Source organism: Mustelus asterias, unplaced genomic scaffold, assembly GCF_964213995.1.
Source record: "Mustelus asterias unplaced genomic scaffold, sMusAst1.hap1.1 HAP1_SCAFFOLD_196, whole genome shotgun sequence".
NCBI classification, from domain to species: Eukaryota; Metazoa; Chordata; class Chondrichthyes; order Carcharhiniformes; family Triakidae; genus Mustelus; species Mustelus asterias.
This window is the reverse complement of record NW_027590189.1, coordinates 11,356-299,713: the sequence shown is the minus strand read 5'-3', so window position 1 is coordinate 299,713 and position 288,358 is coordinate 11,356. Positions and strand designations below refer to the sequence as shown.

The following is a 288,358-nucleotide window of genomic DNA, read 5'->3' as shown; positions in this document are numbered from 1 at the left end:
TACCTCTCACATCTCCTTTGAACTTTCCCCATCTCACCTTAAGTGCATGCTCCCTGGTATTAGACATATCAACTCTGGGGGAAAAGATTCTCTGTCTCTCATTTTATAGACTGCTATCAGATCTCCCCTCACCCTCCACCGCTCTCGAGAAAACAACCCTCGTTTGTCAGTCGCTCACACCCTCCAATCCAGGCAGCATCCTGGGAAACCTCTTCTGCACCCTCATCAAAACCTCTGCATCCTTTCTGTAATGTGGTGACCAGAATTGAACACAATATTCTAAGTGCGGCCCAAACAAAGTTTTATAAAGCTGCAACATGACACGCTGACTCTTGTACTCAATAAAGGCCAGCATGCCATATGCCTTCTTTACCGATAAATATTTGTGTGGCTAATTTCAGGGAGCTCTGGACTTGAACCCCAAGACCTCTGTACATGAACTGCATACTTATCCTTAATATTTGATCTCCCAAAGTGCAGCACCTCACACTTGCCCGGATTAAAATCCATCTGCCATTTCTCCGCTCATATCTACAGCTGATCTACATCCCACTGTATCCTTTGACAACCTTTGACATTATCTACAACTCCATCTAGTTTTGTGTCATCTGCAAGCTTACTAACCCACCCATCCACGTTTTCATCCAAGTTATTGATATATATCACAAATAGCGCAGGTCCCAGTACGGATCCCTGCAGAACACCACTAGTCATGGACCTCCAGTCAGAAAAACACCCTCCACCACTACTCCCTGACTTCTATGGGCAAGTCAATTCTGAATCCAAGTGGCCAAGTGACCGTGAATCCCATGCATCTTAATCTTCTGGATGAGCCGACCATGAGGGACCTTGTCGAAAGCCTGACTAAAATCCATGTTCACAACATCCACTGCTCTACCCTCATCGATCACCTTCATCATCTCCTCGATAAAATCGATCCAGTCAGTAAGATGTTGACGGTGCTCCCACTGCAGTCCTGTGATGAAAATATAGACTGGTTGGTGAAATGTAGATAACAGGTAGAATTGATATCTAATGAGGACTTTATACTTTAGAATTGAATAAAGGGCTCAGTGTTACTAACGGGTAAAGAAGGGTTAAACCCCTTACCCAGAACCCTTTTCACACACACGTGGACATCTCTGAATCTGACGCACACCAAATGGAACGTTACACAAGGGGCTGGAATTCACTGGAATTTCTTAACAACCTTTCAATAGAAATGTCCTGGTACCGACTGTGACAAAGGACACAACAGACAGCAAGAACCAGGAGGAACCTTTAACACAGAGAATGTTAATAACCTTGTTCAGGACACCGGTGCCAGGCACAGGAGGATCCCAGGAAAAACGGAACATTTAATTTCTGTGTTTCACAATTCTAAATGACTGATTCTTTAACATAGGAATGTTTAAAAACAGCATTGTGATATTCCAAGGTCAACTGTGTCTGGGAAAGGGGCACACTGATGTGTTTTTATTTTAAACAGGAGGATCCATTGAAAAGCAGCTCTGGGCGATATGAGCACCTCCTGACCTACTTTCAATTCATTTCAAATCACCCATCACTTTCCGTGGAATATTCTTTATTCTTCCCTGGGATGTGGACACTGCTGGCAAAGCCCCAGCACACGTTGCTCAGCTCCTAATTGCCCTTGAACGGAGTGACTTGCTCGGCCATTTCAGAGGGACAGTTAAGATTCACCCACATCGCTGTGTGGGTCTGGATTCACATGTCGGCCAGACCGGGTAAGGATGGCAGATTTCCCTCCCTAATAGGGAGCATGAAGAGGGTGAACCGGACGGGTTTTTACAACAGTCGATAGTATCATGGTTACCGTTTCTGAGACTAACTTTATATAATTCCAGATTGATTCACTGAATTCAAATCCCACCAGCTGCCTGTCCCCAGATCCTTTGCTGGGTCTCTGCATTACTCGGCCAGAGACATTCCCACTATCCCACCACCTCCCACTGAATGGAATATTCCACACAACCCCTTAGTTAAACAGGAAGTAGAAAAGAGAAAGGCTTTGACCTTTGGATGACCTCATCACCAACTACAGAAACCTTACAGCTGACCATTCTGTAAAAGTTTATAAACTTTATTTTTATAAAACACAGAGTAAGAAACAGGTGAAAAGTAACGATGGACGTTGTGACTGACATCAGAAACATTGATTGACCGGATAAACACTCACTACATCACAGAGCGATCCTCAACCATTAAAGAATTGACCCACAATAAGGAATGAGAGAGCCTTATAAAAAGGGGCAGGAGTTTACACAGAGAGGTGACATCCACAGCTGCTCAGGATGATGGAATTCAGTTCAGGAAGGGGATAAAGTGAGAAGCTTTTGTGATTCAAGACAGAAGTATTGAACAATCTGGAATCAGTGCTTCTCGAGCTTGCTGAAGAGCCGAACACATCAATTAATCTCATCATAAAAACCCCCAGTGTAAATAACATGGATTTGACTGGCAAATGTTGAAGTGTTGATTCAGAGACACAAGTTTTGACTTCCCATTTGAGCCTGGGGCACCTTTCTGTCTCTCTATTGCTCATGTCAATGACAGCCAGGCGACGGAGCTGAGGGCTGAATTTAGCTGAGATTAACAGGGCCTGCGCCCCAGTTGGGAAACTGCCCTGGGCATTGCACTTATAGAGAGACAGGAAGCTGCTGGAGGACTGACTGGGAAATGGGCCTCCAACCAATCAGGGCACCGGAGGAGGTGACCGGGGCTGATGGTGATGTGACCCCCGGGGTTCAGTGTCCCTGTATCCAAAGCGGGGAGTCGCGGGAACAGGGTACAGAGGAGCTGAAGAGAAACCATTTGTGTCCAGAACATTGTGAACATCCTTTACTCTGGTTGTCTTTGATCCTCAAGTCATTTTCTGTTTGTTTTAACCATGTTCTGTTTCATTAATAAACTTTTATCAGTAAAAATATTTGATTTTTCTGGACATTTCCTGATGAGATTGATGCACTTTAGGGAAAGTGGGTGGGAGGGGTTGGCAGGCTCTTTAACAGAAAGTGAGTCCCTCTAAGGTAATTGGCAAAGGAACCAGAGGGGGAGATGGGATTTTATTTTTGACTCAGCGATGTTAGAAAATGGAGTTCAGGGAGTCAATTAACCCTTTCTCCCCTTTTCCCAAACTCTGAAATGATTCCCAGTGATAACCCTTATTGGTGACAGTGGTTAGATTTTATTCAGTATCAATAAGAGCCGACACAGGCTAATGTCTGAGCAGTCGTATCAAAGTGCAGCAGCATTACCATTACACTCTGGGAAGAAGCAGCATCTCCACGGAAATGCTCCCTGCTCTGCCCCAGATGCCATGGCACCAGTCAATGCAATATGTAAAACCTCGACAAATCTCTGTGCTCGGGGAATCCCTTCTTATACTTTTTTACATCACAAAGTCTATGGAGACTGATTTAACCCAATCATTGCTCAGCTAACACGTGAACGGATCAATTACAAAACCTGTCATTGAACCATCTGTACCTGCCCAAGCCATGTCAAACTCTCAAACAATTGTCTTCCCACGCTCCGTCCCTGGTACAGGGAGTCAGCATTCCCATGCCAAGCAGTGAAAACATGGTGTTCGTGACACCCAGGTGTCATCCAGGATTCAAGGCACTCCTGTTTTCTCTGTCCTCTGGGAGCTGTTTATCTCCCTGTTCCCACACAGCAAGTCGTCTGTTCTCAGCTCTGCTGGATTTCTGCTGAAGTTTGACCCCTTTTACACCTTTCGGATCAATAAAACATTTGGTTAATGAAGATCCAAACCACAATTTCCCATCCTGTCACCTGTCAACCATCCTTACCCAGAGCGTAATCACAACAGGAATAAAAACAGGAGAAGTGTCACAATCAAATTCAAAATCAATGCACAGCCAGTCATAGAATTTAATTTAATATTCACTAATTAGCAAGAAAACCCAAAGTAGGGGGTCCCCCAGGATTCTTACAGTCCACACCTTGAGGGGGGAGAACTCTCTCTCTGACCCCTCACTCAATTTCAATCCGTTATTGTCCAGTTCTGGCCCCGCCTGGGGTAACATCTACTTGATCTTTCCTACTCCTGAAGGAGCACCGTGAGTTCTAGGTTACTTGTACATAAGGACAGATGCTTCAAGCAACAGATCAAGCATGGATGTAAAAGATTCTCCAGCTCTCTCTTTACCCCTATCTAAGTTGTGGACAGTTCTTACTGTGTTATTTCCCCCAAGCCCTTAATTGTCCCAATCTATAATATTATCCATTTTATTTTAATTTTCCTCACTGTGTGAGCATGTGCAGTGTGTTTAATTGGATCCTGATTGTTTTGAACTCAGTTTCTCTGGAGTGTGTGTCAGTGCCTTGATGATGTCACAATGTTGTCTCAATGCCCTGGCCACATGAACCATTTCATCTCCTGCTGTGTCTCAAGTAGCTGTGTGTGTTTGGGACCCGCTCTTCACTCCATCTCACCATGGATTTAGGCTTGCTATTTTTCACATGTAACACATCACATCTGCACACTCACTCCGGTATCCCAAAATCATGTCACACATTCTTAACTTTCAGATGTGCTGATGAAAAGATCAAAGTGAGTGTCTGTCTTTCTTATCTCCCCCTGTTATGGTGCTGATATTTCATGTAGTGGCCGGGCTTTCAAACAAAGTTCATGGACAAAGTTGTAAATATCTCCCAGAGAAAGTGATCAACTTATTCATCCCATCCCATTCCAGACTTTCACTAGACTGTAGGTGGATACCAGATTGATATATTCCATTCAACCACTCGCAAGGTGAGTTATTCCAATTTCTTTATTGTCCAGGACAATATATTCACAATATCTTTAAAACAGAAATTAAACATTCCCATTTGATTTCAGGTATTAACACATTCTGTTAGTTTGTTCTTTATTGTCGATGTCAGGCTGGGGTTGTTCTCCTTGGAGCAAAGGAGGTTGAGGGGAGATTTGATAGAGGTGGACAAGCTTCTGACAGGTTTAGATAAGGTGGACAAAGAAAAGCTGTTCCCATTAGTTGATGAGACAAGGACGAGGGGGACACAGATTTAAGGTTCTGGATCAGAGGCGTGGAGGGGAGGGGGGGGCGGATGTGAGGAAGAATATTTTGAAGCAGTGAATGGTAATGACCTGGAACTCGCTGCCTATGAGGGAGGAGGAAGTGGAGACAACAAACAATTACAAAGGAAATTGGACGGGCATTGGGGGGTTTCAAACAGAAATGCTGACTAAATATCTCTGACCTTCCTCACATCCTGTCACTCTGTGATCCTTGTGAAATTTGAAACCAGGTATTCGCAACAAGACTGAAAGAGCATCAGCCCACTGGAGGCTGAGACCGGCCAGTCCAGCAGAAAGAAACCCTCTGACCCTCCCCATTGACCAACTGTGAGAATGAACAAAATGCAGTCCTGGATGCAACTGAGAGCAGAAACAAGAACAGCAGAATCCAACCCCTGGAATCACTCGTGAACTTGCTGGTGTCTCAGCAGGTGGGATGAAACTCTGAATCCCTTCCCACACTGAGAGCAGGTGAATGGTTTCTCCCCAGTGTGAACTCGCTGGTGTGCCCGCAGGTCGGATGACTGAGTGAATCCCTTCCCACACTGGGAGCAGGTGAACGGCCTCTCCCCAGTGTGAATTCGCTGGTGTGTCTGCAGGCTGGATAACTGAGTGAATCCCTTCCCACACTGGGAGCAGGTGAATGGCCTCTCCCCAGTGTGGCTGCGCCAATGAGCTGCCAGCAGACATGGGTATCTGTATCCCTTCCCACAGTCCACACATTTCCATGGTTTCTCCATGGTGCAGGTGTCCTTACCTCTCTCTTGGGTGGACAATTAGTTGAAACTTCGTCCACACACAGAACAAGATTACAGTCTCTACCCGCTGTGAATGGTGTGATATTTATTCAGACTGTGTAACTGGTTAAAGCTCTTTAGTCAGTGCAATGGAACACTCTCACTCGAGTGTGGCAGTGTGTCGATGCTTTTTCACTCACACTGACATTTCAAATCTTTTCAAATTGACAGACTGGACAATAATTTCTCCTTCTGGATTCAAAGTCTGATGATATTGAGGTCCCAAGGAATATGATTCTGTCGCGTCTAGACGTGACGTTTGAGATTTCAGCCTGTGATTCCTCTTTCAATATCCTGTAAAATGAGTTTACAAAAGTCATCAGTGTCAGTACAGGATAGAAATTCAGAACAGACAATTTCTATGGAACATTCTTTCCTCTCTCATTCCCCAAAAGCTGGAAATCTCCATCCCACACACTCTCTCCCCATTCTCAGCAGGTCTGGCAGCATCTGTATGGAGAGAAAAGAACTGATGTTTCAGAGCTTTGACAAAGGGTCGTCTAGACAAGAAACATCAGCTCTTTTCTCTCCTTACAGATGCTGCCAGACCTGCTGACATTTTCCAGCATTTTCTCTCTTGGTTTCAGATTCCAGCATCCGCAGTAATTTGCTTTTATAAGGCTGCAGATACCTCCTCCCAAGTAACATGCGTGTGCCCAAGACATCACCACTTGTTTCCCTTATTTCTTTAGCACCCATGGTGCTCTCCGCAGTAAACACAGAGGAGAAGTATTCATTAAAAATCTCACCCATCTCCTGTGGCTCCACACACAGATGGCCATACTGATTTTTAAGGGGATCTATTCTCTCTCTAGCCACCCTTTTACTCTTAATATATCTATAGAACCTCTTGGAATTTTCTTTAATCTTACCTGCCAGATCCATATCATACCCTCTTTTTGTCCTCCTGATTTCCCTCCTCAGTATTTTCTTACACTTTTTATAGTCAGAGTGATTCACTTGTCCCCGATTTCCTAAACCCAATGTATGCTTCCTTCTTTTACCTGACCAGAGCCTCAATGTCCCTTGTCTGCCAGAGATCCTTAAATTTGCCATTCTTTCCCTGCATCTTAACAGGAATATACTGCCCCTGGATTCTTGATATCACACTTTTAAAACCTCCCATTTGCCAGTCATTCCTTTCCCTTCAAACAAACTCACCCAATCGACATCTGCTCGATCCTGCCTAATGCCCACAAAAGTGGCCCTGTTCCAGTTTAGGGCCTTGACCTGTGGACCTGTCCTATCTTTTTCCAGAACTATTTTGAAACTATTGGTGCTCCCAATAGTGCTCCCTGACTGACACTTCAGTCACTTGCTCCACCTCATTTCTTAACTGTCTAATAGAAAGTGAGTCCAGGAATTGATGATGAAAAATAAGGAGCTGGGAGATGAATTGAACAAATATTTTGCCTCGGTGTTCACAATAGAGGATACAGTTAAAACTCAGAAACAGCTGGAAATCAGAAAACAGAAGTGTGGGATGAACTCTGAAAAAGCACAATTCCCAGGGAAGTGGTCCTCAGCAAACTGTTGGAGCTGTGGGCTGATGGGTCCTCGGGTCCTGCTGGGCTTCATTCTCGGGTCCTGCTGGGCTTCATTCTCGGGTCCTGCTGGGCTTCATTCTCGGGTCTTAACAGAGGGAGATCGTTGGTGTTCAATTTTCTAAACCGTCTGTCGCCATTCCCCGCACTGCGCATGCTTCAGGTTCCGCCCCTCATTCACTCCGATTGTTTGGAGGACCACCCGCTCCCGCTCGGTCATCCAGCCCCGCCCCCTCTTTCTATTGGTCCGGAGTTGCCGTCAATCAGTGCCCGGGCATTGTGATGTGGAGCATGCGCAGTGTCATTGCTGTCCTTGGCGCTTGTTTGTCCCGGAGAAGCGGAGTCAGCGTTAGGCGGTGGCTGGGAGGATTTGGAAACACTTTGTGGATCCGCAAACCCTTCAGAATCATTGTCAGCTCCCTGGTTTGCAGCTGCGGGGCTTCTCCCTCCCTCCCTCCCGGGAACAGGCCCAGGTTAACGGCCCCATCCTGGCTCAGCCACTGGAGGATGGTTCACATCAGAGGATGGGGGAGGGGGACAATAAATAAGAGGTTACACTTTGGCCTCAAATCAATGAGGACTCTGATCTCTGGGAAGGAAGGAAACCCTGGGAGGTGGGCGGGGAGGATTCACAAACACCCGCTGGAGGCCCCAACACCCCCAGTAAAAAGCTGCAGCTCCCGGGTTTGCAGCTTTTTCCCGGGAGGGAGTTGGGAAAGTTTTGTGGAGACAATTCCCGGCTGGTTCAGTTAGTGGTTCCTGGAGCTCAGAAACCCTGAGTTAGAATCCTGAACCCACACTGGGTGGTTGTTTTATGAAATACTTTTTATTTATTAATCATTAAAGTATTAATTTGTTTTGAAAAATCATTTTATAGCATTTGTGAAAATACCCATTAAAATAGCAATTCTCCCAATGTATTTCATAGAATCCCTACAGTGCTGAAGGAGATTATTCGGCCCATCGAGTCTGCACCAACAACAATCCCACCTCGGCCGTCTTCCCATAACCCCACATATGTAACCTGCTAATCCCTCGAACCTACTCATCCCAGGACACTAAGGGGCAATTTAGCACAGCCAATGCACCTAACTGGCATATCTTTGGACGATGGGAGGAAACCGGAGCATCTGGAGAAAACCCACGCAGACATGGGGAGAACGGGCAGACTCCACACGGACAGTGACCCAAGTTGGGAATCGAACCCAGGTCCCGGGAGCTGTGAGGCAGCAGTGCTAACCACTGTGCTGCCGTCATTGCTGATGAGAATTTTAATTTACTGACTTGGGAATTAATTCTTGGGAATAGTCATTCTGAAAATGACCATTAAAATGTGTTTTAATTTACCCCATAATGCCAGATTTCAGTTTGCATTTCAAAATTGAATTGAGAATGCCGGGGAGCAAATGGTAAAATGAGGTTTGAGACACCAGCTGCAATTATTTTCTGTGACTGATGATACCTTTGTGCCTGTGCAGGAGGTAATTCCGCTGCTGTTGTGGCACAAATAAAATGGAGCCTTTCCTCGGAACAGGCCCATGTTAATGGTCACCGTGGTGTTTCATTGGTGAGCAGAGCACGTGTGCCCATTGTGGTAACAACAGAGTCAGTGGGGCTGCACGTCCCCTGACTTGGAAGGAAAATAATTGACTCCTTGATTGTACTCTCAATCTGCACATGGCCTGGAGGACTGAATCCAGCTGGAGGGAGAGGGAGCTGGGCTCAGAGTGGAGATGGGGCAATGAGTTTGATTTCAGCTCAGGGACAAGAGAGAGTGTGTGGGATGGGGATTACAGCTCAAGATAAATGAGATGGAGAAATGTTTCGTGGAAACTGAAATTGTCAGTTCTGAAGCAGTTTTTTAAAACTCTTTTTGCAGGAAACTTGATGAGGAGGATTCACAGACAGGAAACTCAAACTAAATTTCAGGTCAAGTTCTGACAGAGCCATTCGATTCATCATGACCTGAATATGATTGCTTTTGACAGTGGAGGGAAAAATCATTCCCTGTTTTGTCAGTGGAAGAAAATTTCAAAATTCAATGTGACAGATAAAGAACTGAGACACACACACACACACCCAAGTGAGAGTGCTCCAGTGAACTGACTGTGGATAGAGTTTTAACCAGTTACACAGCCTGAAAAACATCACACCATTCACAGTGGGGAGAAACCATACACATGGTGTGTATGTGGATGAGGCTTCAACGAATCATCCAACCTGGAGAGACAGAAGGACAACAGCACCGTGGACAAACCGTGGAAATGTGAGGATTGTGGTAAAGGATTCAATTATCCATCCCGGTTGGAAACCCATCGACACAGTCACATTGGGGCTGGGAAAATGAAGAAACCATGGAAATGTGATGATTGTGGTAAAGGATTCAATTATCCATACTTGCTGGAAAACCATAGACACAGTCACACTGGAGAGTGGCCATTCATCTGTTCTGTGTGTGGGAAAGGATTCACTACCTCATCCCACCTGCTGTTACACCAGCGAACTCACACTGAGGAGAGGCCATTCAGCTGCTCCACCTGTGGAAAGCGGTTCTCATGTTCATCCAACCTCAGTGCACATCAGCGAGTTCACACTGGGAAGAGATCGTTCACCTGCTCCTTGTGTGGGAAGGATTTTGCTGGGCCATCTGGTCTTTGGTCACACCAGCGAATTCACACAGGAGAGAAGCCATTCACCTGTTCTGTGTGTGGTAAGAGATTCACTCTGTCATCTAACCTGCTGTCACACCAGCGAGTTCACACAGAGGAGAGACCGTTCAGCTGCACTTCCTGTGGAAAGAGGTTCAGGTCTTCATCCAACCTCAGTGCACACAGGCGAGTTCACACTGGGGAAAGGCCGTTCACCTGTTCCATGTGTGGGAGGGAATTCACCAATTCATCCAGCCTCCTGTCACATCAGCGAATTCACACGGAGGAGAAGCCATTTATTTGCACATACTGTGGAAAGAGTTTCAGGCAGTTATCAATCCTCACTGCTCATCAACGCACTCACACTGGGGAGAGACCATTCACTTGCTCCATGTGTGGGAAGGGATTCACTCAGTCTGGCAGCCTGCATTTACATGAGCTCACCCACACTGGGGAGAGGCCATTCACCTGCTCTGTGTGTGGGAAGGGATAAACTCGGTCATCCCACTTGCTGACACATCTGCAAGTTCACAATTGCCTGCAGGAGTTGGATTTTGCAGTTACTGCAGCTGTTAATCACATCCAGGATTGATAGTCTGACAATATTTGGTTTGTTTCTGCTGACATTAACGATCCCTACAACTGGCTGAAGTTTAATATTCTGAGATGTCACTGATTTTCAGGGCTGCTGTGTCCCTTTTTAAAAGCACCATCTGTGATTTTTTTTAAATTCAGGAACTCTCAACAGGAACTTGTTTCTCATAAGTTTATGAACTTTTCCTGCAATCTTAAATTGATGTTTGGTGCAAACTGTACAATTCAGTGTCTGAAAGGTTCCACTGCTTAAGATTTCCAATTAGAAAATGCTGACAATTCTTACTGACTTGCACATTATTCACAGTGACACTTCCCCGATCACATTTAATTATCAAGGAACATAAAACAATGCACAGATACTTGTTAGAACTGAACTTGAATATTGCTGAAAAGAGAGACCTGTTGCTGAATCTCTTCATCATGCACTCATCAGGACAAACAGAAGAATGCCAAATTTCAAATGATCACAATTGGTGGACTCTCATTGACTTGAAGCATCACCATGGAGAAATCAATAGAAGACTGTAGGTTTCTCAAGCTTCTGGGAAATTCAAAAAAGGTGCAAGACTTGAAAATTCTCCTTTTGTTTGCAGGGAAAGGATCGCTGAGTATAAATGTAAGTTGCTTCTCACAACTACAACTGAGCCGTATTATGAACTCGACTGATTATCTTCAGTTGATTATGAGTGTAGCTATTGACACACTCAGGATTGTTCAGCAAGTGCTGCCCAATCTGTATTCACAGTAAACATTGTATTTTTGGTTTGGTGAGTGTTTCCTGCTGAAAAAATCACTACCTATTCTGACAGAATCAAACAGCATGTTCCTTGATTTATCAGCCACTCACTGGGATGTACAGCCTGGTACCCGGCACTGCACTGGCAAAGATATTCATACCCAGCCTTGCTCATTTGTGTGGGAGGCTGAATGCCTTTTTGGTGCTGGCAGCTAATTAGTGGAAAGTATCACTCGTGTAACCACGACATAGTCGCAGAACGAAACAGATTAGTGTTCCCTCTGTATTGTGCAGCCTTGTGATTGTGCTAAAGGCCATCACTTTCAGATCTGAAAAGTGCCTGGGTCAAGGTCAAATTACCCTCTCTCAAATCTGAAGCAACAGGTGAAGCAAATCATTTCACACTGAAACACATCTTCAACGTTGCGGTAGTTTGTTCAGTTACACACTTGGTGGTCACGTGACTCTGGTTGTAGCATTCCTGAGCCTCATTGGAGGGATTCCTCACATGAGCCGAGTTTGAGGAGAGTATCTCTGGCCTCCAGTGATACAGCCGCTGAATCTATTCCTGGAAAAAACACATTTGGAATATTGTGATAATGCTGTCTGAATCCATCAGGACAATTTTGTATTCAAGTGGGGGGGTGGATAATGTTCACTGTTCTTTATTTGGTTCTGGGGGATAATGTTCACTGCTTTATATTCGGATCTGGGGGATAATGTTCACTGTTTTATATTCGGGTCTTGGGGGGGGGGGTAATGTTCATTGTTTTATATTTGGGTCTGGGGGATAATGTTCACTGTTTTATATTCGGTTTGGGAGATAATGTTCACTGTTTTATATTCAGGTCTGGGGGGAGAATGTTCACTGTTTTATATTCGGGTCTGGGAGATAATGTTCACTGCTTTATATTCGGGTCTGGGGGGGTTAATGTTCACTGTTTTATATTCGGGTCTGGGGGGGATAATGTTCACTTTTATATTCGGGTCTGGGGGGGATAATGTTCACTGTTTTATATTCGGGTCTGGGGGATAATGTTCGCTGTTTTATATTCGGGTCTGGGAGATAATGTTCACTGTTTTATATTCGGGTCTGGGGGATAATGTTCACTGTTTTATATTCGGGTCTGGGGGGGATAATGTTCATTGTTTTATATTCGGGTCTGGGGGATAATGTTCACTGTTTTATATTCGGGTCTGGGGGATAATGTTCACTGTTTTATATTCGGGTCTGGGAGATAATGTTCACTGTTTTATATTCGGGTCTGGGGGATAATGTTCACTGTTTTATATTCGGGTCTGGGGGGCATAATGTTCACTGTTTTATATTTGGGTCTGGGGGATAATGTTCACTGTTTTATATTCAGGTCTGGGGGATAATGTTCACTGTTTTATATTTGGGTCTGGGGGGGATAATGTTCACTGTCTGGGGTTTGTTCGCTCGGGTTGATTCTGCTGACGGTGCATTCTCGGTTGTCAGAGCTCTCATTAAAAGCCCTAATTTCCAGTCAGTGACTCAGTTGTCTCTGATGGGATGGGGAATCAGAGTGGGGGTAATGTGCTCATGAACAGCGATGGGTTGGAATGAGTATAAAATAAACCCGGACTACACCAGGTAATTGTGAGAACATTAAAACCATCACAAAAAATCATAGCACCATGTTGGAAAACAGAATACTTTGGCTCAATCTTTGATCAATTTTGTTTGATTCAATATTTTGAGTGGCTTGTTGGATTGCTGGTTATTTTCTAACGGCAGCTCAACACCATCATTTTGACCATAACTTGGCCCTGGTGACTGCTGCATTTTTCCAGCACCTTCTGTTTTAATTTTAAGTGGAACCTTAATATCTGCTTAGTACACAGGCCAGTTTATCTTTCCAGGGGTGAGTGTGTCTGAGAGGTATGCAACTGGAAAACATTTTCCATTCATCTCCTATCTTGCTGCAGTATATAGATATTGTTCTCACTCTGCCAGCAGGGCTGTGGGATTAATTGGATAGATCTTAAAGACAGCCCGACTGGGCAGGATGAGCCAAATGGTTTCCATCTGTGATGTATCATTCCATAAAACATTCAGCATCAGGAGAAAGAAAATGAAAGAAACCAATCTCTGTGGGATTTACCCAACCTGTGTGAGCACCTTCAGGGGAGCAGAGAGAGAGGGAAACCAGTGGGAAAAGTTTTTAAAACTCGGGGTATTCCCACAGGAGAGCACTGGTTTAAATCAATTTTAGAAGTAGAGAATGGCAGCGCACAAATTCCGAGGAATGCATTTTTAAAAATTAATTGATCTTCATTGAACAAGATAATTTCGTACTATCGTCTTTGACAATGACGCCGTTAATTCCCAGGTGCCCTTGCGGGTGCGAAAGTGTCCTCTTCATTCCACAGGAGCCTATTGCGCAGGCGCGGTGCTATGTCTCGCGCGTGCGCAGTGTCACTTTGCCCGGAGTCCTGCGAGTGCGGGAGACGCTTTTATCCCCAAGTGAGTCGGTGGGGCTGCGGGAGAAATGGAACCGGGAGTCGGGGGAGGGAGTGAGCTATGGCTTTACAAACATCCGCTGTAGGCCGCACGGCCCGAATAAGATCCTGCAGGTCTCGGGTTTGCAGCTCCCAGGCGTTTATCCCGGGAACAGGCCCCGGTTATCGGCCGCCATCTTGTTTCAGCGGGGAAGGAGAGCGCATGCGCTGCTGTCGGTTGTGGGTCACAATGGGCGTGGTTTCAGGGGCTGGTTCAGAACCTCGATCTTCAGAGGGACAATAGGTAGCAGGGCGCATGCGCAGCTATCCAAGACCAGGAGCCAGTCATTCGGCCCATCGAGCCTGCTGCATCATTCAATAAGATCATGTCTACTTTGCTACCCCCAGCCCGTCCATACCCTTGACTTTCTTGTGGATCAAAACCTCAGCTTTGAATATATTCAATGACCTGCCTCCAATCCTCACTGGTGAAGACAGAGTTCCAAAGATCAACAACCCGCTGAGAGAAAAGATCTCTCTTCATCTTCATCTTAAATTTGAGATCCTTTATTTTTACTTGATTTCCACACCAGAGGAAACATCCTCTCAGCATCTACCTTGTCAAGCACCTTATATCATATGAATCATAGAATCCCTACAGTGCAGAAGCAGGCCATTCGGCCCATCGAGTCTGTACCGATCACAATCCCACCCAGGCCCCATCCCCACAACCCCATGCATTTGACACTAGGGTCAATTTAGCATGGCCAATCCACTTGACCCACACATCTTTGAACTGTGGGATGAAACCGGAGCACCTGGACGAAACCCACACAGACATGGACAGAAAATGTGCAAACTCCACACAGACAGTGACCCAAGGCTGGAATTGAACCTGGGACCCTGGCACTGTGAGGCAGCAGTACTAACCACCATGCCGCCCTTAAATTCCCAGATGTTTCAATAACTTCTCAGTCTTTTAAACTCCAATGAGTACAGGCCCCAGCTGCTCAACCTGAAAGATAAAACTCCTCATTTCAGGAATCAACCAACTGGACCTTCCCTGAACTGCCTCCACTGCAATTTTGTCCCAGCTAAAGTAATTCTGTGCCAGGTTAAAGGAGGAGAGAATGTTTTGAATTTCTGTTCTGGACAGATGCTGATGGATTTTGGAAACTCCTTTTACAGGGGGTTAGAAGGGGAGGATTTACTCACAGCAAACTCAGACCAAAAGAAATGTTTGACTGTCTTGAATTTCTAACCTTGAATTACACCTATAACTTTCCTCATTTACAGGGACACGATTTGAAGATTGCAACATTTTTCCCGGACACCAATCTCTCTGAGATCTTTTCAGCTGCAGCAGATTTTAAAATTGAAAACAGTGAAATTGTCTTGAGGTGAGTGTTAGTGAGCATTAATTCAAATTTAGAGCATGCTCTGATTCCATGGATTCGGGCTATTATGACTCCTTTACCATGGATGGGGAGGCAATGGTGCAGTGATAGTGTTATTGGATTAGTAACACAGGGATCCAGGCAACACACTGTGAACCCTGGGTTCGAATCCCACAACGGCAGATGTTGAAATTTGAATTCAGTACAAATCTAGAATTAGAAGTCCATTGATGACAATTGTCGTAAAAATCCATCCGATTTAATAATGTCCTTTTAAAGAAGGAAATTACCACTTCCCCCAGCAATGCAAGCCACTCAGTTCAAGGGCAATGAGTTGTAGGCAATAGATGCTGATGCAGCCAACACATAGAGTCATAGAGCAATACAGCACGGAAACAGGCCCTTCGGCCCAACTGATCCATGCCAACCATGGTGCCCTCCCAGCTAGTCCCAATTGCCCATGTTTGGCTCATATCCCTCTAATCCTTTCCAATTCATGTACTTATCCAAATGCTTTTTAAATGTTTAAACCTGCTGTTTAAACCTGCCTCAACCACTTTCTCTGGCAGCTCATTCCATGGACACACCACCCTCTGCATGAAGAAGTTGCCCCTCAGGTCTCTTTTAATCTTTCCCCTCTCATCTTAAACCTATGCCCTCCAGTTTTCAATTCCCCTACCCTGGCAAAAAGACTATGTGGGTTCATCCTACCAATGCCCCCCATGATTTAATACACCTCAATATAGTCACCCCACATTCTCCTACATTCGAAGGAATAAAGCCCTTGCCTGTCCACCTCTCGTGATCACTCAGGCCCATTAGTCCCAGCAACATCCTCATAAATCTTCTTTGCACTTTTTCCAGTTTATCAATGTCTTTCCTATAACAGGGTTACAAAAACTGTACACAATACTCCAAGTGCAGCCTCACCAACGAATAATACAACTATAACATAATGTCCCAACTCCTATACTCAGTGCCCTGACTGATGAAGGCCAGTGTGCTAAATGCCTTCTTCACCACTCTGTCTACCTGTGACATCACTTTCAACGAACTATGTACTTGTGCTCCTGGGTCCCTCTGTACTCCTGGGTTCCTCTGTTCCTCAACACTCCCCAGGGCCTTACCATTTACTGTATAAGTCCTACCCTGGTTTGACTTTCCAAAATGCAACACTCACACTCAAGACCATAAGACATAGGAGCAGAATTAGGCCACTTGGCCCATCGAGTCTGCTCCACCATTCAATCATGGCTGATATTTTTCTCATCACCATTCTTCTGCCTTTTTCCCATCACCCCTGATCCTCTTATTAATCAAGAACCTATATATCTCTGTTTTAAAGACACTCAATGACCTGGCCTCCACAGCCTTCTGCGGCAAAAAGTTCCACAAATTCACCACTCTCTGGCCGAAGAAATTCCTCCTTATCTCTGTTTTAAAGGATTGTCCCTTTAGCCTGAGGTTGTGCCTCTGTACTCTGTATTATCTGTACTAAAATCCATTTGCCAATCATCGACCCACTTCCCTAACCGATCAACTGATCAAGATCCCCCTATAATTTTTGATAACCTTCTTCGCTATCAGCGATACCTCCTAATTTAGTATCATCTGCAAACTTGCTAACCATGCCTTGTACATCCATGAATGAATATTTTAACGGCCATCCATTTCTCTGTTTCACCTCTGCCCTCCCTGATCAGCTCTCTGCCATTGTCTACCTTCCTCTGCCTCTAACAAAGGGTGTATTTTAACTATTATTTTGGCAAGCTATGTCTTGATGTTTTTACCACTTCACAACTCTATTCACTGCTGATTTACCAGCTTAGTCTTACAATGTTCAGGAATTGTTTCTCTTCCACTGGAGATCATTTCCCTTCCACTTCTGAGCTTATATTGACCAACAAAATCTGAGACATTTTTATTCCCTCTAATTCATTCTGCCCACCCTGAAACGTTAATCTTCTTTCTGTCTAAAAGGATGGTCTCTTTCCAAATGTTCACAATTAAAGGGCAGCAGATGGCTGATATTTAAGGGGACAGTAAATTAATACAGGACAGAGATATGTCTCGTGTTATTATATGGTACCCAGATTAGATATATTATTTATGTTTCTGTAATAAAATACATTTATTATTATTTCTTGCATTATAATATAATGCTGCAGCGATGTTATACATTTCGAGCCATAACGTCATTACAGCACAGAAGGAATCCATTTGGTAACTCGAGTCCATGCTGACTCTCTGTATAACATTCCAGTCCCATTCCCACTCTATATCCCCATTCTCCTGAAAGTTTATTTCCTTGAAGTGCCCATCTACTTTCATTTTTAAATAGAATCCTATTCTGAATTTCTATCCTGTACTGACACTGATGATATGTGTAAACTCATTTTACAGGATATTGAAAGAGGAATCACAGGCCGAAATCTCAAATGTCACATCAGATCTGACAGAGTCATATCCCTTGGGAGCTGAATATCATCGGACTTTGAATCTAGAAGGAGAAATGATTGTCCAGTCTGTTGATTTGAAAAGATTTCAAACATCAGTGTGACTGGAAAAGCACCAACACACTGCCACACTCGAGTGAGTGTGTTCCAGCGCACGAACTAAAGAGCTTTAACCAGTTACACAGCCTGAATAAATATCACACCATTCACAGCAGGGAGTGACTGTACCCTTGTTCTGTGTGTGGATGAGGCTTCAACTGATTGTCCACCCAAGACAGAGGCAAGGACACCTGCACCATGGAGAAACCATGGAAATGTGCGGACTGTGGGAAGAGATACAGAGTCCCATCAGAGCTGGAAGCTCATCGGCGCAGCCACACTGGGGAGAGACCATTCACGTGTTCTCAGTGTGGGGAGGGATTCACTCATTTATCCAGCCTGCGCAAACACCAGCGAGTTCACACTGGGGAGAGACCGTTCACCTGCTCTCAGTGTGAGAAGGGATTCACTCGGTCATCCCACCTGCAGACACACCAGCGAGTTCACACTGGAGAGAGGCCATTCACCTGCTCTCAATGTGGGAAGGGATTCACTCGGTCATCCCACCTGCAGACACACCAGCGAGTTCACACTGGAGAGAGGCCATTCACCTGCTCTCAATGTGGGAAGGGATTCACTCGGACATCCCACCTGCAGACACACCAGCGAGTTCACACTGGAGAGAGGCCGTTCACCTGTTCTCAGTGTGGGGAGAGATTCACTCAGTCATCTGCCCTGCGGAGACACCAGCGAGTTCACACTGGGGAGAGGCCATTCACCTGCTCTGAGTGTGGGGAGGGATTCACTCGGACATCCCACCTGTTGAGACACCAGCGAGTTCACGAGTGATTCCAGGGGTTGGATTCTGCTGTTATTGTTTCTGCTCTCAATTACATCCAGGACTGCATTTTGTTCATTCTCACAGTTGGTCAATGGGGAGGGTCGGGGGGTTTCTTTCTGCTGGACTGGCCGGTCTCACAACTGCCTCCAGTGAGCTGATGCTCTTTGAGTCTTGTTGCGAATACCCGGTTTTAAATTTCACACGGATCACAGAGTGACAGGGTGTGAGGAAGTTAAGAGTCACTATATTTGTTTGAAACCCCCTCAAACGCCCATCCCATTTCCTTTGTAATTGTTTATTGTCTCCACTTCCTCCACCCTCGTAGGCAGCGAGTTCCAGGTCATTACCATTCGCTGCATCAAAATATTCTTCCTCACATCCCCCCTGCATCTCTGACCCAAAACCTTAAATCTGTGACCTCCTCATCCTTGTCCCATCAGCGAATGGGAACAGCTTTTCTTTGTCCATCTTATCTAAACCTGTCAGAATCTTGTCCACCTCTATCAAATCTCCCCTCAACCTCCTTTGCTCCAAGGGGAACAACCCCAGCCTGACAGCGACAATAAAGAACAAACTAACAGAATATGTTAATACCTGAAATCAAATGGGAATGTTTAATTTCTGTTTTAAAGATATTGTAAATATATTGTCCTGGACAATAAAGGAATTGGAAAAACTCACCTTGGGTGTGGTTGAATGGAATATATCAATCTGGAACCCACCAACAGTTAGTGAAAGTCTGGAATGTGTAGCTGGAAATCCCTCCCTAACAGCACTGTGGGTGTACCTACACCTCAGGCATTGTAGCAGTTCAGGAAGGCAGTGTTGGCGCTGATCGTGGCCGAGGCAGCTACATACAGCCACATATTCTGTTATAATTGAAGGACTGCAGATTGAATGTGAGGCATTATAGGACTGGACTATCTTGACCACATTCCTGTGACTGCTCAGTTTCTGCAATCACGGACCATTAAAGCTGCTCAGCAGGGCCCTGACAGAGGACCTGGTGAGAATATTTACTCAGAATGAGCTCGAATTAAACTGGGGCGGCACGGTGGTACAGTGGTTAGCACTGCTGCCTCAAAGCGCCAGGGACCCGGGTTTGATTCCCAGCTTGGATCACTGTCTGTGTAGAGTTTGCACATTCTCCAGTGTCTGTGTAGGTTTCCTCCGGGTGCTCCGGTTTCCTCGCACAGTACAAAGATGTGTGGGTTAGGTGGATTGGCCATGCTAAATTGCCCCTTTGTGTCAGGGGGACTAGCTAGCGTAAATGAATGGGGTTATGGGGACAGTGTCGGTGGGATTGTGGTTGGTGCAGACTTGATGGGCCGAATGGCCTCCTTCTGCACTGGAGAGATTCTATGAGATTATTGCAGGACCGGCTGGTGTTCAGCGGCTGAGGAACCTGGAATCTGTAAAAAAGGGGTCTGACTAATCAACAAACGGGGGTAGGTCGCTGACTAAGAAGTTAAGAAGTGTTCTCAGGCATGTTTAAATTATTTTATCATAAATTTGTGATAAGAACTGTGAGGGACTTGTGACCTGATAGTTGGTGAAGTGACGGTATACTCCAAGTAGCACTGGACTGAAAAGCAGACCTCTGAGAGTAGATTCTAATGGTTATAATCCTACCCAAGCATGGCCAGTGAAAAAATCAGAGTGGGGACCGGACAGGTCTCTTACCTGCCATTTGGAAACTAAGAACAAGAAACTTATCGATTAAAATTATGAGAGAATAGAGCCAATCTTTCGAGTCTGGATGACACTTCATATGAGCTCTTATAAAGGGTCATCCAGACTCGAAACATTGGCTCTATTCTCTCTTCACAGATACTGTCAGACCTGCTGAGATTTTCCAGCATTTTCTGTTTTTGTTTCAGATTCCAGCATCCGCAGTATTTTACTTTTTTGATAAAATGATTCGGTCTGATTGGAATCCCCACAACCCTCCCGCAAAACAGAGGGAGTGGTGGCAAAGGGAGAAAAAGGATCAGGATGATAAAGTCTGGGTTCTGATTCTCCGAGCCCATGTCGAATGAACAAAATGAGTGAATCAGTTTATAAAGAACAGAAGTTACCCATCCCTAACAAAAACTGATCAAATTAAATAGGTTGAGGAATATAACAAAAAAATTAATAGATGAAGTTTAAAACCATTTGTTTTGTTTTAATCTTGTGTAAAGTGATGTAATTGTGTGCCAAGTTTTTGCTGCTCACTCCCCATCCCTTTAGGTTCTGTAGAAAAGTTAACCCTTTCAGCAGACAGTTCATTTGTTTTTAAATCACTTGAAAACTCGTGTCTATTTTAGTTCATAATTGAAGATTTATGGGAATTGGCTAAGATGGGCTTTTTACATGTTTTAAGTATAAAAAAGTGGTCTTGAGAAGGCAATTTGGTAGAGAGAGGTGGAGGGAGAGATGTTTACAGAGAGGTGTGGAGAGCTGTTGGTTTTACAAGTTATCCATGTTTTTGGAGCAGTCACTTCATGTCCTGGTCTGAGAGGGATGGAGAGAAGTCTGTTCAATTGTTAAAGTTAAACTTTCTCTATTAACTGTTAATCAACACTCTGTTTTTTATCTTTCTGACTTGTTACATTTTTAATGATTAATAAACTTTCTGAATTCACCATTTAAAGTATTCTTTCTTGCCATATGGTTAAGTCACTGGAACCTGGTGTGATTTACGATTGGGGAGGTTATTGTAAACAAGAGAACACCCATAAATCTTAGTTCAAATAAATCAAAGTTCTGACAAATGGAATGTTATCCTTTATTATTCCGGACAAATGTGAGGTAATGCATTTTGGAAGGTCTAATACAGACAGGAAATATGCAGTAAATGACAGAACCCTTAAGGGTATTGATAGGCAAAGGGATCTGGGTTTACAGGTACACAGGTCACTGAAAGTGGCAATGCAGGTGGAGAAGGTAGTCAAGAAGGCATACGGCATGCTTGCCTTCATCGGCCGGGGTATTGAGTTTAAAAATTGGCAAGTCAGGTTGCAGCTTTATAGAAGCTTAGTTAGGCCGCACTTAGAATATAGTGTTCAATGCTGGTCGCCACACTACCAGAAGGATGTGGAGGCTTTGGAGACGGTGCAGAAAAGTTTTACCAGGATGTTGTCTGGTATGGAGCGCATTAGCTATGAGGAGAGGTTGGAGAAGCTTGGTTTGTTCTCACTGGAGTGACAGAGGTTGAGGGGGGACCTGATAGAAGTCTACAAGATTGAGAGGCATGGACGGAGTGGATAGTCAGAAGCTTTTTCCCAGGGTGGAAGGTTTAAAGGAGATGTTCGAGGCAGATTTTTTACAGAATAGCGGGTGTTTGGAACTCGTTGGCAGGGGAGGTAATGGAAGCGGATACAGTAGTGACTTTTAAGGAGCGTCTTGACAAATACATGAATAGGATGGGAATATATATGGTCCCCGGAAGGGTAGGAGGTTTTAGTTAAGTTGGGCAGCATGGTCGGTGCAGACTTGGAGGGCTGAAGGGCAGAATTTTGCCTTTATACTAATTCTTGTTGGATAAGGACATCAAAAGTATCGGGTATAACACGAGAACGCAACACAAACAGATCAGCCATGATCTAAATAAACGGTGGAGCCGACTCAAAGGGCCAAATGGCCGACTTCTGCTCCGATGTCGAATGTTGGTCACAAATTCCTGAGAATTGTGAAACAAGACTGGAAGATTCGCCTTGCTTGTGTTAGTGGGAAAATGTCCAGGAGAACCGTCTCTGTGAAGGACAGTTCTGGGATTAAAGGTTGCCAGACTGGAAAAGGAGGAGTAAAGAATCACTTTGGGCTGGTTTTTGGAGAAAGTATGTCAACATTCCAAGGCAGAGTAAAATATATCCATTGAGTTGGATATTTAATGGTGTTAAGAGTAAAAGGGCAAAGTTTAATTGTACAGTTTAAGGGCGATGTTCCCTATAAAAAAGTGTTTAGTCATTGTTGCCTCCAGTTTGTTGGAGTAAACATCAGAAAACTTGAAGTTTTGTCATGTGAATCTTTAATTTGTTTACCGAACAGTTCATTTAAAGCCACACGTTTCGACTTCCCATTTGAGCCTGGGGCACCTTTCTGTCTCTCTATTGCTCGTGTTAATGACAGCCAGGCGACGGAGCTGAGGGCTGAATTTAGCTGAGAATAACGGGGCCTGCGCTCCAGTTGGGAAACTGCCATGGGCGTCGCACTAATAGAGAGACAGGAAGCTGCTGGAGGACTGAGTGGGAAATGGGCCTCCAACCAATTGTTATATCAGTCATTCAGAACTAAAGAGAGACCCGTCTCTTTAAATACCTATACAGGGAAGAGGCTGCACTGAAATCTGTTCCTTTTAACCTGCACAAAAGCAGGAGGCTGAGATTGACGGGCTGCAGGAGTCCATTCAGCCCGTCATGTCCCTGCTATCTCTTTGCAAGAACTCTCTGATTCATCCAACTGCTCTGTTCTTTCCCCACAGCCCTGCAAATTCTTCCCTTTCAAGTCTTTACCCTTTGGGAATATACTATTGAATCTTTCAAGCAGATCTGAACAACTCGCTGTGTCAAAAAATAAAATCCCATCTCCCCCTCTGGCTCCTTTGCCAATTACCTTAGAGGGACTCACTTTCTGTTAAAGAGCCTGCCAACCCCTCTCACCCACTTTCCCTAAAGTGCATCAATCTCATCAGGAAAAGTCCAGCAAAATCAAATATTTTTACTGATAAAAGTTTATTAATGAAACAGAACATGGTTAAAACAAACAGAAAATGACTTGAGGATCAAAGACAACCAGAGTAAAAGGATGTTCACAACGTTCTGGACCCAAATGGTTTATCTTTAATTCATATGTAGCCTGTTCCCTGCCCTCTTTGTGGTAAAGGCAGAATTCTCTGGATAGTAAATTTAAAAAGAAGTTTATTGAATGAAAAAGGTTTACTGAATACGGTGGTACAGTGGTTACTGCTGCCTCACAGTGCCAGGGACCCGGGTTCAATTCCCGGCTTGGGTCACTGTCTGTGCGGAGTCTGCACATTCTCCCCATGTCTGCATGGGTTTCCTCCCCGTCCTCCGGTTTCCTCCCACAGCCCAATGATGTGCAGGTTAGGTGGATTGGCCATGCTAAATTCTCATTCAGTGTACCTGAACAGGCGCCAGAGTGTGGCAACTAGGGGAATTTCACAGTAGCTTCATTGCAGCGTGAATGTAAGCTGACTTGTGACTAATAAATAAACTTTAAGACATTGACTTTTACAGCTTCATGCGGGTGATCAGTCTGTAGAAGAGTAACCCTCTCTGGCTCCTTCTTTGACAGGAATTCTTGTGTAATTCAGCTTTGGGAGTCTGGCTCCTTCTTTGACAGTAATTTCCTTGGAACTCAGCCTTGGGAGGCTTCAGAATTTGGTTCACAAGGAAAACCTTCAGAACCTCTACTTTTATCCCCAAAGTGACCATTACTGGTGGCACGGTAGCACAGTGGTTAGCACTGCTGCTTCACAGCTCCAGGGTCCCGGGTTCGATTCCTGGCTCGGGTCACTGTCTGTGTGGAGTTTGCACATTCTCCTCATGTCTGCGTGGGTTTCCTCCGGGTGCTCCGGTTTCCTCCCACAGTCCAAAGATGTGCGGGTTAGGTTGATTGGCCAGGTTAAAAATTGCCCCTTAGAGTCCTGGGATGCGTAGGTTAGAGGGATTAGTGGGTAAAATATGTGGGGTGGGATTGTGGTCGGTGCAGACTCGATGGGCCGAATGGCCTCCTTCTGCACTGTCGGGTTTCTATGATTACCACACGTCAGAGTTGGGCCTGTTGTAACATGACAATTGGTCAATTTGGTCTCCAGATTAATTGAATTGGATCCGCAATTACTGACACCACTTTCTCTTATTATCTTAGACAGGAATACAAGAGAACTGGTTCATACTATCCCTTTATCTGATTCTATACAATACCCTTATTCACACAGTTTCAAATGTTGAGGCTAATCAGAGCTTGAAGATCTCTCTCGCCAGTACACTATGCCAGCTGCGGCACAGTGGTTAGCATTGCTGCCTCACAGCGCCAGGGATCGATTCTCGGCTTGGGTCACTGTCCATGTGGTGTCTGCATGTTCTCCCCGTGTCTGCCTGGGTTTCCTCCAGCTGCTCCTGTTTCCTTCCCCAGTCTGAAAGACGGGCTGGTTCAGTGCATTGGCCATGCTACATTCTCCCTCAGAGTAACCCGAACAGGCACCAGAGTGTGGTGACTAGGGGATTTTCACAGTCACTTCATTGCAGTGTTAATGTGAGCCTACTTGTGACACAAATAAATAAACTTTAAAAATGTATCTTCATTGCACATTCGTTACATACACAATTAAGATTTTACATTTTAAAAGCAAATAAAAACTCAGTCTTTTACTATAACGACTGATTCATTAATTGTAACTCAATTCAGGGTCACTGCTTATTCAATCACCATGATGCCCCCTCCGTGGCCAATTCCTGAACGCCCCCCCGTGCACATCCACCCTCCTTGGCAGAGATTCACCCCCCGCCGTCCCCCCCGATCACCCTCCCCCCCCATACAAAGCTCCCCCCTTGGCATCCACCCTCCTTGCATAAGCCTCCAGTCATTATAAATACCCCTCCACTAAGCCCCACCCCCACCCATCCCCTTGGCACTGCCCATGGTACATTTATGGTACTCAACTGGGCACTGCCAGGGTGCCAGGAGGGTACTGAATGTGGCACTGCCCCATGGGCACTGCCCCTGACCACCATGGTGGCTTCAATGGCCTCCGATCCCACCCCCCCCCCACACCCCCAGTGTGGCCCAAGCACCTGGTCCCCGCTGGTGAAGACCAGTAGTGATTCTCGCCGATGTGACGTCTCGCCAGTGAGGGGGGGAAGCAGCCATGCTGAACCCACCAATCACATTGTAATGTAGGCAACTCTGTGCAAATAACCTTCACTCACTTTCTGGGAATGAAGCCGGCAAAACACGGGCCGGGAAGATAGCAATCCTTTAGTCTCGCACGCTATCCTCCTGGCTCACCGGTCTAATCGAGCGGCGAGTCAAGCCGGTAAGATCGCCCCCTGTATCTTTCTTTCACACTCAGACTGAACAATCAGCCTTATTCTTGAGGCAGATTTCACAGAATATAATGTCCTCTCGCTGATCAAAATGAAAGAAGAAATTCTTAGTTTAAACAATTCCTGCTCGCTACACAGATTCCACAAGCATTGAGGTGAATACAGTGTGGTCACAACAAAATGACAACAATACAGTTCAGTAACAACAAACTTTTTTAAACTTCATCTTTTTTTAATTATATTCCTCAACCTAATTATTTTAATTTGATCAGTTTTTGTTAGGGATGGGTAACTTCTGTTCTTTATAAACTGATTCACTCATTTTGTTAATTCTGCATGGGCTCGGAGAATCAGAACCCAGACTTTATCATCCTTATCCTTTTTCTCCTTCTGCCACCACTCCCTCTGTTTTGCGAGAGGGTCGTGGGGATTCCAATCAGACTGAATCATTTTATCATAAAAGTAAAATACTGCGGATACTGGAATCTGAATAAAAACAGAAAATGATGGAAAGTCTCAACAGGTCTGACAGCATCTGTGGAGAGAGAATAGAGCCAATGTTTCAAGACTGGATGACCCTTCATAAGAGATCTTCTGAAGTGTAATCCAGACTCAATGTTGGCTCTATTCTCTTCTCATTGTATCGATATGTTTCTTGTTCTTAGTTTCCAAATGGCAGGTAAGCTCTGGTTTTTCACTGGCCATGCTCGGGTAGGATTATAACTATTAGAAGCTATGCTCAGAGGTCCACTTTTCAATCCAGTGCTACTTGGAGTATACCGTCACTTCACCGATTATCGGGTCACAAATTTATGATAAAATAATTTAAATAATGCCTGAGAATGCTTCTTCACCAACTACCTATCACCGTGTGTTGATTGGTCAGACCCACTTTTTACAGATTCGGGAATCTCAGCCGCTGAACACCAGCCGATCCTGGAATAAGTTTAATTCTAACTCATTCTGAGTAAATATTCTCACCAGGTCCTCTGGCGGGGCCCTGCTAAGCAGCTTTAATGGTCCGTGATTGCAGAAACTGAGCAGTCACAGGAATGTGGTCAAGATAGTCCAGTCCCACAATGCCTCACATTCAATCTGCTGTCCTTCAATTCTAACAGAATATGTGGCTGTATGTAGCTGCCTCGGACATGGTCAACCCCAACACTGCCTTCTTGAACTGCTACAATGCCTGAGGTGTAAGTACACCCACAGTGCTGTTAGGGAGGGATTTCTCGCTACACATTCCAGACATTCACTGGACTGTAGGTGGATACCAGATTGATATATTCCATTCAACCACACCCAAGGTGAGTTATTCAAATTTCTTTATTGTCCAAGACAATATATTCACAATATCTTTAAAACAGAAATTAAACATTCTCATTTGGTTTCAGGTATTAACATATTCTGTTAGTTTGTTCTTTATTGTCAATGTCAGGCTGGGGTTGTTCCCCTTGGAGCAAAGGAGGTTGAGGGGAGATTTGATAGAGGTGGACAAGTTTCTGACAGGTTTAGATAAGGTGGACAAAGAAAAGCTGTTCCCATTAGCTGATGGGACAAGGATGAGGGGGGTGCAGATTTTGGTTCAGAGATGCAGGGGGGGATGTGAGGAAGAATATTTTGATGCAGCGAATGGTAATGACCTGGAACTCGCTGCCTACGAGGGTGGAGGAAGTGGAGACAATAAACAATTACAAAGGAAATTGGATGAGCATTTGGGGGGCTTTCAAACAGAAATGCTGACTAAATACCTCTTAACTTCCAGCCTGGGCTCGATTCCCGGCTTGGGTCACTTGTGTGTGGAGTTTGCACATTCTCATCGTGTCTGCATGTGTTTCCTCCGGGTGCTCTGGTTTCCTCCCACAGTCCAAAGATGTGCAGGTTAGGTGGATTGGCCATGATAAATTGCCCCTTAGTGTTAGGGGGACCAGCTAAGGTAAATGCATGGGGTTATGGGGATAGGGCCTGGGTGGGATTGTGGTCTGTGCAGTCAATGGGCCAAATGGCCTCCTTCTGCACCGTCGGGATTCTATGATTCCTAACACCCTGTCACTCTGTGACCCGTGTGAAATTTAAAACCAGGTATTCGCAACAAGACTCAGAGGGTATCAGTGCACTGGAGGCAAAGTCATGAGACCGGCCAGTCCAGCAAAAAGAAACCCTCCGACCCTCCCCATTGACCAACTGTGAGAATGAACAAAGCGCAGTCCTGGATGTAATTGAGAGCAGAAACAATAACAGCAGAATCCAACCCCGAATATCACTCATGAACGCGTTGGTGTCTCAGCAGGGCAAATGAAGCTCTGAATCCCTTCCCACACTGAGAGCAGGTAAAGGGCCTCTCCCCAGTGTGAACTCGCTGGTGTGTCCGCAGGTTGGATAACTGAGTGAATCCCTTCCCACACTGCGAGCAGGTTGCGAATACCTGGTTTTAAATTTCACAAGGATCACAGAGTGACCGGGTGTTAGGAATCATAGAATCCCGACGGTGCAGAAGGAGGCCATTCGGCCCATTGACTCTGCACAGACCACAATCCCACCCAGGCCCTATCCCCATAACCCCATGCATTTACCTTAGCTGGTCCCCCTGACACTAAGGTGCAATTTAGCGTGGCCAATCCACCTAACCTGGTTTCTCCCCGGTGTGAACTCGCTGGTGTCTCTGCAGGATGGATGAGTGACTGAATCCCTTCGCACACACATAGCAGGTGAACAGTCTCTCCCCAGTGTGACTGCGTCGATGAGTTTCCAGATCAGATGGGACTTTGAATCCCTTCCCATAGTCCCCACAGTTTCTCCATGGTGCAGGTGTCCTTGTGACTCTACAAGTTAAACAATCAGTTAAATCTCACACAGAACAGTCTCTCCCGCTGTGAATGCTGTTATATTTTTTCAGGCTGTGTAACTGGTGAAAGCTCTTTCCACACTCAGTGCACTGGAACACTCTCACTCGAGGGTGTGTTTGTGTCTCGGGGTTTTTCCAGCCACACTGATGTTTAAAATCTTTTGAAGCAGAAAGAACATGGAAACATTTCTCCTTCTAGAGTCAAAGGTCGATAATATTCCAGTCTTGATTATATGATATATTATATTATTATGATTATATTATTCAGATTCTATGATTCCGATTTAAAAACAAATGAACTGTCTGCTGAAAGGGTTAACTTTTCTACAGAACCTAAAGGGGTGGGAAGTGAGCAGCAAAAACTTGGCACACAATTACATCACTTTACACAAGTTTAAAACAAAACAAATGATTTTAAACTTCATCTATTAATTTTTTTTGTTATATTCCTCAACCTATTTACTTTAATTTGATCAGTTTTTGTCAGGGATGGTAACTTCTGTTCTTTATAAACTGATCCACCTATTTTGTTTATTCGACATGGGCTCGGGAATCAGAACCCTGACTTTATCATCCTTATCCTTTTTCTCCTTCTGCCACCACTCCCTCTGTTTTGCGGGAGGGTCGTGGGGATTCCAATCAGAACTAATCATTTTATCATAAAATACTGCAGATACTGGAATCTTAAAAATAACAGAAAATGCTGGAAAATCTCAGCAGGTCTGACAGTATCTGCGGAGAGAGAATAGAGCCAATGTTTCGAGTCTGGATGACCCTTTATAAGAGCTCTTATGAAGTGTCATCCAGACTCGAAAGATTGGCTCTATTCTCTAATCATTTTAATCGATAAGTTTCTTGTTCTTAGTTTCCAAATGGCAGGTAAGAGACCAGCCCGGTCCCCACTTGAGCTCTGATTTGTCACTGGCCATGCTTGGGTAAGATTATAATCATTGGAATCTACTCTCTGAGATCTGCTTTTCAGTCCAGTGCTACTTGGAGTGTACCATCACTTCACCGACTATCAGGTCACAAGTCCCTCACAGTTCTTATCACACATTTATGATAAAATAATTTAAACACACCTGAAAACGCTTCTTAACGTCTTAACCTCCCCCCGTTTGTTGATTCGTCAGACCCCTTTTTCACAGATTCCAGGTTTCTCAGCCACTGAACACCAGCCGGTCCTGCAATAATCTGATTGAATCTCTATAGTGCAGAAGTAGGCCATTCGGCCCATCAAGTCTGCACCAACCACAATCCCACTGACCCTATCTCCATAACCCCATGCATTTACCCCAGCTAGTCCCCCTGACACTAAGAGGCAACTTAGCATGCCCAATGCACTTAACCTGCACTTCTTTGGACTGTGGGAGGAAACCGGAGCACCCGGAGGAAACCTACACAGACATGGGGAGAACGTGCAAACTCCACACAGTGATCTAAGCTGGAAATCGAACCCGGGCCCCTGGCGCTGTGATGCAGCACTGGTAACCACTGTGCCACCGTGCTGCCCCAGTTAATTTTAACTCATTCTGAGTAAATATTCTCACCAGGTCCTCTGTTGGGGCCCTGCTAAGCAGCTTTAATGGTCCGTGATTGCAGAAACTGAGCAGTCACAGGAATGTGGTCAAGATAATCCAGTCCCATAATGCCTTACATTCAATCTACAGTCCTTCAATTATAACAGAATATGTGGCTGTATGTAGCTGCCTCGGCCGTGGTCAACCCCAACACTGCCTTCCTGAACTGCTACAATGCCTGAGGTGTAGGTACACCCACAGTGCTGTTAGGGAGGGATTTCCAGCTACACATTCCAGTCTTTCACGAGACTGTAGGTGGATATCAGATTGATATATTCCATTCACCCACACCCAAGTTGAGTTATTCCAATTCCTTTATTGTCCAGGACAATATATTCACAATAACTTAAAACAGAAATTAAACATTCCCATTTGATTTCAGGTATTAACATATTCTGTTAGTTTGTTCTTTATTGTCGATGTCAGGCTGGAGTTGTTCCTCTTGGAGCAAAGGAGGTTGAAGGGAGATTTGATAGAGGTGGACAAGATTCTGACAGGTTTAGACAAGGTGGACAAAGAAAAGCTGTTCCCATTAGCCGACGGGACAAGGATGAGGGGGACACAGATTTATGGTTTTGGGTCAGAGATGCAGGGGGGGAAGTGAGGAAGAATATTTTGATGCAGCGAATGGTAATGACCTGGAACTCGCTGCCTATGAGGGTGGAGGAAGTGGAGTCAATAAACAATTACAAAGGGAATTGGATGGGCATCTGGGGGGTTTCAAACAGAAATAGTGACTCTTAACTTCCTAACACCCTGTCACTCTGTGATCCTTGTGAAATTTGAAACCATGTATTCGCAACAAGACTCAAAGAGCATCAGCCCACAGGAGGCAATGTTGTGAGACCGGCCAGTCCAGCAGAAAGAAACCCTCTGACCCTCCCCATTGACCAACTGTGAGAATGAACAAAATGCAGTCCTGGATGTAACTGAGAGCAGAAACAATAACAGCAGAATCCAACCCCTGGAATCACTCGTGAACCCGTTGGTGTCTCAGCAGCTGGGATAAAAGACTGAATCTCTTCTCACACACAGAGCACGTGAACGGCCTCTCCCCAATGTGAATTCGCTGGTGTGTCAGCAGGCTGGATGAATCACAGAATCCCTTCCTACACTGAGAGCAGGTGAATGGCCTCTCCCCAGTATGAAATCGCTGGTGTCTCTGCAGGTGGGATGACTGAGTGAATCCCTCCCCACATCGAGAGCAGGTAAAGGGCCTCTCCCCAGTGTGAACTCGTTGGTGTTTCCGCAGGGTGGATGAACAAGCGAATCCCTTCCCACACTGAGAGCAGGTGAATGGTCTCTCCCCAGTGTGAACTCGCTGGTGTCTCTTCATGTTGGATGAGTGAGTGAATCCCTCCCCACACTGAGAGCAGGTGAATGGCCTCTCCCCAGTGTGGCTGCGCCGATGAGCTTCCAGCAGAGAGGGGGCTCTGTATCTCTTCCCACAGTCCCCACATTTCCATGGTTTCTCCATGGTGCAGGTGTCCTTGCCTCTCCCTTGGGTGGACAATCAGTTGACGCCTCGTCCACACACAGAACACGTGTACAGACTCTCCCTGCTGTGAATGGTGTGATATTTATTCAGGCTGTGTGACTGGTTAAAGCTCTTTAGTCAGTGCACTGGAACACTCTCACTCGAGTGTGGCAGTGTGTTGGTGCTTTTCCCGTCACACTGATGTTTGAAATCTTTTCAATTCAACAGACCGGACAATCATTTCTCCTTCGAGATTCAAAGTCCGATGATATTCAGCTCCCATGGAATATGACTCTGTCACGTCTAGACGTGACGTTTGAGATTTCGGCCTGTGATTCCTCTTTCAATATCCTGTAAAACAAGTTTATAAAAGTCATCACTGTCAGTACAGGATAGAAATTCAGAACAGACAATTCTAGTTTCTATGGAACATTCTTTCCTATTTCAGTCCCAAAAAGCTGTAAATCTCCATCCCACACACTCTCCCTCCATTCTCACTCTGCTGTATCTAATATTCACCCTCCCAATTCTCCTGAAGGTGCTGATTGAGGCTGATTGACAGATCCGTGCTCACTGCTTCCTGTCCTGGACACTGAGACCATAACAAATAGGAGCTGCAGTCGGCCATTTGGCTCATCGAGCCTTTTAAACTATTCAATGAGATAATTCGTTCATCTACCTCAGCATCATTCTCCCCACACTAAACCCATATCCCTTGATCTCCTCAATATCCAGAAACCAATCAATCTCTCTCTTGAAAATAGTTGATGACTGAGGCTTCACTGTCCTCAGGGGTTGAGAATTCCAAATCTTCACCACATCCTTGAGTGAAGAAATCCCCTCACATCTTAGCTTTTGCTCCATCTTCTTGTCTGTTCCCCATAACTCTTGACACCCTTGTCAGTCAAAGATCTGTCTAACTGGAATATATTCAATGATCCTCAGCCTCCACTGGTCCCTGTGGAAGAGAAATCCAAAACCTCACAACCCTCTGAGGGAAGGGATGTCTGGAAATATATAACGTAGCTACAGTTCCATATTACAAGATATTCAGATCCCAACAAATATGACTCTGTCCAGATGTGACGGTTGAGATTTTTGCCTGCGATTCCTCGTTCAATATCCTGTGAAATGAGTTTGCAAAAGTCATCACAGTCAGTATAGGATAGAAATTCAGAGCAGACATTTCTAGTTTCTCTGGAACATTCTTTCATATTACATTCCCAAAAAGTTGTAAATCTCCATCCATATCTATGGATTCTATTTACAAATGAAAGTGGATGGGCACTTGAAGGAAATAAACTTTCAGGAGAACGGGGATATCGAGTGGGAATGGGACTGGAATGTTATACAGAGAGTCAGCATGGACTCGAGTTGCCAAATGGATTCCTTCTGTGCTGTAATCATTTTATGACTGGAAATGTATAACATCGCTACAGCCTTATATTACAATGCAAGAAATAATAATGAATGTATTTTTTTACAGAAACATAAATAATATATCTAATCTGGGTAGACATATCTCTGTCCTATATTAATGTACTGTACCACTTAAATGTCAGCCATCTCCTGGGGAAAGCTGCCCTTTAATTATGAACATGATGAAAAAGACCATCCTTTTCGCCAGACAAATAAATGTGTCAAGCTGAGGGAGCAAAGGATGTTCACCAGGCTGATTCAGGGAATCACAGGACTGATGTAGGAGGAGTGATTGACTAGGTTCGGATTGTTTTTGTTGGAGTTCATATGAATGAGGGGGAATCTCATAGAGACTTATAAAATTCTAACAGGTCGAGACAGGATAGATGCAGGGAGGATGTTCCTGATGGAGTCCAGAACCGGGGGTCACAGTCTGAGGATTCAGGGCAGACCATTTAGGACGGAGGTGAGGAGACATTTCTTCACCCAAAGAGAGGTCACCCTGTGGAATTTATTACCACAGGAAGTAGTTGATGCCAAAACATTGAATGTATTCAAGAGGCGGCTGGATATAGCACTTGGGGCAAATGGGATCACAGGTTATGGGGAAAAAGCAGGATTAGGCTATTGAGTTGGATGATCAGCCATGGTTGTAATGAATGGCGGAGCAGGCTCGAAGGGCCAAATGGCCTCCTCCTGCTTCTACCTTCTATGTTTCTATATCAATGTCTTCAAGAGAGAGAGAGAGAGACCTGGGCCAACCTTTCCAGAGTCTGCAGCCTCCCTGGATTCACTTCCTTTCCCTTCAGTTGCTGCAAGTCCCCAATTTCCCCCAGAATGAGAAAAGAAATGGAAAGGGGGAGAAAAGAAAGTGTTTTACTCACAGATGTTGCCCTCTTTTAGGTCAAAACAAATAAACAAACTCAAGTTAAATCAGGACAAAGTAAAAGGGGCAGCTCCCCAAAAGGAGGAGGAACAGCCCGAACAAAAATCAAAGTACAAAGGAAACTTAAAAACATCAAATTAAAATGTGATTATTAGGGTCAAAGTACAAAGGAAACTTAAAAACATCAAATTAAAATGTGATTATTAGGGTCAATAACGCACCCCAACCCCTGCAGTGCCCAACGGGCACGGAAGGCGTCAATCGCGCCCGTGGACACCGCATGCTCCCTCTCCAGGGGCACCCGGCCGCGAACGTAGCTGCAGTAGAGGGGAAAACAGTCAGGATGGACGGCCCCCTCGATCGCCCGGTGCCTGGACATGTAAATGGCGCGTTTCGCCAATCCCAGGAGCAGGTTCACGAGGAGGTCGCCATCCCGACCCCAACAAAAAGAGAGTGCAACCTAAGACACAAAACATAGACATGGTCCACGGACTCCACAAGGCCACAGAAGGGGCAAGCTTCATAGCCCGTGAACCAGTGAATCCTACGGTTGTGCGGAACTGCTGCATGCATCACCCTTCACCCCAGGTCCCCGATGTAATTGGGGCAATCCCTCCGTAGAGGACCTCTACGGAAACAAGGCCCGCCAAGGTGTATCTGGGCGACAGGCGAGGAGGCGGTAGTGGAAGGTGTGCAGCAGCAGCCCGCACAGGAGACGCCTCCGCGCGGTAGAAAAAGACACGGAGGTGGAGAGAATGTTTATCCTCCTACCCTGACCTTGACCCGGGAGCCGTAAAGGTTGGTGAGAGTCATAGCGGACATGCCAAATTTCCTTAGTCTTCTGGGAAAGTTGGTGGGGCTTACTTATCTACAGTGTAATTTTTCGTTAGAGAGAAGAAGGTTAAGAGGTGACTTAATAGAAGCGTACAAGATGATCAGAGGATTAGATAGGGTGGACAGTGAGAGCCTTTTTCCTCGGATGGTGATATCTAGCACGAGGGGTCATAGCTTTAAGTTGAGGGGTGATAGATATAGGACAGATGTCAGAGGTAGGTTCTTCACTCAGAGAGTAGTAAGGGCGTGGAATGCCCTGCCTACAGCAGTAGTGGACTCACCAACATTAAGGGCATTTAAATGGTCATTGGATAAACATATGGATGATATTGGAATAGTGTAGGTTAGATGGGCTTTGGATTGGTTTCACAGGTCAGCGCAACATTGAGGGCTGAAGGGCCTGTACTGCGCTGTAATGTTCTATGCTATCAGATCTGCAGAGATTTTCCAGCATTTTCTGTTTTTATTTCCCTTTCTTTTTCCTTCTCTGTCACCGCTCTGTCTCATCAATAAGACATTGGGACTCAAAGGGTTGATGCAGTTTGATGGACAAGTTGTCTCTATTCTGAACACTGGGGAACAAGCTCCTCCCACTCATTGACAACATTGCCCTCCACAAACTTGCACATGCGCACTGCTGCATATTGCCCCCAATAAAGATGGCAAACGTTAACCCCGGACGAACATGAGGAGCTGCAGCCCTGCTCGGTACAAACTGGGTCCGGGAAGCTCTCTTCCGCGGTTTGCGGCTTACACAACATGCTTACGCAGCGTTTCCACCCACCCGGGCGATCCATTGCTCTCTCCGTACCGCCAATCACCTCTAACAGATTTCCGAGCCCAAAACAAACGCCGTTTTCCATCGCCATTACTCACACTGCGCATGCTCGAGTTAAAGTTGGCCCCGCCCCTCGTTCGCTCCTATTGGTTGGAGGACCGACCGCTCCAGATCGGTCCTCCAGCACTGCCCCCTCTTCCCATTGGTCCGCGCTGCCGTCAATCAGCCGGGCATTGTGACGGTGACTTGCTGTTTGTCCAATAATCACAGTGACAGAGTCTCAGTGTAACAATGACACACACAGGCTCCAATACAATCAGAGTGGGGATGGAGCACAGAGACAACACAGCAAAGCACTGACTTACTCTGAGTGTAACAATGACACACACAGGCTCCAATACAATCAGAGTGGGGATGGAGCACAGAGACAACACAGCAAAGCACTGACTTACTCTGAGTGTAACAATGACACACACAGGCTCCAATACAATCAGAGTGGAGATGGAGCACAGAGACAACACAGCAAAGCACTGACTTCAAATCAGAAAATGCTGCAAAACCTCAGCAGGTCTGACAGCAACTGTGGAGAGGGATTCCAGACAACTCTTCAAGTCTGGATGACCCTTCGTCATGGATTGGCTTGATTTACTTTGGATTGACTGACTCTGAGTGTGACAAACACAGTGTTTGTTCCAATAATAAGAGTCAAGCTGCAGTGTGTTAGTGAATACAGTATTGGATCTAATGTAATGATAGTACAGACGGTTTAGAATCCCTACAGTGCAGGAGGCCATTGAGTTTATACCAACAGTGATCCCACCCAGTCCACCCATGTAGATATCCTGCTAATCCCCGACACTAAGGGCCAATTTAGCATGGCCAATCAATCTAATCTGCACATTTTTGGAGTGTGGGAGGAAACAAGAGTACCTGGAGGTAACCCACACAGATACAGGGAGAATGTAGGTCGGTCCATGGGAGATGGACCCCCTTCCGGAGGAGCTCAGGCCTTTCACCTGTAGCAGGACCAACCGCCTCTGCTTGGGGGCCCATCTCTGCCCCGCCAAAGAATCCTGGCCGATGAACTGGCGGGAGCTGGAGGCCAAGGTCTCCGCCCACCTGAATCGCTGGACAGGACTGCTCCGAGTGCTGTCCTCCGGGGCGCGAGTTCTCGTCATAAACCAGTTGCTCGCCTCCATGCTGTGATACCGGCTGGTCCCTTTGACCCCTCCCCCTGGCTTTGTCACCAATCTCCAGAAAACCCTCCTGCGGTTCTTCTGGGACAACCGACTGCACTGGATCTCTGCCGCAGTTCTGCATCTCCCGCTTGCGGAGGGCAGTCACACAGGTGGCGACCTTCCGCCTTCAGACCCTGCAGAGGTACCTTTACGTTGAGTCTTCTTCACGATGGTGTGCCATGGCGACGTATTTCTTCCATCAGTTGCACGGCCTGAATTATGACGTGCAGCTCCTGCATATAAATCTGGGACGTTTCGACCGCCCTGCAGGAGTTGCCTGTCTTTTACTAGGACCTCCTCACTGTCTGGAACACGCTTGCCTCGTGACGCAGCTCTCCCCCGTCAGGAGTAGCGGCTGTCGTGCGAGAGCCGCTGCTCAGGAATCCGCTCCTCCAGCTGTATAACTTCAGGTGGCTGGCGGAGAGGAGGGCTGTGGACGCCGGAGGGACCAGGATCGGGGATGTGCTGGATGGCAGAGGAGCAGGCTGGATGAACCCCCACATGCTGGCTGAGTGTGCGGGGGTGCCCGTTTGGCACACGGCCAAAGCCATCCAAGATCTTAGGACGGTTGTGCTCGGCCCCGAATGTGCACATGGTCTCGAGGCGGCGCAGGCGTGCGGTGGGATCCCGCCTGAGCATTCCCCTGTTCAGACAGAATTCCACATTGGCCCAAAGCCTATGCCCCCCCTCCCGGAACAGGATGTGCTGCATCACGGAAATGTCCTCCGTGCCTTTTTCCACTGCGCGGAGGCGTTTCCTGTGCGGGCTGCTGCTGCACACCTTCCACTACCGCCTCCTCGCCTGTCGCCCGGATACACCTTGGCGGGCCTTGCCGCCGGGCGGCCAAGATCCCCAGTGGAGGGACCTCTACGGAGGGATCTCCCTCAATTATCTTGGGGACCTGGGATGGAGGGTGATGCATGCAGCAGTTCCACACAACCGTACGTTTCACGGGCTCTCAAGTTTGCCCTTTCTGTGGCCTTGTGGAGTCCGTGGACCACGTCTACGTTTTGTGTCTTAGGCTGCACTCCCTTTTTGTTTTCCTGAAGAATCTTTTATTTATGTTTTGTTTGCACTTCAGTCCCATGTTCCTGATCTACGGACACCCGGTGCGGAGAGGGGAGGGTCGGGATGGCGACCTCTTCGTGAACCTGCTCCTGGGCCTGGTGAAAGGCGCCATTAACAGGTCCAGGCAGCAGGCGATCGAGGGGGCCGTCCATCCTGACTGTCTGCCCCTCTACCGCGGGTACGTTCGTGGCCGGATGTCCCTGGAGAGGGAGCATGCGGTGTCCACGGGCGCAGTTGACGCCTTCCGCGGCCATTGGGCACCGCAGGAGCTGGGGTGCATTATAGACCCCGATAATCACATTTTGATTTGATGTTTTAAGTTTCCTTTGCACTTTGTTTCCGTTCGGGCTGTTCCCCCTCCTTTTGGGGAGCTGCCCCTTTTACTTTGTCCCTGAGTTAATTTGAGTTTGTTTATTTGGTTTGCCCTAAAAGAGGCACAGGGAAAATGTGCAGACTCCACACAGTCAGCTGAGGCACGAATTGAACCTAGGTTCCTGGCGCTGTGAGGCAGCAATGCTGACCACTGTGCTGCCAGGCTGCCTGTGTTTTGAGAAATCTCATTAAAATCTGGAACTCAGATGGGGATATGGGTTGGTGTTTGGTGGGAATCAGATTTACAGAATTTCAGAATGGATTCCTGTAATAGCAGCAATCCAATTGCTATATGTTGGTAAGACTGAGGGAAGTATTTAAAGTGGAGACCATCGGTGTGTTTAAAGGTCGTGATGGAATTTATGAACTGAGAAAATATGTGAGAGCAAAGAAATCAATCTCGAAAATTGTAGTCACTTCACGGTGTTCCAGGAGAAGTGGCGTCTGGTTGTGGAGATGTCAGGTTTTACACAGCACATGGTCATTCTGAATGGAGAATCTCTGAGTTGTACAATTCACATCATTCAGGGGCCAGATTGTCTGCTCAGAAAGAGGAAGGTTTCTGTGACACAAATGAAAAGCAACACACGGACTCACAGACACCCTCACACACACAGAGTCTCACACCCTGCAAATTATCTCCTGTCACTTTATTGTTTTTAGTCTTTTTGAAATAAATCCTGAATGAACTATAAAATCATACATAAGTACTTGTTGAGATTCCCCTGAAAGGCATCTACACTGTTCATTTCACTCCCTGTAGCTGTGATTTCCATATTCTCGCCACTCTTTGTGAAGAGAAATTTATCCTGGATTTCCGATTGAATTTCTCAGTGACTGTTTTATGTTGATTGTCTCCAGTTTCCCAGTAACTTCACTGCAGTGTTAATCTAAGCCTACTTGTGACTAATAAATAAACTTTACTTTTTGCTCTTCCCCACAAGAGGAAACACTATTTCTGTATCTAAGCATTTTATAAATTTGAGGACCTCTGCTCAGGTTACCCCTCAGCCTTCATTTCTCAAGAAAGAAGAACTAGCCTGTCAATCCTTTCCTGATAAAAAAACCACACACGTTTTGAAAATCATTTATGGGATGTGGGCATTGCTGGCTTGGCCAGCATTTATGGCTAATCCCTGATTGCCCTTGAGAAGGTGGTGGTGAGCTGCCTTCTACATTAAAATCTCATCATTAAAATCTTCTCTGCACCCTTTCCAGTGCCTGGATAGGGATATTTTTTAATAATACGGTGACCAGAATGGTATGCAGTGGTCAGGAAGATTCTTGATCAGAGAGTCACAGATTTTCCCAAAGTGGTTTGAGCTTATCCATGGTTTTAAATTAGATTCTTAGGAAGCAACAATTTAAAAATGATGCATAATAAACAGGGGGAAAAAAACAAGACCCATGGCAGGTGAGTAACCGAGGCCCCAGCACTGATCCTGCGTTACCCAAATAGTCACTGCCTGCCAGTTGGAAAAAGACCCGTTTAATCCTACTCTTTGTTTCCTGTCTGCCAATCAGTTTTCTACCCATCTCAGTACAACAGCCCCAATCCCATGTGCTTTACTTTTTGTGAAGAAGTTGCTGTGTTGGCGGACGAGGGGAATCAGGTTCACGTTATCGATCTCAGGGCATAATCATCAACAACTTGTATTTACACAGAGTGTTGTGGGGCTGGAGGAGGTTACTGAGATACTGAGGAACTTTTTAAAGTTCATTTTTACGGAATGTAGGCGTCACTTGCTGGGCCAGCATTTCTTTCCCATCCCTAACTGCCCTCCATTTCAGAGGGCATTTGAGAGTCAACCACATTGCTGGTCTGGAGTCACATGTAGGCCTGACCAAGTAAGGACGGCAGGTTTCCTTTTCTAAAGGGCGTTACTGAATCAAATGGGTTTTTACGACAATTGATTAAAGGTTGAGGTTTGTCATTAGACTTTTAATTGAAGATTTTAATTGAATACAAATTTCACCATCGACTGTGATTTGAACCTGGGTCCCCAGAGCCTTACCCTGAATCCAGTGATAATTCCACTGTGCCGCTGCCTCCCCTATTCATCCAATTGTTATTGTTTATCTCAGGGCGCAGAAACAACAGAATCCAACTTTGCCGGTCACACATGAAGTCGTCTATGTTTCAGCAGGCTGTAATACTGATTAAATCCCTTCCCACACATGGAGCAGTTGAAAGGTTTTGCCCCAGTGTGAACTCGCTGGTGTCTCTGCAGGCGGGATGGATCAGTGAATCCCTTCCCACACAGGGAGCAGGTGAACGGTTCTGTCGCAGTGTGAGCTCGCTGGTGTTTCAGCATATAGGATGAATCAGTGAATCCCTTCCCACACACAGAGCAGGTGAACGGCTTCTCCCCGGTGTGAATGCGTTGGTGTCTCAGCAGGCCAGACGACTGAGCGAATCCCTTTCCACACACAGAGCACAGGAACGGCCTCTCCCCGGTGTGAATGCGATTGTGTTTCAGCAGATCATCACTTCTTTTAAAGGTCTTATTGCATTCTGAGCATTGAAAAGGTCTCTTATCAGAGTGAATGTGTTGGTGTTGATTGCAGGAGGAAAACTGAGCAAATCCTTTGCCACAAATGGAGCAGGAGAACGGCTTCTCCCCTGTGTGAATGCGGCGGTGTCTCCGGAGGCTGGATGACTCCGTGAAAGCCTTCCCACACACGGAGCAAATGAATCCCCTCTCCCCGGTGTGAATAGGCCGGTGACTCAGCAGATGCTGCAAACAAGTAAATGCTTTCCCACACATAGGGCAAACGTATGGCCTCTCCCCAGTGTGAGTGCCCTGGTGTCTCAGCAGACTAATCCTTCTTTTGAAGGTCTTCTCACATTTAAAGCATTTAAAATGTCTCTTCTGAAAATGAATCTGTTGGTGAACGGTGCAGTGGGAGGACTGAGTGAATCTCTTCCCACACTGGGAGCAGCTGAATGGCCTGTCCTTGGTGTGAACTTGTTGGTGCTCAGTGAGATGCACTGAGTCGCTGAATGACTCTCCACAGTGAGAGCAGCTGAACGGTCTCTCGTGTGTGTGAAGGAGCTGGTGCTCTGCAAGGCGGGAGGACTGGCTGAACCTCTTCCCGCAGTGGGAGCAGCTGAACGGTCTCTCGTCAGTGTGAAGGAGCTGGTGTTGGGCCTGTTCCTCAGAGGTTTCAATGCTTTGCCCAGAGTCAGAGCTTTGAAGAGGCTTCTGAATAATGTGATCGAGTTGGTGAGCCAGCAGGTTGGACGAACACATGAATTTTTTCCCACACACGGAGCAGGTGAATGAACTCTCACTATTGCGAGTTCGCTGTCGTGTCAGCATGTTTTCCAGCTGTATCAATCCCTCCCCACAGGAGGAGCAAGGAAACAGATTCTCACCAGTTTCCAACTGAGATGGTCAATTAAATCCCTTCAGATGCACAAACCTTCAAATCCCAATGAATTGATTGACTCTGTCTGACGTGAGATTTGATTGTCCAGACTGCAAATCCTCCTCTTCTATTTCCTGCAAAATAAGTTTACAAAGAATTACGTCGCTGGCACGGTGGCACAGTGGTTAGTCCTCCTGCCTCACAGCACCAGGGACCTGGGTTTGATTCCGGCCGTGGTTACCTGTCTGTGTAGAGTTTACACAGTAAGGAGTTTAACAACACCAGGTTAAAGTCCAACAGGTTTATTTGGTAGCAAACGCCACTTGCTTTCGGAGCGCTGCTGTGTGGAGTTTGCATATTCTCCACTTGTTTGCGTGGGTTTCCTCCAGGTGCTCCGGTTTTCTCCCACAGTCCAAAGATATTCAGGTTAGGTGGACTGGCCATGCTAAATTATCCATTTTCCCCCCAGGGTGTGTAGGTTAGGGAGATTAGTGGGGTAAATAAGTTGGGTTATGTTGTTGGGGCCTTGGTGGGATGCTCTGTCGGAGAGTTGACTTGATGGGCCAAATAGCCTCCTTCCGAGCTGTGGAATTCTATGAATATATCTATCCTGGACTGACAGTGATGACTTTTGTAAATTCCCTTTGCAGGATATTGGAAAGGAGGATTTACAGCAAGAAAACACAAACCAAACATCACGTTGAGATCTGACAGTCACTCGGATCATTAGGAGCTGATTGTTATTGTCTTTGAACAGGGAAGGAGAATTGTTTGTTCTGTCTGTGACAATACACAAACAGGCCATTCGGTTTATCGAGTCTGTACTGGAGTTTATACTCCACATGAGTCTCCTCTCATTCTGATCACCACATCTCAGCTTTTCACTTGATTTTTCCAATCCCTTTTCTCTCATAAGCTCATATATTTTCCTTTTGAAAGCATCTAAAGTATTTGTGTCAACCACTTCCAGTCGCAGTGAGTTCCAAATTCTAACAACTGTCTGAAGAAAGAAACATCTCCTATTTTCCTGTCTGATTTATTTGTTGTCTGTTCATGGTTCCCAGTCATGGAAAAACCAACAAGTGGAAACATTCCATTCACATCTACCTACTTATCCCATTCAGAAAGCCCGTATCAGAAGAGACAACATTTTCTCTTGGTTTGAGCTTGTGGTGTGTAAATCCTCCCTTTCTAACCCCCTGGAACAAAAAATATCCAAAATCCATCACGATAGAAAATCCAGGTACAAGTAATTCAGAAAGCTATTATTTGTTATGAGGGGAATGGAGTAAAAGCAGGGAAGTTATGTTTCAGTTGCACACGGTGAGTCTGTATCTGGAGCAATGTTTACATTATCGATTTCCTTATTTAAGGAAAAATATAAATGCATTAGAAGTTCATAGAAGGTTTAGTCGACTAACACCTGGAATAGGTGGATAGTCTGATGAGGAGCAGTGAGACAGTCTCTGCTCGAGTTTAAAAGAGTAAGAGGCAACTTAATTTAAACCTTTCAGATCCTGAAAGGTCTTGGATGTGGAGAGGAGTCATCGAGGTTTATAGCATGGAAACAGGCCCTTCAGCCCAACTTGTCCATGCTGCCCCTTTTTTTAACCCCGAAACTAGTCCCAATTGCCCGCATTTGGCCCATATCCCTCTATACCCATCATACCAGTGTAACTATCTAAATGCTTTTCAAAAGACAAAATTGTACCCGCCTCTACTACTACCTCTGGCAGTTTGCTCAAGACACTCCCCACCCTCTGTATGAAAATATTGCCCCTCTGGACCCTTTGTATCTCTCCCTTCTCACCTGAAATCTATGCCCTCTAGTTTTAGACTCCCCTACCTTTGCAAAAAGATATTGACTATCTAGCTGATCTATGGCCCTCATTATTTTATAGACCGCTATAGGATCACCCCTATGCCTCCTGCGCTCCAGAAAAAAAATTCCCAGTCTATCCAGTCTCTCCTTATAACCATCAAATCCCAGTAGCATCCTCGTAAATCTTTTCTGCACTCTTTCTCGTTTAATAACAACCTTTCTATAATAGGGTGACCAGAACTGCACACAGTATTCCAAGTGTGGTCTGACACAAGTCTTGTACAACTTCAACAAGACGTCCCAACTCCTGTATTTAATGTTCTGACCAATGAAACCAAGCATGCCGAATGCCTTCTTCGCCACTCTACCTATGAACCTGTACCCCTAGATCTCTTTGTTCTGTAACTCTCCCCAATGCCCTACCATTAACTGAGTAAGTCCTGTCCTGGTTCAATCTACCAAAATGCATCACCTCGCATTTATCAAAATTAAACTCCATCTGCCATTCACCAGCCCACTGGCCCAATTGATCAAGATCCCGATGCAATCCTAGGTAACCTTCTTCACTGTCCACTATGCCACCAATCCTGGTGTCATCTGCAAACTTACTAACCATACTGCAAACTTACTAACCATGCCTACTAAATTCTCATCCACATCATGAATATAAACGACAAATAACAGTGGACCCAACACCGATCACTGAGGCACACGGCTGGTCACAGGCCTCCAGTTTGAAAAACAACGATCTACAACCACCCGTCTTCTGTCATCAAGCCAGTTTTGTACCTATTTGGCTACCTCATCCTGGATCCCGTGAGATTACCCTTATGCAACAACTTACCATTTGATACCTTGTCAAAGGCCTTGCTAAAGTCCATGTAAAGAACATTAACTGCACTGCCCTCTTCTAACTTCTTGGTTACCCATTCAAAAAACTCAATCAAATTTGTGAGACATGATTTTCCACTCCAAAGCCATGCTGACTGTTTCTAATCAGTCCTTGCCTCTCTACATGCCTGTAGATCCTGTCTCTCAAAATACCTTCCAACAACTTGTTGGAAGTGTTGTTTACTCTTATGGGAGAATCTCGGGGTCACTGTTTAAACAAGTGTTGCGCATAGAGACAGAGATTAGATATTTTTCACACAGTGGGTCGTGAATCTTTGGATCTCCATTCCTCAAAAGTAGATATATATCTCTTGGGGCAAAAGGGATATTATGGGGGGATGGGTGGGACAAGGGTATTGAATTTGAGGATCAGCCATGACCATAATGAATGGCAGGGAATGTTCAAAGGGCTGAATGGCCTCCTTCCGCTTCTATTTTCTATGCATGTTTCTATGTAAACATGAGGAGCTTGGGGCTGAAGTGTAACCAAAAGGCCATAAGACATAGGAGCAGAATTAGGCCACTCGGCCCATCGAGGCTGCTTCACCATTCAGTCATGGGCTGATATTTTTCTCATCCCCATTCTCCTACCTTTTACCCATAACCCCTGATCCACTTATTAATCAAGAACCTATCTATCTCTGTCTTAAAGACACTCAATGACCTGGCCTCCACAGCCTTCTGTGGCAAAGAGTTCCACAGATTCACCACTCTCTGGTGGGCCAGTGGGCTGACGAATGGCAGATGGAATTTAATTTCGACAAATGCGAAGTGATGCATTTTGGTAGATTGAACCAGGACAGGACTTACTCAGTTAATGGTAGGGCGTTGGGGAGAGTTACAGAACTAAGAGATCTAGGGGTACATGTTCATAGCTCCTTCAAAGTGGAGTCACAGGTGGACAGAGTGGTGAAGAAGGCATTCGGCATGCTTGGTTTCATCGGTCAGAACATTGAATACAGGAGTTGGGACGTCTTGTTGAAGTTGTACAAGACATTGGTAAGGCCACACTTGGAATACTGTGTGCAATTCTGGTCACCCTATTATAGAAAGGATAGTATTAAACTAGAAAGAGTGCAGAAAAGATTTAGTAGAATGCTACCGGGACTTGATGGATTGAGTATAAGGAGAGGCTGAATGGACTGGAACTTTTTTCTCTGGAGCGTAGGAGGCTGAGGGGTGATCTTATAGAAGTCTATAAAATAATGAGGGGCATAGTCAATATCTTTTCCCAAAGGTAGATAGTCAATATCTTTTCCCAAAGGTAGGGGAGTCTAAAACTAGAGGGCACAGGTTTAAGGTGGGAGATACAAAAGTGTCCAGAGGGGCAATTTGTTCACACAGAGGGTGGTGAGTGTCTGGAACAAGCTGTGGGTACAATTGTATCTTTTAAAAAGCATTTAGATAGTTACATGGGTACGATGGGAATAGAGGGATATGGGCCAAATGTAGGCAATTGGGATTCGCTTCAGGGGTTTTAAAAAAAAGGGCGGCATGGACAAGTTGGGCCGAAGGGCCTGTTTCCATGCTGTAAACCTCAATGACTCTGGCTGAAGAAATTCTTCCTCATCTCTGTTTGAAAGGAACATCCCTTTAGTCTGAGGTTATGCCCTCTGGTTCTAGTTTTATCTACTTGTGGAAACATCCTCTCCACGTCCACTCTGTCCAGGCCACGCCGTACCCCGTAAGTTTCAATAAATTCCTCCTCAACCTTCTAAACTCCAACAAGTACAAAAGCCGTGTAACCGCTTCAGGTAAGTATTCCGGATGCCACCTCTCATACTGAATATGTACATGACCCATTAACTTCTCTCGGCTGCAAACGTGAGGTGCAGCCTGGGAGTGGGTGAAGCTGTTTGAAAATCTGATGCTCAAATTTAGTCATATTTCCGAGCACTAGGACCCGGTGGGAGCAGAAACACAAAGACCCGCCCCCTCACGGTTGCGTCACCAAAACACCAGCGCATGCGCTCTGCTCCCTGCTCAATCAAGATGGCGGCTGTTAACCTGAGCTTTGTCTCGGGAAAAAGACCTGAAGCTGCAAACACGGGACCTACGGGCTCATATTCGATGTTTGAGGCCTTCAACAGGTATTTAGAAACCCTCTACGTCCATCCGCCGGTTCCATTGCTCCCTCTATGTTTCTGCATCCTTACCGGCTGCTGATGAGACACAGGAAGTTCTCTCCAGTCGCTGTCACCCGCACTGCCCGTGCTGCAAACGCCTTTGCTTACCGCGCATGCGCACTTCTCCCATGCGTGGAACAGGGAACTCTTCCGATTGGTCCGGAGCTGCGCATGTTTCAGGTCTGCCCCTCATTCACTCCGATTGGTTGGAGGACCAGCCGCTGCCGTTCGGTCCTCCAGCCCCGCCCCCTCTTCCGATTGGTCCGGAGCTGCCGTCAATCAGTCCCCGGGCATTGTGATGTGGAGCATGCGCAGTGTCTTTGCTGTCCTTGGCGCTTGTTTGTCCCGGAGAAGCGGAGTCAGCGTTAGGCGGTGGCTGGGAGGATTTGGAAACACTTTGTGGATCCGCAAACCCTTCAGAATCATTGTCAGCTCCCTGGTTTGCAGCTGCGGGGCTTCTCCCTCCCTCCCTCCCTCCCGGGAACAGGCCCAGGTTAACGGCCCCATCCTGGCTCAGCCACTGGAGGATGGTTCACATCAGAGGATGGGGGAGGGGGACAATAAATAAGAGGTTACACTTTGGCCTCAAATCAATGAGGACTCTGATCTCTGGGAAGGAAGGAAACCCTGGGAGGTGGGCGGGGAGGATTCACAAACACCAGCTGGAGGCCCCAACACCCCCACTAAGACCCATTGGTTTTATTGCCAGTCTGCAGACAGGAGCTGGAGAACTGAATCCACAGTAAGAGTTTTAACAACACCAGGTTAAAGTCCAACAGGTTTATTTGGCAGCAAATGCCATTAGCTTTCGGAGCGCTGCTCCTTTGTCCGATGGAGTGGATATCTGCTCTCAAACAGGGCATACAGAGACACAAAATCAAGTTACAGAATACTGATTAGAATGCGAATCTTTACAGCTAATCAGGTCTTAAAGATACAGACAATGTGAGTGGAGGGAGCATTAGGCACAGGTTAACGAAATGTGTATTGTCTCCAGACAGGACAGCCAGTGAGATTCTGCAAGTCCAGGAGGCAAGCTGTGGGGGTTACCGATAGTGTGACATGAACCCAACATCCTGGTTTAGGCCGCCCTCATGTATGCGGAACTTGGCTCTCAGTTCTGCTCAGCGACTCTGCGCTGTCGTGTGTCGTGAAGGCTGCCTTGGAGAATGCTTACCCGAAGATCAGAGGCTGAATGCCCATGACCGCTGAAGTGTTCCCCAACAGGAAGAGAACAGTCTTGCCTGGTGATTGTCGAGCGGTGTTCATTCAGCCGTTGTCGTAGCGTCTGCATGGTTTCCCCAATGTACTATGCCTCGGGGCATCCTTTCCTGCAGCGTATCAGGTAGACAATGTTGGCCGAGTTGCAAGAGTAGGTACCGTGTACCAGGTAGATGGTGTTCTCACGCGAGATGATGGCATCCGTGTCGATGATCCGGCACGTCTTGCAGAGGTTGCTGTGGCAGGGTTGTGTGGTGTCGTGGTCACTGTTCTCCTGAAGGCTGGTTAGTTTGCTGCGGACAATGGTCTGTTTGAGGTTGTGCGGTTGTTTGAAGGCAAGAAGTGGGGGTGTGGGGATGGTCTTGACGAGATGTTCGTCTTCATCAATGACATGTCATTGATCAGAACTGAATCCAGACAGAGGAGAGGGAGGGAGGGAGAAAACTGGGAATGGAGGAAAAGAATGTTGGAGATGATGAGATGGGTTTGGATTTCAGCCCAGGGAGGAGGGAGAGTGTGTGGAATGGGGATTTACAGGTTTGGGGGAACAAGCGGAAAAAATGTTCCAGAGAAACTAGAATTGTCTGTTCAGAATTTCTATCCTGGACTGACAGTAGTTTTGTTATCTTCTTTTGCAGGATATTTGAAGGGGAAGATTTACAGACTGGAAACTCAAATCAAATTTCATACGAATATTTTACAATCATTCGATTTATCAGCACCTAAACTCAATTAGCCTTTGAATGTGGAAGGAAAAATGTTTGTTCTGCCTGTGGGAAAATATTTCAAACATCAGTGTGACTGGAGAAGCATCGAGACACATGCACACACTGGAGTGAGAGTGTTCCAGTGAACTGACTGGAAAGAGCTTTACCCAGTTACGCAGCCTGAAAAACATCACACCATTCACTGTCGGGTGAAACCGTACACGTGTTCTGTGTGGACAAGGATTTAACAGATCATCCAACCTGGAGAGACACAAAGACACCAGCACCATGGAGAAACAGTGGAAATGTGAAGACTGTGGAAAAGTTTGTAAAACCCCATCTCAGCTGGAAATTCATCGACGCAGTCACACTGGGGAGAGACCATTCATCTGCTGTATGTGTGGTAAAGGATTCGCTCAGTCATTTAGCCTGGTGTCACACCAGCGAGTTCACACTGAGGACAGACCGTTTAAATGCTCTGACTGTGGGAACAGTTTTAAGAGTTCTGAGGGTTTAATTCACCATCAACGGGTTCACACTGGCGAGAGACCATTCAATTGCTCTCAATGTGGGAAGAACTTCAGGCAAGTATCTCACCTCACTGAACACCTACGTGTTCACACTGGGGAGAAACCCTTCACCTGCTCCATGTGTGGGAAGGGATTCACTTGTGCTTCCCACCTCACTGAACACAAGCGTGTTCACACTGGGGAGAGACCATTCAGCTGCTCTCAGTGTGGGAAACATTTCAGGCAGTATTCCACCCTCACTGAACACAAGCGTGTTCACACTGGGGAGAGACCGTTTGTTTGCTCCTTTTGTGGGAAAGGATTTGTTAAATCATCCCATCTTCTCAGACACCAGCGCATCCACACTGGAGAGAGACCATTCACCTGCGCTGAGTGTGGGAAGGGATTCACTACAACATCTCACCTCGGTGAACACCAGAGTCTTCACACTGGGGAGAAACCTTTCACCTGCTCCCTATGTGGCAAGGGATTCACATGTTTATCCTACCTCAAAAGACACAAAATTGTTCACTCCGATGAGAGACCCTGTAAATGTTCTGACTGTGGGAAGAGGTTTAAAAGCAGAAATGAACTGATGAAACACCAGCCTCTTCACACAGGGGAGAGGCCGTTTGCTTGCTCTGTGTGTGGGAAGAGAGTCACTCAGTCATCACAGCTCAGCAACCATCAGCTTGTTCACACTGATAAGAGACCGTTTAAATGCTCTGACTGTGGAAAGAGCTTTAAAAGTGCAGGGAATCTGCAGAGACACCAAACCACTCCCACTGAGAGAGGCTGTTCAGCTGCTCTTCATCTGGGAACTGATTCACTACTTCATCCCAAATCACTGAACACCTGTGGGTTCACACTGGTGGGAGGCCATTCATCTGATTTGAGTGTGGGAAGGGATTCACTGTCACCCAGCCTGCTAAAACACCGGTGCACTCCCACTGAGGGAGCATGTTCACCTGCTCCGTGTGTGACAGGGGATTCAATCAGTTAAGCAGCTTTATTTCACATCAACTTGTTCAGACCGAAAAATACATGGTTTTGATGTTCTGATTGTGACGAGATTTAAAAGTGCAATGGATCTGCTGCAACACAAGCACAACACTGAGCAGAGGCTGTTTACCTGCTCCATGTGTGGGAAGGGATTCACTCAGTCATTGTATCTCAGTAAACATCAACTTGTTCACATTGAGAAGAGACTGTTTAAATGCTTGGACTGTGAGAAGAGGTTTAAAAGCTCCCTCCCTAACAGCACCGTGTACCTGTACCACAGGGATTGCAGTGATTGAAGAAGGCAGCTCACCACCACCTTCACAAGAGTAATGAGGAAGGGGCAATAAATGCTGGCCTGAGCATTTGAAAAATGGATAGAAGTCGCCGGTGATTTTTCACTCAGTTATTAAGAAGCAACAGTTTAGATATGATACATAAAAGACATAAAACCTGTAATAGGTAAGATCCCGGATGAAGGAAATACTGATCTCCGCTAATCGCTGGAGATGATATTCTCCTCGGAAGGGTTTACTGATCCCGGATCAGGGGGATACTGATCTCCGTGTCTGGAGGTGATATTCTCCTCGGAATGGTTTACTGATCCCGGATCAGAAGGATGCCGATCTCCTGTTTCAGTCACCTTTAGCCACTTTGAAAAGCTCTTTGTTGTTTGAAGTGATTTCCCCACACAAAATTCCATTTATGTAGCTTATTTCTGTGGCGGCGGGGGAGGGGGGGGCGCGGGGTGGTGGTGTGGTGGCTCGTGTTGGTGTTTATGTCAATCATTTATTTAATTATCATTTGCAAGGGACAGATGTTCAGTGAATTCCCTGCTATTTCCATTCGAGTCAGAGAGGTTTACAGCATGGAAACAGGCCCTTTGGCCCAACTTGTTCATGTCGCCCCTTTTTTTAACCACAAAGCCAGTCCCAATTGCCCGCATTTGGCCCACATCCCTCTATACCCATCTTACCCATGTAACCACTTTTTAAAACACAAAATTGTACCCGCCTCTACTACTAATCTGGCAGCTTGTTCCAGATGCTTACCATCCTCTGTGAAAAAATTGCCCCTCTGGACCCTCTTGTATCTCTCCTCTCTCACTTTAAACCTATGCCCTCTAGTTTTAGACTCCCCTACCTTTGGGAAAAAATATCGACTATCGAGCTGATCTGTGCCCCTCATTATTTTATAGACCTCTATAAGATCACCCCTCAGCCTCCTTCGCTCCAGAGAAAAAAGTCACAGTTTATCCAGCCTCTCCTTATATCTCAAACCATCAAATCTCAGTAGCATCCTACTAAATCTTTTCTGCACTCTTCCTAGTTTAATAATATCCTTTCTATAATAGGGTGACCAGAACTGTACACAGTATTCCAAGTGTGGCCTTACCAATGTCTTATACAACTTCAATAAGATGTCTCAACTCCTGGATTCAATGTTCTGACCGATGAAACCAAGCATGCTGAATGCCTTCTTCACCACTCTGTCCACCTGTGACTCCACTTTCAAGGAGCTATGAACCTGTACCCCTAGATCTCTTTGTTCTATAACTCTCCCCAATGCCCAACCATTAACTGAGTAAGTCCTGCCCTGTTTTGATCTATCAAAATGCATCACTTCACATTTATCTAAATTAAACTCCATCTGCCATTCGTCAGCCCATTGGAAGTCTCTTCAGTCACTTTGTGGTTCATTGCTTGCTGCAACATCCTGTTTAACCTTTATGTAGTGAGTTTACATATAGGCCATGATCACCCCACCCTACCAAGTTTGTCTTGTTTCAGGTCTGTGCTGGAGAGACGCTTTTGGTTGGGATAAACAGTCTACACTGTCCTATAAATTCAATACATTTAAAACTGATTAAGTGGCAATTGTTTCCTGATTTCCCCATCCTTATTCACTTCTCACAAATGATTTCTGATTAACCCAGTAATTCCTAAACCACGAGCTTGTTTTAATTTCTTGATTACATATCATCGATATGTAATCAAGACGCTACTCGAATGATCAGAATCAGCAATACAAACCCTTGAGCTTCCAGCAAGACTAAATGTAAAATATGGTACAAGTACATTTTTCACTCAGTAATTAGAACATTTCATTTTTCTCAGCGCAGCAGCTGGCAGCATTTTAGATTCAGTACCAATTGTTCACTTCTCTTCTAGCTGGGTCATCCAGGCTGGAAACGTTGGCTCTATTCTCTCTCCACAGAAGCTATCAGACCGGCCGAGATTTTTCAGCATTGTCAGTTTTTGAATTTCTTGATATCAGCTGGTCCAGTGATTATTGGCACAGTATCGCGCTGTTTTTACACATTTTTCCTGGCTATTTTCAAGTGACACAGTGTTCCAGCTGTTGGGTTTATGTTGTACCATCAAGTAGACTTTGCTTTTTGCTTCAATGACACGTCATCTCTGCTGAATGGATCTCAAACCAGTCTTTGTTGTGTGTGGGGTCATCTGGACCCGAAACGTCAGCTCTTTTCTCTCCTTACAGATGCTGCCAGACCTGCTGACATTTTCCAGCATTTTCTCTTTTGGTTTGTTGTGTGTTCCACCTTTACCAAATGTTGCTGCTGCTGTGTCAGAAATTATTGAACTCAGCGACTTTCCAGTTGCATCAATATCAATGTTGATTGTTAAAGTTTTAATTGATGTGTCTGTAAAATATTTCACTATTTTGTTCAATTTTCCTTGATAATTTCATTTCAGAATGGGAATGTCACTGTGAAGAACGTGTAAATCAGTAATTGTCAGCAAGGATTAATCAACACTTTCTAATTGGAGATGTTAATTAATGGACCCTTTTAAACATTGACTTCTGGATTTTGTATCAATTTAGGATTGAAGTAAAAGTTTATAATTTTATTGTAAACCAGTTCCTGAATTCTTGAATTTAGGAGAAAGATCACAGAATGTGCGTTTAAAAAGGGACATTGCAGCCCCGAAAATCAGTGACATTTCCAGAATATTGAACTCCAGCCACAGGGTTTGTTAACATCAGCAAAATCAAATCAGATATTGTCAGATTATCAATCCTGAATGTGATAAACAGCAGCACTAACAACAGCAGAATTCAATCCCTTCAGTCACTTTTGAACTCGCTGATGTCTCCGCTCTTTAGCTGCCTCCGTGAATCCCTTCCCCCACACACAGCAGATAAATGGCCTATCCCCGGTATGAATTCACTGGTGTACCATCAAGTTGGAGGACTTTGTGAATCCCTTCCCACATATAGAGCAGATAAATGGCCTCTCCCCAGTGTGAGCTCGCTGGTGTTCAATGAGGTTGGATGAAGATCTGAAATTCTTCCCACAGGCACTGCAGTTGAATGGCCTCTCCTGAGTGTGAACTTCCTGGTGGTACTGGAGGCTGGATAACTGGGCAAATTCCTCCCCACACACGGAGCAGGTGTACGGCTTCTCCCTGGTGTGAATTCACTGGTGCGCAGTGAGGTTGGCTGAGGACCTGAACCTCTTTCCACAGTGAATGCAGTCTTCTCCTCAGTGTGAATAAGCTGGCCCTCCAACCAATCAGAGTGAATGAGGGGGCGGGGCTTGGCTGTGAGTGAAGCATGCGCAGTCTAGTTAATGGCGACGGAGACAAGCTTTTGTTCCTTGGATCTGCCATCCGTAACGGAGAGAATGGCGAGACGAAGGGAACCACGGATCAGGTGAGTGACTGGATACGTAACGTAAACACGTTACACAAACCGCAAATGCGGAAAAAATTTCCCAGCGTTTCCCGCGAACCGTTGCCTCCTCCCTGCAGCAGGGGCCGCAGCTTTCTCACAGAGCTGGGTTTAGCGGCCGCTATCTTTATCCAGGCATTAGCAGCAGAGCGCATGCGCGGCTCCATCTTTGTTCGGGGCAGTAGCAGCAGAATGTGTGTATCGCCGCCACCTTTGTTGGGGGCAACAATTTTGATTATCTCCAAGTGAGAATCTCCATCAACCTGTTTCACTCTGTCACTCCCAGTTTCTTACTGATGAGGCAGAACAATGATATATATCCAGGGCAGTCACCATTATTTGTATTTATATTGTGCATGAATAGAATTAAACTTTTAAACACATTTCAGAGAAATGTTATGAAATAACAATTGACATTGAGCCACATGACGAGATATTAGGTTTTAAGGAGAATCTTAACTGAGAAAAATAGGGTGGCGAATCAGAGAGGTTTAAGGAGGAAATTCCAGAGCTTCTGAAATAGGCAAAATCAGTAATGATGGAACGATTAAAATCGGGACTGCTCAAGTGGTCAAAATTAGATGAGTGCTGAGATCTCGGAGGATATGTGCCTGGAGGAGATTACAGAGATTGGGATGATTGCAACCATGGAGGAAAACAAGGATAAGAAATTTACAATCTTGGTGCATCTTAAAATTAAGCATTGTAGATCAGTGAGCATTTGTTTGTAGATCAGCATTCGTCAATATATGTGCCATGGGTGGCACAGTGGTTAGCACTGCTGCCTCACAGCGCCAGGGACCTGGGTTTGATTCCCGGCTTGGGTCACTGTCTGTCTGCGTGGAGCTTGCATGTTCTCCCCGTGCCTGCGTGGGTTTCCTCTGGGTGCTCAGGTTTCCTCCCACAGTCTGAAAGACGTGTTGGTTGACTACCCAAACAGGTGCCGGAGTGTGGCGACTCGGGGAATTTCACAGTAACTTCATTGTAATGTAAATGAAAGCCTTACTTGTGACGAATAAATAAACTTGAGCTTTAACTTTAATATTTAAATGGGGGACATTTCTGCTCATCCAGCCTTGGATGTCAGACAAGTTCGGATGCTATGGAGCTTGGAGGGGAACTTGCAGGTGATGGTGTCCACATACTCTTGCTGCCCTGGTCCATCCAGGTGGTGGAGGTTGAGGGATTAGGAGATTGTGGTTCAGTTCTAGGTCTATAGAATGCCTCCCATTTGCCCCTGTCTCTTGCTACTTTCTCTCTGTTTTTCTCTCTGTTTTTCTCTCTGTCTCTCTTGTAACATAGATTTCTCTGGCCCAGGGTGCTACATCATTCAATATGATGATGACATGTGGTTGAAAGGCAGAGCAGCCTCGACAGGCCGAATGGCCTCCTCCTGCTCCTATTTCTTGTGTTCTTGCAGAGAACTTGTAGACTCAGAGAACTTGTGTTCTTGTAGACTCAGACCAGAGGCAGGCTTTCTTCCCTGAAGGACATTAGTGAGCATTTCACTTCTGACAAAGGACCAAACAGGTTTCATGGTCACTTTTTCCTTGTGCCAACCCCATAAATGACCAGATTCATTCAGCTCAATTTCACAACCTGCCTTTTGTGAGTTCTTTCTCATCCCCTTTTTTCTGTTTAAAATCAATTTCAGATTATCTGAAGTGGAGGATTTCCAATCAGAAAACTCAAACCAAACATCCCATCAGGATCAGATGGAGTCACCCAATTTATTGTCAGCTGAATATTTGTGAATTTTGAACATGGAAGGAAAAAGCACTGTTCACAGTGGGGAGAAACGGTGGGAATGTGGGGAGGGATTCAGTTCCCCATCGGAACTGGAAACTCATCAGCCCAGAAACACCAGGGAGAGGTCATTCACTTGCTCCAAGTGTGGGAAGGGATTCTCTCGCTCATCCAGCCTGCTGCAACACCAGCGAGTTCACACTGGAGAGAGACCTTTCAATTGTTCCAACTGTGGGAAGGGATTCGCTCAGTCAGGCAACCTGCTGAGACACCAGCGAGTTCACACTGGGAAGAGACCATTCACTTGCTCAGAGTGTGGGAAAGGATTCGCTCGGTCCTCTGACTTGATGGTGCACCAGCGAGTTCACACTGACGAGAGACCATTTAAATGTCCAGACTGTGGGAATTACTATAAAAGTTCCCGGGACCTGATACTCCATCAACGTGCTCACAGTGACGAGAGGCCATTCAGATGCTCTCATTGTGGGACTGGGTTCAAACAATCATCTCAACTCACTGAGCACCAGTGTAGTCACACCGGGGAGAGGCCATTCACCTGCTCTGTGTGTGGGAATGGGTTCAGTCGGTCATCTAACCTGCGGACACACCAGCGAATTCACACTGGGGAGAGACCTTTCACCTGTTCTGAGTGTGGGAAGGGATTCACTCAATTATCCACTCTGCTGAATCACCAGAGTGTTCACAATGAGAAGAGACCATTTCAATGTCCAGACTGCAGGAAGTGCTACAAAAGTTCCCGGCAACTGCTCCACCATCAACGAGTTCACACTGAGGAGAGACCTTTTAACTGCCCAGACTGTGAGAAATGCTTTAAAAGTTCTGGGGAACTGATGCGCCATCAACGTGTTCACACTGACGAGAAACCATTCAGGTGCTCTCACTGTGACGCTGGGTTCAAGACATCATCTGACCTCACTGTACATCAGCGAGTTCACACTGGGGAGCGACCATTCACCTGCTCCCAGTGTGGGAAGGGATTCACTCAGTCATCCTCCCTGCTGACACACCAGCGAGTTCACACCAGGGAAAGGCCGTTCACCTGCCCCAAGTGTGGGAAGAGATTCGCTCAGTCATCCAACCTTCTGAGACACCAGCGAATTCACAAATAATTTCAATAAATTAGCTTTGTGTTAACAGTGTTTAATCTTTTAACACCTTTAACATATGTTATTTCCTTTTGAAGGGTTCTCACGCTCCCCTGTCTCTTCCAACCTCACCTCCAAGTGTGAGGAGCTCATGGAGCTTCTTTGTGAGATTGGGACAATCTGATCAGCTGCCTCTGCTGCTTCCCTCCCTTCCACTAGCCCACCGGGACAAACCGTGTCTAAAGTTCCATCTTGCTCAAGCCCAGAACCTACAGCTTTCTCCAGTTTCTCTCCTATCTCCCTTCATGCCCTCTGCATCTTGTCCATGAGACCCACCTTGTGCTCCATCAATCCTATTCTCACTAAACTGCTGATCATCCAACTTCCCCTCATTAGGTGATATTGTTGACAGTTCTCTCTTTTCTCTCATACTGTCTCTCTCACTTTCAAATCCACTGTCATCACCAATCCTAAAAAAACACTCAATCCCAAGTCTTTGCCAACTACTACCCCATCTCCAACCTCTCTTTCCTCTCCAAAGGCCCTGCACTAGGTGTCCCCCAAGTGTTTATCCTTTGCCCCTCCTGTTTCTCATCTACATGCCGCCACTGGGTGACATAATACAGATAGATTGTTGTCTATCTTCTTCCTACTCAGCTTCTCTGAGCTGTGAACCGGGCAGCTGAAAGCTGATACTTATTAACTTTTTCTGGACACAGCCCCTTGTACATGATCAATGGTGTTCCTGAACTCTGGTTCGCATGATCAGTCTCTGATTGATTTAATTCCATCTACAGGTCCAGGCAGAGGGCGATCGAAAGGGTCTTCAACCTGACTGTCTGCCCCCTCTACCACAGCTATATTCGTGGCCAGGTGTCCCTGGAAAGGGAGCATGCAGTGTCTGAGGGCACCACTGAAGCCTTCCATGCCCGCTGGGCACTGCAGGGACTGGGGTGTGTTATTGACCCCTTTAATCACATTTTAATTTGATGTTTTAAGTTTCCTTTCCGCTTTGTTTTTTGTTTCGGGCGGTTCCCCTCCTTTTAGGAAGCTGCCCCTTTTTGAGTTGTCCCGAAGTTAAGTTGATTTTGTTTATTTGGTTGGACACAAAAAAGATGTCCCTGATTGATGTCGGTGGTGTGGAATCAGTTTCTGATTGGTTTCTTCATGGTGATGGTCATCTACCGATCATTTCCTGCAGCCTCCTGACTGGCCCTCTAATGTATCAGTTACTTTCGGAGTCTGCCCCATGTTATAACCTTTCCATTTTTTTGCAGAAAACCTTTCCTCTTGTTAGAGGGGTTAATAACCAGGCGGTTTGGCTCCTCAAAGAAAATCTCCACGCAGTCAGTTCCGGACACAAGGTCTGTTACTCTAGAATCATAAAATCCCTACAGTGCAGAAGGAGGCCATTTGGCCCATCAAGTCTGCACCCAGGCTCCATCCCCACAACCCCATGCATTCACCTTGCTAGCACCCCGCTCCTCCCACCCCCCCATCACCAAAGGGCGATTTAGCATAATTATCCATAACTTTATTTGGATTTCAGCCCAGGGAGGGGGGAGTGTGTGTGGGATGGGTATTTACAGATTTGGGGGAACAACAGACAGAAACATGTTCCAGAGAAGCTAAAAAGAAAAAAGAGGCATACATGAGGTCCAGGCAGCTAAAAACAGATGGAGCACTGGAGGAATACAGAGAAAGGAGAAAAGAACTCAAACGGGGAGTTAGAAGGGCAAAAAGGGGTCACGAAATGTCCTTGGCATACAGGATTAAGGAGAATCCTAAGGCATTTTATACATACGTTAGCAACAAGAGGGTTGTTAGGGAGAGAATCGGACCTCTCGGGGACAAAGGAGGGGAATCATGCTTCGAACCAAAGGAAGTCGATGAGATCCTAAACGAATACTTTGCATCAGTATTCACAAAGGAGAGGGACATGTTGACTGGTATTGTCTCAGAGAGATGTGTTGACCCGTTAGAAAAAATCTCAATTACAAGGGAGGGAGTGTTAGGTTTTTTAGGAAACATTAAGACAGACAAATTCCAGGGCCAGATGGCATCTATCCTAGACTCCTCAGGGAGGCAAGAGATGAAATTGCTGGACCTCTAACAGAAATCTTTGTCTCTTCACTGGACACAGGTGAGGCGCCAGAGGATTGGAGGATAGCAAATGTGGTCCCGTTATTTCAGAAGGGTAGCAAGAATAACCCGGGTAATTATAGGCCGGTGAGCTTGACGTCCGTGGTAGGGAAATTGTTGGAGAAGATTCTTAGAGATAGGATATATGCGCATTTAGAACTGAATAATCTCATTGTCGAAAGACAGCATGGTTTTGCATGAGGGAGGTCATGCCTCACAAATTTGGTTGAGTTTTTTGAGGAGGTGACAAAAACGATTGAGGAGGGAAGGACCGTGGATGTCGTCTACGTGGATTTTAGTATAGCGTCTGACAAGGTCCCTCATGGCAGGCTGGTGCAAAAGGTTAAATCTCACAGGATAAAAGGTGAGCTAGCTAGATGGGTGGAGAACTGGCTTAGCCATAGAAGTCATGATGTGGAGATGCCGGCGTTGGACTGGGGTAAACACAGTAAGAAGTTTCACAACACCAGGTTAAAGTCCAACAGGTTTATTTGGTAGCAAAAGCCACACTTTTGGTACCCCATCTCCAACCTCTCTTTCCTCTCCAAAGCCCCTGCACTAGTTTCCCCCAAGAGTTTATCCTTTGCCCCTCCTGTTTCTCATCTACATGCCACCACTGGGTGACATAATACAGATAGACTGTTGTCTATCTTCTTCCTACTCAGCTTCTCTGAGCTGTGAACCGGGCAGCTGTGTGGCTTTTGCTACCAAATAAACCTGTTGGACTTTAACCTGGTGTTGTTAAACCTCTTACTGTGTTTAGCCATAGAAGACAGAGGGTAGCAGTGGAGGGGTCTTTTTCCGGTTGGAGGTCTGTGACTAGTGGTGTTCCGCAGGGCTCTGTACTGGGACCTCTGCTGTTTGTGATATATATAAATGATTTGGAGGAAGATGTAGCTGGCGTGATCAGTAAGTTTGCGGACGACACGAAGATTGCTGGAGTTGCGGATAGTGATGAACATTGTCAGAGAATACAGCAGGATATAGATAGGCTGGAACATTGGGCGGAGAAATGGCAGATGGAATTTAATCCAGATAAATGCAAAGTGATGCATTTCAGTAGATCTAATGTAAGGGGGAGCTATACAATAAATGGCAGAACCATCAGGAGTATAGACACACAGAGGGACCTGGGTGTACAAGTCCACAGATCCATGTAGGTGGCAGCACAGGTGGAGAGGATGGTGAAGAAGGCATATGGCATGCTTGCCTTTATTGGATGGGGCATAGAATATAAAAGTTGGCGTATGATGTTGCAGCTGTATAGAATGTTGGTTAGGCCACATTTGGAATACTGCGTCCAGTTCTGGTCGCCACACTACCAGAAGGACGTGGAGGCTTTGGAGAGAGTGCAGAAAAGGTTTACCAGGATGTTGCCTGGTATGGAGGGTCTTAGCTATGAGAAGAGATTGGGTAAACTGGGGATGTTCCCCCTGGAAAGACAGAGGACGAGGGGTGGCCTAATAGAGGTGTATAAAATTATGAAGGGTATAGATAGGGTGAACGGTGGGAAGCCTTTTTCCAGGTCAGAGGTGACGAACACAAGGGGTCACGGGTTCAAGGTGAGGGGGGCAACGTTCAACACAGATGTCAGGGGGACGTATTTTACACAGAGGGTGGTGGGGGCCTGGAATGCACTGCCAAGCAAGGCGATTGAGGCAGACACGCTGGGATCGTTAAGACTTATCTAGATAGCCACATGAACAGACTGGGAATAGAGGGATACAAACGGATGGTCTAGTTGGGCACTTGAGCGGCGCTGGCTTGGAGGGCCGAAGGGCCTGTTCCTGTGCTGTATTGTTCTTTGTTCTTTGTCTAATTGATGTGTAGTAATCCTGTAGAGTTCTCATTGGGGCAGGTGACTATCAGTATATTTTGGTTAAAGAAAGTGCTTGCTGGTTTTTGTAGTGGTTGCCAGAGCTTGGAACACAGTTAATTAAAAGGACACAAAGTGACACACAGCCTTAAACTAATACAGAAATTACAAAGTTACTTCAGATCTAAAATCCAAAGAAAGTGGCATCAAATCAGTGTGTGAAAGGTGAGAGAGCAGGAAACACAAATACAGCATAATACATTCAATTGATAAATGTTCAAAAGTAATTAGTCAGAATAACCACTACGCTATGAAAACTGATTGGAGAACTAAAATCTTTAATTTTTCAAACCAATGATGGTTATATAGTCTGAAGGAAAGTGACTGCTTCTTTTAAGATATTACAAGTTAAAAGGATACATTAATTTACGACACAGTGCTGAAGGTTTGAAACTTCACAGCTGGTTTCTTCACACAATATGGCCTCTAACTCAAGTATAACTGTTGTTGTCAATGGCTGAGGGGTAACAGTTCCAGACCTTAGCTCATCCAGAGTTGATGGGATCCACAGGACTCTGTAATTAAAGTATAAAAGTGTAGCTTTACACCGGCCTCGGGTCATGTGATGTATTTCACTTGTCAAATAAGAACGCAGTTACAGACAAAGCCAGTTACATGATACTAATGTATTACAATTCAGCAGAATATCACAGCAGATTAATTGATTAATAAGCTTCAATTACTTGATCATTACACATAGCTAAGCTACAAACTATTAAACATGACCGTTCCTACAGTCAAACAGTCCAGTCGAGAAACAGGCTGACACAGTCATACTTTGAATCATATCTTACTGCCAATGTCTCACAGGAACAAGGAGCAGGATTCGGCTATTTGGTCCCTTGAGTCTGCTCCACCATTTAATCAGATCAGGGCTGACCTGATAGTAACCTTAAATCTGCATCCTGCCTACCCCCAATAATCTATCGCCTACTTGCTTGCCAAGAATCTATCTACATCTGCCTTAAAAATTTTCAAATATTTTGCTTCCACCGCCTTTTCAGAGGCGTTCCAGAGGTTCACGACCCTCTGAAAGAAAATATTTCACTTCATCTCCGTTTTAAATGTGCGAACCCTTATTTTTAAACAGGGACCCCGAGCTCTAGATTCTCACAGAAGAGGAAACATCCTTTCCACATCAACCTGTCAAGACCCTTCAGGATCTTCTATGTTTCGATCAAATTTATCTTACTCTTCTAAACTCCAGCAGACACAAGCCTAGCCTGTCCAAGCTTTACCCATAAACCACACATTTCTGGCATTAGTCTGGTCAATCGACTGCTTCCAATGTATTTACATCCTTGCTTCAACAAGATGACCAATCCTGTACACCGTACTCCAGATGTGGTCTCACTGGTGCTCTGGATAACTGAAGCATAATCTCCATATTTATGTAATCAATTCCCCTCACAATAAATGAGAGCTTTCCTAATTAGTTGCTTTACCTGCTTACTAGCTGTTTGTGATTCATGCAAAGAACAGCACAGCACAGGAACAGGCCCTTCGGCCAACGCTGATCACATTGTCCTATCAAGACCAACCACTTATATCCCTCTATTCCCCGGCTGTTCATGTGTCTATCCAGATAAGACTTAAATGTTGCTCATGTATCTGCCTCAACCACCTCACTTGGCAGCGCATTCCAGGCCCCACCATCCTCTGTGTAAAAACCTTCCCCGCACATCTCCACTGAACCTTTCCCCTTTATCTTGAGCTTGTGCCGCCTTGTAATTGTCATTTCTGCCCTGGGAAAAAGCTCCCAACTGTTCACCCTATCCACACCCCTCATAATTTTATAAACGTCTATCAGGTCGAGCCTCAGCCTCCATCTTTCCAGGGAGAACAATCCCAGTTTATTCAATCTCTCGAACACTCAGAACCCTCTGCATCTCAGAGCTCTACAATCTCTCACCATTTAGATAATATGCTTCCCTTTTATCCTTCCTGCCAAAATGTTCTGTCCTACCAGCAGTTCAGACCTGAGTAGAGGGAGCAGCACAGAGGTGGACAGTGCAAGTGAGTCTTCCTGGGAGTCCTCAAGTTGAAATTCTTTTTTATTCATTCGTGGGAAATGGGCATTGCTGGATGGCCAGCATTTATGGCCCAGTCCTAGTTGCCCTTAAACTGAGTGACTTGCGAGGCCATTTCAGAGGGAGTCACATGTAGGCCAGACCGGGTAAGGATAGCAGATTTCCTTCCCTAAAGGGCATTAGTGAACCAGATGGGTTTTTTACGATAATCAACAATAGTTTTATGGTCATCAGTAAATTCTTAATTCCAGATTTTTTTCATTGAATTCAAATTCCACCAACTGATGTGGTGGGATTCGAAACCCGGTCCCCAAATCATTAGCTGAGTTTCTGGATTAATAGTTCAGCAATAATACCACCAGTCATCACCTCCCCTAAATCAACATGGAGTGTAGGAGAACAAGTCAGGAGCAGCACTGGGCACCCTCCAACCTGGTTACTCTGTAACATGAGACTATAAGCATGCTGAACAGTAGAAGCAGCATGTTCCAGGCAGGGCCAAGCGATCCCACAAACAACGGATCAGATCAGAGCTGCAGTCCCCCCACATCCAGTCGTGAATGGTGGTGGACAATTAAACAAATCACAGAGAGAGAAAGCTCCACAAATATCACCATCCTCAATGATTGGGGCAACAGTGGATCAGTGCAAACAACTGTGATTTATCGTTTGTGATCGTGGATGTGTTACTGATGCCTTCCCTGGATTCCGATGCCAGGAAAGACACTCTGGAAGGTATGGGGAGCTGGGACTTGTCCATGAGAGTAACTGAAGGTATGAGAACTGAAATAATATAGAGTTAGAAACGAGAAAAGGGCACAGAAGTGCAACAAGACATTGATTAATCTGTTCTTATCCTGGAGAAATGAAGGTGCCGGCTTTGTGTCTGAAACAATATTAGTTCAGTTGACATTTATCCAGAGTATTAAACTCCAGCCCAGTTATAGCGATCACTAACATCAGCAAAAACAAACTCCAACTGTCAGAATGAACACGGTTCAGTCCTGGATGTGATTGACAGCCGCAATAACAACAGAATCCAACCCCTCCAGACATTTGTCAATTTAGAAGATGGGTTGACTGAGTGAATCCCATCTCACACTCAGAGAAGGTGAACAGTCTCTCTCCATTGTGAGTGTGTTGGTGTCTCAGCAGGTGGGATGAGTGAGAAAATCCCTTCCCACACTCAGAGCAAGTGAACGGTTTCTCCCCGGTGTGAATGTGCTGGTGTGTTTGCAGTTTGGATGAACGAGTGAATCCCTGTCCACAGTCGGAGCAGGTGAACGGTCTCTCCCCGGAGTGAACTTGCTGGTGTCTCAGCAGAACACTGGAGGTCTTAAAGCTCTTCTCACATTCAGAACATTTGAAAGGTTTCTTATCCGAGTAAACAAGTTGGTGTGATCTGAGGCTGGTTAAATAAATGAATCCTTTTCCACACAAGGAGCAGGTGAACGACCTCTCCCCGGTGTGAACTCGCTGGTGTTTCTGGAGGCTGGATAACAGAGTGAATCCCTTCCCACACACTGTACATCTGAATGGCCTCTCCTCATTGTGAACTCGCTGGTGTATCAGCAGATCACTTGTGGTTTTATAACTCTTCGCACATTCAGTACATTTGAAAGGTCTGTTATCAGTGTGAACCAGTCGGTGTGTAGCGAGGTGGGATGATCGTGTGAATCCCTTCCCACACACAGAGCAGGTGAACGGCCTTTCCCCAGTGTGAATGCGTTTGTGTTCAATGAGATTCTGTGATCGCTTAAATAACTTCCCACAGTAAGAGCAGCAGAACTGTTTCTCGGTGTGAATAGATTGGTGCATGACCAGGTCCTCAGGGCTTTTAGAGTTGTGATCACCGTCAGCATGGTTAAAAAGCCTCTCTTCAATGTGAACTGGTGGGTCAGCAGGTGGGATGACTGAATGAATCCTTTCCCGCACATGGAGCAGGTGAATGGTCTCTCCCCAGTGTGACTGCGCCGATGCATTTCCAGCAGCGATGGGTAACTGAATCCCTTCCCACAATCCCCACATTTCCATGGTTTCTCCATCGTGCCGGTGTTCTTGTCTGTTCAAGCCTTGTCCACACACAACATGTGTATTGCTTCTAAGTGAGGCTATTAAGGGTTATGGGACAAGGCAGAAAATTGGATTGTCATATCAGATCAGCCGTGATCTCATTGAATGGAGGAGCAGACTCGATGAGTCCAATGGCCTAATTCTGATCCTAATTCTTATGATCTTATTGTTCTCTGCTGTGAATGGTGTGATGTTTTTTTCAGGCTGTGTAACTGGTTAAAGCTCTTTCCAGTCAGTTCACTCTCACTCAGGTCTGTGTCTCGGTGCTTTTCCAGTCACACTGATGTTTGAAATTGTTCCCCACCGCCAGAACAGACAAACATTTCTCCTTCCACATTTAAAGGTCGATGATATTCAGGTTCTGATGAATTGAGTGACTCTGTCAGATCTTGATGTGATGTTTGGTTTCCATTTCCCATCTGCAATTCATCGCCCTTGTGGACCTTGTAAAAGACATTGACAGAGTCAGTATCGCTGTCAGCACAGGATAGAAATTCACAACAAACAATTCTAGTTTCCATGGAATATTATTTCAAATCTTGTTTCCCCAATCTTGTGAACCAATCGAACTTCCATCTGAACTCAACCAGAACTTTGTTTCCAGTGCTTGTGAGACACTCTGTCCCCTGAGTTGTGGAAGATATCGAGTGTTCCAGTCGACACTGTCTGCTCCCTCTCCAGGACCACACGAGCACGGACAAGAAAGTTAAAGTTTATTTTTATTAGTCACAAGTAAGGCTGACAGTAACACTGTAATGAAGTTACTGTGAAACCACAGAAGAGGGGCCCACAGCCAAGTTACCCTCTGCTGAACTACAAATTACTGTTTTAACCAGCCCCAAGAGCAGGTCCAGGAAAAGATCCTCTGACCTCCCCAGTCTCCTCCACACTGGGCAGCCAACAAACAGGAGCGTGGGGCAGAACAGAATTGTAACTAAAAGTGGAGAAGCAGCTCCTTCAGGGGTTGCAATCTCTCACACTGAATACGTACATGGCTCATGGATTTCTCGAGGCTGCAAATTAATTCAAAGAGCAGAAAAAACAGTGATACACAAAGGCAGGTTGTGAAATTGAGCTGAATGAATCTGGTAATTTGTGGAGCCGGCACAAGGAAGAAGTGACTCTGGAAGCTGCTGGATTGTAATTAAAAACCCTAATGGTTTGTTAATGTCCTTCAATGCAGGAAACCTGCCACCTTTCCAGATCTACACAAGAATTCAGCCTCAATGGGAGGAGAAAGATAAGAGATGAAACAGGGAGGGAATGAACAGTAAGGACTTTATACGTCTACAACTGGACAAGAACTTTGACAGAACCTGCCAAACCGCAACCTTCACCAACTCAAAGGATGCAGGAAACCCACCTCCAAATGTCGTTTTCAATCTCAAGTCTCAAAACAACTTGTAATCCTGAGGTAACCTGTATCCTCCTGCATTTAAGGGGTAATTTAGCATGGCCAGTCCACCTAACCTGTACACCTTTGGGGTGTGGGAGAAAACCGGAGCACCTGAAGGAAACTCATGCAGTCACAGAGAGAACGTGCAAACTCCACACAGACAGTCACCCAAAGCTGGAATCAAACCTGGGTCCCTGGTGCTGTGAGACAGCAGTGCTGACCACTGTGCCACCCTGTGCCACTGTACTGTATTGCTCGGAAATAAGTTTTAGGATTTTGGCCGAGTGATTGTGAAGGCAGAGCAGTATACTACCAAGTCAAAATAGTGTGTGATTCTGAAGAGTAAATGCAGGTAGTGGGGTTTCCATGCACAAACTGCCCTTATCCATGTTGGAGGAGAGGTTTGTAGTTTTGGAAGGTGCTGTCAAAGGAGGTTTAGCCAATTGCTGGTAATTCTAGTCATGTCCATGTTCCAGTTGTGAACTCGCTGGTGCCTCAGCAGTGTGGATGAACGACTGAATCCCTTCCCACACACTGAAAAATTTGAAATTTTTCTAAATGTAAATTTAATGAAAATCCCTGACAGAACTACTTTTTCCTTACTTGAAACACAGCTTTAAATGGTCCATTTGTTTCTCGAGTCGGTTCCATGAGCAACGCCTTCAACTAAACAAAATCAAAACACTGCAGCTGCTGGAAATCTGAAATGAAAAGAGAAAACGTTGGAAATACTCATCAGGTTAGACAGCATCTATGGAGACAGAAACAGAATTAATGTTTGCAGTCACTGACGCTCCTCTAATAAAACACATACCAATAGCTGCTGTTTAACGGGGCCGTGGATCCTACAATCCCCTGTGCCCCAGAAACAGCTCTATCCATCACACACATTTCCCATTATGACACTTCTGTGTCAAGAGGATGCGCTGTTTAAAAGTTGTCAAGTTCCATTTTTGCGTGTTCATGTTCATTAAAGATACGGATCGACTTCCCCCTCATTATGTATCAATTTCAGATACTTCGGTTGAGAATTTCCATTCCCCTACTTTCTGTTGGATAATGAATGCCTTGAATACTTAGAAATCATAGAAACCCTACAGTGCAGAAAGAGGCCATTTGGCCCATCGAGTCTGCTCCGACCACAATCCCACCCAGGCCCTACCCCCATATCCCTACATATTTTACCCGCTAATCCCTCTAACCTACGCATCTCAGGACACTAAGGGGCAATTTTTAGAATGGCCAATCATCCTAACCTGCACATCTTTGGACTGTGGGAAGAAACCCACGCAGACACGAGGAGGATGTGCAAACTCCACACAGACAGTGACCCGATCCGGGATTCGAACCCAGGTCCTTGGAGCTGTGAAGCAGCAGTGCTAACCACTGTGCTACCGTGCCGCATAGGTTACAGTATAATTTGATTCCTAATGTTATTGACTGCACCCGTATCCCTAATTTTCACATCGCAGCAGAAAAAGCTCACCGTTCCTAAATGAGGAGTTTCGATGGCGTGCGCTTTACCCAACATTCCTCGCGGTGGGGAATGTTCCCTATCCACAGCACGGGAGAGAGGTGCACATGCGCAGTCAGGCCGTGTTTGGCGCATGTGCAGCGTGGATGATGGCAATGGGGAGAGACGTTCCTCTGTCTCATCAGCAACCGGTAAGGATGCGTAGACATGGAGGGAGGATTGGAACCGGCAGATGGACGGAGAGGGTTTCTAAATATCTGGTGAAGGTCTCAAACCTCTAATAGTAATCCGCAAGTCCCGTGTTTGCAGCTTCAGGTCTTTTTCTCGAGACGAGGCTCAGGTTAACAGCCGCCATCTTGATTCAGCAGGGAGCAGAGCGCATGCGCTGGTGTCTTGGTGACGCAACAGTGAGTGGGCGGGGCTTCAGCGTTTTCTGCTCCCAACCGGGTCCTCGTGACCGGAAAGCATTGAAAACTGAGCAACAGGTTTGAAACACCCACTCCCAGGGAAAAATGGAGTATGAAAGTAAGCTCGCAAGAACATAAAAACTGACTGTAAAAATTTCTATAGATATATAAAGAGAAAATAAAGAGAAGCACTGCTGCTTCACAGCTCCAGGGTCCCGGGTTCGATTCCCGGCTTGGGTCACTGTCTGTGTGGAGTTTGCATATTCTCCTCGTGTCTGCGTGGGTTTCCTCCGGGTGCTCCGGTTTCCTCCCACAGTCCAAAGATGTGCAGGTTAGGTTGATTGGCCAGGTTGAAAATTGCCCCTTAGAGTCCTGAGATGCGTAGGTTAGAGGGATTAGCGGGTGAATATGTGGGGGTAGGGCCTGGGTGGGATTGTGGTCGGTGCAGACTCGATGGGCCGAATGGCCTCCTTCCGCACTGTAGGGTTTCTATGATTTCTATGAAAATGATTGACAAAATGTTAGAAATGGGAGAATTCATCACGGGGAAAGGCCTGTTCCTGTGCTGTATTGTTCTTTGTTCGAGGGCCGAAGGGCCTGTACTGCGCTGTAATGTTCTATGTTCTGTGTACTATGGATCTGTCAATCACCCTCAACCAGCAACTTCAGGAGAATTGGGAGGGTGAATATTAGATACAGCAGAGTGAGAATGGAGGGAGAGTGTGTGGGATGGAGTTCACAGCTTTGGGGAATGAGAGAGGAAAGAATGTTCCAGAGAAACTAGAATTGTTCTGAATTTCTATCCTGTACTGACACTGATCACTTTTGTAAATTCTTTTTACAGGATATTGGAAGGGGAGGATTTACAGACAAATTTCAAACCAAACATCACATCAACATCTGACATCCTCACTCAATTCATCGGGACCTGAATATTTCGACCTTTGATTCTCGAAGGAGAAATGTTTCTCTGTTCTGTGCTTCAAAAACTTTAATCATTTGTGTGACTTGAAAAGCACCGAGACACACACACACCCGAGTGAGAGTGTTCCAGTGCACTGACTGTGGAAAGAGCTTTAACCAGTTACACAGCCTGAAAATACATCGCAGCATTCACAGCGGGGAGAGACTGTACCCGTGTTCTGTGTGAGATTTAACTGATTGTTTAACCTGGAGAGTCACAAGGACACCCGCACCATGGAGAAACCGTGGAAATGTGGGGACTGTGGGAAGGGATTCATTTCTCCATCTCAGCTGGAAGCTCATCGACGCAGTCACACTGGGGAGAGACCATTCACTTGCTGTGTGTGTGGCAAGGGATTCAGTCAGTTATCGAATCTGCGGATGCACCAGCGAGTTCACACTGGGGAGAGGCCGTTCACCTGCTCTCAGTGTGGGGAGGGATTCACTCGGTTATCCAGCCTGCAGACTCATCAGCGAGTTCACACTGGGGAGAGACCATTCACCTGCTCTCAGTGTGGGAAGAGATTCACTCAGACATCCCACCTGCAAACGCACCAGCGAGTTCACACTGGGGAGAGACCATTCACCTGCTCTGTGTGTGGGAAGGGATTCACTGACTTATCCAGCCTGCGGGGACACCAGCGAGTTCACACTGGGGAGAGACCATTCACCTGCTCTCAGTGTGGGGAGGGATTCACTCAGTCATCCGCCCTGCGGAGACACCAGCGAGTTCACACTGGGGAGAAGCTGTTCACCTGCTCTCAGTGTCTAAAGGGATTCACTCAATTATCCCACCTGCAGACACACCAGCGAGTTCACACTGGGGAGAGGCCATTCACCTGCTCTCAGTGTGGGAAGGGATTCACTGACTTATCCAACCTGCAGACACACCAGCGAGTTCACACTGGGGAGAAACCATTCACCTGCTCTCAGTGTGGGAAGGGATTCACTCAGTCATCCACCCTGCGGAGACACCAGCGAGTTCACACTGCGGGAGGCCATTCATCTGCTCTCAGTGTGGGAAGAGTTTCAGAGCTTCATCCGCCCTGCTGAGACACCAACCAATTCACGAGTGATGACAGGGGTTGGATTCTGCTGTCATTGTTTCTGCTCTCAGTTACATCCAGGACTGCATTTTGTTCATTCTCACAGTTGGTCAATGGGGAGGGTCGGAGGGTTTCTTTCTGTTGGACTGGCCGGTCTCATGACTTTGCCTCCAGTGGGCTGATGCTCTTTGAGTCTTGTTGTGAATACCTGGTTTCAACTTTCACACGGATCACAGAGTGACAGGGTGTGAGGAAGTTAAGACATGTTTAGTCAGCATTTATATTTGAAACACCGCCTAAATGCCCATCTAAGGCAGCGAGTTCCAGATCATTACCATTCGCTGCATCAAAATATTCTTGCTCACATCCCCCTCCACTGCATCTCTGACCCAAAACCATAAATCTATGTCCCCCTCGTCCTTGTCCAATCAGCTAATGGGAACAGCTTTTCTTTGTCCACCTTATCTCAACCTGTCAGAATCTTGTCCACCTCTATCAAATCTCCCCTCAACCTCCTTTGCTCCAAGGAGAACAACCCCAGCCTGACATCGACAATAAAGAACAAACTAACAGAATATGTTAATACCTGAAATCAAATGGGAATGTTTAATTTCTGTTTTAAAGAGATTGTGAATATATTGTCCTGGACAATAAAGGAATTGGAATAACTCACCTTGGGAGTGGTTGAATGGAATATATCAATCTGATATCCACCTGCAGTCTAGTGAAAGTCTGGAATGTGTAGCTGGAAATCGCTCCCTAACAGCACTGTGGGTGTACGTACACCTCAGGCATTGTAACAGTTCAAGAAGGCAGTGTTGGGGTTGACCACGGCCGAGGCAGCTACATACAGCCACATATTCTGTTATAATTGAAGGACTGCAGATTGAATGTGAGGCATTATGGGACTGGACTATCTTGACCACATTCCTGTGACTGCTCAGTTTCTGCAATCACGGACCATTGAAGCTGCTTAGCAGGGCCCCAACAGAGGAGCTGGTGAGAATATTTACTCAGAATGAGTTAGAATTAAACTTATTCCAGGACCGGCTGGTATTCAGCGGCTGAGATTCCCGAATCTGTGAAGAGGAGGTCTGACCAATCAACAAACGGTGATAAGAAGCTGACTAAGAAGTTAAGAAGCGTTCTCAGGCATTGTTTAAATTATTTTATCATACATTTGTGATAAGAACTGTGAGAGACTTGTGACCCGATAGTCGGTGAAGTGACGGTATACTCCAAACAAGTAGCACTGGACTGAAAAACGGACCTCAGAGAGTAGATTCTAATGGTTATAATCCTACCCAAGCATGGCCAGCGAAAAATCAGAGCTCAAGTGGGGACCGGACAGGTCTCTTACCTGCCATTTGGAAACTAAGAACAAGAAACTTATCGATTAAAATGATTAGAGAATAGAGCCAATCTTTCGAGTCTGAATGACACTTCGTAAGAGCTCTTATAAAGGGTCATCCAGACTCGAAACATTGGCTCTATTCTCTCTCCACAGATACTGTCAGACCTGCTGACATTTTCCAGCATTTTCTGTTTTTGTTTCAGATTCCAGCATCCGCAGTATTTTACTTTTATGATAAAATGATTAGTTCTGATTGGAATCCCCACGACCCTCCCGCAAAACAGAGGGAGTGGTGGCAAAGGGAGAAAAAGGATAAGGATGATAAAGTCTGGGTTCTGATTCTCCGTGCCCATGTAGAATTAACAAAATGAGTGAATCAGTTTATAAAGAACAGAAGTTACCCATCCCTAACAAAAACTGATCAAATAAAATAGGTTGAGGAATATAACAAAAAAATTAATAGATGAAGTTTAAAATCGTTTGTTTTGTTTTAAACTTGTGTAAAGTGATGTAATTGTGTGCCAAGTTTTTTCTGCTCACTCCCCACCTCTTTAGGCTCTGTCGAAAAGTTAACCCTTTCAGCAGACAGTTCATTTGTTTTCAAATCGCCCGAAAATTCATGTCTATTTTACTTTATAATTGAAGATTTATGGGAATTGGCTAAGATGAACTTTTGACATTTTTAAAGTATAAAAAAGTGATCTTGAGAAGGCAATTTGGTAGAGAGAGGTGGAGGGATATGTTTACAGAGAGGTGTTGAGAGCTGTTGGTTTTACAAGTTATCCATGTTTTTGGAGCGGTCACTTCATGTCCTGGTCTGAGAGGGATGGAGAGAAGTCTGTTCAATTGTTAATGTTAAACTTTCTCTATTAACTGTTAATCGACAATCTGTTTTTTATCTTTCTGACTTGCTACATTTTTAATGATTAATAAACTTTCTGAATTCACCATTTAAAGTACTCTTTCTTGCCATTTGGTTAAGACACTGGAACCTAGAACATCGAACAAAGAACATTACATTACAAGTTCCAGAATATTAAACATCCAGTCCAGTTACAGAGATTGTAAATATCAACTGAAACAAACCCAAACTATCAGAATGAACAGAGTTCAGTCTTGGATGTCATTAACAGCAGCAGAATCCAATCCCAGTAATCACTGCTGAACTCGCCGGTGTGTCAGCCAATTAGATGATCGATTGTATCCTTCTCACATGTGGAACAGGAGTCTGGTCTCTCCCCAGTGTGAACTCGCTGGTGTGTCCGCAGGTTGGATGAATTACTGAATCCTTTCCCACACTGAGAGCAGGTGAATGGTCTCTCTCCGGTGTGAACCCGCTGATGTATCTGCAGGTGGGATGACTGAGTGAATGTTTTCCCACAATAGGAGCAGGTGAATGGTCTCTCCCCAGTGTGCAATCGTCGGTGTCTCTGCAGATTTGATGCATAAGGGAAACGCTTCCCACACTCAGGGCAGATGAACGGCCTCTCCCCAGTGTGAACTCGCTGATGTATCAGCAGATCGGATGAATCAGTGAATCCCTTCCCACACTCGGAGCAGCTGAACGGTCTCTCCCTGGTGTGAACTCGCTGGTGCCTCTGCAGGTTGGATGAATTACTGAATCCTTTCCCACACTCAGGGCAGATGAATGGCCTCTCCCCGGTGTGAACTCGCTCATGTGTCTGCAGGTGGGATAACTGAGTGAATCCCTTCCCACACTCTGAACACGTGAACCATTTCTCCCCGGTGTGAACTCGCTGGTGCATCAGCAAGTTGGAGGATTCACTGAATCCCTTCCCACAATCGGAGCAGGTGAATGGCTTCTCCCCGCTGTGAACTCGCTTGTGTGTCTGCAGGTGGGATGAACTTGTGAATCCTTTCCCGCACTCGGGGCAGGTGAATGGCCACTCCCCTGTGTGAACTCGTTTGTGTGTCTGCAGGGAGGATGAATGAGCAAATCCCTTCCCACACTCCAAGCAAATGAACGGCCTCTCCCCAGTGTGATTACATCGATGAGTTTCCAGTTGGTGTGAGAAATTGAATCCTTTACCACAGTCTCCACATTTCCACGGCTTCTCCATGGTGCTGGTGTCCATGTGTCTCTCCCAGTTTGACAGTCAGCTGAAGCCTCATCCACAACAAAACACCCGAACGGTCTCACCCCAATGTGACTGGTGCTGTCTTTTCAAGCTGTGTTGGAGTTTTTTTCCACAGTCAGTTCACTGGAACGCTCTCACTCCGATCTATGTGCGTCCACGCTTTTCCAATCACACTTGTGGTTGAAATCTCTTGAAGCAGAAGAACAGACAAATATTTCTCTTTGTAGATTCCAAAGGCTGATGTTTTCCAGGTCCCGATGAATGGAGTTAATCTGTCAGATCACCATGAGTATTTGTTTTGAGATTTCTGAGATTCTTCAGATAAAGCTCGGCCAAAGGGCCTGTTCTGTGCTGTACTGTTCTATGTTCTATGTTCTGTCTGGAAATCCTCTTCTGATATCCTGTAAAACGAATTTCCAAAATTCATCACTGTCAGTGCAACTTAGAAATTCAGAAAAGACAATTCCAGTTTTTAGAGAAAATTCTTTACTTTTTCCCACTATTCTTACCCTGCTGTATCCCACTATACACCCTCCCAATTCTCCTAAAGGTGCCAATTCATGTTGGGTAATGAATCCATGCGCATCACTTCCTGTTCAAATGTGTGTAATATGCAGCACTCATTACGTGGTTGGAGATATAGTGGGTTCAGCGAGTGATCATGATCTGGAACTGGGTGCCCACGGATCTGGTGGCAGTGAAAGCAATTAAAGATTTCAAAATGAAATTGGATGCGCACTTGAAGGAAATAATCTTGCAGGAGAATGAGTAGATGGAGGGGCAATGGGTCTGACTGGATTGCTCTATAAGGAGTTGACATGGACTCCTTCTCTATTGGAATAACAATGCCTGGAAATATATTGTAGTCATGATGTGGAGATGCCGGCGTTGGACTGGGGTAAACACAGTAAGAAGTTTAACCTGGTGTTGTTAAACTTCTTACTGGAAATATATTAACATAGTTACAATATTCTATTACAAGACTAGAATCATAGAATCCCTACAGTGCAGAAGGAGGCCATTCAGCCCATCCAGTCTGCACCAAGCACAATCCCACCCAGGCCCTATTCCCGTAACCCCATTTAATGACCCTGCTATTACCACTGACACTAAGGTCAATTTTACCACGGCCAATCATTGGACGAACCTGTGTTACAGATATTAAAAAGGCCATGTGTTTAACACAAAGTCAATTTATTTGACTATTATCCACAATATTAACATCTATAAATGGACTGTTGTTTATTAACAGCAATGGAAACAGACCCATTCGAACATAATAATTAGGAACAGAAGGAGGCCACTCGGCCCCTCGAGCTGTTCCACCATTCAATAGGATCGTGGCTGATCTGATTGTAACCTCAACCCCACATTCCTGCCCACTACCCTCACCAATAATCTTCCATCTCCTTGTTAATCAGGAGACCATCTTGCTCTTCTTCAAAATATTCCAAGATTCTGCTTCCTCTGCCTTTTGAGGAAGAGAGTTCCAAAGATCCATGATCCTCTGAGAGAAAACACTTCTCCCCACCTCTGTCTGAAACACATTTTTAAACAGTGTCTCCTTGTTCAAGATTCTCTCACAAGAAATAAAACATCCTTTCCACATCAACCCAGTCAACAGCCCTCAGAAACTTAAAAGGCTTCAATCAAGGCACCTCTTACTCTTCTAAACTCCGGTGGACACAAGCCCAGACTCTCCAATCTTTCCTCATAAGTCAACCTGCCAATTTCTGATATTAGTCTGGTAGACATTCTCTGAACTGCTTCCAATGCATTTACATTTTCCTTAAATAAGGAGTTCAATACTTTAACAACACTCCAGATGTGGTCTCACCAGTGTCCTGTATGACTGAAACATAAACTCACTCCTTTTGTAACCAATTTCCTCACAATAAACAATGACATTCTATTAACTTTCCTGATTACTTGCTGTACCTGCATTCCAGCCTTTTGTGATTCATGTATTAGGACACCTCTGAATCTCAGAGCTCTGCAATCTCTCACTATTTAACGTTTTTTAAAAATTTGGCAGGAATTCCTGCCAAAATTGATAATTCCACATTTGCCCACGTTATGCTCCATTTGCCAAATCTTTGCCCACTAGCTGAACTTATCTACATCCCTTTGTAGCCTCCTTACATCCTCTTCACAACTTACTTTTCTACCTTTGTGTCCTCAGCAAATTTAGCGACCATGCTTGCATCCAAGTCATTTATATAAATTGTTAAAAGTAGAGGTTCCAGTTCTGATCGCTTTGGCACACCACTCGTCACATCCTGCCAACCAGATAAAGATCCATGTGTTGCCAACTCTGTTTCCCGTTAGCTCGCCAATCTTCTTTCCATGCCATATTACCCCCACACTGTGAGATTCTATTTTCCACATTAAGCTTTGATGTGGCAGATTATGAAATGCATTTTGCAAATCAAAGTACAGTACATTCACCTTTGCTGCCCCATTATCCAATATATAAAGTCACCATCTCCCAGATGTCCCCTTGAGAGGGAGAGCTGACTGGTGGTCACTTAACCTGAGGATCATAAATTCATTAGATATAGGAGCAGAATTAGACCATTTGGCCAATCGAGTCTGTTCCGCCATTCGATCATGGCTGATAAGCTCCTCATCCCCATTTTCCTGCCTTCTCCCCATAACCCTTCAACCCCATTACCAATTAAAAATCTGTCTAACTCCTCCTTAAATTTACTCACTGTCCCAGCATCCACCACCCTTTGGGACAGCGAATTCCACAGATTCACAACCCTTTGGGAGAAGCAGTTTCTCCTCAACTCTGTTTTAACTTTGCTGCCCCTTATCCTAAGGCTATGACCTCTCATCCTAGAATGCCCCAGAAGAGGAAGCATCCGTTCCACGTCTGCTTTATCCATACCTTTCATCATCTTGGATCACCACACCTCAGGTGAGCGGCAAGATTGAGGAGACGGCACCTTCATGAATAACCTTGGTTGGCACGAGAATTGAAACTGTGCTGTTGGTGTCGCTGTGCATCACAAACCAGCCACCCGGCCAACTGAGCGAACCGACCCCCTTTATCCAAAGCATATGTGACTCCTTCAAAGAATTTCAATAAATAGGTTGAATATGATTTCCCTTTCTCAAACCGTGCTGACTCTCTCTGGTTGTCTGAATTTTTCTCATTCTCATGATATCTTTAATAAAGCTTTAATATTTTCCCTACATCAGATTTTAGATTAAGTGGCCTTTAGTTTCCTTTTTGCCTCCTTCCTTTTTTGAATAAAGGAGTTACATTTGCTACTTTGCAATCTACTGGAATTTTCCTCAAATCTCGCGACTGTTAGATAATTAAAACGGTGCTATTTCCTTCCATGTTCAAAATTCTCTGCTGTTCAGGTTACAATACATTGTGCAATTCCATCCAATCCTGATCTGATGTTTTGTGCAAGTTTCCTGACCCCCAAATCCTCCCCTTCTAAGACCAATTATCTGAACACCTATAACAGAGCTGGAGTCACTTTTCAATTCAGCAGAAACAGACCCAAAGGTACATGATTCAGTCTGAACATGAAAACAACAAAATCCAATCACAATAGTTACTTGTGAACTCGCTGGTGTCTCAGCAGATTGGATGACTGACTGAATCCCTTTCCACACTTGGAACAAGTGAACGGCTTCTCCCCGGTGTGAATTCGCTGGTGTGTCAGCAGAGTGGATGAGTGAGCAAATCCATTCCAACACTGGGAGCAGGTGAAGGGTCTCTCCCCAGTGTGAGTGCGCTGGTGTACAGTGAGTTGAGATGATTGCTTGAACCCAGTCCCACAGTGAGAGCACCTGAATGGTTTCTCATCAGTGTGAACACGTTGATGGTAGTGCAGATTTACAGAATTTTTAAAGCATTTCCCACAGTCTGGACATTTAAAAGGTCTCTCATCAGTGTGAATCCGCTGGTGTGTGAAGAGGGTGGCTGACTGAGCAAATCTCTTCCCACACTGGGAGCAAGTGAATGGCCTCTCCCCAGTGTGAATTTGCTGGTGTAATGCGAGGTTGGAAGACTGAGTGAATCCCTTCCCACACACAGAGCAGGTGAACGGCCTTTCCCCAGTGTGGATTCACCGATGTTTCAGCAGATGGGATGAGGCACTGAATCCTTTCCCACACTGGGAGCAGTTGAATGGTCTCTCGTCAGTGTGAGTTCTCTGGTGTATATGTAAACTGTTTGACTGAGTGAATCCCCTCCCACACTGGGAGCAGGTGAATGGTCTCTCCCCACTGTGACTGCGCCGATGAATCTCCAGCTGGGAAGGGTAATCGAATCCCTTCCCACAGTTCCCACATTTCCACAGCTTCTCCCTGTTGTGACTGCAATTATGTTCCGAAAGGCTGGATGATTGGTTGAAGTCTTGTCCACACACAGAACACGTGTACAGTTTCTCTTCACTGTGAACGGTGCTATTTCCTTCCATGTTCAAAACACAATGATATTCAGGTTACAATAAATTGGCTAACTCAATCAGGTTTTGATATAATATTTGGTTTCAGTTTCCCAACTGCAAATCCTCCTCTTCTAAAACCCTGTGAAATTGATGTAAAACAGAAAAAAGGAAGTGAGAGAGAACCCACAAAAACACAAAGTCAGGTTGTGAAATTGAGCTGAATGAATCTGGTCATTTGTGGGGCTGGCACTCGGAAAAAGTGATCATGAAAACTGCTGGATTGTCATAAAAACCCAGCGGGTTCACTGATATCCTTCAGGGCAGGAAATCTGCCACACGGTCTGGACACAAGACTCTGGACACAGAGAGAAGACAGAGAGAAGTAGGAGAGGTCAGGGTGAAGGAGAGGGATTTTGTACATTGACAACTCAATTGGAACTTTGACAGAAAGTTTCCCAAACCCTCAACCTCCACCCACCTAGAAGGACCAGGGTAGCAACTAGATGGGAACACCATCACCTTCAAGTTCCCCTCCAACTCACACACCACCCTGACTTGTCTGACGTCCAGTACTAAAAGAACAGAAATTTCTTTCATATAAACATTGGGAAGACTGTACCCATTGTCTTCAGTCCCCACTACAAACTCCACTCCCTCGCCAGCAACTCTCTCCCTCTTCCTGGCAACTGTCTGAGGCTGAAGCAAACTGTTCACAACCATGGTAAAATATTTCACCCCAAGTTGAGCTTCCAGCCACATTGCCACATCATCATCAAGACCGCCTATTTCCACCTCAGTGCCATTGATCAACTCTACTCCAGTCTCAGCTCCTTTGGAACTCTCATCCATTTCATTGTGACATGAAACACAGGGGAATGGGGATACAGAGAGGGAATGGGACTGACTGAATTGCTTCACAGAGAGTTGGCATGGATCTGAGTTGCCTATTCTATGTTGTAATGTTTCCATCACTGAAAATAGATAATGTTGATACACTGCTATATATTTTAAGACAAGAAATAGGGAATCGTAAATAACATAGTATATACCATGTAACTACATTAAACACATCTCTCTCCCATACAAATTTACTGTTCATTAAAATGTTAGCCCTCTCCTGAGAAAACTCCCCCTTGAATTATGAACATTGGGTAAGAGGCCATCCTATTAGCCAGATATATAAACATGTCAAAGTGAGGGAGCTAAAGGATGTCAATGTCTTGTGAGAGAAAGAAAAAGATACCTGGGCCGAGTCTTGCTCCTAATTCCGATGTTCGTCTATAACGTTTTCAGAGTCTGCAGTCTCCCTGGATTCACTTCCTTTCCCATCAGTTGCTGCAAGTCCCCAGTTTCCCCCAGAATGAGAAAGGAAATGGAAAGGGGGAAACATTGATTTCCTCCCAGATGTTGCCCTTTTTTTAGGTCAAACCAAATAAACAAACTCAGATTAAGTCAGGCCAAAGTAAAGGGGGCAGCTCCCCAAAAGGAGGGGGAACAGTAAGTTTCACTCTGAACCTCATTGGCCAACTTCCGCATTGTGACGTCACAATGGAACCTCGCGTGAATTAGCCAATAAGAATAAGTCTGCTCCGCGGTGACGTCCTGTGGTTTCAGTGCGCAGGCCCGGGCGCGCGGACACGGGAGCCCCGCCCCCACCCATTCCCCTCCTCCTGCACCTCCTCCAGCCAAGGTTTCCAGGCAACCGGCTGGCGGCTCCGGCCAGAGCGAGAAGCCGCTCGGTGATCTCCCCCGCCCCCTCTCTCTACGGCGGCTGCGGCTCCAAAAAGAGATCGAGAGCGACCGCTGGCGGCAGCCGCACTGCGCCTGCTCCGGACAGCTCGGCTCAGCAGCGCTCTCTGCGCCTGCTCCGGACAGCTCGGCTCAGCAGCGCTCTCTGCGCCTGCTCCGGACAGCTCAACTCAGCAGCGCTCTCTGCGCCTGCGCGCTGGTCTGCCAGCTGAGGGAGTGGGGGAGGGAACTTTGCAAAATCTCTTCCCATCATTTTCTTCCAAGTCCCGCAGTTTGATTTGAAACAGAACAGCTTCTGTTTGTAGCTTCACCACAGACTCAAACTTCACCACAGACTCAAACTTCACACACAGACTCAAACTTCACCCACAGACTCAAACTTCACCACAGACTCAAACTTCACACACAGACTCAAACTTCACCACAGACTCAAACTTCACACACAGACTCAAACTTCACACACAGACTCAAACTTCACACACAGACTCAAACTTCACCACAGACTCAAACTTCACCACAGACTCAAACTTCACACACAGACTCAAACTTCACACACTGACTCAAACTTCACCACAGACTCAAACTTCACACACAGACTCAAACTTCACCACAGACTCAAACTTCACACACAGACTCAAACTTCACACACAGACTCAAACTTCACCACAGACTCAAACTTCACACACAGACTCAAACTTCACCACAGACTCAAACTTCACACACAGACTCAAACTTCACCACAGACTCAAACTTCACCACAGACTCAAACTTCACCACAGACTCAAACTTCACACACAGACTCAAACTTCACCACAGACTCAAACTTCACACACAGACTCAAACTTCACCACAGACTCAAACTTCACACACAGACTCAAACCTCCTCCTCTGGACAACATCCGTGAGGAAAACACTTTCTTTTATGGTTGGGGAGTGCCGGGCCTGCGGCCAGCTGCCCCTCAGCCGCCTCCTGCTGGCCTCCAGCAGCCTGGCCGCCCTGCTCCAGCTGGCCGTGCTGCTGGCCTGGGGTCTCCACCTGACCCGCCACGCCGACTGGCTGGACGAGTGCTCGCGGGTGGACTGCCGGCGGAACCAGCTGCTCCTCTTCACCTCCCTGCTCGTCCTCAACTTCCTGGCCTACCTGGCTGACCTCGCCTACTCCATCAAACTCAACTGCTCCAGGAGCTGACCTGACAACCTGGACAAGGAGCTGAGGGGTGTTTCCTGTGATGGCATTGCCTGCTTGCCAAATGGTCCAATGGATGATCCTGGAATGCAGGTGGTCTCCCTGATCCCAAAAATATGGAATCTCTGATCCAGACAATCTCCGTCATTCTCTGCCACTGAATCTAGAGATTCAGACAAGACTGAGGTTTTTCAAGCGAAGAGTTGATCGACTGGTTGGAGAGTGGATGAGTTACCTGTGTGGCAGCCACAGATATCAGACTCAGCACCGTCTGAGGAAGATGTTTATTTAGCGAGTACTACAGAAAACTTTGAACTCTATTTGGTTTAAACTGTATCAGTTGTGGTGCAAGAAGTAGCTGCCACAGTATATGTATAAAATGATTGTGGTCTCGAGATCAAACATCCTTGTTTGGATGGTATGATTAACTGATTTATTAGAACTGACCAAGTCAATGGGCAGGGACTGCACCTTCTTCACAGTAGTCAAAGTTAGTGCTAGTCTCTGTCTCCACCGGGTGCCATATCTTTACCCTTAACCACGGTTAAGGGTAAATCTCACGGTTACCCATAACGGTTAAGGGTAAATCTGTGAAGCAGCAGTGCTAACCACGGTAGCACAGTGGTTAGCACTGCTGCTTCACAGCTCCAGGATCCCGGGTTCGATTCCCGGCTCGGGTCACTGTGTGGAGTTTGCACATTCTCCTCGTGTCTGCGTGGGTTTCCTCCGGGTGCTCCGGTTTCCTCCCACAGTCCAAAGATGTGCGGGTTAGGTTGATTGGCCAGGTTAAAAATTGCCCCTTAGACTCCTGAGATGTGTAGGTTAGCGGGATTAGCGGGTAAATATGTGGGGGTAGGGCCTGGGTGGGATTGTGGTCGGTGCAGACTCGATGGGCCGAATGGCCTCCTTCTGCACTGTAGGGCTTCTATGATTTCTATGATTTCCCCCCCCTGGGAAATTCAGAGAGTTGTGGACTCTGGAACTGGAATTAGAGCCAAATATACTGAGGGGGGAATGTTTGTGATTTTGTGGAACCTGTTTTTATTGTCTGAGCGTTTTAAAGTTTAATTTATCCTGTCTATTCAAATACTGTTTCTTAATGCATGATTCAGTGATGTTAATTTTAGATTAATTTTTAAAGTAAAAATTTTTTAAAATGAAACATTGTCTTTGTTTATTCCATTGGGATTTGTGGGAATTTGTTTATTATAAGGTGACCATGAGGATCGTAACAACATTGATATGTCTGGTGTTGGTGCATATGATGTGGAGATGCCGGTGTTGGACTGGGGTGGGCACAGTAAGACGTCTCACAACACCTGGTTAAAGTCCAACAGGTTTATTTCGAATCACGAGCTTTCAGCGCGCTGCTCCTTCTCACCTGATGACCAAACAACCTACTGGAACATTAGGGAATTCACACTGGGGAAGAGACCCTGATAATTCCCACTCACTTTCAGCGATTTCTCATAAAAACTACCAGATTGGAAGCTTCTGCCTGAAATGTTATTTTCCCTTCGTTTCCAAACTGAGACCATTCACCTGCTCAGTGTGTGGGAAAGGATTCACTTGTTCACCCAAGCTGCTGAGACACCATGGCAGTCACACCCATTAGTGATCTTTTGGATGCTCTGACTGTGGCTGTTAATTATACCAATAGAGGTTAAGTTTATTCAGATGGAGGGCACTGATGAGATAGTTATAATGAGCAGGTAAAAAGTGGGACTCACTAATATAGCTTGGAGTCAGAGTTGAGCCTGTAATGTTTGATTCTGTGAACAAATCTATACCAAATAAAGATTGACTCCACCCCAAGGCTGTCAGGATTATAACATGGTAACAGAAAATGCTTGTCTAATGGTGAAGGTTGGAAACTAAAAGAAAGTATATTTCAGACAGAAGCTTACAATCCCAGCAGCTTTTGTGAGAAATGACTGAAAGGCAGTGGGAATTGTCAGGGTCTGATTACCTGCTGATGCTCTCGGAGTCTGAACCATACAACCAGTGGAAGAATGAAGTGGCGATGTGGACACGGGTTACATCCCGATCAAGGAGGAAACAAGATCTGGCCTTGGCACTGTCACTTCCTAACACAAGGAAAATCAGCAACAAAGCATTTTCTGATCAGCCAAACTGCAAGTTGATAACTGCACTGGCACGGATGATTCATGTAAAGAATTCACTTCAGGTGGTTGGAGGGTAGAATCCCTGTCAATTGGTCTGTGGGAGAAATCCCGAATTCCCCTCTGTGCCGGGCGATCGCCCTCCTGCTTTAAAGGGATACAATTAGTTCCATTTTCAGTCATCAATTATCTGATTGTTCCATGAAAAGAATTGCTCAAAGCAACAAATTATTGGAGATACCAGAAGAGGGTCTCTTCATGTGTAACATTTGGACTGAAGGAGAAAAACCATCTTTTTCTTCGATTTGTTTTGAAACACTGTGTGAATTTTTGCGATCCCGGTCAGGACTGTTAACGTTTGCAGAGAAATTCGAACACCCGGTGATTAACTGAAAGAATTACATCACAAGATTCCACATTTTTAAACAAAAACAAACTTTACTGTATGTTTAAATAAAATTTTAAAAGACAACACTACAAATTGAATACTACACTCAATAAAGATTTATGATATAAACCGAGTTCTATTTTTTTACCTCAAGAGTTTCTTTATACTTAACAATATCTTGAAGTTTCATTCACTTCTGGTCCTAGGACCATCCCAAAGGTATGTCAAAGCTCTCCACAATTCACTTTAATTCTCCCCAGTACACCAGATATTCTCCCCAGGCAGCGGGCGATCGAGGGAGCCGTCCATCCTGACTGTCTGCCCCTCTACTGCGGCTACATTCACAGCCAGGTGTCCCTGGAGAGGGAGCATGCGGTGTCCACGGGCGCGGTTGATGCCTTCCGTGCCCGCTGGGCACCGCAGGGGTTGGGGTGCGTTATCGACCCTGATAATCACATTTTAATTTGATGTTTTTAAGTTTCCTTTGTACTTTGATTTTTGTTCGGGCTGTTCCCCCTCCTTTTGGGGAGCTGCCCCTTTTACTTTGTCCTGACGTAATTTGAGTTTGTTTATTCGGTTTGACCTAAAAAGAGGCCAAGAGTTTATGGGAGTCCATCCATTATCTTTTCACTAAACAAGCCTCCAATTTTCCTTTAAGCTCTCAAACTGTGGACTCCTCAGTCTAAACATGGGCTTCACTGCATTCTTGCTGAGGCATTTAAATGTTGGAAACACCCCTGGTTTCCAACGGTCCTCTAGGCTTCTCGTCCCACAGCTGGTTCACAGCTCCTGGTCCCACAACTGGTGGCTTCCAAGCTAACTGCAGACTGTCCGCTGGAACCAGGTCACTGATTGGAAAGGACTCAAAGGTTCCGGGGAAAAGGCAGGAGAATGGGATTGAGATTTATCAGCCATGATCGAATGGCACAGCAGATTTGATGGGCCGAATAGCCTAATTCTGCTCCGATATCTTATGGTCTAATTCTAACCGAGGCTCCACCCTGAATCACATATCCCCATGGTAACAGAGACCAGGTGGAATATCTGACAGATTTAGCTTCAAAACTAAACCCTTTTTCCCTGAGGTCTGCATGAAGAATTCACCTAACAAAAACAGTACAATAATTGTCAGACCCAATGTCTCCAGCTAAAAGATCCAGCTGACCTTTTACAGTTCTTACTTCTCGAGTTTTGACTTCTTAAACCAACATGGGTCATGCTTTGTGACTGCGAATTCCTTGAGGGTGTTCTTGTCAGATTCTCAACCCAGGTTTTCCATTTTTTAAAAGCAATTCTTGCAACTAATTCTTATTTCTAAAACATAGGAATTATGAAATTAGATTTTTGGAACAAAAACAGGAAGAAATGGAAATGTATCACCTTCATAATATCCCATTTAGAATATTACAATATACAACATGCTGTATATCTTAACAACAGCCATGATCTTATTGAATGGCAGAGCAGGCTCGAAGGGCCAAATGGCCTCCTCCTGTTCCTAAATCCACTGTTTTCCTATGTTGATCTATCTTATAACCTGCAATAGACATAATAATCCCTCCATTGTCCACTTCACATTCACAAGTCCAGCTTGGTAACAGCACACTGCTGGGTTCCATGTCCAGGAATTCAGTCCACTGAAGATGGAAATTACTGCTTGCAGTCTTTTCTGAAACTTTTCTTTTTACAATAATTATAGTCCAAAGTTCCTCCTGCAAAAGGAGAGTCTTCATTGTTGTTCAGTTGTGAATTTTCAAGTTCTATTTTGAAAACAGTCTGTACAGAGTTCACATTTTGAAATTTATTTTCTTTCATGTTTGCAGTTTCTCCACTGTTTAAATCCAGAGACAATATTCCAGTCAATTGCACATTGAAACCGACTTCTTCTTGCTCAGTTATTGCTGATTCCTTTATTGTCCAGGACAATATATTCACAATATCTTTAAAACAGAAATTAAACATTCCCATTTGATTTCAGACAGGAACATATTCTGTTAGTTTGTTCTTTATTGTCAATGTCAGGCTGGGGTTGTTCCCCTTGGAGCAAAGGAGATTGAGGGGAGATTTGATAGAGGTGGACAAGATTCTGACAGGTTTAGATAAGGTGGACAAAGAAAAGCTGTTCTCATTAGCTGAAGGGACAAGGACGAGGGGGGACACAGATTTCTTGTTTTGGGTCAGAGATGCAGGGGGGGAGTGGGAGGGGGGGGGAGTGGGGGGTGGGGGGGGCGGTGGGGGGGAGATGTGAGGAAGAATATTCTGATGCAGCGAATGGTAATGACCTGAAACCCGCTGACTACGAGGGTGGAGGAAGTGGAGACAATAAACAATTAAAAAGGAAATTGGATGGGCATTTGGGATGTTCCAAACAGAACGAAGAACAAAGAAAATTTTGTTTTCTTTAAACAAAAAAAACAAAACAAAACAAAAAAAACCAAAGAAAATCCATCAAGACATCATTTGACTGAGTGTGGCAGAAAGGGACCTGCACAGGGTTGGAATCGGTGGGAGTTGGGGGGCGGGGGGAACTCTCCGCCGGTTGGGGATATACCAGGTACAGACGAGGATGGCTGTGGTTGTTGGAGGTCAGTCATCACTGCAAAGGTCACTGCAGGGTTCATCTAAAACTCTGCTGGCCATGTTTAAACTCACATTAAGTGTTATTCCACTATCACCCTTGTGCACGATGATCCACCCAGTAAAGCAACAACTTAACATTAAAATTCTCATCCTTGGTTTCCAATCACTCCATGACCTTGCCTGTCCCAATATCTATAATCTCCGATAAGCCCCACAACCCTCAATATATGACACTGCTCTAATTCTGGTCTTTAGTTTGTCCCTGACCTTGCTTCACCATTGCAAGCTCTACCTTCAGTTGCTTAGGCTCCAACCTCTGGAATACCATCCCTACACGTCTCCAACTCTCCACCTCGCTTTACTCCTTTAACACACCCCTTAAAATCTACCACTTTGACCAAACTTTTGGTCATCTAACCAAATATCTTCTTTGTGGCTCAATATCATACTTTATTTTACAATGCTCCCTGGATGTTTTATTACTTTAAGGCGCTATATAAATATATTTTGTTGTTCCTCATGTCTCCTGGGCCTAATCATTTTCAGCTGCTTCATTAATTACCGTCTCCCCACCGTAGGGTGGGAAACGGGGATGTTCACTGATGATTGCAGTGTATATGACCATTCACAACTCTGAATACTGAAGCTGCCCGCATGCAGCGCAGGACCAGGACAACATTCAGGTTGGAGCTGATTGTCAATTCATACTGACACCACATAATTATCAGGAAATATCTATTTCCAGCAAGAAAATCGAACCACCTTCCCATGATATTCAATGGCATTACCATCAGTGAATGCCCCACCAGCAATAACTTTGGGGTTACCATTGACCAGTCATTTAAATACTGAGGTTACAAGAGCAGATCAGAGGTTGGGAGTTTTGTGGCAGGTTACTCACTTAATGACTCCCCAAAGGCTTGCCATGATTCACAAGGTATAAATCAGGAGTAAGGGGGAATATTCTTTACCTGGATGAGAGCAGGAAAGGTTAAGGAAAGATTTAATCGTGATATTCAAACTTTTGAGAGGTTTTGATAAAATGCATGTCTGTTTCCATTGGTTTAGAACCAAAAGACATCGGGTGGAATTCCATGTAAAAAATTCGAAGTGCTGAATGAGTGAGAAAAGTTTCAAACTCGTTTCTTGGGCAAATTAAAAAAAGCAATCTTGTGGCACTTAGTCAAAAACAGTCACAATATAATCCTCACTGCAGGAGGAAAGGGAGGGACCTAAACTTGCTGGGGAAGCCAGCTGCTGATCTGGAGGGGTGTCATTGTGCATGCGCTCCATCCTCCCAGTTTCCATCTTCAGTGGACATCCCCCCCTCCCCACAGAAATCGCCCCACCAATCTCCTCATCTGTAGCGTTTCCCCCAAATCACCAACCCCTCCCCCCAATCAGCATCCCTGCAGAGTTCTCCCTCTCGCCCCCTCCCCGATCACCACCCCTGCAGAGTTTCCCCGATCACCAGCTCCCTCCCCCATCAGGACTCCTGCAGAGCTCCCCCCCCTAACCCCCTCCTCAATCAGCACCCCTGCAGAATTTCCCAATCACCGCTCCCTCCCCCGAGTCAGCTTCACCGTCCCATGGAGTGACCCAGGGGTCCATTGGCGCCTCGAGGGAGGAGGGGGGCCTGGGGACGGTGCTGGGGCCTTCCACCCGGGGGATTCCAGCCGATGGGATGCAGCGATTTCCGACTCCCCCTTTCCTGACACCGGTGCATCTCAAGAGCAGCAGGGTGAACAGCAAGGCAAGGATACATCCATATCACCAGGAAGACGGCTGGACCCCTCTAGGTCCCAGCTCTCCAGCAGACGCCTGCCAGGGGCATCACAGGCAAATGGGTGCGGAGTGCAGCTGGCTGCCTCCAGTTCTGATGTGCATCCTGGGGGGACGTGTTGATGTGGCGCTGGACCACGGGAGATGGAGATGTTGTGGGGTCGCCAGGAGGGCACGGGTGAAAGTCTATATGAGAAAGGTTTAGGGAATTGGGCTCTGTTGATGATCACATCCGCCTGTTTTATAGCACTGTTAACTATCGGCCCTTCGTGTTATTGCATTGTTAGTTTCACCAATAAATGTCCAAAGATGTGCAGGTTAGGTTGATTGGCCATACTAAATTGATCCTAGTGTCAGGGGGATTAGCAGGGTAAATGTGAGTTTACGGGAGTAGGGCCTGGGTGGGATTGTGGTCGGAACAGGCTCGATGGGCTGAATGGCCTCCTTTTGTACTGTAGGGATTCTATTATATTCTCTATAAAATTACAGCACAGAAACAAGCCCTTTGGCCCTCCAAGCCTGTAGCAACCATGCTGCCCGTCTGAACTAAAACCCCCTACCTTTCCGGGGACCATATCCCTCTATTCCTATGCTATTCATATATTTGTCAAGACACATCTTAAAAGTCACTATCGTATCTGCTTCCACTACCTTCCCCGGCAACGAGTTCCAGGCACCCACCAACCTCTGTGTAAAGAACCTGCCTCGTAAATCTCCTTTAAACCTTGCCCCTCACACCTTAAACCTACGCCCCTAGTAATTGACTCTTCCACCCTGGGAAAAAGCTTCAGATTATCCACTCTGTCCGTGCCCCTCATAATCTTGTAGACTTCTATCAGGTTGCCCTCCTCAACCTCCGTTGTTCCAGTGAGAACAAACCAAGTTTCTCCAACTTCTCCTCATAGCTAATGCCCTCCACACCAGGCAACATCCTGATAAATATTTTCCAGACCCTCTCCAAAGCCTCCACATCCTTCTGGTAGTGTGGTGACCAGAATTGAACACTAGATTCCAAGTGCGGTTTAACTAAGGTTCTATAAAGCTGCAACATGACTTGCCAATTTTTAAACTCAATGCCCCGGCCGATGAAGGCAAGCATGTCGTATGCATTCTTGACTATCTTCCCCACCTGCATTGCCACTTTCAATGACCTGTGTACCTGTACACCCAGATCCCTCTGCCTATCAATACTCTTAAGGGTTCTGCCATTTACTGTACATATCCCATCTGTATTAGACCTTCCAAAATGCATTACCTCACATTTGTCCAGATTAAACTTCATCTGCCATCTCTTCGCCCAAGTCTCCAACTGATCCATGTCCTGCTGTATCCTCTGCCGGTCCCCATCGTTATCCGCAATTCCACTAACCTTTGTGTCGTCCACAAACTTACCAATAAAACCAGTTACATTTTCCTCCAAATCATTTACATATATTACAAACAGCAAAAGTCCCAGCACTGATCCCTGAGGAACGTCATTTGTCACAGCCCTCCATTCAGAAATGTACCTTTGCACTGCCAACCTCTGTTTTCTTCTGACTAAATATCTCAAAACCTCCTAACACCCTGTCACTCTGTGATCCTTGTGACATTTGAAACCAGGTATTCACAAAAAGACTCAAAGAGCATCAGCCCACTGGAGGCTGAGACCAGCCAGTCCAGCACAAAGAAACCCTCTGACCCTCCCCATTGACCAACTGTGAGAATGAACAAAATGCAGCCCTGGGTGTAATTGAGAGCAGAAACAATAACAGCAGAATCCTACCCCTGGGAATCACTCGTGAACTTGTTGATGTCTCAGCAGCTGGGATGAAACTGTGAATCCCTTCCCACACTGAGAGCAGATGAATGGCCTCTCCCCAATGTGAACTCGCTGGTGTGTCCGCAGGCTGGATAACTGAGTGAATCCCTTCCCACACTGAGAGCAGGTGAACGGCCTCTCCCCAGTGTGAACTCGCTGGTGTGTCCGCAGACTGGATGACTGAGTGAATCCCTTCCCACACTGAGAGCAGGTGAATGGCCTCTCCCCAGTGTGAACTCGCTGGTGTTTCTGCAGGCTGGATAACTCAATGAATCCCTTCCCACATTGAGAGCAGGTGAATGGCCTCTCCCCAGTGTGAATTCGCTGGTGTGTCTGCAAGTGGGATGACTGCGTGAATCCCTTCCCACACTGCGAGCAGATTAATGGCCTCTCCCCAGTGTGAACTCGCTGGTGTGTCTGCAGGCTGGATAACTGCGTGAATCCCTTCCCACACTGCGAGCAGATTAATGGCCTCTCCCCAGTGTGAACTCGCTGGTGTGTCTGCAGGCTGGATAACTGAGTGAATCCCTTCCCACACTGCGAGCAGATTAATGGCCTCTCCCCAGTGTGAACTCGCTGGTGAGTCAGCAGGTTGATTGACCGAGTGAATCCCTTCCCACACTGAGAGCAGGTGAACGGCCTCTCCCCAGTGTGAACTCGCTGGTGTATCTGCAGCTGGGATGACTGAGTGAATCCCTTCCCACATTGAGAGCAAGTGAATGGCCTCTCCCCAGTGTGAACTCGCTGGTGTATCCGCAGGTGGGATAACTGAGTGAATCCCTTCCCACACTGAGAGCAGGTGAATGGCCTCTCCCCAGTGTGAACTCGCTGGTGTCTCTGAAGGTGGGATGACTGAGTGAATCCCTTCCCACACTGAGAGCAGGTGAATGGCCTCTCTCCAGTGTGAACTCGCTGGTGTGACTGCAGGCTGGATGACCGAGTGAATCCCTTCCCACACTGAGAGCAGGTGAACGGTCTCTCCCCAGTGTGAACTCGCTGGTGTGACTGCAGGCTGGATGACAGAGTGAATCCCTCCCCACACTGAGAGCAGGTGAACGGCCTCTCCCCAGTGTGGCTGCGCCGATGAGCTTCCAGCAGAGATGGGGCTCTGTATCTCTTCCCACAGTCCCCACATTTGAATGGTTTCTCCATGGTGCAGGTGTCCTTGCCTCTCTCTTGGGTGGACAATCAGTTGAAGCCTCGTCCACACACAGAACACGGGTACCGTCTCTCCCCGCTGTGAATGGTGTGATAGTTATTCAGGCTGTGTAACTGGTTAAAGCTCTTTAGTCCGTGCACTGGAACACTCTCACTCGTGTGTGGCAGAGTGTTGGTGCTTTTGCAGTCACACTGATGTTTGAAATCTTTTCAAATCAACAGACTGGACAATCATTTCTCCTTCTAGATTCAAAGGCCGATGATATTCAGCTCCCATGGAATATGACTCTGTCAGATCGAGACGTGACGTTTGAGATTTTGGCCTGTGATTCCTCTTTCAATATCCTGTAAAACAAGTTCACAAAAGTCATCAGTGTCAGTACAGGATAGAAATTCAGAACAGACAATTCTAGTTTCTATAGAACCTTCTTTCCTCTCTCATTCCCCAAAAGCTGTGAATCTCCATCCCACACACTCTCCCTCCATTCTCACTCTGCTGTATCTAATATTCACCCTCCCAATTCTCCTGAAGGTGCTGATTGATGCTGATTGACAGATCCATGCTCACTGCTTCCTGTCCTGGACACAGAGACCATAACAAATAGGAGTTGCAGTCGGCCATTTGGCCCATCGAGCCTTTTAAACTATTCAATGAGATAATTTGTTCATCTCCCTCAGCATTATTGTCCCCACACTAAACCCATATCCCTTGATATCTTCAATATCTAGAAACCAATCAATCTCTCTCTTGAAAATAGTTGATGACTGAGGTTTCACTGTCCTCAGGGGTTGAGAATTCCAAAGCTTTACCACATCCTTGCGTGAAGAAATCCCCCCACATATTAGCTTTTGCTCCATCCTCTTGTCTGTTCCCCATAACCCTTGACACCCTTGTCAGTCAAAAATCTGTCTAACTGGAATATATTCAATGATCCTCATCCTCAACTGGTTCCTGTGGAAGAGAAATCCAAAAGACTCACAACCCTCTGAGTGAAGAGATGTCTGGAAATATATAACGTAGCTACAGTTCCATATTACAAGATATTCAGATCCCAAGGAATATGACTCTTTCTAGATTTGACGGTTGAGATTTTTGCCTGTGATTCCTCATTCAAAATCCTGTGAAATGAGTTTACAAAAGTCATCACAGTCAGTATAGGATAGAAATTCAGAGCAGACAATTCTAGTTTCTATGGAACATTCTTTCCTATTTCATTCCCAAAAAGTTGTAAATATCCATCCATATCTATGGATTCTATTTAAAAATGAAAGTGGATGGGCACTTGAAGGAAATAAACTTTCAGGAGAATGGGGATAGAGAGTGGGAATGGGACTGGAATGTTATACAGAGAGTCAGCATGGACTCGAGTTACCGAATGGATTCCTTCTGTGCTGTAATGGGCTTTATGACTGGAAATGTATAACATCGCTACAGCATTATATTACAATGCAAGAAATAATAATAAAAGTATTTTATTACAGAAACATAAATAATATATCTAATCTGGGTACCTTATAACAACACTAGACATATCTCTGTCCTATATTAACGTAAATGTCAGCCATCTCCTGGGGCAAGCTGCCCTTTAATTGTGAACATTAGAAAAAAGACCATCCTTTTAGACAGACAAATAAATGTGTCAAGCTGAGGGAGCAAAGGATGTTTACCAGGCTGATTCAGGGAATGGCGGGACTGATGTATGAGGAGAGACTGACTCGGTTAGGATTGTTTTCGCTGGAGTTCAGATGAATGAGGGGGGATCTCATAGAGACTTATAAAATTCTAACAGGTCGAGACAGGATAGATGCAGGGAGGATGTTTCTGATGGTGGGGGGAGTCCAGAACCAAGGGTCACAGTCTGAGGATTCAGGGTAGACCATTTATGACAGAGGTGAGGAGACATTTCTTCACCCAAAGAGTGGTGAGTCTCTGAAATTCATGACCACAGGAAGTAATTGATGCCAAAACATTGAATGTATTCAAAAGCATCTAGATATAGCACTTGGGGCAAATGGGATCAAAGGTTATGGGGAGAAAGCAGGATTAGACTATTGAGTTGCTTGATCATCCATGATCTTAATGAATGGCAGAGCAGGCTCGAAGGGCCAAATGGCTTCCTCCTGCTCCGATCTTCTATGTTTCTCTTAAATTTCTTGAAGAGAGAGAGACCTGGGCCAACCTTTCCTGAGTCTGCACTCTCCCTGGATTCACTTCCTTTTCCTTCAGTTGTTGCAATTCTCCAATTACCCCCAGAATGAGAAAAGAAAGTGTTTTACTCACAGATGTTGGCCTCTTTTAGGTTGAGACTGAAGGAAGTTTGAGTCTGTCTGAAGCTCAATCTTCATGCACACAAAGCCCGCGCTCTGATTGGCTGGAGGACCACGGTCTTTCCGGTCCTCCAAGTCTTCCCATTGCCAGAGCTGGTGAGCGGAAGTGAATCAGAAGTGCGCATGTGCGGGTTTTGGGGGAATGCGCATGTGCGGGTGTGGGGCGGGGCCCGGGACAAAGCCGGCGCACTGACCATTGTCTGTCTGGGTCTTCCAGCCTTTCCAATTGGACAACAGCTCAGCGCGGCTGGCGGGCACAGGCCCGCCCATCCCTACGTGGGGCTCCGCCCCTCATTGTCTGTCTGCGGGGGATTGACCAATGGGAACTCTGGAAGACCGGAAGGCCTCTGATCCTCCAGCCAATCAGAGCTCCCACAGTGTCTGAATGCGGAAGTTGGACAATGAGCTTGTTCAACTGCTCATTCCTGCCCAGCGAAGCTGCTGCTGCTCTTTCTCTGAATGAAGATTGAGCTTCAGACAGACTCAAACTTCCTTCTGTCTTCAACATCTGTGAGTAAAACACTTTCTTTTCTCACCCTTTCCATTTTGTTTCTCATTCTGGGGGAAATTGTTGACTTGCAGCAACTGATCACGAGAAATAGAAACAGGAGCGGCCACCAGGCCCTTGAAGCCTGTCCCGCCATTCAATCCGATCATAGCTGACTGATGCCGGTTTCAACTCCTTTACTGTGCCATTTCCCCATAGCCCTGTATTCCCCGATCTATCAAATATGTATCCCCCTCCACTTTAAATACTTCTAACGATCCAGCCTCCACCACCCTTTGGGGCGGGGAATTCCAGAGCTTCATCATCCTCTATGAGAAGAAATTCCTGCACACCTCAGTTTTAAATGACTGACCCTTTATTTTGTTTGAGACTCTCCCACTCGTGACAATATCTCACCATCTACCCTGTCAAGCCCCCTCAGGATCTGAAATGTTTCAATAACTCCCTTGTCTTCAAAACTTCAAGGAACACAGACCTTGACAATTTACTCCCTCTTGATAGGACAACCCTCCTATCCCAGGAATTAGCCTGGTGAATTTCCTTTGGACTATGTCCAATATTACTATATCCTTGTTTAGGTAAGGGGATCAAAACTGTATGCATTATCCCAGGTGAGGCATCACCAACACACTGTACAGTTGCAACAAAACCTCCCTGTTTTTAAACTCCAACCCCTTTGCAATAAAAGCCAAAATGCCATTTTCCTCCTTAACTCGTGTGGGACCTGCCTGCTCGCTTTTTGTGATTCATGCACAAGAACACCAAGATCCCTCTGTACTTCACTCACCGGCAGCCTCTCTCCATTTAGATAATCTCCCTGTTGATTCCTCCAACTGAAATACATGACCTCACACTTCCCCACTTTAAACTCCATTTGCCAGGTTTAGAAGACAGAGGGGTGACTTTATTGCATCTTCCCCAACTCTCGACTTATCTTTCCTGGCCCTATCCCTGTAGCCCTACATTTTTACCCCACTAATCCACCTAATCTACATCTATTGAGACACAAAGGGGCAATTTAGCACGGCCAATCAGTCTAACCCGCACATCTTTGGACTGTGGGAAGAACCTGGAGAGCTCAAAAATCCACACAGACATGGAGAGAATGTGCATACTCCACACAGATTGTCACCCAAGGCCGGGATTGAACCTGGGTCCCTGGCACTGTGAGGCAGCAGTGCTAACCACTGTGCTGCCATGGCACCATATCTAAATAAACTACAGATTTCTCGCGATCTACCCTCCTTCTTATATCTTCAAACAATTCAAGCAAATTTGTCAAAAATAATTTATCTTTCTTAGAACCATGTTGACGAGGTTTGATTATATTCAGCTTTCCTAAATGATTAGCTATTTGCTCTTTGATTATTGACTCCAGCATCTTGCCAATAATAGATGTTAAATTAACTGGCCTATAGTTCTCTGCCTTCTGCCTTTCTCCCTTTTTGACCAAGGGAGTCACATTGGCTGATTGCCAATCTTCTGATACTCTCCCGGAATCTAGCAAGTTACAAAAAATTTCAACAAAATTCTCCACTATCTCTTCAGCAACCTCCATTAAAAAGCTGACACGCAGTTCATTGGGTCCTGGTGACTTGTCCGCCCTTAGTCACTGAAGGGAAAGGAAGTGAGTCCAGTCTATATAATCCATACATTTTTGGTCCAGTCATATATACATATATCTGTCTGGCAGCCTGCATGGAGATTTCCAGCTCTATGTGTCCAGGACAGGAAGCAGTGAGCATGGATCTGTCAATCAGCCTCAATCAGCACCTTCAGGAGAATTGGGAGGGTGAATATTAGATACAGCAGAGTGAGAATGGAGGGAGAGTGTGTGGGATGGAGATTCACAGCTTTTGGGGAATGAGGGAGAAAAGAATGTTCCTTAGAAACTTGATTTGTCTGTTCGGAATTTCTATCCTGTACTGACACTGATGACTTTTGTAAATTCCTTTTACAGCATATCAGAAGGTGAGAATTTACAGACAGAAATCTCAAACCAAACGTCACATCAACATCTGACAGAATCACTCAATTCATCGGGACCTCAATATCACTGACCTTTGAATCTAGAAGGGGAAATGTTTCTCTGTTCTGTCAGCTTCTGAAGATTTTAAGTATCTGTGTGACTGGAAAAGTACCGAGACACACACACACCTGAGTAAGAGTGCTCCAGTGCACTGAGTGTGGAAAGAGCTTTAACCAGTTACACAGCCTGAAAATACATCGCAACATTCACAGCGGGGAGAGATTGTACCCATGGTCTGTGTGAGATTTAACTGATTGTTTAAACTACAGAGTCACAAGGACCCGAACCATGGGGAAACCGTGGAAATGTGGGGACTGTGGGAAGGGATACATGTGCCTATCTCGGCTGGAAATTCATCGACGCAGTCACACTGGGGAGAGGCCGTTCAGCTGCTCTGTGTGTGGAAAGGGATTCACTCAGTCATCTGAACTGCGGACACACCAACTAGTTCACACTGGGGAGAGGCCATTCACCTGCTCTGTGTGTGGGAAGGGATTCACTCAGTCATCCAGCCTGCAGAAACACCAGTGAGTTCACACTGGGAAGAAGCCATTCACCTGCTGCGTGTGTGGGAAGAAATTCAGTCAGTTATCCAACCAGCAGAGACACCAGCGAGTTCACACTGGGGAGAGACCATTCACCTGCCCTGTGTGTGGGAAGGGATTCCGTCAGTTATCCACCCTGCGGACACACCAGCGAGTTCACACTGGGGAGAGGCCATTCACCTGCACTGTGTGTGGGAAGGGATTCACTCAATTATCCACCCTGCAGAAACACCAGCGAGTTCATACCGGAGAGAGGCCGTTCACCTGCCCTCAGTGTGAGAAAGGATTCACCAAGTCTTCCAGCCTGCAAACACACCAGCGAGTTCACACTGGGGAGAGACCATTCACCTGCTCTCAGTGTGGGAAGGGATTTACTGCCTCATCCAGTCTGCAGACACACCAGCGAGTTCACACCGGAGAGAGGCCATTCACCTGCCCGAAGTGTGAGAAGGGATTCACTAACTCATCCAGCCTGCGGACACACCAGCGAGTTCACACCGGAGAGAGACCATTCACCTGCTCTCTGTGTGGGAAGGGATTCAGAGTTTCATCCCAGCTGCTGAGACACCAGCAAATTCACGAGTGATTCCAGGGGTTGGATTCTGCTGTTGTTGTTTCTGCTCTCAGTTACATCCAGGACTGCATTTTGTTCATTCTCACTGTTGGTCAATGGGGAGGGACGAGGGTTTCTTTCTGCTGGACTGGCCGGTCTCACGATTTTGCCTCCAAAGGCTGGTGCTCGGTAGTTAAGAGATATTTAGTTAGTATTTCTGTTTGAAAGCCCCCCCAAATGCTCATCCAATTTCCTTTGTAATTGTTTATTGTCTCCACTTCCTCCACCCTCGCAGGCAGCGAGTTCCCGGTCATTACCATTCGCTGCATCAGAATATTCTTCCTCACATCGCCCCCCTCCCCGCCCCTCCACCCCCCATCCCACATATCTGAACCAAAATCTGCACCCCCTTCATCCTTGTCCCATCAGCTAAAGGGAACAGCTTTTCTTTGTCCACCTTATCTAAACCTGTCAGAATCTTGTCCACCTCTATCAAATCTCCCCTCAACCTCCTTTGCTCCAAGGGGAACAACCCCAGCCTGACATTGACAATAAAGAACAAACTAACAGAATGTGTTAATACCTGAAATTAAATAGGAATGTTTAATTTCTGTTTTAAAGATATTGTGATTATACTTTCCTGGACAATAAAGAAATTGGAATAACTCACCTTGGGTGTGGTTGAATGGAATATATCAATCTGGTATCCACCTACAGTCTAGTGAAAGTCTGGAATGTGTAGCTGGAAATCCCTCCCTAACAGCACTGTGGATGTACTTACACCTCAGGCATTGTAACAGTTCAGGAAGGCAGTGTTGGGGTTGACCATGGCCGAGGCAGCTACATACAGCCACATATTCTGTTATAATTGAAGGACTGCAGATTGAATGTGAGGCATTATGGGACTGGACTATCTTGACCACATTCCTGTGACTGCTCAGTTTCTGCAATCACAGACCATTAAAGCTGCTTAGCAGGGCCCTGACACAGGACCTGGTAAGAATATTTACTCAGAATGAGTGAGAATTAAACTTATTCCAGGACTGGCTGGTGTTCAGCGGCTGAGATACTTGAATCTGTAAAAAGGGGGTCTGACCAATCAACAAACGATGATAGGTAGTTGGTTCAAAGCGTTTTCAGGCATTATTTAAATTATTTTATCATATATTTGTGACCTGATAGTCGGTGAAGTGACGGTATTCTCCAAGTAGCAATGGACTGAAAAGCGGACCTCTGAGAGTAGATTCTAATAGTTATAATCTTACCCAAGCATGGCCAGTGAAAAATCAGAGCTCAAGTGGGGACTGGACAGGTCTCTTACCTGCCATTTGGAAACTAAGAACAAGAAACATATCGATTAAAATGATAAGAGAATAGAGCCAATCTTTCGAGTCTGGATTACATTTCAGAAGAGCTCTTATGAAGGGTCATTCAGACTCGAAACATTGGCTCTATTCTCTCTCCACAGATGCTGTCAGACCTGCTGAGATTTTCCAGCATTTTCTGTTTTTGTTTCAGATTCCAGAATCTGCAGTATTTTACTTTTATGATAAAATGATTAGTTCTGATTGGAATCCCCACGACCCTCCCGCAAAACAGAGGGAGTGGTGGCAAAAGGAGATAAAGGATAAAAGGGAGATAAAGGGTTTAAAATCGGAGGTTTTTTTCAAAACCGGAAGTAGGGCCAGGAGAGGCCAGGGGAAGTTTTTGGAGGGTTTAAAAGTGCACCAAAGTATACAGCGGGCAGCATCGTAGCGGGCAGCAGAGTGAGTGGGAAGTTGAGTGAGCTGTCAGGGCTTTGGCTCACAGGACTTGGACGAGCAGGGGTGAGTTTTTGTTTCCTTACACTCTTATTAACTTTTCACGGTCTTACTTGACATAAAGTGTCCAGTATGAGTGTGAAACCAGTGTGCTGTTCCCAGTGTAGGATGTGGGAGGTCCTGGAGGCATCTGGCCTCCCGGACATCCACATCTGTGAGGGGTGTGTCGAGCTGCGGTTCCTGAGGGACCGTGTTAGGGAGCTGGAACTGCAGCTCGAGGATCTTAGGCTGATGAGGGAGAATGAGGAGGTGATAGACAAGAGCTATCATCAGGTGGTCACACCAGGGCCACGGGAGGAGGCCAAGTGGGTGACGGCCAGGAAGGGTAAGGCTAGGGTGGTTGAGAGCACCCCGGTGGATTTGCCCCTGCACAACAAGTACTCCTGCTTGAGTACTGCTGGGGGGGACAGCCCGCCTGGGGGAAGCAGCAGTGGCCGTGTCTCCGCAGTGGAGTCCAGCCCTGTAACTCAGAGGGCTAAGGAAAAGAGGAAGGCGGTATTAATCGGGGACTCGATGGTGAAGGGGACAGAGGCGTTTCTGCGGAGGTAGGCGGGATTCTCGCATGGTGGTCTGCCTCCCTGGGGCCGGGATCCAGGATGTCGCTCGTCGCGTCCCGGAAATCCTGAGGTGGGAGGGAGAGGAGCCTGAGGTAGCGGTACATATTGGTACCGCTGATGTGGGTAGGAAGGGAGAAGGGGTCATGAAAAAGGAGTACAGGGAATTAGGGAGACAGCTGAGAAAGAGGAAAGCAAAGGTAGTAATCTCAGGATTACTGCCTGTGCCACGGGAAGGTGAGGGCAGGAATGGAGTGAGGTGGAGGATGAATGTGTGGCTGAGGGACTGGTGCAGGGGGCAGGGATTCAGGTTCCTGGACCATTGGGACCTCTTTAGGGGCAGGGGTGATCTGTGTACAAAAAACGGGTGGAACTTGAATCACACGGGGACCAATATCCTGGCCGGTAGGTTGGCTAAGGCTACTGGGGAGAATTTAAACTAGATAGGTTGGGGGGAGGGGAGCTAGAAGAGTTGACCAGGATCAAGGAACTAATTGATGGGGGGGAGGATGCAGGGGAAAGGGGAATTACAAAATTAATGGTAGAGGAGAGGGTGCAAGTGAATGAAGGCGGTAATTTAGAAAAGGGAGTAGAGGGAGAGGGTGTTCGCGACTCATCAAAGCGGGTCCAGATAAAAGCTGGAATAAGGACACTTTGCCTGAATGCACGAAGCATTCGGAACAAGGTAAATGAGTTGATGGTGCAAATCAGCACAAGTGGGTACGATCTAGTGGCCATTACAGAAATGTGGCTGAAAGGTGACCAGGACTGGGAGATGAATATCCAGGGGTATCAGGCGTTTAGGAAGAATAGACAGGAAGGAAAAGGTGGTGGGGTCGCGCTATTAATAAGAGATAATATCAGGGTAGTACTGAGGGATGACATAGGCTCTGAGGAACAAAACGTGGAATCATTATGGGTAGAGATGAGGAATAGTAGAGGGAGAAAGACACTAGTAGGTGTGGTATATAGGCCCCCAAATAATAATGTTGAGGTAGGGAGGGCTATAAACAAGCAGATAAGGGATGCGTGTAAAAACGGAACGGCAATAATCATGGGGGACTTCAACATGCACATTGACTGGCAGACTCAAGTCAGTAAGGGTGGAATGGAGGAAGAGTTCTTAGAATGCTGTCGGGATAGTTTCCTTGAACAGCATGTTACGGAACCGACGAGGGAACAAGCTATTTTGGATCTGGTATTGTGTAACGAGGTAGGTCGAATTAAGGATCTTATTGTGAAGGACCCTCTTGGGTCTAGTGACCACAATATGGTCGAATTTCTGATTCAGATGGAAGAGGAGAAAGTTTGGTCCCAAACCAGTGTCCTCTGTTTGAACAGAGGGAAATATGATAGGATGAGGGATGAATTGGCTAAGGTAGACTGGGAGAGCAGGCTGGCAGGTAGGATAGCTGAGGAACAGTGGAGGATTTTTAAGGAGATCCTTTTCAGTTCTCAGCAAAAATATATTCCAGCAAAAAACAAGGATTGTAAGAAAAGGGAGAACCAGCCGTGGACAACGAAGGAAATAAAGGAGAGTATTAAAATAAAAACAGCTGCGTACAGAGTGGCCAAAAATAGTGGAGAAACAAGTGATTGGGAAAAATTTAAGAAACAACAAAGAGAGACTAAGAAAGCGATAAAGAAAGGAAGGATAGACTATGAAGCTAGGCTAGCAATTAATATAAAAAATGATAGTAAAAGTTTTTATAAATATATAAAAAGGAATAGAGTGGCTAGAGTGAATGTTGGACCCTTGGAGGACGAGAGGGGGGAGTTAATAGTGGGAAATGAGGATATGGCTGAGTCTTTAAATAAGTTTTTTGTGTCGGTCTTCACGGTGGAGGACACAAATAGTTTGCCAAATATTAACGATAGAGGGTTGGCAGCAGGAGAAATACTTAATACAATTAATGTTACCAGAGAGGCAGTGCTGGGTAGACTAATGGGACTGAAGGTGGACAAGTCCCCGGGTCCGGATGGAATGCATCCCAGGGTATTGAAAGAAATGTCAGAGGTAATAGAGGATGCGTTAGTGATTATTTATCAAAACTCGTTGCATTCTGGGGTAGTGCTGGTTGATTGGAAAACGGCTAATGTTACGCCGCTGTTTAAAAAAGGAAGGAGACAAAAGGCGGGTAACTATAGGCCGGTCAGCTTAACGTCTGTAGTAGGGAAAATGCTGGAATCCATTATTAAAGAGGAGATAGCAGGGCATCTGGATAGAAATGGTTCGATCAATCAGACGCAGCATGGATTCATGAGGGGAAAGTCGTGCTTGACGAACATGTTGGATTTTTATGAAGATGTGACTAGGGCGGTTGATGGAGGAGAACCGGTGTTTTTGGATTTCCAAAAGGCGTTTGATAAGGTGCCCCATAAAAGGCTGCTGAAGAAGATTAGGGCACACGGAGTTGGGGGTAGTGTGTTAAAGTGGATTGGGGACTGGCTATCCGACAGGAAGCAAAGAGTCGGAATAAATGGGTGTTTTTCCGGTTGGAGGAAGGTAACTAGTGGCGTGCCGCAGGGATCGGTACTCGGGCCGCAACTGTTTACCATTTATATAGATGATCTGGAGGAGGGGACGGAGTGTAGGGTAACAAAGTTTGCAGACGACACAAAGATAAGTGGAAAAGTGAATCGTGTGGAGGACGGAGAAGATCTGCAGAGAGATTTGGACAGGCTGAGTGAGTGGGCGAGGATATGGCAAATGCAGTATAACGTTGAGAAATGCGAGGTTATACACTTTGGAGGAAATAATAACAAATGGGATTACTATCTCAATGGAAACAAATTAAAACATGCTACTGTGCAAAGGGACCTGGGGGTCCTTGTGCATGAGACGCAAAAGCCCAGTCTGCAGGTACAACAGGTGATCAAGAAGGCAAATGGGATGTTGGCCTATATTGCGAAGGGCATAGAATATAAAAGCAGGGATGTCTTGATGCACCTGTACAGGGCATTGGTGAGGCCGCAGCTGGAATACTGTGTGCAGTATTGGTCCCCTTATATGAGGAAGGATATATTGGCATTGGAGGGAGTGCAGAGAAGGTTCACCAGGTTGATACCGGAGATGAGGGGTTTGGATTATGAGGAGAGGCTGAGGAGATTGGGTTTGTACTCGTTGGAGTTTAGAAGGATGAGGGGGGATCTTATGGAGACTTATAAGATAATGCGGGGGCTGGATAGGGTGGAGGCGGAGAGATTCTTTCCACTTAGTAAGGAAGTTAAAACTAGAGGACACAGCCTCAAAATAAAGGGGGGTCGGTTTAAGACAGAGTTGAGGAGGAACTTCTTCTCCCAGAGGGTGGTGAATCTCTGGAATTCTCTGCCCACTGAGGTGGTGGAGGCTACCTCGCTGAATATGTTTAAAGTGCGGATGGATGGATTCCTGATCGGTAAGGGAATTAAGGGTTATGGGGATCAGGCGGGTAAGTGGTACTGATCCACGTCAGATCAGCCATGATCTTATTGAATGGCGGGGCAGGCTCGAGGGGCTAGATGGCCTACTCCTGCTCCTATTTCTTATGTTCTTATGTTCTTATAAGGATGATAAAGTCTGGGTTCTGATTCTCATGTAGAACTAACAAAACGAATGAATCAGTTTATAAAGAACAGAAGTTACCCATCCCTAACAAAAACTGATCAAATTAAAATAATTCGGTTGAGGAAGAAAACAAAAAGAATAATAGATGAAGTTTAAAATTAAGATTGTTTTGTTGTTAGAGATTTTTTAAATTATGTAAAGTGATGTAATTGTGTGCCAAGTTTTTTTCTGCTCACTCCCCACCCCTTTAGGTTCAGTAGAAAAGTTAATTTGTTTTTAAATCGCCCGGAAACTTATGTCTATTTTGCTTTATAATTGAGGATTTATGGGAACCAGTTAAATGTGGAAATTTTAAGCATAGCCACTAAGACCATATTTGCTTGCGGTGTGACCCCGAGTCAGGAACAGTTTCAGAGTCAACAACCTGTTACTGAGAACATGGCAGAGGGTCATGCTGCTGTGGATGTTCACCAGGAAATGGTTCCAGCTTTGCCAGTTGACTCTGCTGTGGGAGTGGAAGAGGAATGTTCATGTACAGATTCTCAAACTACCTCTTCACCTCCCATTCCAGAAACACCATTACAAGATTTACCAGAGGTATTGTACAGGTCGCAATGCAACCACAAAGCTCCTGACAGACTTCCGTATTGTTAAAGACATTACTTTGTTGTATTTCTGTCCTGATGGGGGATTGAAATTTAAGGGGAGGAGAAGTGTTACAGAGTGTTCTTCTCAACCTCTCTCCCTTCTGAGCACGTGTGGGCTTTGGGCGGGCTTTCAGTTGCAAGTCCAGGCTGGTTCCAATGCTCCTGTTTCCTTTTGTTTGCCAATGATTTTTAAACTTTGTTATTTATTTATATAAAGAACATCCTGCTTTTAACAATGCATTTGACGACCTTATCTGTGACTGAAGTTCCCACAATTGTAAAGCAGGAGATTAGTTAAATGGACAGCCTGAATTGAGAGACAATTAAAGAATAAATGATTCATTAATACAGTTGTTAGGCTGGAAATGTAAATTTGAACACAAAAGTTTATAACGTTTAGAATTATAAAGATATAAAGAATGTTTAAAATGCTGTGGGAATTATAAAATGTTCCCTTCTGAGGCCAACAGAATAGAAAAAAAACAGATAACAAGACTTGTTAGCGTGGTGCGGTGCCACAGTGGTTAGCACTGCTGCCTCACAGTGCCAGGGACCTGGGTTCAATTCCCGGCTTGGGTGACTATGCGGAGTCTGCACGTTCTCACCCGTGTCTGCGTGGGTTTCCTCTGGGTGCTCCAGTTTGTTCCCACAGTCCAAAGGACGTGCTGGTTAGGTGGATTGACGATGGTAAATTCTCCCTCAGTGAACCCGAACAGATGCCGGAGTGTTGCGACTAGGGGGATTTTCCCAGTAACTTCATTGCAGTGTTAATGTCAGCCTACTTGTGACACTAATAAATAAACTTTAAAACATTGTTAACATTGACTGGAGGGAATGAATCAGCTCCTGTTCAAGATGTCTCAACATTGAATGACTGATGTTAACCAATTATTGGTCAACACTCAGGCTCCCCCAAGCTAAGAGATATCGGTTGAGAGAAAGAATTGTCTTAAAATTCAGACAATTTGTGCAACTAGCTAAAAACCAAACCAGTTTCATTATTGACAAGTTATAGACCAATTGGTTAATTCCCAACAATTGGCTGAGCTGGGCTTTCTACATTCTGAAAGTATAAAAAAGGGGATTCGAGAAACCAATTTGGCAGAAGTTTTTAAAAGTTCAAGGTTTTTTTAAGTTTATTTATTAGTGTCACACATTCACACTGCAATGAAGTTACTCTGAAAATCCCCTAGTCGCCACTCTGGCGCCTGTTCGGGTAAACTGAGGGAGAATTTAGCATGCTCAATGTACCTAACCAGCAAGTCCTTCGGTCTGTGGGAGAAAACCCACACAGACAGGGGGAATATACAGACTCTGCACAGACAGTGACCAAAGGCAGAACTCAAACCCGGGTCTCTGGCGCTGTGAGGCAGCAGTGCGAACCACTGTGTCCTACAGAGAGGTGTTGGGAGCTGTTGATTTTACAAGTTATCCGTGTTTTCAGTGCCACCACTTCATGTACTGGTCTGAGAGGGATGGAGAGAAGTTAAAGTTAAGCTTTCTCCTTTACTGTTGATCGATACTTTACTTTTTTAAATCTTTCTGACTTGTTACATTTTTAATGGTGAATAAACTTTCTGAATTCACCATTTAAAGTGTTCTTTCTTGCCATATGGTTAAGTCACTGGAACCTGGGTGAGTTATGATTAGGGAGGTTGTTGTAAACAAGTGAACCCATAAATCTTAGTTCAAACAAATCAAAATTCTTACATATGGAATGCAATCCTTTATTCTGAGAGAAATTGAACATTGAAGTAAAGATGTTATGCTTCAGTTATACAGGGCGTTGCTGGAACTGCATCTTGAATAGGGGCTGCAGTTTTTGTCTCCTATTAAACAAAGGATTGGAGAATCCCTACAGTACAGACAGAGGCCGTTCTGTCCATCGAGTCTGTACCAAACACCATCCCACCCAGGCCCTATTCCCATAACCACATGCATTTACTCCAGCCAGTCCGCCTGACACTAAAGGTCAATTTAACACGGCCAAATCAACCTAACCCACACATCTTTGGACTGTGGGAGGAAACCGGAGCACCCGGAGGAAACCCACGCAGACACAGGGAGAATGTGCAAACTCCACACAGACAGTGACCCAGGCTGGAATTGAACCTGGGTCCCTAGCGTTGTGAGGCAGCAGTGCTAACCACTGTGCTGCCCCATTTTATAAATACCATGGAAACAGTTCAGAGGAGATTTACTAGATTGATTCCCAATCCAGTAGTGTGAAATATTAACACTGTTTCTCTCTCCATAAATGTTGCCAGACCTAATGCATTTTTGCAGTCCTTTCTGTATTTATTTTAGACCTACCTGTAGTGGTAGGAAAAACACTATTTACTATCCAGGATAAAATAAATGTCCTTCATCAGCTCTTGTGGATCATTTCAGTGGAAATGTGCTCTCCCAGGCTCAAAGAGCATCAGCCCACTGGAAGCAAAGTCGTGAGACTGTCCAGTCCAGCAAAAAGAAATCCTTCGACCCTCCCACTTCACCAACTGTCAGAATGAACATGGTTCAGTCCTGGATGTGATTAACAGCAGCAATAACAGCAGAATTCAACCCCTGTCATCACTTGTGAACTCATTGGTGTCTCCGCAGGCTGGATGACTGAGTGAATCCCTTCCCACACACACAGCAGGTGAACGGTCTCTCCCCAGTGTGAACTCGCTGGTGTTCCTGCAGGTTTGATGACGTTCTAAATCTCTTTGTGCAGTGAGAGCAGCTGAATGGTCTCTCCTCAGTGTGAATGCGCTGGTGGATAACCAGATCCCGAGGACTTTTGAAACCACTGCCACAGTCAGAGCATTTAAAGGGTCTCTCCTGAGTGTGAGTGAGATTGTGACTCAGCAGGCTGGATGAATGAGTGAATCCCTTCCCACACACAGAGCAGGTGAATGGTCTCTCCCTGGTGTGAATTCGCTGGTGCTCCCGCAGGTGGGATGATGTTCTAAATGTCTTTGTGCAGTGAGAGCAGCTGAACGGTCTCTCCCCAGTGTGAATGCGCTGGTGGATCATCAGTTCCCGAGAGCTTTTGAAACCATTTCCACAGTCAGAGCACTTCAAGGGTCTCTCATTGGTGTGAGTGACTTTGTGTTTTGACAGGTTGGATAACTGCATAAATCCTTTCCCACACACCAAGCAGATGAATGGTCTCTCTCCAGTGTGAACGCGCTGGTGTCTCTGCAGATCGGGTAAATGAGCGAATCCGTTCCCACACTCAAAGCAGATGAACGCTCTTTCTCCAGTGTGAACCAGCCGATGTCGCTGCAGATAATATAACCGAGTGAATCCCTTCCCGCACACAGAACAGGTGTGCGGCTTCTCTCCAGTGTGAATACGTCGATGAATTTGCAGCTCAGAGGGGGTTTTGCAACCCTTCCCACAGTCCCCACATTTCCACGGTTTCTCCATGGGGCAGGTGTCCTTGTGTTGCTCCAGGTTTGACCATCAGTTGAAGTCTCACACAGAACAATATTATAGTGCCCTGCTGTGATGGGGCAATATTTTTTCAGGCTCTGTAACTGGGAGGCTCTTTCCACAGTCACTGCATGGGAAAATCTCAGTTGATTTTGTGTGTGTGTGTGAGTCCTGTTCCAGTCACACTGATGTTTAAAGACTGCTAAAGCCAACAGAACAGAGAAACATTTTTCCTTCTGGATACAAAGACCCAAGATATTCAGCTCCCGATGAATTGAGTGACTCTGTCAGATGTTGATGTGATGTTTGGTTTGAGATTTCTGTCTGTAAAATCCTCAACTTCTGATATCCTGTAAAAGGAGTTTACAAAGGTTATTACTGTCAGTACAGGATAGAAATTCAGAACAGACAATTCTAGTTTCTATGGAACATTATTTCCTCTCTCATTCCCCAAGAGCTGCAAATCTCCATCCCACACACTCTCCCTCCATTCTCACTCTGCTGTATCTAATATTCACCCTCCCAATTCTCCTGAAGGTGCTGATTGATAGATCTATGCTCACTGCTTCCTGTCCTGGACACAGAGAGCTGGAAATCTCCATGCAGGCTGCCAGACAGATATATGTCTATCTGACTGGACTAACAATGTGTGGAACATACCGACTGGATTCACTTCCTTTCCCTTCAGTTGCTGCAACTCCCCAATTTCCCCCAGAATGAGAAAAGAAATGGAAAGGGGGAGAAAAGAAAGTGTTTTACTCACAGATGTTGGCCTCTTTTAAGGTCAAACCAAATAAACAAACTCAAGTTAAATCAGGACAAAGTAAAAGGGGCAGCTCCCCAAAAGGAGCAGCTCCCCAAAAGGAGGGGGAGCAGCCCGAACAAAAATCAAAGTACAAAGGAAACTTAAAAACATCAAATCATAATGTGATTATTCGGGTCGATAACACACCCCAACCCCTGCAGTGCCCAACGGGGGTGGAAGGCGTCAACCGCGCCCATGGACATCGCATGTTCCCTCTCCAGGGACACCTGGCCGCGAACGTAGCCACGGTAGAGGGGCAGACAGTCAGGATGGACGGCCCCCTCGATCGTCTGCTGCCTGGACCTATAAATGGAGCGCTTCGCCAGGCCCAGGAGCAGGTTCACGAGGAGGTCACCATCCCGACCCGCCCCTCTCTGCGAGGGTTTCCTCTGGGTGCTCCGGTTTCCTCCCACAGTCCAAAGATGTGCGGGTTAGGTCGATTGGCTATGCTAAAAAAATTGCCCCTTAGTGTCCTGGGATGCGTAAATTAGAGGGATTAGCGGGTAAAATATGGAGGGATATGGGGGTAGGGCCTGGGTGGGATTGTGGTCGGTGCAGACTCGATGGGCCGAATGGCCTCTTTCTGTGCTGTAGGGTTTCTATGATTCTATTGTCCCTCTGAAGACAGAGGTTCTGAACCAGCCCCTGAAACCACGCCCATTGTGACCCGCCACCGACAGCAGCGCATGCGCTCTCCTTCCCCGCTGAAACAAGATGGCGGCCGATAACCTGGGCCTGTTCCCGGGATAAAAGCCTGGGAGCTGTAAACCCGGGACCTGCAGGGTCTTATTCGGGCCGTGCGGCCTACAGCGGATGTTTGTGAAGCCATAGCTCCCTCCCTACCCCGACTCCCGGCTACATTTCTCCCGCAGCCCCACTGACTCACCCTCTGAAAAAAGCCGCTCCCGCATTCATAGGGCTCCGGGCAAAGTGACACTGCGCACGCTCCAGATATAGTACTGCGCCTGCGCAATAGGCTCCTGTGGAATGAATAGGACACTTTCACACCCGCAGGGGCACCTGGGAATTAATGGCGTCATTGTCAATCAAAGACAATAATAGAAAATTATCTTGTGCAATTAAGATCAATTAATTTTAAAAAATGCATTCCTCGGAATTTGTGCGCTGCCATTCTCTATTTCTAAAATTGATTTAAACCAGTGCTCTCCTGTGGGAATACCCCGAGTTTTTAAAACTTTTCCCACTGGATTCCTCCCCTCTCTCTGCTGTCCTGAAGGTGCTCATGCTGGTTGGGTAAATCCCACAGAGACAGGTTTCTTTCACTTTCTTTCTCCTGATGCTAAATATTCTGTTTTATGGAATGATACATCACAGATGGAAACCACTTGGCACATCCTGCCCAGTCGGGCTGTCTTTAAGATCTGTCCAATTAATCCCACAGCCCTGCTGGCAGAGTGAGAACAACATCTATTTATACTGCAGCAATGCAGAAGGTGAATGGAAAATGTTTTCCAGTTGCATACCTCTCAGACACACACCCCTAGAAAGATAAATTGGCCTGTGTACTAAGAACAAAGAAAATTGCAGCACAGGAACAGGCCCTTTGGCACTCCAAGCCTGCACCGACCATACTGCCCGACTTAACTAAAACCCACTACCCTTCCAGGGACCATATCCCTCTATTCTCATCTCATTCATGTACTTGTCAAGACGCCGCTTAAAAGTCAAGACCGTATCTGCTTCCACTACCTCCCCCGGCAATGAATACCAGGCACCCACCACTCTCTGTGTAAAACATCTGCCTTGTACATCTCTTTTAAACTTTACCCCTCGCACCTTAAACCTATTCCCCCTAGTAATTGACTCTTCCACCCTGGGAAAAAGTTTCTGTCTATCCACTCTTTCCATGCCTCTCATATCTTGTCGACTTCTATCAGGTCTCCCCTCAACCTCCATCGCTCAAGTGAGAACAAACCAAGTTTCCCAACCTCTCCTCATAGCTAATGCCCCCCATACCAGGCAACATCCTGGTAAATCTTTTCTGGACCCTCTCCAAAGCCTCCACATCCTTCTGGTAGTGTGGCGACCAGAATTGAACACTATATTCCACGTGCGGCCTAACTAAGGTTCTATAAAGCTGCAACATGACTTGCCAATTTTTAAACTCAATGCCCCAGCCGATGAAGGTAAGCATGCCGTATACCTTCTTGACGACCTTCTCCACCTGCATTGCCACTTTCAGTAATCTGTGCTCCTGTACACCCAGGTCCCTTTGCCTATCAATATTGTTAAAGGTTCTGCCATTTACTGTATATTTCCTATCTGTATTAGACCTTCCAAACTGCATTACCTCACATTTGTCCGGATTAAACTCCATCTCTCCACCCAAGTCTCCAACTGGTCTATATCCTGCTGTATCCTCTGATGGTCCTCATCGCTATCCGCAAATCCACCAACCTTTGTGTCGTCCGCAAACTTACCTATCAATCCAGTTACATTTTCCTCCAAATCATTTATATATATTATATATATCCTGTGTGAATTCGCTGTTGTGTCCAAAGACTGGATGGCCCAGCAAAATCCTTCCCACACAAGGAGCAGGTGAACAATCTCTCCCCAGTGTGAACTCGCTGATGTGCACTGAGGTTGGATGAACATGAGAACCCCTTTCCACAGGTGGAGCAACTGAACGGCCTCTCCTCAGTGTGAATTTGCTGGTGTAACAGCAGGTGGGATGAGATAGTGAATCCTTTCCCAAACACAGAACAGATGGCCTCTCTCCAATGTGACTGTGTCTATGGTTTTCCAGCAAGTACAGATAATTGAATCCTTTATCACAATCATCACATTTCCATCGTTTCTCCATTTTCCCAGCCCCAATGTGACCGTGTCGATGGGTTTCCAACCGGGCTGGATAATTGAATCCTTTACCACAATCCTCACATTTCCACGGTTTGTCCATGGTGCTGGTGTCCTTCTGTCTCTCCAGGTTGGATGATTAGTTGAAGCCTCATCCACATACAGACCATGGTGTGATGTTTTTCAGGCTATGTAACTGGTTAAAGCTCGATCCACAGTCAGTTCACTGGAGCACTCTCACTTGGGTGTATGTGTGTGTCTCAGTTCTTTTTCTGTCACATTGAATTTTGAAATTTTCTCCCACTGACAAAACAGGGAACGATTTATCCCTCCACTGTCAAAAGCAATCATATTTAGGTCATGATGAATCGAATGGCTCTGTCAGACTTTGATGTGAAGTTTAGTTTGAGTTTCCTGTCTGTGACTCTTCCTCTTCTAGTTCCCTGCACAGAGTTTTAAAAAACTGCTTCAGAACAGACAATTTCAGTTTCCACGAAACATTTCTCTGTCTCATTTATCTTGAGCTGTAATCCCCATCCCACACACTCTCTCTTGTCCCTGAGCTGAAATCAAAATCATTGCCCCATCTCCACTCTGAGCCCAGCTCCCTCTCCCTCCAGCTGGATTCAGTCCTCCAGACCATGTGCAGATTGAGAGTACAATCAAGGAGTCAATTATTTTCCTTCCAAGTCAGGGGACGTGCAGCCCCACTGACTCTGTTGTTACCACAATGGGCACACGTGCTCTGCTCACCAATGAAACACCACGATGACCATTAACATGGGCCTGTTCCTTGGAAAAGCTCCATTTTATTTGTGCCACAACAGCAGCGGAATTACCTCCTGCACAGGCACAAAGGTATCATCAGTCACAGAAAATAATTGCAGCTGGTGTCTCAAACCTCATTTTACCATTTGCTCCCAGACATTCTCAATTCAATTTTGAAATGCAAACTGAAAACCTGCAAAGTGGGGTAAATTAAACACATTTTAATGGTCATTTTCAGAATGACTATTCCCAAGAATTAATTCCTAAGTCAGTAAATTAAAATTCTCATCAGCAATGTAGGCAGCACAGTGGTTAGCACTGCTGCCTCGCAGCTCCAGGGACCTGGGTTCGATTCCCAACCTGGGTCACTGTCTGTGTGGAGTCTGCCCGTTCTCCCCATGTCTGCGTGGGTTTTCTCCAGATGCTCCGGTTTCCTCCCATCATCCAAAGATATGCCAGTTAGGTGCATTGGCTATGCTAAATTGCCCCTTAGTGTCCTGGGATGAGCAGGTTCGAGGGATTAGCAGGTTACATATGTGGGGTTATGGGAATAGGGCTTAGGTGGGATTGTTGTTGGTGCAGACTCGATGAGCCGAATAACCTCCTTCAGCACTGTAGGGATTCTATGAAATACTTTGGGAGAATTGCTATTTTAATGGGCATTTTCACAAACGCTATAAAATGATTTTTCAAAACAAATTAATATTTTAATGATTAATAAATAAAAAGCATTTAATAAAACAACCACCCAGTGTGGGGTTCAGGATTCTAACTCAGGGTTTCTGAGCTCCAGGAACCACTAACTGAACCAACCGGGAATTGTCTCCACAAAACTTCCCCAACTCCCTCCCGGGAAAAAGCTGCAAACCCGGGAGCTGCAGCTTTTTACTGGGGGTGTTGGGGCCTCCAGCGGGTGTTTGTGAATCCTCCCCGCCCACCTCCCAGGGTTTCCTTCCTTCCCAGAGATCAGAGTCCTCATTGATTTGAGGCCAAAGTGTAACCTCTTATTTATTGTCCCCCTCCCCCATCCTCTGATGTGAACCATCCTCCAGTGGCTGAGCCAGGATGGGGCCGTTAACCTGGGCCTGTTCCCGGGAGGGAGGGAGGGAGAAGCCCCGCAGCTGCAAACCAGGGAGCTGACAATGATTCTGAAGGGTTTGCGGATCCACAAAGTGTTTCCAAATCCTCCCAGCCACCGCCTAACGCTGACTCCGCTTCTCCGGGACAAACAAGCGCCAAGGACAGCAATGACACTGCGCATGCCCCACATCACAATGCCCGGGGACTGATTGATGGCAATTCCGGACCAATAGGAAGAGGGGGCGGGGCTGGAGGACCGAGCGGGAGGGGCTGGTCCTCCAACCAATCGGAGTGAATGAGGGGCGGGACCTGAAGCATGCGCAGTGCGGGTAATGGCGACAGACGGTTTAGAAAATTGAACAACATCAACTATCTCCCTCTGTTAAGACCCGGGAATGGAGCCCAGCAGGACCCGAGAATGAAGCCCAGCAGGACCCGAGAATGAAGCCCAGCAGGACCCGAGGACTCATCAGCCCACAGCTCCAACAGTTTGCTGAGGACCACTTCCCTGGGAATTGTGCTTTTTCAGAGTTCATCCCACACTTCTGTTTTCTGATTTCCAGCTGTTTCTGAGTTTTAACTGTATCCTCTATTGTGAACACCGAGGCAAAATACTTGTTCAATTCATCTCCCAGCTCCTCATTTTTCATCATCAATTCCTGGCCTCACTTTCTATTAGACAGTTAAGAAATGAGGTGGAGCAAGTGACTGAAGTGTCAGTCAGGGAGCACTATTGGGAGCACCAATAGTTTCAAAATAGTTCTGGAAAAAGATAGGACAGGTCCACAGGTCAAGGCCCTAAACTGGAGTAGGGCCACTTTTGTGGGCATTAGGCAGGATCGAGCAGATGTCGATGAGGTGAGTTTGTTTGAAGGGAAAGGAATGACTGGCAATTGGGAGGCTTTGAAAGTGTGATATCAAGAGTCCAGGGGCAGTATATTCCTGTTAAGATGAAGGGAAAGAATGGTAAATTTAGGGATCTCTGGCAGACAAGGGACATTGAGGCTCTGGTCAGGGAAAAGAAGTAAGAAGTTTAACAACACCAGGTTAAAGTCCAACAGGTTTATTTGGTAGCAAAAGCCACACCTTTTGCTACCAAATAAACCTGTTGGACTTTAACCTGGTGTTGTTAAACTTCTGACTGTGTTTACCCCAGTCCAACGCCGGCATCTCCACATCAGGTAAAAGAAGGAAGCAGACATTGGGTTTCGGCAATCGGGGACAAGTGAATCACTCTGACTATAAAAAGTGTAAGAAAATACTGAAGAGGGAAATCAGGAGGACAAAAAGAGGGTATGATATGGATCTGGCAGGTAAGATTAAAGAAAATTCCAAGAGGTTCTATGGCTATATTAAGAGTAAAAAGGTGGCTAGAGAGAGAAGAGATCCCCTTAAAAATCAGTATGGCCATCTGTGTGTGGAGCCACAGGAGATGGGTGAGATTTTTAATGAATACTTCTCCTCTGTGTTTACTGCGGAGAGCACCATGGGTGCTAAAGAAATAAGGGAAACAAGTGGTGATGTCTTGGGCACACACATGTTACTTGGGAGGAGGTATCTGCAGCCTTATAAAAGCAAATTACTGCGGATGCTGGAATCTGAAACCAAGAGAGAAAATGCTGGAAAATCTCAGCAGTTCTAGCAGCATTTGTAAGGAGAGAAAAGAGTTGATGTTTCTTGTCGAGATGACCCTTTGTCAAAGCTCTGAAACATCAGTTCTTTTCTCTCCATCCAGATGCTGCCAGACCTGCTGAGAATGGGGAGAGAGTGTGTGGGATGGAGATTTCCAGCTTTTGGGGAATGAGAGAGGAAAGAATGTTCCATAGAAATTGTCTGTTCTGAATTTCTATCCTGTATTGACACTGATGACTTTTGGAAACTCATTTTACAGGATCTTGAAAGAGGAATCACAGGCCGAAATCTCAAACATCACGTCCAGACGTGACAGAGTCATATTCCTTGGGACCTCAATATCATTGGACTTTGAATCCAGGAGGAGAAATGATTGTCCAGTCTGTCGATTTGAAAAGATTTGAAATGTCAGTGTGAGTGAAAAAGCATCAACACTCTGCCACACTTGAGTGAGAGTGTTCCAATGCACTGACTAAAGAGCTTTAACCAGTTACACAGTCTGAATAAATATCACACCATTCACAGCGGGTGGAGACTGTAATCTTGTTCTGTGTGTGGACGAAGTTTCAACTAATTGTCCACCCAAGAGAGAGGCAAGGACACCTGCATCATGGAGAAACCATGGAAATGTGTGGACTGTGGGAAGGGATACAGAGTCCCATCAGAGCTGGAAGTTCATCGGCGCAGCCACACTGGGGAGAGGCCATTCACCTGCTCTCAGTGTGAGAAGGGATTTAATCAGTTATCCAGCTTATGGACACACCAGCGAGTTCACACTGGGGAGAGGCCATTCACCTGCTCTCAGTGTGGGAAGGGATTCACTCGGTTATCCCACCTGCGGACACACCAGCGAGTTCACACTGGGGAGAGGCCGTTCACCTGCTCTCAGTGTGGGAAGGGATTCACTCAGTTATCCAGCCTGCAGACACACCAGCGAGTTCACACTGGGGAGAGGCCATTCACCTGCTCTCAGTGTGGGAAGGGATTCACTGAGTTATCCAGCCTGCAGAGACACCAGCGAGTTCACACTGGAGAGAGGCCGTTCACCTGCTCTCAGTGTGGGAAGGGATTCACTCAGTTATCCAGCCTGCAGACACACCAGCGAGTTCACACAGGGGAGAGGCCATTCACCTGCTCTCAGTGTGGGGAGGGATTCACTTGGTCATCCAACCTGCAGTCACACCAGCGAGTTCACACTGGAGAGAGGCCATTTACCTGCTCTCAATGTGGGGAGGGATTCACTCGATCATCCCACCTGCAGAGACACCAGCGAGTTCACACTGGGGAGAGACCGTTCACCTGCTCTCAGTGTGGGAAGGGATTCATTCGGTCATCCCACCTGAGGATACACCAGCGAGTCCACACTGGGGAGAGACCATTCATCTGCTCTCAGTGTGGGAAGGGATTCACAAACTCATCTGACCTACAGACACACCAGCGAGTTCACACTGGGGAGAGGCCGTTCACCTGCTCTCAGTGTGGGAAGGGATTCAGAGTTTCATCCCAGCTGCTGAGACATCAACAAGTTCACGAGTGATTCCAGAGGTTGGATTCTGCTGTTATTGTTTCTGCTCTCAATTACATCCAGGACTGCATTTTGTTCATTCTCACAGTTGGTCAATGGGAAGGGTCAGAGGGTTTCTTTGTGCTGGACTGGCTGGTCTCAGCCTCCAGGGCGCTGATGCTCTTTGAGTCTTTTTGTGAATACCTGGTTTCAAATGTCACAAGGATCACAGAGTGACAGGGTGTTAGGAAGTTTTGAGATATTTTGTCAGAAGAAAACAGAGGTTGGCAGTGCAAAGGTACATTTCTGAATGGAGGGCTGTGACAAGTGACGTTCCTCAGGGATCAGTGCTGGGACTTTTGATGTTTGTAATATATATAAATGATTTGGAGGAAAATGTAACTGGCTTGATTGGTAAGTTTGTGGATGGCACAAAGGTTGGTGGAATTGCGGATAGCGATGGGGACCGGCAGAGGATACAGCAGGATATAGATCAGTTGGAGACTTGGGCGAAGAGATGGCAGATGAAGTTTAATCTGGACAAATGTGAGGTAATGCATTTTGGAAGGTCTAATACAGATGGGAAATATACAGTAAATGGCAGAACCCTTCAGAGTATTGATAGGCAGAGGGACCTGGGTGTACAGGTACACAGGTCATTGAAAGTGGCAATGCAGGTGGGGAAGATAGTCAAGAAGGCATACGGCATGCTTGCCTTCATCGGCCGGGGCATTGAGTTTAAAAATTGGCAAGTCATGTTGCAGCTTTATAGAACCTGAGTTAAACCGCACTTGGAATCTAGTGTTCAATTCTGGTCACCACACTACCAGAAGGATGTGGAGGCTTTGGAGAGGGTACGGAAAATATTTATCAGGATGTTGCCTGGTGTGGAGGGCATTAGCTATGAGGAGAAGTTGGAGAAACGTGGTTTGTTCTCACTGGAACAACGGAGGTTGAGGAGGGCAACCTGATAGAAGTCTACAAGATTATGAGGGGCATGGACAGAGTGGATAATCAGAAGCTTTTTCCCACGGTGGAAGAGTCAGTTACCAGGGGCATAGGTTTAAGGTGTGAGGGGCAAGGTTTAAAGGAGATGTACGAGGCAGGTTTTTTACACTGAGGATGGTGGGTGCCTGGAACTCGTTGCCGGGGAAGGTAGTGGAAGCAGATACGATAGTGACTTTAAGATGTGTCTTGACATTGCTCCACCAATGACCCTCCCCCCATCATAAAGTCGAAAGCGGAGCTGTTCATTGATAATTGCAGTACTCATGACTGAGAATGATACCAGGGATGAGGATTTTGTTTTATTCTTTCAGGGGATGTGAATGTGACTGGCAAGGCCAACATTCATTGCGCATCACTGATTGCCCTTGTGAAGAAAATGAGCCACTTTCTTGAATCGCGGCAATCCATCTGGTGTAGGTATACCCACAACGCTGTTAGGGAGTTCCAGGAATTTGATGCAGTGACAGAGAAGGAATGGTGATTGATTTTCAAGTCAGAATGGTGTGTGATGTGGAGTACAATTTACAGATGGTGGCATTCCCATACGCTGGCTGCACTTGTTTTTCAAGTGGTAGAAGATAGGGTTTGGAACATTGAAGAAGGGAAAGGGTTAATGTTTATTGTACTCAATGTATTTTGTGCCTAAAAGGTTGAACTTTGTACCTGGAATGTATCACAAACATAGCCCTTCCTTGTGGCTCGCCTCCTTTTTGTTTATATTGCTCCTGGTAGTAATATAAGCCATTTGTTCATGTCTTTCATCTTTTACTTTTAGTATAAGCCATTTGTTCATGGTTCCCTCGCTTGTTTATATCATTCTGATAAAACAGACAGTTAAATATAGATGTTAGGGGATAAGTCTTTCTTTCTCATAGGCTTGTGTATGATTTAAACAAAGGAAGCAAATGGTAGAGTGCGAGAATGGCCGTTTGAAGGAGGACTCCCACTGGAACAGTTGCACTCAGTCACTTCAAAGGAAACGCTGCGGGAAGAGCAGGGGACCAGAGGTGACACCTTGGCTTCGACTACCAGGAGAATTGTGCTTTATGACCCAAGGATACCAGATGGTCTCTAACCATGATCCAGAGACTATCAGAAGCTGTTAAAGCAACTATAATTTATGATCAAGGACTGTTAACTGGACTTTGCTTCATGACTTGTATTGGGAACCCTGATGTATAAATATCCACGCTTCTTGTGTTCAGAGAGAACTTTGGCTTCCGCTTTCAAGGGGTCAAGTTCTCCCATAAGCTTATGAGAATAAAGCATGACTGTATTTTGACTCATACCAGCCTATAGAGGTATATTTTCCGACTTCAAAAATGCTGTGAAAACAGCCTTGGTGATTTCTTGCAGTGCATCTAATATGTGGGATACACTGCCACCATTGTGGGCTAATGGTGGAGAGTGAATGTTTAAGGTGGTATTTGAGATGCTGATCAGGCGAGCTACTTTGTCCTGGACAGGATCTACAAAATTGTTGCAGATACACTCATCCAGGTAGGGAATATTCCACCGTACTCCTGGTTTATACCTTGTGAATCATGGCAAGCCTTTGGGGAGTCATTAAGTGAGTAACCTGCCACAAAACTCCCAACCTCTGATCTGCTCTTGTAACCTCAGTATTTAAATGACTGGTCAATGGTAACCCCAAAGTTATTGCTGGTGGGACATTCACTGATGGTAATGCCATTGAATATTAAGGGAAGATGGTTAGATTTTCTTGCTGGAAGTAGATATTTCCTGATAATTATGTGGTATCAATATGAATTGACAATCAGCTCCAACCTGAATGTTGTCCTGGTCCTGCGCTGCATGCGGGCAGCATCAGTATTCAGAGTTGTGAATGGTAATATACACTGCAATCATCAGTGAACATCCCTGTTTCCCACCCTACGGTGGGGAGACGGTAATTAATGAAGCCGCTGAAAATGATTAGGCCCAGGAGACATGAGGAACAACAAAATATATTTATATAGCGCCTTGAAATAATAAAATATCCAGGGAGCATTGTAAAATAAAGTATGATATTGAGCCACAAAGAAGATATTAGGTTAGATGACCAAAAGTTTGATCAAAGTGGTCGATTTTAAGTGGTGTGTTAAAGGAGTAAAGCGAGGTGGAGAGTTGGAGACGTGTCGGGATGATATTCCAGAGGTTGGAGCCTAAGCAACTGAAGGTAGAGCTTGCAATGGTGAAGCAAGGTCAGGGACAAACTAAAGACCAGAATTAGAGCAGTGTCATATATTGAGGTTTGTGGGGCTTATCGGAGATTATAGATATTGGGACAGGCAAGGTCATGGAGTGATTTGAAACCAAGGATGAGAATTTTAATATTAAGTTGTTGCTTTACTGGGTGGATCATCGTGCACGAGGGTGATAGTGGAATAACACTTAATGTGAGTTTAAACATGGCCAGCAGAGTTTTAGATGAACCCTGCAGTGACCCTTGCAGTGATGACTGACCTCCAACAACCACAGCCATCCTCGTCTGTACCTGGTATATCCCCAACCGGTGGAGAGTTCCCCCCCGCCAAATCCCACCGACTCCAACCCTGTGTCGGTCCCTTTCTGCCAAACTCAGTCAAATGATGTCTTGATGGATTTTCTTTGTTTTTTTTTTGTTTTTTTTGTTTTCTTTGAGAAAACAAAATTTTCTTTGTTCTTCGTTCTGTTTGGAACATCCCAAATGCTCATCCAATTTCCTTTGTAATTGTTTATTGTCTCCACTTCCTCCACCCTCGTAGGCAGCGAGTTTCAGGTCATTACCATTTGCTGCATCAGAATATTCTTCCTCACATCTCCCCTCCCCGCTTGCATCTCTGACCCAAAACAAGAAATCTGTGTCCCCCTCGTCCTTGTCCCTTCAGCTAATGGGAACAGCTTTTCTTTGTCCACCTTATCTAAACCTTTCAGAATCTTGTCCACCTCTATCAAATCTCCCCTCAACCTCCTTTGCTCCAAGGAGAACCCCAGCCTGACATTGACAATAAAGAACAAACCAACAGAATATGTTACTGTCTGGAATCAAATGGGAATGTTTAATTCCTGTTTTAAAGAGATTGTGAATATATTGTCCTGGACAATAAAGGAATCAGCTATAACTGAGCAAGAAGAAGTCGATTTCAATGTGGAATTGACTGGAATATTGTCTCTGGATTTAAACAATGGAGGAACTACAAACATGGAAGAAAATGAATTTCAAAATGTGAACTCTGTACAGACTGTTTTCAAAATAGAACTTGAAAATTCACAACTGAACAGCAATGAAGACTCTCCTTTTGCAGGAGGAACTTTGGATTATAATTATTGTAAGAAGAAAACCGTCAGAAAAGACTGCAAGCAGTAATTTCCATCTTCAGTGGACTGAATTCCTGGACATGGAACCCAGCAGTGTGCTGTTACCAAGCTGGACTTGTGAATGTGAAGTGGACAATGGAGGGATTATTATGTCTGTTGCAGGTTATAAGATAGATCAACATAGGAAAACAGTGGATTTAGGAACAGGAGTTGGCCATTTGGCCCTTCGAGCCTGCTCCGCCATTCAATAAGATCATGGCTGTTGTTAAGATATACAGCATGTTGTATATTGTAATATTCTAAATGGGATATTATGAAGGTGATACATTTTCATTTTTTCCTGTTTTTGTTACAGAAATCTAATTTTATAATTCCTATGTTTTAGAAATATGAATTAGTTGCAAGAATTGCTTTTAAAAAATGGAAAACCTGGATTGAGAATCTGATGAAAACACCCTCAGGGAATTCGCAGTCACAAAGCATGGCCCATGTTGGTTTAAGAAGTCAAAACTCGAGAGGTAAGAACTGTAAAAGGTCAGCTGGATCTTTTAGCTGGAGACATTGGGTCTGACAATTATTGTACTGTTTTTGTTCGGTGAATTCTTCATGCAGAGCTCAGGGAAAAAGGGTTTAGTTTTGAAGCAAAATATCTGTCGGACATTCCACCTGGTCTCTGTTACCATGGGGATATGTGATTCAGGGTGGAGCCTTGGTTAGAATTAGACCATAAGATATAGGAGCAGAATTAGGCTATTCGGCCCATCGAATCTGCTGTGCCATTCGATCATGGCTGATAAATCTCAATCCCATTCTCCTGCCTTTTCCCCGTAACCTTTTGAGTCCTTTCCAATCAATGACCTGGTTCCACAGATAGACAGCGGACAGTCTGCAGTTAGCTTGGAAGCCACCAGTTGTGGGATCAGGAGCTGTGAACCAGCTGTGGGACTAGAAGCTGAGAGGACCATTAGAAACCAGGGGTGTTTCCAACATTTAAATCCCTCAGCAAGAATGCAGTGAAGCTCATGTTTGGACTGAGGAGTCCACAGTTTGAGAGCTTAAAGGAAAATTGGAGGCTTGTTTAATGAAAAGATAATGGATGGACTCCCATAAACTCTTGGAGCTTGGAGAAGATCTGAAGTACTGGGGAGAATTAAAGTGAATTGAGAGCTTTGACATACCTTTGGGATGGTCCGAGGAACAGAAGTGAATGAAACTTCAAGATATTAAGTATAAAGAAACTCTTGGGGTGAGGTAAAAAAACAGAACTAGGTTTATATCATAAATCTTTATTGTATTCAATTTGTAGTGTTGTCTTTTTAAATTTTATTTAAACATACAGTAAAGTTTGTTTTTGTTTAACAATGTGGAATCTTGTGATGTAATTCTTTCAGTTAATCACCGGGTGTTCGAATTTCTCTGCAAACGTTAACAGTCCTGACCGGGATCGCAAAAATTCACAGTGTTGCAAAACAAATCGAAGAAAAAGATGGTTTTTCTTCTTCAGTCCAAACGTTACACATGAAGAAACCCTCTTCTGGTATCTCCAATAATTTGTTGCTTCGAGCAATTCTTTTCATGGAACAATCAGATAATTGATGACTGAAAATGGAACTAATTGTATCCCTTTAAAGCAGGAGGGCGATCGCCCGGCACAGAGGGGAATTAGGGATTTCTCCCATAGACCAATTGACAGGGATTCTACCCTCCAACCACCTGAAGTGAATTCTTTACATGAATCATCCGTGCCAGTGCAGGTATCAACTTGCAGTTTGGCTGATCAGAAAATGCTTTGTTGCTGATTATCCTTGTGTTAGGAAGTGACGATGCCAAGGCCAGATCTTGTTTCCTCCTTGATCGGGATGTAACCCGTGTCCACATCGCCATTTCATTCTTCCACTGGTTGTAAGGTTCAGACTCCGAGAGCATCAGCAGGTAATCAGACCCTGACAATTCCCACTGCCTTTCAGTCATTTCTCACAAAAGCTGCTGGGATTGGAAGCTTCTGTCTGAAATATACTTTCTTTTAGTTTCCAACCTTCACCATGAGACAAGCATTTTCTGTTACCATGTTATAATCCTGACAGCCTTGGGGCGGAGTCAATCTTTATTTGGTCTAGATTTATTCACAGAATCAAACATTACAGGTTCAACTCTGACTCCAAGTTATATTAGTGAGTCCCACTTTGTACCTGCTCATTATAACTGTCTAATCAATGCCCTCCATTTGAATAAATTTAACCTCTATTGATATAGTTAACACCCACAGGCAGAGAATCCAAAAGATCACTAATCGGTGTGACTGCCATGGTGTCTCAGCAGCTTGGTTGAACAAGTGAATCCTTTCCCACACACTGAACAGGTGAATGGTCTCAGTTTGGAAATGAAGGGAAAATAAAATTTCAGGCAGAAGCTTCCAATTTGGTAGGTTTTATGAGAAATCGCTGAAAGTGAATGGGAATGATCAGGGTCTCTCCCCAGTGTGAATTCCCTGATGTTTCAGTAGGTCAGATGATGTTCTAAACCTCTTTACACAGTGAGAGCGCCTGAACGGGGTCTCCTCAGTGTGAATGCGCTGGTCGACCCTCAGGTAGGCTCAGGTTTTAAAGCAGCTCCCACAGTCAGAGCATTGAACAGGTTTCTTATTGGGGGAGGTGCCTCAGTATTCCAGCAGACTGGATGATTGACTGAGTCACTTCCCACACACACATCAGATGAATGGCCTTTTCCCAGTGTGTAATCGTTTGTTCTCAGCAGACTAGATAATTGAGTGAATCCCTTCCCACACTCGGAGCAGATGAATGGCCTCGGCCCAGTGTGAATGCGTTGGTTTGTCAGCGGGAGGGATGAGTGAGTGAATCCCTTCCCACGCTCTGAGCAGGGGGACAGTCCCTCACCCGTGTGAAATCGCTGGTGGTTCTGCAGGGTAGATGACTGAGTGAATCCCTTTCCACACACACAACAGGTGAATGGTCTCTCCCCATTGTGAACCCGCTGGTGTGTCAGCAGGGCAGACGGATCGCTGAATTTCTTCCCACACTCAGAGCAGGTGAATGGCCTCTCCCTGATGTGAAGTCGCTGGTGATTCCTCAGGGTGGATGAATCACGAAATCCCCTTCCAAACTCAGAGCAGGTGAACAGTGTCTCCACAGTGTGGCTGCATCGAAGGGTTTCCAGTTTCGAGGGACAATTGAATCCCTTCCCACAGTCCCTACATTTCCATGGTCTGCGTGTCTTTGTACATTTGCAGGTTCAGATGAAGGTTTGATCCCATAGATAACACATACATGGTCTCTCTCCTCACTGTGAATCCTTCAATCTTTTCCAGGCTGTGTAACTGGTTAAAGCTCTTTCCACAGTCAGTTCACTGGAATACTCTCACTCGAGTGAATGTGTCTCAGTGATTTTCCAGTCACACTGATGTTTAAACAGTTTGAAGGAACAGACAAACATTTCCCATTCCAGTTTCAAATGCCGATGGTATTCAGATCCTGAATAATTGTGTGACTCTGTCAGATCCTAACGTCATGTTTGTTGAGATTTGTGTCTGTAAATTCTCCCCTTCTAATAGCCTGTGAAAGAAATTCACAAAAATCATTGCTGTCAGTACAGGATAAAAACTCAGAACAGACAATTCTAGTTTCTGTGGAACATTCTTTCCTCTCATTCTTGAAAATTTGTAAATCTCCATCCCAAACACTCTCCCTCCATTCTCACTTTGCTGGACCTGAAATAGACATTGTCCTGAGGGTGCTGATTCGTCCTAATCGACAGATCCGTGCTGACTGTTTCATGTACAGGACACATATTCCTGAAATCTTCACACAGGCTCGTGTCTAAGCATATAAAAAATTAGCATATTTAGTGGACTAAAAATGTATGCAATATTCAGAACTCTATTACATGATTAGAGATACAGATGGGTGCGGAAGAACTTGACTTAGGGAGCAAGCAATCATGTTCTGGAACTCACTGACGATGAGAGTGGTGGAAGTGGAGACGACCAGTGATTTCAAAATAAAATTGGTCGGGCACTTGAAGGAATTAAACGTACTGGGGAACAGGAATATCGAGGAAAAATGGCACTGAGTGGATTCCCCGACAGAGACTTGGCATGGACTCAAGCTGCTGAATTGATTTATCTTGTGCTCTGCTGACTCTTTGACTGGAAAATATACAGTGTGGTTACAATACTATTCTGGAATTAAACAAAATCAACTAATACAAATCCATAAATAACGTACCTAATATGCACCATATAGTAAGAAGTCTAGGGAAGGAGGTAGAAGAGGGGGAGGGGTAGCATTATTGGTCAGAGATTGTATCACAGTGTCAGAGAGGAGGTTTGATGAGGACTTATCTGTTGAGGTAGTATGGGCGGAGATTAGAAATAGGAGAGGAGAGGTCACCCTGTTGGGAGTCTTTTATAGACCTCCTAAAAGTTCTAGAGAGGTTGAGGAAAGGATTGCGGAGTCAATCCTGCTTAGGAGTGAAAGTAATAGGGCAATTGTTATGGGGGATTTTAACTTGACTAATATTGACTGGAATTGTTATAGCTCTAGCTCGTTAGAGGGGTCAGTTTTTGTTCAAAGCGTGCAGGAAGGTTTTTTGACTCAGTATGTAGACAGGCCAACTAGAGGTGAGGCTATATTGGATCTGGTGCTGGGAAATGAGCCAGACCAGGTGCTAGACTTGGAAGTTGGTGTGCATTTTGGTGATAGTGACCACAATTCGGTTACGTTCACCTTAGTGATGGAAAGGGATAGGCATGAACCTCGGGCCAGTGGTTTTAGCTGGGGGAAGGGTAATTATGAGGCTATTAGGAGAGAATTAGGAAACATAGGTTGGACTAGGAGATTACAGGGACTGGGAACGTCCGACATGTGGAGTTTTTTCAAGGAGCAGCTACTGCGAGTCTGTGATAGGTATGTCCCTGTCAGGCAAGGAGGAATTGGTAGGGCTAGGGAACCGTGGTGCACCAAAAAAGTTTCGTTGTTGGTTAAAAAGAAAAAGGAGGCTTATGTTCGGATGAGACGTGAGCACTCGGGTAGTGCACTAGAAAGCTTTAGATTGGCTAAGAGGGAGTTGAAGAGCGAGCTTAGAAGGGCTAAAAGGGGACATGAGAAGACTTTGGCGGATAGGGTTAAAGAGAATCCTAAGGCGTTCTATAGGTATGTCAAGAACAGAAGGTTGGTTAGGGCAAGTTTAGGGCCAGTTATAGATGGCAGAGGGAAGTTATGTGTGGAACCGGAGGAGATTGGTGAAGCATTGAACCAATATTTCTCTTCGGTGTTCACGCAAGGGGACATGAATATAGCTGAGGAGGACACTGGGTTGCAAGGGAGTAGAATAGACAGTATTACAGTTGATAAGGAGGATGTGCAGGATATTCTGGAGGGTCTGAAAATAGATAAATCCCCTGGTCCGGATGGGATTTATCCAAGGATTCTCTGGGAGGCAAGAGAAGTGATTGCAGAGCCTCTGGCGCTGATCTTCAGGTCGTCGTTGGCCTCTGGTATAGTACCAGAAGATTGGAGGTTAGCGAATGTTGTCCCATTGTTTAAGAAGGGGAACAGAGACTTCCCCGGGAATTATAGACCGGTGAGTCTCACTTCTGTTGTCGGCAAGATGTTGGAAAAAATTATAAGGGATAGGATTTATAGTTATTTGGAGAGTAATGAATTGATAGGTGATAGTCAGCATGGTTTTGTGGCAGGTAGGTCGTGCCTTACTAACCTTATTGAGTTTTTTGAGAAAGTGACCAAGGAGGTGGATGGGGGCAAGGCAGTGGACGTGGTATATATGGATTTTAGTAAGGCGTTTGATAAGGTTCACCATGGTAGGCTTCTGCAGAAAATGCAGATGTATGGGATTGGGGGTGATCTAGGAAATTGGATCAGGAATTGGCTAGCGGATAGGAAACAGAGGGTGGTGGTTGATAGTAAATATTCATCATGGAGTGCGGTTACAAGTGGTGTACCTCAGGGATCTGTTTTGGGGCCACTGCTGTTTGTAATATTTATTAATGATCTGGATGAGGGTATAGTTGGGTGGATTAGCAAATTTGCTGATGACACCAAAGTCGGTGGTGTGGTAGACAGTGAGGAAGGGTGTCGTAGTTTGCAGGAAGACTTAGACAGGTTGCAAAGTTGGGCCGAGAGGTGGCGGATGGAGTTTAATGCGGAGAAGTGTGAGGTAATTCACTTTGGTAGGAATAACAGATGTGTTGAGTATAGGGCTAACGGGAGGACTTTGAATAGTGTGGAGGAGCAGAGGGATCTAGGTGTATGTGTGCATAGATCCCTGAAAGTTGGGAATCAAGTAGATAAGGTTGTTAAGAAGGCATATGGTGTCTTGGCGTTTATTGGTAGGGGGATTGAATTTAGGAGTCGTAGCGTTATGTTGCAACTGTACACAACTCTGGTGCGGCCGCACTTGGAGTACTGTGTGCAGTTCTGGTCCCCACATTACAGGAAGGATGTGGAGGCTTTGGAGAGGGTGCAGAGGAGGTTTACCAGGATGTTGCCTGGTATGGAGGGGAGATCCTATGAGGAGAGGCTGAGGGATTTGGGATTGTTTTCGCTGGAAAGGCGGCGGCTAAGAGGGGATCTTATTGAAACATATAAGATGATTAGAGGTTTAGATAGGGTGGATAGTGATAGCCTTTTTCCTCTGATGGAGAAATCCAGCACGAGGGGGCATGGCTTTAAATTGAGGGGGGGTAGTTATAGAACCGATGTCAGGGGTAGGTTCTTTACCCAGAGGGTGGTGAGGGATTGGAATGCCCTGCCAGCATCAGTAGTAAATGCGCCTAGTTTGGGGGCGTTTAAGAGATCCGTAGATAGGTTCATGGACGAAAAGAAATTGGTTTAGGTTGGAGGGTCACAGTTTTTTTTTTTAACTGGTCGGTGCAACATCGTGGGCCGAAGGGCCTGTTCTGCGCTGTAATGTTCTATGTTCTATGTCTCACAACACCAGGTTAAAGTCCAACAGGTTTATTTGGAATCACGAGCTTTCAGAGCGCTGCCCCTTCATCAGGTGAGAAGGAGCAGCGCTCTGAAAGCTCGTGATTCCAAATAAACCTGTCGGACTTTAACCAGGTGTTGTGAGACTTCTTACTGTGCCCACCCCAGTCCAACACTGGCATCTCCACATCATATGCACCATATAACAACACCAGACATATCAATGTTGTTACGATCTTCATGGTCACCTTATAATAAACAAATTCCCACAAATCCCAATGGAATAAACTAAAAGACAATGTTTCATTTTTAAACATTTTTACTTTCAAAATTAATCTAAAATTAACATCACTGAATCATTCATTAAGAAACAGTATTTGAATAGACAAGATAAATTACACTTTAAAAAGCTCAGACAATAAAAACAGGTTCCACAAAATCACAAACATTTCCCCCTCAGTATATTTGGCTCTAATTCCAGTTCCAGAGAATTTCTCTGTCTCTGTATTTCCGAGGGGGGGGAAAGAAAGTGTTTTCCTCACAGATGTTGTCCTCTTTTTCGGTCAAACCAAGTAAACAAACTCAGATTAAATCAGGACAAAGTAAAAGGGGCAGCTCCCCAAAAAGGAGGGGGAACAGCCCGAACAGAAATCAAAGTACAAAGGAAACTTAAAAACATAAAATGAGAAATACGATGTTGTCCAGAGGATGAAGTTTGAGTCTGTGTGTGAAGTTTGAGTCTGTGGTGAAGTTTGAGTCTGCGGTGAAGTTTGAGTCTGTGGTGAAGTTTGAGTCTGTGTGTGAAGTTTGAGTCTGTGTGTGAAGTTTGAGTCTGTGGTGAAGTTTGAGTCTGCGGTGAAGTTTGAGTCTGTGGTGAAGTTTGAGTCTGTGTGTGAAGTTTGAGTCTGTGTGTGAAGTTTGAGTCTGTGGTGAAGTTTGAGTCTGTGTGTGAAGTTTGAGTCTGTGTGTGAAGTTGGAGTCTGTGGTGAAGTTTGAGTCTGTGGTGAAGTTTGAGTCTGTGGTGAAGTTTGAGTCTGTGGTGAAGTTTGAGTCTGTGTGTGAAGTTTGAGTCTGTGGTGAAGTTTGAGTCTGTGGTGAAGTTTGAGTCTGTGGTGAAGTTGGAGTCTGTGGTGAAGCTACAAACAGAAGCTGTTCTGTTTCAAATCAAACTGCGGGACTTGGAAGAAAATGATGGGAAGAGATTTTCCAAAGTCCCCTCCCCCACTCCCTCAGCTGGCAGCCCAGCACGCAGGCGCAGAGAGTGCTGCTGAGCCGAGCTGTCCGGAGCAGGCGCAGAGAGCGCTGCTGAGCCGAGCTGCCGGAGCAGGCGCAGAGAGCGCTGCTGAGCCGAGCTGTCCGGAGCAGGCGCAGAGAGCGCTGCTGAGCCCAGCTGTCCGGAGCAGGCGCAGAGAGCGCTGCTGAGCCGAGCTGTCCGGAGCAGGCGCAGAGAGCGCTGCTGAGCCCAGCTGTCCGGAGCAGGCGCAGAGAGCGCTGCTGAGCCGAGCTGTCCGGAGCAGGCGCAGTGCGGCTGCCGCCAGCGGTCGCTCTCGATCTCTTTTTGAAGCAGCAGCCGCCGCAGGGAGGGGGAGATCACCGTGCGGCTTCTCGCTCTGGCCGGAGCCGCCAGCCGGTTGCCTGGAAACCGTGGCTGGAGGAGGTGTCGGGGGAGGAGGAACAATGGGTGAGGGCGGGACTCCCGGGTCCGCGAGCCGGGCCTGCGCCATGGAACCCCGACACGTCACTGCGGAACCGAGTAATTCCTATTGGCTGATTCAGGCAGCGCTCCATTGTGACGTCTCAATGCGGAAGTTGTCCACTGAGCTTCAGATTAAACCTTCCACTTGGATTTGAAAAGACTTCGGCCATCAGTGAGTGGAAAAGCAGCAACACACTGCCACACCCCAGTGAGTGTGTTCCAGAGCCCTGACTAAAGAGCTTTAACCAGTTACACAGCCTGAATAAATATCACACCATTCACAGCAGGGAGAGACTGTACCCGTGTTCTGTGTGTGGACAAGGCTTCAACTGATTGGCCACCCAAGAGAGAGGCAAGGACACCTGCACCATGGAGAAACCATGGAAATGTGCGGACTGTGGGAAGAGATACAGAGCTCCCTCTCTGCTGGATGCTCATCGGCGCAGCCACACTGGGGAGAGGCCATTCATCTGCTCTCAGTGTGGGGAGGGATTCGCTCTGTTGCCCAGCCTGCAGTCACACAAGCGAGTTCACACCGGAGAGAGACCGTTCACCTGCTCTCAGTGTGGAAAGGGATTCACTGTGTTATCCACTTTGCAGAGACACCAGCGAATTCACACTGGGGAGAGACCGTTCACCTGCTCTCGGTGTAGGAAGGGATTCAACCAGTTATCCAATCTATGGACACACATGCGAATTCATACTGGGGAGAGGCCATTCATCTGCTCTCGTTGTGGGAAGAGATTCACTCGGTCATCCGACCTGCGGACACATCAGCGAGTTCACACCGGGGAGAGGCCATTCACCTGCTCTCAGTGTGGGAAGGGATTAACTCGGTCATCCGACCTGCAGACACACCAGCGAGTTCACACTGGGGAGAGGCCATTCACCTGCTCTCAGTGTGGGAAGAGATTCACTCGGTCATCCGAGCTGCGGACACACCAGCGAGTTCACACTGGGGAGAGGCCATTTACTTGCTCTCAGTGTGGGAAGGGTTTCAGTCAGTTATCCACCCAGCAGAAACACCAGCGAGTTCACACTGGAGAGAGGCCGTTCACCTGCTCTCAGTGTGGGAAGAGATTCACTCAGTCATCCCACCTGCGGAGACACCAGCGAGTTCATACTGGGGAGAGGCCATTTACTTGCTCTCAGTGTGGGAAGGGTTTCAGTCAGTTGTCCAACCTGCAGAGACACCAGCAAATTCACATGGGGAGAGACCATTCACCTGCTCTCAGTGTGGGAAGGAATTCACTCAGTTATTCCACCTGTTGAGAGACATCAGTGAAGTTACACTGGGGAGAAACTGTCCACCTGCTCAGTGTATAAAAAGTGTTCAGAATTTCATCACAGCTGCTGAGGCACCAACAAGTTCACAGGGGTTGGATTCTGCTGTTATTGTTTCTGCTCTCAATTACATCCAGGACTGCATTTTGTTCATTCTCACAGTTAGACAATGGGGAGGGTCAGAGGGTTTCTTTCTGCTGGACTGGCCGGTCTCACAACTTTGCCTCCAGTGAGCTGATGTTCTTTGAGTCTTGTTGCGAATACCTTGTTTTAAATTTCATACGGATCACAGAGTGACCGGGTGTGAGGAAGTTCAGAGATATTTAGTCAGCATTTCTGTTTGAAACTCCCCCAGATGCCCATCCAATTTCCTTTGTAATTGTTTATTGTCTCCATTTCCTCCATCCTCCGAGGCAGCGAGTTCCAGGTCATTACCATTCGCTGCATCAAAATATTCTTCCTCACATCCCTCCCTACATCTCTGACCTGAAACTTTAAATCTGTGTCCCCCTCGTCCATGTCCCATCAGCTAATGGGAACAGCTGTTCTTTGTCCACCTTATCTAAACCTGTCAGAATCTTGTCCACCTCTATCAAATCTCCCCTCAACCTCCTTTGCTCCAAGAGGACCAACCCCAGCCTGACATTAACAATAAAGAACAAACTAACAGAATATGTTAAGACCTGAAACCAAATGGGAATGTTTAATTCCTGTTTTAAAGATATTGTGAATATCTTGTCCTGGACAATAAAGGAATTGGAATAACTCACCTTGGGTGTGGTTGAATGGAATATGTCAATCTGGTATCCACCTACAGTCCAGTGAAAGTCTGGAATGTGTAGCTGGAAATCCCTCCCTAACAGCACTGTGGGTGTACCTACACCTCAGGCATTATAACAGTTCAAGAAGGCAGTGTTGGGGTTGACCATGGCCGAGGCAGCTACATACAGCCACATATTCTGTTATAATTGAAGGACAGCAGATTGAATGTGAGGCATTCTGGGACTGGACTATCTTGACCACATTCCTGTGACTGCTCAGTTTCTGCAATCACAGACCATTAAAGCTGCTTAGTAGGGCCCCAACAGAGGAGCTGGTGAGAATATTTACTCAGAATGACTTAGAATTAAACTGGGGCGGCATGTGGCACAGTGGTTAGCACTGCTGCCTCACAGCGCCAGGGACCCGAGTTCAATTCCCAGCTTGGGCCACTGCCTGTGTGGAGTTTGCACATTCTCCCCATGTCTGTGTAGGTTTCCTCCGGGTGCTCCGGTTTCCTTCCACACTCCAAAGAAGTGCAGGTTAGGTGGATTGGCCATGCTAAATTGCCCCTTCGTGTCAGGGGGACTAGCTGGGGTAAATGCATGGGGTAATGGGGATAGGGTCGGTGGGATTGTGGTTGGTGCATACTTGATGGGCCGAATGGCCTCCTACTGCACTGTAGAGATTCTATGAGATTATTGCAGGACCGACTGGTGTTCAGCAGCTGAGATCCTGGAATCTGTGAAAAAGGGGTCTGACTAATGAACAAACGGGGGTAGGAAGCTGACTAAGAGGTGAAGAAGCGTTTTCAGGCATGTTTAAATTATTTTATCATAAATTTGTGATAAGAACTGTGAGGGACTTGTGACCCATTAGTCAGTGAAGTGACGGTATACTCCAAGTAGCACTGGACTGAAAAGCAGACCTCTGAGAGTAGATTCTAATGGTTATAATCCTACCCAAGCATGGCCAGCGAAAAATCAGAGCTCAAGTGGGGACCGGACAGGTCTCTTCCTGCCATTTGGAAACTAAGAACAAGAAACTTATCGATTAAACTGATTAGAGAATAGAGCCAATCTTTCGAGTCTGGATGACACTTCATAAGAGCTCTTATAAAGGGACATCCAGACTTGAAACATTGACTCTATTCTCTCTCCACAGATACTGTCAGACCTGCGGAGATTTTCCAGCATTTTCTGTTTTCTTTCAGATTCCAGTATCCGCAGTATTTCACTTTTATGATAAAATGATTAGTTCTGATTGGAATCCCCACGACCCTCCCGCAAAACAGAGGGAGTGGTGGCAAAAGGAGAAAAAGGATAAGGATGATAAAGTCTGGGTTCTGATTCTCGAGCTGATGTAGAGTAAACAGAATGAGTGAATCAGTTTATAAAGAACAAAAGTTACCATCCCTATCAAAAACTGATCAAATTAAGTAGGTTGAGGAATAGAACAAAAAAATTAATGGATGAAATTTAAAATGATTTGTTTTGTTTTAAACTTGTGTAAAGTGATGTAATTGTGTGCCAAGTTTTTGCTGCTCACTCCCCACCCCTTTAGGTTCTGTAGAAAAGTTAACTCTTTCAGCAGACAGTTAATTTGTTTTTAAATCGCCCGGAAACTCGTGTCTATTTTAGTTTATAATTGAAGATTTATGGGAATGGGCTAAGATGGTCTTTTTAACATTTTTAAAGTATAAAAAAGTGGTCTTGAGAAGGCAATTTGGTTGAGAAAGGTGGAGGGAGAGATGTTTACAGAGCGGTGTTGAGAGCTGTTGGTTTTACAAGTTATCCATGTTTTTGGAGCGGTCATTTCATGTCCTGGTCTGAGAGGGATGGAGAGAAGTCTGTTCAATTGTTAATGTTAAACTTTCTCTATTCACTGTTAATCAACACTCTGTTTTTTTATCTTTCTAACTTCCAACATAAACATTCTGTACTTTCTAACGAGATTAGTTCCTCGCCTTCATTCCCTGTGACTGGAACGGGAAATTGCTCAGTGTCTGTGTGTTTGAAAGTCTAGTGATTGTCAAATCATTTTTTGTTATCAGAGAAGTTTGAATCTCGGCCTAACTTCGAAAATGTGTCGACTGCCATCAAACAGTGTTCAGTGTTGAAATCAGCGAGATCCGAATGACTATTCGAAGTTGAGATCAAGCCAATCCTCCGATCACCTCCCCTCACCCCCTTCCACTGAACGAACTGCCCGACATAATATAGTGTGAGGGAAACATGTGAAACACAGTGTTGAGCAACTTGTGAACTTACCAGTTAAAAGAGCTGCTGCTGTGAGGAATAAATATAGGGTAACGGGAGACATGTTTGCCGAGAGCTCGCAGTGGATGTGACCAGAACGGGTTGAAGCTGAAATTGTTTTCGTCAAGAGTTGGGAAGAAGTTGAGTCATATCCGGGCCCCTATTGATTGGTTCATTGCCGCCAACCTCATCATATGACATCCAATTGGCTTCAAATAATAAAATTCAGTCTCACCAATTCCAATTCAGAATTCTCGGAAGAAGATATTTGGTGAGGTATGTAAATCAACAAGCCCCAAAATGTTCTCAATGACCCCATTCCAAACCTGATTGAACAGAATCTGATGTGGAGATACCGGCGTTGGACTGGGGTGAACAAAGTAAGAAGTCTCACAACACCAGGTTAAAGTCCAACAGGTTTATTTGGTAGCAAACACCATAAGCTTTCGGAGACCTGCTCCTTCGTCGGATGGAGTGGAAATGTGCTCTCAAACACTGCAAACAGACACAACATCAAGTTACAGAATACTGATTAGAATGCGAATCCCTACAGCCAGCCAGGTCTTAAAGATGCAGACAATGCAGATGCAGAAATAGGCAGAGCCCCCAGGATGGGTAATTAGCAGTAAAAAAAAATTAGCAGACAAGTCCCTCCACCCACATTGTCTCCATCTTTAAGACCTGGTTGGCTGTAGGGATTCGCATTCTAATCAGTATTCTGTAACTTGATTTTGTGTCTCTGTGCACTGTTTGAGAGCACATTTCCACTCCATCTGACGAAGGAGCAGCGCTCCGAAAGCTTATGGTGTTTGCTACCAAATAAACCCATTGGACTTTAACCTGGTGTTGTGAGACTTCTTACTGTGAACAGAATCTGCCAGCAGAGGGCACCAAATCCCTGCATACTCATTAGAAGGTCACGTGGGTCCAACACCGAAGCCAAAAGGGATGAGGGGGGCTGGTCCCTGCATTGTGTCTCAATCATCCCATTCCCATTCACTGAGATACTCAGTCAGACAGACTGGCGGCGCTATGTGACAGTAAGTGAAGAATTATGTTCATTAACACAGTTTAGCAGATTGACGACAATAGATTGTAATCTGATTTAATATAGTTCACGGTATATATGTATATAATATATATATCATAGAAATCATAGAAACCCTACAGTACAGAAAGAGGCCATTCGGCCCATCGAGTCTGCACCGACCACAATCCCACCCAGGCTCTACCCCCATATCCCTACATATTTACCCGCTAATCCCTCTAACCTATGCATCCCAGGACACTAAGGGGCAATTTTAGCATGGCCAATCAACCTAACCCGCACATCATTGGACAGTGGGAGGAAACCGGAGCACCCGGAGGAAACCCACGCAGACACGAGGAGAATGTGCAAACTCCACACAGACAGTGACCCAAGCCGGGAATCGAACCCAGGTCCCTGGAGCTGTGAAGCAGCAGTGCTAACCACTGTGCTACCGTGCCGCCCATGTATATATATATGGACAGGTTGTAAAATGGAAACTTACGCACACATACAGATATATCGTTCCTCTTTAACCTTGGACTCTTATTTATCTACTTTTACAGGCGGAATATGTGCAGTAACTCAGTCTCTGGTGCCGTTAACTGTGCAAGAAGAAGGTTTAGCGCAGTTAGATTGTGAATAATCAGACCAACTATGCAATTGCATCAGCAGAAATAGGCAGAGCACCCAGGATGGGTAATTAGCACTAAAAAAAATTAGCACTGGGAAAGGGAAAATCTCAGGAACATTTGTGATGGCTGTTGACGAGTCTGGTTCCTCAGTATAGGCGGCATGAGCGCGGAGGATGGAACGGCCGATTACTATGCTGTGAGGCACAGCGTCAGGAAAAGCACATAAACCTCAGCGCATTCAGTCAAATGTTTTTGGGGCCTTTATCTGAGACATTAGTTTCTTTCTAGCTTTACAGAGTCAGGTTTTTATATCAAACGTTTGGATTGCTGTCCCTGCCCTTGTTGAAATCAATGGGGAGCCTGTCTGGGAAATCAGAATTCATAACTGTACCCCAAGTGATATCAGCTCAGTAAATAACTTGGAACATAGTGTGCCGGCCGAGGTGGAGAATGCCGACAGGCGTGCAGTAATGCCGCTCATTATGGGCTGTTCATCCTGCCAGTTAACTGAAAAGGATCCCAAGGCAGTGAGTCTGTGTCACTGGGTTCTATATCAAAAACAAAATGTATAAAAGTCTGGGATTGAATTTAACCAATGAAGTGAAAAATGGTCCTTTAGAAAGCAAATCACCGAACAGCACAACCAGGACATCAGAAAGGTCCTTGGACAGCAACTGTGCCTGGTGTAGATTCGGACAGGCAATAACTCACATCTAACAGTATGTTGTTCCTTCTCGTCTGAAGTTAAATAAGGAATGCAGATCAGGAATATATTTCACTTACTGGGAGACTGGAGAAAGTTTTCCAGGGACAGCTTTATATAAATGCCCAGTTCTCTGATGAAGCACAGGCTACAAACATGCCAGGACTGTTCTTCTGCCGGTTTTTATACGACCGATATTGATCTTCACTGCACAGAAATAGGTGGCGGTGTCTGTGATCTTGGCGTCGCTAACATTTAGAACGTTTCGAGTCCAGATGACCCTTCGTTAAATTGTTGTTGTGAGCTGCATTATTTGTGAGAATGAGAGTGACGGAGTGGGATTGATCCACAGCCAGTGTCACCAGTTTGAGGACAGGAGGGGAGAGAACCTAGAGAGAAGACTAGAAACTGAATCGAGCAATGAGCAGAGAGGGAGAAGTGTGTGTGGGGCACAGAATTGTTTGCTCTGAATTTCTGTCCTGTACTTACACTGATAACTTCTGTAAACTCCTTTTGCAGGGAGTTCGAGGGAGAGAAGTTCCAGATGGGAAAGTCAGAACAAACATCATATCAAAATCTGACAGTCACTTGATTCATCAGGACCTGAATATCATCAACCTCTGAATGTGGAAGGAGAAATGTTTGTCTGTTCTGTCTGTGGGGAAAGATTTTAAACATCAGTGTAACTGAAAAAGCACCGAGACACACATACACCCGAGTGAGAGTGTTCCAGTGAACTGACTGTGGAAAGAACTTTAACCATTAAACAGCCTGAAAAAACATCATACCATTCAGTGTGGAGAAATGTACATGTGTTCTGTGTGAGGCTCCAACTGATCATCCAACCTGGAGAGACAAATGAATAATTGAATCGCGGAGAAAGCGTGGACATATGGTGACTGTGGGATGGGATTAATTTTCCCTTTTGAACTGGGACATGATCAATGCAGGGACCTTTCACCTTCTCCATGTGTGGAGATGGATTTACTCAGTTATCCAGTCTGTCGACACACCAGCCAGTTCATACCCAGGAGAGGCTGTTCAGATGTTCCACATGTGGGAAGGAATTTGCTGACTCATGTGACCTCCTGGCTCATGAGCAAGTTCACACTGAGGAGAGCGCATTCACCAGGCCTGTGTGTGGCAACGAATTCACTCAGTCATCCCAGCTCACTGAACATCAACATGTACACAGTGATCAGAGACTTTTTCAATGTTCTGACTGTGAGAAGAGCTTTAAAAGCAAGAAGTATCTGCAAATACACCAGCGACTTCACACTGGGGAGAAACTGTTCATCTTGTGTGTGAGTGGGAAGAGATTTGTTCAGTCATTTGACTTGCTAATTCACCAGCGACATCACATTGGGGTGAGGCCATTCACTTGCTGTGTGTGTGAAAAGGGATTCACTCAACCACACCAGCGAGTTCACACTGAGGAGAGGCCATTTATTTGCTGTGTGTGTGGGAAGGGATTCACTCAGACATCCCACCTTGTGACACACCAGCAGGTTCACACTGGGAACAGACCATTCATCCTCTGAGAGTGTGAAGGGATTCATTCAGTCATACCAGCTTCTGTTGCACCAGCGAATTCACATTGGAGAGAGGCCATTCACCTGCTCCATGTGTGCTAAGGGATTCATTCAGTCATCAGACAGTCTGGTGCACCAACGAGTTCATACTAAGGAGAGGCTATTCACCTGCTCTGTATGTGGGAAAAGATTCTCTCAGTCTTCCCAACTCCTGAAACACCAGCGAGTTCACACTGGGGAGAGGCCATTCACCTGCTCTGAGTGTGGGAAGGGATTCACTCAGTCATCACACCTTGTGACACACCAGCGAGTTCACAAATGACTGCAAGAATTAGATTCTGCTTTTAATCATATTGAAGACTGAATGTGTGGGTTAATCCTGATGTGTGTAAGAAAGCCACTCTCTTCCATGGTTTAGAGCTCCTAGATATGGAACAGAACCTCCTTTACAACTATGTTTAGAGTCAGGAAGAATGCTGGAAACATGATGTCAAATCAGAGATTGGTGTAAAACTGGGATCTGTTCCTGACAAAGTAAAACGGCAGGTTTAACTTTACCGTCTGAAAATAGTACGAAGATTGAAAATGTTTGTGTGAAAATCCTGAATCTACCAATGTAAGGTAATGATAACATCAAGTTACATTTCTATCTGGAACCTTTGGCCATCTCTCACCTTCCATTGACTTCAGTGATAGAAACTGACTTGAAATCTGTCAACATTAGAAAACTATAAATAATTTGAGGGTTTTTTACAGTTGGGATCTTTCTCTGTTCTCTCCACTCAAGGTATTAGATACCAGACTTTCTCCTGTGAATATCCAGCTGGAGTATTGGGCTCTGATGTGTTCCTTTGTTCATCTTATTGACTCTAAATATTGAACCTTGTGGTTTCAGCCGCTGATAATCAAGCTCCCAACAACAGATTGCCTTTTACTGACTTTATTAACAGCGCTGCAATAATACAGACAGAGTAATTCCTCACATGGTTCCAGTACTCAGTGAAGTACTTTTTAAAAATTCATTCATGTGATGTGGATGTCACTGGCTTGGCCAGCATTTAGTACCCACCCTAATTACCCTTGAACTGAGCGGATTGCTCGGCCATTGCAGAGGGCATTTAAGAGTCAACCACATTGCTGTGGATCTGGAGTCAAAGATGTGCCAGACCAGGTAAGGACGGCAGATTTCCTTCCCTAAACACATTCGTGAACCAGATGGGTTTTTTTTACAACAATCGACAACAGTTTCCTGGTCATCAGACTTTTAACTCCAGATTTTTATTGAATTCAGATTTCACCACCTGCCGTGGTGGGATTCGAACCCTGGTCCCTGAAGTATTACCTGGGACTCTTGATTACTAGTCCAGCGACAATATCACTACGCCACTGCCTGCCTTTTATATGAAATTTATATGCATCTCCGAGCCTGTAATGGTGTATTGGTCTGTAATTTTAACAATCTAATTCAATATTAAGACCATAAGACCATAAGACATAGGAGCGGAAGTAAGGCCATTCGGCCCATCGAGTCCACTCCACCATTCAATCATGGTTGATTTCAACTCCATTTACCCGCTCTCTCCCCATAGCCCTTAATTCCTCGAGAAATCAAGAATTTATCAATTTCTGTCTTGAAGACGCTCAACGTCTCAGCCTCCACAGCCCTCTGTGGCAATGAATTCCACAGACCTACCACTCTCTGGCTGAAGAAATTTCTCCTCATCTCTGTTCTAAAGTGACTCCCTTTTATTCTAAGGCTGTGCCCCCGCGTCCTAGTCTCCCCTGCTAATGGAAACAACTTCCCTACGTCCATCCTATCTAAGCCGTTCATTATCTTGTAAGTTTCTATTAGATCTCCCCTCAACCTCCTAAACTCCAATGAATATAATCCCACGATCCTCAGACGTTCATCGTATGTCAGGCCTACCATTCCTGGGATCATCCGTGTGAATCTCCGCTGGACCCGCTCCAGTGCCAGTATGTCCTTCCTGAGGTGTGGGGCCCAAAATTGTTCACAGTACTCCAAATGGGGCCTAACCAGTGCTTTATAAAGCCTCAGAAGTACATCCCTGCTTTTGTATTCCAAGCCTCTTGAGATAAATGACAACATTACATTTGCTTTCTTAATTACAGACTCAACCTGCAAGTTTACCTTTAGAGAATCCTGGACTCGGACTCCCAAGTCCCTTTGCACTTTAGCATTATGAATTTTGTCACCGTTTAGAAAATAGTCCATGCCTCTATTCTTTTTTCCAAAGTGCAAGACCTCGCACTTGCCCACGTTGAATTTCATCAGCCACTTCTTGGACCACTCTCCTAAACTGTCTAAATCTTTCTACAGCCTCCCCGCCTCCTCAATACTACCTGCCCCTCCACCTATCTTTGTATCATCGGCAAACTTGGCCAGAATGCCCCCAGTCCCGTCATCTAGATCGTTAATATATAAAGAGAACAGCTGTGGCCCCAACACTGAACCCTGCGGGACACCACTTGTCACCGGTTGCCATTCTGAGAAAGAACCTTTTATCCCAACTCTCTGCCTTCTGTCTGACAGCCAATCATCAATCCATGTTAGTACCTTGCCTCGAATACCATGGGCCCTTATTTTACTCAGCAGTCTCCCGTGAGGCACCTTGTCAAAGGCCTTTTGGAAGTCAAGATAGATAACATCCATTGGCTCTCCTTGGTCTAACCTATTTATTATCTCTTCAAAGAACTCTAACAGGTTTGTCAGGCACGACCTCCCCTTACTAAATCCATGCTGACTTGTCCTAATCCGACCCTGCACTTCCAAGAATTTAGAAATCTCATCCTTAACGATGGATTCTAGAATTTTGCCAACAACTGAGGTTAGGCTAATTGGCCTATAATTTTCCATCTTTTTTCTTGTTCCCTTCTTGAACAGCGATTTTCCAATCCTCTGGGACTTTCCCTGACTCCAGTGACTTTTGAAAGATCATAACTAACGCCTCCACTATTTCTTCAGCTATCTCCTTTAGAACTCTAGGATGTAGCCCATCTGGGCCCGGAGATTTATCAATTTTCAGACCTTTTAGTTTCTCTAGCACTTTCTCCTTTGTGATGGCAACCATATTCAACTCTGCCCCGACTTTCCTGAATTGTTGGGATATTACTCATGTCTTCTACTGTGAAGACTGACGCAAAGTACTTATTAAGTTCCTCAGCTATTTCCTTGTCTCCCATCACTAGATTACCAGCGTCATTTTGGAGCGGCCCAATGTCTACTTTTGCCTCCCGTTTGTTTTTAATGTATTTAAAGAAACTTTTACTATCATTCCTAATGTTACTGGCTAGCCTACCTTCATATTTGATCCTCTCCTTCCTTATTTCTCTCTTTGTTATCCTCTGTTTGTTTTTATAGCCTTCCCAATCTTCTGACTTCCCACTACTCTTTGCCACATTATAGGATCTCTCTTTTGCCTTGATGCATTCCCTGACTTCCTTTGTCAGCCATGGCTGCCTAATCCCCCCTCTGATAACCTTTCTTTTGTTTGGGATGAACCTCTGCACTGTGTCCTCAATTACTCCCAGAAACTCCTGCCATTGCTGTTCTACTGTCTTTCCCACTAGGCTCTGCTTCCAGTCGATTTTTGTCAGTTCCTCCCTCATGCGCCTGTAATTACCTTATTTAACTGTAGAACCTTCACATCTGATTCTGCCTTCCTTCTTTCAAATTGCAGACTGAATTATGATCACTGCTTCCTAAGTGTTCCCTTACTTTAAGATCTTTTATCACGTCTGGCTCATTACATAACACTAAGTCCAGAATAGCCTGTTCCCTCGTGGGCTCCATCACAAGCTGTTCCAAAAAGCCATCCTGTAAACATTCAATGAATTCCCTTTCTTTGGGTCCACTGGCAACATTATTTACCCAGTCCACCTGCATATTGAAATCCCCCATGATCACTGTGACCTTGCCTTTCTGACATGCCCTTTCTATTTCGTGGTGCATTTTGTGCCCCTGGTCCTGACCACTGTCAGGAGGCCTGTACATAACTCCCATTATGGTTTTTTTGCCTTTGTGGTTCCTCAACTCTACCCACACAGACTCCACATCGTCTGACCCTATGTCGTTTAGTGCTATTGATTTAATTTCATTTCTAATTAACAAGGCAACCCCGCCCCCTCTACCCACCTCTCTGTCTTTTCGATAGGTTGTGAATCCCTGGATGTTTAACTGCCAGTCCTGAACCCCCTGCAACCACGTCTCTGTGATGCCTACCACATCATACCTGCCAGTTTGTTAAGGTTCATCTTTCTGGGGAGTTAACCTTCCCTTGAGTCTTTGATTAAAGGCATTTTTGGAAGTTTAAAAACAGGATCACAAGAACGCTTAAGTAATTAATTTTGGTTATTGTTGTTGTAAAGCACATGCTAAGTTTCTCTGTTTGTGTATGGATGATATTTGTGGGTTGAACGCTTCAAGCTTTGAGTTTTTCTGTCTGTGATTTAAATCAAACATTTAAAAAAGGAAGTGTAATTAATAAAATGTTTTTTTTCAAAAGTTATGAACTTGGAGCCATATTTACTGGACAGAGACACCTTTCCAGGATATTTTACTAAACATGCAGGAATTTTAATCCGGATAAAACTCACATGTGAGAATGAGAGTTTTAATTTGTAATGGTTATTTAAAATATGGTACTTATGAAACGACTCTGACCAATCCTGTGTTGGATTGATCTTGGGTTAAACTTCCTGTCAGGTCCAAAGATTTATTCCTGACACAACACAATGAAAAGGAAAATTCTGGAATTGGATACTGAAGAAAAGAGTTTAAAAGGAGAGATTATTAAATAGAAATGTTCCCAGACCGTGTGGTCATTAGATTGAAACAAAGGAAGGGTGCTGACATCCATTTGAAAACTTTTAATCCACCCCTTTCAAACTCAGTCTATGTACAAAGAAAACGCCAAGGATGGTAGATAAGGGGGTCTGGAAAACATCATGATGGTGGCATCTATCTGTTCATGAGATGCTCACAAAGCCCCATGATGCCCAGATACTAATTTCATTGCACCTATATGTAATGTATGTAATCTATCACCATTCTGATTGGATTGTGTCCAGCCGGGATGGGCTGAGTAACTGGATAAGAATTGATGATATTCTTTGTTGGGTGGAGTTGCACGTGGTCAGCCCCTGTGGCTTCTCCCCGCTGGCGTAACTCAATGAACTGTTTGTCGATTGAATCAGGTTTGAGTGTTGAATGATTCTTCTGAGTTCATTCCCCCCCAACACACTGGGTACATTACCACTTCATCCTCGGGAGTGGCCTGATAGGCCGTGGCCCAGACTACATGTGGCCCTTGGGGGGCCTTTCATGAATCACATGTTTTTGCTTGTTGTAGATGCACATTCAAAATGCTTGGAAGCACAGATCATGAGTAATATTACAGGGCAATTAGGACTAGTTTAGTGGTAAAAACTGGGCGGCATGGACAAGTTGGGCCGAAGGGCCTGTTTCCATGCTGTAAACCTCTACGACTCTAACTACCTTTTTTGTGCCCTGAAGTTCCCACAATTGGAAAGCAGCCAGATTAGTTAAATAGACAGCCTTAATTGTGAGACAATTAAATAATAAATGATTCATTAATACATATGTTATAAAGGCTGGAAATGTAAATTTGAACACAAGTTTATAACTTAGAATTATAAACACATTAAGAATGGTTAAAATGCTGTGGGAATTATCAGATGTTCCCTTCCCATGCTGACAGAATAAAGAAAGATGAAAGGACTTGTTAACCTTGACTGGAGGGAATGAATCGGCTCCTGTTCAAGATGTCTCAACATTGAATGACTGATGTGAACCAATTATCGGTCGACCCAATTATCAGGCTACCCCAAGCTAAGAGATATCGTTTGAGAGAAAGATATGTCTTAAAATTAAGACAATGTGTGCAATTAGCTAAAAACCAAATCAATTTCATTATTGACAAGTTAAAGACCAATTCACTAATTCCTAACAATTAGCTGAGGATGGCTTTCTACATTCTTAAAGTATAAAAAAGGGGATTCGAGAAACCAATTCAGTAAAAGTGTTTAAAAGTTAACTTTTTTTATAGTTTGTTTATTAGTGTCACACATAGACTTACATTAACATTGCAATGAAGTTACTCTGAAAATCCCCCAGTCGCCACAGTCTGGCGCCTGTTTGGGTAAACTGAGGAAGAATTTAGCATGGCCAATGTACCCAACCAGCACGTCTTTCGGACTGTGGGAGGAAACCGGAGCACCCGGAGGAAACCTGCACAGACACGGGGAGAATGGGCAAACTCCGCACAGCCAGTGACCCAAGCCGGGACTCGAACCCTCTGCTGTGAGGCAGCAGTGCCTCACACTGTGCCCTACAGAGAGACGTTGGGAGCTGTTAGTTTTACAAGTTATCCACGTTTTCAGAGCCATCACTTCATGTCCTGGTTTGAGAAGGATGGAGAAGTTAAAGTTCAGCTTTCCTCCTTTTGCTGTTGATCCATACTTTGCTTTTTTATCTTTCTGTCTTGTTACATTTTTAATGGTTAATAAACTTTCTGAATTCACCGTTTAAAATACCCTTTCTTGCCATATGGTTCAGACACTGGAACCTGGTGTGATTTACGATTGGGGAGGTTATTGTAAACAAGAGAACCCCCATAAATCTTAGTTCAAATAAATCAAAGTTCTTATAAATGGAATGTTATCCTTTATTCTGAGAGAAATTGAACATAGATGTAAAGATGTTCTGCTTCAGTTGTGCAGGGCGTTGCTGAGATTGCACCTTGAACACAGGGTACAATTTTGTCTCCTATTAAACAAAGAATATAAATGCATTGGAAGCAGTTCAGAGGAGGTTCACAAGATTGATTCCCAATCCAGTAGTGTGAAACATTAACACTGTTTCTCTCTCCACAGATGCTGCAAGACGTGTTGTGTTTTTCCAGTTCTTTCTGTATTTATTTTAGATCTACCTGTAGTGGGAGGAAAAACACTATTTACTGTCCAGGATAAAATAAATGTCCTTTCAGTGGAAATGTGCTCTCCCAGGCTCAAAGAGCATCAACCCACTGGAAGCAAAGTCGTGTGACCGGCCAGTCCAACAGAAAGAAACCCTCCGACCCTCCCACTTCACCTACTGTCAGAATGAACATGGTTCAGTCCTGGATGTGATCAACAGCAGCAATAACAGCAGAATCCAACCCCTGTCATCACTTGTGAACTCGCTGGTGTCTCCGCAGGCTGGATGACTGAGTGAATCCCTTCCCACACACGGAGCAGGTGAACGGTCTCTCCCTGGTGTGAACTCGCTGGTGTTCCTGCAGGTGTTCACGCAGAGAGTGATGGGAGTGTGGAATGAGCTGCCGGATAAAGTGGTAAATGCGGGGTCACTTTTAACATTTAAGAAAAACTTGGATGGGTTTATGGATGAGAGGGGTGTGGAGGGACATGGTCCAAGTGCAGGTCAGTGGGACGAGGCAAAAAATGGTTCGGCACAGACAAGAAGGGCCAAAAGGCCCGTTTCTGAGCTGTGATTTTCTATGGTTCTAAGGTGGGATGACGTTCTAAATCTCTCTGTGCAGTGCTAGCAGCTGAACGGTCTCTCCTCAGTGTGAATGTGCTGGTGGATCATCACATCCCGAGAACTTTTGAAACCACTTCCACAATCCGAGCATTTAAAGGGGATCTCATTGGCGTGAGTGAGATTGTGGCTCAGCAGGCGAGATGAATGAGTGAATTCCTTCCCACACACAGAGCAGGTGAACTGTCTCTCCCTGGTGTGAACTCACGGTGTGATCACACGGGTTGGATTCTGCTGTTATTGTTTCTGCTCTCAATTACATCCAGGACTGCATTTTGTTCATTCTCACAGTTGGTCAATGGGGAGGGTCGGAGGGTTTCTTTCTGCTGGACTGGCTGGTCTCACAAAGTTTGCCTCCAGTGGGCTGATGCTCTTTGAGACTTGTTGCGAATACCTGGTTTCAGATTTCACAAGGATCACAGAGTGACAGGGTGTTAGGAAGTTCAGAGATATTTAGTCAGCATTTCTGTCTAATACCCCTCAAACGCCCATCCAATTTCCTTTGTAATTGTTTATTGTCTCCACTTCCTCCACCCTCGTAGGCAGCGAGTTCCAGGTCATTACCATTCGCTGCATCAAAATATTCTTCCTCACATCCCCCCCCCCGCCCCCCCCTGCATCTCTGACCTGAAACTTGAAATCTGTGTCCCCCCTCGTCCTTGTCCAATCAGCTAATGGGAACAGCTTTTCTTTGTCCACCTTATCTAAATCTGTCAGAATCTTGTCCACCTCGATCAAATCTCCCCTCAACCTCCTTTACTCCAAGGAGAACAACCCCAGCCTGACATTGACAATAAAGAACAAACTAACAGAATATGTTAATACCTGAAATCAAATGGGAATGTTTAATTTCTGTTTGAAAGATATTGTAAATATATTGTCCTGGACAATAAAGAAATTGGAATAATTCACCTTGGGTGTGGTTGAATGAAATATATCAATCTGGTATCCATCTACAGTCTAGTGAAAGGCTGGAATGTGTAGCTGGGATGAATAAGTTGATCACTTTCTCTGGGAGATATTTGCATCTTTGTCCATGAACTTTGTTTTTTAAAAATCCACATTTGAAAGCCCGGCCACTACATGAAATATCAGCACCATAACAGGGGGAGATAAGAAAGACAGACACTCACTTTGATCTTTTCATCCGTGCATCTGAGAGTTAAGAATGTGTGACATGATTTTGGGATACCGGAGTGAGTGTGCAGATGTGATTTGTTACATGTGAAAAATAGCAAGCCTAAATTCATGGTGAGATGGAGTGAAGAGCGGGTCCCAAACACACACAGCTACTTGAGACACAGCAGGAGATGAAATGGTGAATGTGGCCAGGGGATTGAGACAACATTGTGACATCATCAAGGCACTGACACACACTCCAGAGAGAAACTGAGTTCAAAACAATCAGGATCCAATTAAACACACTGCACATGCTCACAAAGTGAGGAAAATTACCATCGAGAAGGAAAGAAGCTGGTGCAGAATGTAGTGTTACAGTCAGAGCGAGGTTGCAGAGAAAGATCAACTGAATGCAAGGTAGGTCCATTCAAAGGTCTGATGGCAGCAGGGAGGAAGCTGCTCTTGAGTCAGTTGGTACGCGACCTCAGACTTTTGTGTCTTTTTCCCGACGGAAGAAGGTGGAAGAGAGAATGTCCGGGGTGGGCAGGGTCCTTAATTATGCTGGCTGCTTTGCCGAGGCAGAGTCAGTGGATGGGAGGAGGGAGTGCCGAATGTAGTATTACAGTCATAGCAAGGGTGCAAAGAAAGATCAACTGAATGTGAGGTAGGTCCATTCAAAGGTCTGATGGCAGCAGTGAAGAAGCTGCTCTTGAGTCCATTAATATGTGTCCTGACCCTTTGTAGTTTATTGTGGTCTTGGGCAGAGCAGAATCATAGAAATCATAGAAACCCTACAGCACAGAAAGAGGCCATTCGGCCCATCGAGTCGGCACCGACCACAATCCCACCCAGGCCCTACCCCCATACCCCTACATATTTTACCCACTAATCCCTCTAACCTACGCATCTCAGGACACTAAGGGCAATTTTAGCATAGCCAATCAACCTCACCCGCACATCTTTTGGACTGTGGGAGGAAACCGGAGCACCTGGAGGAAACCCACGCAGACACGAGGAGAATGTGCAAACTCCACACAGACAGTGACCCAAGCCGGGAATCAAACCCAGGTCGCTGGAGCTGTGAAGCCATACCAAGCTGTGAAGCCATACCAAGCTGTGATACAACCAGAGAGAATGCTTTCTATGGTGCATCTGTAAAAGTTGGTGAGAGTCATAGCTGATGTGTCAAATATCCTTAGTCTTCTGAGAAAGTAGAGGCATTGGTGGGCTTTCTTAACTATAGTGTCAGCATGGGGGGACCAGGACAGGTTGTTGGTGATCTTGACACCTAAAAACATGAAGTTCTCGACCATTTCTGTATCGTCCCTGTTGACGTAGATAGGGGCATGTTCTCCACTATGCTTCTTGAAATCGATGACAATCTCCTTCATTTTGTTGACATTGAGGGAGAGATTATTGTTGTCGCACCAATTCAGCAGGTTCTTTATCTCTTTCCTGCACTCCATCTTGTCATTGTCTGAGATCCGACCCACTACAGTGGTGCCATCAGCAAATTTGAAAATTGAGTTGGAGGAGAATTTGGCCACACTGTCATAGGTGTATAAGGAATATAGGAGGGGCTGAGGACACGGCCTTGTGGGGCACCGGTGTTGAGGATGATCATGGTAGGAGGTGTTGCCTATCCTTACTGACTGTGGTCAGGAAGACTCGGATTCACGGTGACTTGGCCACTTGGATTCAGAATTGACTTGCCCATAGAAGTCAGAGAATAGTGATGCAAGGATGTTTTCTGGCTGGAGGTCCGTGGCCAGTCGTGTTCCACAGGGATCTGTTCTGGGACTTCTGCTATTTGTGGTATATATATCAATGACTTGGCTGAAAATGTGGGTGTGTGGGTTACTAAGTTTGCAGACGACACAAAGCTAGATGAAGTTGTAGATAGTGTAGAAGGTTGTCAAAGGATACAGTGGGATGTAGATCAGCTGCAGATATGGGCGGAGAAATGGCAGATGGATTTTAATCCGGACAAGTATGAGGTGCTGCACTTTGGGAGATCAAATGTTCAGGGTAAGTATCCAGTTAATGGCAGACCCCTGAACAACATTAATGTACAGTGGGATCTTGCGGTTCAAGTCCATAGCTCCCAAAGGCATGCTTACCTTTATTGAGTACAAGAGTCAGGATGTCATATTGCAGCTCTATAAAAGTTAGGTTAGGCCACACTTAGAATATTACATTCAGTTCTGTTCGCTGCATTACAGGAAGGATGTGGAGAATTTGGAGAGGATGCAGAAGAGGTTTACCAGGACGCTGCCTGAATTAGAGGGTATGAGCTATAAGGACAGGCTGGACAAACTAGGGTTGTTTACTCTGACGCGGTGGAGGCTGAGGGGAAACCTGATAGAAGTCTATAAAATGATAAGAGACATAGATTGGGTTGACAGTCAGAGTCTTTTTCACAGAGTTGAAATGTCTATTACTAGGCGGCATGCACTTCAGGAGAGATGGGGAAAGTTCAAAGGAGATGTGAGGGGTAAGTTTTTTACACACAGAGTGGTAGGTGTCTGGAACGCGCTGTCAGGAGCGGTGGTGGAGGCAGATGTGGTAGGGGTGTTTAATGGGCTTTTAGATAAGCACATGAATTTGTAAGGAATAGAGGAATATGGACCAAGGGCAGGCTGAAGGGATTAGTTTAATTTGGCATCATGTTCGACACAACATCGTGGGCTGAAGGGTCTGTTCCTGTGCTGTGCTGTTCTATGTTCTATTTGTGATCTCCATTTAGAAAAAGGAGTGAGGCAGCAGTGCTAACCACTGGCACTGTGGCACGGTGGTCAGCACTGCTGCCTCACAGCGCCAGGGACCCAGGTTCAATTCCGCCCTCGGTTCTCTGTCTGCGCGGAGTCTGCACGTTCTCTCTGTGTCTGCGTGGGTTTCCTCCGGGTGCTCCGGTTTTCTCCCACAGTCCAAAGATGTGTGGGTTAGGTTGATTGGCCATGATAAATTAACACTAGTGTTTGTGGGGATTAACAGGGTAAATATGTGGGGTTGTGGGAATAGGGCCTGGGTGGGATTGTGGTCGATGTAGACTCGATGGGCCGAATGGCCTTCTATGATTCTATGAAACAGAGGCACTGGAGAAAGGGCAAGAAAGATTCACAAGAATAATCCCAGAACTGTAATCACTTGTGAAAGCGCTGGTGTTTCACCAAGTTTGCTGACTGAGTGAATCCCTTCCCACAGTCAGAGCAGGTGAACAGCCTCTGCCCGGTGTGAACTCGCTGTGTACCTGCAGGTTGGATGACTGAGTGAATCCCTTCCCACATACAGAGCAGCTGAATGGCCTCTCTCCAGTGTGAATGCGCTGGTGGATCATCAGTTCCTGAGAGCTTTTGAAGCCGCACCCACATTCGGAGAATTTAAAGGATCTCTGCAGAGTGTGAGTGATGTTCTGTCTGTGCAGTCTGGATAACCGAGTAAATCCTTTCACACTCACCAAGCAGGTAAATGGTCTCTCCCCGGTGTGAACTCACTGGTGTTCCTGCAGGTTGGATGACCATTTAAATCTCTTTGTGCAATGAGAGTGTGCTGGTGGGACACCAGTTAGCCAGAGCTTTTGAAGCCACGCCCACACACAGAGCAGCTGAACTGTCTCTCCCCTGTGTAAATGCACTGGTTGATCATCAGTTCCTGAGAGGTTTTGAGTCCGGCCTCTCAGTCAGAGCATTTAAAGGGTCTCTCCTTGCTGTGAGTAACATTGTGTCTCAGCAAGCTGGATGACTGAGTGAATCCCTTTCCACACACAGAGCAGGGGAATGGTCTCTCCTCAGTGTGAACTCGCTGGTGAATCAACAGTTCATGAGAGCTTTCAAAACCAGTCCCACAGTCAGTGCATTGAAAGGCTCTCTCCTGGGTGTGAGTGCTTTTGTGCTTCAGCAGGCTGGACAACTGAGTGAATCCTTTCCCACACACACAGCAGGGGAATGGTTTCTCCCCAGTGTGAACTCGCTGGTGTTTCCGCAGATTGGATGAACTTTTAAATCTCTTTGTGCAGTGAGAGCAGCTGAAGGGTCTCTCCTCGGTGTGAATGCGCTGGTGAATCATCAGATCCGCAGCACTTTTGAAGACACGCCCACAGTCAGGGCATTTAAAAGGTCTCTCATTGCTGTGAGTGACTTTGTGTGTTGTCAGACCAGATGTCTGAGTGAATCCCTTCCCACACACAGAGCAAGTGAATGGCCTCTTCCCAGTGTGAACTCGCTGGTGTACCCGCAGATTGGATGAGGTTTTGAACCTCTTTGTGCAGTGAGAGCAGCTGAACGGTCTCTCCTCGGTGTGAATGCGCTGGTGGATATTCAGATCCGCAGCACTTTTGAAGCCGCTCCCACAGTCAGAGCATTTAAAGGGTCTCTCATTGCTGTGAGTGACTTTGTGATTCTGTAAGTGGGATGACTGAGTGAATCCCTTCCCACACACAGGGCAGGTGAACGGCCTCTCCCCAGTATGAACTCGCTGGTGTGTCTGCAGGTGGGGTGACCGATTGAATCCCTTCCCACACACACAGCAGGTGAACAGTCCCTCTGCAGTGTGAAAGCGTTTGTGGGACATCAGTTCACCAGAGCTTTTGAAGCCTCTCCCACAGTCAGAGCATTTAAAGGGTCTCTCCTGGGTGTGAGTGACTTTGTGTTTCATCAGGCTGGATAATTGAGTGAATCCCTTCCCACACACAGAGCAGGTGAACGGTCTCTCCCCGGTGTGAACTCGCTGGTGTTGCCGCAGGTTGGATGACCTTCGAAATGTCATTGTGCAGAGAGAGCAGCTGAACGGTCTCTCCTCAGTGTGAATGCGCTCGTGCTCTCTCAGATCCGCAGCACGTTTGAAGTTGCTTCCACAGTCAGAGCATTTAAAGGGTCTCTCATTGCTGTGAGTGACTTTGTGTCTGAGCAGGTGGGATAACTGAATGTATCCCTTCCCACACACAGAGCAGGTAAATGGCCTCTCTCCGGTGTGACTGCGTCGATGGATTTCCAGGTCACAGGGGGCTCTGTATCTCTTCCCACAGTCCCCACATTTCCACCGTTTCTCCATGGTGCGGGTGTCCTTGTGACTCTCCAGGTTAAACAGTCAGTTAAATCTCACACAGAACGTGGGTACAGTCTCTCCCCGCTGTGAATGCTGTGATGTATTTTTAGGCTGTGTAACTGGTTAAAGCTCTTTCCACACTCAGTGCAGTGGAACACTGTCACTCGGGTGTATCTGCGCCTTGGTGCTTTTCCAGTCACATTGATATTAAAGGCCTGTTGACGCAGACAGAACAGGGAAACATTTCTCCTTCTAGATTCAAAGGCTGATAATATTCAGGTCCGATGAATTGAGTGAGGGTGTCAAATGCTGATGTGATGTTTGTTTCAAGATTTTGGTCTGTCAATCCTCACCTTCTCATATCCTGTAAACGAGTTTGAAAAATTCATCAATGTCAGCACAGGATAGAAATTCAGAACAGACGATTCTAGTTTCTATGGAACATTCTTTCCTCTCTCATTCCCCAAAAGCTGTAAATCTCCATCCCACACACTCTCCCTCCATTCTCACTCTGCTGTATCTAATATTCACCCTCCCAATTCTCCTGAAGGTGCTGATTGAGGCTGATTGACAGATCCATGCTCACTGCTTCCTGTCCTGGGTAGTTTAACAACACCAGGTTAAAGTCCAACAGGGTGGCACGGTAGCACAGTGGTTAGCACTGCTGCTTCACAGCTCCAGGGTCCTGGGTTTGATTCCCGGCTCGGGTCACTGTCTGTGTGGAGTTTGTACATTCTCCTCGTGTCTGCGTGGGTTTCCTCCGGGTGCTCCAGTTTCCTCCCACAGTCCAAAGATGTGCAGGCCAGGTTAAAAATTGTTGATTGGCCAGGTTAAAAATTGCCCCTTAGTGTCCTGAGATGCGTAGGTTAGAGGGATTAGTGGGTAAATATGTGGGGGTCGGGCCTGGGTGGGATTGTGGTCGGTGCAGACTCGATGAGCCGAATGGCCTCCTTCTGCACTGTCGGGTTTCTATGTTTATTTGGTAGCAAAAGCCACAAGCTTTCGGAGCCTTAAGCTCCTTCTTCAGGTGAGTGGGAATTCCTCACCTGAAAGGGGGAGAAAAGAAAGTGTTTTACTCACAGATGCTGGCCTCTTTTAAGGACTGTTTAACTGTGTCCATTGCACTACTGAACCCTTTAAAATCACAGAACGAGTTTAACAAAAGCAGTCCAACAGTTACTATCCCACAGGAGGAATGCTGAGGACAAGAGGGAGATTGAATCTGTCCACTCCCCAAAGGCCTGGGGCTGCGCATGTCCAAGGGAGAGGGGAAGCTGCGCATGTGCGGTGGGGACCTCTCCCCCCCCCCCCCCACCGCGAACATTCTAACGTGCTGACCAATGGGAACTCTGGAGGACCGGAAGTTCTCTGCTCCTCCAGCCAATCAGAGCTCCCCCATGGTCTGAATGCGGAAGTTGCACAATGAGCTTGTTCAGCTGCTCATTCCTGCCCAGCGAAGCTGCTGCTCTCTCTCTGAATGGAGATTGAGCTTCAGACAGACTCAACCTTCCTCCTGTCGGCACCATCTGTGAGAGTGTGGGTCAGTGGCGCAATGGATAACGCGTCTGACTACGGATCAGAAGATTCCAGGTTCGACTCCTGGCTGGCTCGATGTCAATTTGAAAAATAGTTTGTGAGCTCCTTTTGACCTAAAAGAGGCCAACATCTGTGAGTAAAACACTTTCTTTTCTCCCCTTTTGCGTTTCTTTTGCATTCTGGGGGAAATTGGGGACTTGTTGAATTTTTAACTTCCAGGTCACCACTCGCTGCCGAAATAAAAATCCTCCTCACATTCTTCATGTATCTGTAACCAGGTAATACAGTGCATTACACACAGCATCAGTCTGCTCATTTATGGCCAAATGTAAAACTTTAACGTGGCTGTCAGCTTGAAGATTAATCATGGATCATTTGCACTTCCACAACCCCCTGAGGCAGCGGCTTCCAGGTAATGACCTTTCTGCACCAAAATAAAATTCTTCCCCACATCCTTCTCCTTCTCCCAATCCAGTTATCCAGTCCCACATATGGCACAGATTTTAATTTCTAGCACGTAGGCCGGACGTTACACGTAGGTTTTCAGATCTCTGTGTCCAATATAGAAAGTGGTCAGCATGGATCCGTTAATCAGCCTGAATCAGCACCTTCAATAGACTTGGGAGGTTGTATACTCAGGAGAGCAGAGTGAGAATTGAGGGAGAGTGTGTGGGATGACGATTGACAGCTTTTGGGGAATGAGAGAGGAAAGAATGTTCCATAGAAACTAGAATTGTCTGTTCTGAATTTCTATCTTGTACTGACAGTGATGTCTGTTGTAAATTCCTTTCATAGATATCAGGAGGTGAGAACTTACAGACAGAAATTTCAAACTAAACATCACATTAAGATTTGACAGAGTCATTCGATTTATTGGGACCTGAATATCATTGACCTTTGAATCTAGAAAAGCAATGTTTGTCTGATCTGTTTGCTTCAGGAGATTTTAAACATCAGTGTGACTGGAACACACCCGAGTGAGAGTGTTCCAGTCCACTGATAGTGGGAAGAGCTTTTGCACCGTTTACAGTGAAGAGAGATCGTACACGTGTTCTGTGTGGACAAGGATTCAACTGATCATCAAACCTGGAGAGTCACAAGGACACCCGCATCATGGAGAAACTGTGGAAATGTGACGATTGTGGACAAGGATTCATGTTGCCCTGTGATTTGGAAATTCATCAACGCAGTCACACTCGGGAGAGACCCTTCACTTGCTCAGTCTGTGGGAAGGGATACATTAAGTTCTCCCACCTGCTGAGTCACAATCTCACTCACACCAATGAGAGACCCTTTAAATGCTCTGACTGTGGGAGCGGATTCAAAAGCTCTGGAGAACTGGGGTCCCACCAGCGCATTCACACTGAGGAGAGACCGTTCAGCTGCTCTCACTGCACAATGAAATTTAAATGGTCATCCACACTGCGGAGACATCAGCGGGTTCACACCGGGGAGAGACCGTTCAGCTGCTCCATGTGTGGGAAGGGATTCTCTCGGTCCTCCGAACTGCGGGCACACCAACGGATTCACACTGGGGAGAGACCGTTCACCTGCAATGTGTGTGGGAAGGGATTCTTTCGGTCATCCGCCCTGCTGACGCACAAAGTCACTCACACCAATGAGAGACCCTTTAAATGCTCTGACTGTGAGAGTTGCTTCAAAAGTCCTCGGGATCTGATGTCCCACCAGCGCATTCACACTGAGGACAGACCGTTCAGCTGCTCTCTCTGCACAATGAGATTTAGATCATCATCAAACCTGCGGAACCACCAGCGAGTTCACTCCGGGGAGAGACCATTCACTTGCTCTGACTGTGGGAAGGGATTCACACAGTTATCCGCCCTGCTGACACACCAGCGAGTTCACACCGGAGAGAGGCCTTTCACCTGCTCTGTGTGTGGGAAGGGATTCACTAATTTACCCAACCTGCTGAGTCATAAAGTCACTCACACCAGTGAGAGGCCCTTTAAATGCTCGGACTGTGGGAGCGAATTCAAAATTTCTGGGGAACTGGTGTCCCACCAGCGCATTCACACTGAGGACAGACCGTTCAGCTGCTCTCTCTGCACAAAGAGGTTTAAGAGGTCATCCACACTGCAGAGACACCAGCGAGTTCACACCAGGGAGAGACCATTCATCTGCTCTGTGTGTGGGAAGGGATTCAGTCAGTCATTCACCCTGCTGACACACCAGCGTCTTCACACCGAGGAGAGACCATTTACCTGCACCGAGTGTGGGAAGGGATTCACTCAGTCATCCACCCTGCTGACTCACCAGCAAGTTCACAGCGGGGAGAGACCGTTCACCTGCTCCGAGTGTGGGAACAGATTCACTCGGTTATCTAGCCTGCAGAGACACAAAGTCACTCACTCCCAGGAAAGACCCTTTAAATGCTCCGACTGTGGGAGTGGCTTCAAAATTTCTGAGCATCTGATAGATCACCAGCGCATTCACACTGGGGAGAGACCGTTCAGCTGCTCTCACTGCACAAAGAGGTTTGGAAGGGCATGCACACTGAGGAGACACCAGCGGGTTCACACTGGGAGAGACCATTCACCTGCTCTGTGTGTGCGGAAGGATTCTCTCGATACCCCAGCTGCTGATGCACAATGTCCCTCACACCCAGGAGAGATCCTTTAACTGCTCTGACTGTGGGAGTGGTTTCAAAAGCTCTCAGGAACTGATGATCCACCAGTCCATTCACAGCTGCTGTGTGTGGGAAGAAATTCACCAGTTCATCCCTCCTGCTGAGACACCAGCGAGTTCACAAGTGATGACAGGGGTTGGGTTCTGCTGTTATTGCTGCTGTTAATCACATCCAGGACTGAACCATGTTCATTCTGACAGTTGGTGAAGTGGGAGGGTCGGAGGGTTTCTTTCTGCTGGACTGGCCGCTCTCACAATTTTGCTTCCAGTGGGTTGATGCTCTCTGAGCCTGGGAGAGCACATTTCCACTGAAATGACCCACACAAACCGACGAAGAACATTTATTTTATCCTGGATAGTAAATAATGTTTTTCCTCCCACTACAAGTAGATCTACAGTAAGTACATTTGTCTCTGTTCCATTGAGTCTACAGCACAGGGCCAGGCCAGTCGGCTCAATTGGTCTGTGTCAGTATTTATGCTCCACATGAACCTCCACCCACCCCTCTTCATCTCCCCCCATCAGCATATCCTTCTATTCCTTTCTCCCTCATGTGTGTATCTAGCTTCCCCTTCAATGTATTCATGCTGTTCACCTCAACCACTCACTTGCTGGGTAAAGAGGTTTCTCACTGAACTCCCTATTGGATTATTGAACCCCTTTATGATCGTATCAGGTCACCCTTCAGTCTTCTCTTTTCTCGAGAAAAGCAGCCCCAGCCTTTCCTGAAGGTTAAATGCTCTCAGTTCTGGGATTATTCTTGTGAATCTTTGTTGCTCCTTCTCCAGTGCCTCTATTTCCTTTTTCTAAATGGAGATCACAAATGTTGACAGTGCTCCCAGTGTAGCCGAACCTGGTTCTAAACAAGTTGAACAGAACCTCCCTGCTATTCAATTCTATCCCTCTAGAATGGAACCCTATACATGGGCCCCACACTTTAGGAAAGATGTGAAGTCCTTAGAGAGGGTGCAGAGGAGATTTACGAGAATGACTCCAGGGATGAGGGACTTCAGTGAGTTGGAGGGAGTGGAACAGCTGAAATTTCTCTCTTTAGATCAGACAGGCATTAGGATTGGGAATGGGGCCATTCAGCCCATTGAGTCCATGCTGGCTCTCTGTAGATCAAACTGTTGCCCTGTTCTCTCTCCGTGTCCCTGCGGATTTATTTCCCTGAAGTTCCCATCCAATTTCCTTTTGGAAACATTCCATTATCTCTGCTTCAGCCGCTCGTAAGAAGTGAGTCCCAGATATTTACCACTTCAAATGCAAACGAGGAGCAGAGAGCACAAAAGGAGGCCGTGTGACCCATTGTGCCCCTGCTGCCTCTTCAAACATTCTCAGCAACAAGGTCAAGGAAGGCATGTTAAATTCTAACATGTGACTGGAGCTTTATTTTAAAAATGAATGTTGGATTCACCTGCATGCTTGTGGAAGATGCATTGCTGGCAGGAATTGTCTGAACTAAGAATTTCTTCTATTAATTTGATCAGTTGGAGGACATTATATTCTGTCAAATCTGGCTCAAGAGTAAGGTTGATTGCTCAGTTCAAGTAAGAAGGAAAGCTATTGGCTTGCAGCAAGTGTCTTTTCAAACCAGTATATCTTGTATTAACCTTATTCAGTTGTGGGACATGGACGTCGCTGGCTGGCCAACATTTATTGCTCATCCCTAGATGCCCTTGTTCAGAGGGCAGTTGAGAGTCAACCACATTGTATGAACCAAATGTGTTCATTAAATATTACTGTATTTAGAACAAAGAACAAAGAAAATTACAGCACAGGAACAGGCCCTTCGGCCCTCCAAGCCTGCACCGACCATGCTGCCTGACTTAACGAAAACCCCCTACCCTTCCGGGGACCATATCCCTCTATTCCCATCCTATTCATGTATTTGTCACGATGCCCCTTAAAAGTCACTACCGTATCGCTTCCACTACCTCCCCCAGCAACGCGTTCCAGGCACCCACTACTCTGTGTAAAAAATCTGCCTTGTACATCTCCTTTAAACCTTGCGCCTCGCACCTTAAACCTGTGCCCCCCAGTAATTGACTCTTCCACCCTGGGAAAAGGCTTCTGACTATCCACTCTGTCCATGCCTCTCATAATCTTGTAGACTTCTATCAGGCCGCCCCTCAATCTCCGTCGCTCCAGTGAGAACAAACCAAGTTTCTCCAACCTCTCCTCATAGCTAATGCCCTCCATACCAGGCAACATCCTGGTAAATCTTTTCTGTACCCTCTCCAAAGCCTCCACCTCTTTCTGGTAGCGTGGCGACCAGAATTGAACACTATGTTTCAAGTGCGGCCTAACTAAGGTTCTATAAAGCTGCAACATGACTTGCCAATTTTTAAACTCAGTGCACTGGCCGATAAAGGCAAGCATGCTGCATGCCTTCTTGACGACCTTCTCCACCTGCATTGCCACCTTCAGTGACCTGTGTACCTGTACACCCAGATCCCTTTGCCTATCAATACTCATAAGGGTTCTGCCATTTACTGTATATTTCCTATCTGTATGAGACCTTCCAAAATGCATTACCTCACATTTGTCTGGATTAAACTCCATCTGCCATCTCTCCGCCCAAGTCTCCAACCGATCTATATCCTGCTGTATCCTCTGCTGGTCCTCATCGCTATCCGCAAATCCTCCAACCTTTGTGTCGCCCGCAAACTTACTAATCAAACCAGTTACATTTTCCTCCAAATCATTTGTGCATATTACAAACAGCAAAGATCCCAGCACTGATCCCTGGGGAATGCCACTTGTCACAGCCCTCCATTCAGAAATGCATTCTTCCACTGATACCCTCTGTCTTCTTTGACCACGCCAGTTTTGTATCCACGTAGCCAGCTCACCTCTGATCCCATGCGACTTCACCTTGTGCATCAGTCTGCCATGAGGGACCTTGTCAAAGGCCTTACTGAAGTCCATGTAGCCAACATCCACTGCCCTACCCTCATCAATCATCTTCGTCACTTCCTCGAAAAACTCGACCAAGTTCGTGAGACACGACCTCCCCTTCACAAAACCATGTTGCCTTTCACGAATACATCCACTTATTTCCAAGTGGGAATAAATCCTGTCTCGAAGAATCCTCTCCAATAATTTCCCTATTACTGATGTAAGGCTCACCGGCCGGTAATTACCTGGATTATTCTTGCTACCCTTCTTAAACAAAGGAACAACATTGGCTATTCTCCAATCCTCTGGGACCTCCCCTGTCGCCAGTAAGGATACAAATATTTCTCTCAAGGCCCCAGCAATTTCCTCTCTTGCCTCTCTCAGTATTCTGGGGTATATCCCATCAGGCCCTCGGGACTTGTCTACCTTAATGTTTCTCACGAACCCCAATACCTCCTCCTTTTTGATCTCAACATGACTCAAACTATCTGCACATCCTTTCTCAGACTCATCATCCACCAAGTCCTTTTCTTTGGTGAATACTGACGCAAAGTACTCATTTAATACCTCGCCCATTTCCTCTGGCTCCGCGCATAGATTCCCTCCCTTGTCCTTGAGTGGGCCAACCCTCTCCCTGGCTACCCTCTTGCTCTTTATATATGTATAAAAAGCCTTGGGATTTTCCTTAATCCTGCTGGCCAATGCTTTTTCGTGACCCCTTTTAGCCCGCCTTACTCCTTGCTTAAGTTTCTTTCTACTTTCCTTGTATTCCACACTTGCTTCATGTGTTCCCAGCCTCCTAGCTTTGACAAATGTTTCGTTTTTCTCTTTGACGAGGCTCACAATATCTCTCATTATCCAAGGTTCCCAAAACTTGCCATACTTATCCTTCACCCTTACAGGAATGTGCTGGTCCTGAATCCCTATCAACTTACACTTGAAAGCCTCCCACACGCCAGATGTTGATTTGCCCTCAAACATCTGCCCCATCTGGTAGCTATTTATTAGCTACCAGTCATGAACAGATGAGAAATTAATGAGCCTTAATTGAGTTATAGTTAATCAATGAATCAGTCGTTATAGTAAAAGATTGAGTTTTATTTGCTGTAAGAGTTTAATTGCTGTGTATGTAAAGAATGTGCAATGAGGATAAATGTACTGGCGAGAGAGACCTTCAAGCTCTGATTAGCCTCAACATTTGAAACTGTGTGAATAAGGGATTGTATAGAATCAGCTAAAGGGATAGTATGAACCAGTTCTATTGTATTCCTGTCTAAGATAATAAGAGGTGGTGGTGTTAGTAATTGAGGATCCAGTTAAATTAATCTAGTGGTCAAATTGACCAATTGTCATGATACAACAGGCCCAACTCTGACGTGAAGTAATCGTCACTTTGTGGATAAAAGTAGAGGTTCTGAACGTCTTCCTTGCGAGCCAAATACTGAAAACTCCCGAGGCTGAGTTCCAAGGAAATTACTGTCAGAGAAGGAACCAGACTCCCAAGGCTGAATTCCACAAGAATTCCTGTCAAAGAAGGAGCCAGAGAGGGTTACGTTTCTACGGACTGATCACCCGCATGAAGTTGTAAAAATCAATGTCTTAAAGTTTATTTATTAGTCTCTCTATTAGTGCGATGCCCATGGCAGTTTCCCAACTGGGGCGCAGGCCCCGTTATTCTCAGCTAATATTAGCCCTCAACTCCATCGCCTGGCTGTCATTGACACGAGCAATAGAGACAGAAAGGTGCCCAGGCTCAAATGGGAAGTCGAAATGTGTGCCTTTAAATGAACTGTTAGGATCTCTGATGATCAACAATTTAAAAAAAAATTCTAAACCCAGTGAGTAAATTAAAGAATGACATGACAAAACTTCAAGTTTATGGCGTTTACTCCAACAAACTGGAAGCAACAATGATTAAACACTTTTTTATAGGGAACATCGCCCTTAAACTGTAAAATTAAACTTTGCCCTTTTACTCTTAACACCATTAAATATCCACTCAATGGATATATTTTACCCTGCCTTGGAATGTTGACACTCTTTCTCCAAAAACCAGCCCAAAGTGATTCTTTACTCCTCAACAGTTTATTTCCATTGTTTTCCTTTTCCAGTCGGGCAACCTTTAATCCCAGAACTGTCCTTCACAGTGATGGTTCTCCTGGACATTTTCCCACGAACACAAGCAAGGCGAATCTTCCAGCCTTGGTTCAGAATTCTCAGAAATCTGTGACCAACATTCGACATCGGAGCAGAAATCGGCCATTTGGCCCTTTGAGTTTCCTCCACCGTTTATTTACATCATGGCTGATCTTTTTGTGTTGCGTTCTCGTGCTATACCCGATACTTTTGATGCCCTTATCCAACAAGAATTAGTATAAAGGCAAAATTCTGCTGTTGTTGGAATCTGAAACAAAAACAGAAAATGCTGGACAATCTCAGCAAGTCTGACAGCATCTGCAGAGAGAGAATGGAGGCAACATTTTGAGTCAGGATTACTCTTTGTCAGAGGTGAAGACAAGGAAAATCGGACAAAATTGGGAAGCAATCTATTAAACCTCCTCTGAACCACTTTCAATGCATTTGTATCATTTCTTAAATAGGAGACAAAGCTGCACCGAATGTTCAAGATGCAGTCTCAGCAACGCCCTGCATAACTGAAGCAGAACATCTTTACTCCGAGGTTCACTTTCTCTCGTAATAAAGGATAACATTCCATTTGTAAGAACTTTGATTTATTTGAACTAAGATTTATGGGGTTCTCTTGTTTACAATAACCTCCCTAATCGTAAATCACACCAGGTTCCAGTGACTTAACCATATGGCAAGAAAGAACACATTAAATGGTGAATTCAGAAAGTTTATTTATCATTAAAAATGTAACAAGTCAGAAAGATAAAAACGGAGTGTCGATTAACAGTTAATAGAGAAAGTTTAACATTAACAATTGAACAGACTTCTCTCCATCCCTCTCAGACCAGGACATGAAGTGACCGCTCCAAAAACATGGATAACTTGTAAAACCAACAGCTCTCAACACCTCTCTGTAAACATCTCTCCCTCCACCTCTCTCTACCAAATTGCCTTCTCAAGACCACTTTTTTATACTTTAAAAATGCCGAAAGCCCATCTTAGCCAATTCCCATAAATCTTCAATTATAAACTAAAATAGACATGAGTTTTCAGATGATTTGAAAAGAAATGAACTGTCTGCTGAAAGGGTTAACTTTTCTACAGAACCTAAAGGGATGGGGAGTGAGCAGCAAACACTTGGCCCTCAATAATACCACTTTACACAAGTATAAAAATCAAAACAAACTCGATTGTAAACTTCATCTCTTAATTTTTTTGTTATATTCCAGAACCTAATTATTTTCATTTGATCAGTTTTTGTTAGGGATGGACAACTTCTGTTCTTTATAAACTGATTCACTCATTTTGTTTATTCTACATGGGCTCGGAGAATCAGAACCCAGACTTTATCATCCTTATCCTTTTTCTCCCTTTGCCACCACTCCCTCTGTTTTGCGGGAGGGTCGTGGGGATTCCAATCAGAACTAATCATTTTATCAGAAAAGTTAAATACTGCGGATGCTGGAATCTGAAACAACAACAGAAAATGCTGGAAAAGCTCAGCAGGTCTGGCAGCATCTGTGGAGACAGAGTGGAGCCAATGTTTCAAGTATGGATGACCCTTCATAAGAGCTGTTATGAAATGTCTTCCAGACTTGAAACGTTGGCTGTATTCTCTAATAATTTTATCGATAAGTTTCTTGTTCTTAGTTTCCAAACAGCAGGTAAGAGACCTGTCCAGTCCTCACTCAAGCTCTGATTTTTCACTGGCCATGCTTGGGTCAGTTTATAACCATTAGAATCTACTCTGAGGTCTGCTTTTCAGTCCAGTGCTACTTGGAGTATACCGTCACTTCACTGACTATCGGGTCACATGTCCCTCACAGTTCTTATCACAAATTTGGGATAAAATAATTTAAACAATGCCTGAGAACGCTTTTTAACTTCTTAACCAACTACCTACCACTGTTTGTTGATTGGTCAGACCCCCTTTTTACAGATTCGGGAATCTCAGCCGCTGAACACCAGCCGGTCCTGGAATAAGTTTAATTCTAACCCATTCTGAGTAAATATTCTCACCAGGTCCTCTGTCGGGGCCCTGCTAAGCAGCTTTAATGGTCCGTGATTGCAGAAACTGAGCAGTCACAGGAATGTGGTCAAGATAGTCCAGTCCCACAATGCCTCACATTCAATCTGCAGTCCTTCAATTATAACAGAATATGTGGCTGTATGTAGCTGCCTCGGCCACAATCAGCGCCAACACTGCCTTCCTGAACTGCTACAATGCCTGAGGTATAAGTACACCCACAGTGCTGTTAGGGAGGGATTTCCAGCTACACATTCCATACTTCCTCTAGACTGTAGGTGGATACCAGATTGATATATTCCATTCACCCACACCCAAGGTGAGTTATTCCAATTTCTTTATTGTCCAGGACAATATATTCACAATATCTTTCAAACAAAAATTAAAGAATATTTTGATGCAGTGCATGGTACTGACCTGGAACTCGCTGCCTATGAGGGTGGAGGAAGTGGAGACAGTAAACAATTACAAAGGAAATTGGATGGGCTTCTGGGGGCGTTTCAAACAGAAATGCTGACTAAATATCTCTGAACTTCCTAACACCCTGTCACTCTGTGATCCTTGTGAAATTTGAAACCAGGTATTCGCAACAAGACTCAAAGAGCATCAGCCCACTGGAGGCAAAGTTGTGAGACCGGCCAGTCCAGCAGAAAGAAACCCTCCGACCCTCCCCATTGACCAACTGTGAGAATGAACAGAATGCAGTCCTGGTGTAATTGAGAGCAGAAACAATAACAGCAGAATCCAACCCCTGTGAACTTGTTGGTGCCTCAGCAGCTGTGATGAAATTCTGAACCCTTTTTATACGCTGAGCAGGTGGACGGTTTCTCCCCAGTGTAACCTCACTGATGTCTCAGCAGGTGGGACAACTGAGTGAATTCCTTCCCACACTGAGAGCAGGTGAATGGCCTCTCCCCATGTGAACTCGCTGGTGTCTCTGCAGGTTTGATGAACGAGCGAAACCCTTCCCACACTGAGAGCAGGTAAACGGCCTCTCCCCAGTGTGAATGCGCTGATGTGTCTGCAGGACGGATGACTGAGCGAAACCCTTCCCACACTGAGAGCAGGTAAACGGCCTCTCCCCAGCGTGAATGCGCTGATGTGTCTGCAGGTGGGATAACTGAGTGAATCCCTTTCCACACTGAGAGCAGGTGAACGGCCTCTCCCCAGTGTGAATTCGCTGGTGTCTCTGCAAAGTGGATGACATGGTGAATCCCTTTCCACACTGAGAGCAGGTGTACGGCCTCTCCCCAGTATGAACGCGCTGATGTGTCTGCAGGTCGGATAACCGAGTGAATCCCTTTCCACACTGAGAGCAGGTGAATGGCCTCTCCCCAGTGTGAATTCGCTGGTGTGTCCACAGGTTGGATAACTGGTTGAACCCCTTCCCACATTGAGAGCAGGTGAATGGCCTCTCCCCAGTGTGAATTCGCTGGTGTCTCTGCAAAGTGGATGACACAGTGAATCCCTTTCCACACTGAGAGCAGGTGAACGGTCTCTCTCCAGTGTGAACTCGCTTGTGTGTCTGCAGGTGGGGGAACCGAATGAATCCCTCCCCACACTCAAAGCAGATGAATGGCCTCTCCCCAGTGTGGTTGCGCCGATGAGCATCCAGCAGAGAGGGGTATCTGTATCTCTTTCCACAGTCTGCACATTTCCATGGTTTCTCCATGGTGCAGGTGTCCTTGCCTCTCCCTTGGGTGGCCAATCAGTTGAAGCCTTGTCCACACACAGAACACGGGTACAGTCTCTCCCCGCTGTGAATGGTGTGATATTTATTCAGGCTGTGTAACTGGTTAAAGCTCTTCAGTCAGTGCACTGGAACACTCTCACTTGAATGTGGAAGTGTGTTGATGCTTTTCCAGTCACATTAATGTTTGAAATCTTTTCAAATCTTCCAGATTCAATGGCCGATGATATTCAGGTCCCAAGGAATATGACTCTGCCAGATCGAGATGTGACGTTTGAGATTTTAGCCTGTGATTCCTCTTTCAATATCCTGCAAAACAAGTTGACACAAGTCATCAGTGTCAGTACAGGATAGAAATTCAGAACAGACAATTCCAGTTTCTATGGAACATTCTTTCTCTCTCAATCCCCAAAAGCTGTGAATCTCCATCCCACACACTCTCCCTCCATTCTCACTCTGCTGTATCTAATATTTACCCTTCCAATTCTCCTGAAGGTGCTGATTGAGGCTGATTGACAGATCCATGCTCACTCCTTCCTGTCCTTAACACAGAGAGCTGAAAATCTCCACGCAGGCTGCCAAACAGGTACATGTCTATCTGACCGGCCGAACAATGTGTGGAATATACCGACTGGATTCACTTCCTTACCATTCAGTTGCTGCAAGTCCCCAATTTCCTCCAGAATGAGAAAAGAAATGGAAAGGAGGAAACATTGATTTCCTCCCAGATGTTGTACAGAGGCGGAAGTTTCAATCATTGGCCAACTTCCGCATTGTGATGGCACAATATAACCGAGCCTGAATTAGCCAATAGGAATAAGTCTGTTCCCATGTGACGTCCTGTGGTTCCAGTGCGCAGGCCCGGGCGCGCGTCCACGGGAGCCCCGCCCCCACCCATTGTTCCCCTCCCTCTGCACCTCCTCGAGCCAAGGTTTCCAGGCAACCGGCTGGCGGCTCCGGCCAGAGCGAGAAGCCGCGCGGTGATCTCCCCCTCCCCCCTCTCTCTACGGCGGCTGCTCCAAAAAGAGATCGAGAGCGACCGCTGGCGGCAGCCGCACTGCGCCTGCTCCGGACAGCTCGGCTCAGCAGCACTCTCTGCGCCTGCTCCGGACAGCTCGGCTCAGCAGCGCTCTCTGCGGCTGCTCCGGACAGCTCGGCTCAGCAGCGCTCTCTGCGGCTGCTCCGGACAGCTCGGCTCAGCAGCGCTCTCTGCGGCTGCTCCGGACAGCTCGGCTCAGCAGCACTCTCTGCGCCTGCTCCGGACAGCTCGGCTCAGCAGCGCTCTCTGCGCCTGCTCCGGACAGCTCGGCTCAGCAGCGCTCTCTGCGCCTGCGTGCTGGGCTGCCAGCTGAGGGAGTGGGGGAGGGGACTTTGCAAAATCTCTTCCCATCATTTTCTTCCAAGTCCCGCAGTTTGATTTGAAACAGAACAGCTTCTGTTTGTAGCCTCACCACAGACTCAAACTTCACCACAGACTCAAACTTCACACACAGACTCAAACTTCACCACAGACTCCAACTTCACACACAGACTCCAACTTCACACACAGACTCCAACTTCACACACAGACTCAAACTTCACACACAGACTCAAACTTCACACACAGACTCAAACTTCACACAGACTCAAACTTCACACACAGACTCAAACTTCACCACAGACTCAAACTTCACACACAGACTCAAACTTCACCACAGACTCAAACTTCACACACAGACTCAAACTTCACCACAGACTCAAACTTCACACACAGACTCAAACTTCACCACAGACTCAAACTTCACCACAGACTCAAACTTCACACACAGACTCAAACTTCACCACAGACTCAAACTTCACCACAGACTCAAACTTCACCACAGACTCAAACTTCACCACAGACTCAAACTTCACCACAGACTCAAACTTCACCACAGACTCAAACTTCACACACAGACTCAAACTTCACCACAGACTCAAACTTCACCACAGACTCAAACTTCACACACAGACTCAAACTTCACCACAGACTCAAACTTCACCACAGACTCAAACTTCACCACAGACTCCAACTTCACCACAGACTCAAACTTCACACACAGACTCAAACTTCACCACAGACTCAAACTTCACACACAGACTCAAACTTCACACACAGACTCAAACTTCACCACAGACTCAAACTTCACCACAGACTCCAACTTCACCACAGACTCAAACTTCACACACAGACTCAAACTTCACACACAGACTCCAACTTCCTCCTCTGGACAACATCTGTGAGGAAAACACTTTCTTTCTCCCCCTGGGAAATACAGAGACAGAGAAATTCTCTGGAACTGGAATTAGAGCCAAATATACTGAGGGGGAAATGTTTGTGATTTTGTGGAACCTGTTTTTATTGTCCGAGCTTTTTAAAGTGTAATTTATCCTGTCTATTCAAATACTGTTTCTTAATGCATGATTCAGTGATGTTAATTTTAGATTAATTTTTAAAGTAAAATTTTTTTTTAAATGAAACATTGTCTTTTAGTTTATTCCATTGGGATTTGTGGGAATTTGTTTATTATAAGGTGACCATGAGGATCGTAACAACATTGATATGTCTGGTGTTGTTATATGGTGCATACGATGTGGAGATGCCGGTGTTGGACTGAGGTGGGCACAGTAAGAAGTCTCACAACACCTGGTTAAAGTCCAACGGGTTTATTTGGAATCACGAGCTTTCAGAGCGCTGCTCCTTCTCACCTGATGAAGGGGCAGCGCTGTGAAAGCTTGTGATTCCAAATAAACCTGTTGGACTTTAACCTGGTGTTGTGAGACTTCTTACTATATGGTGCATATTAGGTATATTATTTATGGATTTGTATTACAGTTGATGTTGTTTAATTCCAGAATAGTATTGTAACTACTCTGTATATTTTCCAGTCAAAGAGTCAGCAGAGCACAAGATAAATCAATTCAGCAGCTTGAGTCCGTGCCCAGTCTCTGTCGGGGAATCCACTCAGTGCCATTTTTCCTCCATATCCCTGTTCCCCAGTACGTTTAATTCCTTCAAGTGCCCGACAAATTTTATTTTGAAATCACTGGTCGTCTCCACTTCCACCACTCTCATCGTCAGTGAGTTCCAGAACATGATTGCTTGCTCCCTAAGTCAAGTTCTTCCGCATCCATCTGTCATAGAATCATAGAAACCCTACAGTACAGAAAGAGGCCATTCGGCCCATCGAGTCTGCACCGACCACAATCCCACCCAGGCTCTACCCCCATATCCCTACATATTTTACCCACTAATCCCTCTAATCTATGCATCCCAGGACACTAAGGGGCAATTTTAACATGGCCAATCAACCTAACCCGCACATCTTTGGACTTTAATCTCTAATCTCTAATCATGTATCTCTAATCATGTAATAGAGTTCTGAATATTGCTTACATTTTTAGTCCACTAAATATGCAAATTTTTTATATGCTTAGACACAAGCCTGTGTGAAGATTTCGGGAATATGTGTCCTGTACATGAAACAGTCAGCACGGATCTGTCGATTAGGATGAATCAGCACCCTCAGGACAATGTCTATTTCAGGTCCAGCAAAGTGAGAATGGAGGGATGAAGGTTTACAAATTTTCAAGAATGAGAGGAAAGAATGTTCCACAGAAACTAGAATTGTCTGTTCTGAGTTTTTATCCTGGACTGACAGCAATGATTTTTGTGAATTTCTTTCACAGGCTATTAGAAGGGGAGAATTTACAGACACAAATCTCAACAAACATGACGTTAGGATCTGACAGAGTCACCCAATTATTCAGGATCTGAATACCATCGGCATTTGAAACTAGAATGGGAAATGTTTGTCTGTCCCTTCAAACTGTTTAAACATCAGTGTGACTGGAAAATCACTGAGACACATTCACTCGAGTGAGAGTATTCCAGTGAACTGACTGTGGAAAGAGCTTTAACCAGTTACACAGCCTGGAAAAGATTGAAGGATTCACAGTGAGGAGAGGGACCATGTACGTGTTATCTGTGGGGTCAAACCTTCATCTGAACCTGGAGATGTACAAAGACACTCAGACCATGGAAATGTAGGGACTGTGGGAAGGGATTCAATTGTCCCTCGAAGCTGGAAACCCTTCGATGCAGCCACACTGTGGAGACACCGTTCACCTGCTCTGAGTTTGGAAGGGGATTTCGTGATTCATCCACCCTGAGGAATCACCAGCGACTTCACATCAGGGAGAGGCCATTCACCTGCTCTGAGTGTGGGAAGAAATTCAGCGATTTGTCTGCCCTGCTGACACACCAGCGGGTTCACAATGGGAAGAGACCATTCACCTGTTGTGTGTGTGGAAAGGGATTCACTCAGTCATCTACCCTGCAGAACCACCAGCGATTTCACACGGGTGAGGGACTGTTCCCCTGCTCAGAGCGTGGGAAGGGATTCACTCACTCATCGCTCCCGCTGACAAACCAACGCATTCACACTGGGCCGAGGCCATTCATCTGCTCCGAGTGTGGGAAGGGATTCACTCAATTATCTAGTCTGCTGAGACCCAAACGATTACATACTGGGGAAAGGCCATTCATCTGATGTGTGTGTGGGAAGTGACTCAGTGAATCATCCAGTCTGCTGGAATACTGAGGCTCCTCCCCCAATAAGGAACCTGTTCAATGCTCTGACTGTGGGAGCTGCTTTAAAACCTGAGCCTACCTGAGGGTCGACCAGCGCATTCACACTGAGGAGACCCCGTTCAGGCGCTCTCACTGTGCAAAGAGGTTTAGAACATCATCTGACCTACTGAAACATCAGGGAATTCACATTGAGGAGAGACCCTGATAATTCCCACTCACTTTCAGCGATTTCTCATGAAACCTACCAGGTTGGAAGCTTCTGCCTGAAATTTTATTTTCCCTCAGTTTCCAAACTGAGACCATTCACCTGCTCAGTGTGTGGGAAAGGATTCACTTGTTCATCCAAGCTGCTGAGACACCATGGCAGTCACACCTATTAGTGTTCTTTCGGATGCTCTGACTGTGGCTGTTAATTATATCAATAGAGGTTAAGTTTATTCAGATGGAGGGCACTGATTAGATAGTTATAATGAGCAGGTACAAAGTGGGACTCACTAATATAACTTGGAGTCAGAGTTGAACCTGTAATGTTTGATTCTGTGAACAAATCTAGACCAAATAAAGATTGACTCCGCCCCAAGGCTGTCAGGATTATAACATGGTAACAGAAAATGCTTGTCTTATGGTGAAGGTTGGAAACTAAAAGAAAGTATATTTCAGACGGAAGCTGACAATCCCAGCAGCTTTTGTGAGAAATGACTGAAAGGCAGTGGGAATTGTCAGGGTCTGATTACCTGCTGATGCTCTCGGAGTCTGAACCATACAACCAGTGGAAGAATGAAGTGGCGATGTGGACACGGGTTACATCCCGATCAAGGAGGAAACAAGATCTGGCCTTGGCATTGTCACTTCCTAACACAAGGAAAATCAGCAACAAAGCATTTTCTGATCAGCCAAACTGCAAGTTGATACCTGCACTGGCACGGATGATTCATGTAAAGAATTCACTTCAGGTGGTTGGAGGGTAGAATCCCTGTCAATTGGTCTACGGGAGAAATCCCAAATTCCCCTCTGTGCCGGGCGATCGCCCTCCTGCTTTAAAGGGATACAATTAGTTCCATTTTCAGTCATCAATTATCTGATTGTTCCATGAAAAGAATTGCTCGAAGCAACAAATTATTGGAGAAACCAGAAGAGGGTTCCTTCATGTGTAACGTTTGGACTGAAGGAGAAAAAACATCTTTTTCTTCGATTTGTTTTGAAACACTGTTTGTGTGAATTTTTGCGATCCCGGTCAGGACTGTTAACGTTTGCAGAGAAATTCGAACACCCAGTGATTAACTGAAAGAATTACATCACAAGATTCCACATTTTTAAACAAAAACAAACTTTACTAAAATTTAAAAAGACAACACTACAAATTGAATACTAGTCAATAAAGATTTATGATATAAACCGAGTTCTATTTTTTTACCTCACCCCAAGAGTTTCTTTATACTTAATGATATCTTGAAGGTTCATTCACTTCTGTTCCTAGGACCATCCCAAAGGCATGTCAAAGCTCTCCACAATTCACTTTAATTCTCCCCAGTACTCCAGATATTCTCCAAGCTCCAAGAGTTAATGGGAATCCATCCATTATCTTTTCACTAAACAAGCCTCCAATTTTCCTTTAAGCTCTCAAACTGTGGACTCCTCAGTCCAAACATGGGCTTCACTGCATTCTTGCTGAGGCATTTAAATGTGAGAAGCACCCCTGGTTCCAACGGACCTCTAGGCTTCTAGTCCCACAGCTGGTTCACAGCTCCTGGTCCCACAACTGGTAGTTTCCAAGCTAACTGCAGACTGTCCATTGGAACCAGGTCATTGATTGGAAAGGACTCAAAAGGTTACGGGGAAAAGGCAGGAGAATGGGATTGAGATTTATCAGCCATGATCGAATGGCACAGCAGATTCGATGGGCCGAATAGCCTAATTCTGCTCCTATATCTTATGGTCTAATTCTAACCAAGGCTCCACCCTGAATCACATATCCCCATGGTAACAGAGACCAGGTGGAATATCTGACAGATTTAGCTTCAAAACTAAACCTTTTTTCCTGAGGTCTGCATGAAGAATTCACCGAACAAAAACAGTACAATAATTGTCAGTCCCAATGTCTCCAGCTAAAAGATCCAGCTGACCTTTTACAGTTCTTACCTCTCGAGTTTTGACTTCTTAAACCAACATGGGCCATGCTTTGTGACTGCGAATTCCCTGAGGGTGTTTTCATCAGATTCTCAATCCAGGTTTTCCATTTTTTAAAAGCAATTCTTGCAACTAATTCATATTTCTAAAACATAGGAATTATAAAATTAGATTTTTGTAACAAAAACAGGAAGAAATGAAAACGTATCACCTTCATAATATCCCATTTAGAATATTACAATATACAACATGCTGTATATCTTAACAACAGCCATGATCTTATTGAATGGTGGAGCAGGCTCGAAGGGCCAAATGGCCAACTCCTGTTCCGAAGTCCACTGTTTTCCTATGTTGATCTATCTTATAACCTGCAACAGACATAATAATCCCCCCATTGTCCACTTCACATTCACAAGTCCAGCTTGGTAACAGCACACTGCTGGGTTCCATGTCCAGGAATCTCAGTCCGCTGAAGATGGAAATTACTGTTTGCAGTCTTTTCTGAAAGTTTTCTTCTTTCAATAATTATAGTCCAAAGTTCCTCCTGCAAAAGGAGAGTCTTCACTGCTGTTCATTTGTGAATTTTCAAGTTCTATTTTGAAAACAGTCTGTACAGAGTTCACATTTTGAAATTTATTTTCTTCCATGTTTGTAGTTCCTCCATTGTTTAAATCCAGAGAGAATATTCCACTCAATTCCACATTGAAACTGTCTTCTCCTTGCTCAGTTATAGCTGATTCCTTTATTGTCCAGGACAATATATTCACAATATCTTTAAAACAGAAATTAAACATTCCCATTTGATTTCAGACAGTAACATATTCTGTTCATTTGTTCTTTATTGTCAATGTCAGGCTGGTGTTGTTCTCCTTGGAGCAAAGGAGGTTGAGGGGAGATTTGATAGAGGTGGACAAGATTCTGACAGGTTTAGATAAGGTGGACAAAGAAAAGCTGTTCCCATTAGCTGAAGGGACAAGGACGAGGGGGACACAGATTTCTTGTTTTGGGTCAGAGATGCAAGCGGGGAGGGGAGATGTGAGGAAGAATATTCTGATGCAGCGAATGGTAATGACCTGAAACTCGCTGCCTACGAGGGTGGAGGAAGTGGAGACAATAAACAATTACAAAGGAAATTGGATGAGCATTTGGGCTAATGCCCTCCACACCAGGCAACATCCTGGTAAATATTTTCCGTACCCTCTCCAAAGCCTCCACATCCTTCTGGTAGTGTGGTGACCAGAATTGAACACTAGATTCCAAGTGCGGTTTAACTCAGGTTCTATAAAGCTGCAACATGACTTGCCAATTTTTAAACTCAATGCCCCGGCCGATGAAGGAAAGCATGCCGTATGCCTTCTTGACTATCTTCCCCACCTGCATTGCCACTTTCAATGACCTGTGTACCTGTACACCCAGATCCCTCTGCCTATCAATACTCTGAAGGGTTCTGCCATTTACTGTATATTTCCCATCTGTATTAGACCTTCCAAAATGCATTACCTCACATTTATCCAGATTAAACTTCATCTGCCATCTCTTCGCCCAAGTCTCCAACTGATCTATATCCTGCTGTATCCTCTGCCGGTCCCCATCGCTATCCGCAATTCCACCAACCTTTGTGCCGCCCACAAACTTACCAATCAAACCAGTTACATTTTCCTCCAAATCATTTATATATATTACAAACATCAAAAGTCCCAGCACTGATCCCTGAGGAACGTCACTTGTCACAGCACTCCATTCAGAAATGTACCTTTGCACTGCCAACCTCTGTTTTCTTCTGACTAAATATCTCGAAACTTCCTAACACCTTGTCACTCTGTGATCCTTGTGACATTTGAAACCAGGTATTCACAAAAAGACTCAAAGAGCATCAGCCCACTGGAGGCTGAGACCAGCCAGTCCAGCACAAAGAAACCCTCTGACCCTTCCCATTGACCAACTGTGAGAATGAACAAAATGCAGTCCTGGATGCAACTGAGAGCAGAAACAATAACAGCAGAATCCTACCCCGGGAATCACTCGTGAACTTGTTGATGTCTCAGCAGCTGGGATGAAACTCTGAATCCCTTCCCACACTGAGAGCAGGTGAACGGCCTCTCCCCAGTGTGAACTCGCTGGTGTGTCTGTAGGTCAGATGAGTTTGTGAATCCCTTCCCACACTGAGAGCAGATGAATGGTCTCTCCCCAGTGTGGACTCGCTGGTGTATCCTCAGGTGGGATGACCGAATGAATCCCTTCCCACACTGAGAGCAGGTGAACGGTCTCTCCCCAGTGTGAACTCGCTGGTGTCTCTGCAGGTGGGATGATCGAGTGAATCCCTCCCCACATTGAGAGCAGGTAAATGGTCTCTCCCCAGTGTGAACTCGCTGGTGTGACTGCAGGTTGGATGACCAAGTGAATCCCTCCCCACACTGAGAGCAGGTGAATGGCCTCTCCCCAGTGTGAACTCGCTGGTGTGTCTGCAGGCTGGATAACTGAGTGAATCCCTTCCCACACTGAGAGCAGATGAACGGCCTCTCTCCAGTGTGAACTCGCTGGTGTCTCTGCAGGCTGGATAACTCAATGAATCCCTTCCCACACTGAGAGCAGGTGAACGGCCTCTCCCCAGTGTGAACTCGCTGGTGTGTCTGCAGACTGGATAACTGAGTGAATCCCTTCCCACACTGAGAGCAGGTGAATGGCCTCTCCCCAGTGTGAACTCGCTGGTGTGTCCGCAGGTGGGATAACCGAGTAAATCCCTTCCCACACTGAGAGCAGGTGTATGGCCTCTCCCCAGTGTGAACTCGCTGGTGTGTCCGTAAGCTGGATAACTGATTAAATCCCTTCTCACACTGAGAGCAGGTGAATGGCCTCTCCCCAGTGTGGCTGCGCCGATGAACTTCCAGCTCTGATGGGGCTCTGTATCTCTTCCCACAGTCCACACATTTCCATGGTTTCTCCATGATGCAGGTGTCCTTGCCTCTCTCTTGGGTGGACAATTAGTTGAAACTTCGTCCACACACAGAACAAGATTACAGTCTCGACCCGCTGTGAATGGTGTGATATTTATTCAGACTGTGTAACTGGTTAAAGCTCTTTAGTCAGTGCAGTGGAACACACTCACTCAAGTGTGGCAGAGTGTTGATGCTTTTTCACTCACACTGACATTTCAAATCTTTTCAAATCGACAGACTGGACAATCATTTCTCCTCCTGGATTCAAAGTTCGATGATATTGAGATCCCAAGGGATATGACTCTGTCACGTCTAGACGTGATGTTTGAGATTTCGGCCTGTGATTCCTCAAGATCCTGTAAAATGAGTTTCCAAAAGTCATCAGTGTCAGTGCAGGATAGAAATTCAGAACAGACAATTTCTATGGAACATTCTTTCCTCTCTCATTCCCCAAAAGCTGGAAATCTCCATCCCACACACTCTCTCCCCATTCTCAGCAGGTCTGGCAGCATCTGTATGGAGAGAAAAGAACTGATGTTTCAGAGCTTTGACAAAGGGTCATCTTGACAAGAAACATCAACTCTTTTCTCTCCTTACAAATGCTGCTAGAACTGCTGAGATTTTCCAGCATTTTCTCTCTTGGTTTCAGATTCCAGCATCCGCAGTAATTTGCTTTTATAAGGCTGCAGATACCTCCTCCCAAGTAACATGCGTGTGCCCAAGACATCATCACTTGTTTCCCTTATTTCTTTAGCACCCATGGTGCTCTCCGCAGTAAACACAGAGGAGAAGTATTCATTAAAAATCTCACCCATCTCCTGTGGCTCCACACACAGATGGCCATACTGATTTTTAAGGGGATCTATTCTCTCTCTAGCCACCCTTTTACTCTTAATATAGCTATAGAACCTCTTGGAATTTTCTTTAATCTTACCTGCCAGATCCATATCATACCCTCTTTTTGTCCTCCTGATTTCCCTCCTCAGTATTTTCTTACACTTTTTATAGTCAGAGTGATTCACTTGTCCCCGATTGCCGAAACCCAATGTATGCTTCCTTCTTTTACCTGACCAGAGCCTCAATGTCCCTTGTCTGCCAGAGATCCTTAAATTTACCATTATTTCCCTTCACCTTAACAGGAATATACTGCCCCTGGACTCTTGATATCACACTTTTAAAACCTCCCATTTGCCAGTCATTCCTTTCCCTTCAAACAAACTCACCGAATCGACATCTGCTCGATCCTGCCTAATGCCCACAAAAGTGGCCCTGCTCCAGTTTAGGGCCTTGACCTGTGGACCTGTCCTATTTTTTTCCAGAACTATTTTGAAACTATTGGTGCTCCCAATAGTGCTCCCTGACTGCCACTTCAGTCACTTGCTCGACCTCGTTTCTTAACTGTCTAATAGAAAGTGAGTCCAGGAATTGATGATGAAAAATAAGGAGCTGGGAGATGAATTGAACAAGTATTTTGCCTCGGTCTTCACAATAGAGGATACAGTTAAAACTCAGAAACAGCTGGAAATCAGAAAACAGAAGTGTGGGATGAACTCTGAAAAAGCACAATTCCCAGGGAAGTGGTCCTCAGCAAACTGTTGGAGCTGTGGGCTGATGAGTCCTCGGGTCCTGCTGGGCTTCATTCTCGGGTCCTGCTGGGCTTCATTCTCGGGTCCTGCTGGGCTTCATTCTCGGGTCCTGCTGGGCTTCATTCTCGGGTCCTGCTGGGCTTCATTCTCGGGTCCTGCTGGGCTTCATTCTCGGGTCCTGCTGGGCTTCATTCTCGGGTCCTGCTGGGCTTCATTCTCGGGTCCTGCTGGGCTTCATTCTCGGGTCCTGCTGGGCTTCATTCTCGGGTCCTGCTGGGCTCCATTCCCGGGTCTGAACAGAGGGAGATAGTTGGTGTTGATCAATTTTCGAAACCGTCTGTCGCCATTCCCCGCACTGCGCATGCTTCAGGTCCCGCCCCTCATTCACTCCGATTGGTTGGAGGACCAGCCGTTCCCGTTCGGTCCTCCAGCCCCGCCCCCTCTTCCTATTGGTCCGGAGCTGCCATCAATCAGTACCCAAGTATTATGATGTGGAGCATGCGCAGTGTCATTGCTGTCCTTGGCGCTTGTTTGTCCCGGAGAAGCGGAGTCAGCGTTAGGCGGTGGCTGGGAGGATTTGGAAACACTTTGTGGATCCGCAAACCCTTCAGAATCATTGTCAGCTCCCTGGTTTGCAGCTGCGGGGCTTCTCCCTCCCTCCCTCCCGGGAACAGACCCAGGTTAACGGCCCCATCCTGGCTCAGCCACTGGAGGATGGTTCACATCAGAGGATGGGGGAGGGGGACAATAAATAAGAGGTTATAAATAAGAGGTTCAATCCTGATAAATGCGAAGTGATGCATTTTGGTGGGAATAATGTAGGGAGGAGCTACACGATAAATGGAAGAACCATAAAGGGTGTAGAGACGCAGAGGGACCTGGGTGTGCAAGTCCACAGATCTTTGAAGGTGACGTCACAGGTGGAGAAGGTGGTGAAGAAGGCATATGGCATGCTTGCCTTTATAGGACGGGGCATAGAGTATAAAAGTTGGGGTCTGATGTTGCAGATGTATAGAACGTTGGTTCGGACTCATTTAGAATACTGCGTCCAGTTCTGGTCGCCACACTACCAGAAGGACGTGGAGGCTTTGGAGAGAGTACAGAGGAGGTTTACCAGGATGTTGCCTGGTATGGAGGGGCTTGGTTATGAGGAGAGATTGGGGAAACTGGGGTTGTTCTCCTTGGAAAGACGGAGGATGAGGGGAGACTTAATAGAGGTGTATAAAATTATGAAAGGCATAGATAGGGTGAACGGTGGGAAGCTTTTCCCCGGGTCGGTGGTGACGTTCACGATGGGTCATAGGTTCAAGGTGAAGGGGGGAGGTTTAACACAGATATCAGAAGGACATATTTTACAAAGAGGGTCGTGGGGGCCTGGAATGTGTTGCCGGGCAAGGTGGTGGAGGCGGACTCACTGGGAACGTTTAAGACTTATCTAGACAGCTATATGAACGGAGTGGGAATGGAGGGATACAAAAGAGTGGTCTAGCTTGGACCAGGGAGCGGCGCGGGCTAATTGTTCTTTGTTTCTCGTTTCAAGGCTTCATTCTATGATCATCTTGCTGGTGCCAGTACAGAGCGAGACTGCGGATAGTTGTGAACCTGTCTCAGGGGCAGGGAATTCAGATGGTGTTCGTAAAGCAGAAGTGGAAATGAATAGGGTTGGGAAGCATTTTCTGATCAGGGCCAGTGTGATCTCCTGGACTCGTTTCGATCGCCACAGGGGGTCGGAGAGGAATTTCCCAGATTTTGTTTTCCCCATATTGGCCCTGGGGTTTTCACTCTGGGTTTTCGCCTCTCCCTGGAGATCACATGGTCTGGAATGGGGGGGTGGGGGTGAGTTAATAGGTTGTGATGAACAAAGCATCGTAGCTGTGAGGGACAGCTCGGTGGATAGGATATTAGGACGTAGATAGGCTGGAAAATTGGGCGGGGATCCTGTATTCAGGATTCAATCCTGGACCGGGGAGCGGCGCGGGCTTGGAGGGCCGAAGGGCCTGTTCCTGTGCTGTATTGTTCTTTGTTCTTTGTTGTTCTTTGTTACACTTTGGCCTCAAATCAATGAGGACTCTGATCTCTGGGAAGGAAGGAAACCCTGGGAGGTGGGCGGGGAGGATTCACAAACACCCGCTGGAGGCCCCAACACCCCCAGTAAAAAGCTGCAGCTCCCGGGGTTGCAGCTTTTTCCCGGGAGGGAGTTGGGGAAGTTTTGTGGAGACAATTCCTGGCTGGTTCAGTTAGTGGTTCCTGGAGCTCAGAAACCCTGAGTTAGAATCCTGAACCCCACACTGGGTGGTTGTTTTATTAAATACTTTTTATTTATTAATGATCTGTTGAAGAAAATATTAATTTGTTTTGAAAAATCATTTTATAGCACTTGTGAAAATACCCATTAAAACAGCAATTCTCCCAATGTATTTCATAGGATCCCTACAGTGCTGAAGGAGGTTATTCGGCCCATCGAGTCTGCACTGGCAACAATCCCACCTCGGCCGTATTCCCAGAACCCCACATATGTAACCTGCTAATCCCTCCAGTCATCCCAGGACACGAAGGGGCAATTTAGCATGGCCAATGCACCTAACTGGCATATCTTTGGACGATGGGAGGAAACTGGAGCATCTGGACAAAACCCACGCAGACATGGGGAAAACGGGCAGACTCCACACGGACAGCGACCCAGGTTGGGAATCAAACCCAGGTCCCTGGAGCTGTGAGGCAGCAGTGCTAACCACTGTGCCGCCTACATTGCTGATGAGAATTTTAATTTACTGACTTGGGAATTAATTCTCGGGAATAGTCATTCTGAAAATGACCATTAAAATGTGTTTTAATTTACCCCATAATGCGAGATTTCAGTTTGCATTTCAAAATTGAATTGAGAATGTCTGGGAGCAAATGGTAAAATGAGGTTTGAGACACCAGCTGCAATTATTTTCTGTGACTGATGATACCTTTGTGCCTGTGCAGGAGGTAATTCCCCTGCTGTTGTGGCACAAATAAAATGGAGCCTTTCCTCGGAACAGGCTGATGTTAATGGTCACCGTGGTGTTTCATTGGTGAGCAGAGCACATGTGCCCATTGTGGTAACAACAGAGTCAGTGGGGCTGCACGTCCCCTGACTTGGAAGGAAAATAATTGACTCATTGATTGTACTCTCAATCTGTACATGGTCTGGAGGACTGAAACCAGCTGGAGGGAGAGGGAGCTGGGCTCAGAGTGGAGATGGGACAATGAGTTTGATTTCAGCTCAGGGACAAGAGAGAGTGTGTGGGATGGGGATTACAGCTCAAGATAAATAAGATGGAGAAATGTTTCGTGGAAACTGAAATTGTCTGTTCTCAAGTAATTTTTTAAAACTCTTTTTGCAGGGAACTACAAGAGGAGGATTCACAGACAGGAAACTCAAACTAAACTTCAGATCAAAGTCTGACAGAGCCATTCGATTCATCATGACCTGAATATGATTGCTTTTGACAGTGGAGGGAGAAATCATTCCCTGTTTTGTCAGTGGGAGAAAATTTCAAAATTCAATGTGACAGAAAAAGAACTGAGACACACACACACCCAAGTGAGAGCGCTCCAGTGAACTGACTGTGAACCGAGCTTTAACCAGTAACACAGCCTGAAAAACATCACACCATTCACAGTGGGGAGAAACCATACACATGGTCTGTATGTGGATGAGGCTTCAACTAATCATCCAACCTGGAGAGACAGAAGGACACCAGCACCATGGACAAACCGTGGAAATGTGAGGATGGTGGTAAAGGATTCAATTATCCATCCCGGTTGGAAACCCATCGACACGGTCACATTGGGGCTGGGAAAATGGAGAAACCATGGAAATGTGATGATTGTGGTAAAGGATTCAATTATCCATACTTGCTGGAAAACCATAGACACAGTCACACTGGAGAGAGGCCATTCATCTGTTCTGTGTGTGGGAAAGGATTCACTACCTCATCCCACCTGCTGTTACACCAGCGAATTCACACAGAGGGCGGCACGGTAGCACAGTGGTTAGCACTGCTCCTTCACAGCTCCAAGGTCCCGGGTTCGATTCCCAGCTTGGGTCACTGTCTGTGTGGAGTTTGCACATTCTCCTCGTGTCTGCGTGGGTTTCCTCCGGGTGCTCCGGTTTCCTCCCACAGTCCAAAGATGTGCGGGTTAGGTTGATTGGCCAGGTTAAAAAAATGGCCCCTTAGAGTCCTGGGATGCATAGGTTAGAGGGATTAGTGGGTAAAATATGTGGGGGTAGGGCCTGGGTGGGATTGTGGTCGGTGCAGACTCGATGGGCCGAATGGCCTCCTTCTGCACTGTAGGGTTTCTATGATTCTATGATTTCTATGATTCTATGAGAGGCCGTTCAGCTGCTCCACCTGTGGAAAGGGGTTCTCATGTTCATCCAACCTCAGTGCACATCAGCGAGTTCACACTGGGGAGAGATTGTTCACCTGTTCCTTGTGTGGGAAGGAGTTTGCTGGGCCATCCGGCCTTTGGCCACACCAGCGAATTCACACAGGAGAGAAGCCATTCACCTGTTCTGTGTGTGGTAAGAGATTCACTCTGTCATTTAACCTGCTAACACACCACCGAGTTCACATAGGAGAGACCGTTCAGCTGCACTTCCTGTGGAAAGAGGTTCAGGTCTTCATCCAACCTCAGTGCACACAAGCGAGTTCACACTGGGGAAAGGCCGTTCACCTGTTCAACATGTGGGAGGGAATTCACCAATTCATCCGGCCTCCTGTCACATCAGCGAATTCACACTGAGGAGAAGCCATTTATTTGCACATACTGTGGAAAGAGTTTCAGGCAGTTATCAATCCTCACTGAACATCAACACACTCACACTGGGGAGAGACCATTCACTTGCTCCATGTGTGGGAAGGGATACACTCAGTCTGGCAGCCTGCATTTACACGAGCTCACCCACACTGGGGAGAGGCCATTTACCTGCTCTGTGTGTGGGAAGGGATACACTCGGTCATCCCACTTGCTGACACATCTGCAAGTTCACAATTGTCAGCAGGAGTTGGATTTTGCAGTTACTGCAGCTGTTAATCACATCCAGGATTGATAGTCTGACAATATTTGGTTTGTTTCTGCTGACATTAACAATCGCTACAACTGGCTGAAGTTTAATATTCTGAAATGTCACTGATTTTCAGGGCTGCTGTGTCCCTTTTTGAAAGCACCATCTGAGAATTTTTTAAATTCAGGAACTCTCAACAGGACCCGGCACTGCACTGGCAAAGATATTCATAGTAAGAGATTGAACAACACCAGGTTAAAGTCCAACAGGTTTATTTGGTAGCAAATACCATTTGCTTTCGGAGCGCTGCTCCTTCGTCAGATTGAGTGGAAATCTGCTCTCAAACAGGGCACAGAGACACAAAATCAAGTTACAGAATACTGATTAGAATGCGAATCTCTACAGCCAACCAGGTCTTAAAGATACAGACAATGTGAGTGGAGGGAGCAATAAGCACAGGTTAAAGAGATGGAGGGAGCATAAAGCACAGGTTAAAGAGATGTGCATTGTCTCCAGACAGGACAGCCAGTGAGATTTTGCAAGTCCAGGCAAGCTGTGGGGGTTACTGATAGTGTGAGATAAACCCAAGTTCCTCATTTAGGCCGTCCTCGTGTGCGGAACTTGGCTATCAGTTTCTGCTCAGCGACTCTGCGCTGTCGTGTGTCGTGAAGGCCGCCTTGGAGAACGCTTACTCGAAGATCAGAGGCTGAATGCCCATGACCACTGAAGTGCTCCCCCACAGGAGGAGAACAGTCTTGCCTGGTGATTGTCGAGTGGTGTTCATTCATCCGTTGTTGTAGCATCTGCATGGGTGCTGGCAGCTAATTAGTGGAAAGTATTACTCGTGTAACCACGACATAGTCGCAGAATGAAACAGATTAGTGTTCCCTCTGTATTGTGCAGCCTTGTGATTGTGCTAAAGGCCATCACTTTCAGATCTGAAAAGTGCCTGGGTCAAGGTCAAATTACCCCAGAAAGGGACATTTTCTCTCAAATCTGAAGCAACAGGTGAAGCAAATCATTTCATACTGAAACACATCTTCAACGTTGGGTAGTTTGTTCAGTTACACACTTGGTGGTCACGTGACTCTGGTTGGAGCATTCCTGAGCCTTATTGGAGGGATTCCTCACATGAGCCGAGTTTGAGGAGTGTATCTCTGGCCTCCAGTGATGCAGCCACTGAATCTATTCCTGGAATAAACACATTTGGAATATTGTGATAACGCTGTCTGAATCCATCAGGACAATTTTCTATTCAAGTGTGGGGGGGGATAATGTTCACTGTTTTATATTCAGGTCTGGGGGACAATGTTCATTGTTTTATATTTGGGTCTGGGGGATAATGTTCATTGTTTTATATTTGGGTCTGGGGGATAATGTTCATTGCTTTATATTTGGGTCAGGAGGATAATGTTCGCTGTTTTATATTCGGGTCTGGGGGATAATGTTCACTGTTTTATATTCGGGTCTGGGGGGGATAATGTTCATTGTTTTATATTTGGGTCAGGGGGATAATGTTCGCTGTTTTATATTCGGGTCTGGAGGGATAATGTTCATTGTTTTATATTTGGGTTGGGGGAATAATGTTCACTGTTTTATATTCAGGTCTGAGGGGATAATGTTCACTGTTTTATATTCGGGTCTGGGGGGGATAATGTTCACTGTTTTATATTCGGGTCTGGGGGGGATAATGTTCACTGTTTTATATTCGGGTCTGGGGGGGATAATGTTCACTGTTTTATTTTCGGGTCTGGGGGGGATAATGTTCACTGTTTTATATTCGGGTCTGGGGGGGATAATGTTCACTGTTTTATATTCGGGTCTGGGGGATAATGTTCACTGTTTTATATTCGGGTCTCGGGGTGATAATGTTCACTGTTTTATATTCGGGTCTGGGGGGGATAATGTTCACTGCTTTATATTCGGGTCTGGGGGGATAATGTTCACTGTTTTATATTCGGGTCTGGGGGATAATGTTCACTGTTTTATATTCGGGTCTGGGGGATAATGTTCACTGTTTTATATTCGGGTCTGGGAGATAATGTTCACTGTTTTATATTCGGGTCTGGGGGGGGATAATGTTCACTGTTTTATATTCAGGTCTGGGGGTGATAATGTTCACTGTTTTATATTCGTGTCTGGGGGTGATAATGTTCACTGTTCTTTATTCAGGTCTGGGGGATAATGTTCACTGTTTTATATTCGGGTCTGGGGGATAATGTTCACTGTTTTATATTCGGGTCTGGGGGATAATGTTCACTGTTTTATATTCGGGTCTGGGGGGGATAATGTTCACTGTTTTATATTCGGGTCTGGGGGGGGATAATGTTCACTGTTTTATATTTGGGTCTGGGGATAATGTTCACTGTTTTATATTCGTGTCTGGGGGATAATGTTCACTGTTTTATATTCGGGTCTGCGGGGGGGATAATGTTCACTGTTTTATATTCGGGTCTGGGGGATAATGTTCACTGTTTTATATTCGGGTCTGGGGGAGAATGTTCACTGTTTTATATTCGGGTCTGGGGGGGATAATGTTCACTGTTTTATATTCGGGTCTGGGGGGGGATAATTTTCACTGTTTTATATTTGGGTCTGGGGGATAGTGATCATTGTTTTATATTTGGGTCTGGGGGATAATGTTCACTGTTTTATATTCGGGTCTGGGGGGGGATAATGTTCGCTGTTTTATATTTGGGTCTGCGGGGAGATAATGTTCACTGTTTTATATTCGGGTCTGGGGGAGAATGTTCACTGTTTTATATTCGGGTCTGGGAGATAATGTTCACTGTTTTATATTCAGGTCTGGGAGATAATGTTCACTGTTTTATATTCGGGTCTGGGGGAGAATGTTCACTGTTTTATATTCGGGTCTGGGAGATAATGTTCACTGTTTTATATTCGTGTCTGGGGGATAATGTTCACTGTTTTATATTTGGGTCTGGGAGATAATGTTCACTGTTTTATATTCGGGTCTGGGGGGATAATGTTCACTGTTTTATATTCGGGTCTGGGGGGGATAATGTTCACTGTTTTATATTCAGGTCTGGGGGGGATAATGTTCACTGTTTTATATTCAGGTCTGGGGGGGATAATGTTCACTGTTTTATATTCGGGTCTGGGGGGGATAATGTTCACTGTTTTATATTCGGGTCTGGGGGATAATGTTCACTGTTTTATATTCGGGTCTGGGAGATAATGTTCACTGTCTGGGGTTTGTTAGCTCGGGTTGATTCTGCCTACTGTGCATTCTCGGTTGTCAGAGCTCTCATTAAATGCCCTAATTTCCAGTCAGTGACTGAGTTGTCTCTGATGGGATGGGGAATCAGAGTGGGGGTAATGTGCTTCATGGACAGCGATGGGTTGGAATGAGTATAAAATAAACCCGGACTACACCAGGTAATTGTGAGAACATTAAAACAATCACAAAAAATCATAGCACCATGTTGGGGGTCCGGATAAATGCGAAGTGATGCATTTTGGAAGAAATAATGTAGGGAGGAGTTATACAATAAATGGCAGAGTCATCAGGAGTATAGAAACACAGAGGGACCTAGGCGTGCAAGTCCACAAATCCTTGAAGGTGGCAACACAGGTGGAGAAGGTGGTGAAGAAGGCATATGGTATGCTTGCCTTTATAGGACGGGGTATAGAGTATAAAAGCTGGAGTCTGATGATGCAGCTGTATAGAACGCTGGTTAGGCCACATTTGGAGTACTGCGTCCAGTTCTGGTCGCCGCACTACCAGAAGGACGTGGAGGCATTGGAGAGAGTGCAGAGAAGGTTTACCAGGATGTTGCCTGGTATGGAGGGTCTTAGCTATGAGGAGAGATTGGGTAGACTGGGGTTGTTCTCCTTGGAAAGACTGAGAATGAGGGGAGATCTAATAGAGGTATACAAGATTATGAAGGGTATAGATAGGGTGAACAGTGGGAAGCTTTTTCCCAGGTCGGAGGTGACGATCACGGGGGGTCACGGGCTCAAGCTGAGAGGGGCGAAGTATAACTCAGACATCAGAGGGACGTTTTTTACACAGAGGGTGGTGGGGGCCTGGAATGCGCTGCCAAGTAGGGTGGTGGAGGCAGGCACGCTGACATCGTTTAAGACTTACCTGGATAGTCACATGAGCAGCCTGGGAATGGAGGGATACAAACGATTGGTCTAGTTGGACCAAGGAGCGGCACAGGCTTGGAGGGCCGAAGGGCCTGTTTCCTGTGCTGTACTGTTCTTTGTTCTTTGTTCTTTGTTGGAAAACAGAATACTTTGGCTCAATCTTCGATCAATTTTGTTTGATTCAATATTTTGAGTGGCTTGTTGGATTGCTGGTTACTTTCTAACGGCAGCTCAGCACCATCATTTTGACCATCAACTCGGCCCCGGTGACTGCTGCATTTTTCCAGCACCTTCTGTTTTAATTTTAAGTGGAACCTTAATATCTGCTTAGTACACAGGCCAGTTTATCATTCTAGGGGTGAGTGTGTCTGAGAGGTATGCAACTGGAAAACATTTTCCATTCACCTCCTGCAATGCTGCAGTATATAGATATTGTTCTCACTCTGCCAGCAGGGCTGTGGGATTAATTGGATAGATCTTAAAGACAGCCCGACTGGGCAGGATGAGCCAAATGGTTTCCATCTGTGATGTATCATTCTATAAAACAGAATATTCAGCATCAGGAGAAAGAAAGTGAAAGAAACCAGTCTCTGTGGGATTTACCCAACCAGTATGAGCACCTTCAGGGGAGCAGAGAGAGAGGGAAACCAGTGGGAAAAGTTTTAAAAACTCGGGGTATTCCCACAGGAGAACACTGGTTTAAATCAATTTTAGAAATGGAGAATGGGAGCGCACAAATTCCGAGGAATGCATTTTTAAAAACTATTTGATCTTAATTGCACAAGATAATTTTCTATTATTGTCTTTGACAATGACGCCGTTAATTCCCAGGTGCCCCTGCGGGTATGAAAATGTCCTATTCATTCCACAAGAGCCTATTGCGCAGGCGCGCTGCTATATCTGGAGTTTGCGCAGTGTCACTTTGCCCGGAGCCCTGAGTGCGGGAGCGGCTTTTTTCAGCGGGTGAGTCGGTGGGGCTGCGGGAGAAATGGAGCCGGGAGTCGGGGTGAGGAGGGAGCTCTGGCTTCACAAACACCCGCTGTAGGCTGCACAGCCCGAATACGACCCTGCAGGTCCCGGGTTTACAGCTCCCAGGCTTTAATCTCTGGAAGAAGTTTAACACCAGGTTCAAGTCCAACAGGTTTATTTGGTAGCAAAAGCCACTCACCAAATAAACCTGTTGGACTTTAACCTGGTGTTGTTAAACTTCTTACTGTCTTTACCCCGCCCAACGCCGGCATCTCCACATCATGACTTTAATCTCGGGAAGAAGTTTAACAACACCAGGTTAAAGTCCAACAGATTTATTTGGTAGCAAAAGCCTCACAAGCTTTCGGAGCCCCAAGCCCCTTCTTCAGGTGAGTGGGAATTCTGTTCACAAACAGGGCATATAAAGACACAGACTCAATTTATATGAATAATGGTTGGAATGCGAATACTTACAGCTAATCAAGTCTTTAAGATACAAACAATGTGAGTGGAGAGAGCATCAAGACAGGCTAAAGAGATGTGTATTGTCTCCAGACAGGACAGCCAGTGAAACTCTGCAGGTCCAGGCAGGCTGTGGGGATTACAAATAGTGTGACATGAACCCAATATCCCGGTTGAGGCCGTCCTCATGTGTGCGGAACTTGGCTATCAGTTTCTGCTCAGCGACTCTGCGCCGTCGTGTGTCGTGAAGGCCGCCTTGGAGAACGCTTACCCGAAGATCAGAGGCTGAATGCCCGTGACCGCTGAAGGTTAAACAGGTTCGAAAGGGAAAATCACTCTGGACAGGAAAGAGTTTTTCAAAGTGATCCGTGCTGGATTCAGACTGACACCAAACACTTTGACTGGATCCAGAGGAATGAGATCCAAAGAGACCGTTACCTCCAGCTGCAGAGATCAGCTTCATCCATCCGAGTGTCTGATCCGGGACCAGTAAACCATTCCGGGGAGACTGTCACCGACAGAGCTCAGTATCCCGATCCGTTGTCGGTACACTTCTTTGCAGTAATCCGTTCTGTTCAGTATGACGATGGCCCCTCCTTTGCTGGTTTGATGACAATGTTGTGGTTGGATTTGAGAGCATAAATGGCGTTGCGTTGTGCTTGGGTGATGCTCGGGGCTGTCTTGTGAGTGCGGCTGATGAATTTGGTGTTGACGCAGTGAAGAAGTCTTGTTTGAACCTGTGCATGAAGATGTTGGCATATTGAGGTGCGAATTTGGTCCCCATGGCTGTTCCATATGTCTGGATGAAGAACTGGTTGTTGAAGGTGAAGATATTGTGGTCCAGGATGAAGCGGATGAGTTGTAAAATTGCATCTGAAAACGGGCAGTTGTCGGTGTTGAGTACTGAGGCCGTTGCAGTGATGCCATCGTCGTGGGGGATGCTGGTGTAGAGTGCCGAGACATGCATTGTGATGAGGAGTGCTCCTGGTTCAACTGCTCCATGTGCGCTGAGTTTCTGTAGGAAGTCCGTAGTGTCGCGACAAAAGTTGGGGGTTCTTTGTACAATGGGTTTCAGGATGCCCTCGACATAGCCGGAGAGGTTCTCGCACAGGGTCCCATTACCCGATACGATGGGACGGCCGGGTGTGTTTGCCTTGTGTATCTCCGGGAGGCAGTAGAGATCTCCAACACGGGAAGTACGTGGGATGAGAGCACGGAGGGTGCTCTGAAGGTCCAGATCAAAGGTCTTGATCAGAGTGTTGAGTTGATGGGTGTGTTCTTTGGCCGGATCTGTGGGTAACTGTCTGTAGTGTTCCTCATTGTTTAGTTGTCGGTACACCTCTTTGCAGCAATCCGTTCTGATCAGTATGACGATGGCCCCTCCTTTGTCTGCTGGTTTGATGACAATGTTGCGGTTGGTCTTGAGAGCGCGGATGGTGTTGCGTTCTGCTTGGGTGATGTTCGGGGCTGTCTTGTGAGTGCAGCTGATGAATTTGGTGTTGACGCACCTCCTGATGGCTTGGGCATACATGTCAAGTCGAGGGCAGCGGCCTTCCGGAGGAGTCCAATTCGACTCTTTCCTCTTCGGATGCACTGCGGATCTCTCTGTCGGCTGTTCCGGTTCATTGGCTGTCTCATTGTGTTCGCTGTTGGCCTCTTGGGGTTTGTGGAAGAACTCCCACAGCTTCATTCGCCTGATGAATTCCTATGTGTCCGCTGCGAGACTGATGGGGTCTATTTTGGTGGTGGGGCAAAAATTAAGCCCTCGGCTGAGAACTTCGATTTCATCTGGTTGAAGTGTGCAGTCGGACAAGTTGACAATGGACTTCCCTGCAGTGGTACTGTTTTCTACTGTGGTACCGGGGGAGTCTTAGTTGCTGCTGGTGGTGATGCCGAGTTTCTCAAGTTTCCTGTTCTTGGTGTGCATGTAGATGGTGTAGTTCCTTTGTCTCGTCTGCTTGGCAGAGTTTTGCAGCTGGTCTGCATCCTGAGCGCAAGTTGAGAATATGGATTCTATCTTGGTTTCCAGGCTGCGGCGTTTGCTGTAGAGTTGGTGTACGAGGTGTTTGAGGAGGGTGAGAGAGGTGCGACGGCAAAGTCTCTCAGCGTAGTCTGTGTTACAGGTTGACCTGAGTGGGTTCGTGATCTGTCGTCCTTTCAGTATCTTGCCTGCTTTCTTGCATCTTTGTAGAAGATCATTTAATCTCGGGAACAGGCCCCGGTTATCGGCCGCCATCTTGTTTCAGCGAGGAAGGAGAGCGCATGCGCTGCTGTCTGTGACGGGTCACAATGGGCGTGGTTTCAGGGGCTGGTTCAGAACCTCTATCTTCAGAGGGACAATAGGTAGCAGGGCGCATGCGCAGCTATCCAAGAACATCGGAGTAAGAACATAAGAATTCGGAACAGGAGCCCGTCATTCGGCCCATCGAGCCTGCTGCATCATTCAATAAGATCATGTCTACTTTGCTACCCCCAGCCCGTCCATACCCTTAACTCTCTTGTGGATCAAAACCTCAGCTTTGAATATATTCAATGACCTGCCTCCAATCCTCACTGGTGAAGACAGAGTTCCAAAGATCAACAACCCGCTGAGAGAAAAGATCTCTCTTCATCTTAAATTTGGGATCCTTTATTTTTACTTGATTCCCACACCAGAGGAAACATCCTCTCAGCATCTACCTTGTCAAACACCTTATATCATATGAATCATAGAAACCCTACAGTGCAGAAGGAGGCCATTTGGCCCATCAAGTCTGTACTGACCACAATCCCACCCAGGCCCCATCCCCACAACCCCATGCATTTGACACTAGGGTCAATTTAGCATGGCCAATCCACCGAACCACAGTCTTTGGACTGTGGGAGGACACCAGAGCACCTGGAGGAAACCCGCGCAGACATGGGGAGAATGTGCAAACTCCATCCAGACTGTGACCCAAGGCCGGAATTGAACCTGGGACCCTGGCGCTGTGAGGCAGCAGTGCTAGCCACCGTGCCACCCTTAAATTCCCAGATATTTCATGAAGATTACTTCTCAGTCTTCAAAACTCCAAAGAGTACAGGCCCAAACTGCTCAACCTGAAAGATAAAACTCCTCATTTCAGGAATCAACCAACTGGATCTTCTCTGAACTGCCTCCACTGCAATTTTGTCCCAGCTAAAGTAATTCTGTGGCAGGTTAAAGGAGGAGTGAATGTTTTGAATCTCTGTTCTGGACAGATGCTGATGGATTTTGGAAACTCCTTTTACAGGGGGTTAGAAGGGGAGGATTTAATCACAGCAAACTCAGACCAAAAGAAATGTTTGTGTGTCTTGAATTTCTAACCTTGAATTACACCGATAACTTTCCTAATTTGCAGGGAGAAGATTTAAAGATTGCAACATTTTTCCCGGACACCAATCTCTCTGAGATCTTTTCAGCTGCAGCAGATTTTAAAATGTTGAAAACAGTGAAATTGTTTTGGGGTGAGTGTTAGTGAGCATTAATTTAAATTCAGAGCATGCTCTGATTCCATGGATCTCAGGCTATTGTGACTCCTTTACCATGGATGGGCAGGCAATGGTGCAGTGACAGTGTTATTGGATTAGTAATACAGGGATCCAGGGCAATGCACTGCGAACCCTGGGTTCGAATCCCACAGTGGCAAATGTTGAAATTTGAATTCAGTAAAAATCTAGAATTAGAAGTCCATTGATGACAATTGTCGTAAAAATCCATCTGATTTAATAATGTCCTTTAAAGAAGGACACATCCCCCAGCAATGCAAGCCACTCAGTTCAAGGGCAATGAGTTATGGGCAATAGATGCTGATGCAGCCAGCGCACAGAGTCACAGAGCAATACAGCACGGAAACAGGCCCTTAGGCCCAACTGATCCATGCCAACCATGGTGCCCTCCCAGCTAGTCCTAATTGCCCGTGTTTGGCTCATATCCCTCTAATCCTTTCCAATTCATGTACTTATCCAAATGCTTTTTAAATGTTTAAACCTCCTGTTTGAACCTGCCTCAACCACTTTCTCTGGCAGCTCATTCCATGTACACACCACCCTCTGCAAGTTGCCCCTCAGGTCCCTTTTAATCTTTCCCCTCTCACCTTAAACCTATGCCCTCTAGTTTTCAATTCCCCTACCCTGGCAAAAAGACAATGTGGGTTCATCCTATCTATGCCCCTCATTATTTAATACACCTCAATATGGTCACCCCACATTCTCCTACGTTGGAAGGAATAAAGCCCTAGCCTGTCCAACCTCTCGCGATCACTCGGCAACATCCTCATAAATCTTCTTTGCACTCTTTCCAGTTTATCAATGTCTTTCCTATAACAGGGTTACAAAAACTGTACACAATACTCCAAGTGCAGCCTCACCAACGACTCGTACAACTATAACATAATGTCCCAACTCCTATACTCAGGATCATTGAATATATTCCAGTTAGACAGATCTTTGACTGACAAGGGTGTCAAGGGTTATGGGGAACAGACAAGAAGATGGAGCAAAAGCTAAGATGTGGGGGGATTTCTTCACTCAAGGATGTGGTGAAGATTTGGAATTCTCAACCCCTGAGGACAGTGAAGCCTCAGTCATCAACTATTTTCAAGAGAGAGATTGTTTGGTTTCTAGATATTGAAGATATCAAGGGATATGGGTTCAGTGTGGGGAGAATGATGCTGAGGTAGATGAACGAATTATCTCATTGAATAGTTTAAAAGACTCGATGAGCCAAATAGCCGACTGCAGCTCCTATTTGTTATGGTCTCTGTGTCCAGGACAGAAAGCAGTGAGCCTGGATCTGTCAATCAGCCTCAATCTGCACCTTCAGGAGAATTGGGAGGGTGAATATTAGATACAGCAGAGTGAGAATGGAGGGAGAATGTGTGGGATGGAGATTTACAGCTTTTTGGGGACTGAAATAGGAAAGAATGTTCCATAGAAACTAGAATTGTTTGTTCTGAATTTCTATCCTGTACTGACACTGATGACTTTTGTAAACTTGTTTCACAGGATATTGAAAGAGGAATCACAGACCGAAATCTCAAACGTCACGTCTAGATCTGACAGAGTCATATTCCATGGGAGCTGAATATCATCAGCCATTGAATCTCGAAGGAGAAATTATTGTCCAGTTTGTCGATTTGAAAAGAGTTCGACCATCAGTGTGACTGGAAAAGCACCAACACACTGCCACACTCGAGTGAGTGTGTTCCAGTGCACTGACTAAAGAGCTTTAACCAGTTACAGCCTGAATAAATATCACACCATTCACAGCGGGGAGAGACTGTACTCGTGTTCTGTGTATGGACGAGGCTTCAACTGCTTGTCCACCCAAGAGAGAGGCAAGGACACCTGCACCATGGAGAAACCATGGAAATGTGTGGACTGTGGAAAGAGATACAGATCCCATTCTCAGCTGGAAACTCATTGGTGCAGCCACACTGGGGAGAGACCATTCACCTGCTCTCAGTGTGGGGAGGGATTCAGTCATTTATCCAGCCTGCAGTCACACCAGCGAGTTCACACTGGGGAGAGGCCGTTCACCTGCTCTCAGTGTGGGAAGGGATTCACTTGTTCATCCCACCTGCGGAGGCACCAGCGAGTTCACACGGAGGAGAGACCATTTACATTTTCTCAGTGTGGGAAGGGATTCACTTGTTCATCCCACCTGCAGACACACCAGCGAGTTCACACTGGGGAGAGGCCATTCAGTTGCTCTCATTGTGGGAAGGGATTCACTCAGTTATCCAACCTGCGGAAACACCAGCGAGTTCACACTGGGGAGACGCCATTCAGCTGCTCTCAGTGTGGGGAGGGATTCACTTGTTCATCCAGCCTGCGGAGACACCAGCGAGTTCACACTGGGGAGAGACCATTCACCTGCTCTGATTGTGGCAAGGGATTCAGTCAATCATCCAACCTGGCAAAGCACCAGCGAATTCACACTGGGAGAGGCCATTCACCTGCTCCGTGTGTGGGAAGGGATTCACTCAGTCACCTCACCTGCTGAAACACCATCATGTTCACGAGTGACTGCAAGGACTGAATTTTGCTGTTAATCACATCGAGGTCCCAACCATTTTCATTGGTGTCTGTTTCTGCTGATGTTAATAAACCCTGGCCCAGTTGTAAGATTTGTATTGTGGATTGTCTTGTCTGAGTCCTGAACTCGTAAATAAAAACAAGAAGTGCTGTAAAAACTCAGCAGGTCTGACAGCATCTCTGGAGAGAGAAACAGAGCGAATGTTTTGACACTGAAGAAGAGTCACATTCAACTGGAAACATTAATTGTTCCTGACTTTACAGATACTGTCAGACTTACTGAGATTTTGCAGCAACTTCTGCTTTTAGAATGACGGTGAATGCTGGATACATGAATCAGAGATTGGTGTAAAACTGGGATCTGCTCCTAAATCAAAGTGAAACAGCAGGTTAAAGTTTCCAGTCTGAAAAGTACTATGGTTGTTATACTATATATACCATTTTAAGGCTGGTTTTAACTCATTTAAAATAAACCTGTTTAAAATATATTTGTTAAAGTCAGTATTAAAATATGAGTTGGATGAGTTCACAGGAGGCTGTTAACCGCTGGGACAATTATTCAACAAACATTGGCTGTCCAGACAGAGAAGAAGCTGCAGTTTGTTTGCAGGAATACCCTGTTTTATTGATGTGTGTGTGTTAGACATCAGGATAACTAAAACTGCACAAACCTGGACATCAATGGTGATATGATTGACAGTTACTCTGGGAATCACTCCCACTGTGAAACTTCAGCACTGACACTGCTGAATGTTATAGGCTCAGGGAGTGGGGCCTCCAGGAGTGGACTGTAAGAAAAGCTGGGTTTCAGTATCCTGACTAATATATGGTGAGGAACCAGAAAAATCCTTACTGAGGAACTGCCTGGGGTTTTACCAGTGTAGGTTCAGGGGTGAATGATTCCTGACTCCCTGAAATGTCTGATATTGAACCCAGTTTGGAACAAGATTCATTCAGTTTCCAGGAGAATAGGGACAAATATCACCCACAACTGAGAGAGAGAAAAACAGCCACCTTGATCAATGACTTGGATGAAGCCAGAATTGATGATACAAAGATAGGTAGAAAAGCAAGTTGTGAGGTTATTACAAAAAATCTGTAAGGGACACAGATAAGTTACCTGAATGGACAGAAAAATGGCAGATGGAGTATAGTGCGGGAAAGTGGGAGCTTTTCCACTTTGGCAGGAAGAATAGAGGAGCAAAAAATTGTTTAAATATACAGAAACTGAAGAATACTGCCGTAGAGAGGAATCTGGGTGTCCTTGTACATGAATCGTGAAAAAATAGGATGAAGGTACAGCAAGTAAAGAAGAAGGCAAATGGAGTGTTGGACTTTACTGCAAGGGGGTGGAGTTTGAAAAAGGGAACTTGCTACACCTGCACAGGACATTGCTGAGATAGCAGCTGGAATACTGTGTACGGTTCTGGTCTCCTGACTTATGGAATGACATGTTTTCATTGGAATGAGTTCAGAGAAAGTTCTAAGATGAAGGTGTTGTCTTTTGAGGAAAGGTTGTGAAGGTGTAGGGGAGAATTCTCCCATCCTGCCCACCACAGGAATCGTAGCAGGCCGGGGGGTGGACCACACAAAGGTCCTTTGACCTCGGTGGGGGGGGGGGGGGGGGGGGGAGGGGGGATTCTCCAGTTTTGGGGAAGTGAGGCCAAAGAATCCAACTCGTTGTCTTTTGGGGAAGGGTTGCACCTATACTCATTAGGTTTGGAAGAATGAGCAGTCAACATTCTGAAACATGTAAGATTCTCATGGACAGGCGAGAGGCCAAGAGGATGATTCATGAAGGAGTCTTGAACTTGATGCCACAGATCTACAAGGAAGCCAAGGGTATTATTTTAGCCCTTACAGACACCAATACTTTATCCTCAGTTTTAGTCAGAGGTTTAGTCAGGTGTGGTGAAAGCTTCAACCAATCATCTGGCCTTTTGGAACATAATTGCAGTCACAGGGAGATGCCATGGAAATGTGGGGATTGTGGGAAGAACATAAGAACTAGGAGCAGGAGTAGGCCATCTGGCCCCTCGAGCCTCATGGCTGATCTTTTTGTGGACTCAGTTCCACTTACACGCCCGCTCACCATAGCCCTTAATTCCTTTACTGTTCAATAATTTATCTATCCTTGCCTTAAAAACATTCAATGAGGTCGCCCCAACTGCTTCACTGGGCAGGGAATTCCACAGATTCACAACCCTTTGTGTGAAGAAGTTCTTCCTCAACTCAGTCCTAAATCTGCTTCCCCTTATTTTGAGGCTATGCCCCAAGTTCTAGTTTCACCCGCCAGTGGAAACAACTTCGCTGCTTCTAATCTATTCCCTTCATAATCTTATATGTTTCTATAAGATCTCCCCTCATTCTTCTGAAATCCAATGAGTATAGCCCCAGTCTATTCAGTTTCTCCTCATAAGCCAACCCTGTCAACTCCGGAATCAACTTCGTGAATCTCCTCTGCACCCCCTCCAATGCCAGTATATCCTTTCTCAAGTAAGGAGACCAAAACTGTACACAGTACTCCAGGTGTGGCCTCACCAGCGCCTTATACAGCTGCAACATAACCTCGCTGTTTTTAAACTCCATCCCTCCAGCAATGAAGGACAAAATTCCATTTGCCTTCTTAATTACCTGTTGCACCTGCAAACCAACTCTTTGAGATTCCTGCACAAGGACACCCCTGTCCCTCTGCACAGCAGCATGCTGCAATTTTTTACCATTTAAATAATCGTCCATTTTGTTGTTATTCCTACCAAAATGGATGACCTCACATTTACCAACATTGTACTCCATCTGCCAGACACTCGCCCACTCACATAGATTATCTATATCCCTTTGCAGACTTTCAGCGTCCTCTGTACACTTTGCTCTTAATGTCATCTGCGAATTTTGACACACTACACTTGGTCCCCAACTCCAAATCATCTATGTAAACCGTAAACAATTGCAGTCCCAACACTGATCCCTGAGGCACACCACTAGTCACTGATCGCCAACCAGAAAAACACCCATTTACTCCCACTCTTTGCTTTCTGTTAGTTAACCAATCCTCTATCCATGCTAATACATTACCCGTAGCACTGTGCACCTTTATCTTATGCAGCAGTCTTTGGTGCGGCACCTTGTCAAATGCCTTCTGGAAATCCAGATACACCACATCCACAGGTTCCCCATTGTCCACTGCACATGTAATGTTCTCAAAGAATTCCACCAAATTACTCAAACATGACCTGCCCTTCATGAACCTATGCTGTGTCTTACCAATGGGACAATTTATATCCAGATGTCTCGCTCTTTCTTCCCTGATGATAGATCCAAGCATTTTCCCTCCTCCAGAAGTTAAGCGAACCAGCCTATAGTTACCTGCCTTTTGACTACCTCCTTTTTTAAATGTTTGTGATTTTGTGAAACCTGTTTTTGTTGTCTGAGCTGACTGGAATTAGGGCCAGAGCAGGAGTAATCCAGGGGAATGATTTGGAGGTAAAGCAAAATCCAGCAGATGCTGGAGTTCTGAAAAGAACCGACCTGCTGAGTTTATCCAGCATTTTCTCTATTTACTATAATGATTTTGGGACCTGGGTTTGAATCCCACCACGTTTCAATAAAAATATTGATGAGCATGAATTAATTGTTGTAAAAACACACCTGGTTCTGTAATGCCCTTTAAGGAAGGAAATCTGCCGCCCTGATCCAGTCTAACCGACATGTGACTGGATTCACAAACAATTCAAGGGCTGACTGGGTAAACAGGGAATGTCACCATCAGAAAAACAGAGCCCCCTGGAGGGCAGAAGGGTTATGACAGGTTATGGAGAGGTTAAAACTGTCATCATTGAGAACAACACAGACTTCAATGGAACAACTGGTCCCAAACACAATCTGTTGTAGTTAGTGTGGCAGGGTGTGGTGAATCAGGTTTAAAAAGAGTCAAATTATATATGTTTTCTAGTTTGGACAACAACATTTAAATCTGGGACTGGGATGAGGATATGAATTGGTGTTTGGTGGTAAGATCTAAATCTGTGTATTACGCCAGGAAGCCTTAAACCCAGAGTGAGAATATTTCAAACCAGGGTTCAAAGTGAATGGCTGTGGATGGTGAATTCACTCTCAAAAGAAAACAAAGAAAATTACAGCACAGGAACACCCCCTTTAGCCCTCCAAGCCTGCACCAACTACACTGCCGGACTGAACTGAAACCCCCTACCCTTCTGGGGACCATATCCCTCCATTCCCATCCTATTCATGTATTTGTCAAGACGCCCCTTAAAACTCACGATCGTATCTGCTTCCACTACCTCCCCCGGCAGCGAGTTCCAGGCACCCACCACCCTTTGGGTAACAAACCTGCCTCCTTTAAACCTTGCCCCTCGCACCTTAAATCTATGCCCCCTAGTAATTGACTCTTCTACCCTGGGAAAAAGCTTCTGACTATCCACTCTGCCCAAGCCCTCACAATCTTGTAGACTTTGTCAGATCGCCCTCAACCTGCGTCGTTCCAGTGAGAACAAACCAAGTTTCTCCAGCCTCTCCTCATAGCTAATGCCCTCAATGCCAGGCAACATCCTGGTAGATCTTTTCTATACCCTCTCCAAAGCCTCCACATCTTTCTGGTAGTGTGGCGACCAGAATTGAACACTATATTCCAAGTGCGGCCTAACTGAAGTTCTATAAAGCTGCAACATGACTTGCCAAAAGGCCCGCAGAAATTCTGTCTTGGGAGGAACTACTGGAAGAAAATAAATCATCCTGTACATGGGAGAGACAGAAACTGTGAGGACTATCTCCTTCAATCACAGATTCTGTCTCTCCCAATGTTGCTGCATCTGCAGAGACAGAGTCTCAAATTGGAGGAACAGCTTTGCCACCTATTTTGAGAAAAGAAGTTCACTGACACAGCAGCCTATCGGTGATGTGTGGAGGAGTTGTGTCTTCCTGCTACAGAACTAGTTTCATAGCAGTGTGAGCCTCAAAAGGAATGATCCAACCATCGGCAGACCTTTCCCCATTCTGCTGAACAAGTCTCGATTATTTTTATATATCTCAGGAGGTGGGGTTTACAACTCAGGAATTTGAGTAACCAGATATTGTGAATGTACTTACCAATCACTTGGGTCATCACATTAGAAATTGAGATCCATTCATCCAGGTTCATATTCTAAACTGCTTTTATTTGCAGTTTAACGTTCACAGACAACATACAGAATCCCCGGTCAGAGCTGATCTCAGCTGGTGTAGTGAGGTTATTGATGGGTTATCAATGTAAATCCACACACAATGAAGATCAGAATCGGGAGAGATTTTTCCTGCTCCACCGTCTGAACCAGTAAACATCTGATTCAGTTACCTTGTGTCAAATAGTTAGAATTCTCATTTTGGAAAGAGAGTATGGGAGTATTTTTAAAATAAGTTAACAAAACATATCATTCATAGATTCCAATTTAAAAGATTTAATATATACACAGTCTTCAGTAATTGTGTTATCTTATTCAAAGAAGTAAACTAACAGAAACACAAAAGGTAATGTTACTACGTGACTACATCACTAATAAAGGAGTGACTGAGAATGGAAAACGATCCCCTGGAAACCAAAAAATAGCCCTTAAAAATCGAAGAGTAGCTTTCCAGAAAATCTCAATACAAGCATTGAAAATAAATACTTTGTGCCCTGCAGATGGATCTTTCAGAGAATGAATTGTAGATTTTGCCCAAAGATCAAATTAGAATTGAAGCAAAAGTTCTTAACTTTATTCTAAACAGGTTCCTGTTGAGAGTTCTTCAATTAAGGGGGAAGATCACTGGTGGTGCTTTTAAAAAGTGACATTGCAGCCCTGAAAATCAGTGACACTTCCAGAATATTAAATTCCAGCTAGTTATAGGGTTTGTTAACACCAGCAGAAATAAAATATTGTCAGACTGTCAATACTGAACAGCAGCAAAAACAGCAGATTCCAAACCCTGCAGTCACCTGTGAACTTGTAGATGTCTCAGGAGCCATTGTGACTGAGTGAATCCCTTCCCACACACAGAGCAGTTGAATGGCCTCTTAGTGTGAGTGCGTTGGTGAGCCAGCAGGTTGAAAGACTTTGCGAATCCCTTCCCACACACGGAGCAAGTGAATGGCCTCTCCCCTGTGTGAATTCGCTGGTGAGCAGAGAGGTTGGTTGGCCGATTGAATCCCTTCCCACACACGGAGCATGTGAATGGTCTTTCTGCAGTGTGAGTGCGTCGGTGAGCAGTGAGGTTGGATGACTGCCTGAAATTCTTTCCACAGTCAGTGCAGCTGAATGGCTTCTCTTCAGTGTGAATTTTCTGGTGTCTCAGCAGGGTGGGTAAAACTGTGAATCCCTTTCCACACACAAAGCAAGTAAACGGTCTCTCCCCAGTGTGAATTCGCTGGTGTGCAATGAGGGAGGATGCCTGTCTGAAACTCCGTCCACAGTCAGTGCAGCTGAATGGCTTCTCCTCAATGTGAACTTGCTGGTGTGACAGTAAGTGGGATGACCCAGTGAATCCCTTCCCACAGTCGGAGCAGGTGAACGGCCTCTCCCCAGAATGAACTCGCTGGTGTGACAGCAGGTGGAATGACTGAGTGAATCCCTTCCCACACACGGAGCAGATGAATGGTCTCTCCCCGGTGTGAGTGTGTTGGTGCACAGTGAGTGCTGAAGAATGCCTGAACCTCTTCCCACAGGAGGTGCAGGTGAATGGCTTTTCCTCAGTGTGAATTCTCTGGTGAGACCAAAGGCCCGATGACTGAATGAATCCCTCCCCACAGACAGAACAGGTGAACGGTCTCTCACCAGTGTGACTGCGCCGATGGTTTTCCAGCAGAGAAGGGTAACTGAATCCTTTCCCACAGTCCCCACATTTCCACGGTTTCTCCATGATACTGGTGTCCTTATGTTTCTCCAGGTTAAACGATCAGTTGAAGCCTCATCCACACACACAACACGTGTAGTTTCTCCTTGCTGTGAATGGTGTGATGTTTTTTAAGGCTGTGTAACTGGATAAAGCTCTTTCCACAGTCAACTCACTGAAACACTCTCACTCGGGTGTGCGTGTATCTTGGTGCTTTTTCAGTCACACTGATGTTTGAAATCTTCTCCTCCAGACAGAAGACAAACATTTCTCCTTCCACGTTCAAAGTCTGAGGATATTTAAGTCCAAGTGAATCGAGACTCTGTCTGATTTTGATGTGATGTTTCTTCACCTCACCTGTAAAAGGAGTTTACAAAATTAATCACTGTCAGTCCAGGATAGAAATTTTGAACAGGCAATTCTAATTCTCTGGAACATTTCTTCCTCTCTTGTTCCCCAAATCAATAAATTCCTGTCCCACACACCCTCCCTCCTCCCTGGGCTGAAATCCAAACCCATCTCACCATTTCTTTTCTCCACTCCCAGTTTGCTCCTTCTCTCTCCTCTGTCTGGGTTCAGTTCTGATGTGGAGATGCCGGCGTTGGACTGGGGTGAACACAGTAAGAGTTTTAACAACACCAGGTTAAAGTCCAACAGGTTTATTTGGTAGCAAACACCTAATGGTAGCTAATGGTGTTTGCTACCAAATGAAACCTGTTGGACTTTAACCTGGTGTTGTTAAAACTCTTACTGTGTTCAGTTCTCCAGCTGCTGTCTGCAGACTGACAATAAAACCAATGGGTCTGATTGGGGGTGTTGGGGCCTCCAGCGGGTGTTTGTGAATCCTCCCCGCCCACCTCCCAGGGTTTCCTTCCTTCCCAGAGATCAGAGTCCTCATTGATTTGAGGCCAAAGTGTAACCTCTTATTTATTGTCCCCCTCCCCCATCCTCTGATGTGAACCATCCTCCAGTGGCTGAGCCAGGATGGGGCCGTTAACCTGGGCCTGTTCCCGGGAGGGAGGGAGGGAGAAGCCCCGCAGCTGCAAACCAGGGAGCTGACAATGATTCTGAAGGGTTTGCGGATCCACAAAGTGTTTCCAAATCCTCCCAGCCACCGCCTAACGCTGACTCCGCTTCTCCGGGACAAACAAGCTCCAAGGACAGCAATGACACTGCGCATGCTCCACATCACAATGCCCGGGCGCTGATTGACGGCAGCTCCGGACCAATAGGAAGAGGGGGTGGGGCTGGAGGACCGAGCGGGAGCGGCTGGTCCTCCAACCAATCGGTGTGAATGAGGGGCGGGACCTGAAGCATGCGCAGTGCGGGTGAACCAAATAACCCTGTTGGACTTTAACCTGGTGTTGTTTGACTTGTTGCTGTGTTTACCCGAGTCCAACGCCGGCATCTCCCCATCAGTGCGGGTAATGGCAGACGGCCGGTTTTAGTTTGGAAGCGAGATCAATGAAGGGAAAGAAATGACTGGCAATTGGGAGGTTTTAAAAGTGTGATATCAAGAGTCCAGGGGCAGTATATTCCTGTTAAGATGCAGGGAAAGAATGGTAAATTTAGGGATCTCTGGCAGACAAGGGACATTGAGGCTCTGGTCAGGTAAAAGAAGGAAGCATACATTGGGTTTAGGCAATCGGGGACAAGTGAATCACTCTGACTATAAAAAGTGTAAGAAAATACTGAAGAGGGAAATCAGGAGGACAAAAAGAGGGTCTGATATGGATCTGGCAGGTAAGATTAAAGAAAATTCCAAGAGGTTCTATAGCTATATTAAGAGTAAAAGGGTGGCTAGAGAGAGAATAGATCCCCTTAAAAATCAGTATGGCCATCTGTGTGTGGAGCCACAGGAGATGGGTGAGATTTTTAATGAATACTTCTCCTCTGTGTTTACTGCGGAGAGCACCATGGGTGCGAAAGAAATAAGGGAAACAAGTGGTGATGTCTTGGGCACACGCATGTTACTTGGGAGGAGGTATCTGCAGCCTTATAAAATCAAATTACTGCGGATGCTGGAATCTGAAACCAAGAGAGAAAATGCTGGAAAATCTCAGCAGGTCTGGCAGCATCTGTAAGGAGAGAAAAGAGCTGATGTTTCTTGTCTCGATGACCCTTTGTCAAAGCTCGGAAACATCAGTTCTTTTCTCTCCATACAGATGCTGCCAGACCTGCTGAGAATGGGGAGAGAGTGTGTGGGATGGAGATTTGCAGCTTCTGGTGAATGAGAGAGGAAAGAATGTTCCATAGAAATTGTCTGTTCTGAATTTCTATCCTGTACTGACACATGACTTTTGGAAACTAATTTTACAGGATATTGAAAGAGGAATCACAGGCTGAAACCTCAAACGTCATGTCTCGATCTGACAGAGTCTTATTCCTTGGGACCTCAATATCATCGGACTTTGAATCTAGAAGGAGAAATGATTGTCCAGTCTGTCGATTTGAAAAGATTTGAAATGTCAGTGTGAGTGAAAAAGCATCAACACACTGTCACACTTGAGAGAGAGTGTTCCAATGCACTGACTAAAGAGCTTTAACCAGTTACACAGTCTGAATAAATATCACACCATTCACAGCGGGGAGAGACTGTAATCTTGTTCTGTGTGTGGACGAAGTTTCAACTAATTGTCCACCCAAGAGAGAGGTAAGGACACCCGCACCATGGAGAAACCGTGGAAATGTGCGGACTGTGGGAAGAGATACAGAGCCCCATCTCTGCTGGCAGCTCATCGGCGCAGCCACACTGGGGAGAGACCATTCACCTGCTCTCAGTGTGAGAAGGGATTCATTCAGTTATCCAGCCTGCGGACACACGAGCGAGTTCACACTGGGGAGAGGCCATTCACCTGCTCTGAATGTGGGAAGGGATTCACTCAGTCATCCCACCTGCAGACACACCAGCGAGTTCACACTGGAGAGAGGCCATTCACCTGCTCTCAGTGTGGGAAGGGATTCACTCAGTTATCCAGCCTGCGGACACACCAGCGAGTTCACACTGGGGAGAGGCTGTTCATCTGCTCTCATTGTGGGGAGGGATTCACTTGTTCATCTAACCTGCGGACACACCAGCGGGTTCACACTGGGGAGAGGCCATTCACCTGCTCTCAGTGTGGGAAGGGATTCACTCAGTTATCCAGCCTGCAGAGACACCAGCGAGTTCACACTGGCGAGAGGCCGTTTACCTGCCCTCAGTGTGGGAAGGGTTTCAGCGTTTCATCCCGGCTGCTGAGACACCAGCAAGTTCACGAGTGATTCCAGGGGTTGGATTCTGCTGTTATTGTTTCTGCTTTCAGTTGCATCCAGGACTGCATTTTGTTCATTCTCACAGTTGGTCAATGGGAAGGGTCAGAGGGTTTCTTTGTGCTGGACTGGCTGGTCTCAGTCTCCAGTGGGCTGATATTCTTTGAGTCTTTTTGCGAATACCTGGTTTCAAATGTCACAAGGATCACAGAGTGACAGGGTGTTAGGAAGTTTAGAGATATTTTGTCAGAAGAAAACAGAGGTTGGCAGTGCAAAGGTACATTTCTGAATGGAGGGCTGTGACAAGTGACATTCCTTAGCGATCAGTGCTGGGACTTTTGCTGTTTGTAATATATATATAAATGATTTGGAGGAAAATGTAACTGGTTTGATTGGTAAGTTTGTGGACGACACAAAGGTTGGTGGAATTGCGGATAGCGATGGGGACCGGCAGAGGATACAGCAGGATATAGATCAGTTGGAGACTTGGGCGGAGAGATGGCAGATGACGTTTAATCCGGACAAATGTGAGGTAATGCATTTTGGAAGGTCTAATACAGATGGGAAGTATACAGTTATTGGCAGAACCCTTAAGAGTATTGATAGGCAGAAGGATCTGGGTGTACAGGTACACAGGTCATTGAAAGTGGCAATGCAGGTGGAGAAGGTCGTCAAGAAGGCATACGGCATGCTTGCCTTCATCGGCCGGGGCATTGAGTTTAAAAATTGGTAAGTCATGTTGCAGCTTTATAGAACCTTAGTTAGACCGCACTTGGAATCTCGTGTTCAATTCTGGTCACCACACTACCAGAGGATGTGGAGGCTTTGGAGAGGGTACGGAAAATATTTATCAGGATGTTGTCTGGTGTGGAGGGCATTAGCTATGAGGAGAGGTTGGAGAAACTTGGTTTGTTCTCACTGGAACGACAGAGGTTGAGGGGGGCGACCTGATAGAAGTCTACAAGATTATGAGGGACATGGACAGAGTGGATAATCTGAAGCTTTTTCCCAGGTTGGAAGAGTCAATTACTAGGGGGCATAGGTTTAAGGTGCGAGGGGCAAGGTTTAAAGGAGATGTACCAGGCAGGTTTTTTACACAGAGGGTGGTGGGTGCCTGGAACTCGTTGCCGGGGAAGGTAGTGGAAGCAGATATGATCGTGACTTTTAAGATGTGTCTTGACAAATATATGAAATGCATAGGAATAGAGGGATATGGTCCCCGGAAAGGTAGGGGGTTTTAGTTCAGACGGGCAGCATGGTTGCTACAGGCTTGGAGGGCCAAAGGGCTTGTTTCTGTGCTGTAATTTTCTTTGTTCTTCATTCTGTCTGGAACATCCCAAATGCCCATTCAATTTCCTTTTTCATTGTTTATTGTCTCCACTTCCTCCACCCTCGTAGGCAGCGAGTTCCTTGTCATTACCATTCGCTGCATCAGAATATTCTTCCTCACATCTCCCCCCCACCCCCCCCTCCCCCCCCCACTCCTCCCCCACTCCTCCCCTTGTATCTCTGACCCAAAACCATAAATCTGTGTGTCCCCCTAGTCCTTGTCCCATCAGCTAATAGGAACAGCTTTTCTTTGTCCACCTTATCTAAACCTGTCAGAATCTTGTCCACCTCTATCAAATCTTCCCTCAACCTCCTTTTCTCCAAGAGGAACAACCCCAGCCTGACATCGACAATAAAGAACAAACTAACAGAATATGTTAATATCTGAAATCAAATGGGAATGTTTAATTTCTGTTTTAAAGATATTGTGAATATATTGTCCTGGACAATAAAGGAATTGGAATAACTCATCTTGGATGTGGTTGAATGGAATATATCAATCTGATATCCACCTGCAGTCCAGTGAAAGTCTGGACTGTGTAGCTGGAAGTCCCTTCCTAACAGCACTGTGGGTGTACGTACTCCTCAGGCATTGCAGCAGTTCATGAAGGCACCCTTGGGGTTGGGGTTGACCATGGCCAAGGCAGCTACATACAGCCACATATTCTGTTATAATTGAAGGACTGCAGATTGAATGTGAGGCATTGTGGGACTGGACTATCTTGACCACATTCCTGTGACTGCCCGGAAACTCATGTGTCTATTTTAAAGAACAAAGAACAATACAGCACAGGAACAGGCACTTCGGCCCTCCAAGCCTGCGCTGATCATGTGTTCCTAACGAGACCATCCGTTTGTATTCCTCTATTCCCAGTCTGTTCATGTGGTTATCTAGATAAGTCTTAAATGATCCTAGCGTGTCTGCCTCAACCACCTTGCTTGGTAGTGCATTCCAGGCCCCCACCACCCTCTGTGTAAAATATGTCCCCCGCATATCTGTATTGAACCTTGCCCCCCTTACCTTGAACTTGTGACCCCTTGTGTTTGTCATTTCTGACCTGGGAAAAAGCTTCCAACTGTTCACCCTATCTATGCCCTTCATAATTTTATAAACTTCTATTAGGTCGCCCTCAACCTCCGTCTTTCCAGGGAGAACAACCCTAGTTTACTCAATCTCTCCTCATAGCGAATACCCTCCATACCAGGCAACATCCTGGTAAACCTTTTCTGTATTCTCTCCAAAGCCTCCACATCCTTCTGGTAGTGTGGCGACCAGAACTGGACGCAGTACTCCAAATGTGGCCTAACCAACGTTCTATATAACTGCAACATCATATGCCAACTTTTATACTCTATGCCCCAATAAAGGCAAGCATGCCATATGCCTTCTTCACCCCCCCTTTCCACCTGTGCTGCCACCTTTAAGGATCGTGGACTTGCACACCCAGATCCCTCTGTGTGTCTATACTCCTGATGGTTCTGCCATTTATTGTATAGCTCCCCCCTGCATCAGATCTACCAAAATGCATCACTTCGCATTTATCTGGATTAAGTTCCATCTGCCATTTCTCCGCCCAATTTTCCAGCCTATCTATGTCCTGCTGTATTCTCTGACAATGTTCATCACAATCCACAACTCCAGCAATCATTGTGTCGTCCGCAAACTTAGTAATCAGACTCACTACATCTTCTTCCAAATCATTTATATATATCACAAACAGCAGAGATCCCAGTACAGAGCCCTGTGGAACACCACTAGTCACAGATCTCCAATCAGAAAAAGACCCCTCCACTGCTACCCTCTGTCTTCTATGGCCAAGCCAGTTCTGTACTCATGTAGCTAGTTCACCTTTGATCCCATGAGATTTAACCTTTTGCACCACCTGCCATGAGGGACCTTGTCAAATGCTTCACTAAATTCCATGGAGACGACATCCACGGCCCTTCCCTCGTCAATCATTTTTGTCACCTCCTCAAAAAACACAACCAAATTTGTGAGGCCTGACCTCCCTTGTACAATCGCTAATGAGATTATTCAGTTCTAAATGTGTATAGATCCTATCTCTAAGAATCTTCTCCAACAATTTCCCTACCACGGACGTCAAGTTCACTAGCCTATAATTACCCGGGTTATCCTTGCTACCCTTGTTAAATAACAGGACCACATTTGCTATCCTCCAATCCTCTGGAACCTCACCTGTGTCCAATGAAGAAACAAAGATTTTTGTGAGAGGCCCAGAAATTTCATCTCTTGTCTCTCTCAGTAACTGGAAACTTGATAAGGTGCCCCATGCAAGGCTTATTGAGAAAGTGAGGGGGCATGGGATCCAAGGGGACATTGCTTTGTGGATCCAGAACTGGCTTGCCCACAGAAGGCAAAGAGTGGTTATAGACGGGTCATATTCTGCAGGGAGGTCGGTCACCAGTGGAGTGCCCCAGGGATCTGTTCTGGGAACCTTACTCTTTGTGATTTTTATAAATGATCTGGATGAGGAAGTGGAGGGATGGGTTGGTAAGTTTGCTGATGACACAAAGGTTGGAGGTGTTGTGGATAGTGTGGAGGGATGTCAGAAGTTGCAGCGAGACATTGATAGGATGCAAGACTGGGTGGAGAAGTGGCAGATGGAGTTCAACCCAGATAAGTGTGAGGTAGTTCATATTGGCAGATCAAATACGATGGCAGAATATAATATTAATGGTAGGACTCTTGGCAGAGTGGAAGATCAGAAGGATCTTGGGGTCCGAGTTCATAGGACGCTCAAAGCAGCTGTGCAGGTTGAGGCTGTGGTTAAGAAGGCGGATGGTGTACTGGCCTTCATCAATCGAGGAATTGAGCTTAGGAGTCATGAGATAATGTTGCAGCTATATAAGACCCTAGTCAGACCACACTTGGAGTACTGTGCTCAGTTCTGGTCGCCTCATTACAGAAGGATGTGGAAATCATAGAAAGGGTGCAGAGGAGATTTACAAGGATGTTGCCTGGGTTGGGGAGCATGCCTTATGAGGATAGGTTGAGTGAGCTCAGTCTTTTCTCCTTGGAGAGACGAAGGATGAGGAGTGACCTGATAGAGGTGTATAAGATGTTGAGAGGTATTGATCGAGTGGATAGTCAGAGACTTTTTCCCAGGGCTGAAATGGTTGTCACAAGAGGACACAGGTTTAAGGTGCTGGGGAGTAGGTACAGAGGAGATGTCAGGGGTAAGTTTTTCACTCAGAGGGTGGTGGGTGGTGGAGGCGGATTCGATAGGGTCTTTTAAGAGACTTTTAGATAAGTACATGGAACTTAGTAAGATAGAGGGTTATAGGTAAGCCTAGTAATCGCTAAGGTAGGGACATGTTCGGCACAACTTTGTGGGCTGAAGGGCTAGTATTGTGCTGTAGTTTTTCTATGTTTCTATGGAAGTCCCTTCCTAACAGCACTGTGGGTGTACGTACTCCTCAGGCATTGCAGCAGTTCAAGAAGGCACCCTTGGGGTTGGGGTTGACCATGGCCAAGGCAGCTACATACAGCCACATATTCTGTTATAATTGAAGGGCTGCAGATTGAATGTGAGGCATTGTGGGACTGGACTATCTTGACCATATTCCTGAGACTGCCCGGAAACTCATGTGTCTATTTTAGTTTATAATTGAGGATTTCTGGGAATAAGTTAAATGTGGAAATATTAAGCACAGCCTGGAGGAATTTGGAATAACTGAGAATGTTATCCCCAGATAAAGAACAAAGATTTTGCCGGTGTTTGGGTGTAACATGTTTGGGATTTTAAATCAACAAAGATGTTGTCTCTAAAATCAGTCCTTGTAAGTTGACTTAAAAAAGGTTAAGTTATAATGAAGGATCTTGTATCTTATTTTAATCAAGGAGTTGTGAGCTTGTAGTGCTCTGTTGCTTTAAGAAGCTATAGCTGCGAGAGAGAATGCTGAGGATTCATTGTTTGAAATTTACGAGCTGTGAGAATCTGTGTGTTTTGTTTGTTTTATGTGGATGTTTGTAGATGTGTTTTATCATTGTTTTGGGCTACATTTGTTAAGGTTTATCTTTCTGGTGGATTAACCTGATCTTGAATCTTTAATTAAAGGCATTTTTGGAAGTTTAAAAACAGGATCACAAGAACGCTTAAGTAATTAATTTTGGTTATTGTTGTTGTAAAGCACATGTTAAGTTTCTCAGTTTGTGTGTGGATGATATTTGTGGGTTGAATGCTTCAAGCTTTGAGGTTTTCTGTCTGTGATTTAAATCAAACAGATTTTAAAAAAAGGAAGTGTGATCAATAAAACGTTTTTTGTTCAGAAGTTATGAACCTGGAGCCATATTTACTGGCCAGAGACAAGATTCCAGGATATTTTACTAAACATGTGGGAATTTTAATCCGGATACAATTCACCCATGTGAGAATGAGAGTTTTAATTTGTAATGGTTATTTAAAATTTGACACATGTGAAGTGATTCTGACCAATCCTGTGTTGGATTGATCTTGGGTTAAACTTCCTGTCAGGTCCAAAGATTTATTCCTGACGCAAGTAACACAAAGAAAAGGAAAATTCTGGAATTGGATACTGAAGAAAAGAGTTTAAAAAGAGAGAGCATTAAATAGAAATGATTCCCAGACCATGTGGTCATTCGATTAAAACAAAGGAAGGGTGCTGACGTCCATTTGAGAACTTTTAATTCACCCCATTTCTAACTAAGGGAGTCTATGGACAAAGAAAGCCCAAGAAAGACCCCCCCAAGGGGGGTCTGGAAAGCATCATGATGGGGGCACCTGTCCATGAGATTATCACAAAGCCCCATAATGCCCAGATACTAATTTTATTGAGCCTATAATGTATGTAATCTATCACCATTCTGATTGGATTATGTCCAGCTGGGATGGGCTGAGTAACTGGATAAGAATTGATGATATTCTTTGTTGGGTGGAGTTGCACATGGTCAGCCCCTGTGGCTTCTCCCCGCTGGCGTAACTCAATAAACTGTTTGTCGATTGAATCAGGCACAACACACTGGGTACATTACCACTTCATCCTTGGGAGTGGCCTGATAGGCCGTGGTCCAGACTAAATGTGGCCTTTGGGGGGCCTTTCATGAATCACATGTGTTTGGTCGTTGTAAATGTGCATTCAAAATGGTTGGAAGCACAGATCATGAGTAATATTCCAGCTCCTGTGACAACAGAGAAGCTCTGTCAAATTTTCACTTGCCCTGGGTTACCAGATTGGCTTGTTTCAGATAACAACACTCTGTTTACAAGTGAGGTGTTTCAGGAATTCCTGTAAAGGAATGGTCTACGTCATGTGCGTACTGCACCATTTCATCTGGCTACAAATGGTCTTCATGATGTGGAGATGCTGGCGTTGGACTGGGGTAAACACAGTCAGAAGTTTAACAACAACAGGTTAAAGTCCAATAGGTTTATTTGTTAGCAAATGCATTTGTTAGCTCGTGGCATTTGCTAACAAATGAACCTGTTGGACTTTAACCTGGTGTTGTTAAACTTCTTACTGTACAAATGGTCTCGCAGAAAGAGCTGTTCAAAGTCTGAAGGAGGGATTGAAAAGAATGGCAGGCGATACTTTAGGAACAAGCTCTCAAGATTTTTGTTCCAGTTTCGCATCACACCACATTCCACAACCGGACTCTCCTGTGGAAGTTTTTGGTCGAAGGTTGAAGTCTCATCTGGATCTGCTTCATCCAGATCTCAGAGCAAAAGTGAGCAGGAGACAAGAGAAGCAGAAGGAGGGACACGACTGCCACGCCAAAGAGAGGCAGTTCAAACCGGGTGATCAGGTTTACATCAGAAACTTTGGGAGTAACCAAAGGTGGTTACCGGGAATAATTTTAAACCAAAGTGGTCCAGTATCATATTCGCTTGCGGTGTGACCCCGAGTCAGGAACAGTTTCAGAGTCAGCAACCATTACTGAGAACATGGCAGAGGGTCATGCTGCTGTGGATGTTCACCGGGAAATGGTTCCAGCTTTGCCAGTTGACTCTGCTGTGGGAGTGGAAGAGGAATGTTCATGTACAGATTCTCAAACTACCTCTTCACCTCCCATTCCAGAAACACCATTACAAGATTTACCAGTGGTATTGTACAGGTCGCAATGCAACCACCAAGCTCCTGACAGACTTCTGTATTGTTAAAGACATTACTTTGTTGTATTTCTGTCCTGATGGGGGATTGAAATTTAAGGGGAGGAGAAGTGTTACAGAGTGTTCTTCACAACCTCTCTCCCTTCTGAGCACGTGCAGGCTTTGGGCGGGGTTTCAGTCTGCAAGTCCAGGCTGGTTCCAATGCTCCTGTTTCCTTTTGTTTGCCAATGATTTTTAAACTTTGTTATTTATTTATATAAAGAACATCCTGCTTTTAACAATGCATTTGACTACCTTATTTGTGACTGAAGTTCCCACAATTGTAAAGCAGGAGATTAGTTAAATAGACAGCCTGAATTGAGAGACAATTAAAGAATAAATGATTCATTAATACAGATGTTAGGCTGGAAATGTAAATTTGAACACAAAAGTTTATAACGTTTAGAATTATAAAGATATAAAGAATGGTTAAAATGCTGTGAGAATTATAAAATGTTCCCTTCTGAAGCCAACAGAATAGAAAAAACAGATAACAAGACTTGTTAGGATGGCCTGGTGGCACACTGGTTAGCTCTGCTGCCTCACAGCGCCAGGGACCTGGGTTTGATTCCCGGCTTGGGTGACTCTGTGGAGTTTGCACGTTGTTCCCGTGTCTGCCTGGTTTTCTTCCGGGTGCTCTGGTTTCCTCCCACAGTCCGAAAGATGTGCTGGTTAGGTGCATTGGCCATGCTAAATTCTCCCTCAGTGTACCCGAACAGATGCCAGAGTGCGGTGACTGGGGGATTTTCCCACGAACTTCATTTATTAGTGTCACAAGTCGGCTTACATTAACACTGCATTGAAGTTACTCTGAAAACCAGCATGTCTTTCGGACTGTGGGAGGAAACCGGAGCACCCGAAGGAAACCCACGCAGACACGGGGAGAATTTGCATACTGTGACCCAAGCCGGGAGTCGAACCCAGGTCCCTGGCGCTGTGAGGCAGCAGTGCAAACCACTGTGCCCTACAGAGAGGTGTTGGGAGCTGTTGATTTTACAAGTTATCCATGTTTTCGGAGCCATCACTTCATGTCCTGGTCTGAAAAGGATAGAGAGAAATCTGTTCATAAGATCTTGGAGCAGAATTAGGCCATTCGGCCCATCGAATCATTCGATCATGGCTGATATGCTCCTCATCCCTAGTTCCTGCTTCTCCCCATAACATTTCATAAGTTCATACATTCAATTGTTAAAGCTGAGCTTTCTCCTTTTACTGTTAATCGATACTTTCCTTTTTTATCTTTCTGACTTGTTACATTTTTAATGGTTAATAAACTTCCTGAATTCACCATTTAAAGTATTCTTTCGAGCCACATGGTTAAGTCACTGGAACCTGGTGTGATTTACAGTTATGGAGTTATTGTAAACAAGAGAATCTCATAAGTCTTAGTTCAAATAAATCACCATTCTCACAAATGGAATGCTATCCTTTATTACGAGAGAAATTGAACATTGAAGTAAAGATGTTCTGCTTCAGTTATACAGGGCGTTGCTGAAACTGCATCTTGAACACTGGGTGCAGCTTTGTCTCCAATTAAACAAAGGATCGTAGGATCCCTGCAGTACAGACAGAGGCCGTTCTGCCCATCGAGTCTGTACCAAACAGCATCCCACCCAGGCCCTATTCCCATAACCCCACACATTTACCCTGCTAATCCCCCTCACACAAGGGTCAATTTAGCATAGCCAATCAACCTAACCTGCACATCTGGACTGTGGGAGGAAACCGGAGCACCCGGATGAAACCCACACTGACATGGGGAGAACGTGCAAACTCCACACAGACAGTGACCCAGGCTGGAATTGAACCTGGGTCCCTGGTGTTATGATGCAGCAGTGCTAACCACTGTGCTGCCGTGCTGTCCCATTTTATAAATACCATGGAAGCAGAGGAGGTTTACTAGATTGATTCCCAATCCAGTAGTGTGAAATGTTAACTCTGTTTCTCTCTCCACAGATGCTGCCAGACCTGCTGCGTTTTTCCAGTCCTTTCTGTATTTATTTCAGATCTACCTGTAGTGGGGGGAAAAACACTATTTACTATCCAGGATAAAATAAATGTCCTTCATCAGCTTTTGTGGATCATTTCAGTGGCAATGTGCTCTCCCAGGCTCAAAGAGCATTAGCCCACTGGAAGCAAAGTCGTGCGATCGGCTAGTCCAGCAGAAAGAATCTCTCCTACCCTTCCACTTCCCCAACTATAAGAATAAACATGGTTCAGTCCTGGATGTGATTAATGGCAGGAATAACAGCAGAATCCAACCTGTCATCACTTGTGAACTTGCTGGTGTGCCCGCAGGCTGGATGACTGAGTGAATCCCTTCCCACACACACAGCAAGTGAATGGTCTCTCCCCAGTGTGAACTCGCTGGTGTATCCGCAGGTGGGATGATGTTCTAAATCTCTTTGAGCAGTGAGAGCAGCTGAACGGTCTCTCCCCAGTGTGAGTGCGCTGGTGAATCATCAGTTCCCGAGAGCTTTTGAAATCACGCCCACAGTCAGAGCATTTAAACGGTCTCTCATTGGTGTGAGTGAGATTGTGGTTCTGCAGGCTGGATGACTGAGTGAATCCCTTCCCACACACAGAGCAGGTGAACGGTCTCTCCCCAGTGTGAACTCGCTGGTGTATCCGCAGGTGGGATGATGCTCTAAATTTCTTTGCGCAGTGAGAGCAGCTGAATGGTCTCTCCCCAGTGTGAATGCGCTGGTGGATAATCAGTTCCCGAGAGCTTTTGAAACCACTCCCACAGTCAGAGCATTTAAAGGGTCTCTCCTGGCTGTGAGTGACTTTGTGTTTTGACAGGTTAGATAACTGCGTAAATCCTTTCCCACACACAGAGCAGATGAATGGCCTCTCCCCGGTGTGACTGCGTCGATGAATTTCCAGTTTACAGGGGGCTCTGTATCTCTTCCCACAGTCCCCACATTTCCACGGTTTCTCCATGGTGCGGGTGTCCTTGTGACTCTCCAGGTTAAACAATCAGTTAAATCTCACACAGAACGTGGGGGTACAATCTCTCCCCGCTGTGAATGCTGCGATGTACTTTCAGGCTGTGTAACTGGTTAAAGCTCTTTCCACACTCAGTTCACTGGAACACTCTCACTCGGGTGTATCTGTGCCTTGGTGCTTTTCCAGTCACATTGATATTAAAGGCCTGTTGACGCAGACAGAACAGAGAAACATTTCTCCTTCGAGATTCAAAGGCCGATAATATTCAGGTCCGATGAATTGAGTGAGGGTGTCAGATGCTGATGTGACGTTTGTTTCAATCCTCTGTCTGTCAATCCTCACCTTCTCATATCCTGTAAACGAGTTTGGAAAATTCATCAATGTCAGTGCAGGATAGAAATTCAGAACAGACAATTCTAGTTTCTATGGAACATTCTTTCCTCTCTCATTCCCGAAAAGCTGTAAATCTCCATTCCACACAGTCTCCCTCCACTCTCACTCTGCTGTCTCTAATATTCACCCTCCCAATTCTCCTGAAGGTGCTGATTGAGGCTGATTGACAGATCCATGCTCACTGCTTCCTCTCCTGGACACAGGGAGCTGAAAATCTCCCTGCAGGCTGCCAGACAGATATTTGTCGAAATTACTGGGCTAACAATGTGTGGAACATACCGACTGGATTCACTTCCTTTCCCTTCAGTTGCTGCAAGTTCCCAATTTCCCCCAGAATGAGAAAAGAAATGGAAAGGGGAGGAAAAGAAAGTGTTTCACTCACAGATGTTGGCCTCTTTTAAGGCTTTGCATTGGCCAGGAATACGAACCCAGGCCTCCCGCGGGGCAGGCGAGAATTCTACCACTGAACCACCAATACTCAAGGGAGAGAAAACTGCTCAGTTCTTTCAACCAGTGCTTTCACATGCAAAGAAATGTTGATGATTTGCAGCAGCAAATTCAGTGCTGCTACACACACACAACACTGTTGGAGACAGGAGGAAGATTGAATCTGCCCACTCCCCCATGCCCCGGGGCTGCGCATGTCCAAGGGAGAGAGGAAGCTGCGCATGTGCGGTGGAGTGCCCACCCCTGAGATGTTGACCAATGGGAACTCTGGAGGACCGGAAGGACTCTGGTCCTCCAGCCAATCAGAGCTCCCCCATATGGGCGGCACGGTAGCACAGTGGTTAGCACTGCTGCTTCACAGCTCCAGGGTCCTGGGTTCGATTCCCAGCTCGGGTCACTGTCTGTGTGGAGTTTGCACATTCTCCTCGTGTCTGCGTGGGTTTCCTCCGGGTGCTCCGGTTTCCTCCCACAGTCCAAAGATGTGCGGGTTAGGTTGATTGGCCAGGTTAAAAATTGCCCCTTAGAGTCCTGAGATGTGTAGGTTTGAGGGATTAGTGGGTAAAATGTGTGGGGGTAGGGCCTGGGTGGGATTGTGGTCGGTGCAGACTCGATGGGCCAAATGGCCTCCTTCTGCACTGTAGGGTTTCTATGATTCTATGATTGTCTGAATGCGGAAGTGGACAATGAGCTTGTTCAGCTGCTCATTCCTGCCCAGCAAAGCTGCTGCTGCTCTCTCTCTGAATGAAGATTGAGCTTCAGACACAGACTCAAACTTCCTCCTGGCTCTCCAACATCTGTGAGAGTGTGGGTCAGTGGCGCAATGGATAACGCGTCTGACTACGGATCAGAAGATTCCAGGTTCGACTCCTGGCTGGCTCAATGTCAATTTGAAAAATAGTTTGTGAGCTCCTTTTGACCTAAAAGAGGCCAACATCTGTGAGTAAAACACTTGCTTTGCTCCGCTTTTGCGTTTCTTTTGCATTCTGGGGGAAATTGGGGACTTGTTGAATTTTTAACTTCCAGGTCACCACTCGCTGCCTAAATAAAAATCCTCCTCACATTCTTCATGTATCTGTAACCAGGTAATACAGTGCATTACACACATCATTTATGGCCAAATGTAAAACTTTAACGTGGCTGTCAGCTTGAAGATTAATCATGGATCATTTGCACTTCCACAACCCTCTGAGGCAGCGGGTTCCAGGTAATGACCTTTCTGCACCAAAATAAAATTCTTCCCCACATCCTTCCCTTTCTCCCAATCCAGTTATCCGGTCCCGCATATGGCACAGATTTTAATTTCTAGCGTGTAGGCCGGTCGTTACACGTAGATTTTCAGATCTCTGTGTCCAATATAGAAAGTGGTCAGCATGGATCCGTTAATCAGTCTGAATCAGCACCTTCAATAGACTTGGGAGGTTGTATACTCAGGAGAGCGCAGTGAGAATTGAGGGAGAGTGTGTGGGATGGAGATTGACAGATTTTGGAGAATGAGAGAGGAAAGAATGTTCCATAGAAACTAGAATTGTCTGTTCTGAATTTCTATCCTGTACTGACAATGATGTCTGTTGTAAATTCCTTTCATAGATATCAGGAGGTGAGGATTTATAGACAGAAATTTCAAACTAAACATCACATCAAGATTTGACAGAGCCATTCGATTTATTGGGACCTGAATATCATCGACCTTTGAATCTAGAAAAGCAATGTTTGTCTGATCTGTTTGCTTAAGGAGATTTTAAACATCAGTGTGACTGGAACACACCTGAGTGAGAGTGTTCCAGTCCACTGATAGTGGAAAGAGCTTTAACCGGTTACACAGGCTGAAACAACATTGCACCATTTACAGTGAAGAGAGATCGTACACGTGTTCTGTGTGGACAAGGATTCAACTGATCATCAAACCTGGAGAGTCACAAGGACACCCGCATCATGGAGAAACTGTGGAAATGTGACGATTGTGGACAAGGATTCATGTTGCCCTGTGATTTGGAAATTCATCAACGCAGTCACACTCGGGAGAGACCCTTCACTTGCTCAGTGTGTGGGAAGGGATACATTAAGTTCTCCCACCTGCTGAGTCACAATCTCACTCACACCAATGAGAGACCCTTTAAATGCTCTGACTGTGGGAGCGGATTCAAAAGCTCTGGAGAACTGGTGTCCCACCAGCGCATTCACAGTGAGGAGAGACTGTTCAGCTGCTCTCACTGCACAATGAAATTTAAATGGTCATCCACACTGCGGAGACATCAGCGAGTTCACACCGGGGAGAGACCGTTCAGCTGCTCCATGTGTGGGAAGGGATTCTCTCGGTCCTCCGAACTGCGGGCACACCAACGAATTCACACTGGGGAGAGACCATTCACCTGCAATGTGTGTGGGAAGGGATTCTTTCGGTCATCCGCCCTGCTGACGCACAAAGTCACTCACACCAATGAGAGACCCTTTAAATGCTCTGACTGTGAGAGTTGCTTCAAAAGTTCTCGGGATCTGATGTCCCACCAGCGCATTCACACTGAGGACAGACCGTTCAGCTGCTCTCTCTGCACAATGAGATTTAGATCATCATCAAACCTGCGGAACCACCAGCGAGTTCACTCCGGGGAGAGACCATTCACTTGCTCTGACTGTGGGAAGGGATTCACGCAGTTATCTGCCCTGCTGACACACCAGCGAGTTCACACCGGAGAGAGGCCATTCACCTGCTTGGTGTGTGGGAAGGGATTCACTAATTTACCCAACCTGCTGAGTCATAAAGTCACTCACACCAGTGAGAGGCCCTTTAAATGCTCGGACTGTGGGAGTGAATTCAAAATTTCTGGGGAACTGGTGTCCCACCAGCGCATTCACACTGAGGACAGACCGTTCAGCTGCTCTCTCTGCACAAAGAGGTTTAAGAGGTCATCCACACTGCAGAGACACCAGCGAGTTCACACCAGGGAGAGACCGTTCATCTGCTCTGTGTGTGGGAAGGGATTCAGTCAGTCATTCACCCTGCTGACACACCAGCGTCTTCACACCGAGGAGAGACCATTTACCTGCACCGAGTGTGGGAAGGGATTCACTCTGTCATCCACCCTGCTGACTCACCAGCAAGTTCACAGCGGGGAGAGACCGTTCACCTGCTCCGAGTGTGGGAACAGATTCACACGGTTATCCAGCCTGCAGAGACACAAAGTCACTCACTCCCAGGAAAGACCCTTTAAATGCTCCGACTGTGGGAGTGGCTTCAAAATTTCTGAGCATCTGATAGACCACCAGCGCATTCACACTGGGGAGAGACCGTTCAGCTGCTCTCACTGCACAAAGAGGTTTGGAAGGACATGCACACTGAGGAGACACCAGCGAGTTCACACTGGGAGAGACCATTCACCTGCTCTGTGTGTGCGAAAGGATTCACTCGATACCCCAGCTGCTGATGCACAATGTCCCTCACACCCAGGAGAGACCCTTTAAATGCTCTGACTGTGGGAATGGTTTCAAAAGCTCTCAGGAACTGATGATCCACTGGTCCAATCACAGCTGCTGTGTGTGGGAAGAAATTCACCAGTTCATCCCTCCTGCGGAGACACCAGCGAGTTCACAAGTGATGACTGGGGTTGGATTCTGCTGTTATTGCTGCTGTTAATCACATCCAGGACTGAACCATGTTCATTCTGACAGTAGGTGAAGTGGGAGGGTCGGAGGGTTTCTTTCTGCTGGACTGGCCGGTCTCACAACTTTACTTCCAGTGAGCTGATGCTCTTTGAGCCTGGGAGAGCACATTTCCACTGAAATGACCCACACAAACTGATGAAGAACATTTATTTTATCCTGGAGAGTAAATAATGTTTTTCCTACCACTACATGTAGATCTAAAATAAATACATTTGTCTCTGTTCCATTGAGTCTACAGCACAGGGCCAGGCCAGTCGGCCCAATTGGTCTGTGTCAGTATTTATGCTCCACATGAGCCTCCACCCACCCCTCTTCATCTCCCCATCAGCATATCCTTCTATTCCTCTCTCCCTCATGTATGTATCGAGCTTCCCCTTCAATGTATTCATGCTGTTCACCTCAACCACTCGCTGTGGTAGTGAGTTCCACATTCTCACCACTCGCTGGTAAAGAGGTTTCTCACTGAACTCCCTGTTGGATTATTGAACCCCTTCATAATCTTAAAGACTTCCATCAGGTCACCCTTCAGTCTTCTCTTCTCTAGAGAAAATCAGCCCCAGCCTTTCCTGAAGGTTAAATGCTCTCAGTTCTGGGATTATTCTTGTGAATCTTTGTTGCCGCTTCTCCAGTGCCTCTATTTCCTTTTTCTAAATGGAGATCACAAATGTTGACAATGCTCCCAGTGTAGCCGAACCCTGATTCTAAACAAGTTGAACAGAACCTGTTCAATTCTATTCCTCGAGAATGGAACCCTGTATATGGGCCCCACACTTTAGGAAAGATGTGAAGTCCTGAGAGAGGGTGCAGAGGAGATTTACAAGAATGGCCCTGGGGATGAGGGACTTCAGTGAGTTCGAGAGACTTGAACAGCTGAAATTTCTCTCTTTAGATCAGACAGGCATTAGGATTGGGAATGGGGCCATTCAGCCCATTGAGTCCATGCTGGCTCTCTGTAGATCAAACTGTTGCCCTGTTCTCTCTCCGTGTCCCTGCGGATTTATTTCCCTGAAGCTCCCATCCAATTTCCTTTTGGAAACATTCCATTATCTCTGCTTCAGCCGCTCGTAGGAAGTGAGTTCCAGATATTTACCACTTCAAATGCAAACGAGGAGCAGAGAGCACAAAAGGAGGCGGTGTGACCCATTGTGCCCCTGCTGCCTCTTCAAACATTCTCAGCAACAAGGTCAGGGAGGCCACAGAACCATAGAAAATTACAGCTCAGAAACAGGCCTTTTGGCCCTTCTTGTCTGTGCCGAACCATTTTATGCCTAGTCCCACTGACCTGCACTTGGACCATATCCCTCCACACCCCTCTCAACCATGAACCCGTCCAAGTTTTTCTTAAATGTTAAAAGTGACCCCGCATTTACCACTTTATCCGGCAGCTCATTCCACACTCCCACCACTCTCTGCGTGAAGAAGCCCCCCCTAATATTCCCTTTAAACTTTTCTCCTTTCACCCTTAACCCATGCCCTCTGGTTTTTTTCTCCCCGAGCCTCAGCGGAAAAAGCCTGCTTGCATTCACTCTGTCTATACCCATCAAAATCTTATACACCTCTATCAAATCTCCCCTCAATCTTCTACGCTCCAGGGAATAAAGTCCCAACCTATTCAATCTCTCCCTGTAACTCAGCTTCTCAAGTCCCGGCAACATCCTTGTGAACCTTCTCTGCACTCTTTCAACCTTATTTACATCCTTCCTGTAACTAGGTGACCAAAACTGTACACAATACTCCAAATTCGGCCTCACCAATGCCTTATATAACCTTACCATAACACTCCAACTTTTATACTCGATACTCCAATTTATAAAGGCCAATGTACCAAAGGCACTCTTTACGACCCTATCCACCTGTGACGTCACTTTTAGGGAACTCTGTACCTGTATTCCCAGATCCCTCTGTTCAACTGCACTCTTCAGAGTCCTACCATTTACCCTGTACGTTCTTCTTTGGTTTGTCCTTCCAAAGTGCAATATCTCACACTTGTCTGCGTTAAATTCCATTTGCCATTTTCAGCCCATTTTTCTAGTTGGTCCAAATCCCTCTGCAAGCTTTGAAAACCTTCCTCACTGCCCACTACACCTCCAATCTTTGTATCATCAGCAAACTTGCTGATCCAATTGACCACATTATCATCCAGATCATTGATATAGATGACAAACAACAATGGACCCAACACCGATCCCTGCGGCACACCACTAGTCACAGGCCTCCACTCAGAGAAGCAATCCTCCACAACCACTCTCTGGCTTCTTCCATTGAGCCAGTGTCTTATCCAATTTACTACCTCCCCATGTATACCCAGCGACTGAACCTTCCTAACTAACCTCCCATGAGGGACCTTGTCAAAGGCCTTGCTGAAATCCAGGTAGACAACATCCACCGCCTTCCCTTCATCCACTTTCCTGGTAACCTCCTCGAAAAACTCTAATAAATTCGTCAAACATGACCTACCACGCACAAAGCCATGTTGACTCTCCCTAATAAGTCCCTGTCTATCCAAATATTTGTAGATCCTATCCCTTATCACACCTTCCAATAACTTGCCCACCACCGACGTCAAACCTACTGGCCGATAATTTCCCGGATTTCTTTTGGAACCTTTTTTAAACAACGGAACAACATGAGCCACCCTCCAATCATCCGGCACCTCCCCCGTGAATACTGACATTTTAAATATGTCTGCCAGGGCCCCTGCAAGTTCAACACTAGCTTCCCTCAAGGTCCGTGGGAATACCCTGTCCGGTCCTGGGGATTTATCCACTCTGATTTGCCTCAAGACAGCGAGCACCTCCTCCCCTTTAATCTGTAAAGGTTCCATGGCCTCCCTACCAGTTTGCCCTATTTCCGTAGACTCCATGCCCGTTTCCTCAGTAAATACAGATGCAAAAAAACCGTTTAGTATCTCCCCCATCTCTTTTGGTTCCATACACAGTGTACCACTCTGGTCTTCAAGAGGACCAATTTTATCCCTCACTATCCTTTTGCTCCTAACATACCTATAGAAGCTCTTTGGATTTTCCTTCACTCTGTCTGCCAAAGCAACCTCATGTCTTCTTTTAGCCCTCCTGATTTCCCTCTTAAGTAGCTTCTTGCACTTTTTATACTCCTCGAGCATCTGATGTGTTCCTTGCTGCCTGTACATTTCATACAACTCTCTCTTCCTCTTAATCAGTGTTACAATCTCCCTCGAGAACCAAGGTTCCTTATTCCTATTTACTTTGCCTTTAATCCTGACAGGAACATACAAACTCTGCACTCTCAAAATTTCTCCTTTGAAGGCCTCCCACTTTCCATTTACATCCTTACCAGAGAACAGCCTGTGCCAATCCACACTTCCCAGATCCCTTCTCATTTCATCAAATTTGGCCTTTTTCCAGTTCAGAACTTCAACCCGAGAACTTCAACCATGTTAAATTCTAACATGTGACTGGAGCTTTATTTTAAAAATTAATGTTGGATTCACCTACATGCTTGTGGAAGCTGCATAGCTGGCAGGAATTGTCTGAACTAAGAATTTCTTCTATGAATTTGATCAGTTGGAGGACATTATATTCTGTCAAATCTGGCTCAAGAATAAGGTTGATTGCTCAGTTCAAGTAAGAAGGAAAGCTATTGGCTTGCAGCAAGTGTCTTTTCGAACCAGGATATCTTGTATTAACCTTATTCAGTTGTGGGACATGGGCGTCACTGGCTGGCCAACATTTATTGCCCATCCCTAGATGCCCTTGTTCAGAGGGCAGTTGAGAGTCAACCACATTGTATGAACCAAATGTGTTCATTAAATATTACTGTATTTAGAACAAAGAACAAAGAAAGTTACAGCACAGGGACAGGCCCTTTAGCCCTCCAAGCCTGCTGCCGGACTAAATTAAAACCCCCTACCCTTCCGGGGACCATTTCCCTCTATTCCCATCCTATTCATGTATTTGTCAAGATGTCCCTTAAAAGTCACTACCGTATCCGCTTCCACTACCCCCCAGGCAACGAGTTCCAGGAACCCACTGCTCTCTGTGTAAAAAATCTGCCTCGTACATCTCCTTTAAACCTTGCCCCTCACACCTTAAACCTGTGCCCCCTAATAATTGACGCTTCCACCCTGGGAAACAGCTTCTGACTATCCACTCTGTCCATGCCTCTCATAATCTTGTAGACTTCTATCAGGTCGCCCCCTCAACCTCCCTCATTCCAGTGAGAACAAACCAAGTTTCTCCAACCTCTCCGCATAGCTAATGCCCTCCATACCAGGCAACATCCGGGTAAATATTTTCTGTGCCCTCTCCAAAGCCTCCACATCCTTCTGATAGTGTGGCGACTGGAATTGAACACTATATTCCAAGTGTGGCCTAACTAAGCTTCTCTAAAGCTGCAACATGACTTGCCAATTTTTAAACTCAATGCCCCAGCCAATGAAGGCAAGCATGCCGTATGCCTTCTTGACTACCTTCTCCGCCTGCATTGCCACTTTCAGTGACCTGTGTACTTGTACACCCAGATCCCTTTGCCGATCAATACTCCTAAGGGTTTTGCCATTTACTGTATATTTCCTATCTGTATTAGACCTTCCAAAATGCATTACCTCACATTTGTCCAGATTAAACTCCATCTGCCATCACTCCGCCCAAGATTCCAACCAATCTATATCCTGCTGTATCCTCTGATGGTCCTCATCACTATCCGCAAATCCACCAACCTTTGTGTCGTCCGCAAACTTCCTAATCAAACCAGTTACATTTTCCTCCAAATCATTTATATATATATATAACAAACAGCAAGGTCCCAGCACTGATCCCTGAGGAATGCCACTTGTCACAGCCCTCCATTCAGAAATGCACCCTTCCACTGCTACCCTCTGTCTTCTTTGACCGAGCCAGTTCTGTATCCACCTTGCCAACTCACCTCTGATCCCATGCGACTTCTCCTTCTGCACCAGTCTGACATGAGGGACCTTGTCTAAGTCCATGTGGACAACATCCACTGCTCTACCCTTATCAATCGTCTTCGTCACTTCCTCGAAAAACTCGACCAAGTCCGTGAGACACAACCTCCCCTTCACAAAGCCATGTTGCCTCTCACTAATACATCCACTTATTTCCAAGTGGGAATAAATCCTGTCTCGAAGAATTCTCTCCAATAATTTCCCTATCACTGATGTAAGGCTCACCGGCCTGTAATTACCTGGATTATTCTTGCTACCCTTCTTAAACAAAGGAACAACATTGGCTATTCTCCAATCCTCTGGGACCTCCCCTGTATGATGTGGAGATGCCGGCGTTGGACTAGGGTAAACACAGTAAGAAGTTTAACAACACCAGGTTCCTCTGGCTCCACACATAGATTCCCTCCCCTATCCTTGAGTGGGCCGACCCTCTCCCTGGCTACCCTCTTGTTCTTTATATATGTATAAAAAGCCTTGGGATTTTCCTTAATCCTGCTGGCCAATGATTTTTCGTGACCACTCTTAGCCCTCCTTACTCCTTGCTTAAGTTTCTTTCTACTTTCCTTGTATTCCACACTTGCTTCGTGTGTTCCTCCCCTGTAGCCAGTGAGGATACAAAGATCTCTCTCAAGACCCCAGCAATTTCCTCCCTTGCCTCTCTCAGTATTCTGGGGTATATCCCATCAGGGCCTGGGGACTTGTCTACCTTAATGTTTCTCAAGAACCCCAATACCACCTCCTTTTTGATCTCAACATGACTCAAACTATCTACACATCCTTTCCCAGACTCATCCACCACCAAGTCCTCTTTGGTGAATACTGACGCAAAGTACTCATTTAATATCTCCCCATTTCCTCTGGCTCCGCGCATAGATTCCCTCCCTTGTCCTGGAGTGGGCCAACCCTCTCCCTGGCTACCCTCTTGCTCTTTATATATGTATAAAAAGCCTTGGGATTTTCCTTAATCCTGCTGGCCAATGCTTTTTCGTGACCCCTTTTGGCCCTCCATTCTCCTTGCTTAAGTTTCTTTCTACCTTCCTTGTATTCCACACTTGCTTCGTGTGTTCCCAGCCTCCTAGCTTTGACAAATGTTTCGTTTTTCTCTTTGACGAGGCTCACAATATCTCTCATTATCCAAGGTTCCCAAAACTTGCCATACTTATCCTTCACCCTTACAGGAATGTGCCGGTCCTGAATCCCTATCAACTTACACTTGAAAGCCTCCCACACGCCAGATGTTGATTTGCCCTCAAACATCTGCCCCATCTGGTAGCTATTTATTAGCTACCAGTCATTAACAGATGAGAAATTAATGAGCCTTAATTGAGTTATAGTTAATCAATGAATCAGTAGTCATAGTAAAAGATTGAGTTTTATTTGCTGTAAAAGTTTAATTGCTGTGTATGTAAAGAATGTGCAATGAGGATAAATGTACTGGCGAGAGAGACCTTCAAGCTCTGATTAGCCTCAACATTTGAAACTGTGAGAATAAGGGGATTGTACAGAATCAGATAAAGGGATAGTATGAACCAGTTCTATTGAATTCCTGTCTAAGATAATAAGAGGTGATGGTGTCAGTAATTGAGGATCCAGTTAAATTAATCTAGTGGTCAAATTGACCAATTGTCATGATACAACAGGCCCAAATCTGACGTGAGGTAATCGTCACTTTGTGGATAAAAGTAGAGGTTCTAAAGGTCTTCCTTGGGAGCCAAATACTGAAAACTCCCGAGGCTGAGTTCCAAGGAAATTACTGTCAGAGAAGGAGCCAGACTCCCGAGACTGAATTCCACAATAATTCCTGTGAAAGAAGGAGCCAGAGAGGGTTATGCTTCTACGGATTGATCACCCGCATGAAGTTGTAAAAGTCAATATCTTAAAGTTGTTGAGTAAAACTTTTTCATTCAGTAAACTTCTTTTTAAATTTACTATCCAGAGAATTCTGCCTTTACCACAAAGAGGGCAGGGAACAGGCTACAGATGAATTAAAGAGAAACCATTTGTGTCCAGAACATTGTGAACATCCTTTGACTCTGGTTGCCTTTGATCCTCAAGTCATTTTCTGTTTGTTTTAACCATGTTCTGTTTCATGAATAAACTTTTATCAGTAAAAATATTTGATTTTGCTGGACTTTTCCTGATGAGATTGATGCACTTTAGGGAAAGTGGGTGAGAGGGGTTGGCAGGCTCTTTAACAGAAAGTGAGTCCCTCGAAGGTAATTGGCAAAGGAGCCAGAGGGGGAGATGAGATTTTATTTTATTTTTTGACGCAGCGAGTTGTTCTGATCTGCCTGAAAGCAGATTCAATAGAATCTTTCCAAAGGGTAAAGACTTGAAAGGGAAGAATTTGCAGGGCTGTGGGGACAGATCAGAGTGGTAGGATGAACCAGAGAGTCCTTCCAAAGAGATAGCAGGGGCACAATGGGCTGAATGGACTCCTGCAGCCTCTCAATCTCAGCCTGCTGCTTGTGCAGGGTAAAAGGGACAGATTTCATTGCAGCCTCTTCCCTGTATCTGTATTTAAAGAGACAGGTTTCTCTTTAGCTCTGAGTGACAGATATAACAATTGGTTGGAGGCCCATTTCCCACTCAGTCCTCCAGTACCTCCTTGTCCCTCTATTAGTGCGACTTCCATGGCAGTTTCCCAACTGGGGCGCAGGCCTCGTTATTCTCAGCTAAACTCAGCCCTCAGCTCCGTCGCCTGGCTGTCATTGACACGAGCAACAGAGACAGAAAGGTGTCCCAGGCTCAAATGGGACGTCGAAACGTGTGGCTTTAAATGAACTGTTAGGATCTCTGATGATGATCAACAATTTTTTAAAAATGAATTCTAAACCCAGTAAACAAATTAAAGAATCACACGACAAAACTTCAAGTTTTCTGATGTTTATTCCAACAAACTGGAAGCAACAATGATTAAACACTTTTTTATAGGGAACATAGCCCTTAAACTGTAAAATTAAACTTTGCCCTTTTACTCTTAACACCATTAAATATCCACTCAATGGATATATTTTACCCTGCCTTGGAATGTTGACACTCTTTCTCCAAAAACCAGCCCAAAGTGATTCTTTACTCCCCAAGGGTTTATTTCCATTGTTTTCCTTTTCCAGTCTGGCAACCTTTAATCCCAGAACTGTCCTTCACAGTGATGGTTCTCCTGGACATTTTCCCACTAACACAAGCAAGGCGAATCTTCCAGTCTTGTTTCACAATCTTTCAGGAATTTGTGACCAACATTCGACATTGGAGCAGAAGTCGGCCATTTGGCCCTTTGAGTCGGCTCCACCATTTATTTAGATCATGGCTGATCTGTTTGTGTTGCGTTCTCGTGTTATACCCAATACTTTTGATGCCCTTATCCAACAAGAATTAGTATAAAGGCAAAATTCTGCTGTTGTTGGAATCTGAAACAAAAACAGAAAATGCTGGACAATCTCAGCAAGTCTGACAGCATTTGTAAAGAGAGAATAGAGACAACATTTTGAGTCAGGATTACTCTTTGTCAGAGGTGAAGACAAGGAAATTCGGACAAAATTTATCCTGTGAAGGTCAAGAATTGGGAAGCAATCTATTAAACCTCCTCTGAACCACTTTCAATGCATTTGTATCATTTCTTAAACAGGAGACAAAGCTGCACCCAGTATTCAAGATGCAGTCTCAGCAACGCCCTGTATAACTGAAACAGAACATCTTTACTTCTCTGTTCAATTTCTCTCGTAATAGAACAAAGAACAAAGGAAATTACAGCACAGGAACAGGCCCTTCGGCCCTCCAAGCCTGCACCAACCGTGCTGCCTGACTTAACTAAAAGCCCCTACCCTTCCGGAGACCATATCCCTCTATTCCCATCCTATTCATGTCCTTGTCAAGACGCCCCTTAAAAGTCACTACCATATCCGCTTCCACTACCTCCCCCGACAACGCGTTCCAGGCACCCACTACTCTCTCTCTAAAAAATCTGCCTTGTACATCTCCTTTAAATCTTCCACCTCGCACTTTAAACCTATGCCCTCTAGTAACTGACTCTTCCACCCTGGGAAAAAGCTTCTGACTATCCGCTCTGTCCATGCCCTCATAATCTTGTAGATTTCTATCAGGTCTCCCCTCAACCTCCGTCGCTCCAGTGAGAACAAACCAAGTTGCTCCAACCTCTCCTCATAGCTAATGCCCTCCATACCAGGCAACATCCTGGTAAATCCTTTCTGTACCCTCTCCAAAGCCTCCATATCCTTCTGGTGGTATGGCGACCAGAATTGAACACTATATTCCAAGTGCGGCCTAAGTTCTATAAAGCTGCAACATGACTTGCCAATTTTTAAATTCAATACCCTGGCCGATGAAGGCAAGCATGCCATCTGCCTTCTTGACTACCTTCTCCACCTGCATTGCCACTTTCAGTGAACTGTGTACCTGTACACCGAGATCCCTTTGCCTATCAATATTCTTAAGGGTTCTGCCATTTACTGTATATTTCCTATCTGTATTAGACCTTCCAAAATGTATTACCTCACATTTGTCTGGAATAATAAAGGATAACATTCCATTTGTCAGAACTTTGATTTATTTGAACTAAGATTTATGGGGGTTCTCTTAGAAAGAATCATAGAAACCCTACAGTGCAGAAGGAGGCCATTCGGCCCATCGTGTCTGCACCGACCACAATCCCACCCAGGCCCTACCCCCACATATTTTACCCGCTAATCCCTCTAACCTACACATCCCAGGACTCTAAGGGGCAATTTTTTAACCTGGCCAATCAACCTAACCCGCACATCTTTGGACTGTGGGAGGAAACCGGAGCACCCGGAGGAAACCCACGCAGACACGAGGAGAATGTGCAAACTCCACACAGACAGTGACCCGAGCCAGGAATCGAACCCGGGAGCTGTGAAGCAGCAGTGCTAACCACTGTGCTACCGTGCCGCCTTGTTTACAATAACCTCCCTAATAGTAAATCACACCAGGTTCCAGTGACTTAATCATATGGCAAGAAAGAATACTTTAAATGGTGAATTCAGAAACTTTATTAATCATTAAAAATTTAACAAGTCAGAAAGATAAAAAAAAACAGAGTGTCGATTAACAGTTAATAGAGAAAGTTTAACTTTTAACAATTGAACTGACTTCTCTCCATCCCTCTCACACCAGGACATGAAGTGACCGCTCCAAAAACGTGGATAACTTGTAAAACCAACAGCTCTCGACACTTCTCTGTAAACATCTCTCCCTCCACCTTTCTCGACCAAATTGCCTTCTCAAGACCACTTTTTTATACTTTAAAAATGTCGAAAGCTGAGAGGGAGTGATTGGAGGCAGCAGTGCTGGTGAGAGATTAATTGAATTGTTTATTTATTTAATTAGTCAGCTGGTGTGTGTTTTTTTTGGCCTTTACTTTTGCAGTAGTATTTTAAGTTTAAAGTGAAAACTGGAAGTGGGCTGCTAAGGAGTCTGGGAAGGGTTTGTTAAGCGCGCGAAGTATAAAAGGTAGGCTGCAGTATACAGCGGGCAGCGTCGGGAGCGGGCAGTGGAGTGAGTGGGAAGCAGAGTGCGAGCTATAAGGCTTTGGCTCACAGGGCTTGTGTGGGAAGCAGAGTGTGAGCTATAAGGCTTTGGCTCACAGGGCTTAGGCAGAAAGGGCGAGCAGGGGTGAGTTTAATTCATTTTTGCTGTTTCTACCTGGTACTGGCAAGGTATCTAGAGGGGATGGGTGTGCAGGCAGTGCTATGTTCCTCTTGCACTATGTTTGAGGTGAGGGATGACGACAGTGTCCCTGCTGATTACACCTGTGGGAAGTGCACCCATCTGCAGCTCCTCCAAAATCGTGTTAGGGAACTGGAGCTGGAGTTGGATGAACTTAAGATCATTAGGGATGCAGAGGTGGCCATAGACAGAAGCTTTAGGAATACAGTTACTCCGAGGAATGAAAACAGATGGGTGACGGTGAGAGGGGCTGTGAGGAAGCAGTCTGTGCAGGGATCCCCGGTGCTCGTTCCCCTTAGCAACAAGTATTCCGCTTTGGATACGGTTGAGGGGGATGACATACCAGTGGTGAGCCGCAGTGAGAGGATCTCCAGCACTGTGTCCGTCTCTGTGGCTCGGGAGGGTAAGGGGCAGAGCGGGAGGGCAATAGTTATTGGGGACTCGTTAGTTAGAGGGATAGATAGGAGGTTCTGTGGCAGCAAAAGAGACTCACCGATGGTATGTTGCCTACCGGATGCCAAGGTCCGTGACGTCTCAGACCGTGTTTTCCGGATTCTGAAGGGGGAGGGGAAACAGTCACAAGTCGTGGTACACATTGGTACCAATGACATAGGTAAGAGAAGGGACGGGGATTTAAAGCAGGAATTTCTGGAGCTGGGCTGGAAGCTGAGAGCCAAGACAAAACATGTGGTCATCTCTGGTACGTTGCCGGTGCCACGTGATAGCGAGTTGAGGAACAGGGAGAGAGTGCAGTTAAACATGTGGTTGCAGGGATGGTGTAGGAGGGAGGGTTTCAGATACGTGGATAATTGGAACACATTCTGGGGAAGGTGGGACCTGTACAAACAGGACGGGGTGCACCTGAACCAGAGGGGCACCAATATCCTAGGAGGGAAATTTGTTACGGCTCTTCAGGGGGGTTTAAAGTAATTAGTCAGGGGAGTGGGAAAAGGAGTTGTAGTCCAGAAGTCAGTGAGGGTGATGAGGTATTGGGGAAGGTATCAGGGTCAAGGGTGGGTACCGGTAGACAGGAAGGTGGGTTGAAGTGTGTCTACTTCAATGCAAGGAGCATCCGGAACAAGGTAGATGAACTTGGGGCGTGGATTGGTACTTGGGACTACAATGTTGTGGCCATTACGGAGACGTGGGTAGAACAAGGACAGGAATGGTTGTTGGATGTTCTGGGGTATAGATGTTTCACTAAGTCTAGGGAAGCTGGTAAAAGAGGTGGAGGAGTGGCATTGTTAATCAAGGATAGTTTAACGGCTGCGGAAAGGCACTTCGAGGGGGATCTGCACACTGAGGTTATATGGGCTGAGGTTAGAAATAGGAAAGGAGCGGTCACGTTGTTAGGAGTTTACTATAGGCCCCCAAATAGTAATAGAGATGTGGAGGAAGAAATTGCTAAGCAGATTATGGATATGTGTGGGGGTCACAGGGTAGTTGTCATGGGGGACTTTAACTTTCCAAATATTGATTGGAACCTTTGTAGGTCAAATAGTTCGGATGGGGCAGTTTTTGTGCAGTGTGTGCAGGAGGGTTTCCTGACACAATATGTGGATAGGCCGACAAGAGGTGAGGCCACATTGGATTTGGTACTGGGAAATGAACCGGGCCAAGTGTTAGATTTGGTTGTGGGAGAGCACTTTGGAGATAGTGACCACAATTCGGTGTCTTTTGTTATTGCAATGGAGAGGGATAGGGCCGTACGGCAGGGCAAGGTTTACAATTGGGGGAGAGGTAATTATGATGCGATTCGGCAAGAATTAGGGGGCATAAGTTGGGAACAGAAACTGTCAGAGAAAGGAACTAATGAAAAGTGGAACTTTTTCAAGGAACAAATACTGGATGTCCTTGATAGGTATGTCCCTGTCAGGCAGGGAGGAAATGGCCGAGTGAGGGAACCATGGTTCACAAAAGAGGTGGAATGTCTTGTGAAAAGGAAGAGGGAAGCTTATGTAGGGATGAGGAAACAAGGTTCAGATGGCTCGATTGAAGGTTACAAGTTAGCAAGGAATGAGCTGAAAAAGGGGCTGAGGAGAGCTAGGAGGGGACACGAGAAGTCCTTGGCGAGTCAGATCAAGGAAAACCCCAAGGCTTTTTACTCTTATGTGAGGAATAAAAGAATGACCAGGGTGAGGTTAGGGCCGGTCAAGGACAGTAGTGGGAACTTGTGTATGGAATCAGTAGAGATAGGCGAGGTGATGAATGAATACTTTTCTTCAGTGTTCACCAAGGAGAGGGGCCATGTTTTTGAGGAAGAGAAGGTGTTACAGGCTAATAGGCTGGAGGAAATAGATGTTCGGAGGGAGGATGTCCTGGCAGTTTTGAATAAACTGAAGGTCGATAAGTCCCCTGGGCCTGATGAAATGTATCCTAGGATTCTTTGGGAGGCAAGGGATGAGATTGCAGAGCCTTTGGCTTTGATCTTTGGGTCCTCGCTGTCCACGGGGATGGTGCCAGAGGACTGGAGAATGGTGAATGTTGTTCCTCTGTTTAAGAAAGGGAATAGAAATGACCCTGGTAATTATAGACTGGTTAGTCTTACTTCAGTGGTTGGTAAATTGATGGAAAAGGTCCTTAGAGATGGGATTTACGACCATTTAGAAAGATGCGGATTAATCCGGGATAGTCAGCACGGATTCGTGAAGGGCAAGTCGTGCCTCACAAATTTGATAGAATTTTTTGAGGAGGTAACTCAGTGTGTTGATGAAGGTAGGGCAGTTGATGTCATATACATGGATTTTAGTAAGGCGTTTGATAAGGTCCCCCATGGTCGGCTTATGATGAAAGTGAGGAGGTGTGGGATAGAGGGAAAGTTGGCCGATTGGATTGGTAACTGGCTGTCTGATCGAAGACAGAGGGTGGTGGTGGATGGAAAATTTTCGGATTGGAGGCAGGTTGCTAGCGGAGTGCCACAGGGATCAGTGCTTGGTCCTCTGGTCTTTGTGATTTTTATTAATGACTTAGAGGAGGGGGCTGAAGGGTGGATCAGTAAATTTGCTGATGACACCAAGATTGGTGGAGTAGTGGATGAGGTGGACAGCTGTTGTAGGCTGCAAAGAGACATAGATAGGATGCAAAGCTGGGCTGAAAAATGGCAAATGGAGTTTAACCCTGATAAATGTGAGGTGATTCATTTTGGTAGGACTAATTTAAATGTGGATTACAGGGTCAAAGGTAGGGTTCTGAAGACTGTGGAGGAACAGAGAGATCTTGGGGTCCATATCCACAGATCTCTAAAGGTTGCCACTCAAGTGGATAGAGTTGTGAAGAAGGCCGATAGTGTGTTAGCTTTTATTAACAGGGGGTTGGAGTTTAAGAGCCGTGGGGTTATGCTGCAACTGTACAGGACCTTGGTGAGACCACATTTGGAATATTGTGTGCAGTTCTGGTCACCTCACTACAAGAAGGATGTGGCAGCACTGGAAAGAGTGCAGAGGAGATTTGGGCTCGGAGAATCAGAACCCAGACTTTATCATCCTTATCCTGTTTCTTCCTTTGCCACCACTCCCTCTGTTTTGCGGGAGGGTCGTGGGGATTCCAATCAGAACTAATCATTTTATCATAAAAGTTAAATACTGCGGATGCTGGAATCTGAAACAACAACAGAAAATGCTGGAAAATCTCAGCAGGTCTGACAGTATCTGTGGAGAGAGAATAGAGCCAATGTTTCGATTCTGGATGACCCTTTATAAGAGTGCTTCTGAAGTGTCATCCTGACTCGAAAGATTGGCTCTATTCTCTAATCATTTTAATCGATAAGTTTCTTGTTCTTAGTTTCCAAATGGCAGGTAAGAGACCTGTCCAGTCCCCACTTGAGCTCTGATTTGTCACTGGCCATGCTTGGGTCGGATTATAACCATTAGAATCTACTCTCAGAGGCCTGCTTTTCAGTCCAGTGCTACTTGGAGTATACCGTCACTTCACCGACTATCAGGTCACAAGTCCCTCACAGTTCTTATCACAAATTTATGATAAAATAATTTAAACATGCCTGAGAACGCTTCTTAACTTCTTAGTCAGCTACCTACCCCCGTTTGTTGATTAGTCAGACCCCATTTTTACAGATTCTAGGTTTCTCAGCTGCTGAACACCAGCCGGTCCTACAATAATCTCATAGAATCTCTACAGTGCAGAAGGAGGCCATTCAGCCCATCAAGTCTGCACCAAACACAATCCCACCGACCCTATCCCCATAACCCCATGCATTTACCCTAGCTAGTCCCCCTGACACTAAGGGGCAATTTAGCATGGCCAATCCACCTCACCCGCACTTCTTTGGACTGTGGGAGGAAACTGGAGCACCCGGAGGAAACCTACACAGACAAGGGGAGAATGTGCAAACTCCACACAGACAATGACCCAAGCTGGGAATCGAACCCGGGTCCCTGGAGCTGTGAGGCAGCAGTGCTAACCACTGTACCACTGTGCCGCCCCAGTTTAATTCTCACTCGTTCTGAGTAAATATTCTCACCAGGTCCTCTGTTGGGGCCCTGCTAAGCAGCTTTAATGGTTCATGATTGCAGAAACTGAGCAGTCACAGGAATGTGGTCAAGATAGTCCAGTCCCACAATGCCTCACATTCAATCTGCAGTCCTTCAATTATAACAGAATATGTGGCTGTATGTAGCTGCCTCGGCCGTGGTCAACCCCAACACTGCCTTCCTGAACTGTTACAATGCCTGAGGTGTAAGTACGCCCATAGGGAGGGATTTCCAGCTACACATTCCAGACTTTCACTCACTGTTGGTGGGTTCCAGATTGATATATTCCATTCAACCACTCCCAAGCTGAGTTATTCCAATTCCTTTATTGTCCAGGACAATATATTCACAATATCTTTAAAACAAAAATTCAACAACCCCATTTGATTTCAGGTATTAACATATTCTGTTAGTTTGTTCTTTATTGTCAATGTCAGGCTGGGGTTGTTCCTCTTGGAGCAAAGGAGGTTGAGGGTAGATTTGATAGAGGTGGACAAGATTCTAACAGGTTTAGATAAGGCGGACAAAGAAAAGCTGTTCCCATTAGCTGAAGGGACAAGGACGAGGGGGGCACAGATTTAAGGATTTGAGTCAGAGATGCAGTGGGGGATGTGAGGAAGAATATTTTGATGCAGCGAATGGTAATGACCTGGAACTCGCTGCCTACGAGGGTGGAGGAAGTGGAGACAATAAACAATTACAAAGGAAATTGGATGGGAATTTGGGGGGTTTCAAACAGAAATGCTGACTAAATATCTCTGAACTTCCTCACACCCGGTCACTCTGTGATCCTTGTGAAATTTGAAACCAGGTATTCGCAACAAGACTCAAAGAGCATCAGCCCACTGGAGGCAAAGTTGTGAGACCGACCAGTCCCGCAGAAAGAAACCCTCCGACCCTCCCCATTGACCAACTGTGAGAATGAACAAAATGCAGTCCTGGATGTAATTGAGAGCAGAAACAATAACAGCAGAATCCAACCACTGGAATCACTCGTGAACTCGCTGGTGTCTCAGCAGGTGGGATGAAAGACTGAATCTCTTCTCACACACAGAGCAGGTGAAGGGCCTCTCTCCAGTGTGAACTCGCTGGTGTGTCTGCAGGTGGGATGACTGAGTGAATCCCTTCTCACACTGAGAGCAGGTGAACGGTCTCTCCCCAGTGTGAATTCGCTGGTGTATCTGCAGGTGGGATGACCGAGTGAATCCCTTCCCACAGTGAGAGCAGGTGAATGGCCTCTCCCCTGTGTGAACTTGGTAGTGTGTCTGCATGTGGGCTGACTGAGTGAATCCCTTCCCACACTGAGGGCAGGTGAATGGCCTCTTCCCAGTATGAATGCGCTCATGTGCCCGCAGGTTGGATGAACAAGCGAATCCTTTCCCACACTGAGAGCAGATGAATGGCCTCTCCCCAGTGTGAGCTTGCTGGTGCCTCCACAGGCTGGATAAATGACTGAATCCCTCCCCACACTGAGAACATGTGAACGGCTTCTCCCCAGTGTGAACTCGCTGGTGTGTCTGCAGGTTGAATGACTGAGTGAATCCCTTCCCACACTGAAAGCACGTGAATGGTCTCTCCCCAGTGTGGCTGCGCCGATGAGCTTCCAGCTCAGTTGGGTATCTGTATCTCTTCCCACAGTCCCCACATTTCCATGGTTTCTCCATGGTGCAGGTGTCCTTGCCTCTGTCTTGGGTGGACAATCAGTTGAAGCCTCGTCGACACACAGAACACGGGTACAGTCTCTACCCGCTGTGAATGGTGTGATATTTATTCAGGCTGTGTAACTGGTTAAAGCCCTTTAGTCCGTGCGCTGGAACACTCTCACTCGAGTGTGGCAGTGTGTTGGTGCTTTTCCAGTCACACTGATGTTTGAAATCTTTTCAAATCGACAGACTGGACAACCATTTCTCCTTCTAGATTCAAAGTCCGATGATATTCAGCTTCCAAGGAATATGACTCTGTCAGATCTAGACGTGACGTTTGAGATTTCGGCCTGTGATTCCTCTTTCAATATCCTGTAAAATGAGGTTACAAAAGTCATCAGTGTCAGGACAGGATAGAAATTCAGAGCAGGATTCTATTTAAAAATGAAAGTGGATGGGCGCTTGAAGGAAATATACTTTCAGGAGAATGGGGATATAGAGTGGGAATGGGACTGGAATGTTATACAGAGAGTCAGCATGGACTCGAGTTACCGAATGGATTCCTTCTGTGCTGTAATGACTTTATGACTGGTAATGTATAACATCGCTGCAGCATTATATTACAATGCAAGAAATAATAATAAATGTATTTTATTACAGAAGCATAAAGAATGTATCTAATCTGGGTACCATATAATAACACTAGACATATCTCTGTCCTATATTAATTTACTGTCCCCTTAAATGTCAGCCATCTCCTGGGGAAAGCTGCCCTTTAATTGTGAACATTAGGAAAAAGACCATCCTTTTAGACAGACAAATAAATGTGTCAAGTTGAGGGAGCAAAGGATGTTCACCAGGCTGATTCAGGGAATCACAGGACTGATGTAGGAGGAGAGATTGACTCGGTTAGAATTGTTTTCGTTGGAGTTCAGATGAATGAGGGGGGAATCTCAAAGAGACTTATAAAATTCTACAGGTTGAGACAGGATAGATGCAGGGAGGATGTTCCTGATGGAGTCCAGAACTGGGGGTCACAGTCTGAGGATTCAGGGTAGACCATTTAGGACGGAGGTGAGGAGACATTTCTTCACCCAAAGAGTGGTGAGCCTGTGGAATTTATTACCACAGGAAGTAGTTGGTGCCAAAACATTGAATGTATTCAAGAGGCGGCTGGATAAAGCACTCGGGGCGAATGGGATCACAGGTTATGGGGAAAAAGCAGGATTCGGCTACTCAGTTGGATGATCAGCCATGATTGTAATGAATGGCGGAGCAGGCTCGAAGGGCCAAATGGCCTCCTCCTGCTCCTATCTTCTATATCAATGTCTTTAAGAGAGAGAGAAACCTGGGCCAACTTTTCCAGAGTCTGCAGCTTCCCTGGATTCACTTCCTTTCCCTTCAGTTGCTGCAAGTCCCCAATTTCCCCCAGAATGAGAAAAGAATTGGAAAGGGGGAGAAAAGAAAGTGTTTTACTCACAGATGTTGGCCTCTTTTAGGTCAAAACAAATGAACAAACTCAAGTTAAATCAGGACAAAGTAAAAGGGGCAGCTCCCCAAAAGGAGGGGGAACAGCCCGAACAGAAATCAAAGTACAAAGGAAAGAGCGAGATGTTGACCTCTTTTAAGGAAATAAGTGATAAATTAGTTATCCGCCAGAGTTCGATGTCATCTGATCGCTTGTTTGGAGAATAAAACATACTGAGGAACCTCGCTTCATCTGGGATATGACGCTGGCGTAACCCATGTCATCAAAATAACTCCCTTCAGACAAGAGGAAGTTTCAGTGCAGCTCAATCTGACTGTCACAAAGACCTGATTGGCTGGAGGACCAGAGTCCTTCCGGTCCTCCAACTCTTCCCATTGGTCAACACCCCAGCATGAAGGTCAGGAGGCGTCTACCCCGCACATGCGCAGTTTCCCCTCTCTCTTGGACATGCGCAATCCCGGGGCCGGGGGGAGGGGGAGATCACCGAGCGGCTTCTCGCTCTGGCCGGAGCCGTCAGCCGGTTGCGTGGAAACCTTGGCTCGATGTGGTGTAGGGGGAGGGGAACAATGGGTGGGGGCGGGGCTCCCGGGTCCGCGCGCCCGGGCCTGCGCACTGGAACACCATAACGTCATTGCGGAAGAGACTGATTTTTATTGGCTCATTCAGGCAGGCTCCATTGTGGACGTCACAATGCGGAAGCTCGATTGATTCAGATTCAGACTCAGTGAAACTTCCTCCTCTGGGCAACATCTGGGAGGAAATCAAATGTTTCCCCCTTTCCATTTATTTTCTCATTCTGGGGGAAATTGGGGACTTGCAGCAACTGAAGGGAAAGGAAGTGAATCCAGGGAGGCTGCAGACTCTGGAAAGATTGGCCCAGGTTTCTCTCTCTCTTAAAGATATTGACATCCTTTGCAGAGTTCCACATGAATTAGAATTGTCTGTACTGAATTTCTATCTTGTTTTGATAGTGATGACTTTTGTAAATTCTTTTTACAGGATATTAGAAGGAGAGGATTTACTGATAGAAATGTCAAGATCTAACAGTCACTCAATTCATGGGAGCTGAATGTCATCGGTTTGAATCTGGAAGAAGAAACGTATAGCTGTTTGAATTGGGTGACATGATGTAATGCGGTGTCGATAGAAACTGATAGCCAAGTTCCGCACACATGAGGACGGCCTCAACCTGGATATTGGGTTCATGTCACACTATTTGTAACCCCCACAGTTGCGTGGACCTGCAGAGTTTCACTGGCTGTCTTGTCTGGAGACAATACACATCTTTTTAGCCTGTCTTGATGCTCTCTCCACTCACATTGTTTTGTTTCTTAAAGACTGGATTAGTTGTAAGTATTCGCATTCCAACCATTATTCATGTAAATTGAGTTTGTGTCTTTATAAGCTCTGTTTGTGAACAGAATTCCCACTCACCTGAAGAAGGGGCTTGCAGCTCCGAAAGCTTGTGTGGCTTTTGCTACCAAATAAACCTGTTGGACTTTAACCTGGTGTTGTTAAACTTCTTACTGAATTGGGTGAACCATTGGTGTGAACAGAAAAGCATCAAGGCCCGTGCAACCCGAGTGACGGTGTTCCAGTGCACGTATTGTGAAAACTGCAGGAGAGACAGAAAGACACACGGATCATGGAAAAACCATGGAAATGTGAGGACTGTGAAAAGTCATTCCGTTCCCCATCAGTGCTGGAAATTCATCGACGCAGTCACACCGGGGAGAGGCCATTCTCCTGCTCCAATTGTGGGAAAGGATTCACTCGGTTATCGATCTTGCGGACACACCAGCGAGTTCACACCGCGGAGAGGCCATTCACCTGCTCTCAGTGTGGGAAGGGATTCACTCAGTCATCGCACTTGCTGATACACCAGCGAGTTCACAATGGAGAGAGGCCATTCACTTGCCCCATGTGTGAGAAGGGATTCAGCGATTCATCCACACTGCAGACACACCAGCGAGTTCACACCGGAGAGAGGCCGTTTCCCTGCTCTGTGTGTGGGAAGGGATTCAGTATCTCCGCCAACCTGCTGAGACACCAGCAACTTCATACTGGGGAGGCTTCCTTCACCTGTTTTGAGTGTGGTAAAGGATTCAGTGATTCGTCCAACCTGTTTTCACACCAGCGAACTCACACTGGGGAGAGGCCGTTCACCTGCTTACTGTGTGGAAAGGGATTTAGCCAGGCATCCAGCCTGCAGACACACCAGCGAGTCCACACCGGGGAGAGGCCGTTCACCTGCTCAGTGTGCGGCAAGGGATTCAGTGATTCATCCAACCTGATTTCACACCAGCGAGTTCACACGGGGGAGAGGCCATTTAACTGCTTTGTGTGTCAGAAGGGATTCAGTCGATTATCTAACCTGCTGACGCACCAGCGACTTCACACTGGGGAGAGGCCGTTTGCCTGCAATGAATGTGGAAAGGGATTCACACGATCATCCCACCTGCTGAGACACCAGCAAGTTCATAAGCGATTACAAGCATTGGATTCTGCTTAATCACACCCAGGACTGAACCACATTCATTCTGACAGTTGGTGAAGTGGGAGGGTCGGAGGGTTTCTTTCTGCTGGACTGGCCAATCTCACAACTTTGTTTCCAGTGGGCTGATGCTCTTTGAGCCTGGGAGAGCACATTTCCACTGAAATGATCCACAAAAACTGGTGAAGGATGTTTATTTAATCCTGGATCATAAATAATGTTTTTCCTACCACCAAAGGTCGATGTAAAATAAATACATTTGTCTCTGTCCCATTGAGTCTACAGCACAGGGCCGGGCCAGTCGGCTCAATTGGTCTGTGTCAGTATTTATGCTCCACATGAGCCTCCACCCATCCCTCTTCATCTCCCCCCATCAGCATATCCTTCTATTCCTTTCTCCCTCATGTATGTATCTAGCTTCCCCTTCAATGTATTCATGCTATTCACCTCAACTGTGGTAGTGAGTTCTACAGTCTCACCACTCGCTGGTAAAGAGGTTTCACATTAAATCCCTATTAGATTATTGAATCTCTGAAAATGCACACAGCATTTGTAACAAAAAGGATGAATTGTCAGCGCGGATAGAGATAAATGTGTGTGTCCTGATAGACATTACAGAGACTTAGCTGAAAGGTCACGGAGGCTGGGATCTAAATATTGAAGGGTATTTGACATAATGGAATGGCAGGAAGCTAGGAAAAGGTGACAGGATCTCTCCCATTAATTAATGATGACATTAGTTCAGTACAGAGCTACCACCTTAGCCTGAAAGATCAGGATGAAGGATCGGTTTGGGTCGAGATAAGAAATGGTAAAGGTACGAGGTCTCTTGTGGGAGAATTTAATGGGCCCCTTACCTAAGTTACACTGAACTGATTTCTTTATTTTGAACATGACACTATAATAGTATGTTTATTTATTAGTGTCACAAACCGGCTCACATTAACACTGCAATGAAGTTACTGTGAAAATCCCTGAGTTGCCACAACTCAGCGCCTATTTGGGGAGACTGAGGGAGAATTTAGCATGGCCAATGCACCTGACCAGCATGTCTTTCCGACTATGGGAGGAAACCGGAGCACCCGGAGGAAACCCACGCAGACACGGGGAGAACGTGCAGGCTCCGCACAGACAGTGACCCAAGCCGGGAATTCACCATGGGTCCCTGGTGCCGTGAGGCAGCAGTGCTAACCACTGTGTCACCGTGCCGCACTCAGATACTATATTGCACTGCCCAGAAATAAAATAAACACCTGATCAAAAAGGACTAGGAAAAAGTACAAACTTATAAATCTCAACTCCTTTTCACAAATACAGATCAAATACTTCATCATTCCCAGTTCCCAGTCACATCATTTTCTCATTATTGTGTTCTGATTATTCAAATAGTATCTCTATTAAACTCATAGATAATACCATTATTTTATTCCGTGACGTCATATAAACTAACATTTGAAGCTAAGACATTGTTTTAAAGCTGTATTTACACATATTTTCAAATCTTCACCCAAAGCATTCCAAAGATTCATCCACAAACTGAAATATACACAGACTTCAAAGTTGTACAAACATAACATTTTTTAAACTTGGTTTTTTCTACTTAATTCATGATCTTCATCCCTTAAAGTCAACAGGTTCTTTGCAAATTTTCAGGCAATGATTCCTTTTTTGCTTCATCCAAAATCATTGCAGTTTTCAGTTCAACTGACTTCCTAAACTTTAAAAACTGGACATTTTATAAGTAATTTGTTGCTAAGTTCTTGAAAATTCACTTTATTACTATTCATTTGGCTTTTTTCTGTAACATATCGATCGGATTAATAAAGTTAAAGTTTGATGTTTATTTATTCGTGTCACAAGTAGACTTACATTAACACTGAAATGAAGTTAATGGAAATCCCCCAGTCACCACACTCCGGCACCTCTTTGGCTACACTGAGGGAGAATTTAGCATGGCCAATGCACCTAACCAGCACGTCTTTCGGACAGTGGGAGGAAACCGGAGCACCCGGAGGAAATCCACGCAGACGCAGGGAGAATGTGCAGACTCCACACAGTGACCCAAGCCAGGAATCAAACCTGGGTTCCTGGCACTGAGAGGCAGCACTGCTCACCACAGTGCCGCCATGTTGCCCAAATATTCATGCTATTTTATAATGTTTCCCCAAACCTCTGAAGAATCATCTCAAGTGAACAATACAAAATATGCAATGACTGCGGATCCAATATAAATTTAGTCTTACTCAGAATTTCAATACTCTTTGATTATTTTATTTTAATATATTGTATGTGTGGTTTCCAACAAAAGGTATGGTCTCGGAGAACACCCAGAACTATATTTCCATATTGGGGAGGCGATGGTGTAGTGGCAGTGTCACAGGACGAGTGACCCAGAGACTCAGGGTAATGCTCTCGGGACCCAGGTTCGAATCCTATTGTGGCAACTGGTGAAATATAAATTAGATGAAAATCTGGGATTAAATGTCTAATGATGATTAGAAACTATTGTCGATTGTCATAAAAGCCCATCTGGTTTACTGATGTCCTTTAGGGAAGCAAATCTGCCAACCTTATCTGGTCTGACCAACATGTAACTCCAGATCCACAGCAACATGGTTACCTTTAATTGCTCTCTCAGATCAAGGACAATTAGGAATGGGCAATAAATGCTGTCCCAGCAACACCCACATCCCATGAATAAATAAATGTTGACATTGTCTGTGGGGAGAGAATAGAGCCAACGTTTCGAGTCTAGATGACCCTTCATCAGAGGGGTCTGACCCCTCTTCTATTTTTGTAAATGTTGACATTGTTTATTATATTAACCGAGGGATTTACTTCACCAAATAACATAAACTTCGTTCCACTCAGAGTCGGTCACAATTCATTTTTGACAAACAATATTTTTATTTTCTCCAATTCAGCACTAACAATTTCAATAAGCTCTTGAAGATCCCACCCAGAATAAAAAATATTGGCATCATCTGCAAACAAAACTAATTGTAATAACTGATGCATTCCAAATGTCATTAATATATAAAATAAACAATTGAAGGCCCAAAACAGATCCCTGTGAAACTCCACACAGAATATTCACAAAATCTGATTCACATCACCTACTGTTACAAATTGTTGAGATTTCCAAATAACTTCTGAGCCACTTATTCACTACTCCCCTAATCCCTTGTTTCCAGTGTTTTAAGTAATATTCCATGGTCAATTGTATCAAAATCTGTGTAAGATCAGTAAAAACCTCGATTGTAAATTGTCTTCTTGTCCACAGCATTCGTCATTTTCTCCACAAATTCCATCAGTGATAATGAGATAGACTGACTTGGTCTGACTATTACACAGTGAGTTACATTGAGGAATGGAATTATCAGACCATTTAGCAAATGACTTCTCTTTTCTCTGAAAAATGAGAAAAGTGAAGACACTCTCCTGTAATTAGTATAGTCATGTAGTATAATATGCCCGGCTAGCTCAGTCGGTAGAGCATGAGACTTTTAATCTCAGGGTTGTGGGTTCGAGCCCCACGTTGGGCGTTGTTGTTTGGGGTGGCACGGTAGCACAGTGGTTAGCACTGCTGCTTCACAGCTCCAGGGATCTGGTTTCGATTCCCGGCTTGGGTCACTGTCTGTGTACACATTCTCCTCGTGTCTGCGTGGGTTTCCTCCGGGTGCTCCGGTTTCCTCCCACAGTCCAAAGATGTGCGGGTTAGGTTGTTTGGCCACACTAAAATTGCCCCTTAGTGTCCTGAGATGCATAGGTGAGAGGGATTAGCGGGTAAACGTGTAGGGATATGGGAGTAGGGCCTGGGTGGGATTGTGGTCAGAGCAGACTCGATGGGCCAGATGGCCTCTTTCTGCACTGTAGGGTTTCTTCTATGTTTACCACCAGCTTTAAACCATGGAGTAACTTAGTCTATTTTCATTTTACAGGGAAATAGCCCAGTTTGAAAAGACCGGATGCAAATGTGTCAATGGTTTTACTCCACAATCAATAACCTGCTTAATGATTGACATCTCAGTATTGTCTGAATTGGTAGATTTTTTATTCTTATGATATTTCACAATATCAATGACCTCCTTTCCATCAACACCTCTAAAACGTGGGATGGGATGAAGAGGTGGATCACTTTCTCTTGGAACTTTTATCATTGTCCATGAACTCTGTTAAAAAGAAATCCACATTTGGAAGCCCAGCCATTATATGAAATATCAGCACTATAACAGGAGAAGATAAGAAAGACAGACATATTGATCTTTTCATCAACACATCTGAGAGTTAAGAATGTGTGACATGATTTTGGGACACCGGAGTGAGTGTACAGATGTGATTTGTTACATGTGAAAAATAACAAGCCTAAATTCATGATGAGATGGAGTGAAGAGCGGGTCCCAAACACACACAGCTACTTGAGACACAGCAGGACATGAAATGGTTCATGTGGCCAGGGCATTGAGACAACATTGTGACATCATCAAGGCACTGACACACACTCCAGAGAGAAACTGAGTTCAAAACAATCAGGATCCAATTAAACACATTGAACATGCTCACAAAAATAATATAGATTGGGACAATTCAGGTCTTGGGAGAAATAATACTGATTACAAAGTGTCAACAAGTTGGATAGGGGTAAAGAGAGAGCTGGGGAAACTTTTACATCCATGCTTGATCTGTTGCTTGAAGCATCTGTCCTTATGTACTAGTAACTGAGAACTCTCAGTGCTCCTTCAGGAGTAGAAAAGATTGAGTAGATGTTTCCCCAGGCGGGACCAGAACAGAACTGGAAAATAACAGTGAAATTGAGTGAGGGTCAGAGAGAGAGTTCTCCCCCCTCAAGGTGTGGTCTGTAAGAATCCTGGGGAACCCCCTACTTCGGGTTTTTTGACTAGTGAACATTAAATTAAATTCTATAACTGGCTGTGCCTTGATTTTGAATTTGATTGTTACATTTCTCCTGTTTTTATCCCTGTTATGATTACGCTCTGGGTAAGGATGGTTGACAGGTGACAGGATGGGAAATTGTGGTTTGGGTCATTGACCAAATGTTTTGTTGATCCAAAAGGTGTAAAAGGGGCCAAACTTTATCAGAAATCCAGCAGAGCTGAGAACAGACGACTTGCTGTGTGGGAGCAGGGGGATAAACAGCTCCCAGAGGACAGAGAAAACAGGAGTGCCTTGAATCCTGGATGATACCTGGGTGTCAAGGCCACCATGTTTTCACTGCTTGGCATGGAAATCCTGACTCCCTGTACCAGGAACGGAGCGTGGGAAGACAATTGTTTGAGAGTTTGACGTGGCTTGTGCAGATACAGATGGTTCAATGACAGGTTTTCTAATTGGGCCGTTCAAATGTTAGCTGGGCAATGATTGGGTTAAATCAGTCTTCATAGACTTTGTGATGTAACAAAGTATAAGAAGGGATTCCCCGAGCACAGAGATTTGTCGAGGTTTTACATATTGCATTGACTGGTGCCATGGCATCTGGGGCAGAGCAGGGAGCATTTCCGTGGAAATGCTGCTTCTTCCCAGAGTGTAATGGTAATGCTGCTGCATTTTGATACGACTGCTCAGACATTAGCCTGTGTCAGCTCTTATTGATCCTGAATAAAATCTAACCACTGTCACCAATAAGGGTTATCACTGGGAATCATTTCAGAGTTTGGGAAAAGGGGAGAAAGGGTTAATTGATTCCCTGAACCCCATTTTCTAACATCGCTGAGTCAAAAATAAAATCTCATCTCCCCCTCTGGCTCCTTTGCCAATTACCTTAGAGGGACTCACTTTCTGTTAAAGAGCCTGCCAACCCCTCTCACCCACTTTCCCTAAAGTGCATCAATCTCATCAGGAAAAGTCCAGAACAATCAAATATTTTTACTGATAAAAGTTTATTAATGAAACAGAACATGGTTAAAACAAACAGAAAATGACTTGAGGATCAAAGACAACCAGAGTAAAGGATGTTCACAATGTTCTGGACACAAATGGTTTCTCTTCAGCTCCTCTGTCCCCTGTTCCCGTGACTCCCCGCTTTGGACACAGGGACACTGAACCCCGGGGGTCACGTCACCATCAGCCCTGGTCACCCCCTCCCGAGCCCCGATTGGTTGGAGGCCCATTTCCCAGTCAGTCCTCCAGCGCCTTCCTGTCTCTCTATTAGTGTGATCCCCATGGCAGTTTCCCAACTGCCATGCAGGCCTGTTATTCGCAGCTAAATTCAGCCCTCAGCTCCGTTGCCTGGCTGTCATTGACACGAGCAACAGAGACAGAAAGGTGTCCCAGGCTCAAATGGGAAGTCAAAACTTGTGGCTCTAAACCAACACTTCAACATTTGTCAGTCAAATCCATGTTATTTACACTGGGAGTTTTTATGATGAGATTAATTGAAGTGTTCAGCTGGTCAGCAAGCTCGATAAGCACTGATTCCAGATTGTTCAATACTTCTGTCTTGAATCACAAAAGCTTCTCACTTTATCCCCTTCCTGAACTGAATTCCATTATCCTGAGCAGCTGTGGGTGTCACCTCTCTGTGTAAACTCCTGCCCCTTTTTATAAGGCTCTCTCATTCCTTATTGTGGGTCAATTCTTTAATGGTTGAGGATCGCTCTGTGATGTAGTGAGTGTTTATCCGGTCAATCAATGTTTCTGATGTCAGTCAGAACGTCCATCGTTACTTTTCACCTGTTTCTTACTCTGTGTTTTATAAAAATAAAGTTTTCAAACTTTTACAGAATGGTCAGCTTTAAGGTTTCTTTAGTTCATGATGAGGTCATCCAAAGGTCAAAGCCTCTCTTTTCTCCTTCCCGTTTAACTAAGGGTCTGTGGAATATTCCATTCACGGGGAGGTGGTGGGAATGTCGCTGGCCGAGTAATGCAGAGACCCAGCAAAGGATCTGGGGACAGGCAGCTGGTGGGATTTGAATTCAGTGAATCAATTTGGAATTATATAAAGTTAGTCTCAGTAACGGTGACCATGAAATTGTCATCGATTGTTGTAAAAACCTGTCCAGTTCACCCTATTAATGCTCCCTATTAGGGAAGGAAATCTGCCATCCTTACCCGGTCTGGCCTACATGTGAATCCAGACCCACACAGCGATGTGGGTGAATCTTAACTGCCCCTCTGAAATGGCTGAGCAAGTCACTCCATTCAGGGGCAATCATTCTAGACACCCACCACCCTCTGTGAAAAAATTGCCCCTCTGGACCCTTTTGTATCTCTCCCCTCTCACCTTAAACCTATGCCCTCTGTCTGTGTGGAGTTTGCACATTCTCCCCGTGTCTGCGTAGGTTTCCTCCGGGTTCTCCAGTTTCCTCCCACAATCCAAAGATGTGCAGGTTTGATGCATTGGTCATGCTAAATTCTCATTCAGTGTACCCGAACAGGTGCCACGTTGCAGCGATTAGGGGATTTTCACAATAACTTAATTGCAGTGTTAATGTAAGCCCACTTGTGACTAATAAATAAACGTTACTTTACTTAGACCTTTATAAGATCACCCCCAAGTCTCTTACGCTCCAGGGAAAAAACACCCAGTCCATCCAGCCTCTCCTTATACCTTAAACCATCAAGGCCTGGTAGCATGCTAGTAAATCTTTTCTGCACTCTTTCTAGTTTAATAATATCCTTTCTATAATCGGGTGACCAGAACTGTACACAGTATTTCAAGTGTGGCCTTACCAATGTCTTGTACAACTTCAACAAGACGTCCCAACTCCTGTATTCAATGTTCTGACCAATGAAACCAAGCATGCTGAATGCCTTCTTCACCACGCTGTCCACCTGTGACTCCACTTTCAAGGAGCTGTGAACATGTACCCCTAGATCTCTTTGTTCTGTAACTCTCCCCAACGCCCTACCATTAACTGAGTAAGTCCTGCCCTGATTCAGTCTACCAAAATGCATCACCTCGCATTTATCTAAATTAAACTGCATTTGCCATTCATCAGCCCACTAGCCCAATTGATCAAGATCCCGTTGCAATCTGAGATAACCTTCTTCACTGTCCACTGTGCCACCAATCTTGGTGTCATCTGCAAACTTACTAACCATGCCTCCTAAATTTTCATCCAAATCATTATTATAAATGACAAATAAGAGTAGACTCAGCATTGATCCCTGTGGTGCACCACTGGTCACAGGCCTCCAGTTTGAAAAACAACCCTCTATAACCACCCCCTGTCTTCTATCATCCAGCCAATTTTGTATCCATTTAGCTACTTCACCCTGGATCCCATGAGATTTAACCTTATGCAACACCTCCCTTGCTAAAGTCCTCATTAGATATCAATTCTACCTGTTACCGACATTTCACTGAACCAGTCTATATTTTCATCACCAGACTACACTGGCAGCAATGTCAACATCTTTCTAACTTGATTGATTCTATTGAGGAGCTGACAAGGGTGACCATTGAGGGTAGAGCAGTGGATGTTGTGTACATGGATTTTAGTGAGGCTTTCAACAAGGTCCCTCATGGTCGCCTCATCCAGAAGATTAAGATGCATGGGATTCACGGTGACTTGGCCACTTGGATTCAGAATTGATTTGCCCATAGAAGTCAGAAAATAGTGGTGGAAGGGTGTTTTTCTGACTGGAGGTCTGTGACGAGTGGTGTTCTGCAGGGATCCGTACTGGGACCTTTGCTCTTTGGGATACATATAAATGACTTGGATGAAAACGTGGATGGGTGGGTTAGTAAGTTTGCAGACAACACAAAGCTAGATGGAGTTGTAGATAATGTAGAAGGTTGTCAAAGGATACAGTGGGATGTAGATCAGCTGCAGATATGAGCGGAGAAATGGCAGATGGATTTTAATCCAGGCAAGTGTGAGGTGCTGCACTTTGGGAGATCAAATATTAAGGGTAAGTATCCAGTTAATGGCAGACCCCTGAACAGCAATGATCTTGGGGTTCAAGTCCAGAGCTCCCTGAAATTGGCCACACCAGTAGATAGGTGGTAAAGAAGGCAGATAGCATGCTTGCCTTTATTGAGTCTGACATCCTTTATTCAGGATGTCATGTTGCAGCTTTATAAAACCTTGGTTGGACCGCACTTAGAATAGTGCATTCAATTCTGTTCGCTACATTACAGGAAGGATGCAGAGCATTTGGAGAGGGTGCAGAAGATGTTTACCAGGATGCTGCCTGGATTGGAGGGGATGAGCTATAATGAGAGGCTGGACAAACTAGGGTTGTTTTCTCTGAAACTGCAGAAATTGAGGGGAGAGCTGATTGAAGTCTATAAAATTATGAGAGACAGAGATAGGGTTGACAGTCAGAATCTTTTTCCCCAGAGTTAAAATTTCTAATACTAGGGGGCATGCACTTCAGGAGAGAGGGGGAAAGTTCAAAGGAGATGTGAGGGGCAAGTTTTTCCTTTGCACAGAGAGTGGTCGTGTCTGGAACACGCTGCAGCACAGGTGGTGGAGGCAGATACGATAGGGGCGTTTAGATAAACACATAAATATGCAAGGAATATGGACCAAGGGCAGGCAGAACGGATAAGTTTAATTTGGCATCATGTTCGACCCAATATCGTGGGCTGAAGGGTCTGTTCCTGTGCTGTACTGTTCTACGTTCTATTAGTGATCTCCATTTAGAAAAAGGAAATAAAGGCACTGGAGAAGGGGCAAGAAAGATTCACAAGAATAATCCCAGAACTGTAATCACTTGTGAACTCACTGGTGTTTCACCAAGTTTGCTGACCGAGTGAATCCCTTCCCACACACAGAGCAGGTGACCAGCCTCTGCCCAGTGTGAACTCGCTGATGTACCCGTAGGTTGCATGACTGAGCGAATCCCTTCCCACAGTCAGAGCAGCTGAACGGTCTCTCCCCAGTGTGAATGCGCTGGTGGGTAATCAGTTCATGAGAGCTTTTGAAGCCACTCCCACAGTCAGAACATTTAAAGGGTCTCTCCTGGGTGTGAGTGATGTTGTGTCTGCGGAGGCTGGATAACTGAGTGAATCCTTTCGCACACACCGAGCAGGTGAATGGTCTCTCCCTGGTGTGAACTCGCTGATGGTTCAGCAATGCTGCAGATATTCTAAATCTCTTTGAGCAGTGAGGGCAGCTGAACGGCCTCTCCTCAGTGTGAATGCGCTGGTGGACGATCAGTTTCTGAGAGCTTTTGAAGCCATTCCCACAGTCACAGCATTTAAAGGGTCTCTCATTGGTATGAATGACTCGGTGTGTCTTCAGGCTGGATGACTGAGTGAATCCCTTCCCACACACAGAGCAGGTGAACGGTCTCTCCCCAGTGTGAACTCGCTGGTGTATCTGCAGGTTGGATGAAGTTCTAAATTTCTTTGTGCAGTGAGAGCAGCTGAACGGTCTCTCCTCAGTGTGAATGCGCTGGTGGGACACCAGATCCTGAGAGCTTTTAAAACCACTCCCACAGTCACAGCATTTAAATGGTCTCTCATTGGTGTGAGTGAGATTGTGTTTCTGCAGGCTGGATAACTGAGTGAATCCCTTCCCACACACAGAGCAGGTGAATGGTCTCTCCCCAGTGTGACTGCGTTGATGAATTTCCAGCTGAGATGGGGATATGAATCCCTTCCCACAGTCTCCACATTTCCACGGTTTCTCCATGGTGCGGGTGTCCTTGTGACTCTCCAGGTTAAACAATCAGTTAAATCTCACACAGGTCACGGGTACAATCTCTCCCCGCTGTGAATGCTGCGATGTATTTTCAGGCTGTGTAACTGGTTAAAGCTCTTTCCACACTCAGTGCACTGGAACACTCTCACTCGGGTGTGTGTATCTCAATGCATTTCTAGTCACAGCGATGTTTACAATCTTTTGAAGCCAAGAGGCCAAACAAGCATTTCTCCTGCTAGATTCAAAGGCCGATGATATTCAGGTCCCAAGAAGTCGAGTCACTCTGTCAGATCTCGATGTGATGTTGGAGATTTCTGTCTGATTTCTCCTTGTCTAATATCCTATAAGTCAATTTAGAAAAAAAACATTGCAATTCAGAATACGATCGAAATTCAAATCTACATTTCTAGTTTATGGAGCATTCTTTAAAGACACAGTCATGGAGCATTAAACTTGCCCAGCAGGGCCTCCCGTATCAGCACACAGGCAGCTGCTTTGTGAGACTGCCAGCAGTACAGACAAGTCAGAGATAAGGGTGTCCTCAGAAGTGGGATTCATTGTGAAAGCTCAGGGACGGTTGATAAGATGGAGCAATTCTATGATTCTAATGAACATTCTTTCCTCTCCCATTCCCCAAAAGCCGTGAATCTCCATCCCACACACTCTCCCTCCATTCTCACTCTGCTGTATCTAATATTCACCCTCCCAATTCTCCTGAAGGTGCTGATTGAGGCTGATTGACAGATCCATGCTCACTGCTTCCTGTCCAGCACAGAAATCAGAACAAATAGGAGCTGCAGTCAGCATTCGGCCCATCGAGTCTGCTCAACCATTCATTGAGATTATTGGTTGATCTACCTCTGCATTATTTTCCCCACACTGTCCCCCATATCCATCGATATCTTCAATATCTAGAAACCTATCAACCCCTCTCTTGAAAATTCTTGATGACTGAGGCTCTGTAGTCCTCTGGGGTAGAGAATCCAAAACATCACCACATCCTTGAGTGAAGAAATCCTTCCTCATCTGAGCTTTCTCTCCATTTTCCAGCCTGTTCCCAATAATTATTGACTCCCTTGTCATTCAAACACTGTCTAACTCATCCTTGAATATATTCAATCCCTCCACTGGTCCCTATGGAAGAGAAATCTAGACACTAACAATTCTCTGAGAGAAGAGATTGTTGGAAATATATAATATAGCTGCAGTCCAAAATTACACAGCCAGATATAATAAGTGTATTTTATTACAGAGCTATAAATAATATATCTAATCTGTACCATATAACAACAGGGGAGCGGATAGCCTTGTAGTATTAATCACCAGTCCCCTGGGCCTGATGAAATGTATCCTAGGATTCTGTGGGAGGCAAGGGATGAGATTGCAGAGCCTTTGGCGTTGATCTTTGGGTCCTCGCTGTCCACGGGGATGGTGCCAGAGGACTGGAGAATGGCGAATGTTGTTCCTCTGTTTAAGAAAGGGAATAGAAATGACCCTGGTAATTATAGACCGGTTAGTCTTACTTCGGTGGTTGGTAAATTGATGGAAAGGGTCCTTAGGGATGGGATTTACGACCATTTAGAAAGATGCGGATTAATCCGAGATAGTCAGCACGGATTCGTGAAGGGCAAGTCGTGCCTCACAAATTTGATAGAATTTTTTGAGGAGGTAACTAAGTGTGTTGATGAAGGTAGGGCAGTTGATGTCATATACATGGATTTTAGTAAGGCGTTTGATAAGGTCCCCCATGGTCGGCTTATGATGAAAGTAAGGAGGTGTGGGATAGAGGGAAAGTTGGCCGATTGGATAGGTAACTGGCTGTCTGACCGAAGACAGAGGGTGGTGGTGGATGGAAAATTTTCGGATTGGAGGCAGGTTGCTAGCGGTGTGCCGCAGGGATCAGTGCTTGGTCCTCTGCTCTTTGTGATTTTTATTAATGACTTAGAGGAGGGGGCTGAAGGGTGGATCAGTAAATTTGCTGATGACACCAAGATTGGTGGAGTAGTGGATGAGGTGGAGGGCTGTTGTAGGCTGCAAAGAGACATAGATAGGATGCAAAGCTGGGCTGAAAAATGGCAAATGGAGTTTAACCCTGTTAAATGTGAGGTGATTCATTTTGGTAGGACAAATTTAAATGTGGATTACAGGGTCAAAGGTAGGGTTCTGAAGACTGTGGAGGAACAGAGAGATCTTGGGGTCCATATCCACAGATCTCTAAAGGTTGCCACTCAAGTGGATAGAGCTGTGAAGAAGGCCTATAGTGTGTTAGCTTTTATTAACAGGGGGTTGGAGTTTAAGAGCCGTGGGGTTATGCTGCAACTGCACAGGACCTTGGTGAGACCACATTTGGAATATTGTGTGCAGTTCTGGTCACCTCACTATAAGAAGGATGTGGAAGCGCTGGAAAGAGTGCAGAGGAGATTTACCAGGATGCTGCCTGGTTTGGAGGGTAGGTCATATGAGGAAAGGTTGAGGGAGCTAGGGCTGTTCTCTCTGGAGCGGAGGAGGCTGAGGGGAGACTTAATAGAGGTGTATAAAATGATGAAGGGGATAGATAGAGTGAACGTTCAAAGACTATTTCCTCGGGTGGATGGAGCTATTACAAGGGGGCATAACTATAGGGTTCGTGGTGGGAGATACAGGACGGATATCAGAGGTAGGTTCTTCACGCAGAGAGTGGTTGGGGTGTGGAATGGACTGCCTGCAGTGATAGTGGAGTCAGACACTTTAGGAACATTTAAGCGGTTATTGGATAGGCACATGGAGCACACCAGGATGATAGGGAGTGGGATAGCTTGATCTTGGTTTCAGATAAAGCTCGGCACAACATCGTGGGCCGAAGGGCCTGTTCTGTGCTGTACTGTTCTATGTTCTATGTTCTATTAATCCAGAAACTTAGCTGATGTTCTGGGGACCCGGGTTTGAATCCTGCCACGGCAGATGGTGGAATTTGAATTTGAAAACAAAATCTAGAATTAAGAATCTACTGATGACCATGAAACCATTGTCGATTGACCAAAAAACCCATCTGGTTCATTAATGTGCTTTAGGGAAGGAAATCTGCCGTCCTTACCCAGTCTGGCCTACATGTGACTCCAGAGCCACAGCAATGTGGTTGACTCTCACCCAGCTTCTGAAATGGCCGAGCGAGCCATTCAGTTCAAGGGCAATTGGGGATGGGCAATAAATGCTGGCCCAGCCGGCAATGCCCGTGTCCCAAGGATGAATAAAAAACAACATCAGACACGTCTCTGTCCGATATTAGTTTACTGTCCCCTTTAATATATTTCAGAAATTAGATGGGCACATGAAGGAAATAAACTTGCAGGGGAAAGGGAATATAGAAAGGGAATGGGACTGACTGGATTGTTCTACAGAGAGTCGGCATGGTTTCGAGTTACTGAATGGACTCCTTCTGCGCCGTAATGACTCAATGAGTGAAAATATATAACATAGCTTCAGTGCTACATTATAAAACGAGAATTAATAATAAACGTACTTTGTTACAGAACCATAAATATTATACCAAATCTACAATATAACAATACAAGGCATATCTCTGTCCTATATTAATTTATTGTCCTTTTAAATGCCAGCCATCACCTGGGGAAACCAGCCCTTTAATTGTGAACATTAGGAAAGGGACCTTTTAGCCAGACAAATCAATGAGTCAAACTGAGGGAGCAAAGGATGTCAATGTCTTTAAGAGAAAGAGAAACCTGGGCCAACCTTTCCAGAGTCTGCAGCCTCCCTGGATTCACTCCGTTTCCCTTCAGTTGCTGCAAGTCCCCAATTTCCCCCAGAATGAGAAAAGAACTGGAAAGGGAGAGAAAAGAAAGTGTTTTACTCACAGATGTTGAAGACAGAAGGAAGTTTGAGTCTGTCTGAAGCTCAATCTTCATTCAGAGTGAGAGCAGCAGCAGCTTTGCTGGGCAGGAATGAACAGCCGAACAAGCTCATTGTCCACTTCCGCATTCAGACAATGGGGGAGCTCTGATTGGCTGGAGGACCAGAGAACTTCCGGTCCTCCAACTTTCCATTGGCCAACACCTCAGCATACAGGTCAAATGGTTGGCTCCCCCCGCACATGCGCATCTTCCCCTCTCCCTTGGACATGCGCAGTCCCGGGCCGAGGGAGGGGGCGATCACGACGCGGCTTCTCGCTCTGGCCGGAGCCGTCAGCCGGTTGATTGGAAACCGTGGCTGGAAGAGGTGAAGGGGGAGGGGGAACAATGGGTGGGGGCGGGGCTCCCGGGTCCGCGCGCCCGGGCCTGAGCACTGGAACCCGGAGACGTCATCGCGGAGCAGAATGATTCCTATTGGCTGATTTAGGCAGAACTCTATTATGGACGTCACAATGCGGAAGTTGTCCAAACTCCCTCCTCTGGGCAACATCTGGGAGGAAATCAATGTTTCCCCCTTTCCATTTCTTTTCTCATTCTGGGGGAAATTGGGGACTTGCAGCAACTGAAGGGAAAGGAAGTGAATCCAGGGAGGCTGCAGACTCTGGAAAGGTTACAGATGAAGACCGGATTCAGGAACAGGACTAGGCCCAGGTATATTTTTGTTTCTCTCTCAAAGACATTGACATCTTTTAGTTCCCTCAGTTTATCTGGCTAATAGGGTAGCCTCTTACCCAATGTTCACAATTCAGTTTTCCCAGAAGAGGGCTAACATTTAAATGAACTGTAAATTTGTATGGGAGAGAGATATGTTATTTATGATCCCATATTTTTTGTCTTGAAATATACAGCAGTGTGGCTGCTTTATCAATTTCCAGTGATGCAGAGATTACAACATAGAAGGAAATGCATTTGGCAACTTAAATCCATGCTAACTCTCCGTGGTAGCCATGATGTGGAGATGCCGGCATTGGACTGGGTTGGGCATAGTAAGAAGTCTCACAACACCAGGTTAAAGTCCATCAGGTGAGTGACCTGAGGAAGGAGCAGTGCTCCAAAAGCTCATGATTCCAAATAAACCTGTTGGACTTTAACCTAGTGTTGTGAGACTTACTGTACTCTCTGTGGAGCAATTTGGTCAGTTCCATATCCTTGAGCTCCACGTCACATTGGAATGGATGAGAGTTCCAGATGAAGTGAGACTGGGGTGGAGTCGGGCGATGTCACTGAGATGGGAATAGGCGATTTTGATGATGTTGTGGATATGTGGTTGGAAGCTCATCTTGGGATGAAATATTTCACCATGGTTGTGAACAGTTTGGTTCAGCCTCAGACAGTTACCAGGAAGATAGAGTTGCTGGTGAGGGAGTGGAGTTTGTAGTGGGGACTGAAGACAATGGGTTCAGTCTTCCCAGTGTTTATATGAAAGAAGTTTCAGTTCTTTTAGTACTGGATTTCAGACAAGTCAGGATTGTGTGCGAGTTGTGGGGGGAGAAACTCGGAGGTGATGGCGTTCACATCTACCTGCTACCTCGGTCCTTCTAGGTGGTGGAGGTTGAGGATTTGGGAGATTCTGTCAAAGTTCCCATTGAGTTCTAGATGTATAAAATCCCTCTCCTTCACCCCGGCCCCTTCTACTTCTCTCTGTCTCCACTTGAGACCAGGTGCCAGATTTCCTTTCTTGACAGACATCAGCATAACACTTGGGTTTTTATGATAATCCAGCAGCTTTCCTCTGTGTGGGTTTCCTCCAGGTGCTCAGGTTTTCTCCCACAGTCCAGAGATGTGCAGATTAAGTGGGTTAGCCATTTCCCTTAGTGTCCCAAGACATGTAGGTTAGATGGATTAGCCATGGTAAATGTGTGAGGGTATGGGGATAGGGTGGGAGAGAGGCTCTGGGTAAGATACTATGTGAGAGAATTGGTGCGACCCATAGGTTGAATGTCCTCCTTCTGCACTGTAGGGACTCTATGATAATGTGGGAAAATGTGAAACAGTTCATTTTGGAAGGGAGATCAGGGGAGTATTATTTAAATGGGGGAAAATTCTGTAAAGCTGCAACACAACAGGACTTGGGGGACTTCTGCACAAAACACAGAAACCTAGCACACAGGTGCAGTTGGTAATCAGGAAGCCTAATAGAATGTTGGCCCTTATTTCAAGTAAAGTAAAGTTTATTCATTTGTCACAAGTAGGCTTACATTAACAATGCAATGAAGTTACAGTGAAAATCCCCGAGTCGCCACACTCTGGCACCTGTTCAGGTACACAGAGGGAGAATTTAGCATGGCCAGTTCACCTAACCTGCACATCTTTGGACTGTGGGAGGAAACTGGAGCACCCGGAGGAAACCCACGCAGACACAGGGAGAATGCGCAAACTCCACACAGACAGTGACCCAAGCCGGGAATCGAACCCGTGTCTCTGGCGCTGTGAAGCAGCAGTGCTAACTGCAGTGCCACCATGGTTGGAGTATATGAGTAGGGAAGTCTTGCTGCAACTGTACAAGGTACTGGCGAGACCATATCTGGAGGACTGTGAGCAGTTTTGGTCTCCTTATTTAAGGAAAAACATTATTTCATTGGAGGTAGTTTACAGTAGATTCACTTGGATTATCCCTGTTATGGAGGGATTGTTTTATGAGGAAAGGTTAAACAGGTTGGGACTCTCCTCATTGGAATTTAGAAGAATGAGGGGTGATCTCATTGAAGCATATCGGATTCTTAAGGGACTTGAGAGGGTAAATGCTGAGCGGATGTTTCCTCTCATGGGAGAGTCTGGGACCAGAGGGCACAGTCTCAGAATAAAAGGTGCCAATTTAAGACTGAGATCAGGAGCAATTTCTTCTCCCAGAGGGTTGAGAGTCTTTGCAACTCCTTGCCACAGAGAGCTGTGCGGGCAAAGCCCTTGTGTATATTTTTGAACAGTAAGGAAATCAAGGGTTACGGGAAAAGGGCAAGAAAGTGGACATGAGGAATGTCAGATCAGCCATGATCCTATTGAATGGGTGACATTTAATCCCTTCCCTGCAGGACATCAGTGAATCACTTGGGTTTTTATGACACTCCAGAATTTTCATGGTCACTTTTTCCTGGTGCCGGCCCCAGAAATTACCAGATTCATTCAGCTCCATTTCACAACCTGCCTTTGTGTTTTTGTGGGTTCTCTCTCACATTTTTTTTCTTTTAAATTCAGTGTCACAGAGTTTTAGAAGTGGAGGATTTGCAGTCAGGAATCTTCGAACAAACATCACATCAGGATCTGACGGAGCTGCCCAGTTAACGGTAACTTGATTATCATTCGGATTTTAAACATTGAAGGAAAAAGCATTGTTCACAGTAGATGAAACTGTTCTCTGTGTGGACGCGGCTTCAGTTGATCATCTGGCCTCAGGAGCTACAAATATAAACATCCCGGGGAGGAACCATGGAACAGTGAGGACAGTGATGAGGGATTCAGTTACCCGTCTGAGCTGGAAGCTCATCGTGCACCGGGGAGAGGCCGTTCACCGGCTCTGTGTGTTGGACTGATTTCACTCCATCAGCCAACCTGTTGGCTCACTGACATATTCACACTGGGGGGAGATTGTTCAAATGCTCCAGAGATGGAAAGGGATTCATTCAGTCATCCCACCATATGACACACAAACGTGTTCACACTTGAGTGATTTTGTTAATTGCCCAGACTACGAGAAGAGCTGTAAAAGTTCCAGGGAAGTGATATCCTATCAACGTGTCCAAACTGACGAGAGACCGTTCAGGTGCTCTCACTTTGGGACTGAGTTCAGGCGATTATCTCACCTCACAGTACACCAGCAAATTCACACTGGGGAGAGGTTATTCCTCTGCTCTGATTCAGTTGAAAAAAATTACAAGTAAATCACTATTTGCTATAGACCAAAGAAAGATACTTTATTGGAAGAGTAAGGGTCACAAGGTAAAACAAGCCAAGTTCCAGAATATTAAACATCCAGAGATTGTAAACATCAACAGAAACAAACCCAACAGGTATCAGGTGGGTAAGTGGAACTGATCCACTTCAGATCAGCCATGATATTATTGAATGGCGGGGCAGGCTCGAGGGGCTAGATGGCCTACTCCTGCTCCTATTTCTTATGTTCAAACTATCAGAATGAACAGAGTTCAGTCTTGGATTAACAGCAGCAACAACAGCAGAATCCAATCCCAGTAATCACTGCTGAACTCGCCGGTGTGTCAGCCGATTAGATGATCGATTGTATCTTTCTCACATGTGGAGCAGGAGTCTGGTCTCTCCCCAGTCTGAACTCGCTGGTGTGTGTCTTGGAGGTGATGGTTTTTCCAGGCATCAGCTGCTCTTATCTTTCTGTGGGTGGAGTTATGGGTTTGGGAGATTCTTTCGAAATTCAAATTCAGTTACGGATCTATGAAGTTCATCTCTTTTACCCTCTCCTTCACATCTCTCTCTCCTCCCATGGAAGCCAGAGTCTTGTGTAAGCCTCGACTGGGTGGCAGGTTCCCTTCTCTAAAGAACATTAGTGAACCAGTTGGGTTTTTATGAGAAACCAGCAGTTTTCAGGGTCACTTTTTCCTAGCGCTGGCCCCACAAATTACAAGATTAATTTTGCTCAATTTCACAACCTCACTTTGTGTTTTTGTGGGTTCTCTTTTACATTTCCTTGATTCTGTCTTAAATTCATTTTACAGAATGTTTGAAATGTTCACGATCAGGAAAGTCAAACCAAACATCACATCAAAATCTGACGGAGTCACTCGATTCATCAGGACTTGAATATCATCGGCCTTTGAACATGGAAGCAAAAAGCACCATTCACGCCAGGGAGAAGCGGTGGAAATGTGTGGACTGTGGGAAGGGATTCAGATCCCCATCTGAGCTGGAAATTCATCGACGCAGACACACCGGGGAGAGGCCGTTCATTTGTTCCGTATGTGGGAAGAGATTCGCTCAGTTCATCTGCCTTCAGCTGCATGAGCGACTCCACACCGGGGAGAGGCCGTTCACCTGCTCGGTGTGTGGAAACGGATTCACTCGCTCATCCCACCTGCTGAAACACCAGCAAGTTCACACTGACAAGAGAGAGTTTCAATGCTCCAATTGTGAGAAGAGCTTTAAAAGCCCACACGGACTGAGGGAGCACCAGCGCATTCACACCGAGTACACACTGTTCAGCTGCTCACAGTGTGGGAAGAGTTTCAGGACAGCAACCCACCTTCAGACACACCAACGAGTTCACACTGACAAGAGACCTTTTAAGTGTCCAGAGTGTGGGAAGTGCTTTAAAAGTTCTGGTGAACTGATGTCCCATCAGCTTGTTCACACTGAGGAGAGACCGTTCCAGTGCTCTCACTGTGGGACTGGGTTCAGGCGATCATCTCATCTCACTGCACACCAGCGAATTCACACTGGGGAGAAGCCATTCATCTGCTCCAAGTGTGGGAAGGGATTCGCTCAGTCCTCCAACCTGCTGACGCATCAACAAATTCACACTGAGGTGAGGCCGTTCACCTGCTCCGAGTGTGGAAAGGGATTTGCACGATCATCCCACCTGCTGACACACCAGCGCATTCACACTGGGGAGAGGCCGTTCACCTGCTCCGAGTGCGGGAAGAGATTTACCGAATCATCCAATCTGGTGAAACACCAGCGAGTTCACAGATGACGGCTCTGCTCTGATTCTGCTGTTGTTCATCAGATTCAGGACTGAACCTTGTTCATTCTGACATTGGGGAAGTGTTGATGATGTTGCTGCAAAGTACAGTAACTGGGCTGGAGTCGACAGAAACCTCAGGACATCTCTGTACAGTCAGCCTCCACAAACATCAATGTGGTTAGGGGCAGTGACCTGTTTTCAGTGAGATTGGGTGAGGGGTAATATTGGTCTCAGCGGGGTAAACCACATCAACAATGTGATAATGAGCAGTGTTCTGTTTGCAGTGAGATTGGGTGAGGGGTAATATTGGTCTCAGCAGGGTGAGCTCCCTGCTCTCCTTCCAAATAGAAGCCGTGTGATCTTTCACCTCTGCCTGAGCAAGCAGACGGGACCCTCGGGTTAACATCCTCATATTGGTGAAGTGAAGAACCTTCATTCTGAGACAATTGAAGAATCAGCACTTAATCAATAGATGTACTTGTCAGACTGGTCAGACCGAGTCATTCGGGCTTCCTTCCGGTTCTGTGAGCAGAACATTGGCGAAAACATCGAAGATCTGAGATCTCTCAAGGCACTGAGGGAAATCGAGGACTTCATGCCAACTCCAGAAGAGAGCAGCAATGAGGAGATGGATATGATCAGGGCTGCGATACCAATGATTGGTGCGGAAGAGGCAGATTCCAGCAAACCACAAAACAAGTATGCGGGTTGGAGAGATTGGGAATTCGACAAATGGAGACGGCTAACCTGTCAAGTCATTGGTATACACTATTACAATCATGATAAGATATCAAACAGTTGGATGAAGGCTGCGGACCAACTTAAATCTCATCGTTACATTAATAACCTGTTAAGATGTAATCTGCATCCCGCGAGGGTGACCCTGTCAAGAGGGCAACCCTTTGCCACAAAAACCTGTCGAAGATGTGAAACTCTCGGTCATATTTCTGGCTTCTGCCCATTTGTAAAGAACCGCAGGATCAAACGCCATAATACGATCTTGGAACAGCTGCGCAATTATGTTGGAAAATACGGCTGGACATCTTACCTCGAACCAAGACTCATTGGCAAAAACGGTACCCTCTGGAAGCCAGACATCATCTTCAAGAGGGAGAAGGATCAAAGGGTTGCAGTGGTGGATGTGACAGTTCGTTTTGAGGACAATTGCGGCAGTCTGGAAAAGACGTGGAATGAAAAGTGCATGAAGTACCAACATCTTGGACCTGAAGTTGAAAAGTTGACTGGATGCCTGGATCCCCGTTTCTTTGGTTTTGTTGTTGGCGCCAGGGGAAAGTGGCTGGAGAAGAACAACAGCCTCATCACGTACCTGGGAATAAAGAGATACCAGTCATTCGCCCAACAAATTTCAAGACTCACCCTGTCACTCACGTTGGAGCTGTTGGGGATCTTCAATGACAGGTGAGAGATGATTACTACCGCAATACAAGCTTGGAGCTTGTCAGACCATGGGGCTCGCAGCCTGCCAGGAGGCCATATGGACTTGTATGGAACACTCCATCATTGTATGTTTGGCTCGTTGTCTGTATGTTTATGCTTATGTTTATTAAAGGCACCTTTTACATCTGCAGGTGACCAATGGGCAACACGTCAGCTCAGTGACAACCACTGTTTGCTGTGCTGTGCTGTGCAGATACAGAGGCCTGAATCGTATCCACGGTTTGGGTCAATGCCTGTGGGAGTTTGCACATTCTCCCTGTGGTTGCGTGGGTTTTCTCCGGGTTCTCCGGTTTCCTCCCACATTCCAAAAACGGGTATGTTGGCCGATTGGTGACACGAAATTGTCCCTTAATTCAATATACTTAATCTGGCATGTTTGCAATATTCCAAATTCCACCCCCAGTTATGGTGGAGCATGGTTCAATGGGTACCGACAACTTGGCTCATTAGGCCCAGTTAGATCTGGGATGACTTATGGACGGCATACTTTGTGACCATCAGCTGACCTCAGCTCATGTTCCTCAATTTAGATCGGTGGGACCTCGACTGTGGTTCCACTAGAGGTTGACAAAAACGTCAACAAGCGACGTAAAGACTCGAATAAGGCACTCATTGAGTGTGTTAAAAATAACCTGTAACACAAGTTTGTAATGTTTTATTATAATAAATAATATGATTTTACGTACACTGGTCATAAATCATGAGAACTGTCAAATTATGTTTTCCAGCCAATCTAGAAAGATAAGGTAGAGCTCACAAAACATTTATGGCTTTGACAAGTTACATTAAGTTGGGGAATAAATGGGACCTTACCCAAGTTGTCTCATTTATTCAGGAGACCTTTGTACTCAGACATCAGGAGATGCTCGGAGGTGTCAGGGGCCAATCAGACAATTAAGTTAATCAATTATCATTCAATACTGTGGCTAATCTGAGTTAAGGAAATGTGAGTTGAAGGGGTAAAAATAAAGGTTTGAGTCACCATTCTGTTAACATGTTATCCACCTTGTCTGATTATCATTTCACTTCTTTGGCCTGATCAACCGTGAAAGTTGTGAGACGTCTGTTTTATTGTTAAAGATGAGCTTTCTCCTCCTCCTGTCAATCACTGTTGATTCAAACTTTGCTTTTTATCTTTCTAACTTGTTACCTTTCTACCTTTTAATGGTTAATAAATCTTTTGAATTTACCAATTAGAATGTTCATTCTGGCCAGATAGTTAAATCTTGTAGATTTAATTTAAAATTGGGGATTTATTGCAAACAACTTCTACCTGATAAATCAACATCAAAGCGCAAATGCTGCCTGGATTTGGTGTCTCGGTGTAAGTGGTCCCTGGATTTGGTTTCTCAGTACATGTGGGCCCTGCACTGCTTTCAACCCATCTGTCTGTCTCAGATCTTTCATTGATTTCAATTTAATGGAAACTGGGGATTGGGACCTGTCAACATTTGAAATATATTTACAAATGTTTGGAGGGTTTCTTACAGTTGGGACCTTTCTCTGTTCTGTCCACTCAAGATGTTGGGTAACAGACTTTCTCCTGTGAATATCCAGCTGTAGTTTTGGGCCCTGATGTGTTTCCTTGTTCATCTTGTTGACTCTAAATATTGAATCTTGTGGTTTCATACATCAGATAATCAAACTCCCAACAACAGATTGTCTTTAACTGACTTTATTACAGCACTGCAATAATAGACAGAGTATAGTTACTTGTCTGCAGAACAGAGGCAATATCCTTGATTCAGAGCTCTCTATCCTGAGCAAGCTATTCAGTTGTGTCAAATTGCTACAGAAGAGTCAATGATAAAACCAGACTGACCACCCCGCATTGACCTAGGTTCCAGAAATGATAAAAGCACACTGTTCCCAAGTTAATCCTGCAAAGAATTCCTGGCTAACAGCTGGGGGCTTGTGCCAAAGTTGGCAGAGATTTTCTGAAAGATGTGGGTTCACCTCAACTTAAATGTAAGACTTAAAGTCAATTACAATTGTTGGGTTTAGTTGGGAGAGCTGATCTAAAAGGGACTTTCATTTACAACTAGCTACAGGACCATACTGGGTGCAAATCTTGTTACAAGCTTTACAGAATTTACTAAGTTAATCACATAAGTACAAAATGCAAAACTTAACAAAGGCAGTGGAAGCAGTCAGTTCACTTTGTAACGCTGGCTCACAACTTCCAGCCGACTGAGGCGCTGTTTCTTGTTCTGTTGACGTCGTCTATCTTCTTCCTGCTCAGCTTCTCTGAGCTGTGAACTGGGCAGCTGCAAGCTGATGGTTATTAACCCTTTCTAGACACAGCTCCTGTACACGATCAATGGTGTTCCTGAACTCTGGTTCACCATGATCAGTCCCTGATTGATTTAGGTGGTGTGTAATCAGTTTCTGATTGGTTTCTTAATGGTGATGGTCATCTACTGACCATTTCCTGCAATCTCCCGACTGGCCCTCTAATGTGTCAGTTACTTTCAGAGTTTGCCCCACATGCCTTTTCTGTGATTTCATTAAATTTTATGGCTTTGTACTGAGATAATGGAGGCCTAAAGACATCTTCTTTGTCACTTAATTGAGAAAAGCAAGTTTATGGTGTCAGATCCTAATGGTTAACATTTGGGTTCATTGTCTCAAATGTCTCATTGATGTGTAGAAATCCTGTAGAGTTCTCATTGGGGCAGGTGACTATCAGTATATTTTGGTTAAAGAAAGTGCTTGCTGGTTTTTGTAGTGGTTGCCAGATCTTGGAACACAGTTAATTAAAAGGACACAAAGTGACACACAGCCTTAAACTAATACAGAAATTACAAAGTTACTTCAGATCTGAAATCCAAAGAAAGTGGGCATCAAATCAGTGTGTAAAAGGTGAGATAGCAGGAAACACAAATACAGTATGATACATTCAATTGATAAATGTTCAAAACTAATGAGTTAGAATAACTACTGCACTATGAAAATTAAACTGAAACCTTTAATTTTTCAAACCAATGATAGTTATATAGTGTGAAGGAAAGTGATTGCTTCTTTTAAGATATTACAAGTTAAAAGATTAAACTAATTTATGACACAATGCTGAAGGTTTGAAACTTCACAGCTGGTTTCTTCACACAATATGGCCTCTAATTCAAGTATAACTGTTGTTGTCAATGGCTGAGGAGTTAACAGTTCCAGACCTCAGCTCATCCAGATTTGATGGGATCCACAGGACTCTGTAATTAAAGTATAAAAGTGTAGGTTTACACCGACCTCGGGTCATGTGATGTATTTCACTTGTCAAATAAGGATGCAGCGACAGACAAAGCCAGTTACATGATACGAATGTATTATAATTAAGCAGAATATCGTATCAGGTTAATTGATTAATAAGCTTCAATTACTTGATCATTACACATAACTGAGCTACAAACTATTAACATGACCGTTCCTACAGTCAAACAGTCCAGTCAAGCAACAGGCTGACACAGTCATACTTTGAATCATATCTTACTGCCAATGTCTCACAGGAACAAGGAGCAGGATTCGGCTATTTGGTCCCTTGAGTCTGCTCCACCATTTAATCAGATCAGGGCTGATCTGATAGTAACCTTAAATCTGCATCCTGCCTACCCCCAGTAATCTATCACCCACTTGCTTGCCAAGAATCTATCGACATCTGCCTTAAAAATATTCAAAGATTCTGCTCCCACCGCCTTTTCAGAAGAGGTTCACGACCCTCTGAAAGAAAATATTTCACCTCATCTCTGTTTTAAATGTGCGAACCCTTATTTTTAAACAGGGACCCCGAGCTCTAGATTCTCACAGAAGAGGAAACATCCTCTCCACATCAACCTGTCAAGACCCTTCAGGATCTTCCATGTTTCGATCAAATTTATCTTACTCTTCTAAACTCCAGCAGACACAAACCTAGCCTGTCCAAGCTTTACCCATAATCCACACATTTCTAGCATTAGTCTGGTCAATCGACTGCTTCCAATGTATTTACATCCTTGCTTAAACAAGATGACCAATACTGTACACCGTACTCCAGATGTGGTCTCACTGGTGCTCTGGATAACTGAAGCATAACCTCCATATTTATGTAATCAATTCCTCTCACAAATGAGAGCTTTCCTAATTACTTGCTTTACCTGCTTACCAGCTTTTTGTGATTCATGCAAAGAACAAAGAACAGCACAGGAACAGGCCCTTCGGCCAACGCTGATCACATTGTCCTATCGAGACCAACCGCTTATATCCCTCTATTCCCCGTCTGTTCATGTGTTTATCAAGATAAATCTTAAATGTCGCTAAGGTATCTGCCTCAACCACCTCACTTGGCAGTGCATTCCAGGCCCCCACCACCCTCTGTGTAAAAAAACCTTCCCCTGCACATCTCCACTGAACCTTTCTCCCTTGTCTTGAACTTCTGTCCCCTTGTAATTGTCATTTCTGCCCTGGGAAAAAGCTCCCAACTGTTCACCCTATCCACACCCCTCATAATTTTATAAACGTCTATCAGGTCGCGCCTCAGCCTCTGTCTTTCCAGGGAGAACAATCCCAGTTTATTCAATCTCCAGAACACTCAGATCCCTCTGCATCTCAGAGCTCGACAATCTCTCACCATTTAGATAATCTGCTTCCCTTTTATTCTTCCTGCCAGAATATCCTGTCCTACCAGCAGTTCAGACCTGAGTAGAGGGAGCAGCACAGAGGTGGACAGTGCAAGTGAGTCATCCTGGGAGTCCTCAACTTGAAATTCTTTTTTATTCATTCGTGGGAAATGGGCATTGCTGGATGGCCAGCATTTATGGCCCAGTCCTTGTTGCCCTTGAACTGAGTGACATGCGAGGCCATTTCAGAGGGAGTCACATGTAGGCCAGACCGGGTAAGGAGAGCAGATTTCCTTCCCTGAAGGGCATTAGTGAACCAGATGGGTTTTTTACGATAATCAACAATGGTTTCATGGTCATCAATAAATTCTTAATTCCAGATTTTTTTCATTGAATTCAAATTCCACCAACTGATGTGGCAGGATTCGAAACCCGGTCCCCAAATCATTAGCTGAGTTTCTGGATTAATAGTTCAGCAATAATACCACCAAGTCATCACCTCCCCTAGTTCAAGATGGAGTGTAGGAGAACAAGTCAGGAGCAGCACTGGGCACCCTAAAACTGAGATTCCAATCTGGTGACTCTATAACACGGGACTATAAGCATGCTAAACAGCAGAGGCAGCATGTCCCAGGCAGGACCAAGCGATCCCACAAACAACGGATCAGATCAGAGCTGCAGTCCCCCCACATCCAGTCGTGAATGGTGGAGGACAAGAGAAAGCTCCACAAACATCACCATCCTGAATGACTGGGGAAAGAAGTGGATCAGTGAAAACAACTGTGATTTGTGTTTGGTGATCACGGATGTGTTACTGATGCCTTCCATAGATTCCAAGGCCAGGAAAGACACTCTGGAGGGTATGGGGAGCTGGGACTTGTCCAGGAGAGTAACAAGGTATGAAAACTGAAATAATCTAGAACTAGAAAGGAGAAAAGGTCACAAAAATGCAGCAATTGGTAACAAGACATTGATTAATCTTTTCTTGTCCTGAAGAAATGAAGGTCTCAGCTTTGTGTCTTAAACAATATTAGTTAATTTGACATTTATCCAGAGTAATAAACTCCAGCCCAGTTATAGCGATCACTAACATCAGCGAAAACACACCCCAACTGTCAGAATGAACATGGTTCAGTCCTGGATGTGATTAACAGCAGCAATAACAGCAGAATCCAATTCCTCCAGACACTTGCCAATTTGCTGGTGTGTTAGAAGATGGGTTGACTGAGTGAATCCCATCTCACACTCAGAGAAGGTGAACGGTCTCTCTCCATTGTGAGTGTGTTGGTGTCTCAGCAGGTGGGATGAGTGAGAAAATCCCATTCTGCACTCAGAGCAAGTGAACGGTTTCTCCCCGGTGTGAATGTGCTGGTGTGTTCGCAGGTTGGATGAGCGAGTGAATCCCTTTCCACAGTCAGAGCAGGTGAACGGTCTCTCCCCAGTGTGAACTTGTTGGTGTCTCAGCAGAACACTTGAGGTCTTAAAGCTCTTCTCACATTCAGAACATCTGAAAGGTTTCTTATCCGAGTGAACAAGTTGGTGTGATCTGAGGCTGGTTAAATAAATGAATCCTTTTCCACACAAGGAGCAGGTGAACGACCTCTCCCCAGTGTGAACTCGCTGGTGTTTCTGGAGGCTGGATAACAGAGTGAATCCCTTCCCACACACTGTACATCTGAATGGCCTCTCCTCATTGTGAACTCGCTGGTGTATCAGCAGATCACTTGTGGTTTTATAACTCTTCTCACATTCGGAACATTTGAAAGGTCTGTTATCAGTGTGAACCAGTCGGTGTGTAGCGAGGTGGGATGATCGTGTGAATCCCTTCCCACACACAGAGCAGGTGAACGGCCTTTCCCCAGTATGAGTGCGTTTGTGTTCAATGAGATTCTGTGATCGCTTAAATAACTTCCCACAGTAAGAGCAGCAGAACTGTTTCTCGGTGTGAATAGATTGGTGCGTGACCAGGTCCTCAGGGCTTTTAGAGCTGTGATCACCGTCAGCATGGTTAAAAAGCCTCTCTTCAATGTGAACTTGCTGGTGGGTCAGCAGGTGGGATGACTGAATGAATCCCTTCCCACACATGGAGCAGGTGAATGGTCTCTCCCCAGTGTGACTGCGCCGATGCATTTCCAGCAGAGATGGGTAACTGAATCCCTTCCCACAGTCCCCACATTTCCATGGTTTCTCCATGGTGCCGGTGTTCTTGTCTGTTCAAGCCTTGTCCACACACAACATGTGTATTGCTTCTAAGTAAGGCTATTAAGGGTTATGGGACAAGGCAGAAAATTGGATTGTCATATCAGATCAGTCGTGATCTCATTGAATGGAGGAGCAGACTCGATGAGTCCAATGGCCTAATTCTGATCCTAATTCTTATGATCTTATTGTTCTCTGCTGTGAATGGTGTGATGTTTCTTTCAGGCTGTGTAACTGGTTAAAGCTCTTTCCAGTCAGTTCACTCTCACTCAGGTGTGTGTCTCGGTGCTTTTCCAGTCACACTGATGTTTGAAATTGTTCCCCACCACCAGAACAGACAAACATTTCTCCTTCCACATTTAAAGGTCGATGGTATTCAGGTTCTGATGAATTGAGTGACTCTGTCAGATCTTGATGTGATGTTTGGTTTCAGTTTCCCATCTGCAATTCATCGCCCTTGTGGACCTTGTAAAAGACATTGACAGAGTCGGTATCGCTGTCAGCACAGGACAGAAATTCACAACAAACAATTCTAGTTTCCACGGAATATTATTTCAAATCTTGTTTCCCCAATCTTGTGAACCAATCGAACTTCCATCTGAACTAAACCAGAACTTTGTTTCCAGTGTTTGTGAGACACTCTGTACCCTGAGTTGTGGAAGATATCGAGTGTTTCAGTCGACACTGTCTGCTCCCTCTCCAGGACCACACGAGCACGGACAAGAAAGTTAACGTTTATTTTTATTAGTCACAGGGAAGGCTGACAGTAACACTGTAATGAAGTTACTGTGAAACCACAGAAGAACCACAGCCAAGTTACCCTCTGCTGAACTACAAATTACTGTTTTAACCAGCCCCAAGAGCAGGTCCAGGAAAAGATCCTCTGACCTCCCCAGTCTCCTCCACACTGGGCAGCCAACGAACAGGAGCGTGGGGCAGAGCAGAAGTGTAACTAAAAGTGGAGAAGCAGCTCCTTCAGGGGTTGCAATCTCTCACACTGAATATGTACGTGGCTCATGGATTTCTCGAGGCTGCAAATTAATTTAAAGAGGAGAAAAAACAGTGATAAACACAAAGGCAGGTTGTGAAATTGAGCTGAATGAATCCGGTACTTTCTGGAGCCGGCACAAGGAAGAAGTGACTCCGGAAGCTGCTGGATTGTGATTAAAAACCCAAATGGTTTGTTAATGTCCTTCAATGCAGGAAACCTGCCACCCATCCAGATCTACACAAGAATTCAGCCTCAATGGGAGGAGAAAGATAAAGATGAAACAAGGAGGGAATGAACGGCAAGGACTTTATACATCTACAACTGGACAAGAACTTTGACAGAACCTGCCAAACTACAACCTTCACCAACTCAAAGGATGCAGGAAAACTATCACCTCCAAATGTCGTTTTCAATCTCAAATCTCAAAACAACTTGTAATCCTGAGGTAACCTGTATCCTCCTGCATTTAAGGGGCAATTTAGCATGGCCAGTCCACCTAACCTGTACACCTTTGGGGTGTGGGAGGAAACCGGAGCACCTGAAGGAAACTCATGCAGTCACAGAGAGAACATGCAAACTCCACACAGACAGTCACCCAAAGCTGGAATCGAACCCGGGTCCCTGGTGCTGTGAGACAACAGTGCTGACCGCTGTGCCACCCTGTGCCACTGTACTGTGTTGCTCGGAAATAAGTTTTAGGATTTTGGCCGAGTGATTGTGAAGGCAGACCAGTATACTACCAAGTCAGAATAGTGCGTGATTCTGAAGAGTAAATGCAGGTTATGGGGTCTCCATGCACAAACTGCCCTTATCCATGTTGGAGAAGAGGTTTGTAGTTTTGGAAGGTGCTGTCAAAGGAGGTTTAGCCAATTGCTGGTAATTCTAGTCATGTCCATGTTCCAGTTGTGAACTCGCTGGTGCCTCAGCAGTGTGGATGAACGACTGAATCCCTTCCCACACACTGAAAAATTTGAAATTTTTCTAAATGTAAATTTAATGAAAATCCCTGACAGAACTACTTTTTCCTTACTTGAAACACAGCTTTAAATGGTCCATTTGTTTCTCGAGTCGGTTCCATGAGCAACGCCTTCAACTAAACAAAATCAAAACACTGCAGCTGCTGGAAATCTGAAATGAAAAGAGAAAACGTTGTAAATACTCATCAGGTTAGACAGCATCTATGGAGACAGAAACAGAGTTAATGTTTGCAGTCACTGACGCTCCTCTAATAAAACACATACCAATAGCTGCTGTTTAACAGGGCCGTGGATCCTACAATCCCATGTGCCCCAGAAACCGCTCTATCCATCACACACATTTCCCATTATGACACTTCTGTGTCAAGAGGATGCGCTGTTTAAAAGTTGTCAAGTTCAATTTTTGCGTGTTCATGTTAATTAAAGATACAGTTCGACTTCCCCCTCATTATGTATCAATTTCAGATACTTCGGTTGAGAATTTCCATTCCCCTACTTTCTGTTGGATAATGAATGCCTTGAGTACTTAGAAATCATAGAAACCCTACAGTGCAGAAAGAGGCCATTTGGCCCATCGAGTCTGCTCCGACCACAATCCCACCCAGGCCCTACCCCCATATCCCTACATATTTTACCCGCTAATCCCTCTAACCTACGCATCTCAGGACACTAAGGGGCAATTTTTAGAATGGCCAATCATCCTAACCTGCACATCTTTGGACTGTGGGAAGAAACCCACGCAGACACGAGGAGAATGTGCAAACTCCACACAGACAGTGACCCGATCCGGGATTCGAACCCAGGTCCTTGGAGCTGTGAAGCAGCAGTGCTAATGACTGTGCTACCGTGCCGCATAGATTACAGTATAATTTGATTCCTAATGTTATTGACTGCACCCGTATCCCTAATTTTCACATCGCAGCAGAAAAAGCTCACCGTTCCTAAATGAGGAGTTTCGATGGCGTGCGCTTTACCCAACATTCCTCGCGGTGGGGAATGTTCCCTATCCACAGCACGGGAGAGAGGTGCACATGCGCAGTCAGGACGTGTTTGGCGCATGTGCAGCGTGGATGATGGCAATGGGGAGAGACATTCCTCTGTCTCATCAGCAACCGGTAAGGATGCGTAGACATGGAGGGAGGATTGGAACCGGCAGATGGACGGAGAGGGTTTCTAAATATCTGGTGAAGGTCTCAAACCTCTAATAGTAATCCGCAAGTCCCGTGTTTGTAGCTTCAGGTCTTTATCCCGAGACGAGGCTCAGGTTAACAGCCGCCATCTTGATTCAGCAGGGAGCAGAGCGCATGCGCTGGTGTCTTGGTGACGCAACAGTGAGTGGGCGGGGCTTCAGCGTTTTCCGCTCCCAACCGGGTCCTAGTGACCGGAAAGCATCGCAAACTGAGCAACAGGTTTGAAACACCCACTCCCAGGGAAAAATGGAGTATGAAAGTAAGCTCGCAGGAACATAAAAACTGACTGTAAAAATTTCTATAGATATATAAAGAGAAAATAAAGAGAAGCACTGCTGCTTCACAGCTCCAGGGTCCCGGGTTCGATTCCCAGCTCGGGTCACTGTCTGTGTGGAGTTTGCATATTCTCCTCATGTCTGCGTGGGTTTCCTCCGGGTGCTCCGGTTTCCTCCCACAGTCCAAAGATGTGCAGGTTAGGTTGATTGGCCAGGTTGAAAATTGCCCCTTAGAGTCCTGAGATGCGTAGGTTAGAGGGATTAGCGGGTAAATATGTGGGGGTAGGGCCTGGGTGGGATTGTGGTCGGTGCAGACTCGATGGGCCGAATGGCCTCCTTCCGCACTGTAGGGTTTCTATGATTTCTATAAAAATGATTGACAAAATGTTAGAAATGAGAGAATTCATCACGGGGAATAAAGGGCCGAAAGGCCTGTTCCTGTGCTGTATAGTTCTTTGTTCGAGGGCCGAAGGGCCTGTACTGCGCTGTAATGTTCTATGTTCTGTGTTCTATGGATCTGTCAATCACCCTCAACCAGCAACTTCAGGAGAATTGGGAGGGTGAATATTAGATACAGCAGAGTGAGAATGGAGGGAGAGTGTGTGGGATGGAGTTCACAGCTTTGGGGAATGAGAGAGGAAAGAATGTTCCAGAGAAACTAGAATTGTTCTGAATTTCTATCCTGTACTGACACTGATCACTTTTGTAAATTCTTTTTACAGGATATTGGAAGGGGAGGATTTACAGACAAATTTCAAACCAAACATCACATCAACATCTGACATCCTCACTCAATTCATCGGGACCTGAATATTTCGACCTTTGATTCTCGAGGGAGAAATGTTTCTCTGTTCTGTGCTTCAAAAACTTTAATCATTTGTGTGACTTGAAAAGCACCGAGACACACACACACCCGAGTGAGAGTGTTCCAGTGCACTGACTGTGGAAAGAGCTTTAACCAGTTACACAGCCTGAAAATACATCGCAGCATTCACAGTGGGGAGAGACTGTACCCGTGTTCTGTGTGAGATTTAACTGATTGTTTAACCTGGAGAGTCACAAGGACACCTGCACCATGGAGAAACCATGGAAATGTGGGGACTGTGGGAAGGGATTCATTTCCCCATCTCAGCTGGAAGCTCATCGACGCAGTCACACTGGGGAGAGACCATTCACTTGCTGTGTGTGTGGCAAGGGATTCAGTCAGTTATCGAATCTGCGGACGCACCAGCGAGTTCACACTGGGGAGAGGCCGTTCACCTGCTCTCAGTGTGGGGAGGGATTCACTCGGTTATCCAGCCTGCAGACTCATCAGCGAGTTCACACTGGGGAGAGACCATTCACCTGCTCTCAGTGTGGGAAGAGATTCACTCAGACATCCCACCTGCAAACGCACCAGCGAGTTCACACTGGGGAGAGACCATTCACCTGCTCTGTGTGTGGGAAGGAATTCACTGACTTATCCAGCCTGCGGGGACACCAGCGAGTTCACACTGGGGAGAGACCATTCACCTGCTCTCAGTGTGGGGAGGGATTCACTCAGTCATCCGCCCTGCGGAGACACCAGCGAGTTCACACTGGGGAGAAGCTGTTCACCTGCTCTCAGTGTCTAAAGGGATTCACTCAATTATCCCACCTGCAGACACACCAGCGAGTTCACACTGGGGAGAGGCCATTCACCTGCTCTCAGTGTGGGAAGGGATTCATTGACTTATCCAACCTGCAGACACACCAGCGAGTTCACACTGGGGAGAAACCATTCACCTGCTCTCAGTGTGGGAAGGGATTCACTCAGTCATCCACCCTGCGGAGACACCAGCGAGTTCACACTGCGGGAGGCCATTCATCTGCTCTCAGTGTGGGAAGAGTTTCAGAGCTTCATCCGCCCTGCTGAGACACCAACCAATTCACGAGTGATGACAGGGGTTGGATTCTGCTGTCATTGTTTCTGCTCTCAGTTACATCCAGGACTGCATTTTGTTCATTCTCACAGTTGGTCAATAGGGAGGGTCAGAGGGTTTCTTTCTGCTGGACTGGCCGGTCTCACAACTTTGCCTCCAGTGGGCTGATGCTCTTTGAGTCTTGTTGTGAATACCTGGTTTCAACTTTCACACGGATCACAGAGTGACAGGGTGTGAGGAAGTTAAGACATGTTTAGTCAGCATTTATATTTGAAACACCGCCTAAATGCCCATCTAAGGCAGCGAGTTCCAGATCATTACCATTCGCTGCATCAAAATATTCGTCCTCACATCCCCCTCCACTGCATCTCTGACCCAACACCATAAATCTATGTCCCCCTCGTCCTTGTCCAATCAGCTAATGGGAACAGCTTTTCTTTGTCCACCTGATCTCAACCTGTCAGAATCTTGTCCACATCTATCAAATCTCCCCTCAACCTCCTTTGCTCCAAGGGGAACAACCCCAGCCTGACATTGACAATAAAGAACAAACTAACAGAATATGTTAATACCTGAAATCAAATGGGAATGTTTAATTTCTGTTTTAAAGATATTGTGAATATATTGTCCTGGACAATAAAGGAATTGGAATAACTCACCTTGGGTGTGGTTGAATGGAATATATCAATCTGATATCCACCTACAGTCTAGTGAAAGTCTGGAATGTGTAGCTGGAAATCCCTTCCTAACAGCACTGTTGGTGTACTTACACCTCAGGCATTGTAGCAGTTCAAGGAGGCAGTGTTGGGGTTGACCATGGCCGAGGCAGCTACAGACAGCCACATATTCTGTTATAATTGAAGGACTGCAGATTGAATGTGAGGCATTATGGGACTGGACTATCTTGACCACATTCCTGTGACTGCTCAGTTTCTGCAATCACGGACCATTAAAGCTGCTTAACAGGGCCCCAACAGAGGAGCTGGTGAGAATATTTACTCAGAATGAGTTAGAATTAAACTTATTCCAGCACCGGCTTGTGTTCAGCGGCTGAGATTCCCGAATCTGTAAAAAGGGGGTCTGACCAATCAACAAACGGTGATAGGAAGCTGACTAAGAAATTAAGAAGCCTTCTCAGGCATTGTTTAAATTATTTTATCATACATTTGTGATAAGAACTGTGAGAGACTTGTGACCCGATAGTCGGTGAAGTGATGGTATACTCCAAACAAGTAGCACTGGACTGAAAAACGGACCTCTGAGAGTAGATTCTGATGGTTATAATCTTACCCAAGCATGGCCAGCGAATAATCAGAGCTCGAGTGGGGACCGGACAGATCTCTTACCTGCCACTTGGAAACTAAGAACAAGAAACTTATAGATAAAATGATTAGAGAATAGAGCCAACGTTTTGAGTCTGGAAGACACTTTGTAAGAGCTCTTATGAAGTGTCATGCAGACTCTATTCTCTCTCCACAGATGCTGTCAGACCTGCTGAGATTTTCCAGCATTTTCTGTTTTTGTTTCAGATTCCAGCATCCGCAGTATTTTACTTTTATGATAAAATGATTAGTTCTGATTGGAATCCCCACGACCCTCCCGCAAAACAGAGGGAGTGGTGGCAAAGGGAGAAAAAGGATAAGGATGATAAAGTCTGGGTTCTGATTCTCTGAGCGCATGTAGAATTAACAAAATGAGTGAACCAGCTTATAAAGAATAGAAGTTACCCATCCCTAACAAAAACTGATCAAATAAAATAGGTTGAGGAATATAACAAAAAAATTAATAGATGAAGTTTAAAATCATTTGTTTTGTTTTAATCTTGTGCAAAGTGATGTAATTGTGTGCCAAGTTTTTTCTGCTCACTCCCTACCTCTTTAGGCTCTGTAGAAAAGTTAACCCTTTCAGCAGACAGTTCATTTGTTTTTAAATCGCCTGAAAACTCATGTCTATTTTAGTTTATAATTGAAGATTTATGGGAATTGGCTCAGATGGACTTTTGACATTTTTAAAGTATAAAAAAGTGATCTTGAGAAGGCAATTTGGTAGAGAGAGGTGGAGGGAGAGATGTTTACAGAGAGGTTTTGAGAGCTGTTGGTTTTACAAGTTATCCACGTTTTTGGAGCGGTCACTTCATGTCCTGGTCTGAGAGGGATGGAGAGAAGTCTGTTCAATTGTTAATGTTAAGCTTTCTCTATTAACTGTTAATCGACAATCTGTTTTTTATCTTTCTGACTTGTTACATTTTTAATGATTAATAAACTTTCTGAATTCACCATTTAAAGTATTCTTTCTTGCCATTTGGTTAAGACACTGGAACCTAGAACATCGAACAAAGAACATTACAGCGCAGTACAGGCCCTTCGGCCCTCGATGTTGCACCGACCAGTGAAACCAATCTAAAGCCCATCTAATCTACACTATTCCAATATCATCCATATGTTTATCCAATGACCATTTAAATGCCCTTAATGTTGGCGAGTCCACTACTGTTGCAGGCAGGGCATTCCACACCCTTACTACTCTCTGAGTAAAGAACCTACCTCTGACATCTGTCCTATATCTTTAAAGCTATGTCCCCTTGTGTTAGCCATCACCATCCGAGGAAAAAGACTCTCACTGTCCACCCTATCTAATCCTCTGATCATCTTATATGCCTCTATTAAGTCACTTCTTAACCTTCTTCTCTCTAACGAAAACAGCCTCAAGTCCTTCAACCTTTCCTCATAAGACCTTCCCACCATACCAGGCAACATCCTGGTAAATCTCCTCTGCACCCTTTCCAATGCTTCCACATCCTTCCTATAATGCGGCGACCAGAACTGTATGCAATACTCCAAGTGCGGCCACACCAGAGTTTTGTACAGCTGCAACATGACCTCATGGCTCCGAAACTCAATCCCTCTACCAATAAAAGCTAACACACCGTACGCCTTCTTAACAACCCTGTCAACCTGGGTGCCAACTTTCAGGGATCTATGCACATGGACACCGAGATCTCTCTGCTCATCCACACTACCAAGTATCTTACCATTAGCCCAGTACCCTGTATTCCAGTTACTCCTTCCAAAGTGAATCACCTCACACTTTTCCGCGTTAAACTCCATTTGCCACCTCTCAGCCCAGCTCTGCAGCTTATCTATGTCCCTCTGTAACCTGCAACATCCTTCCGCACTGTCCACAACTCCACCGACTTTAGTGTCATCCGCAAATTTACTAACCCATCCTTCTACGCCCTCATCCAGGTCACTTATAAAAATGACAAACAGCAGTGGCCCCAAAACAGATCCTTGCAGTTCACCACTAGTAACTGAACTCCAGGATGAACATTTCCCATCAACCACCACCCTCTGTCTTCTTACAGCTTGCCAATTCCTGATCCAAAATCAGCCTCAATCCCATGTCTCCGTATCTTCTGCAATAGCTTACCGTGGGGAACCTTATCAAACGCTTTACTGAAATCCATATACACCACATCAACTGCTTTACCCTTATCCACCTCTTTGGTCACTTTCTCAAAGAACTCAATAAGATTTGTGAGGCACGACCTACCCTTCACAAAACTATGCTGACTATCCCTAATCAAATTATTCCTTTCTAGATGATTATAAATCCTATCTCTTATAATCCTTTCCAAAACTTTGCCCACAACAGAAGTAAGGCTCACCGGTCTATAATTATGAGGGTTGTCCCTACTCCCCTTCTTGAACAAGGGGACAACATTTGCTATCCTCCAGTCCTCTGGCATTTTTCCTGTAGACAATGACGACATCAAGCTCAAAGCCAAAGGCTCTGCAATCTCCTCCCTCGCCTACCAGAGAATCCTAGGATAAATCCCATCCGGCCCAGGGGACTTATCTATTTTCACACTTTCCAGAATTGCTAACACCTCCTCCTTATGAACCTCAATCCCGTCTAGTCTAATAGCCTGTATCTCAGTATTCTCCTTGACAACATTGTCTTTTTCCTGAGTGAATACTGACGAAAAATATTCATTTAGTGCCTCTCCTATCTCTTCGGACCCCACGCACAACTTCCCACTACTGTCCTTGACTGGCCCTAATCTTACCCTCATCATTCTTTTATTCCTGACATACCGATAGAAAGCTTTAGGGTTTTCCTTGATCCTACCTGCCAAAGACTTCTCATGTCCCCTCCTGGCTCTTCTTAGCTCTCTCTTCAGCTCCTTCCTGGCTAACTTGTAACTCTCAAGCGCCCTAACTGAGCCTTCATGTCTCATCTTTACACAAGTCTCCTTCTTCCTCTTCACAAGAGATTCAACTTCTTAAGTAAACCATGGTTCCCACGCTCGATCACTTCCTCCCTGCCTGACAGGTACATACTTATCAAAGACACGCAGTAGCCGTTCCTTGAACAAGCTCCACATTTCAATTGTGCCCATCCCCTGCAGTTTCCTTCCACATCCTATGCATCCTAAATCACGCCTAATCACATGATAATTTCCTTTCCCTCAGCTATAACTCTTGCCCTTCAGTATATACCTATCCCTTTCCATCGCGAAAGTAAACGTAACCGAATTGTGGTCACTATCACCAAAGTGTTCACCTACCTCCAAATCTAACACCTGGCCTGGTTCATTACCCAGTACCAAATCCAATGTGGTCTCACCTCTTGTTGGCCTATCTACATACTGTGTCAGGAAACCCTCCTGCACACATTGGACAAAAACTGACCCATCTAAATTACTCAAACTATAGCTTTTCCAGTCAATATTTGTAAAGTTAAAGTCCCCCAGTACAACTACCCTGTTACTTTCGCTCCTATCCAGAATCATCTTTGAAATCCTTTCCTCTACATCTCTGGAACTTTTTGGAGGCCTATAGAAAACTCCCAACAGGGTGACCTCTCCTTTTCTGTTTCTAACCACAGCCCAAACTACCTCAGTAGACGAGTCCTCATCAAATGTCCTTTCTGCCATCGTAATACTGTCCTTGACTAACAATACCACACCTCCCTCTCTTTTACCACCTTCCCTGATCTTACTGAAACATCTAAACCCCAGAACGTGTAACAACCATTCCTGTCCCTGCTCTATCCATGTCTCCGAAATGGCCACAACATCGAAGTCCCAGGTACCAACCCATGCTGCAAGTTCACCCACGTTATTCCAGATGCTCCTGGTGTAGAAGTATACACACTTCAAAGCACCTTCCTGCCTGCCGGTACACTCCTGTGACCTTGAAACCTTATTCATGACCTCAATATGGGCATGAGCAATAAATGCTGGCCAGCCAGCAATGCCCATGTCCCCCGATTGAATAATTGAAAAAGAGGAGCACCAGTAGTTAAAGTTTATTTATTAGTGTCACAAGTAGAAATCATAGAAATCATAGAAACCCTACAGTGCAGAAGGAGGCCATTCGGCCCATCGAGTCCGCACTGACCACAATCCCACCCAGGCCCTACCTCCACATATTTTACCCACTAATCCCTCTAACCTACACATCCCAGGACTCTAAGGAGCAATTTTTTTAACCTGGCCAATTAACCTAACCCGCACATCTTTGGACTGTAGGTTTACATTAACACTGCAATGAAGTTACTGTGAAAATCACCTAGTCACCACACTCCGGTGCCTGTTCGGGTACACTGAGGGAGAATTTAGCATGGCCAATGCACCTAATCAGCACGCCTTTCAGACTGTGAGAGGAAACTGGAGCACCCGGAGGAAACCCACACAGACACCAGGGGGGGTGGGGAGAATGTGCAGACTCTGCAGACAGTGAAGGTTTACCAGGCTGATTCCGGAGATGGCGGGACTGATGTATGAGGAGAGATCGACTTGGTTAGGATTGTTTTCGCTGGAGTTCAGACGAATGAGTGGGGATCTCATAGAGACTTATAAAATTCTAACAGGACTAGACAGGGTAGATGCAGGGAGGATGTTCCCGATAGTGGGGGAGTCCAGAACCAGGAATTACAGACTGAGGATTCAGGGTAGACTATTTCGGACGGAAATGAGAAGACATTTCTTCACCCAAAGAGTGGTGAGCAAATGGAATTCATTACCACAGGATGCCAAAGTTGATGCCAAACATTGAATGTATTCAAGAAGCGGCTGGATAGAGCACTTGGGGAAAAAGCAGGATTAGGCGATTGAGTTGGATGATCAGCCATGATCGTGATGAATGGCGGAGCAGGCTCGAAGGGCCAAATGGCCTCCTCCTGCTCCTATGTTTCTATGTTACTATGCACCATGGACTGTGAGACCCGACCTGGTCGAACAGCCGAACGTTGTATTGGAAGGTTTTATTTTCACTTTTCAAAAGCATTGTGTTGGTCAAGTATGACAAAGAACGGGACAAACATTTCAAAGTGCCTTGGTTCCCAAAGCGCATTGGTTCCCAAAGCGCAGTACTATTCAGGTTCTCAGGCCAGGTCTACACTTGATTAGTCAAAGCAAACAGTACAGACACTTCAAAATGATTATTCCCATCAAATCCCTCCAGTGGAGAAGGAGGCCATTCGGCCCATCGAGTCTGCTCTTGACAGAGCATCATACCCAGGCCCGTTACCTATTCCCGTAACACCGCATACTTAGCATAGCCAATCCAACTAAGCTACACATCTTTGGACACTAAGGGGCAATTTACAATGGGCAATCCACCCAATCTGCACACCTTTGGACACTAAGGGACAATTTACCATGGCCAATCCACCCAGCCTGCATATCTTTGGATACTATGGGACAATTTTGCATGGCCAATCCACCTAACCTGCACATCTTTCGGACACTAAGGGGCAATTTAGCATGGCCAATCCCCCTAACCAGCACATCAATGGACAGAATGGGACAGATACAAAGAACAGCGCAGAGCAAGAAATCCGAAAGGGCGGCTAAAAAGGAGCTGGAAAAGAAATTGGCTGGAGATTTCAGAATCAATCCCAAAGGTGTTACAATTATGTTCGGAAAAAAGAGGCCCATGGTAAAAAGATAAGCGGGATATTATCCATGAGGTCTACACGGTGGCACAGTGCTTCGCACTGCTGCCTCACAACTCCAGGGACCGGGACTCGATTCCTGGCTCGGGTCACTGTCTGTGTGGAATCTACACGTTCTCCCCGTGTCTGCGTGGGATTCCTCTGGGTGCTCTGGTTTCCTGCCACGGTCCAAAGATGTGCCGGTTAGGTGGATTGGCCGTGCTAAATTGCCCCTTAGTGTCCAAAGATGTGCCGGTTAGGTGGATTGGCCGTGCTAAATTGCCCCTTAGTGTCAGGAGGATTAGCAGAGTAAATGTGTGGGGTTACAGGAATAGGGCCTGGGTGGGATTGTGGTCGGTGCAGACTCGATGGGCTGAATGGTCTCCTTCTGCTCTGTAGGGATTCTCACGAGGCTGGGTGGCCTTTACAAAATCCTGGGACATTCATGGCACAGGAGGGCATACCAGACTACCGAGGTCCCGTGTGGCCCATACTTCCTTTGAGCAACCTAAGTGTTAGTAACAATCACAGGGAGGACAAACGAGGTAAGTGAATGTCTTCCAACTTTTATTTAAAATGGCACCAATCAGAAAAGTACATTTGTGGAGCAGCCTTTCCGAAAGCAACAATCTTGTGACTGAATTGATTACAGAAGTAGGGAGGTTATGCTTCAGAGCATTGGCGAGGCCACATCTGGAGTATTGTGGACAATATTGGTGAAGCCACATCTGGAGTATTGTAGATAGTATTTGTGAGACCACCGGGAGTGGGTTCGACAGGAGTTTTGGCTTATGATCGGGGACCTTTGACCTGTGTTCCGAATCTCAGCAATCTGGGCTTGGGGTTTAACGACTGGACTGGAGACAGACAGAGAGAGGGAGACAGAGAGAGAGAGAGGGAAGGAGACGGAGAGAGGGAGACGGAGAGAGGGAGATGGAGAGAGAGGGAGGGAGGGAGAGGGAGGGAGAGAGAGGGAGGGAGAGAGAGGGAGACAGAGAGAGGGAGAGAGAGGGGGGGAGACAGAGAGGGAGACAGAGAGACGGAGGGAGACAGAGAGACGGAGGGAGACAGAGAGGGAGAGAGAGGGAGAGAGAGGGAGACAGAGAGATAGAGGGAGACAGAGAGAGGGAGACAGAGAGAGAGGGAGATGGAGAGAGGGAGACGGAGAGAGGGAGACAGAGAGAGGGAGACAGAGAGAGGGAGACAGAGAGAGGGAGGGAGACAGAGAGACGGAGGGAGACAGAGAGAGGGAGACAGAAAGAGAGGGAGACAGAGAGAGAGGGAGAGAGAGAGGGAGACAGAGATATAGAGGGAGACAGAGAGAGCGGGAGACAGAGAGAGCAGGAGACAGAGAGAGAGGGAGACGGAGAATGAGGGAGAGAGAGAGAGAGGATGAGAGAGAGAGGGAGACAGAGACAGAGAGGGAGGAAGACAGGGAGACAGAGAGGGAGTGAGACAGAGACCGGGAGAGAGACCAGGAGAGGGACTGAAAGAGGGACTGGGAGAGAGACCGGGAGAGAGAGAGAAAGACGTGCTGGTTAGGCGCATTGGCCATGCTGAAGTCTCCCTCAGTGTACCCGAACAGGTGCCAGAATGTGGCAACGAGGGGATTTTCACAGTAGCTTCATGGCAATGTTAATGTAAGCCTACTTGTGACACTAATAAATAAACTTTAAACTTTAGAGAGTGAGGGAGAGAGAGAGAGAGAGAAAGAAGTTTAAAGTTTATTTTTTAATTCATGTTACAAGTAGGCTGACATTCACACTGCAATGAAGTTACTGTGAAAATCCCCTAGTTGCCACACTCTGGTGCTTGTTCGGGTACACTGAGGGAGAATTTAGCTTGGCCCAATGCACCGTAACCAGCACGTCTTTCAGACTGTGGTAGAAAACCGGAGCAACCGGAGGAAACCCACGCAGACATGGGGAGAACGTGCAGACTCTGCACAGACAGTGACCCAAGCCGGGAATCAAACCCGGGTCCCTGGCACTGTGAGGCAAAAGTGCTAACTTCTGTACCGCCGTGCAAGACACATCAAGGGAGATGGACAGAGGGAGGGAGACAGAGAGAGAGGGAGAGAGACAGCGAGAGAGAGAGAGAGGGAAGGAGACAGAGAGAGAGAGAGGGGGAGGGAGACAGAGAGGGAGAGGGAGACAGAGAGAGGGAGGGAGGGAGACAGAGAGAGAGAGAGAGAGGGAAGGAGACAGAGAGAGAGGGGGGAGGGAGACAGAGAGAGAGAGAGAGGGAAGGAGACAGAGAGAGAGGGGGAGGGAGACAGAGAGAGAGAGGGAGGGAGACAGAGAGAGCGAGAAGGAGGGAGACAGAGAGAGGGAGACAGAGAGAGGGAGACAGACAGAGAGAGAGGGAGGGAGACAGAAAGAGGGAGAGAGACAGAGAGAGAGAGCGAGAAGGAGGGAGACAGAGAGAGAGGGAGACAGACAGAGAGAGAGGGAGGGAGACAGAGAGAGAGACAGAGAGGGAGACAGAGACACAGAGAGGGAGACAGAGACACAGAGGGAGGAGGAGAGAGAGGGGGGGGGGAGACGGAGAGGGGAGACACAGGGAGAGGGAGAGGTGGGGAGACACGGGGAGATGGAGAGAGGGGGAGAGACGGAGAGAGGGAGAGAGACAGAGAGAGACAGAGAGGGAGAGAGACAGACAGAGGGGGAGAGACAGAGAGAGGGAGAGACAGAGGGAGGGGAGGGGAACACTGGAGAACCTGGGATTGGAGGAGTGCAGAGATCTCTGAGGATTGTGTGGGCCTGGAGGGGATTCCAGGGATGTGCTTCCCGCTGGGACACGGAGTGCTGGATGAGGTGAAGTTTCTGAGGGAGGAATGATGGACGGTGATATCCGGGAGAGATGTGGAATAGTCGAGTCCGGAGGAGACGGAGGTTTCTCTGCAGCCTTCGATGGGCCAGTCGAGCCGAGGCACGGTTGCCTTTATTTTTTCGCCCTCTCGGTCGGGACCGAGGAGGAAGCTTCTGGAAGGCGATGTCAGGGGGGCTTTCACACGCTCTGCTGCTCCTGGCATTTCTGCCCCTCGGAGTAGGGGTCAGTCTCGATGTGAAGGATGAGTCCCAGACTCACCGGCCTCACCTCTTCCTCCTCGACTACTCCATCTGAAATAGCAGCAGACAGAGCGGGGCCATCGGGAGAGAGTTAACATCACCCACACAGACACAGACAGACAGGGGCACACACAGAGACACACAGACACAGACAGAGCGGGGTCACTGGGTGAATTAACATCACACACACAGATAAAGTCAGAGAGACAGAGACACACACACAAACAGAGCGGGGTCACTGGGAGAGAGTTAACATCACCCACACAGACACAGTCAGAGAGACAGAGACACACGCAGAGAGACACAGACACAGACAGAGCGGGGTCACCGGGAGAGAGTTAACATCACCCACACAGATACAGTCAGAGAGACAGAGACACACACACAAACAGAGCGGGGTCACCGGGAGAGAGTTAACATCACCCACACAGACACAGTCAGAGAGACAGAGACACACACAGAGACACACAGACACAGACAGAGCGGGGTCACTGGGTGAATTAACATTACACACACAGATACAGTCAGAGAGACAGAGATACAGACACAGACACACCGGGAGAGAGTTAACAACTCTCACACACACACAGACACACACACACACAGAATTGGGTCACTGGGAGAGAGTTAACAACTCTCTCTCACACACACACACACAGAGACAGAGAGACACAAACAAACAACACGGACATACACACAGATACACATACACACACACAGATACACACTGGCAGACATACTGACAGACACACACACACAGACACACAGACAGATACACACACTGGCAGGCACACACACAGACACACTGACAGATATACACACTCAGATACACAGACACACACACACACATACATACAGAGACACACACGCGATACACACGCACACAGACACACACTGAGACTCACACAGCGCATGCAGTGACACACACACCCATGGTGACATACATGCATACACAGAGAGACACAGACACACAAAAAGATACACACATACAGAAACACACACAGACATACACACACATATAGACACACAGATAGACAAAGACACACAAACACACAAAGAGACAGACACAGCCAGACAGACACAGAGGGAGACAGGGACACTCTCTCTCTCTCTCACACACACTCACACTCACACACACACAGATGGTTCCAGGGATAAGGAACTTGAGTTATGGGGGTAGATTGGAGAATCTGGACTGTTCTCCTTGGAGGAGGAGAAGGGAAGGTTTCCAATCCTCTCTCCAGCCCCTCCTTACCTGTCCCTGTGAGTCTCCCTGCATCCTGCTGATCCAGGGAAGCAGCTCCAGTTGAGTTCGGAAGAAGCTGCGGTCTGGCCGCCCCTCGCTGGCACAGCGGATCTCCTGGGTGCCCCCGGTGAGTGGCTCTCTGACCCGCAGGCTGACCTCGGCCGCCCAGACCAGCCGCTCCTTTTGGTGGCCCCGGGACGTCCTGAGCCGAGTACGCTGGCTGTCCAGGCGCACCAGCCTCTCCCTCACCTGCTCTGGCCGGATGCCCAGCCCCTCCAGGGTCACCTCTGGGTGCAGGAGGGCATCGGCCCCCTCCTCCCCCAGCCAGAGGGGGAGCGCCAGCACGTAGGGAATGGGCACCTGGAGCTCTGCCCGCTGCAGCGTCTCCATACCAGGGCAGGCAGAGGGCAGCACAGGGAGAGAAAGAGCGACGGGCAGAGAGCGGGCCAACTTTCTCCTGGGGAGCCGACATGCAGACCCTGCCCTTTAAATAAGGAACTCCCTCCCCCTCAGTCTCTCACTCCCTCCCCCTCTCTCTCTCACTCCTTCCCCCACACTCTCTCCCTCCCCCTCACTCCCTCCCTCCCTCCCCCTCACTCTCTCTCCCTCCCTCCCCCTCACTCTCTCCCTCCCTCCCCCTCTCTCTCTCTCTCCCTCCCTCCCCCTCACTCTCTCCCTCCCTCCCCCTCACTCTCTCTCATTCCCCCTCTCTCTCTCATTCCCCCTCTCTCTCACTTTCCCTCCCTTTCCCCCCCTTCCCCTCGCATCCCCTCCTTCCCTTTCCCTCCCTCCCTTTCCCTCCCTCCCTTTCCCTCTCTTTCCCTCCCTCTCTTTCTCTCCCTCTCTTTCCCTCCCTCCCTCTCCTTCCCTCCCTCTCCCTCCCTCTCCTTCCCTCCCTCTCCCTCCCTCTACTTCCCTCCCTCTCCCTCCCTCTCCTTCCCCCCCTCTCCTTCCCTCCCTCTCTCTCCTTCCCTCCCTCTCCCTCCCTCTCCCTCCCTCTCCTTCCCTCCCTCTCCCTCCCTCTCCTTCCCTCCCTCATTCCTCTCCCTCCCTCTCTTTCCCTCCCTGCCTCTCCCTCTCTCTCTCTCGTTCCTTCTCTCTGTCTTGTTTCCTCTCTCTCTCTCTCTCGTTCCCCCCTCTCTCTCATTTCCCCTCTCTCTTGTTCCCTCTCTCTCTCGTGTTCCCTCTCTCTTGTGTTCCCTCTCTCTCGTTCCCTCTCTCTTGTTCCCTCCCTCCCTCCCTCTCTTGTTCCCTGCCTCCCTCCCTCTCCCGCCCTCCTTCTCTCTCCCTCCCTCTCATTCCCTCTCTCTCTCTTGTTCCCTCTCTCTCTCTTTTGTTCCCTCTCTCTCTCTTTTGTTCCCTCTCTCTCTCGTTCCCTCTCTGTCTCTCTCTCGTTCCCCCTCTCTCATTCCCTCCCTCCTTTCGTCCCCGTCCTTCCCTCCCTTGCTCTCCCTCTCCCTCCCTGTCTCTCTCATTCCCCCCTCTCTGATTCCTCCCCTCTCTCTCTCATTCCTCCTCTTTCTCTCATTCCCCCTCTCTCTCTCGTTCCCCCCTCTCGCTCTCTCTCATTCCTCCTCTCCCTCTCTCTCTCTCTCGTTCCCCCCTCCCTCTCGTTCCCCCCTCTCGCTCTCTCTCTCGTTCCTCCTCTCCCTCTCTCTCTCTCGTTCCCCCCTCCCTCTCGTTCCCCCCTCCCTCTCTCTCTCGTTCCCGTCTCTCTCTCTTTGTTCCCCATATCTCTCTATCTCGTCCCTCCCCCCCTCTCTCTCGTTCCCCCCTCTCTCTCTCTTTCTCCCTTTTGACACATTTGTAAGACATTTCACATTGCCCTCACAGGTTCGTTAAATGAAGGGGAGGGGAGGGGTGGACGGGTGAGGGGAGAGTGGGGGGAGTGACCTCTCAGGAGGCTGACAGACTGCAGAAGGCACAGGGGTCGCTCAGCAGAAACACATTGATGTCACTTTTCAAAGCCTCCAGCCAAGGATTTGCCATTTTCAAATTGTTCACTCCCCCTCCTATTCCAAATCGAAATTGGAGTTCAGAAGAATGAGGGGAGATCTTATAGAAACATATAAGATTATGAAGGGAATAGATAAGATAGAAGCAGGGAAGTTGTTTCCACTGGCGGGTGAAACTTGAACTAGGGGGCATAGCCTCAAAATAAGGGGAAGCAGATTTAGAACTGAGTTGAGGAGGAACTTCTTCACACAAAGGGTTGTGAATCTGTGGAATTCCTTGCCCAGTGAAGCAGTTGAGGCTACCTCATTGAATGTTTTTAAGGCAAGGATAGATAGATTTTTGAACAATAAAGGAATTAAGGGTGATGGTGAGCGGGTGGGTAAGTGGAGCTGAGTCCACAAAAAGATCAACCATGATCTTATCTTAAGGAAATTTGGCATGTTAGTAACAACTCTCACCAACTTTTACAGATGCACCATAGAAAGTATTCTTTCTGGTTGTATCACAGCTTGGTATGGCTCCTGCTCTGCCCAAGACCGCAAGGATCTACAAAAGGTTGTGAATGTAGCCCAATCCATCACGCAAACCAGCCTCCCATCCACTGACTGTGTCTACACTTCCCGCTGCCTCGGCAAAGCAGCCAGCATAATGAAGGACCCCAAGCACCCCGGACATTCTCTCTTCCACCTTCATCTTTCAGGAAAAAGATACAAAAGTCTGAGGTCACGTACCAACCGACTCAATAACAGCTTCTTCTCTGCTGCTGTCAGTCTTTTGAATGGACTTACCTTGCATTAAGTTGATGTTTCTCTACACCCTAGCTATGACTGTAACACTACATTCTGCACTCTCTCCTTTCCTTCTCTATGAACGGTATGCTTTGTCTGTATAGCGCGCAAGAAACAATACTTTTCACTGTATCCCAATACATGTGACAACAATAAATCAAATCAAATATTGAATGGCGGAGCAGGCTTGAGAGGCCAGATGGCCTGCTCCTGCTCCTGCTCCTGCTCCTAGTCCCCCCACCCACCTCCTCGCACTCCAGGCACGCTCGACACAGAGCCCTCCACCCACTCCTGTTCACCCCCTCAACACCGCCCAGTGTAACCCAAACAGACGCCGGAGTGTTGTGACTCAGATTTTCACAGTAACTTCATTACAGTGTTAATGTAAGCCGACTTGTGACAATAATAAATAAACTTTAAACAGTGTTTTGGCCTCAACTACTTTCTGCGGCAAAGATTTCCACAAATTCACCACTCTCTGGCTGAAGAAATTTCTCCTAATCTCTGTTCTAAAGGATCGTCCCTTTAGTCTGAGGTTGTGCCCTCTATTTCTAGTTTTTCCTCTTAGTGGAAACATCCTCTCCACGTCCACTCTATCCAGGCCTCGCAGTATCCTGTAAGTTTCAATAAAATCCCCCCTCGTCCTTCTAAACTCCAATGAGTTCAGACCCAGTGTCCTCAACCTTTCCACGTACAACAAGCTCTTCATTCCAGGGATCATTCCTGTGAACCTCCACTCGACCCTTTCCAAGGCCGGCGCATCCTTCGTTAGGTACGGGGCCCAAAACTGCTCACAATACTCTAGGTGTGGTCTCACCAGAGCATTATACAGCCTCAGATACCCGCCCCCGAACCGGTGAAAAAGTATCTTCTCAAATACCCTCTAAATTTCCTGCTCCTGAGCTTAAATCAATGTCTCCCCTGCTTATTGACCCTTCAACTAAGGCAGCCTGGTGGCGCAGTGGTTAACTGCGCCAGGAACTCAGGTTCGATTCCCAGCTTGAGTTACTGTCTGCACAGAGTCTGCATGTTCTCCCCGTGTCTGCATGGGTTTCCTCCGGGTGCTTTAGGGTGGATTGGCCATGCTAAATTTTCCCTTAGTGTCCAGATGTGTAGGTTCGGGGGATTGGCCATACTAAGATGCCCCTTAGTGTCCAAGGGTGTGCAGGTTAAGTGGATTAGCCGTGCTAATTTGCCCCTAGTGTCAGGGGATTAGCAGGGCAAATGTATGGGGTTATGGGGATAGGGCCTGGGTGGGATTGTGGTCTGTACAGACTCGATGGGTCAAATGGCCTCCTTCGATACTGTAGGGATTCTATGATTCTAGGTGGCCCCCCTCCCCCGCTTGGCGATGGAATTGATGAGGCCAGCTTGGAGGTAGGGTGGTGGGGGGAGTTACGGGCCAATAAACACGGCACTGACAGCAGGCTGGCTGGTAGCAGCTGGGTGTTGAATCCTTGGCCGAGGTGCAGAGTCTTGGCTCAGGCTGACTCGGAGGAATCTCTGGACTGTTTGCCCCTCCCCCTTCCCCCCTCCCCGAGCCGGGCTCGATGCAGTTCCTCACCTCACTGTGACAAATATTCTCTGGCTGGGAATGAGCTGAGTTAGGAGCTGCAGATTCAGGGAATTCATAGCGAGAGACACTCACGTGTGTGTGTGCATGTGTGTGTGTGTGTGTGTAACAGAAATGTGTGTGTAATGTAGATCCCACTGTGTGTCAATCTGTAAAAGTAAAAGTATTTATTAGTGTCACAAGACAGCTTACATTAACACTGCAATGAAGTTGATAGATTGAGTTGTATGGAGAGGCTGGATAGACTGGGACATTTTTCTCTGGAGTGTAGGAGACTGAGGGGTGATCTTATAGAGGTCTATAAAATAATGAGGGGCACAGATCAGCTAGATAGTCAATATTTTTTCCCAAAGGTAGGGGAGTCTAAAACTAGAGGGCATAGGTTTAAGGTGAGAGGGGAGAGATACAAAAGGGTCCAGAGGGGCAGTTTGTTCACACAGAGAGTGGTGAGTGTCTGGAACAAGCTGCCAGAGGTAGCAGTAGAGGCGAGTACAATTTTGTCTTTTAAAAAGTGTTTAGACAGTTACAGGGGTAAGATGGGTACAGAAGGATATGGGTGAAACGTGGGCAATTGGGACTAACTTGGGGGTTTAAAAAAAGGGGTGGCATGGACTAGTTGGGCCAAAGGGCCTGTTTCCATGCTGTAAACCTCTATGGCCCTGTGAAAATCCCCTAGTCACCACACTCCAGCATCTGTTCGGGTACACTGAGGGAGAATTTAGCACGGCCAATGCACCTGACCAGCACGTCTTTCGGACTGTGGGAGGAAACCGGAACATTCAGAGGAAACCCACGCAGACACGGGGAGAACGTGCAAACTCCACACAGACAGTGACCCAAGCCGGGATTCGAACCTGGGTCCCTGGTTCTGTGAGGCAGCAGTGCTAACCACTGTGCCATCGTGCTGCCTCTCTTCCGCTCCCTCTCACTCTCTCTTTCCCTCTTAATCACTCTCATTCACCGTATACTCTCCGTACTTCACTCTCCTTCACATCCAGCAGTCTCATTCACTGCTCTCTCTCTCTCTCTCAATCAGTCTCTCAATCAGTCTCTCTCTCTCTCAAACACCCTCTCTTTCTCTCTCTCTCTCAACTGCTCTCTCTCTCTCTCTCTCACTCCCTTATCTCACCCTTCCTCTCATTCCCTGCTAACTGTGTGTACGTCTTTGTGTGTGTGTGTGTGTGTCACACTGTCTGTATATCTCTGTGTGTCACTACGTGTACATCTGTGTGCGTGTGTCATACTATGTATATGTTTGTGTTTCACACTGTGTGTCTATCTGTGTGTGGGTGTCACACTGTGTGTATATCTGCATATGTGTCACACCATGCATACCTATATGTGTGACACTGTGTGTATATCTGTGTGTCGCAGTGTATGTCTATCTGTGTGTGGGTGTTACACTGTGTCTGTGTATATCTGTGTCTGTGTATATCTGTGTGTGTGACACTCTGTATATATCTGTGTGCGTGTGTCACACTGTATATCTGCATATGTGTCACACCATGTATACCTATATGTGTGACACTGAGTGTATATCTGTGAGTGTCACATTGTGTGTATCTATGTGTGTGGCACACTGTGTATATCTGTGTGTGTCTCTCACTGTGTGTATATCTGTGTGTGTGTCACTGTGTGCATATCTGTGTGTCACACTGTGTGTCTATCTGTGTGTGAGTGTCACACTGTGTGTATATCTGTGTGTGTATATCTGTGTGTGTGACACTGTGTGTATATCTGTGTGTGTGTGTGTGTCACACGGTATGTGTCACTGCGTGTATATCTGTGTGTGGGTGTCACACTGTGTGTCCATCTGTGTGTGGGTGTCACACTGTGTGTATATCTGTGTGTGTAACACTGTGTGTATATCTATGTGTATGTGTCGCACTGTGTATGTGTCACTGCATGTAGATCTATGCGTGTATATCACACTGTGTTTCTATCTGTGTGTGTGTAACACTATGTATATATCTGTGTGTGTGTATATGTGTGCATGACACTGCGTATATCTGTGTGTGTATGTCACACTGTGTGTATACCTCTGTGTGTGTGTCACACTTGTGTATATCTTTTGTGTCACTGTGTCTCTGTCTGTGTGTGTCACTGTGTGTATATCTATGTGTCACTGTGTGTATATCTGTATGTGTGTCACTATGTGTATATCTGTGTGTGTCACTGTGTCTCTATCTGTGTGTGTGTGTCACAGTGTCTATATCTATGTGTCACTGTGTGTATATCTGTATGTGTGTCACTATGTGTATATCTGTGTGTGTCACTGTGTCTCTATCTGTGTGTGTGTCACAGTGTCTATATCTATGTGTCACTGTGTATATATCTGTATGTGTGTCACTATGTGTATATCTGTGTGTGTCACTGTGTCTCTATCTGTGTGTGTGTGTCACTGTGTGTATATCTATGTGTCACTGTGTGTATATCTGTGTGTGTGTGTCACACTGGGCCCGATTTTACCATTGCCTCGCGCCTGTTTTCGGGCGTGAAAACATGATGAAGTCGGGTGTGAGGCCATTAACGCGATCCGTGCCCGCATCCGTGCAGGTGGCCACTTTACTGAAACCCGGGAATGGCGGCGATCCGCTTCACGC

The 288,358-nt window shown here is 45.8% G+C and overlaps 12 protein-coding genes, 3 non-coding genes and 1 pseudogene across 19 annotated transcripts; 7 read left to right on the top strand and 9 right to left on the bottom strand.

Annotated features, from left to right (window-relative positions):
* Window positions 1–17,984: 17,984 nt before the first annotated feature.
* On the top strand, window positions 17,985–56,369 carry LOC144485501 (uncharacterized). Its single transcript, XM_078203645.1, has 4 exons — window positions 17,985–18,581; window positions 48,793–49,516; window positions 49,785–49,974; window positions 55,249–56,369. The coding sequence occupies exons 1-4, from the start codon at window positions 18,019–18,021 to the stop codon at window positions 56,367–56,369; spliced, it is 2,598 nt and encodes an 865-aa protein (XP_078059771.1). The 5' UTR covers window positions 17,985–18,018.
* On the bottom strand, window positions 30,366–35,579 carry LOC144485520 (uncharacterized). 3 transcript variants are annotated; one of them, XM_078203663.1, is made up of 2 exons: window positions 35,479–35,579; window positions 30,366–31,906 (listed from the first exon to the last, which is right to left on the bottom strand). In XM_078203663.1, the coding sequence occupies exon 2, from the start codon at window positions 31,553–31,555 to the stop codon at window positions 31,049–31,051; it is 507 nt and encodes a 168-aa protein (XP_078059789.1). In that variant the 5' UTR covers window positions 31,556–31,906; window positions 35,479–35,579; the 3' UTR covers window positions 30,366–31,048. The 3 variants fall into 3 exon arrangements, with proteins under 3 accessions (XP_078059789.1, XP_078059790.1, XP_078059791.1); XM_078203664.1 differs by having other exon boundaries at window positions 35,462–35,575; XM_078203665.1 differs by lacking the exon at window positions 35,479–35,579 and adding an exon at window positions 32,643–32,679.
* Window positions 38,788–46,467, bottom strand: LOC144485507 (uncharacterized). Of its 2 annotated transcripts, none has more exons than XM_078203650.1 (2): window positions 46,392–46,467; window positions 38,788–41,656 (listed from the first exon to the last, which is right to left on the bottom strand). In XM_078203650.1, the coding sequence occupies exon 2, from the start codon at window positions 41,471–41,473 to the stop codon at window positions 40,268–40,270; it is 1,206 nt and encodes a 401-aa protein (XP_078059776.1). In that variant the 5' UTR covers window positions 41,474–41,656; window positions 46,392–46,467; the 3' UTR covers window positions 38,788–40,267. The 2 variants fall into 2 exon arrangements, with proteins under 2 accessions (XP_078059776.1, XP_078059777.1); XM_078203651.1 differs by having other exon boundaries at window positions 38,794–41,656; window positions 46,293–46,457.
* Window positions 56,370–60,626: 4,257 nt separating the features above from the next.
* On the bottom strand, window positions 60,627–67,707 carry LOC144485509 (uncharacterized). Its single transcript, XM_078203652.1, has 3 exons — window positions 67,612–67,707; window positions 66,466–66,563; window positions 60,627–64,909 (listed from the first exon to the last, which is right to left on the bottom strand). The coding sequence occupies exon 3, from the start codon at window positions 64,425–64,427 to the stop codon at window positions 63,453–63,455; it is 975 nt and encodes a 324-aa protein (XP_078059778.1). The 5' UTR covers window positions 64,428–64,909; window positions 66,466–66,563; window positions 67,612–67,707; the 3' UTR covers window positions 60,627–63,452.
* Window positions 67,708–68,940: 1,233 nt separating this feature from the next.
* LOC144485500 (uncharacterized) lies at window positions 68,941–114,980 on the top strand. The gene is given in 3 exon segments (XM_078203644.1): window positions 68,941–69,706; window positions 95,551–96,352; window positions 114,194–114,980. Coding segments are annotated over 3 exon segments (2,355 nt in total).
* On the bottom strand, window positions 72,178–73,348 carry LOC144485510 (uncharacterized). Its single transcript, XM_078203653.1, has one exon. It carries the CDS (start codon window positions 73,200–73,202, stop codon window positions 72,285–72,287), a length of 918 nt encoding a protein of 305 aa, XP_078059779.1. The 5' UTR covers window positions 73,203–73,348; the 3' UTR covers window positions 72,178–72,284.
* On the bottom strand, window positions 73,854–90,381 carry LOC144485524 (uncharacterized; annotated as a pseudogene).
* Window positions 104,627–108,068, bottom strand: LOC144485516 (uncharacterized). The gene is made up of 2 exons (XM_078203660.1): window positions 108,030–108,068; window positions 104,627–106,688 (listed from the first exon to the last, which is right to left on the bottom strand). Exon 2 carries the CDS (start codon window positions 106,330–106,332, stop codon window positions 105,502–105,504), a length of 831 nt encoding a protein of 276 aa, XP_078059786.1. The 5' UTR covers window positions 106,333–106,688; window positions 108,030–108,068; the 3' UTR covers window positions 104,627–105,501.
* A 36,410-nt stretch (window positions 114,981–151,390) lies between the features above and the next one.
* trnar-acg (transfer RNA arginine (anticodon ACG)) lies at window positions 151,391–151,463 on the top strand. The gene has a single exon. It is a non-coding gene; the product is annotated as a tRNA-Arg (tRNA).
* Window positions 151,464–161,730: 10,267 nt separating this feature from the next.
* Window positions 161,731–172,477, bottom strand: LOC144485521 (uncharacterized). The gene is given in 3 exon segments (XM_078203666.1): window positions 161,731–162,010; window positions 162,013–162,782; window positions 171,543–172,477. Coding segments are annotated over 3 exon segments (1,770 nt in total). The 5' UTR covers window positions 172,466–172,477; the 3' UTR covers window positions 161,731–161,933.
* LOC144485511 (uncharacterized) lies at window positions 171,438–248,517 on the bottom strand. 2 transcript variants are annotated; one of them, XM_078203655.1, is made up of 2 exons: window positions 246,119–247,091; window positions 171,438–171,526 (listed from the first exon to the last, which is right to left on the bottom strand). In XM_078203655.1, exon 1 carries the CDS (start codon window positions 247,039–247,041, stop codon window positions 246,127–246,129), a length of 915 nt encoding a protein of 304 aa, XP_078059781.1. In that variant the 5' UTR covers window positions 247,042–247,091; the 3' UTR covers window positions 171,438–171,526; window positions 246,119–246,126. The 2 variants fall into 2 exon arrangements, with proteins under 2 accessions (XP_078059781.1, XP_078059780.1); XM_078203654.1 differs by lacking the exon at window positions 171,438–171,526 and adding an exon at window positions 248,331–248,517 and having other exon boundaries at window positions 242,329–247,391.
* LOC144485498 (uncharacterized) lies at window positions 210,499–232,711 on the bottom strand. Its single transcript, XM_078203643.1, has 2 exons — window positions 231,813–232,711; window positions 210,499–211,164 (listed from the first exon to the last, which is right to left on the bottom strand). The coding sequence occupies exons 1-2, from the start codon at window positions 232,473–232,475 to the stop codon at window positions 210,499–210,501; spliced, it is 1,329 nt and encodes a 442-aa protein (XP_078059769.1). The 5' UTR covers window positions 232,476–232,711.
* trnar-acg (transfer RNA arginine (anticodon ACG)) lies at window positions 212,826–212,898 on the top strand. Its single transcript has one exon. It is a non-coding gene; the product is annotated as a tRNA-Arg (tRNA).
* On the top strand, window positions 234,631–238,279 carry LOC144485513 (uncharacterized). The gene is made up of 2 exons (XM_078203657.1): window positions 234,631–234,823; window positions 234,943–238,279. The coding sequence occupies exon 2, from the start codon at window positions 235,589–235,591 to the stop codon at window positions 236,453–236,455; it is 867 nt and encodes a 288-aa protein (XP_078059783.1). The 5' UTR covers window positions 234,631–234,823; window positions 234,943–235,588; the 3' UTR covers window positions 236,456–238,279.
* Window positions 239,910–239,982, top strand: trnak-uuu (transfer RNA lysine (anticodon UUU)). Its single transcript has one exon. It is a non-coding gene; the product is annotated as a tRNA-Lys (tRNA).
* Window positions 248,518–251,349: 2,832 nt separating the features above from the next.
* LOC144485497 (uncharacterized) lies at window positions 251,350–272,451 on the top strand. Its single transcript, XM_078203642.1, has 7 exons — window positions 251,350–251,606; window positions 254,148–254,236; window positions 255,638–256,608; window positions 257,075–258,021; window positions 262,697–262,761; window positions 268,047–268,222; window positions 269,411–272,451. The coding sequence occupies exons 3-7, from the start codon at window positions 255,742–255,744 to the stop codon at window positions 270,170–270,172; spliced, it is 2,817 nt and encodes a 938-aa protein (XP_078059768.1). The 5' UTR covers window positions 251,350–251,606; window positions 254,148–254,236; window positions 255,638–255,741; the 3' UTR covers window positions 270,173–272,451.
* Window positions 272,452–288,358: the final 15,907 nt, after the last annotated feature.

Coding starts and splice junctions, on each gene's coding strand:
- LOC144485501 (XM_078203645.1), top strand. CDS start 18,019: ATGGAGAAACCATGGAAATGTGCGGACTGTGGGAAGAGATACAGAGTC. Junction 18,582..48,792: donor TTCACTCGGACATCCCACCT/GTTGAGACACCA, acceptor CAGTTTTAAGAG/TTCTGAGGGTTTAATTCACC. Junction 49,975..55,248: donor CACTCAGTCATTGTATCTCA/GTAAACATCAAC, acceptor AATATTTGTGAA/TTTTGAACATGGAAGGAAAA.
- LOC144485520 (XM_078203663.1), bottom strand. CDS start 31,555: ATGGAGAAACCATGGAAATGTGGGGACTGTGGGAAGAGATACAGAGCC.
- LOC144485507 (XM_078203650.1), bottom strand. CDS start 41,473: ATGCTGACACGACAGCGAACTCGCAATAGTGAGAGTTCATTCACCTGC.
- LOC144485509 (XM_078203652.1), bottom strand. CDS start 64,427: ATGGAAATGTGGGGATTGTGGGAAGGGATTCAGTTACCCATCGCTGCT.
- LOC144485510 (XM_078203653.1), bottom strand. CDS start 73,202: ATGGACACCAGCACCATGGAGAAGCCGTGGAAATGTGGAGACTGTGGT.
- LOC144485516 (XM_078203660.1), bottom strand. CDS start 106,332: ATGGAGAAACCGTGGAAATGTGGGGACTGTGGGAAGGGTTGCAAAACC.
- LOC144485498 (XM_078203643.1), bottom strand. CDS start 232,475: ATGGAGAAACCATGGAAATGTGGGGACTGTGGGAAGAGATACAGATAC. Junction 211,165..231,812: donor ACCTGCTGAGACACCAGCGA/GTTCACGAGTGA, acceptor ACCATGGAGAAA/CCGTGGAAATGTGGGGACTG.
- LOC144485513 (XM_078203657.1), top strand. CDS start 235,589: ATGGAAAAACCATGGAAATGTGAGGACTGTGAAAAGTCATTCCGTTCC.
- LOC144485511 (XM_078203654.1), bottom strand. CDS start 247,041: ATGGAGAAACCGTGGAAATGTGGAGACTGTGGGAAGGGATTCATATCC.
- LOC144485497 (XM_078203642.1), top strand. CDS start 255,742: ATGGAAGCAAAAAGCACCATTCACGCCAGGGAGAAGCGGTGGAAATGT. Junction 256,609..257,074: donor AACACCAGCGAGTTCACAGA/TGACGGCTCTGC, acceptor CTTAATCAATAG/ATGTACTTGTCAGACTGGTC. Junction 262,762..268,046: donor CACAGAGGTGGACAGTGCAA/GTGAGTCATCCT, acceptor CCGTGTTTGTAG/CTTCAGGTCTTTATCCCGAG.